The 269,081-nt window shown below is 37.8% G+C and overlaps 5 protein-coding genes and 2 long non-coding RNA genes across 8 annotated transcripts; 2 read left to right on the top strand and 5 right to left on the bottom strand.

The window, feature by feature from the left end:
• The first annotated feature begins 39,980 nt into the window (after positions 1 to 39,980).
• Positions 39,981 to 42,418, top strand: LOC116257830 (zinc finger protein STAMENLESS 1-like). Its single transcript, XM_031634823.2, has 5 exons — positions 39,981 to 40,123; positions 40,352 to 40,485; positions 40,713 to 40,844; positions 41,074 to 41,149; positions 41,479 to 42,418. Coding segments are annotated over exons 1-5 (840 nt in total). The 5' UTR covers positions 39,981 to 40,121; the 3' UTR covers positions 41,975 to 42,418.
• Positions 42,419 to 57,959: 15,541 nt separating this feature from the next.
• On the bottom strand, positions 57,960 to 96,679 carry LOC116257596 (caffeoylshikimate esterase-like). Its single transcript, XM_031634516.2, has 8 exons — positions 96,360 to 96,679; positions 93,130 to 93,159; positions 90,719 to 90,854; positions 89,458 to 89,604; positions 88,466 to 88,596; positions 86,948 to 87,085; positions 86,625 to 86,723; positions 57,960 to 58,306 (listed from the first exon to the last, which is right to left on the bottom strand). Exons 1-8 carry the CDS (start codon positions 96,630 to 96,632, stop codon positions 58,082 to 58,084), a joined length of 1,179 nt encoding a protein of 392 aa, XP_031490376.1. The 5' UTR covers positions 96,633 to 96,679; the 3' UTR covers positions 57,960 to 58,081.
• LOC116257597 (uncharacterized) lies at positions 79,276 to 83,609 on the bottom strand. The gene is made up of 2 exons (XM_031634517.2): positions 80,718 to 83,609; positions 79,276 to 80,424 (listed from the first exon to the last, which is right to left on the bottom strand). The coding sequence occupies exons 1-2, from the start codon at positions 81,373 to 81,375 to the stop codon at positions 80,387 to 80,389; spliced, it is 696 nt and encodes a 231-aa protein (XP_031490377.1). The 5' UTR covers positions 81,376 to 83,609; the 3' UTR covers positions 79,276 to 80,386.
• A 6,839-nt stretch (positions 96,680 to 103,518) lies between the features above and the next one.
• LOC116257426 (synaptotagmin-5) lies at positions 103,519 to 151,470 on the bottom strand. Of its 2 annotated transcripts, XM_031634157.2 has the most exons (14): positions 150,875 to 151,464; positions 148,317 to 148,391; positions 145,875 to 145,982; positions 145,068 to 145,100; positions 144,845 to 144,934; positions 142,595 to 142,720; positions 141,454 to 141,606; positions 140,496 to 140,915; positions 140,287 to 140,421; positions 132,348 to 132,563; positions 131,920 to 132,195; positions 131,549 to 131,686; positions 111,064 to 111,369; positions 103,519 to 103,855 (listed from the first exon to the last, which is right to left on the bottom strand). In XM_031634157.2, exons 1-14 carry the CDS (start codon positions 151,112 to 151,114, stop codon positions 103,640 to 103,642), a joined length of 2,532 nt encoding a protein of 843 aa, XP_031490017.1. In that variant the 5' UTR covers positions 151,115 to 151,464; the 3' UTR covers positions 103,519 to 103,639. The 2 variants fall into 2 exon arrangements, with proteins under 2 accessions (XP_031490017.1, XP_049934628.1); XM_050078671.1 differs by lacking the exon at positions 111,064 to 111,369 and having other exon boundaries at positions 150,875 to 151,470.
• Positions 151,471 to 192,573: 41,103 nt separating this feature from the next.
• LOC126410257 (uncharacterized) lies at positions 192,574 to 193,278 on the top strand. Its single transcript, XR_007573920.1, has 2 exons — positions 192,574 to 192,957; positions 193,037 to 193,278. It is a non-coding gene; the product is annotated as an uncharacterized LOC126410257 (long non-coding RNA).
• A 181-nt stretch (positions 193,279 to 193,459) lies between these two features.
• On the bottom strand, positions 193,460 to 196,430 carry LOC116257899 (uncharacterized). The gene is made up of 3 exons (XR_004173498.2): positions 196,205 to 196,430; positions 196,051 to 196,092; positions 193,460 to 194,479 (listed from the first exon to the last, which is right to left on the bottom strand). It is a non-coding gene; the product is annotated as an uncharacterized LOC116257899 (long non-coding RNA).
• A 62,634-nt stretch (positions 196,431 to 259,064) lies between these two features.
• On the bottom strand, positions 259,065 to 260,226 carry LOC116257912 (VQ motif-containing protein 8, chloroplastic-like). Its single transcript, XM_031634936.2, has one exon. The coding sequence runs from the start codon at positions 260,022 to 260,024 to the stop codon at positions 259,341 to 259,343; it is 684 nt and encodes a 227-aa protein (XP_031490796.1). The 5' UTR covers positions 260,025 to 260,226; the 3' UTR covers positions 259,065 to 259,340.
• Between the last annotated feature and the right edge of the window lie 8,855 nt (positions 260,227 to 269,081).

Below are 269,081 nucleotides of genomic sequence, written 5' to 3'. Positions count from 1 at the left end.
ATTTCTCAGTGAAAGTTTGATTCAATTGAAATCCATTTTCAATCAAGTTTTGGATGAAAATACCCTTTTCGAACAATTGATAAAATTTTTAAATTTTATTAAAATTTAATTGAATTATCATAATCAATGGATTTGGAGTTTAGTAACTAGGTTTTAACCTTAAAGCTCGATTTCAAACAAAAATAAATAAATAGTACAAAATAAATGCAAAACCTGTGCAAGGGCATTTTATCAAAATTTTGGTCAGATGGTCCACCTAAGTCTGAACCCATGTTGAACCAAACCTAGCCAGCCCACAGCTCGTGAAATGGGCTGAGAATGGTCAATTAGAGCCTTTAAAGTCTATTTAACTCATTTTACAAGTCCCAAGGTCTTAAGCAAGTTCCCAAGGTGAGTTTAAGAAGGTGGTTGAACCCACCTCCTCCTCTATATAAACCTCCTTGGCCACGAAGGGGGGGAGGACGAAATTTTGGAGCATTCTATCAAATTGCTGCAGCCAAGGAGCTAGGGGGAGAAGCCAAGGAAGAGAGAAAGGTTCGTCCAAGCCCCCTTCCCCTTTTTCTCCCATTTTCTTCTTCACTTTCTCTATTTCCCCAATTGATTTCTAAGTTAGGGTGCTTAAGTGAACCCTTACTTAGGATTTTCGTGGTGAGAAGCCTCTTACCACTCCAAATTCTAGCAAGCAAGCTATTTCTTATTCTAGCTTTGCTAAGCTTGAATCACGGTTGGATTCTTGCTTAGGATTGCTTGAGTTAGAAAACAAGTGAAGACGAAGGACAAACATCAAGACCGACCGCAAGGTAGGTGATCTTAACTCACTTCTCTTCTACTTTAGCTTATTGTTGATTTATTTTAATTCCAGCAATTCGTGGGAGGGTTTATTTTCATTTGCTTACGGCTAGGAATGATGTCCAGCTTTTCATCATTCATTTACTTAATTTCAGCAAATCCATACGTAAGATGTATGTATGTTGTTGAAATCAGATCATGTTTCATAGGAATTGGTTTAAGAATGTCAAAGTTTACATATTTGAAATACCAACTATCCTAGAATCATCCAAAGAGTTGACGATCTCATTACTAAAATCTGGAATTTGAATCTATTTGAAAACTTGTCATTTCCATATAAGAAACAACTATTTATTGGAATCAATGTCGACAATTTTCAGCTATTTAAATCAACACAAGTCTGATTTTTAGCTATTTTGAGAACAAAGTGGATGTCCTCCATGTCTCCCATCCATTTCAAAGATTTAACTTGACATCATTTATATATTTCACCATTTGGATAATTTTTTGTCAAGCCTCAAGCTTATGACTACATCTCTAATTCATGTGCTTAATCATATAAGAGCACATATAGAGAAAGTCCTACATTTTAATCAATCTTCATGCATAGATTGTATGACGTGCAATACGGACTTTGAGAGATTATGAGGGAGTGAAGAATGTATGTTTCATATGAATGAATCTTGAGGGATTATGAGAGAGAGAAGAATGAATGTTCCATATAGTTTCCTTCTCGTTTCATGCATTCACTTTTACTCAAAATCAATAGCACCACATGCACATTCTCAAGAAATTAAGTGATTCAAATTTAAGTTGCAAAAAGTGACCAAGTCATATTGCAATGAGAATTTGTAAACCTCACTAACTTCAAAAGAAAACACAAGCAATGCATTCATAATCTTTGGCCAAAGTGCATTTGAAAAACAACATGTTTTCTAACATTTGGAACCTATGTTCCTTCAAAAGAATGAATTTACAAATCACATGATTGACAAAAGAAGAGTTCAACATCAATTTTTATCATAAGATGATCATCATCATCTAGAGTTCACAACAAGAACTCAATTCCAAATCTTCAAAATCCTCAAGAATTATGTGCTTCAAATAACACCAAACAAAGGTTTTTAAACCAACTCGAAAACCCCAATATTCAAATTCATTTATTCAAAAAAATGAATTTCGGTTCTTGAATCCAAAACCTCAATGCATAAGCATATAGGACTTACATCAATAACTCGTATATGATCCAAATGATCCTTAGTCCTTGGTCTAATTACCCCTGTTAAAGGCGGCAGGAACGGTTGGACCTCGTACCAACGAGCAGATCCCTTTCTCTTGAAAATTTTCTCAAAACCCCAATTTTAAAAGAATTTTGCTGACTCGCATTTCGACCTCCTTGAAAAAGGAGTGGGGTGCGAACAGATGGCACACCCGGTGGGACCCGTCATTGTTTGTCTAAAGACTTATTTGGATCATATATGAGTTATTTTCACCAATGTCGGACATCAATTGCACAAATAAAAAATTCGCAAAAATGCATACCGACATCATGTAGTGTACATTGAGGAGATTTCATGAACCTCATTCATTTCAATTTATCCTACCCCTCCTCAATTTAAGGATTGTATGCAGCCCATGTATGCTCTCAAAATTTCAAATCCATCTCTTAGGAATGTATGCAATAGAGCCATCTATTTTGCATCTTCTCATGAATTTTGAAAAACAAATCATTACCTATATCATATCCCGGTCATCATGTTGCCGGGCTATTTCTAGGACATTAGTCCAAGATATAGCCTTACAACTGGACCACCCAATTGGACTGAGAAGTCCCCCATTAGTACCGAAACGGACAATAGTCCCGGTATATCGATGGGTGAACAAGGAGAAATGGAGAGCCCAAATCTAGAAAACCCTTGGAGGAGTCAATGGTGGTACCATAAATTTGATATATAGGTATACCATAAATTTTGGATAAATAAAGAACCATTTACCCATTTATTTTCCATAGTTCCAAGACCAATTTTCAAAATAATGCATATAGGCAAGAGTCATAGGAATTGCATTATCAATTTTTCATTAACTGCTTGTTTGGACGCATGTGATGTTTTACTTTGCCCCTAAGTCCATGTCCAAACCCAATGTCAAAACTCTTCTCGAGTCTCTATTGGGTCAATTCATGTCAAAGTCTAATACCTTCTCTTGTCTAGATGGACTCAGAAAGTATCTTTCCATATGACCACATCCTATTCGGGTCATGTCAAGGCCGATCCGGACTTCGCATCATCCCAAGTTGAGTCTACCTACCTCAGTGGTATCTTTTATGGTACCCAACTTTTCGGTGTATGTTCCTGGATCACTTAGAGGATTGCGGTCTTGAAGAAGCAGTCAGTCTTGCCATACAACCTATCAATGGCAATCTAATCCATGCAATTGCTGAAAGATGGAACCCAAGGACCAACACATTCTGGTTTCCATGGGGTGAAATGACAATCACTCTTGATGAGTTCTCCAACATTATGGGTTTGCCAGAACCAAAAGGTGACCCAAGAGGTCCAATTGAAGACCAGTTCCTTGTAAACCAAGGTCAAGTCAAAACTCTAGAAGTGATTCGTAAACTCACAGGGAAAAGGAGTTGGCATTTTCTAGAGAAAGATGGACATCAATATCTTCAACTACAAGAGCTTGGTGAAATATACTCCCAATTTGTCAACCCTGCGTCACTACCAAGAAGTGTTGCAGACAAGTACAAAAACTCCATGGTGACTTGTACCGTGGGTCTTATCTTCTTCAATAATGAAGAACACATAATGGATTTTCGCATAGCTCGCCTCTTCAGAAAATGGGGGCATGTCAAAGTCCGTCACATTTCCATAGCAATGGCAGCCTTGGCATTCCTTTACAGAGGGTTAGCCAAATTTTCAATTGGAGATGCAGACTCGATAGAAGGATGTGTCTTTGCACTACAAGCATGGTTCTACAAACATGTGGGGCCACAATCATATCATTTTCAAAACACAGACGGTCAGTTATCCAGTATGGAGCACTACCGCAGAAAGATGGAGGAAGTTGATGACTCCACCATCATTTGGGACTTCTTTGATCGAGAGGTCATCAAGTCAAGATACACTTACAACCCAGTCAGAGGAAGTCTTCTATTGGGACCGTTTTTCATAATTGAATATCATCCAGAGCGTTGCCTCAGGCAATTCTCACTGCGTCAGAGGAAGGCATATCCAATTGAGTTGGAAGGAGCCATTGTGGAGTGTGAACTAGACACTGAAGAGTGGTCCGGATATACACCTATGCCAGCAACGTTGGGAATCATTTGCTCACTTGTATCTTGTCCTTGGTCCAGGAATGGGTCCCAAATATGAAAAATGGTGGGATGAAGTCCGCCCATCTATCCTTCTATCCTAGATTGTCATGTCTAGTTCATTGTCATTAAGCCAAAATTTGTTAAGTTTTGTCAAGTTATGTTAAACTTTGTCAAGTTTTGTCATTCTCATCTTTCTTTTAATATGTAATCAAAATTTGTCATCTCTCATCAATTCACATCCTAACATTTTCAATTTTCTTCTTGCAAGGTGAACATCTGCTTTATGGTTGAAACCAGAAGCCAAAGCAGGAGAAGGAGTGAAATGGAGCTTGATCAACCTTTTATAGGAGACAGGGGAGAAGAATCCTCCTCAGAAACACCTCCCAGCTGGAAATAAATGACCTGGAATTTGAGGAATACAGAAGATTCCGGAAATACATGATCATGTTCAATGAAGAACAAGCACAGGCAGAAAAGCCAAAAAGAAAGGGAAGAAAACAAGAAAGTACTCATTAAGCAGTTCAGACTCTTCTGAAGACGCTACAACAGAATCTAGTAGTGAGGAAGAACCGAAAACTCCCAAGAAAAAGAAGAAGGGAGAATCCTGGAAAACAAAAATCCAGGAAGTTGAAAAGAAGTTAAATGCAGTACAACTTAAAGGCAAGAACAAGAGGAATTTCACTTGCGAAGATTTCTACGAAAGCTTCGAAAATGACAAACACATAAAAAACTTGCCCAAGAAATTTATCAAATTTGATGGCCATGGAGACCCAAAGGCACATTTGGCCATGTTCTTTGCTGAATGCTACAAATTCGCCACAATCATAGGGCCCTCTTTCGATGTTTTCCTAAAAGCCTAGAAGGAATTGCAGCTCAATGGTATCGGGAACACATCAACCCAGTGGAATTGAAAAATTTTGACATGTTAATCAACCTTTTCATCGAAAGGTTCATTCAAAACGTTGAAACTGCACCAACGATCACCACATTATGTTATCTAAAACAGAGGCCAGGTGAAAAGGTGAGAGATTTTATTCAAGGTGGAGGTCTTCTTGCAACAAGATGAGAGACCCAATCTCTCAATCCCATGCACTGGGATTGATCATAAACAATTTGACACAACCATTAAGGAGCCTCATTTCCAATGCTCCAATCAAGTCTTTCATCGATCTCACTGAGAGGGCAGAATGCATTGAAGCAGGAATTGAGAATGGAGCTTTTGATGCTGTCATCCCGGTAAAAGTAAGGGAAGATACAAAGAAGAATAGCAGAAGTCAGAATGCTCCAGCCAATATCGTGGCCAACGCTACAGCCTTCAAGAAAGAAAAGTCCGAATATCCCAAGAATAAAGGGGTAATGGACAGAGCTAGTGGCAGTAGTAGTGGCACAAAAAACAAACATCCTGGATGGGGTACGATAGAAAATTCACCCCATTACAACAAAGTTATGAAGAGGTCATGCATATGCTAATCGAAAGAGGTACTCTGTTCCTCCCAAAAGTCTCAACCCCCCACCAATGATGGGGAAAAACAAAGAGCAATTCTGCAAATTTCATCGCGCTCCAGGACATGATACAGAAGACTGTCTTGTACTTAAAAATATTGTGCAAGATGCAGTTGACAAAGAAATAATCAAAGAGGTCAGTGAACAGCCGGACATTCTCAAGAATCCTTTTCCTAAACATGGCAAAGAATAGTTTCGATGGTCAGATTTTCAACAGGTCGTCAAATTATGGTGACAAACAAAAGGATACAGCGTCCCTGGATTTCTTTGGATTGCTTTTCAAACATGATAAATGATCCATCAATGCACAAATCGGACTGGTTAAACAAGACCATCTGACAGAGATTGATCAGAAGTCACAAGTGTGCGACCCTGAACCATTGGAATCCATTTTCAATGAATTGGACCCCTTACCTGAAGTCAAGAAGGGAGGGTTTAGCCCTAACAGGGGGAATGAATGGGCTTTTGAACTATGTGAAAATAGTCCGATCATATTCTCTGATAAAGATCTACCAACTGGAGGTGCATCGCACAATGACGCCTTGCACATAGTGATAGAGACAAGGGGCACCAGAGTCTCCCACGTTTTAATTGATGGTGGAGCAAGCCTGAACATCTGTCCACAACAAACAGCTTGTGAGTTGGGCATAAGACAGGCCGACTATACTCCATCCACAATTTTCATCCATGGATATGACGGGACAGGACAACCATGCCTAGGATGCATATGTCTGGATTTGAATATTTCTGAGACGTATCATCGGGTTTTATTTCATGTGGTGGATATAGAACCCTCCTTCAACTTGTTGCTTGGCAGGCCATGGATCCATGCTACCAATGCAGTTCCCTCCACTCTACATCAATGTGTCAAATGGACTCACAACGGGAATTCTATAACCATCTATGCAGAGGATAGAAAAGTCGGCTTGTACCCAATGATTCCGGTACCAACATATACAATTGAGGTACCTAGTATTCGAGTCTGCAAAGAGGAAGAAATATCTCAAAGTCTTAGCAGATTGGCCATTCAGAAACCAAAGAAACAGGTATGGGTGAAAAAGGGTACCAAACTTGAAACAAGTTACAAAAGTCATCCGTTGTTCAAGAAATTCTGCCAGAATGAGAAATGATTGGATTTACTCATACGCCATGGCTACCAGTCATTTACTGGCCTTGGCAAACATGAAAATGGAAACTTGGAACCAATTACCTTGACAGGACAACGAGGCACTCAAGCCTTGGGGTGCCAAAGCTATGAAAAAGTGGATGTTGAGGAAGAATTCAAGCCAGTACCTTTCGTCAAGAGCAATACCATAGGTGGATGTTCACCATCAATTTGAATCAACAAATCCGCCATCATTTTGTCATTTTGTCGTCATTGTACTCAAATAGACCAAGTGTCTTCATTTGTAATACCTTCAAAAATACAATGACAAATGCAAATTACTTCCATATACAATGTCTCAAATTTCATCTAACTTCTTTACAATCTTTAGGATGACATTTGAGGATCAAACATCAAAAGCTTTAAGGAGATAAATCCAGAACTCACTAAGGCCGAATGTCCAGAGTTCATCCAAATGAGAAAGCAAGATCAACCGTCACCTCTGATTAATGATCCGATTGAGAAAATTAACATTGGCACGGAAGAGAGTCTAAAGATTTTGCAAATTGAAACAAGTCTCTCAGTAGAAGAAAGAAAAGAGTTGATAGACTTCCTCAAAAAGCATCAAGAAGCCTTTGCGTGGACTTATGAGGACATGCCAGGACTTGATACAAAATTAGTCGAGCATCGACTACCATTGAAACCAGAATGCAAACCAATCAAACAAAAGTTGAGGAAACTAGACCCTCGTCTTGAGGGGCAAGTTAAGGAAGGCCTAGAAAACCTACTAAAGGCAGGGTTCATCCGAACAATCGACTATCCTGAATGGTTAGCAAACATTGTGGCAGTCCCAAAGAAAAATGGCAAAATTCGGCTCTGCATCGATTTCAGAGATTTGAATAAGGCTACACCAAAGGATGACTACCCACTTCCAAACATTGACTTGTGGGTAGACAGTACTGCAGGTCACGCTATGTTCTCCTTTATGGATGGATATTCTGGTTATAACCAAATTAAGTTGGCAGCTCAAGATCAAGCCAAAACATCATTTACAACCCCATGGGGTATCTTCTGCTATACAGTAATGCCATTTGGTTTGAAGAACGCTGGTGCAACATATCAAAGGGCTATGGCAGCTATTTTTCATGACCAAATGCATCAAATCATGGATGCATATGTAGATGATCTACTAATTAAGTCAAAAACAAGGGAGAATCACATCAACATTCTCTCTCAAGTTTTTGATAGACTCTTACAATACAAACTTAGATTGAATCCACAAAAATGTGTATTTGGTGTGGAATCCGGTAAGCTTTTGGGATTTATGGTCAGCAAAAAGGGAATCGAGATGGATCCATCCAAAGCAAAGGCGATCATCGAAATGTCACCCCCAACAAATCTTAAGGAGCTACGCAGCTTGCAAGGCAGAATTCAGTCAATCAGAAGATTTATATCTAATCTTGCCATGAGGTGCGAACCCTTCAACCATTTACTGCGAAAAGGAGTCAAATTTGAATGGGGGCATGAATGTCAAGCCTCATTCGAAAAGATCAAGAAGTATCTCCTTTGCCCACCAATTTTAAAAGCTCCAATTTTGGGGAAACCTCTACTCCTTTACATCACAATTAACGATTCAGCCTGTGGTGGATTTCTGGCTCAATATGAAGAAGGATGTCGAATAGAACATGCCATTTATTACATCAGTAAGACATTTGTGCAGTATGAAAAGAACTACTCGCACATGGAAAAAACTTGCTTAGCCTTGGTGTGGATGTGTCAAAAATTAAGGCATTATCTATTGGCTTGTGAAGTTAAAATTTTATCCAAACTTAATCCACTCAAATATATCCTCGAACAACCATTTCTGAATGGAAGGATAGCAAAGTGGCAGGTTTTGCTGATGCAATATGATTTGGAATATGTGTAACAAAAATCAATCAAGGGGCAAGCCATTGCAGACCAATTGGCAGATTTTCCTCTATATGAAGAAACTAGAACAAATGATGATTTTCCTGATGAGCAAATCCTGACAACTGAACCAGAGCCGATTTGGGTGATGTACTTTGATGGATCTAAGAGCACAGCTGGGGCAGGCATTGGGATACTTTTCATTACACCAGAAAGGGAAATGATTCCTTACTCTCTCAAATTGAATTTTTCCTGCACGCATAATATGGCAGAGTACGAGGCCCTAATCCAAGGACTCAAAATGTTGCTCAAATTTAAAGTGCAGAGAGTTCGCATTTTTGGAGATTCTCTCTTAGCTGTCAGTCAGGTCAATGGAGATTGGCAAGTCAAAGATCAAAAATTGATCTCATATCAAGAGTTATCTGCTTCCCTCTTAAGACAGTTCGAGGAATGTCAACTCTTACATGTCAAAAGAGAATTTAACCCAATAGCAGACGGTTTAGCCAGTTTAGGCTCTACCATTGCCTTCAAACCTGGAGAATCTATCAGATCTTTTGAAGTTGGAAGACTCGAGCAACCATCTTTTGTCATACCAGAACATGTGTTGCAAGCAGAAAGTAGAGAAACACCATGGTATCAGAACATCAAGGATTTTCTCCAAACTGGAACACTTCCACCAGAAATGTCTCGAAAAGAGCAAAGAGTTTTGAGACACATGTCTTTAAGATATTTCATTCTAGCCGACATCCTATACAGAAGAGGATTCAACACAGAATATGCTAGATGTCTCGATGCAAATGAGGCACTAGAAGTCATTCAAGAAGCCCATGAAGGAATTTGTGGGGGACATGTAGGGTATCAAACCCTCGTCAAGCAGATAGTCAGAGCAGGGTACTATTGGCCCACAATGCAAAGAGACTGTCACCAATTTGTCAAGAAATGCATCAAATGTCAGTTGCATGCACCATCAATTCATGCTCCAATAGCGTACCTTCATTCGGTTAGCTCACCATGGCCATTCTCCATGTGGGCCTTCGACGTAGTCGGTCCAATCAATCCACCTGCCTCAAATGGACACAGGTATTTTCTTGCAGCTACAGATTACTTCACCAAATGGGTGGAAGCGATCACTTTAAAAACAGTCGAAGGACAACACGTAGTGTCCTTCATTCACAAAAATCTTTTGTGTAGATTTGGCATCCCGCATGATATCGTTTCTGATAACGGTACTCATTTCAAAAATGAGAAAATGCGCAATCTTTGTCACAAACACAAAATACAACATCACTTTTCTGCCCCATATTACCCTCAAGGTAATGGTCAGGCAGAAGCAACCAACAAGATTTTGATTCGTGTCTTAGAAAGGATTGTTGAAACAGGCCGAGATTGGCACGAGAAAATGCACAATGCACTTTGGGCGTATCGAACTACAATTCGGACACCCACCAATGCTACACCAGCAGAATTAGTATATGGAACGGAAATTGTCCTTCCATTACATGTCCAAAAACCAGCAATGAAATTTGCTGCTCTCATTGAACTCCCAATTAGCAAATATCAAAAAAAGAGACTTGCTCAATTAGACCTCTTAGACGAGAAAAGACTACAAGCGGCAGAGCATGCCGAAGTCTATCGTAAGAGAGTCGCCCGACATTATGCCAAATCAGTCATTGAAAGAAAATTTCAGGTAAATGATCTTGTTTTAAGATCCATAGTTCCACTCAGGAGTAGACCCAAAGGAAAATGGGCGCCGAACTGGGAATGACCATATGTTGTCAAAGAGGTTCTACCTCACAATTCTTATCGACTGATTGATGCCGATGGGGTTGAAATCCCCGATCCAATTAATGCTTTGCATCTCAAAAAATTCTATACTTGAATTTGCAATTCAAAAAAAAAAAAAATTCAAAATAGTTGTGCTTTGATAAGCACGTTTGTAACAATTTTCAAACCAACTAAGGGGCATGGTATCCCTTAGGGAAAAGTTTCAAAAATGCATCAAAATTTTCAAACTCAACCCATGTCTTGAGGACAATTGCAAGGGCATCGTCTTGAAATAGGCAAGAAATTTCACAGACATTGAGGGACTAATGTATAGTAATTAATGTTGGTCCCGACAATCGGCATTTGTAAAGGTCTAGCATGAGATGCCATAAGAAAAAGTCTTGTCACCTAAAAGACCTTGGCAAGATGCTAGAAAAAGCTATCAAGCGAAATGAGTTGAGCAATGAGCTCGGGGTGAGTGTAGTTGTTCCTCTGGTTCAAAGCTCAGCAGGCGCGGGTGGGCATATGACCTATGCTTACGCCGTGAAGCTAAAAAGCAATCCATGAACATTTTGCTTATATTAAGTCTCCTAAAGCCTTCTGAATTCGAGCAAGTAAGCTCGGGGAGTGTTTTACATTTGGTACCCTGAGGCCAACTGGTCTAGGAGTTACCGGCCCAAAGCTTGTTACAAGGGTTCAAAAGAAAGCCCGATAGACTTGATATTACACAAAGCAAACTACACAAAACCGCCAAAGCGGTGGAAATCCGAGTATGTGAAAAACTAAGTAAAAGGAGAGAAAAAGCACTTGCCAATGGTTTAGAAGGCATCGAGGGTAAATTTCTCTAAGCATTAAATGCAAAAACTTTCATAATTACAAAATTTTTCAACCAACATTAATTCCTCTGCAAAGTCTCCAATGAGATGGAGAAAAATCTTCTTATTTCAGGTCTATGCCTAGCATTTTCCCTCGAGTGAGGATGGTTCAACATCATTTGAAAAATGGATTTTCCAAACTATTTGCAAAAATTTGGTGCGTGAATATTTGCTATTAAGCAAATTATTCAATTTGCTTAACAGCAAAGAGGGGCATCTGTTAACACCCCAAATTTTTCCACATCAAAATTGAAGCAATGTGAAAATTTCACAAAAGAATTGTGAAAATTTGCAATTTCAAAGCCAATTTCGAATCTAAAGAACAATTAGATTCAAATCGTGAATTTAACCCGATACACAAATCCCAATGCAGGATTACGAGTCCAAATTCAATTGTAAATGTCATTTGAAATCTAAATCCAATTGCAAAATGCAAATTTCGACTTAGATCCAAGAATTGGATCTAATTCAGTCTAAAATGCTACGTGGGACCCACGTGTGGGCCCCACCTAGCCCGTGTGGTCAAGAGCCCCCCCCAGGGGCCATGCCCCCCTCCATGTCAAAAAAATAATAAATAAATAATTTCTCTCAAATTAATTGAAGAAAAGTCATTTTCAAGAAGAAATAAAGGAGAAACCTAGGAAAAGAGAGACATTTATGTCTCTCTCTCTTCTTTAACCAGGTCCTCCTTAAAGAAAAAAATCATTTTCAATGAAGCAATTACTAGACTGGTCAAACTCACCTAACCTACTTAATCCAAGTAGGTTTGACCCGGGTGCACTCAAATGTGGTGCCAATTCCGGCTAGGCTCAGTCAACATGAGCTCAGCTTGGCCAAAAAGTAAGTCTGTCTCATGATCCAATTAATGGACGAAAATAGACTCTGACCGAACCAAACCCACTTTGACTAAACTCAGTCAAAGTACAATTTAGCTCAATTAAGAGCTTTCTTGACCCAAATTTATCAAATTACCTCAAATAAAGTCAAACTACTCGCAAATGAGCTTTGACTTTGGTCAATTGGTCGAAATTGATCAATTTGGACAATTTTGCCCTTCTGCGGTCAAATTAAGATTAAAAAGCCTAAATTGGTTTATGAAAGGCAAATAGACATTTTAATTTGTCAAATGCATGAATCAAATACCAAATTTAAATTGAATTTCTCAAGTGAAAGTTTGATTCAATTGAAATCCATTTTCAATCAAGTTTTGGACGAAAATACCCTTTTCGAACCAAATTTGATAAAATTTTTAAATTTTATTAAAATTTAAATTGAATTATCATAATTCAATGAAATTTGGAGCTTAGTAACTAGGTTTTAACCTTACAAGCTCGATTTCAAACAAAAAAATAAATAAATAGTACAAAATAAATGCAAAACCCTGTGCAAGGGCATTTTCGTCCAAAATTTTGGTCAAGATGGTCACCTAAGTCTGAACCCATGTTGACCAAACCTAGCCCAGCCCACCTAGCTCGTGGAAATGGGCTGAGAAATGGTCAATTAGAGCCTTTAAAGTCTATTTAACTCATTTTACAAGTCCCCAAGGTCTTAAGCAAGTTCCCAAGGTGAGTTAAGAAGGTGGTTGAACCCACCTCCTCCTCTATATAAACCTCCCCTTGGCCACCAAGGGGGGGGGGACGAAATTTTGGAGCATTCTATCAAATTGCTGCAGCCAAGGAGCTAGGAGGGAGAAGCCAAGGAAGAGAGAAGAGGTTCGTCCAAGCCCCCTTCCCCTTTTTCTCCCATTTTCTTCTTCACTTTCTTCTATTTTCCCCATTGATTTTGCTAAGTTAGGGTGCTTAATTGAACCCTTACTTAGGATTTTCGTGGTGAGAAGCTCTCTTTACCACTCCAAATTCTAGCAAGCAAGCTATTTCTTATTCTAGCTTTGCTAAGCTTGAATCCACGGTTGGATTTTTGCTTAGGATTGCTTGAGTTAGAAAACAAGTGAAGACGAAAGACAAACATCAAGACCGACCGCAAGGTAGGTGATCTTAACTCACTTCTCTTCTACTTTAGCTTATTGTTGATTTATTTTAATTTCAGCGATTCGTGGGAGGGTTTATTTTCATTTGCTTACGGCTGGGAATGATGTCCAGCTAAGGGAAACCTACGCTTCAATGTACATGTTAATGCATAATGCATGCATATGTCGGTTTTTCTTAAATATGAACCCAAGTATCAAATTTTGAAATGGGCCCCAAGGCCACGTCCCTTTCAAAGGAATCAACTTAATACCATTTTGAACTCCCTACTATGAGAGAATCCCACGGTGAGAGAGTGATTTTGCTACATCACGTATGATGAAAATGCCTATAAGGGATGGATACGTTTTTATGAATGTGATCCACCATTGCATGGCGAAATGATGACGAATAAGCTTGAGTATTGTTTTATTTTCTTTCTTATTCACAGTCATTTTGATTCATGTCTTTCAATTTAATTAATCAAGGGTAGTAGGGAAGATTTGAAACAAGTTTTCAATCTTCCTACATCAAAGAACCCAGCCATGAATCATCATGATTCATGAGTCATGCGGTCCCTTGATAAAATTCCATTTTGAAAAGTAAGGTACGTATATGTATACATTGTCATATATGTACATATATGTATCCGATTTCTTGTTAAAAATTACATTCCTCCCTTAAAATCAGGTTGGAATATGTTTTGAAACCAGTTTTTAAGGAAATGGGCCATTTTTATTGATTTTCCTAGTGCAAGACTATGAATCATTTTCATTTCATTTTTACTTAATTTCAGCAAATCCATACGTAAGATGTATGTATGTTGTTGAAATCAGATCATGTTTCATAGGAATTGGTTTAAGAATGTCAAAGTTTACATATTTGAAATACCAATTATCCTAGAATTATCCAAAAGAGTTGACGATCTCATTACTATCAAATCTGGAATTTGAATCTATTTGAAAGACTTGTCATTTCCATCTAAGAAACAACATATTTATTGGAATCAATGTCGACAATTTTCAGCTATTTAAATCAACACAATGTCTGATTTTTAGCTATTTTGAGACAAAAGTGGATGTCCTCCACATCTCCCATCCATTTCAAAGATTTAACTTGACATCATTTATATATTTTCACCATTTTGATAATTTTATGTCAAGCCTCAAGCTTATGAACTACATCTCTAATTCATGTGCTTAATCATATAATGAGCACATATAGAGAAAGTCCTACATTTTAATCAATCTTCATGCATAGATTGTATGACGTGCAATACGGACTTTGAGATATTATGAGGGAGTGAAGAATGTATGTTTCATATGAATGAATCTTGAGGGATTATGAGAGAGAGAAGAATGAATGTTCCATATAGTTTCCCTTCTCGTTTCATGCATTCACTTTTACTCAAAATCAATAGCACCACATGCACATTCTCAAGAAATTAAGTGATTCAAATTTAAGTTGCAAAAAGTGACCAAGTCATATTGCAATGAGAATTTGTAAACCTCACTTAACTTCAAAAGAAAACACAAGCAATGCATTCATAATCTTTTGGCCAAAGTGCATTTGAAAAACAACATGTTTTCTAACAATTTGGAACCTATGTTCCTTCAAAAGAATGAATTCTACAAATCACATGATTTGACAAAAGAAGAGTTCAACATCAATTTTTATCATAAGATGATCATCATCATCTAGAGTTCACAACAAAGAACTCAATTCCAAATCTTTAAAAATCCTCAAGAATTATGTGTTTCAAATAACACCAAAACAAAGGTTTTTAAACCAACTCGAAAACCCCCAATATTCATATTCATTTATTCAAAAAAATGAATTTCAGTTCTTGAATCCAAAACCTCAATGCATAAGCATATAGGACTTACATCAATAACTCGTATGTGATCCAAATGATCCTTAGTCCTTGGTCTAATTACCCCTGTTAAAGGCGGCAGGAATGGTTGGACCTCCTACCGACGAGCGGATCCCTTTCTCTTGAAAATTTTCTCAAAACCCAAATTTTAAAAGAATTTTGCTGACTCGCATTTCGACCTCCTTGAAAAAGGAGTGGGGTGCGAACAATTTGGCATCGAGTCAGACAAACTCCTTGAATATGTGGTTAGTAAGAAGGGTATTGAAGTGACCCAGCTAAGGCCAAGACCATTATGAACATGCCACCTCCAACCAACCTTAAGGAATAGTATACTCTACAAGGCAAAATGCAAGAAGATTTATTCTCAATATTACCATTGGCTACAGGCCATTCAATCAGCTTCTTAGAAAAAGAGTTAAGTTTGAATGAGGTCTAGGGTGTCAATAGTCTCCACACTACATCAAGCAATATCTGCTCAGTCTTCCAGATTTGAAGCTGCCAATCTTGGGAAGAGCTATTTTATTATGTATTTTCGTAAATGATTCTTCCAGCAGAGGACTTTTTGGTTCAATATGAAGAAGACTACAAAATTGAGCATGTCTTCTACTAAAAAAAGATATTCCATGATGGAGAATATGTATCTAAGGCACATGTTCAGACCGGCTCCTAGGTAAAGTTAAGACAATTTCCCAATTGAATAATCTCAAATATATCTTAGAGCAGACATTTTTTAGCAGCAGAATCACCAAATGGTAGGTACTTCTCATATAATATAACTTGAAGTACATTTCATACAAATCAAGGTATAGGCATTGGCATTTTAGTAGATTTCCGTGGGCAAAAGAACAAAAATTCGATCACAATTTTCTAGATAAACAAGTGCTTCACATGGGGCCACTCCAGTTTGGACCCTCTTCTTTGATGAATATAAGAACATGATTATAACTGTATTAGGAATCCTCCAAATCATACTGGAGGGAAAAATTGTTCCCTATTTCTTCAAATTAGAATTACATGCACTCATAGAATGATAGAGTATGAAGCCCCGATCCATAGGTTAATGATGCTACTAGACTTTTGGGTCCAAATGGTACATGCATATGAGGATTCTCCACTAATCGTGAACCTAGAAAATGATGAATGAAAAGTCAAAGATCCAAAACTAATATATCAACAAGCTATCGCAACATTAGTCAAATAGTTTGAGGAGTTCCAACTCTTCCATGTTAAGAGAGAATTCAACTAATTTGCCAATAGTTTAATAAGCTTGGGGTCGATCATCACATTTAAGAAATCAGAGCTATACTAAACTTTCGAGTGGTGAGACTCACATGCCCCATGTTTGAACCGTAGGAGTAGATCAACAAAATTGAGACAAAAGAAGCACTTGGGCACCAAAACATCAAGAACTATGTGCAGAGATAAGACTTTCCACTTGATATTCCAAAGGAGTAGCGTGCCACCCAGAGGATGTTTGATAGATATTTTGTTTTAGCTTTGTACGTGTGGGGTTTCAGCTCAGGGTACTCCTAGTGTCTTACTAAGAAAGAAGCACATGAGATAATTGAAGAAGCACATGGAGGGATCTGTGTGGCTATATTGGTTACGAATTGTAGTCAAACAATTGGTAAGAACATGCTATTATTAGTTGAGTAACAGGACTCCCACAAGTACGTCAAGAAAAGTCTCAAATGTCAAATATATCCACTCCATATATGCACCGGCTGCATATCTACACTCGTGTTGTCATCATACCCTTCTCAATGTGGGCATTTCACGTGGTGGGTGCCATCAACCCATTAGCATCCAATGGGTACAAGAATTTCTTGGCAGTAATGCAATGCTTCACCAAGTGGGTTGAGGTTGTCTTTCTAGAACTATGGAAGAAAAGTATGTCATCTCGTTCATCCACAAGAACATCTTATGAAAATTTTGAGTGCCACACAACATTGTTTTAAATAATGGACTCATTTCAAGAATGAGAAAATGCGAGATTTCTGTGCCAAGTTCAAGATCAAGCACTAATTCTGTGTGTTGCATTATTCCCAAGAGAATAGGCAAGTTAGGGCCACAAACAATATCTTAATCAAAATTTTAGAGAACTATAGCAACTGGTTGTGATTGACATGAAAATACCTATGATGCTTATAGGCTTATTTGACCACAATCAGAACACCCACCAACACTACATGTTATCATCCCAAATTTTTCTAAAAATACTGTATTCGGATTTAATCTTTGGATCTTGAGCCCAATCCTAGACCTGAAACAAATTCATGACTATTCGAACCAAAATGAATCTCTAGACCCACGTCTGAGTTCAAACGGAAGGTTCAAATTCAAACATACAATTCAAATACAAAATCAAACTCTCAGATCTAAATTAGATCCAAAATTTAAGTTTAGATTCAAATCAAGAATTTCAAACTCAAAATCCAAAATCAAGATCAAAACAACAAAATTTGATGCCATTGAGCACCCACGCACATGCATGGACCTTCCCTTTGTTTTATGCTTTGTTCTCCCACCAAGATGTGTTTTTGAGTTTAAATCACTCAGTAGAATGCATCGGCGACCAATTGAAACCAATCTGGATTTAAAACGATTCTGGAGTCACTTAAAAGGGAATCTACCTTGCCATTTGTAACAAAAACCATTTTTATATGCATTCAAAAAATTGGTTTTATGCCTTCTTATTAAAACATCCTTTTTCAATTATTTATTTATTTTAATTTCATTTTTATTTATTTATTTATTATTTAAAAAAAAGAACATTGAATGCATTGAGCATGCACGATGAAGCGCACTCGCGTGCATGATGACGAGTGCTCGCATACTCTTGTGTGCATGCGTAGCAACGCTGTATGCTTCTACGACGCACCAGTGCCTGGCGCGCTGCGGTGCAACAGTGCTGTGCGCGCAGTCAATCTCGGCCCTGCGTGTGCACTACCAATCTCGGCCCCGCGCGCACGCTGATGTGCCGAACAGGTGCACATGCCCCTATTTTTGTGCCAAAGCCGCCCCCTTAGGGCAGTTTTGACTATATTGGGTAGTTATTAGCCCTGCCCATGCCCCAAATGGGTATTTGCAAGGCTAATGGCCAATCCCACTTAGTCAAAGCCTATTTTAAAAAAAGTTAAAATTATTCAAAATACTTGAAATTTTCATGAAATTAAAAAAATTCAAATTTTGAGTTTTAGCTCCAAAACTCTTTATAAATACCCCCACAATCTCCTCTCTTGGGAATGATCTAGGGAGAACTTCTATTGCTTTTTCACTTGAAGATTGAGAGTTCTCCTTAGCTCTTTCTCTTCATTTTCTCTTTTGTTCTCTTCTTCTTCTTCTTCTCCAACCTTGGGAGCATAAGAAGATCTCTTGGAGGAATACTTTCATCATCTCAGAGCTTCATCCAAGGCGACCTTAGGATCATCATCTTGGAGCTTCATTCCCTATATCATCTATATTCGAGGTATGTAGTCATTATTTTCATTTTTCTCATTTCCTCTTGCCACCGCCCCATGGCCGTGCAATAAAGCTCAAATGATTTCCTATCTGGAATTGAGAGCTACATCTTCAGTGCACTGAGAGCATGAGCAAGGCGAAATAAATTTCATTTCTTTATTCATTTCTAAAAATATACTTGATATATCGCTTTATTCATTATTTATGCTTGAGATAATGCCAATGCATGATGTATTAATTTTTCTTAATTGATGAGCAAATGCACGGCAAGAATGAGTGTTTGGGTTGAGATTTCTTCATTCTTATACTGATTTTTGAGGTTGAGATTTGTCCAACCCGGAAAGCCCTTCATGAATATGTACATATTAAAGTGCATCTTCATGTAGTTCTCACGCTTAGTTTTTTTCTTAATCACCCGATTAGGGCCCCCAATGTGTGCTTTATTACGTTGTTTGATTTTCTTCCATACCTAATAGTGGAAAAAATATACTCTTGTAACAAATGAAATAACAATGCTTTTATGTTCACATATAAAAATATTTAGAATCATGTCTTTCAAAAGATTTTCAAAAGCAAGAACCCTCTTTAATGAGACCTTGAAGACTTAGTCTAGGCTCTTGCATGAGTCCAAGTTCATCTCCGGCCTACATAGAAAAATTGAAGTCGGATATTTTCAAGTTATTTCTTGATTTTAACTCTCATGAAGATATATATGTATATACATGTTATATACATATACGTGTACATGATGATCGCTCTTTGTCCTTCTTTTTTTATGATTTAACACATTTTTTTACAAACTCTCATATACATACATACATATAAATAAATAAATAAATATATATATATATATATATATATATATATATATATATATATATATATATATATATCTTTCTCTTTTTCTAAAATCTTCTTCTCCATCTCCACTCGATTTGATACTTCATTTTCATAAAGCTTTTATATTTGTATACATATGCATATATATACATATATATGTATATATCTCGTTTTCTTTTAAATCATTTGTTTTGTGATTTTCAAAATCAATTTTTTTTTCTTTCTCTATATTCCTTTCGTATTCAAGTCTTTCCTCTTTTCATTCTTTTGAATATTTTTGTCCGAAGATCTTTTCATTTGCTGACTTCATCAAGAATACTGGAATCATGCTTGATGGTCTACAACCCCATTTCATTTTCAAAAACTTTTCTCTTTTCATAAAAATGTTTATGACAATTATTTAAATAAAAATGAGAAGCTTAGATGTATGTGGTGGTAGCAATGCCTTTAGATATTGTGGTAGAAATGAATGATTTTCTTCTAATCATGTAGGGTCAATGTATTCATACATCCACTTTCACTTAAAAATCACAAATGATCATAAGCACCTCTTTAAAAGAACTTAAACAAGATGAGATGGAACTCTAGTTAGGTAGCAACCGAATTAGAGCAAAGTTTCAAACCTACTTAACTTCTTAAGAAAACACTAAATTGACTTTAAAAATGATTTTAAAAGGTTTCTAAATGATATTTGTAAAGATCATCCAATTCAAAATTTTACTTAAATCAAAGTAAATGACACTTTAAAAACTTTCTCAAAAATTGAAATATCAAGTCTTCAATATTTTCTCAAATACCGCACCACATTTAGAATGAAAAAGATGTTTAAGCGAAAAATTAAATGCATCAAGAATATGCATAGCCATTGGATTGATTACCCCCAGTAAAGGCACTGGGAATGGTCAATCCTTGTACCAATGGATGAGTCCCTTTCTATTTCATTTCAAAATAAAACCTCATTTTTCTGTAGCACTCGAAAAACCAAAAATTTTTTGGGGATGTGAATACCATACCTACAGAGCCAATGTAAAGAACTGTCGTGGTATTATCATGACATGTGTAGACTGGCCGTAAGATTTGCATTGTTAGTATAGCCACCTCAACCGAGATCAGCAATAGAAGATGGTGTAGCTATATCTTTTAGATGAAAAGAAACTATATATAACTGAATATGTAGAGGCGTATTATCAAAGGATAGCCTAACACTATGCCAACTTTGTTAATGAATGAAAATTTGATGTAAATGTTTCTCCGCCATTCTATGGAAGAACCATCATTGTGAGAAGTGGGCAGTAAATTGGGATGGGCCATAGGTGATGAGGGAAGGTCTTCATAGCAACTCCTATCGTCTAATTGACACTGATAGGATCAAACTGCCAGATCTTTTAAATATCCTTCATTTGATGAAATTTTATATATAAATCTGATGTACTCAATTTTATTTTATAAAAAAATAATGTTCTTTCATGGTTAGACTTATTCCCCTCATAGTTATAGCCCCAACATTTTCGTTATCTCCCTTACTCGAGGAATTTTCTCTTTTAAATTAAGACAAAATAAATGAAATAGAAACACAACAACCATGAATCTCCCAAAAAAATTTTGTGATCTCTCAAAGTGATTTTGAACTTTTCAAGATCCCAAGGTGACCTTATGAAGCATTAGAGTGTTTCAAACTTTCTACTCTTAAAGTGCGATATTTGGAGTTTTTGAATTTCTAAAAAAATAGATACTTTTAGAATTTTTTAAACTTTTTGAAACTGAAACTTTGGAACATTCAAAATTTAGAACTTCAAGACTCTTTAAAACCAGTAGCAACAAATGATACTCTCATAACTTTATGAAGCTTATCACTTTGAACAAGGAACCTTTTGAACTTCCATCTTCAGTGGGCTGTACTTTCAAACCTTTATTGGTTTGAACTTGCACACTTGCACACCGAATTGGTGATATATACATACCCAACTTGTACTTGTGCATGTAAAGTTGGTTTACATCTATTCTATGAAGTTATGTGACCCATGAACTTTTATCTAGTCATGCTAAAGAGGCCTTGTCAACTCAAACAACTAAGTTTGTTGGTGTTCTACACCTGGTACTCTAAGTCCAACAGACCTAGGAGCTGCCAGCCTAAAGCTCCACACATGAGTTCAGTAAAAAACCTGATATGACATGACATTGTATATGATACAACTATATACAACCACCAAAGCAGTGAGCCTCCATAGTAGCCTTTAAGGTAGTAAGGTATTTCCATCAAAGGTGAAGGTCAACCTAACAAAAATCATGGCTCAAAAGAAAATAGCCAAAACAACCAACCAAAGGAAATAAAATGAAAAAGTAAAAAAGCAAAGGAAAATATGCAAGAGTGTTTGCTTGAAAAGCAAAAGTCGTTTGGCTCTAAATTCTCACACTCTCTCACAACTACAAGGTGATTAATTAGTAGCTTATCCTCTCTGAAACTCCTCCCTATCATTGAGAACAATTCCTCTAGGCTCATGCAATATAAATAAAGAGAAATTCATTCTAGAGTGTTTGAAAACACCAACTAGAGAAGGTTGTAACTCTCAAAGAGTATAGAATGACAAAGTTATTTCTCTACAAGATACTAAATTTGGCATAAGCTGAACTTTAACATTAAATGACAAAATTTTAATAGACTTTCATGGAACTTGTCCCAACAATGGACATTTTTTGTTTTCATAATAATGTTTTGATGACATGTTACAACAAAGATCTCTTACAACATTAGTTTTCAAACTACGGCAAATTTTATTCTTTTAAGCACTCCAGACCTCATCCTTGTGTTCTACACAACATTTGAAAAACCAGGAGCTTTCCCTTAAACTAGGGCATATTTTTATTTTTGAAAATTTGGTGTGTTTTTCTTTACAACTAATCATGACTTTCATTGGCTTAGTTGAAAAAGGGGGCACTGTAAGTACCTTAAATTTTTTACCAGGACCAAATAACCATTTTACCCCTCACAATGTGATTTTTGAACAATGTTTCCAAGCACATTTCTAGGGGAGGGGCCATCCACCTAAATTAGGGTAAAAATAAACCATCTCACTTAAGCACCTAACACTTAGAGCCTAGGAAAGCTAAAGCCAGCTAGGTGCTGCCACTTTGTTGAATGACAATTTTATCCTTGAACCTTATCATTTGGTTTTTAACCTCAAAAACCTCCAAAACTATGAGAATTTTTTTAAACAAGCTCAATTAGGATGATTCTTTCCCATACAAGTTTTTAGGAGCCATTAGAGTCAATCTGTCAACTTTACCTTAACCCAAAAGAACTCACTGTAACCTAAAGCAGCTTACCAAACCATATCACCTACCATTTATAACTCACAAGGACATCCTCATGCCAGACCAAGCTCAAGTTAAGATCATTACAGTGCAACTTAACTTGAACCTGAATCGCTTTGAGCTTTAGAATCCAAATTTTATTTCTAGATTAAGATATTTGATTACACTCTATCACTTCCTCATCTATTTGGCAGAACCAGGCTCAATTTGAGCTCAACTAGAACTAGGCAACTTGCATGGGTCTGGGTCTTTAGTGTAGATCTAGGTATCTTTCCCTCAACTCAAGTTCATTCTTCCTCAGTTGAGATCAATTGCAATTTTATAGATTCACTAAGGGTTGTCTAGTTCCAAACATGTCATTCATGTGCAATTGAAATTTCAAGTTCAATTCTGATCAATCATGGTGTGAATTTTCCAATTACTTTAATAATTTAAATTAAGTTCTTGGAATGAAACACACTCAAGCATGGCAGAGCATGTTGTTCACATTAACAAACACATCTTTTCCATGATGTTTTGTTTGACGATGACCATGCACATGATGCCTGTCAACATGGAGTCCCATATTAATACTATTCTCAAGTTTTTTTGTGGCCTAGTGGGGAGGAGAACAAGCATGATCTGGTCGCATAGGAAGATGTTACAAAACCAAAGAAGCATAGTGGCTTGTTAACAAGAGGTTCAAAGGTGCATAGTAGGGTGACATGTGATAAATCAAATTTAATCTCATGGGTAAATGTATTTTCAACATTTTAAAGATAGAGGTGAGAAGTTGGATGAAAGACCTAATGTGCTTAAATGGATGGAGTACGCACCTAACAGTACTCTATTGCTTGAGTGTATTAGTTGCTGATGGCATCAGGTATCCAAATATTTTGGCAATGCCCAATGATGTAGCAAATCGTTCAACTAACATGAAACTAGTCCATTAAAGTGGCCTCTTCATCGTCTACCATAAGGAATAATATATTGGGACCACCTAAGCTACGATGCAGCAAAAACGTGAGAACTTTATGGAGGTGCAAGTTATATATTTATGACCTCAAGGACGATATTGTAAAGGAAGCAAAGGGACATCTAGTCTAGGATATAAGTGGTGTACAGTTGTCCTATATAGTTGTCATATAGCTGTACATGCAACCAACTCTTAAACACGATGAATTTAGTATATATACAAAAGAAATAAAATGAAATATGCAATTTGCAGAATTTACATTACGATCTATTCTTCCTTGTCTTCTATAGAACTCTGACCTCCCAACCATTTCTACAAGTTTGTAGATCATAATATGGTACCAGAGCCATGATACATGTTGATCATCATCACACTCTAAGAAGCATCCACAACCATAGCTGACAGTGGAATTGCCAACATGGCAAACCCTAGCTCTAGGAGTCACATGAAAACCATGAAGAAGGATCCTAATCTAGCCCAAAAGATTACAACATCAGCCCTTAATGGAGCAAACTATATTGTGGGTTGTGAAATCAGCAAGCCTCTATGCCATCGACAAATCCAATATTGGCTATGTCAATAGAAAAATCTAGATGCCTCAAAACACCGACCCTAGCTATGAAGACTGGGAAGTACATGATAGGATCATGATGTCCTGGTTGTTGAACTACATGGAATCCAATATTGTTGAAGCAATCTTGTTTCCTAGACTATGCAAAAGAGATTTGGGACTCACTAGCAGAAATCTACAATGAATGTCAAAATCTTGCAAGGGTTTGTCAACTCCAGCAAGGCATCACCAAACTCACGAAAGTAGAAAAACCGTTCCATCTTTATTTGAGCTTCTTGAAAATTATGTGGGGCGAGTGGGCTCAGCATCGCCCTTTGACCCTTGACCTAAATGTCCTCAAGGAGAGAGCAAAAGAAGATAAGGTGTTCAAGCTATGAGCAGGTTTAGGACAGGAGTTTGATAACCCTCGAAGCTAGGTTCTTATGATGTATCCTCTTCCTTCATTCAATAATGTGTGCTTGATCATCCACCGGGAGGAAACTCAAAGGAAAGTAATGAAAGTTGATTCAGATGTCAAAAAAGAGGCTTCTTTTATTAATCAAGAGAGGGTTGCATTTAAAGCAAAGTCAAATAACTCTATCTCTAGCGACAAAGCAACCTTTGTAGCAGAAAACAAGTCCAGTCCTTCTTTGGTCGAGGGAGAACTCAAACTACTTGCTCTTACTGCAAGAAACCCAGACATGTCAAGGAAAGGTGTTGGAATTTGCACGGTCGACCTAGATGAGGAAGAGGCCGACACAACTTTGGATAGTATCATGATGAAGATATACTTGAGCTGACAAAACTCCTAGGTAGGTGACTAAGTCTAATCTTGCTGTGAACACAAGAGTCAAAAATCAGACAAAGGTAACACCATATCATCTTAGTCTTTTATTTCATGCTCAAATTCTGAAAAATGAGTGCTGATAGTGACACAACAGATCATACGACTGGTAGTGCACATAGATTACTTGACTTGATGTATGATAGCAAATCTCTTGTTTGAATTGCTGATGGTTCAATAGTTTCAGTCTCAGGACATGGATCTACATGTTTTGAAAAATAACACATGCCGAATCAAGTTTTACATGTCCCTAAATATTCAGTAAATTTACTATTCATAAGTAAATTGATAAAGGAATTAAAATGTTGTGTGATATTTGGTGAGAAGAAGGTGATCATTCTGGTCTGCCACCATCAAAAGTAGATTGGTGAGGGCATTGAAGAGAATGGCATGTATACAATAAAGTTGCCTCAGCAAAGGGCACTTGCAGATATCAACACTGCAGAGGAAGTGAAGCTGTGGCATAATAGAGTAGGACACCCATCCAATAAAGTGATGAAAGCTATGTCTCCACACCCGCAGCCTTAAGTAGAAAGCTATGAAACCTGGATAATGGCTAAGATGACTCGGTTGCCATTTCCAACTCTGAAAGTGTTTTAGATTCATGTGTCGATTTAATACATACAGGTCCATGGAGAGCAAATCACACAATTGGAGATGCTGGACATAAATACTTTGTAGTGTTCATTGATGATAAATCTAGAGCAACCTGGGTCCATTTCTTGAGAAAAGTGATGTATTTGATGTTGTCAGAGAGTACTATTAGTTTGTGAAAACACACGTAGTGCTATGCATGAAGAACTTGCTGCACTAAGAATGGAACCTGATAATTAGTTCCACTCCTAAAAAAAAAAAAAAAAAAAAAAAAAAAACTAATGGGCCGCATATAGACATACAAGTTGAAGTACAACAATGAGGGCAAGGTTGAACGCTACAAGGTGAGACTTGGTGTCAAAGGATTTAAACAATGTCTATAGTAGACTATACATTTGCCCCTGTAGCCAAGATGAATTCTCTAAGGGTGTTGTTGTCAGTGGATGCAATAAAATGATGGAAATTGAACCAAGTGGATGCAAGAATGCATTTTTCCATGGGGACCTAGAGGAAAAGGAAGAGATATATATGGAGCTTCCTCAAGGACTAAAGGTTAACTCCAAACAACCTTTAGTATGTAAGTTGAGAAAGTCACTACATGGACTGAAATAGTCCCTTAGGGCTTGGTACTCTAAATTGAGTTCAAAATTAGTCGAAGGAGGATTCAAAATGTGTGATGTTGATAATTCAATATTTTCTGCTGTGGTGGCTGTCTATGTAGATAACATAGTAATCACAATAGACAATACAAAATTTATGATAAGACTAAGCATGTATTAAAGAAGCATGTTGAGATGAAGGATTTGGAAATCCTTAACTACTTTCTTGGTATGGAAGTCTCACATCTAAAGGACACACTACCAAAGACTAATTGGTACGCTTATATATTTGACAACAATCAGTCCCGACATAACTCATTCTGTAAATATTGAGTCAGTTCATGGACAGTCCCAACCAGCCACATCTAGAAACTGCATTCAAAATCCTAAGGTACTTAAAGAAAATGTCCGGTAAGGGAATTATGTTTAAGAGAAATGACAACTTGAAGATGCATGGGTATGCTGATGCAGATTGGGCTGGAAATCCCAATGATCTTAGGTCCACCACAGGTTATTGTTGCTCTACGGAGAGAAACTTAGTCTCATGGAAGAGTAAAAAACAAACAGTAGTAGCTCGGTCAAGTGCAGAAAGTGAGTACAGATCAATAGCACTAATAGTGTGCTGCTGCTATGGATTAAGCGCCTTCTATGAGCTGCCAATGACTCTATTTTGTTATAGTAAAGTGGCTATTCACATCGGGAACAAACTAGTGCTCCATGAAAGAACCAAGCACATCGAAGTTGACTGTCACTCTATGAGAGAAAAGACACTCTCAGGGATCATTTGCACTCAACATATAAGCTCTAAGCAGTAGCTTGCAGATGTATTAACAGAGACTATGACCAAACATGTATTCCAGCTTGAGGAAGAGAGTAAAGGAAGGAAAGGGATATCTAGAGTTTTCGAGGATATAAGTGATGTACAGCTGTCCTGTACAGCTATTGTATGCCTGTATATGCAACAAACTCTCAACTAAGATGTCCTTTACTGTCTTCTTAAACCACCCCATTCTATTTGTAGAACTCTGGTCTCTCATCCATTTATGCGGGTTTGCAGATCGTGATAGATATGGCTTAAGAGGAATGCTATTGCATACAGCAATGCCCAGTTGGATTTATAGAGCATCGTTTTTTTATATTCTCCTTGACATTTCAGTATTGTATTTAGGTTTTCTTTTCTGGATCTTTCCCTCTGAGTTGGTTTCGGTACTCTCCCAGCACCATCAGGTCAGCACCACCCAGTAGAGCCCCGACAGGTTTGCCGACAATGAGAGGGGGAGGGGAGGAATCAGCGTAGAGGGAGAGCTTCACTCACCCCTTCTTGATCCAGAAAGAGGAAAAGGGAGTTATGAGATGCTACCTCCCCCATCCTACCCCTGCAGCCTCATAAAGGACAGCTATTTTATATATATATATATATATATATATATATATATACTTGGTAACTTGAGAGAGAGAGAGAGAGAATAATTGGTACATCCCTGACCAAGCCAGACACTTAAAAATTGATTGTAAAAATACGTTTTTGCACAATCCAACCATATAAATATGAACTTAACAACGTTTTGATAAGAAAAAATTAATTATGTTAACCTTGTTTTTAGTCCAATAATGTATTTAAATGTTCAGCTCTTAAAACATCAATACTTTTTTTATGAAAAAAACTTGAATTGAAACTTGTTTTTTTATTAAATTAATATTTACAAACATTCTAGAATGTTCTTATGTGTGTGTGTGTGTGTATATATATATATATATATGTGAGACTAGATGGAAATTATATGGGTCATCGATTTTAAGGAGATCGGGTGGTGGATATTAAGCTGAAAAAAAATAAAACGTAACCAAATTGTATTTTTATAGGACAGACATACCCTTTATAGGGGAAAATAAATCGTTTTCCCTAGTCAAGATTTTTGGCCTTCTTTGGAGTGGTATTTTCATTTCTTGAAAGTACAACTTGCTTTTGATTTTTTTTTTTTTCAATGTAACATCTGCAATCTAATCTCCTCCAAATTGATGGGTCATACGATTCCTGTTCAATCTGGTATATAAGATCTAGTGGGAACCTCTTTTCATATATATATATATTAAAACATCTATCTAATCGCAGCCGCTCGATGCATTGTATTGGTTGGTTAGCTGTGAGAGAACAGAGGTTTTTTCTATTCAAATGTATCAAATGTAGGCAGATAAATCTAAGTCTCATGTATATATGTATGTCACCAAATTCTAAAACTTTTGGTGTTAAGGATGGTAAAATTTTATACCGGAAGGGGAAATATATTGCGAGGGGCATATGCTAGTGACTGCAAGGTGCACCCAAATTATGAATCTAAATTTGGATGAACATGTGAGTCCCAGTAATTTCATATTAGGTTTGTTGATTGGGTTATGAAGATTTGGGATGCAGAATCACCAGCCATTCCTTACGTCGATCCTCTCTGGGCAACAAGACCGACCTACTGAAGGATGAGCTGATCCAATTTTGTTTTATTATTAGTTTTCTAAAAATACTTTTGATGTAAGAGAGCAAATTAGACATTTAATTATTATGTAATATTTTTAATAAAGAGCAGTTGTTTGATAAGTAGAAATAAATGTTGAGCAGCAGTTTGATATTCTTGAAAGTTTCTCAACAATAAGTTATTCACCGATTATTTCGGCAGTGTTTTGTAATTTTTTCAATAGATCACAAAGGATTCTTTTCGAAGATGGTTTGGACCATCCAAAAGTTTTTGATTCGTTGGTGGCCCTCTTAAACTGAAAATAAACTAAATATTATTGGGCTGATCTCCTAAGTTATAAAAGGTACTTGTGTTATCTACTCTGTTTGGATGAAAGAAACTTTTGTACATAACATATAATGGAAGATCCCATACTAGGCCAAATATTGGCAACATGGTAGTCTTGTCTCTCTGGCCTGTACAAAGCATTGGACGAGTTCCGCAAGGGCCAAAATGCTTGAAGACATCACATGTAAAAGGGAAAGCTAGGGACCTATGAAGGGTTCCTTTTTTTTTTGTCCAAATTGTTTCGAAACACAGTCTCAAAATGTGTTTTTGCCTTTTAATAGATGTAACCAAAATGGGTGGAATGTTCTTGAGTTATAGGGATCTGACCCGAAACCCAGCGATAGTCTGGGAGGTCCAGTACCGTGCTACCTACACTGGTCAAAGGTTTAGTTAGAAGATCGTAACCCTAGAGAAAAGTGTGATACACGCATGATCTAGTTAAAGTGCATTTCAGGCGTACAACTAGGTCACTTGGGGATCGGTATTTCTTGATCCTTTGGACGTTTGCCTGTTCGTACAAGTGTTCGCGTTATCGCGATGCCTTTTCTTAACCTATGAAAAATGATTAGCAGTGAGTAGTTTATGCTTCTTGCTGTCCCCGGGAAGTTGAAAACTGAAGTATAAGAAGGAAAGGGCGGTCGAAGTGCTCAATCAAAGAGATTACTCGTTCATCCAACAACCCAAATAACTATGAGCAATCTCTCCTGGAAGATCACCAGATCCTACCATGACAAGACCTTCTCTTTCACATGTTGGAGCTGCTACAGCGGAACGGCATTTGTGATCGGCTCTAAGTCGGCGCAGCAGGTTCATCAATGGCATCTCGAGGGTGAGCATCAAAGCAGCAGCAGCAACAGTAACTGAAAGAGAAGGAGAGGAAGAAGAAGAAGCAAAAGACTTGTGTTCAAGGTTTGCTTCTGTGAGGCGCTAACTAAGTTATTGCTTCATCAACCCTAATAAGTCAGGGAATCACTGGGCTTATACCCGGCTATCCTCATAGGATTTCCCCATGCCCAGCCTATGGTTACGGTCAAAGAGAATTGTGCGAAGATAGATGGTAAAAGATAAACTTTGATTTTGTTTTAATGAAAATCTTTTATTTGAAAATCAGTTTTTTAATTTAATCTACAAGTGGCCCACTTGTAGTTAGGAAATGTAGAGATAGAGCTCAGAGCCACTATCCAACTTCACATTCTCTCATTTCTCTATTGAGGAAAGCGGAGGAAGCCAGGAACCTCTCAAGAACAAAACAAGTGCACGCCAATGTAATTGTTTCAGGACTTCACTTAGACGCCGAGAATGTGTCCAACTCTTGTTGCATACCCTTATAAGTGTGCTTAGACATGGTTAGATTAAGGGGGCGTTTGGCTACTGTACAGGTCATTACTATTTGATGAATCTAGAGTAAAGATTGAGGTATGTTCAGAAAATATTGTATGACAGCATTTCATGAATGTGCTTCAATCCTTTAGCTGATGACAGAATACAATATGTTATTGTCTCGTGTATCTGCCTAAAGTTAGGGCAGATTTATGCAATACTATAGACACTTTTAAAACTGTTTCAATAATCTACCCCAATTCTTTGGGACTGATACATGAACGCTGCCAAATGCTTCCTAATTTAGTGTGCTGACTTGGGTTGATACTTTAACTTAACCTACATCCTACGTCCCATTGTATACTTGCCATGCACTCTCTATCAGGATGAAACTGGTTATGTATGCCTACTATGCACGAAAATTTCATGTGCCACTATAGTTAATGATAAAAATGCTCCTATTTGATAGACAAAAAAAAAGAAATTTCTTGTAAAGACAAAAAAATAAAATTAAAAAAAGTAAAAAGACTCAAAAAGACATTTCTTTTTCAATAATTTAGAAAACGTCTCCTTTTTTCTTTTGGCGTATGTGTGTTGCGTGCACCGAACAAGTGCAAAGGCAGGCAAACTCTATCTCCTATGGGGAGAGTGCTGCTGAGGAATGGGCCTCCAAAGAGGGTAGGTGGTACAAGACACCAGGTTTTAAATCAAACAATTATTGTGGAAAGCAAGGAGTCTCCATGGCCCACCCAACCCAGGGCGCTAGAGCCCACAAGTTTTGTGGGCCCCACTTGGATACAAACCCAGCCCAATGTGCAACCTGGCCGAAGAGGCCCACTCTGCAGAGAACTACGATCTGTATCGGATGCCTGCATCAAGAACCGTGGATCCAAACCCGCCCAAACAGCTCCCAGCGAATCTGGATCCGAACCAGTTAGCAAGGCAATAGAGTGGTCTGCGTTCGTGTTCGGCAATCCACAGAAGTAGGCTCAATTGGGTCCTAAATGCATAGTCTCATTCTAATTGAGTAGATACATGTAAAGCCTTGCATCAGTATTAGCATCTACAACGGTCCAGATAATATAAGTTAATAGCTGATCTTAGTTGCCAAAGAACAATTAAGAACATTCCTGTGGTTTCTCAATGAATAATCTCTTTTCTTTTCTTTACGAATCTTTCTCCTACTCTCTCCCCCCTTGTCATTGGTTGGCCTCCTCGCCAGAGATCCTTACCTCGAAACCTGTTACCATGCTGCCTTTGGCCCTTCTGCTACTTGGCTACCTCACTAGGCATGGTCTAGGACCTTGTTCCCATGGTAATGTGCGCCTTTGCTTCAAAACTTCTTTCTATTCAACTTAAATACTGTGCATCACAATAAACAACTTGGAGTCCACTTGCTAATTGTCGCCCTCTTTCTTCTTTTCACTGGTTTTTTTTTTTTTTAAGAAAGCACTTGCAAAGCGACAAATCTTGAACAAAGCACTCTCAACTTTGAATTGAATGGCATGAATTTCAGACAAAATTCATTAGAAGCACTTTTGAGGAATCAGTGACCTTCAGTATCAAGAACCATTCAAAAATAATGAAAATTGCAAATTGATGTTCTTTAAAAAACCAAATGGGAGACTGCCTTTACAAAGCTTTGGCTTTCCTTGAGTCAAAGCACTTGCAAAGCAAACAAAGTCGTGAGCAAAATCACCATATCTAAGACAATGATATGAACTCTTCTTTTGGTTGTTTTCATGACATCAAGGTTTGATGGACAATTGCAATTATATGGCCATTAATGTTGACCCTTACCAATTGATGAAAGGAAATGATCAATTGGAATTGTATGTTGCTGATCCTTACAAAGAGTCATTATCATTTTTGGAAGATCATTCAATTCTACTTTGGTCAGCACTTGAATGATTTATCTAACACGAATTATTAGTGACCTTCAGTATAAGAACCATTCAATGAAAATGAAATTCATCCATCAAACTTTTAGAAAGCCTGGCGACGGCTAATGCCGTGACAAAACTAAAAAAAAAAGAAAAAACCGTTGCTAATACATTTCCCGACGGTCTTCTAGCCGTTTGGAAAATGTCCGTGGGCATGAACATTGCCGACGGTTCCAGCTGTTGGAAATACAGTCGTCCGTCTCCGGAGTGCTGGTTACGGCCATTGGAAACTTGTGTGGTGAACCCGACGACGTTGTTCTGATTTGTTGTAGTGTCTTCTACTTTTTCCTTATTTTCTTTGGTCATCGATCCCTGGTCTGCATTCTCCGTCTCCCTGGAGGACCGCTGCACCTTGGGCATTAAATCTTTTACTGCCACACCCCTTCTGAATGCTCCCAAAGTGAAAAAAGGAGAATTTTAAAATGATAAAAAAGAAATTATGAAAATGTTAAAAGTTTAAAATGTACATATCTTAATAAAAAAAATTGTAAAATGCCCCAATATCATTTTTTTAGTATGTATTTGTTGTATGATGTGTGCATGCAACTCGATCTCTTCAGTCTCTACGTTTTGGTTGTTAAGTGAGAAGTTTATGGCTTATTTTTGTGGCGGTTTGCAGAATTAGCCTGAAAAACAAAAAAGGTCCACAAGAAAATGATGCCGTTTTTGTCCATCTTGGCTGGCATTGATCGTTTGTACATATCATTCGTTTTTCTTTGTTTAATAAAGGCAGGAAGCCGCATTTCCAGGCAGGGGCGAAGCCCGGGGGGCCTGTAGGCCCTGCCCCTCTCCTCATCCCCACCTCCCTCCAAAAAAATATATATATAAGTTTACTTATAAATTTTAAAAAATTTATGTATCCCATACAAAAATTTTAAAAAATGATATTTTGACTCCAATCAAAATTTTAAACCATAATTCAGTCCCTCTTATAGAGAAACTAGTGGCTCTGACCATGTGTCTAGGATTGCATCGCTCCAACTTGTTCGGCACAATAGAACCAGGCATATATCCAACATTAACCCGACAACAAGAACAGCTGCTTTTCAATTCTACTTAATTATTTCACATCCAATTCCATGGAGATAAAGTGTCCAGGGCACATTATCCTTATTTCTACATAATAATGGTATTGAACGCATATATATTTACATTGAGTCGGATATGAAGCCAGATCAAACTACAAATCCGATAATCATTAATGGTCACTACAACTGAACTAACTTCACATCCAGACTAATTTAATGAATGGATCTACCTTTTAATTGGTATATTCGGTTCCAAACCCTCGAGTGGCTGGGATCGGAGATCCAATAAAATCCATTGCATTTGCAGATCAAACAGAAAACTTGGATTTCAGCAATTCCATTTTCTTAGTTCCTGCTATATGCTCCTAATCTTTATATATTGAATGATGATTCCATTTTAATTGGATATTGATTTGAACTCTAATACGACAGGAATTAAGCATGCGCATTTCTCTCTCTCTTTAGCACAACCAGTTGGGTTGGTTGGTGTATAGTAACTACATCCTTACTCGTAGTTCTGGAGATTGCCATCCAGATAGTATTGAAAAGTGCACATTTTGGAGTTAGAAATGCCACTATGGAGGCCGTATGGGGTTCTTATGATCTCTCCCTCCCCCTTCCCCAACCACTCTCTCTCTCTCTCTTACACAAGCACACACTTACACACACATGTACACACACGCACATACACACACACACACACAGAAAGGCAAAATTCTAATTGCATTAATTTACCATCTTGGGGTTATTGCTTTAACTCGAAGTTTTCCTTTCCTTATGCCCCTCTTAACATGCTTTGAATTAATGATTCCTCCATCCTTTGCCAAATATGCGTTTCAGCATGTAAAAAATTAGTGTTGATTTAAGTGAAAGTTTTTAACTACATACTTGATATCGGTGACATATCCAACACTATATAATATACTTTAATCAGTTCAAGCACCATGACAAAATACCCAAATCAGAAACTTGGAGATACATATATGTTAAACATGCTAGGTCAGGCATTGAATCACAAAGCCTGATTCTATGGTGTGATATTTTCAGTTTGACTGTCTCACAATAAACCAGGGGCGTAGATAAAATTAGTTGTTGAATTTGAGTGAATCTGGGTCCAATTATATAGGACAGCCCCACGAGACCTTTGTCACTGTTCCATGACCTATTGAAATTTTGTTAACTATATGCTTAGTGTCCCATGGAAAAAAAAATCTTGTTCTGCCCTTGCAGTAAACCCTCATTTGAGGGCCAAAAACAACATATATTATCAACCCCTTTGTGAAAAGATTGTATATATTATCAACCCCTTTGTGAAAAGATTGTCAAATGAGTGATGTAACTGTCAATTACGGTGGTTGAGTACTTCCTGGTCACCAGGTCTTTTATTTTCTGCTAAAGGTGGATTTCTCTTTCTTGTATTCCACATTAATGCATGTGCAACAAGGAGTCTTCTCATCTTGTACCAGCTATTAATTAATTAAGGCTGATGCAACTTTTTTGAATTCTCATAGGAAAATACAAAAGAAAATGAAAAAAGGGAAAAGAAACATAGTTATCGTGGATGCAGGACTACGACAGAACCATGTAAAAGGAAATTCTTCTTGTACGTTATGTTGCTCTTTTTCAGCAAGATCATCATTGTGAGGTCTTATTTTCTACAGATATATTGCTCGATGATCTTCCGTTACTGATAGTGCAAAGTTTAAAGTTTTTTGTTCATTGTCAATAATACTTTTTTTATACAAGTAGTTTTGTACATTCAGCTGCTGCCATATAATTGGATTCGTTTAAAACAACTTCAAAATGGCCAGAGAAGCTAGACAAACAGTACTATGTGTGTATCTAATCCTTGGATTTTTCCGACCAGGTTTGGATGGAGAAATCTTCCAGCTTTTTACTGCATACTACCTAAGGTAATGCATTCGGCTGTAATACTGACTGGGTTGAGCTTCAGATTGCTGGAGGGTTTCACCTTATAAATAAATAAATAAATGAATGAATATATATATATATATATATATATATATATATATATATATATAACAGTACTCTGTGTATGTGTGCCTAATCTTTGGCTTTTTCAAACCAGGTTTGGATGGAGAAATCTTTCAGTCTCTCACAGCATACTACCTGATGCAATGCATTAGGCTGTCATACTGATCATTGGATCGAGGTTATATATATATATATATATATATATATGTTCGGACATCATATTACATGTAATAATTATAAGTTAGATTTGTCAAACACAGCACATAATGGGACGTTGGAGTAGCATGAGGCAAAGTAAAAATAATGCATGATTGATATATATGTATGTCATATAGGAAAATGGTGTCTAAGTCTACTTTTTCCAACTTCAAGATTATTTTTTTCGACTCAAAACATACGGATGCCAAAAGAAAAAAGCAAAAATATACAAATGAAGTAACTAGTTTAATTGTCATAGATTAATTTGTCAACTCACAAAATCCCATATATACAATTTTTTCAACAGTTCCTTTTTCAATCCCACAATTTGGATATTCCCACCGAATTTGTATAGTCAGGTTCTCCAAAAGAGCATTAGGTAGCCATAAAGCCAAGGTAGCCCCGTAGACATCATAATCAAATACCTACACTTTTTACTGGCTTCTGTCGGATGTCAATAAATCTGATGTCTCTGGCCAAACTGCTTTTAAAAAAAAAAAATCGGATATAAAAAAAGCACTTGAGTAAAAAATCAAATGAGATTCAGATTTAAGTAATGATATATTCAATCGGATTAGGATTTAAAAATATTCAATCAGATTCAGATTTATGAATTTGGATCCTTATTTGATTTAGATATGATATGATTGTTTCTTTATTCATATTCACATTTGAATGCAAGTCCAAATATAGGAATATCCAAGAATCTGAATATGGTAAAGACTATATTTGATTTGAATCCAATCCTTTGACATTCACACTCGCTTCTCAAATTAACTTTTCTTTTACTATTTTTTTCTTTCTAGCTCTCCCCTCTCTCTTATTTTCTATAAACATCTAATCCCCCATCCGTCATTGACAACCTGGGGAAGAAAATGTGCTTCAATAGTTAGCTTTACGCACTAGATACAGCCGTCTAATAACTTGACTGTTTTATTAGCAGTTTAGCCAATCTCGTGGGAAGATGGCCATCTTTCATAAATCAATTTTCTGCTTAAGGTTGGAACCTGCGATTAAAAAATCTACTCCATTCTTAAGCATTAATAAGTTTTTTCAATTAAAATTTGTTGACATTTTACCGCACCAAAATGGCGCTGAAGTGAACAAATATTCATATCGTCACTGGATGACGCTAGATGAAAAAATATATATCATGTACGTGTTTTTTATTTTCCGTCTTATTCTTTCATTGCATATTGTGCTTCAAAGGTTCCTAATTGTTTAATATTTTAAATATCTCGACATTTTCTTTACAAATAACTCGACACTTTCTTTACAAATAGGCAGGCAATTCATTGATATTGTGTTTTACATCCAGAATTATTTTCTGTGTACGAATAAATGTGTTCAAATCATCGAAGTTGTTACTTGGTCATGTTGGTTCTTAAACTAATTAAAAATGAACCATTTCTAAAACTTTATGCTTTATCGTTTTTGGATGACCAGTTTAAATATTAAAATGCATGTAAAATATATGTATAATTAGATGATCAGTTATATATACATATATGGGGTTTAATCATTGAAGGATATAAATACTGAAGAAAGCGAGTTGGGTCATGAACAGGCCTTCCATCTCTCTCTCTCTCTCACTCACTTTCTCTCTCTAGGCATCAGAATAATGATAGGGTTCTGTGGTAGACCTAACAAAACTCTATATAAAGCTTTACTTTTGAAGATGTTGATTATTTTCATCACACGAACGTTATAGATAATAGATATATATAATTTTAGCACATGTTTAGCAGAAAAATTAAATTTAAATAATATAACTATGCATGTCAAAATATGAGTATTTTAAGATCTTAAGTATTTACTGACGTTTTTGCTGTCTCACGATTTTCTAGTGGAAATAAATTTAAATCGTATGAATATGTCATAAGTATATATGGCTATGTTAAGTACTCATACTGCCAATATTTAATGATTACTTAAGGCCTCATGTTCTCATGTTGATCCCAAAAGACATTTTTTAAGACATCTCTATCTAATAAATCCTGGTAAGGCATTTTCCATCATGAAGAAACATGAGCAGAATGCATATCAGCATGAGCACTTCCACTAAGATGATTAATTGATGCACAAATAAAAGCTTGTCTGATAACCTTCTTGGAAGGGACGGCTATTTTTTCAGTTAACAGCTGCCGGATAGTCTTATATATATATCTATATATATAATGAAAATGCCTTACCAGGATTTCCCAGTTTAAATCGGGAGAGAGAAATCAACAAATCCATGTTTGAGAAAACTACAATAGAAAAAAGATGGCTATAGTTAAAAAAAAAAAAGGAGAGAGAGAGAGAGATAAACACAATAATGAAACAGGTACTGGAATTGCAAAGGTTAGTACCTGGGTATAGATAAAAAAGTTTGTGATAAACGCAAAAAAGAAGCAGGTGCGAGAATTGCAAAGACAAGTACCTCGTGGAAACTGCATCATTCATTGGCGAAGAAGCAAATTTGCAAGGGGATTAGCATGTCTTTAGGAAATAACGAGCATTGACTTTTTAGGCTCAGCCTATGTCTAGAGAGAGGGATGTCTGAATAGTCTGCTCTTTTTCAGGCAGAATGAAATGGAGAAATAAATGATAGTCAAACTTGTCTAAAAAAAAGGGTTCATGAATAGTAAAATATTCCACATTTCCCATTTCATTATACATGTATCACTTACGTCTGTAGCCGGAAGCCATGATTGTTAGCAGACAAAACAAACCGCCAAGCTGGTCTGTCTTAAGTGCTTTAAACAGCGTTTCTTCTAGCTCTTTTTGAAGTCATCAGATCCAGAACTAACGTTACCACTGAGATTTCTAACCTCTTGTTGGTATTCTACCATATTTCTGATCAAGCAACTCTGCAACTCGAAACTATAAGCCAACCAAACTGAAGAGGCTTGTTTTGCCTGAACCCAGTTTGCAGCCAGTGTGGCTCATCTAGCTATGTAGCAGCATGCATCCTACTAGGCCGGGAATTCGTGAAATTAATACTGACCTGAAACTCTGGCTATGTCCATGCTTATGATCTGCCTTTATTCACCTCAACCTGAACTTTATACACGTTATACAAAACCGTGGACACAAGCTTGATGTACTGCACTTTTTACTCAGAACTGGTGACCTTCAGATACATGTCATGGCCGGCGGGGTTAATCACTGACAGTATTGAAGCTGCGCGCTTGTAGATTGGCTCATAGAGGGGTCGAACTGACCTGATCATGCGCCACAAGCAGCTCAGTTTGTTCACGAGCCATCATAGAACGCCCACAGATTCGACCATCTGAGTCTAAATTAAAATCCTGTAAATCGTAGCAACATATTAGTATTGCAGGACGAGGACGTATCTATGCTCCCCTTGCTTCATAAGTAAGCTAACCTTCAGTTCATTTAAGTAAGGTTCGGTCTTTAACCACCGGAAGGACATTTCAAGCAGGTATGCAGGACAAAGAAGAGATCGGTAGTGCCAAAAATACGATCTACTGGTTTTATCAAATTGGTTTGGAGTAAATTATTGAGATGGTTACTGCAGAAAATGCAATCTACTGGTTTTAACAAAGTTGTTCAGAGTAAATTATTAACTGATTGCATCAGTGCAGCTAGAGTCCAACCTGAAGCTGTGGCTTTAAAGTGGGCAGTAATTTAAGATGGTGCACCAAAGGTACTTGCCCAAGTCCTTGAGAGTAGGATAGGGAGATAATATATATATGTGCATGTGGTCCAGGGCGACCCCTTGCAGGTGGGCAACCCTAAAAGGCAGATAGCCCCAATGATTTTCATGTGGAATCCTATATGCTGAGAGAGAGAGAGAGAGAGAGAGAGAGAGAGAGAGAGAGAGGGATAGATGAATAAGAGAGCTTGAGCGGGGGAGTTCATCAAGGGGTGTGTTTGAGGGGGGTAGGGTTTATGACTTTTTGAAGGAAAGATACTGCAATTTCAAGCATTCCTTTGTTTGCTGCAGTCACAATTGCTTTTATGTAAATTTCCTTTTGTCCTATTTATGCTTGATGATGACTCATGATATATGGAGGTGGCAAAGGGTGATAATGAATAAGAGAGAGAGAGAGAGAGAAGGAGAGATAGAGAGACTCTTAGTAGCAGCAATGGCAGCAGTCATAGTACAGTGTTTGTAGTGGTAGGGGGAGGTGAGTAGGGGCAATAGGGAACAGGAGGTTTTGCCTCGTCCTCTTTCAACCAAACAAGAATAACCCCAAGGCCCAACTCTATCATCACATGATGAGAGAAGAAGGGAGGACCCTCTCTCTCTCTTTCTCTCTCTCTCTCTAGCTCTTCTCTTGTGATCAGGGTGGATATGAAATGAAACAAATAGAAAAGAAGAAGGAAGGTGGGTGGGTGGGTGGGTTGGCTTTGGCGTGTCTCAACGTCACGACGACCGAGATGTCCGACGAGCATGCAGAGGATTGATAGGGAGGTTTCGACCCTCGCTACTTCACCCTCACTCCCCTTATATCGACAGTAAACTGCAGTCCCCTTCATTTCCTACATCCCTTCCTTTCATTATCACCCGCACCCACCAAGAAAAGCAGAGACACAAAAAGCACCTCTCTCTCTCTCTCCCTCTCTCTCTCTCTAAAATGTGAGGCCACTGAACCCTCTTCCTTCGTCCTCACAGTCTTTCCTTTTGCACTTTCCTTTCTACTGTTCTTGCTGTCTTTTTTCTTTCTATCTATCTTTTCAATTTTTCTTTCTTCTTGGACTTCTTCTTCTTTTACCTTCTTTCTCGGTTTAATTTATATTTATTGTTATTTTCTTGTTGGGGCTTCGGTCTGAGGCCTGAACCTGCACCTGCTTGTAACTTTTACAGGAGTTCGGAGAAGAACCCCCTTGACCTCAATAATTTCCCCGATGACTACATGGGGAGCCACTGTGAAAGATGGCGAGACAGCAGCAAGCAGTTCATGGACGTCGATGCATCAATCGCACCACTTGATGCTGCCAGTAAGTCACTCAACTGCATCCCCTTCCACCTTCCCCCAATCCCTCCCTCCCCTTCTCTATCTGTCTCTCTCTCGCAGACAGAGCGAAGACAGAAAGCATAGGAAGGCGGGAGAGAAAGATAGGAGAAAGAGACTGGTTTATCTTCTTGAAATTTTAATTTGAAAGCCTTCAAACGAACTTTTCTCTATCTATAACAAATAAATAAGTGAAAAAAAAATATGTGGCAGAGTGCAAAAAGAGGAAATGCGGGGCCGATGAAGGCAAAGAAACGTGTGGGAAGGTGTACGAGTGCAGGTTTTGTTCCCTCAAGTTCTGCAAATCACAAGCGCTGGGCGGCCACATGAACCGCCATCGCCAAGGTTCATTTTACTTGTTTTTTTTATTAGATTTTATATTATTATGAGTGTTGCTACTGTCATTTATCCGCTGTTTCTTGTGTCATGTTGTGGATCCATCCCTATGACATGTTTTGGAGGTTCGTTAGCTTTTTCCTCTTTTTCTATTCTTTTGATATCGTTTCATTAAATGAGCATTGCTCTTTTTTCCTTTTTTCTTTCTCTATTTCCTTCTGTGCTTCTTATCTTTCAGAGAGGGAAACAGAGACCCTTAATCGTGCTCGTCAGCTGGTGTATGGCAATGATAGCCTAGCGGCTCTCAATTTAGGGTATGTCATCGACACCACGAACAAAAAGACAATCATGTTAATTAATAGCACACACAAGCAAAACCAGCTCTCTCTCGTCTTCTTCTTTTACTATTATTATCTCCATCTCCATTTTGCAACAGTTTCAATCATTCACACTAGAATTGCAAAAAAAAGGACCTGTAGAGTGGGAGAGAGAGATTTGTTTTCGAAGGTTGCATTCTATAAATTGCCGAGCGTTTGATTTCTTTCTTCAAAAAAGAGAAGTTGGTAGCGTTCTTTTCTTAGACTTCTATGCATTTACTTACGAAAACACTGAAAGGAAACAAAAAATAATTTCAATGAAACAGGATGAGAGAACCAAACATGGGCGTACACGCATTTACTGGGAGTTTCCATCACGACCCATCTGTTCCCTACATGTCTTCATTCACCAGGCCATCCCCACCAATTTTATCACAGTCACTCCCTCCATATTTATACCCTTCACAACCACCACCACCATCATCCTCTTCTTCGTCTTCCTCTTCCTCAACCTCATCATCCTCTCCTTCTCTCTCACCGCACCTCCTGTCATTCCATTCTTCCTACCGCCTCCCGCCTTCCGTGAACGATTACATCGTCGGCCACGTCGTAGGCGGCAGCCCGCACAGGCACCACCACCACCACCACCAGCAATGGAATTCAAGCAATCCAGGGGTTGGCGGGGTTCGGGAGTTCCCATCAGGCTGTGCAAGCGGGGAGACCGTGGGTTACTACCAAGTGCAAGGAGGAGGGAGTTGGGGTTACCAAGACGAGCAACATGTGGGGCCTTCTTCGATCAATCGGTTTCAAAGCGATTTCTGAGAGATCTTTCATCACTTGTAGATGATCATTATCAGTGTCTTGTAGGCGTTTGCAATTAGGGTTGGTATTAATGCTCTAGGTGTTTATTGCTGGCTGTGGGTTACGTGTGCAGTAAAAACAGTAGTTCTCAAAGGGTGAAAGAGATCGACTTTAAGGGTACAAATTGCAGAAAGAGTAGCAGTAGAGAAAACAGCTTTTGAGTTCACACAAAAGGCAGGCCCTTTGGAAAAGTTTGGTTGGTCATTTTGTTTCTGCTTCTGCTTGACCATTCACAATCAAGCAAACGGAGAACAAGATGGAGATGTGCACCAAGTTGGTTCCTAACTATGGTTTCTAACTCCCCTTTTTCTGCAGTTCTGTAACTTTGTATTTGGGCGCTGCCGTAACGTGCCTGAAAGTTTGGAAAAGAAAAAATAAATGAAGTATCTGTCATTATCATCTAAACCTCTCTCCCTCTCTCTCCTCCTGGTGCAACTCACACGCGCATTGGTTTGAAGATCAATGACATGAGAAGAACCAGAAGAACATTTGTGATTCTACAGACATACCGGCCTTTAAGCCATCCGGTTTATGTGAGCGCATGTTACCTGATTGTTGATCTGTGGGACGGGAAACCCACAAATTAGTTGGACATTCCACTGGAGAAAACTAACATCGTGCTTGAGAAAGTCATCTTGGAAGATCAATTTTTTTGGTGAATATTGTTTACTCAGAGAAAAGGGAAGGATGACATCTAATGGGTAGCTGCCCCTCTTCCCAAATTCCAATGCGGCTCTACTCGGTAATCTATTTGCTTCTACAAAATGAATCAAGATCCAAAGAGAAATTCCTGGCTGCAATTAATCCAGTCAAACACCGAAAGAGAAAGCACGTAAGCAATATCACATTTGATCAAAATATTCACTAGGCTGATCAGTTACATGAGTGTAGAAGCACATGATCATGTTCAGATTAATTCTTGGCATTTCATCTTTGGGAAATCAACTACTGCAGAAGTACCACACACAGCTAAATATATATGTATGTGAGTGCGTGCTGTGTGTGTGTGTGTGTGTGTTTTCCCCAAGTTTTAGTGTGCCCTTTATGCCATAAGTAAAATGGCAACGTTTGTTGGCATAATCTAATGGTATAGATAGATTCAACATAGTTTTCTTTTTGTCAACAATCATATTTTAGATTGTGTTCTAAAAATTAAACAATGATAAGCAATTGATCTTTTATTTCCTTGATTTTCCTTTTCACACCATGAAACATGGCTTCTAAGGTAATGCACCCATTTTCTTAATAATTGCTTAAGAAACTGCATCCATTCAGTTATTAGGTTAGTCATTTGATCACTTACTCCTCTAAATTAAATTATACTCTTACTTTCAGACAAACTGGAATACTTGGAGTTTTTTTTGCCCATTTTGAAGACTAACGGCCAGCCGAAAGTTCGAATAGGACCTTTGGACTTATTTTGTTGTCAGATCAGGTCTAGCTGACTATATAATGTGAATAGGTTGCTATGACGCATAATAAGACTAATCGTGAATGTTTATGCCTCCAAAAGGCTAAATTCTTACTTCAAATACAAATCCGATAGTCGATTCGTAGAGAATATCGTCAACGCCTACCATATGCACCATTCTGGAAATATCTGATCAATTTGCAAAAATATGTCTGAAAACCAGTTCATTGTGTGTTTGTATGTGTTTTGTGCATGCCGTAAGTCTCTTTGTGTGCGTCTCCCATGCATGCATTTCCACATCCAAACTTAATCAAACTTGGACACCATAGTATAAGATTTTGATAGGCAACATAGTTCGAGCTTCAGTGGCATCCAGTATTATTACTATGAGAAGAAAAAGTTTAATGCATTTCACTGAAAACAGGTGAAACACTTAACCATATAAAAAAGTCAGAAAGAGCAAGCAAAGAATTCAGATCATGTTATCTTCCTGATCGATTTTCCGCATTTAATTTGCCACAACATTTTGTGTAGGGCCCGAACCCAGATGGCTGTTTTCTGAACTATATACCAAAGTTTCTCGGGGCAGAGAAAATAGAGGGTGGTGACATTCCTTATACGGTATGAAAAATTTGTGTTTTCCCCATATATGACAAGTTTTTTCCATTGAGCTGAACTAATAATTAGTTGAAAATCAGACAAGCGAATGAAGAAGGACAGCCCGAGACAAATAGACATATGAAGACAAGGCAAGCAAAAGCCACCGGGCAAGCCAATGGACCTAGTGTCCATACTTTGGTACAATAAATCAGTGAGGAGCCTGCCAAACCCATGCATTGGTTGCAGGCAAAAGGAGAACTCATTATCTTGGGTGTACTATTCGATTTTGTGTTAGATTACCATGCATGCAATAAATATATATATCAATATGTAAATATATAAATAAACACAAATGTTATATATATATATATATATATACAGGTCTATGTGTATTCATAGGCATCTATACAGTATGTATATATACATGAATCATTTCTTAGATCACCGGATTGCATGCCAGAAGATCCTTATAAGAATTCATACGTTCTTAAATTTCATAAGGATTCACAGTCTTCACCTGATGGCAAATGAGAGCGTGCAAGTTCATAAGTTTATGGCCTTTTATCGCATTGCGTTGATCCAATAACTTGTTCTTAGGTTTATCTCTATACCAAATTTATTTGCAACGTTCGATCTTTCAAAAGAAATTAAAAAGGATGCGTGTGTACATGTCACTCTATGTGTGCATGTGTACTTGTTTGTCTGTGCATGTAACACCTGCATGGTTAAATTTCTTAAACAAGTGAAACAAGGACCAGGAAGTGCACTCGCATAATTTACCTTGAGTGACTATACAATGAAAAATCGTTCAAACAAAAAGTAAAATCATAAAATGCATATTATACATATTGGTGGTCCATCATTAATCAGGTTGCATACAAGATGCTTGCATTACAAGCAATAATATATATTGGTCTAACACCACGGGGTATATATATATATATATATATATATATATATATATATATATATATATATATATATATATATATATATATATATATATATATATATATATATATATATTGGTGGTCCATCATTAATCAGGTTGCATACAAGATGCTTGCATTACAAGCAATAATATATACTAGTCTAACACCACGGAGTATATATATATATATATTTGTTCCTGATCAAGCCATGTGCCCGATGACAATCAAAGCTTTATGTACATGCTTTATATGTTCATTAAAGAATTGGATTGGTAGCCATTTGAAGTGTAGACTTATTGTCATTTAACAATAGAGTGGCAAAATGGTGTGCAACCTGCAAATCTAATGACAAGTATTCTTATATCCGTACACGCAGCCCAATTGGCATCAGATATAGTATAAGCTGAAAATATCTTGTCCATCCTATGTAATCGTGTTTTTCCTGCAACACCACATCTTGGGGGTAATGACATATAGATTCTTTCACTTAAATCATTTTTTAAGAAAGCATTATATACATCCATCTACATCTGAATCTGATTTTTATATTCATATCCAAATAGAAGCCTGAATTTTGAACCGGCAGATTTTTTCAAAAACCTAAGGACCTTCGATATAGGATGTTATTTGAAGATTAAATCTGATATGAATCTGAATTAATCTGGTCAGATATTTATATATTTTCCAATCCAAATCTGATGGGATGTTGCCTTCTACCATACCTCATTGTTGCCTGCTCGTTCCCCTCCGCCCAGCCCACGTTAACTTCTCCCCTTTCATCATCTTCTCTTCCATTTCAACGCCTTCTTGCACCACTCCACCCCCACCATGTCTTCTCCCCTTTGCCTACTTCCTCGCCGTGTTTGTACATCCAATCCACCCCCCACACTTCTTCAGTTCCTCTTCGTTTTGTCTTGTGCCCATATATCTCATCTTTCTCGATTTCTTCTTCCTTGTTCCCTTCCCGTGCTCCAACTCCTTCCTCCTCTCCTGAGCCACCTGTTTGTTGTAGAATAAGCTTTATTCATCTCCTTCCCTATGTCTCTTGTTGATGACATTCTATATTGCTCTCTCGCTCCCTCCATTCCTCAGGCATGCAGCTACAAATCCTTCCCCTTCGTGTCTAACCTTTCCGCTTATCACTCATACCTATACGTCGTAATTGCATGCCCTTGTCTTATTTGCTTTCTTCAAGCCTAGACACCCCCTCCTGTCATCTCCTAAAGCCTCCTCTTCCCTTCCCTTGTCTCTTAGCTTGAAATTGATCACCTAATGAAAATCTACTTCCAAAGCTGATGTTTTTCCTGTTCAGCATGGAGCTACTTTCACTTTCAAGCCCGCTTCTAACTGCCTTCGAGATTCAAACCTCAGCCTTGGCCTTTAACTTCTTCGTTTTCGAGCCTAGCATATCTGTAAAACCAGCATCCCCTGCGGACTACTTTTGGTAGCTTAGCCCTCACCTCCTCGCAAGACATTTGTTAGTGTATGTCATTATGCTCTGACTCCAACAAGCAGATAAATTGTTCTTTCCTGCATTAACAATATTCTTGCAGAAAACATTGGTCTCTCTCACATGGATCAGCTCTCGACCAGTTCTTGGCAGTCCCTCTTTATTCCAGAATGTCATCAGATGACCCCCACCTTACAACAGCTGCGCAAAGCATGGATGCTTAATTGCTTGAATGCTATTTTGGATTTTAATTTGCTGGTGGACTTTTGGGAAGTACTCTAGCCTATGCTTAACTTTAGCAAAATCAAGGGCTTCTGAAGGCCTTAGATAGCTCATGAGAATCTTTACATAACTAATAAATATTCCATTGAAATACACGTAAAATACAAGGAGTATGTGATTGGGTGGGCCCCGATCGAAATGTCTCGTATGAGTCGCTTCACATGATCAACAAAAAAAAAATGCATGAACAACCTCACATTTGTCTGCATTATGGACTAGGTATTTTTACATTTGGAAACTTCAGTTAAGAAGTCAATTTTACAATTCTTCATAAACTAACCCTGTGCCTTTAATCTCTGGAATTATAAGTTTAGGGAACCAAGAGTGAGTTTGCATAAGCCTTTTTTTGTGTTTGTGGTTCAGACCCTTGTTCAAGAGGAGTAGCTAGATAAATAGACGCAGGGGGTAGTACTCACCGTGAATTTTCAAACAAGATCGAATAACTCGTTGATTTTTTTATGAAAAGAACATTTGTACTTCGCTTAGAATTTGTTAAAATCACCGTCTAAGCGTCCCTTTAAAATTTTGTAAAATATGTAAGCATTCCCTCCCTAGACATTTTTTTCTAGCTCTACTGTTGCTTCCTTCAATGTAGTTTCCATACAATTGCTGCCAGGGGAGGTGGGTCTCACCTCTGGTACTAGGACACTTGTGTTCCATAGAGGTTGTTTGGCGAGGAAACACTTTATAAGTGTTTTATGAATTTGCCCTCAAGATTAGGGTAGACCCATAAACACCTAGTTCTAGTGTTCCATGAATTTCTCCTAAATTTTAAGGTAGATTTATGAAACATTCACAAAATGTTCTCACTAATAAACGACCTCCTAGATACTATTTGGGGTATATTCGTACTGTGTTCTAGCATTCCATGATTAAATATATGGGAGATTACTCTTGCTGAAGGAAATGTTGATGGAAAATTGTCAATTATAACTTCTCAAAACAGGCGGTGGAATAGAAAAGAGGGCCTAAGGGATCCTTGAAGATGTGGTCCAGCCTTTCCATTTTGTGTCGATTTGTTCAAATAATCTGGATATGATAGCAGGACTATATATATATTTTTCCTTTCACTAATACTAAATATGTATATGTGTGTGTGCGGGCATGTGTGTGTGGGTGTGTGAGAGACAGAGAGGGAGAGAGAGATAGAGAAAGAGAAGGGTAACTTTTATTAACGTAGGCTGTGGCTAGCTAGGGAATGAGCTCTCAGAATAATCTGGTATCGTCTGCCTAGCCCCAGAAAACGAAAGGACAGACTGTTATCTTTTTATAGCTAAACATACCCGACCCTAATTCGAAGTGGGCATTAGCTATCTTAACTTGACAATAATTGTTCTATTGAATGTAAAGGTTTGATTTTAGGCAATAACACATGGACCAAATCCTAGCAATTGTCTTTTAGCAACATGGCATATGTGAACGGGAAATATTAGATACGTTAATTGTTTTGAGCCGTAAGAATTAAATAATCGAACTTGTACTGATAGGTCAACTAACTTCAAACAGTTCCCTCATGGCTTCCCTTCTCATGTTTATGTGTTTTCAAGGTACCTGATATCTGAACCAATGCAAAGTATTCTGTCTCATTAGAGCCTGAAAAAGCATCTTTGACGATCTATGTGAATGAAATTTATACAAATTTTCGTGTTACCCATGACAAAACAAGAGGCGTATATTACTGTGGGTGAAAAGTTGAACAAATTTCATGGATGAAAACTAAAATGTAAACCACACAGCAACATTGCAAAATAAATGTGTATCATGGTCCATATTCCAAATCAAACCTAATGCCAAACATCAAATCGAAACCCTATCGAAAAACTTTCAAATAGAAGTCCTTTTTTGTTAGTTAAGGAACAAAACGTAACTCAAACTTATCTAGAAGACAATAGACTGTGCCACAGGGACAGAGCCATAAACAGGGGTGAACAATAAGTCGAGCTACTGAGGTCGACTCATTAAAGCTTGGCTCGTGAACGAGTTTGAGCCGAGTCATTTGCTTAACCAGTCAAGCTCAAGTTCATGAATCGACTCGTTTAAATAATCAAATTGAGTTTGAGCTCAACATGTAACTGTCGAGTCGAACTCGAGCCTTAATCAAGTCGATATATTCAAACGAGTTTACGAGTTTGTTGAGCCTAATTGAGTCGAGCTCAAGTTAAACACGTAACAATAAATATCAATTATTAAAATGACTTTGTCGAGCCTTAATCGAGTTGAGCTCGACCTCAACATGTAACAATGAATATCAATTCTATTCAAATGAGTTTGTCGGGCCTTAATTGAGTTGAGCTTGTGTTCAACATCTAACTGCCGAGTCGAGCTCGAGCTACTTCCGTCGAGCTATTCTTCAACTCAAGCCGAGTCGAGTTCGAGGTTTCATTAGTCGAGCTGAGTTCGAGCTGACTCAACTTGGGCTCGACTCAGCTAGTGTTCACCCCTAGCTAGAAACTTCTAGCTAATGGGGCACTAGTTATAAATTTTAAATTTTTAAGAGAACCAATATGTAAATGAGAAGATTTTCTGTGAAGCAACAATATGAAAATGGGATTTTTTTTTTGTGGGTTTGTGTGGGCAATCAGCCACGGTGCCCACACTTGCCTCTGCCCCTACTGTGTCATCTTCTAAAATATTACAAGTGGATTGATGTACATAGGTCCACCCTCAAGCTGCCTCAAATAAGGACCCAATAGCACTGTCTTTACATGGCCCAGTCATGTCAAGGTTGCGAAGGCCGGCACTTCTGTGTGTGTGTGAGAGAGCAAATAGGCCATTGATTAATATAGCCTTTCATTAAAACCAAGCTTCAGTTTTGAGGCAACTCCCTATTGCATGCCTCAGTGATTAATGTCAAAGTTTTTTCCAGAAACATCAACTTCCATCCAAAAACACTCATTACCGGGTTTTAAACAAAGGATAACTAAATATAAATTAAACATCCTAATTTTGGCTCAACTTTAAGCCAAAACACAACACATTGTGTATATATGTTACATATGAGAACTTCCGAATATGAACGCTTGCAATAAAATAATAGGTTTTGATTAACATGACCAAACAGTTTATAAATGGGCATATGTAAACTAACTTTTGTAATGGATTACATATTTATTACTCATTTAGTTGACATACCTTTTTTCATAAGTAGGAGTATTTATGTCTACCAGACATAGTTGAGATTACTAGTCATGCGAATGCTTATATTTGGTGAGGTACACACACACACATGCAGGGATTATTACCACATCACTTGGGTAAGAGACAAAAACCAGACCACTTAAGCTTGTTTTAGAAATTGTTTTAAACAAAATTTGAATATCCTATTGTGTTCATAAACATCAATTTAGTATAAATTGTATTTTAGTTCAAGTTATTCTTTAAAAAAAAAAAGATTTTTCTACTATCATGATTTTGATGCTATACGAGCCATTCATTTTTTTTATAAAAATCATTATTAAAGTTAACTTAATGCACTTTCCTCATCAAATCACTCCTAAGATCAAATCTATAAGGTTAGATTAAAAAAAAACATTTCAATATTTATTTTTAGTGGGTATAGTTTTTGTCACTAACCATAGTGGTCTGGTTTACCAATTTATCTATATATATATATATATATATATATATATATATATATATATATATATATATATATAAAGAATCTAATTTGTTGGAGACATGATGTTGTCAGATGGCTATAAAGATTAAAAGTACATCATTGAAAACACAATAAATTATTGCTAAAAGCACCGTGAACTATTGTTGCACCATAAACCATCGCTAGTGTTCCTTTAACAACTGTTGTTTAGCAACTGATTTTTAATTTTTAGTCATTCAACAACATCATATTTTAATGTGCTATATTTGTGTTATGTACGCTGAGGAGGCACTTATGGACAATGTCTGAAGATTGTCTTCGCTCCTTTTCTCCCATATGCTCAATTTATAATGATGTTTTCTCTGCAACTGGAGCTAATAAGCTCAGGAGTGCCTAGCAGGTATAGCCCATGGGTTGTAGTTGTTCGAAAAGGAGGGTCAGAAATATTCAATTTTTTCTTTTTGCTTAGCTATTGTACTGGTTAGTTTATTTACAGTCAATGTTTCTGTGTATTCTAGATCATATATATTCTTCTGCTTGTTTGATGTTGACTGTCATCTATTATTCTTAGTTCTTACCTTTCAATTAAATTATGTGCTTGTCTACATATTCATTTCACAGAAAAACTGTCACAGAGACTTCTGAGATGAAGATGGGATTATTTAGGCCCGTTACACACGACGCACATATACAACCCTGAATTAATCAGATCATTGATTCCTTATCATGATCAATTGGGTTCAAAATAATGTATAGGAAAGCAATAATTAAGCATCTGTAAGACTATTCTGCAGGCCCTTATGCAGCGTGATTTACTGAACACTCAGGGATTAGCTTAAAGGAAAACGCATGGATGAGTTATTTTCTGTTTATTGAATTTGGCGAACAATTGGTACTCCACATAATGGACTCTTTGGATTGCAAACACCAGCATTATTTGCCTAACAACAAAGAAAAGGAGGTGTGGTTGTCTGGGGAAGATCTGAAGCAAACATTACTTGTACATAAAACTAGGCAACTGCAAAGACCTCAGACTTAAAATGAACAGGTTTTGTCTGAAGCTGTCATATGTAGAAAATCAAAGATTCATCTGGCTCACAAGTCACTGTGTAAATCAAAGACCAGAAATGTCAGTCCAAGATAGAGACTCATGTACAGGATAACGAAGTATGAACTCTCTCAATGACACTTTGTACAGTAAGAGAAAGAAATGCTGGTGTGCATGCAACAAATGTGCTTCTATGAAACTAAAAGAAATGTACAAAAAACAGCCAGAATCAAAACGTGATCTCTGCCATCTTCTGCATACATGTAGCCAAACAATTTGTGTCTCACTCAATTATTATTCACCGAGAAGTCAGAATTAATGGATCTGTCTTGGACAAGAAGAGATTGGACATTCATTTGATCTTGATATATCCTTGTGGAGTGAAAAAGGCGAAAAAGGCACTAGACTACGATCCGACACACCCAAGAAAATTTTTTAATATGATTGACCAAATGAGGACGAAAGCATCGGTTCACATTAGATCGACCATCAGAAGGTGTAGATTTATTGAATAACATGCTTCCTTCTCATATAAAAAAGATTGGGATCTTACTCTGTTAATGTGAAAGTAAGATTTTATAAATTAATCACCATGTTTTCTTTCATATCATCGACTTCCAATTAAGTTGTAGCTTAAGCACTTCAGAAATGCCAAAAACATAAAATTTGACATTAAACGTCTATCGAGTAAGCCACATGCATGGGTCATGCAAAAACTTTAATTAGACATGGAAGGGAAGAAAAAAGTGTGGCATCATTAATTAGTTGCATATATATGCATTCACTAGAGCTAGTGGCAAGTATTAGCCTTATAATAAATGTATACTATTTATTTTTTGAAAAGAAACATACAATAAACCCTTTTTATTGACATAGAATAAAAAAGGGACCACATGTGGCGTCTTTCCAGGATTCTGAACAGGCTTTAGAGGGCCTGAACACTGCCATGCATTAGATCTATTAAAAAGAGGATCTGCAAACATCCACCCTTGTCTGCCATGATTGTCTTTTCTTTGTCTGGTGATCCCAAGGGTGTTTGAAAGTTGCAGGAATATAGGATGCGTCTTCGTCTGCCCTCCGAAAGTGACGCATGCAATCTGAATCTTTCACACTTCAAGACCTGCCAAGTGTACTTTGAGTAGAGCATTGGTCAAGGATGAATGCTACATCCCCACTTTATACTTTACCAGTCAAGGATACTGCATCATACCGACGCTTTCTTTCTTTACAAGTTACACAAGCGTCTGCACCTACCTATCTTTCATTCCAGTCTCCCTCTTTTCGTTTTCAATTTTGTGTTGAATGTAATGATGCGTGGGATTGACAAACGAAGGCTTGTCTTTTGGTTAGCCACGTCATTAAATCAAGCTTCTAACTTGTTCTTTTAACATTGCTGTCTCTTCCAAATCTCAACATCCATCTTAACATAGTGCTTGATTTTCAAAGCAATCACTTGGCTTTGTGCATGTATTGCTTCTTATATAACTAATGTTTATTTTTTTTAATGGGTAACTATATATAGTCTTAAGGTGAGCAGATGAACTGCTCAAAAAAAGAGCCTAGAAGCCCTTCCCGTTCCGTCTATCCCTGAGGTTTAGAATTGTTTTAGAACTTAAGAGAGATTATGGTACACCCATTAATTAGATTGTCATACCAATGGCCACTATTTGTAGTATATGGAAAAAGTAACTACATGAAACGAATTGACAACCCATTGTTAATGTCAGGAGTGAAGGCAGAAATTTTTCATTGCAAGAGTTTTTGACATGAACCGAAAATATAATTTTTCAAAATTTTTATATAGGTTAAGCTACAAATTTTAAAATTTATACATAATTTTTTGAATTTCTAAAAATATGAGGGAAGGCTATGGCTCCCCTAACTCCCCTCTGTGCCTCTGCTCCTTAAATGTGTCTACCAACCCCACCAGTTATGGTACACCCTTTGAAGCTATTATATGTGGTCTTAGTATTGTCCTTAAAAAAGAGAAATGAGTTTTTTTTTTTAATGTCATATTTTGTGTGGACGTAAGCCAGTCTTGTACAAAATTAATAATATTTGTGCTAACAAATTATCATTTAAATAAATTGTCATTTTTCCAAGTCATCAATTTATATTGAGTTTCACTATTTACTTCGACAATTACTGTATGTTAATTCACACGGCAAACTGTTCAATAATTTTATAAAAGTACTGATTTACATCTCCTTCCTTCTTATGAGAAGAGATTATCAGATTTACTAAAATAAAATTAATTGACAATTAGCCTTATGGATTTATTAACAGAAAATAACTGTTTTGTTTCAAAGAAATAATATTCAAAAGTTTTACAAGGACTAAACTAAAACTTTTGAAAGTTTTGATATGTAAAATTTTATTTTTTCAAAATTTTAGAAGCACCATGGTCCCTTCCAGCCCTCAAACTCGGCCTCTGGTTTCCAGAGATTAACCATAATATGTTCTTTCCGTTTCCGTCCTTTTGATCAGTTCCATGAGTAGCCGTAGAACCCGAAAAAGACGCTCTTGGGAATGGAAGTGCAGGCAAGATTCCACGCGTTCCCCTGTCCACCATTTCATATGATTCTGCCGGAATAGTGTCGCACTGGACTCCGGAGTTCCAGTTCCGGCAGTTCTGAGCTATGAAATGCGCTGCTGAGTTTACACCTAATCAAAAGCATTAGTTCTTGTCGACAATTTATTCAAATTGGCCGATTGTACATGAAATTTATCATGGCGAGCCATATCATTCAAGAAAAGGTCAAAAACATTTAAAGTCTTCTTGATTTTTATAAGAAATATATCAATTAATGTCGAGTGCATATATTCATATTGATTATCACGATTAAAAGTCTATTTTTTTGGCATGATGTGCATCGGTTCGTGTACGTACCTCTGAGGATAATATCTCACACCTGGCATCGTCTTATGTTGAGGATAACTCAACCCAATTCAGACGATCTGGTTTTGGGCCTGACTCGTCATAAAAGAACAGCAAATTCTTAAAGAAAAAAAAGATGCAAAAAAGGAAAATGAACTTAGAGGGGTAATAAGGAACTCTCCACTGCCGTTAGAATAGTTTGATAGATCTTTTGACATGTTCTCGCTCTGGGGGTGGGGGCGCCGTATGAGCAACAAATGGGAGCCTAGATCAAGCAAACTGAACCAGAGACGGGGCTTTTCCGCTTTGCTCGCCTTTTTATCTGACCATACGGCAGTGACAGCTTAAAGATTGAGTGGCCTCATGTGTTTCAGCAGTAAATAACAATCAGAAGGAGCAGCAGCAGCGGCTGCAGCAACAGCAACAGCCGCCAGACCCAACTTTTATGATAAAAAAGCATCTCTGCACCACCACCACCACCACCCTCTCCCCCTGTTGGGGATTCGCAACGTGTCCTTCTTCCTCCTCAATATTGAGGAAGAAGACAGAGAGTAAAAGAACGATGCACTTTAATTCCTCTCATGTTTAAAGCACCTTTAGATGCGGCCGCTAAAGGAGACAGCAAAGCAGTGCTGCCAACAGCACCCGCTCGCTCGACAGATTAATATACCTTTCCCTCCATTCATGCTCCACACTGGAGCCCCTCTTGTCCTGAGTGCTGAACAGTTCATGTGCGCCAACTGCGGCGCTGCCCAAATACTCAAAAGGACTGGACCACGCTTAATTGGCTTCTACCATAGCGTAGCTTGTCCGTTGCCCAACTTGCAGGTAGGCTAAGTCGTTGTCATTAATATCCTCCATTAGGTGAGGTGTCCCAAGTCCTACCTGCAATATCAGTAGGGGCTTGGAGAGCCCCATGAGTCTTTCTGCAACCGGTTCGATCTCGGCCAAGTTCAACCACATGGTGCTTGAATCATTTTTACCAGTAGAAGAACCTGGTTAAATGGTCACAGGCTCTGCAACTCTAGGGAGGAGTTTAGTCCACAGGCAAGGTACTCTTGGAAGCTAGTGGTGAGTTCCTTTCTCCAAGTTGTGGACATTTTGCCTTGGAGTCTATGGAGAAACATACGGGACTCTTGTTAAACTATAATATAGAATACGAGATCAGTTGGATTTTCTGAAACAGACCATCCATCCCGAGGAAATACGTTTTCTTCTATGCTTGTTTCTCATGCAAAGAGCAGATTGAAGCAAAAATATTTCATCCAAGGAGTTGGGGGACATTGGTGTTATCACATGCATCCATGCGGATGTGCTATTCGATTAACAGACACCGTCGACCAAGTTAGAGGTTCCTTGTGGTAATAACATGTGAACCTTCTCTAACCCATATTCTAGTAATTGGAAATTCAGAAAGTGGAATACAATGAGCTAACTTCAGTGATTATCAATTTTGGTGGTAACAGCTGCTGGCAGTATTCTTGGAGTGATAGTAATTGATGCTGAAGTTTACATGGTGACGAAGGTGGATCAGCAAATTTCTTTGAGAATATTACTATACGAAAGCTTTTGTGAGACCCATGGTGTCACTCATGGGACACTATTTGCCACTACTTTTCTGGGTATGCATGATAAACTGTATATGGCCACTGTTTTTCTTGGCTTCCTGGGTTTTATTCATCATATCACAGTGCTCTGAGTGGAAGGGGATCAAGACCAGAAGGATAGAAAACCTATGCCCATTCGAACCGCGGTTGCAAATGTGCAGTTTCTATGTTTATATGAGGAAATTAGAACTCATAAAGAAAAATCACGTTAGCTAGAGTACGACGGAAAGCGACCTCATCTTCAACCCGTTCATGATATGAAGGTGAGGTTAAACGGGCCAGAGACCTTAGCTTGAGGCCCAGACTTGGAAGATGAATCGAGATATCACAAATGACTTGAAGTTATAATGAAGGAGCTCTTAGTGTCAAGACAGATCTGGTCGGCGTAAAGAAGGCACGAAGAGTTACTTAAAGATTTTTCGCATACTTTCATCTACTGGAAGACATTTCAAATCGAATCAAACCCACTGATCATTAAAGAGTTAAATCTGAAGGGCAAGAATCTTCCTTTCATATTGGAATGAGCTAGTAAGACGTTTCTTTTCAAATTTCCATCACTAAGGAGGGGCCGTTTGGTGCATTGGAAATATGAAATTGGAAAGAAGTTTTCAGAAACTTATTTCAGGATTTAGAATTTAAAGAAATGGAAACAAAATCCAAATTTCCAAAACCCCTTTGTGTTTGCTCGACTTGGTTTATGTTTCAGGAAATAAATTTTTCAAAAAAGAGAATTGTTGTATTAAGGAATGCTTGAGAGCTCAACGGTTACTTTTTTTCAACTTGAAAATTTTTTTCCACCCTTTGGGGTGGAAAAAAATTTCTGGAAAGAAATTTTTGAAAGTACACCTAACAATTACTTTTTTCATCCCAATTTTGATGGGCAAGAAAATTTTTTAAAAAAAATGAATTTTATTTCCAGTGCTACAAGAAATATCCTGCCCATCAAACGGGTCCTAGAGGTGACGTTGAGAAGAAAATATAAGCAATGTGATTGGCAATTTTCTGGGAGAAGAAAATATGAACATTTTACTAGGACTCGATAGCATCTGAGTTTTTCATGCAAGTTCCAAGCCTAAGTTCTTAAAAGGCTTTTTTTTATCCTCAAACCAAAGGGGCCATTTGACAATGGGAATAGTAATATACTGTTCCATAAATTTACTTAAAAATTTTAGGTAAATTTATGGAACACTATATTATAGTATTTCATTAGTCTGCTCTAATCCTTGAGGCATGTTCATGGAACAGTTTGTTACTATTCTTACAAATGACCCCAAATATATGCAAAAAATGGGGATTTGATGTCTTTGATTCCAAAAAAACTCAATTTAATCTTTTTCTTTACATTACCTTTACCATGAATTAGTGTTGGCAATTATGACACCAACTGCTGAAGCAACCGAAGGAAGCATGGCTATTTATTCTTGTTCACACCATTTTAGTTTCTCGTCCTCCCAAAATATAAGATGCAATCTGCCATCTTGTTATCGTTTCATTTTTGTTTTGTGAAAGAAAAAGCCGGACCCGTTGCTACGTTCTGGTGGCCTGGAAAGGCAAGGCCGAGGTAAAACTCATTGGGACAGAAGCACGTTTGATAACTTGTCAAAATACCTTTGGATCTCAAATACAAGGAAAGGTGAACATCGTAGATATTAAGAGCAAAACCTCATTGCGACATTCTAATTTTGTGCTGGTGAAGCAGGTATTGAATTAATACATTTTACTTTTTGTCTTCTCATAAGAGGCTTCTGCTGGTCTATGAGCAGCTCAAGTTCTCAACCAAATGACTTTAGGACGCGTTTGATTACTCCAGATTTGAAATCCATGGATCTAGTGTGGATTTGACGTGGTATGCTTTTGCTGATATGCAAAATATCTATGGTAAAATCCTTGGTTATTCAAACTATAGATCATATGTCAGACCTAAGATCCACACTTAAGATTATTATTTTATTTTTCACTGAGAAAATGTCGAATTTCAGATCGAAGGGGGAAGGTCTGTTATTAAATCCATGGTTTTCAAATGCCGAGGATCTTAAATCTGAGGCTATCGAACACTCCCTTAACTATTTGATTACTTGTTATAGTTTCAACCTCTAAAATGACCAACGGAAAAGACATTGTAGTGAAATGAAAGCCAAGGTAGAACGAAAAATTTGTATAGAAAACATGGGGTTTTATTATTGCACACAACTGGGGACGAACAAAGATACACACCAACTCACAGCTAAAACAGGAACAACATAATAGCTTAAATCCGGAGAATTATGCACTTTGCAACATAGAATGGACATCAAGCCAGGAGATAATATCGTTTAAGACTTGGAAAATCCTCTCATCAGTCTCTCCTTCCAGGATGCAGTGATAGCCCCCTTCATATAACTTCAAGGTTTTATCACTGCTACTTGCGTTTTCATAAAGAAATTCACTCACTTGAGGATCAGTCACCATGTCCCCAGATCCGTGAAGAACTAATAAAGGAGCTGATACCTGGCACCAAATGCAAAGGAAAACAGTTTAGCACTATCAGAGTTAAATGAGGGAGAAAAAGAGATAAGAACTAACCGAGAGACATAGAGCCTTGGATATTTTTTTCATCATCCAATCCAACCAACAAAAAAGATCTATGAAGCTTAAGGCATACTTTTCCAAATATTATTGATTACATATTCACTCAGAAAGAGCATCCATTTCATTGAAGGTATTTCTGAGGCATTTATTTGAATTTACTACATGTCCAAGCAATAGAAAGAATGCTAGACACAAGCAATAAGAACAGAGAGACCATCAATGGGGTTTTTTTCTTTACAACAACGGCTGTTACTAAGATTCCATGTCCCACTTACCAATAAACAAAGAGTCGCTTTCCAAAAAGTGCAATGAGTCAAACAAGTTCTGTGGAAATGTTCCATCACCAATTAAATATGCAGTCTAGAATTCAGAAAGATGTCGCAAAAATAAATCAGCAGAGCTAATGTAGGAAAGGGGAATATTATTGCAAGAAGGACGTGCTAAGTTGTATGACCAGAAAAGGGAAGTCCAGCTCCAGAGCCGTGACCAAAAATTTTTGGAAAGTCCTTCAAACTTTAGTCATATAAAATTATTGCTGGTAAGCAGATTCACATTGGCACAGCTGCAGGGACTGTAAAACATTGCCCTATAGCTCAGTTGCAGAGTGGCATACTATGCTAGTGACTCTTGCATACTTTACCAAAGCAGCACATGGAAACTAATACTCCTATTTGGAAAAAGGAAAGAAAACAAAAGCTTCAAATAGAGATGACTTAAGTTTCTAGCAGTGAAAGAAAGGTTGTGATACCAAATTAAAGATTTCGAGAAGTAAGTGCAACATGCACATAGTTGAGAGATTAAACTGCAGAAACAAGATCACCAATCAGGTTGTAGGTGCAGCCACTCATTCTTCAAGTTGGAAGGCAACATCTTTCTCATTTCGCATTTCCTAGAACTCTAATCAAGGGTTCATGCACTATATTCTCATTTTACTAAAAATCATTCACCAACTTAAGTCAGATTAGTGGATTTAAGTGCTAAGTTGCCTCACATGTTCAACATCATGACAGAATCATCTCACTGGGACTTGGTGTGCACTTCATTGAAGACAGAAACAATGGAGGTCTACTCCCCATTAATTTGATGCTAGATTAGTTGAACCAATAAAATTGGTATCATGTGCTCATGTTTCAAAAAATGCCATAGCAAAAACACTTGCTTACTATCCAATGCTAGACTTACATAACTTGGAAGAACAAGTTCCAATGTTAGTATAGATGCAATCAGAGTGGTTCCCGATCCTATATGTACTTTTGCTTTTACCAGTGCACCTAATGCCAGCTTGTGCAATCTCAACAAAAAGGAAAAGAGCACCAGAAGAAGGTAAACACTAACAGCATAAAATTGGACAGGTTAAAGGTATTACAGGTACACACTAGTCTGCAGGAGCAACTTCTCATCAAGCATTTTTGCTTTACATAAAGTTCTCTTTCTGTATGGCCACATCATTAAGAAAATGAAACCTTGCTTCTTAATACCTTCACTAAATATATCTGCCAGTAAATGTGCCACAAGGGTATCCTTCATATTCAATTCTTTCTTCAGGCTCTTCATATTCAATTCCTTTTTCAGTAATGTGTCTCACAGCTGTTTAGATCTGTGAACTGTCATGAACGCTAAAGGTATGTTCAATAACCCTCTGATTTAGGATCCAAGGGGATCTTGGATCCGTGGTCCTAAGATGATCCGAGGTTATTAATATCTCCATTTGAGAGCCTCAGGATGGTTTGCTACTTATCTCTCTCCTGAAGATTCCCCCTTGTGCCTTATCAGCCATGAGAATTACCATTGAGTCCTCTCTCTCTCTCTCTCTTGGCCAGATGAGGTTTCTGAAGAACCCTTGTCACTCTCTCTCTCTCTCTCTCAAGTGCAGTCGGACGACAGTCTCTGCAATGTCAAACCCACAGTTAAATTTCAGGCCCTTTGCATATTTGAAATCTATGGTTTTTAGATCTGATGTTTAGTATGCCTCGGTTCTCATACCAGTCCTAAGAGCTAGTAAACAGTATGTTTGCTTGCCTCTAGGAGTGAACAACGAGCCGAGCAACTCGAGCTCGACTCGTTAAAACTCGACTCGAAATCGAGTTCGAGCCGACTATTTTAATAAACGATCCGAGCTCGAGCTCGTTTTTTGACTCATTTTTTTACCGAGCAGAGCTCGAGCTCATTTTTCGACTTGTTTTTTTAGTCGAGCCAGCTCGGCTCAGCTCGAGCAAAAGCAATACTTATTATGTTTTTTTCAGCGAGGCTTCCATTTCATCCCGTGCGTTCCCTCTCTGCTCTTTCTTCTTCTTCAATGCTTCATCCAAATCACCGTTGCCCTTCTCATGTGCTACTGCAAAGCTGGCCAAGGTACACCTCTGTCTCTCTCCCCCTCACTCTAACTCTAAGTCAAGGGTTTCAGAATCTGAAACCCTCGCTCGCTGGATCGAGGGTTTCTTCAAAACCCTTGCTCCCACCCAAGCTAGGGTTTTTTCAAATCCCTCTACTCTCCCCTTCTCTCTTCCCCTCTTTAATCTCTCTCTCTCTCTCTCTCTCTCTCTCTCTCTCGTTTTGTCCAAGCCTCTCCCTCTACTCTCCCCTTCTCTCTCTCCCTCTGTGATCTCACACTCTCTCTCGTTTTGCCAAAGGGAGGCTTTCTGAAACCCTCGCTTGGGAGAGGGTTTTGCCCAAGCGAGGGTTTCCCTCACTCCCTGGCTTGGGCGAGCTTATGCCCAAATGTGGAGTTGAGGAGATTAGCTAGAACGAAGATTCATTACTAGATTTCTGGCGGAATTTCCCCCTTAACGCGTTTCTTACTGGAAGCTGCTTTGAAGATGAAACTTTGGGCATTTGATCCTCAGCATCTTGCCTATCTACGGTCCAAGTTTCAAGGAGATCCAAGTTACAGGTGAATTTTGACGAATTTTTGAAGGAGACTGACTCCAGAACATCGCCTGAACCCTGTGACAAGCTGTTTTAGGCAGAACTAGGCAAGCAATCTGGGATGACGCGATCCTGCTGGGAAGCATCATTGCACCTGAGATGAAGGTCGTCTATTCCATCACTAGTTGGCAATCTTCAGACCGAAGATCAGCATTTTTGGAGCTCTGGTTGAGGAGCTATGAATTTTTGTCCAAGACTCAAATATTTCAAGGCAAAGCAGTGAGTCGAGTTTGTCCAGCTTAATCGAGCTCGAGCTCGAGCTCAACAAATTCTGCCGAGTCGAGCTGGAGTTGCTTTGGTCGAGCTCGAGGTTTGTTAGTCGAGCTGAGCTCGAGCTGGCTGAACTCGAGCTCGACTCGGCTAGTGTTCACCCCTACTTGCCTCGGAACTTACACTTGAGGTTTAAGATCTGTAGAAACATGCAGCGAAAGAAGAGAAAGAAAAGCCATACAGGATTTACGTGAAAAACCTCAGAAAGAGGTGAAAACCCACGGAAAGCTCTAACCTAGGGGCAAAACCGCAACCCTAGGAGAGAGAAAACTTCATTCACTTAATCAACAAATTACAATAAGTGATTAGAATTAAAAGAGGGAGGAAGAGAGGCCCGCCTAGGGAACCGAGCCCGTCCTCGGTTCCGGCACCCATGGGTACCGGGTCCATATCCGGACCCGGTTCCCTATAACACTGTATTCTAACACTCCCCCTCAAGCTTGGCATACATGTCAAACATGCCAAACTTGCTAACATTCTTTTCAAATTGAGATGTACATAAGGCCTTAGTTAGAACATCTGCAATTTGATCTTCAGACTTCATATAAGGAAGGATCAACTCCTTTGAATCTATGCGCTCCCGTATGAAGTGGCGATCTATCTCCACATGTTTGGTTCTGTCATGCAGGACGGAATTATTTGTCGGTTAATCACAGACTTATTGTCACAATACATTTTCATATTCTCTTCAATTTAAATTCCCATATCTGCTAGAAGAATCTTTAGCCATAACATCTCTGTAACCCCCATAGCAACAGCCCTGTATTCAGCCTCAGCACTGGATCTAGAACAGACCTCCTGCCTTTTACTCCTCCATACCACCAGGTTTCCCCCTAGAAAGATGCAGTACCTGTGGTAGACCTTCTGGTATCCGTGCAACCAGCCCAATCGGCATCAGAGTATCCTTCAATATCAAGTTTGTCCTGCCGAGTATACAGTAACCCTTTACCTGGGTTATTCTTCAGGTACCCCAACACTCTTTCTGCACTCTTCCAGTGGCAATCAGTAGGAGCATGCATAAACTGACTCAACACATTTACAGCATAAGTAATATCAGGGCGAGGAAGAGTCAGATAAATAAGCTTACCAACAAGCCTCTGATACCGTATTTTTCCTTCCTCATCCAGGATGTTACCAGTTTTGATACTTATCTTTGTACCTGACTCCATTGGAATTAGAAAGGGCCTGCATCCTAGTTTACCTGTCTCTTTCAGGAGGTCCAGAGTGTACTTCCTTTGGCTCATAACAAGCCCTGTCTCTGATCGTGCAATTTTTATTCCCAGAAAGTACCTTAATTTTCCCAGATCTTTAAGGTCAAATTCAGCAGCTAACCTCTCCTTCATCTTCCTTTTCTCTTCTTCATCATCACCTGTGACAATCATATCATCAACATACACAAGAAGAATACTCACTAGGCCACTTTTCTGCTTAATGAACAGGGTATGATCACCATTTCCTTGTTTGTACCCATTTGTCTTCATTACCACCCTCAGTCTTTCAAACCATGCTTTGGGGGACTGCTTCAGGCCGTACAGGGCCTTCTTGAGATGATAGCATTTTCCACTTTGAGCATATCCAGGAGGCATGCTCATATAGACCTCCTCCTCTAGATGGCCATTCAAGAAGGCATTCTTGACATCAAGCTGGTCCATGCCCCATTTCTTTTGCACTGCAAGTGCCAAAATGACCCTCACAGTCTTCAGTTTTGCAATAGGAGCAAAGGTTTCAAGATAGTCAATTCCGTATTTTTGGCTGCACCCCTTTGCAACCAGGCAAGCTTTATATCGTTCCACAGTGCCATCAGGTTTATACTTCACACTAAACACTCACTTGGAACCAACTAAGTAAGTCCCCTTGGGAATATCGACCACTTCCCACGTGTTGTTCTTTGCCAAGGCATCCATCTCCTCTGTCATAGCCTGTAGCCATTTAAGATCCTCTCTAGCACCTTCCATACACCTGGGAATCACTGACATAGACAGAGTGGTAATAAAGCATTTGTATTCTTTACTGAGTTTTGAATATGAGACAAATCTCTGAATAGGGTGAGAAGTACATGACCTGGTCCCCTTGCGCAGGGCTATGGGAAGCTCTTCATTCATTGAACTTGGTTCATTCAGGGAACTCACAGGATTGGGATTGGTTACATCAACAGTCTCAACCACATCTTTCTCCTTTCTAGTGTAAACCTGCCCAAACAAATGATCACGGGATGTAGGCTGATCAACCACAGGGCCCCCTTCCACATGACTGTCTTTATCATCTCTGACTGTATCTTCCACACTGTCCCCTATACACTCCCCCTGAAGAGGATTCACAGGAAAATACGCCTCATGTTCATGAAAGGTAACATCCCGAGAGACATAGATTTTGGAGGTAGTAGGGTCAATACATTTATATCCCTTCTGAGTGGAGGAATACCCCAAGAAAACAGCTTTGACAGACTGAGGATCAAGTTTCTTAATGGTGGGACTATGGTTATGAACAAAGCAAACACACCCGAACACTCGAGGAGTAAGAGGCCAGGGGTTATGAGTGGGACTGAGCACAGAGTAAGGAGTACGGTCATTCAACACACGAGTGGGCATACGGTTGATGAGGTGGGCACTAGTGAGGAGAGCATCGCCCCAGTAGTAGCGCTTAGTGATAGAAATCTAGCACCAATATCTGTAACCAGAAAACAGTACTCACGTAGGAAGATAGAGATAGAGAGACAGAGAGAGAGAGAGAGAGAATGAAAACAAGAAGAAACTGAGGAGAAGAAGCCGTAGCCAAAATGGTTTGCACGGCCTCTATTTATAATCTCATTTTCAGAATTCTAAGAGTCTCCAATCGAAGAATCCTAGGAGATTTCACAAGTTCCAAGGACATTAATTACATCATAGAAACCTAAGAGACTTCACATATTACAAGGATATTAACTACAACATAGAATTCTAAGAGACTTCACATATAACAAGAATATTAACTACAACATAGAATCCTAGGAGACTCTTCACATGTTACAAGGACATTAAATATCTTAACACATTCTACAAGGAGGTGGAATCCTAAGAGACTCCTCTTCAACGTGCTGGTGAAGGATTTATATTTTAACACCCTCCCTCAAGTTGTGCATGGTTTTGCACCATGTACAACTTGCCTTTTAGAAACCAGAATCGTTCCTTTGTTAATCCTTTTGTAAATAAGTCTGCAACTTGTTCATCTGTACGAACATAAATAGGCTGAATCTCCTTGTCTTCCACTTTTTGTCTAACAAAGTGTTGATCAATCTCAATGTGCTTTGTTCGACCATGTTGTATGGGATTAAAGGCAATGTTAATAGCGCTTTGATTATCGCACATTAACATTGACGTTTTAATCTTTTCTCCAATGTCTTCTAGCAAATGTCTAACCCATGTAACTTCAGCAGTACCTGCAGCCATGCATCTGTATTCAGCTTCAGTGCTGGATCTTGCTACTGCCTTTTGCTTTCGACAACTCCAAGACACAAGATTACGTCCAATGAAAATACAAAAACCAGAAATGGACTTTCTTTGATCGGGATCTCCAGCCCAATCTGCATCTGTTAATGTCATAAGTTGATGTCCAGTAGTTATATTTTCACTCTTACCATAAACTAAGTCATCTCCTGCTGTCCTTTTAAGATATCTTAATATTATTTTGACAGCATCCATGTGAGTATCTCTAGGTGCATGCATAAATTGAGATACTTGATTCACAGCATATATAATATCTGGTCTAGTAAATGTAAGATATTGAAGTGCCCCAACAATACTTCGATATTGCGTAGGAATGTAGGATCTTCATATAACTCCCATCCTGAGCACTTAGTCTTTGATTTAGAACACTAGGAGTTCCAACAGGCTTACAATCAGACATACCTGACTTTTTCAGCAGATCCAACAAGTATTTCTGTTGTGTCAATGTGAGGCGATTATTGTGCCTATCAATCTCCCCTCCAAAAAAGAATCGTAAATCACCAAGCTCTTTCATTCTGAAGTTTTGCATCATCAAAACTTTAGCTTCTTCTATGTGTTTTTCTGAATTGCTTGTGATAACAATATCATCAACATATATAAGAAGTAAAGTAAATATGTTTTCCTTTCGATAAATGAAAAGAGAGTGATCTAGAGAACATCTCTGAAAACCACATTCTTGAATCTTGCAGGAGAAACTGTCAAACCACGAACGTGAGGCCTGTTTAAGTCCATAAATAGATTTTCTTAGTTTGCAAACCCATGCATGAGAGTCTCCTTTCGTGTATCCTGGAGGTTGTTCCATATATACTTCCTCCCTTAAATCACCATGAAGAAAAGCATTCTTCACGTCCATTTGATGTAGTCTCCATCCATATTCAACTGCCAATGATATAATCACGCGAATTGTTCCCATTTTTATCACAGGGCTGAATGTCTCATCATAATATTTTTCATATTGTTGTGTAAACCCTTTTGCTACTAACCTTGCTTTGTGTCTTTCTATGTTGCCGTCAGGTTTGTATTTAATTTTGTATACCCATTTGGAGCCCACTACGTTCTTTTCGTGTGGCCTCGGAACGATCTCCCATGTTCCACATTCATGCAAGGCATCCATTTCTTCTTTCATTGCCTTTCTCCAATGATGTGATTTTGATGCTTGATCAAATGAAGTAGGTTCTTCCTCCTTGCCAACTTTTGCCATGAATAACTGAAAATCAAGTGATAAAGAATCATAGCTAACCCACCTATGAATGGGATGACGAATGCGTTGGGATCTTCTAAGGTGGGACATATTGTCTTCTTCACTGTGAGCATCTCTATCCCTTAGTCGTCGACTGTAGATAAGACCCGAATACCGATGTGCATCGTTGCTCTGTTCTTCATTATTGCTTTCGTGATGACTTGATGACTGTGTTGGATCTTCTTGATTTTCACTTTGAGCCATATCCGACGGTTGTATTGCTCTCTCTGGATCTTCATTTTGAGGCACATCATTTTCTATAACAGGATCTGCATTGAATAACTGTGTACTGGTCCAGGGATCATAAGATTCAATGGTCATAGGCATTTCATTTGTATTATCAAAACTATGTTCATCAAAAATGACATTTCTTGAAGTTTTGATACGTTTAGTTGTTGGATCATAGCATCGAAAACCTTTATATTCATCAGCATATCCAACGAATCTACATTGAATAGCTTTGTCTTGAAACTGGTTCCTCAAGGCAGCATCAACGTGAACATAGCATACACAACCAAAAACCTTCAAGTTCTTGTAATCAGGTTGTTTGCCTAATAGTGTAAAATATGGCGATTTAGACATCAAGAGTGTCATAGGCAAACAATTTATTATGTATACAGCAGTATGAAAGGCTTCAGTCCACAAGGAAATGAGCACATTAGTATCATGCATCATGCTCATGGCGTTTTCAACTATATGTCGATGTTTCTGCTCAACTACACCATTTTGTTGTGGTGTGTAAGGGCAGGAAATTTGTCTAGTTATCCCTTTTTCACGTAGAAATTCAATAAAATCAAGCGAGAAATATTCTCCCCCTTCATCACATTGAAAATGCACCACATTGGATGAAAATTTAGTTTGAATCATGGCATAGAAGTTTCGAAATATGTGGGGTACTTCTGATTTGTGTTTCATGAAGTAAATCCAGGTGAAACGTGAGTAAGAGTCAATGAATAAGACATAATATCTTGACCCAGACATGGAATCAATAGGGGTTGGCCCCCATACATCAGAAAAAATAGTTTCAAAAGGTTTGGAAGCCCTTTGATTTATATTATGGAAAGGTAAAACATGACTCTTACAAAGTCCACAACTTGAACATTTTTTGACACTTGAAGTAAGAGGTAAGCTTGATCTTGGAATGAGACTATCTGTGACAAGTTTTTCAATGAAATGTCGACCACAGTGTCCTAGCCGACTATGCTACAAATCAGACTCCAAAAATTGGTTAGGGCCCCTTACTTTTGATTGAAAATGGCAAGAACTTGGCACTGATGACGCATTATGAGAAAGAGAAAATGTCTTCAATCCTATATCAAAAGTGGATGAATCCTTGGGTAGACATTTCTTGAAGACGTACAGATTCCCTTGACGCTCCCCTCTAGCGAACATTTTCTTCGTTTGGAGGTCCTTGACATAGACAGAAGAAGGTGTGAATTCAACAGAAGAGCTTGTATCATCAATGAGTTTAGAAATGGATATGATGTTCTTTTTGATATTGGGAGCAAGAACAACATTAGACACTGATAGAGACGAGAATGACAATGGAATATGTGCATTTCCAATATGTGTAATGGGATGAGATTTTCCATCGCCTGTTATAATGCAACTTCTACCGTAATGAGGGGATAAGTTAGTCAATTTACCTGCATTTCCTGTCACATGGGTAGCTGCACCTGAATCCAAGAACCATTCTCCCTGCTCATTTTGCTTTATAGTCATCTTTGGGAATGCGGTCATCAATAGTTGTTGTATATCTTCAGCGGTGGATTTAAAACTTTGTCTTCCTTGTTTATAATCATGTCTTACCCCTTTGTTTTTATTTTGAGGATTAAACCAACACTGTGCCTTCATGTGCCCTTTCTTGTTGCACTGAAAACAAATTGGTATCTTTCATGAAGTATCCAGAGGAGACATACCTTGGTTATGTGGTGTTGGTAGAATGCCACGACCACCATGGTTGGAGTTCCCATGGCTCTTACCAAACTTTACATTCATAGCCAACACATTTTGGGAGTTCCTTTGATCAGTTCTTTCAATGACTCTTTTCATATTCATTTCGTGTTGGAGAAGTTTACCTTGTAGTTCGTTGAAGGAAGGCAGAACAAGAAGGACCTCAAGAGCTGTAATAAAAGCATGATAATCATGCCTAAGTCCATTCAAGGTTTGCTGCACCTTTTCCTTATCAGAAATGTTATTCCCTGAGGCAGCAAGTTGGTCTGCGACGGCCTTAATACGCCCCAAATAATCCATGATAGACGATGAACCTTTGCTCAAATTCTGAAATTCTTTCTTTAAGTACATAATTCGAGCTTCTGATATTTGGGAAAAGGTATCAGTAAGGGTTTCCCATAAGGGTTTCCCATAATTCTTCTGCAGTACAATCATCAGAAACTGAAAGTAACACTTGTTGAGATAAAGTGGACAAAATATATGCAACCAGACTTTGGTCACGTCTCATCCACATAGCATGTTCAGGATTGCTGTCTTCATGAACAGCAATAACTTCTCCTGCCTCATTTTTTATTTCCTGTAAAACGGATATTGGTGGAGCCTTTGTTGAACCATCGATATGTCCAAAGAGGCCTTGACTTCTTATGAAAGGCATGATTTGCCTTTTCCAGATCAGATAATTCTCATGGTTGAGTTTTTTGGTAATAAGGTGAGGAAGAAAACTTGAAGACATGCCAGAATGCGAAAGGTTTTCCAAGACAGCAGAAAGGAATGGTATATAGGTAGAAGATGAGAGGGAAAGAAGACACGATATAACAAGATGTGTCCTTAGGTAAGCAAGAAGAAAAAGGAACAAGAATTGCGCAAGAGAAAAGTAAATTCAGGATAGAGACAAGATGAGAAAAGAGTTCTAACTAGATCAGACCTGTTTGGGCATTTCGTTTGGTAGAGATAACGTAACCTGGCTCTCTGATACCATGATAGAAATCTAGCACCAATATCTGTAACCAGAAAACAGTACTCACGCAGGAAGATAGAGATAGAGAGAGAGAGAGAGAGAGAGAGAATGAAAACAAGAAGAAATTGAGGAGAAGAAGCCGTAGCCAAAATGGTTTGCACGGCCTCTATTTATAATCCCATTTCCAGAATTCTAAGAGTCTCCAATCGTAGAATCCTAGGAGATTTCACAAGCTCCAAGGACATTAATTACATCATAGAAACCTAAGAGACTTCACATATTACAAGGATATTAACTACAACATAGAATCCTAGGAGACTTCACATATAACAAGAATATTAACTACAACATAGAATCCTAAGAGACTCTTCACACGTTACAAGGATATTAAATATCTTAACACATTCTACAAGGAGGTGGAATCCTAAGAGACTCCTCTTCAACGTGCTGGTGAGGGATTTATATTTTAACACTTAGGAACTTGCCTGTGGAACATAATAGCTCGGGTGACATCTAATAAATGGCGATTTTTACGTTCGGCCACGCCATTTTGAGGAGGAGTATAACTACAGGACGTCTCATGAACAATACCCTTGCCCTGCAGGAAGTCATCCAGGTATTGGGAGACATACCCCTGGCATTATCAGTACGGAAAGTCTGAACAGAGGTCTGAAATTGATTCTCGACAAAGGCAACAAAATTTTTGACAACGACAGGAACCTCACTGCGTTCTTTCAACAAGTACACGAACGTTCAACGGGAGTAGTCATCAATCAGAATCATAAAGTAATGGAAACCATGACAAGTGGGTACTCCCGAAGGACCCCAAACATCAGAGTGAACCAAGATAAAAGGACGAGTGATTTTATTGATAGAAATAGGGTATGAAGCCCTAACATGCTTAGCAAGCTGACACACTTCACATGTGAAGGAGTCCATGGAAACAGAAGTAAACAACCTAAGAAACAACTTCTTAATCAACTGGAATGGGAGATGTCCAAGGCGCTCGTGCCATCTCATAATGCTAGACCTGTCCTCCACGCCCGTCAACTGTCTGCTAGTGGCTGAAATGAGAGCAGAGGCAACCTGTACGGGCAGTCTGTAGAGGCCATCAATAACCGAACCAATCTCAATCTTCTTCCTGTCACCAAGTATTGTAGGGTACAATGATCAGCAGAGAAAATTAGATTACAATTGAGCTCTTTGGTGATACTACTGACAGATAACAAATTCACAGGAATATTGGGAACATGAAGAGCATTATGCAGAAGATATTTATTTAATAAGGACAAACTCCCTTTTCCAGCCACAAAGATCGAGGACCCATCAGCCATAGATACTCGTTGCTGCCCTGAAGACAATTTGTACTCTTGAAACATCTTAGGGTTCCCTGTCATATGATGAGTAGCTCCACTGTCCACTACCCAATCACCAAGTAAGGAATTACCTTGATCACTTGTGGCAACAAGAGCTTGGGCTAACTGAGCTCCCTCAGGCGTGGAGGCTTCCTCCTTAGTAGTAGATAATCGGCTGATGTAAGCTTGTAATTCCTTGATTTCGTCAGAGGAAAGCTTCGGTTTTTCAACACTGGGAGAGCTAGTATCAGGCAGAAGATATTTATTTAATAAGGACAAACTCTCTTTTCCAGCCACAGAGATCGAGAACCCATCAGCCATAGATACTCGTTGCTGCCCTGAAGACAATTTGTACTCTTGAAACATCTTAGGGTTCCCTGTCATATGATGAGTAGCTCCACTGTCCACTACCCAATCACCAAGTAAGGAATTACCTTGATCACTTGTGGCAACAAGAGCTTGGGCTAACTGAGCTCCCTCAGACGCGGAGGCTTCCTTCTTAGTAGTAGATAATCGGCTGATGTAAGCTTGTAATTCCTTGATTTGGTCAGAGGAAAGCTTCGGTTTTTCAACACTGGGAGAGCTAGTATCAGGCACAGGAGGACCCCGCCTACCAGAGGGAGGACGACCACGGGTGAGCCTCTTCTCAGGATGAAGATCCCAACAAGAATCAACAGAGTGTCCCAGCTTGTTACAATGACTGCATCGCCGAATAGTACGCTGCCCAGTCCCTGGAGCACGGCTAACAAAAGCAGAGGGTGAACTACCATGATTAGAGTCAATATGCATCACTTGACGACGTTGTTCCTCAGATTCCACTCGGGCATACACCTCCTCAATTCCAGGGGTCTCATCACAATTGAGAATTTGACTCCTAATGGATTCAAACTCATCACGCAGACCTCCCACAAAGATATGGTCCATCCATTCTTTCTGCCAGTATAGTTCATGATCAGAACCACAATTCCAGTCATCATTCACATGATAACTAATAATCATGTCACAGACAAAGAAAAAGGCCCGCAGACAAGTCACCCTGTTTAAGAGAATAGATGCTGCGTTTAATCTGGTATGTACGCAGGACTCTCTTTTTACGGCCATACATCCTCGCAAGCACAGTCCACATGTCATATGAGGTCAACTTTCGCAAAATAAGGGGCTGAATATCAGCAGAAACAGAACTAATAATCCAAACCTTAACTTGACTATCTTCCAACGCCCAAGTCGTCCATCCAGCATCAGTTTTACTAGGTGCAGGTTTCTCCCCAGTGATATAAGGCAGACGACCGCGACTAGTGATTCCAATTTCAAGCGCAGCAGACCAAGAGAGATAATTGTCTTTGTTCAGCCGAATAGAGGTGACTTGAAGAGGCACATTTTCGCTTTTGGTATTGCTGCCCGTGTCAAAGGTAACATCGGTCTTGGAGGTCATCTCTTCAGCCATAACGTCCACAAAAGAAATCCAACAGTCAGAGAATACCAAAAAAGCACAGGACGAGGACGGGCAGCGGCAGAACAAAGAGCTGCGTCGACGGGAAAAAGGCCAGGCGACGACGGCAGTCTAGGCGACGGCGGTCCTGGCGACGGAGGTCTAGGCGACGGCGGTCCAGGCGGCGGCGGTCCTAGTGACAGCGGTCCAGGCGACGGCGGTCTAGACGACGGCGGCGGTCCTAGCGACAACGGGGGCGCACGCCAGGCTACGTCGGCGGCCGGCGTCGGGCTGCGACGACAGGCAGGCGACAGCGGGCAGCGTCGGCGGCGGGCGGCGTCTGCGAGGATTTAGGGTTCAGACTTAGGGTTCCAAGAAAACCCTAAATCACAAACGAACAAAGAAGCCAAACAGCACGATTTTGGCTCTGATACCATGTAGAAACACGCAGCGAAAGAAGAGAAAGAAAAGCCACACAGGATTTACGTGGAAAACCTCAGAAAGAGGTGAAAAACCACGGAAGGCTCTAACCTAGGGGCAAAACTGCAACCCTAGGAGAGAGAAAACTTCATTCACTTAATCAACAAATTACAATAAGTGATTAGAATTAAAAGAGGGAGGAAGAGAGGCCCGCCTAGGGAACCGAGCCCGTCCTCGGTTCCCATGCCCATGGGTACCGGGTCCATATCCGGACCCGGTTCCCTATAACACTGTATTCTAACAAGATCTATGTGCTTCCAACTTCCAAGCACCACGTCTGATAAGCCCTACTACAAAACCTCATCTCACTCTCTCGTCAATGATCAATAGGATCATATATATAACCGTTGGACCGTGAGCTTGCGATCCTTCTCTATCCAACTCTCTCTCTCTCTATGTTGGCAGTCACCACAGCCATCAAGGGTTTTCTATAGACAACTCAAGTTTTGCTCGCGGATAAAACCACCATCTGGTGAGCTCTCTCTCCCTATGGATCAGTCTATACAGCCTGAAGGCTAAATTATATGGGAGCAAGTACAAGTGTGGTGTGGAGTTTATGGACACTAGTGAGAAGCATTTAAAAAACCTTGGATGCGAAGACACACACACACACACATGTATATATATTAGAAAATTGAAATCAGATACCTCTGTAGCCTGATGTTTTTTTTTATTTTCATTTTGTGTTGCTAAAAACCATTGCAAAAGGTGCATTCAGTCTCTAAAACCTATCCAAGGCACTGTTTGCCATGGCTTTTAACGACACAAAAAATAAGAAAGAAAAAGGCCATCCAAAAAAGGTTGGCAGACTGATTTTCAATTTATACATACATATATATATATATATATATATATATATATATATATATATATATTACCTTTTGCTATGGTTTTTAGCAATAGCAACACAAAACAAGAAAAAAAAACATCTGGACACAAAGGTTGGCTGACTGATTTAAATTTATATAAATATTGTCGAATAACATTTACGTTAGGAGTTGTTTCGAATATTTAATAGTTTTAGGAGCAGCTCTTTATTAATAACCGTTTTAGTCTTGGACTTATTTTGTAAAGTGTTAGTTTCACCCTAATTCTCTTTTAACATGAGATTAGGATAGATTAATGGGTATCGAATGAGTTTTTCTCTCTCAAAAATCCAGCCGTAACATGGTATCAAAGAGCAGGCGTCTTCTTCATCGCATCCAGTGACTACAACAGCCTCTCCATCACTGCTGGTGACTCCTTGCTATGTTTCAGTGTCTCTCTTCTTTGCTCTCCTCTCTTCTCTCCTCTCTTCCCCATCTAGTCTTCTCTATCGTGGCCTCCTGTTGATCGTGGGAACAACAGTAAGTGTTAGAGGAGTCTGATGACGTCGATGTGGAATACATTTCAGTGTGTAGGAGGCTGAGGGTGATTTCAGTGTACATACTGTGGAAAATTGGGATATTTAGAAAATAGGTGTTGGGGCAAACATGGCCGTCCTGCTTTCACTTCTCAAGGCAAAGGATTTAGTGCTTCAAGTGGTAGAGGGACCTTCACTTCTCAGATTCCTATAGGTTCTATCCGAGCAGCTGCACCACTTGGAGAGATTTCTTCCATGACGACTCCTAATAGCTCTACTGTGACCATGAGCAAGATAGAGTATGATCAGCTTAAGGCTCAGTGGTCTCTCACTACCACGACGACTGCAGCTGCCTCCAATGTTGTGATGGATTCTTCTTTAGTTATTGGTAGTACTTTTCATGAACCAGGTACAATGTGGATTGTTGATTCTAGGGCTTCAAAAGACTTTTGCAGTCAGCTTCACTTGTTTACCTCATTACACCATTTTCCTTAACCTCAGGCCCTCAACATGTTAGACTTGCCAACGGGAGGCTTTCTCCTATTATGGGAGTTGGAGATGTGAAACTCTCTAGTTCTGTCTCTATTTTCCATGTTTTGCATGCCCCAGAGTTTCCTGCTAATCTTTTGTCTGTTACTCAGTTGACAAATGATTTGCATTGTACAATCATATTTGATCCTGGTTCATATTTTTTTCAAGGCTTGCAAACTGGGAAGACGATTAGTGGTGGCCCTAAGCACAAGGGAATTTATATACTATCGGAACCAGTGGAGATTGCGGCATCTACTTCTCTATCGAAGCCTACCCTGTATCAATGGCATCTCAGACTAGGCCATCATTGTCCAAACTTCGTGGTGTCCTCCCTAATATTTCAGTATCTGAGTCATTTCAGTGTGAGGCTTGTTAATCAATGTTGTAAAAAGCGTATCGTAAGCCATATCATTTTGGCTTTAAGATACGCCATATCGTAACGTATCGTAACCGTATCGAAAATTTTAAAAAAATAAATTAAATCAGAAAAAATTGAAAAAAAATCAAAAAATTCATAAAAAATCAGTAAAAATCAAGAATAATATGTTCTTCATAAAAAAACATGTTTTACAGAATGATAGACTTATTATTGCTATAAAGTTACGCCTTCATCATTCATAAACATCAAAATTCATAACAATATCAATCTAGGAACTAGGAAGCATAACAAGTCAACTTAATTTCATAACCATAGATTCATAAGTCAAAATCCATAAGTCTATGAGATACCACGTTAAAAAACAAGTTTTAAATGTTATATATTACATCATAAGATGATAATGAAATTGTGAAAATGTTCAATGCCAATACAGCACATGGAGCTGCATCTTTGGATGTCCCTGCCATATGGTTTTCATTCTAATAATCTTTCCTGATAATGTATTCTCACAAAAGCTACATTTGATTTTTAACCAGTTATTCTCCTTCACCCTTTCGCACCATTGCCATGTGGGATCAGAAGATCCCATATCTTCACAAAAAACCAAAAACCTACGGTAAACTTAACGAAAAACAATCAAAATCTTTCAATCTATGGCAAAAAACTAAAAATATATGAATCTATGGTAAAAACAAGAGATTTCATACCTTACGGAGAAGAAATAAAAAAAACCTCTTTTCTCCCAACGAAAATCAGCCACTCATGCACAAATCTATGGTTGAATCGATGATTTCACGGTGAAAATAGCTGATTTCACGGTGGAAATGGATGATTTCCTTCCAAGGCGGCACTATCTCAAAGTTAGAAATGAAGAACGGCAGCGTTTTTACAAAAAGAAGTTGAAAAAGTAGACGTCAGGCCCCCTTTTTCGTAATAAGGCCGTATCGTACGATACGGGGTGTATCGCCCTGTATCGTACGATACGGGATACGTGCGATACAGGAACGATACACCCCCCATTTGCGACACGGGGGGTGTATCGTATCGTAAATACTAAACGATATGATACGTATCGTATGATACGTACAACACTAGTTTGGGGGCCTAGCCGGATTGTAAGTCAGGCCAAGTTTAGTTATTATCTTGTCATTGTTAATGATTTTTTTCGTCTTAGTTGGGTGTTATTGTTAAAAGACAGGTCTGAAGTTATTTGTATTCTTCAAAATTTCATTATTAAATAAAGACTCAGTTTGGTTCCATGTAAAAAATATTCGCATTGGTAGTGCTCTTGAGTTCATATCCAATACATTGCTATACTTTTACACCAAATATTGAATTTGCCCTCAATTTACATGTCCCCATACTTCTCAACAAAATAGTATTGTCGAACATAAACATCGTCAGTTACTTGATATGGCTCATAATTTTATGTTACATAGCTATGTTCCAGCTCAATTTTGGGGTGATGTCATTTTCACTGCATGTTACCTGATTAACCGTCTTTCGTCATCGTCTATTGGCAATCAAATTCCTATTCAATTTCTCTATCCAAATAGACTTTTGTTTTCTCTTCCACCCAAAGTGTTTGGGTGTACTTGCTTTGTTCACATCCTTGGCCCCGATATAGACAAACTTGGTGCTCTAAATGTGTTTTCGTTGGCCACCCAAAATACTAAAAGAGTTATATTTGTTTTGATTCTCATGCCAATAAGCAGTACATCATGTTACATTCTTTGAGTCACACCCTTATTTTCAGTCTACTTCATCTCTATCAGACATGTAGTCATCTAATTTTTTACCTATACCACCATTTCTCCTTAAGTCTACTCCTTGTGAGTCTCCCCTAGGTGTCTACAGATTCTATGATCCTCCACTGGTTTACACCCACTGACATGCTTCCACTCATAATTTCCCACCAGTTGCTTCTCAGGATGTAAGTATATCTGACATCAGTGCTAATCCTCCTCCTCAGGATGCTTCTGATATATTTTTGGATTTACCTATTGACTTATGCAAAGGCAAACGACTATGTACTCTACATCTTATATCTAAGTTTGTTTGTACTGATAGTGTTGGTGGTAGCTTGCAGCAGTTTGTGTCCGCCTTCTCAGTGCACTTTGTTCCCTCTAGTCACCAACAAGCATTACTTGACCCGAAGTGGCGGCAAGCTATGCAGGATGAGATGCAGACTCTACTGCAAGGGAGGACATGGGACTTGGTTGATTCCCCTTCTGGTAGTGATGTTGTTGGCTCCAAATGGGTCTTCACCATAAAGTATCTATCTGATGGCTCAATGGAGCGCTACAAAGCTCGTCTTGTAGCAAAAGGGTATACAAAAACCTATGACGTCAATTTCTTTGAGACCTTCTCTCATGTGGCCAGGTTTGGAACCATACATCTTATTATATCAATTGTTGTGCATTATGATTAGCCCTTATATCAATTGGATGTCAAAAATGTTTTATTATATAAGGATCTCCATATCCATAAGACTGTTTATATGCAAGCAGCCTCCAGGCTTTGTGTTGATCTTCAATGTCCAATCAGTAAGAATGAAGACGGAGAGGAGAGAAATGGTTGAGAGAAGATAGCGAAGAGAGAACGTGAGAGAAGAGAGAACGAGAGAGAGAAGAGAGCTCGTTAATCTATTACGGCTCCCACACTTCCAATATAATAAAAAGACTGATTAGGGTTATGTTTAACCCTTTACATAAAGAGTCCAACAAGTATTGAAAAATTCAAAAAACTACCTAATAATAAAGTCCAAAATACAAAACACCTCAAAACATAACTTTTTCTCAACACTCCCTCTCAAGCTGGAACATAGATGTCTATCATGCTCAGCTTGTTACAACACTTCATGAAGTCAGATATAGGAAAGGCTTTAGTAAATATATCTGCAACCTGATCTTCAGAAGCAACATATTCAGTAGAGATAATCCCTGCTTGAACTAAGTCTCTAATATAGTGGCAATCCACCTCGATATGTTTGGTCCGTTCATGAAAGACAAGATTATTGGCTATATAAGTAGCCGCTTTATTGTCACAGTGCATTTTGATAGGCAGTTCTACTTGAATTCCAAGTCCTTCTAACATGGCTCTCACCCATGTGATTTCAGTGGCAGTTTGAGTCATAGCTCGGTATTCTGACTCTGCACTGGATCGAGCCACAACAGCTTGTTGTTTACTTTTCCAAGAAACTAAGTTACCTCCAACAAAAATACAGAATCCTATAGTGGACTTTCTGTCATCAATAGAACCTGCATAATCTGCATCAGAATAAGCTTCTATCTGAAGAGATGAACCCTTTTTAAATAATAAACCTTTTCCAGGGGAACTTTTTAGAAATTTCAATAGAAGTATAGCTGCATCCCAATGTGCTTTTCTTGACTTGTCCATAAATTGGCTCAGTTTCCCCATAGCAAAAGATATGTCAGGCCGAGTTATGGTTACATATAGTAGCTTTCCAATCAGTGATCTATATGATTTGCTATCCACAGGTTCAGACTTATCATCATATAAGTGAATACAAAAATTCATAGGAATAGATGCAGGTTTGGTTTCAGTCATACCTGTTTCTTGTAGTAAGTCAAGAACATATTTTCTTTGGGAAAGAACTAAACCTTCTTTACTTCTTGCTACTTCTATCCCCAAGAAGTACCGTAGAGAGCCAAGGTCTTTAGTAACAAAGTGTTGTTGAAGATACCTTTCTGTATCTTGTATTTCTTGCTCACTGTCACCAATTAAAATGATGTCATCCACATATATCACCATACCTCGTGAGGACCTTTTTATGAACAATGAATGATCTAAAGGAGATCCATGAAACCCGAACTTGGATACAACATCAGACAATTTCTGAAACCATGCTCTAGGACTCTGCTTCAAACCGTATATAGCCTTTTTTAATAAACATACCTTGGTACACTCCCCCTGTTTCTCAAAGCCTGGCGGTTGCTGCATATAAACCACTTCAGATAAATCTCCATATAGAAAGGCATTTTTGACATCTAATTGGTACATATCCATCCACGATGAACAACAACAGATATAATTAGTCGTATAGTACCCAAGCGGGCCACCGGAGAGAAAGTTTCAAAGAAATCAATACCATACGTCTGTGTGTACCCTTTTGCTACCAACCTTGCCTTGTGTCGCTCAACTGTACCGTCGTAATTATACTTGATAGTAAAGACCCACTTTGAGCCGACAATATCTGCACCAGGTGGAGGTTCAACCAGATCCCAAGTGTGGCGAGATTTCAGGGAGTCCATCTCCTCCTTCATTGCTTGGAACCACTTAGAGTCCAAAAGTGCATGTTCATGAGAGATAGGAACTGAAGTAGCTAACAAGGCATCAATAAATTTGCACATATGATCTCCCAAATGAGATATACTAACAAAATTAGAAAGATGATGAATTGTGCATTGTTTGATCCATTTATGTAGTGCGATAGGTAAATCATCAGGATTAGAAGGATCAATGGAACACTCAGGCATATTATGTAAGTCAGAATTACGTACCTCCTGAGAGCAAGACGGTGCAAAGTCATTAGATGATGGATTCCTTCTTAAATACATAAGAGGAGGGTCTTTAAACCGTGGAATAGAGGAATTGGGACAAGTAGGAGATGATATAAACGGAATGGACTCAAGTGGAATGGGAGGAATGGGAAGTGGAACAGACGATGGCATCTCTGACTGAGAATGTGAAGGGCTGGCAGCAAAGAATAGAGAAGACTCGTGGGAGGTTACATCAGCACTGACAAACTTTCGATTAGATATAGGATCGAAGCATCGGTACCCCTTTTGATTTCGAGAGTATCCCACAAATACACATTTAGTTGCTTGTGCAGCTAATTTATCTCGATTCAGTCCAAGTCAATGTACAAAACATGTGCATCCAAATACACGTGGAGGTAAAGAGAACAAGGCCTTATTTGGGTAAAGGATTTGAATTGGTATCTTGTTGTCTATTGAAGAAGATGGCATTCTATTTATTAGGTAACATGCAGTTAAAATTGCATCTCCCCAAAATTTGGTAGGCATATGAGAATGAATCATGATAGTGCGGGCTACCTCCAACAAATGTCGGTGTTTTCTTTCAACTACACCATTTTGTTGAGATGTGTGAGGGCATGTAAATTGTGGCACAATACCATGTGATTTGTAGAATTCAAGTAGGGAAGTAGATTTAAACTCGAGAGCATTGTCAGTGCGAACAACCTTAACACAAGAATTAAATTGAGTTTTTATTTCCAAGATGAAAGATTTCAAGATACAAGACGCTTCAGATCTGTCTTTCATCAAAAACACCCAATAGACTCGAGAAAAATCATCAACAATGGATAGATAATAACGAGACGACAACCGACTCGGAACCCGACTAGGTCCCCATACATCAACATGAACCAAATCAAATAGATTTTGGCTAGACTGACTTTGACTCGAAGGAAAAGATGTACGACTATGCTTGCCTAATTGACAAGCTTCACACTCGATGGAGGCTGAAGGAGAAATCTGAGGACATAGCTGTCGAAGTTTAGGAAAAGATGGATGACCAAGTCTGAGATGCCATTGGAATGCACTTGAAGGTGAATCAACTAAAAGAGACGTCTCTTTAACGGATATATCCAGAAAGTAGATTCCATCTCTCTCATGGCCTCCACCAATCTTCCTCCCAGTCGATAGGTCCTGAAATACACAAGTACCCGGGTAAAAAATAACTCTACAATTCATCTCTTTAGTAATTTTGCTTACAGATAACAAGTTCTTTGGGAATTCAGGAGTATATAGCACTTCATGAACATGTAAAGATGGAGATAGGCAAACATCTCCATGTCCTTCAACCGGAGATAGTCTTCTATCCGCTAATCGAACATATTGTGAGGGATAAAATTTCTGCAAATTTGAAATACTAGTATCTCCACAAAAATGTTTAGATGCTCTAGAATCAATTATCCAACAGCCATTAGAAGGAGTTCTACCTGCAGAAAATGTTGAATTTGTGATAGCAGGAGAAGTCGATGAGGTGGAAGGTGCAGTATTTGATCGATGCACCATAATTAAGTCAAGTTCAGCCGGAGTTAACTTGAGAGAAGTGGCATCTACCGAAGCAGTAGTGGGATTCACCTTAGGAACCATACTAGTGGACTGTGAGTTTGGAGCTGGAATGGATGAGGATGTCACAGTCGTGGACGCAGATGTGTTCGGTTTACCCACTTTGTTCCAGCACCTGTCCTCTAAGTGACCAAGACGACCACAATAAGTGCATTGGAGTCTTCCCCGTCCTCCTAGACCACGGCCTCTTCCTCTACCACGAGAAGAGTATTGTGCATTTCGTCCTCCTCCAAATGAGGCAAGTGCAGATGGTTGTGAATTATTTGTAGATGGAGGAAGAATAACAACCAATCTATTTAACCTGTTGAAGGCCTCATCAAGATCAGGAAAATCTGACCCTGTAAGCATTTGTGCTTTGGCTGCAGAATAATCTGATGATAGTCCAGCTAGAAATTTAACCACTATCATTTGCTCCATGTGAGATTTAAGACAATGCTTGCAGGGAGGTTTTAAAGAGTTCATCTTTTCATAAGTAAACTTCAATTTCGTAAAGTATTCGGTTAAATCCATGTCACCTTGCTGCATTTGTAACAGTTTTTGTTGAACTTATAGAATTTTGCTGATGTTCTTGTCTTGAGAGTATGTCTGCCGGAGAGAATTCCACATATCTTTAGTTGTATTATAATAGCAGAGCCCAGCAGCTATATGAGGCTGAGTGCTATTCATAAGCCAAGAACTAATTATGTTGTTTTCTTCCTCCCACCGTGCATACTTGCCAACTTTTTCTGTTGGTTCATCTTCTTCTAATATATATTTCTTTTCATGCCCAACGACTGATAGCATGAAAGTTCTGGCCCAAACATCATAATTAGATCCATCGAGTTTGATAGTAGATCCAAAAGAAAAAGGATTCGAGAATGCCTTGTACTTTATACTAGCCTCAGCTTGCTGATTTTCAGATTCATGTTGTAGAGACTTATTGGCAGCCATGATAGATCCTTGAAGATAAACAAATATAGAAGACCACAGCAGATTGAATCTTACTTAATACGATGTGAAGATAATCTACCCCAAAGAAGAATATCCACTCCTATTCCATGGTTGAATCTTATTCTTAATTCTGTCCCCCCTTTTTTTTTCTGCAACACCACACCAGAATTCCACTGCAACAGAAACTATACACAAAAGAAAAGAGACAGAATCCCACTGCGACAGCAACCAAACACCAAAGAACTAATTTTCTGACTTGCAACATCACGTCAAGCTTTGGAATTCCACGACAGGCAAACATTTGCAGCAAAAATTAACTCATATGTTTATCTTCAAGCAACAAAAAAAAAAACTGTCTACACATGCTAGAGGTTCTACCACCCACCGCAATCGACATGGGTTAGGGTTTCTGATCACGTCTATAGATTTACATATTTATGATCAAAACCCTAACCCTCGACAAGCTAAGAAATACCTTTTTTTTTCAGTCAAGAGAGATAGACAGCACCTAGAGGTCGATGAAGAATAGGAGAACGAAGGAACTTGCTGGTTTAAAACAGCTTCAGCAGGGTCCCCAAGACTGTCCACTCTGATACCATGTTGATCTTCAATGTCCAATCAGTAAGAATGAAGACGGAGAGGAGAGAAATGGTTGAGAGAAGATAGCGAAGAGAGAACGTGAGAGAAGAGAGAACGAGAGAGAAGAGACGAGAGAGAGAAGAGAGCTCGTTAATCTATTACGGCTCCCACACTTCCAATATAATAAAAAGACTGATTAGGGTTATGTTTAACCCTTTACATAAAGAGTCCAACAAGTATTGAAAAATTCAAAAAACTGCCTAATAATAAAGTCCAAAATACAGAACACCTCAAAACATAACTTTTTCTCAACACTTTGAACGTCGGGGGGAGTGAGGTAAGGTGTGCTGGTTGAAGAAAGCTATATATGGCTTGAAACAAAGTCCTCGTCCTTGATTTCACAAATTGTCCAAAGTTGTGCTAGAGTGTGGCTTTAAGAGGTCTCAGGCTTCAGCTAAACCATTTGTTGTTCATCAAGAAAGGATCTAGAGGTACAGTTGTGCTAGTGGTGTATGTTGATGATACTATTTTGACAGGTAAATGTGAGCAAGAGGTATCACTAACAAAGGAATTTCTACAAAAACACTTTGTTACTAATGATCTTGGCCAGCTATGATATTTCCTTGACATTGAAGTTGCTCGTAGTAATGAAGATATGGTGTTATCACAAAGGAAGTATGTTCTTGATTTTTTACAGGACATAGGGATGTTAAGAGCGAAACCTGGAACTCTTCCTATGAACCCACAGCTACATCTATATGAAGGCGACTCCGAAGAAATGCCTTCACAATCCTACAGATCATTGATTGCTAAGCTTCTTTATGTAACCGTGACTCGGTCAGATATTAGCTTTGTCATGGGAAAACTAAGCCAATTCATGGAAAGACTAAAAAAGACATTGGGATGCGGCTATGATGATTGTCAAGTATTTAAAGGCCTTTTCTTCAAAAAAAGTACATCTCTTGATGTTGAAGCTTATAATGATGCAGATTATGCGGGCTTAGTTGATGACAGGAAGTCTAACATGGAGTCTTGTGTGTTTTTGGAAGGAAATCTCATATCTTGGAGGAGTAAAAAATAAAATGTTGTTTCTAGGTCTAGTGAAAAGTTAGAGTATCACGCTATAGCTCAAACTACTGCCGAAATGACTTGGTCTAGACCCTTACTTGAGAGCCTTAGTATTTCTACTTTTATACATGTGAAAATGTTTTGTGATAACCGGGCTACCACCTACATCGCAAATAACCCCGTATTTCACGAGAGGACAAGGAAAATTGAAGTAGATTATCATTACATATGTGACATGGTGCAAGGGGGAATCATTTCCACCATACATATAGCCTCAAAAGATCAAGCAGCTAATATTCTGTCACACGGCTACTCCTGTTAAGGAGGAGTACCCGCACGGTACCGGTACGACACCGGTACCGATACGGGTACGGCCTTGGGTGTGGCATGGGTGCTGCGTTGACCATACCAGGTACGGTCAACGCACCCAGGGTCGAGTCCATCCATTTTTAGACCCGGTCAAAGTTGACCGAGTCCAATTTCGACCTTTTATTTGGTTTTTAAATGTGATTTACAATTTAACACGGTTTACTTTATTCACGTTAAAAATATGGTAAGTTCATAAGACGCCCGACTGTTCCTCTTCACTTGTCTTCACCGAGACATACGACGGGAGGCGATTCTCTACTCCAGCGAATGGCGACGGCGAATGGAGAGAGGCGATAGGCGAACTGCGAACGGCTACCTTGCGACGGCGAATGGAGAGAGGCGAGAGGCGATGGCGAATGAAGAGAGGAGAGAGGCAAGAGGCGAGAGGCGAACTGCGAACGGTTTCATCTATCGAAAATCTCGTTTGTTTTCTGAAGATCGATCTCCTTTCTTCATTTTTTGTTCTTCTGTTTTCTGTTTGTGCCTTTGTAATCATTCTTGGCCGGTTTTGGCTTCTTCGTCCGCCCTTCACTTTCTGTTCGGTTCTTTGTAGGGTTTTAGGGGATTTAACAAACGAGATTTAGCATTTCAATTGATTTCTTAGTTCCTGAACTTGGCTAAATGTGCTTTTCTGTTTTTTATTCAATTTTTAATGTCAATCCTTTCCCTCTTCTTGCTTTCCCTGGTTTTGTTCCTTCTTTGCCTGGTTTCATTTGTGGTTCTTTTCTCGTAATATATTGTCGATCGATGCAACTGTTTTATTGGAGTCGGGTTTTGGTTTTCCCGTTCCTCCTTAAAACTTTCTTCCAATAACACGATTTCCATTTTCCATCTGTTTGGTAGATCAGCTGTTTTTTCAACTTTTGTGTTTTTCTTTCATGTGTGCTTGCATTGTTTTCTCAGTTTTTTGGTGGAATGAATATGTTATTGTGTTTGTAATTTTTTTATATATATGTGTGTGAATATGTTATTCTGTTTGTATTTTTGTATATATATATATATATATATATATATATATATATATATATATATATATATATATATGTGTGTGTGTGTGTGAATATGTTATTCTATTTGCAATTTTTTGATATATATGTGCACGTGTGTGTACGGCCGTACCCCCGCACCCAAGTTTTTTGAAAGTGGTCCGTACTCATACCCGTACCGGTACCCGCACCCGTACCCGTACCCGTACCTATGTGACATAGCTAATATCTTTACTAAAGTTTTGCCTATTGCTGAATGTTGAGTTTTCTAGATGTTGTGACAAGGTGAGCATGATTAACATTTATGCTCCAGCATAAGGAGGAGTGTTGAATAACATTTATGTTAGGAGGTGTTTTGAATATTTAATAGTTTTAGGAATAACTCTTATTAATAATTATTTTAGTCTTGGACTTATTTTGTAATTTGTTAGTTTCACCCTAATCTTAATTCTCTTTTAACATGAGATTAGAGCAGATTAATGGGTATCGAATGAGTTTTCTCTCTCTCAAAAATCCAGTCGTTATATATATATATATATATATAGAGAGAGAGAGAGAGAGAGAAATAATAAGAATTTCAGTAATCAAACACACATGCTAATTGTTTACTAAACCAAAGATATCAAAAAAGTTCAAAATATAAGACTTGGTGCCTCGTGCTTGCACGAGTGTCCAACAGTGTTAAAGCAGGTACAATGGTCTTCCTAGACTATCTGTATGACATAGGTTGATGAGGTTTGGATGCTGACTGCTACAGCTATGTGACATGGGTGTACAACTCCAAAGCACATAGTAATATGACTCCTAAAAAATTGGTCAAGCAAATGAGTGCATAAAAATGCTCCTATGATGCACTTTCAACTCCCAGCCATTCCCAACTGGCAGAAAATGGATGGACCAGCACCACTTTTGTCAAGTGTTGCTGGCACAGCAGAACAGCAGCCAAAACAATTGAACTCTTATTCCTCTTTTTCCTTTTTTCTACTTCAGTCTGTTCCCAACTGATGGGTGTTCTGGAGACATACCAGACTCATTTATTTTTCTTTTGAATTTTCTACTCTGGTCAATTTCCTGATTGGTGGATAGCCAGCAAAGACGTTGAAGTGGTTTCCTATCACCACAAGCCCAATAGGGTGATTGATTTTTTCCAATGGTAGGACTGTGTGTTCAATAAGAACCCTCTATTATATTGTCCAACATATAAATAGGTACTTCAGGAATTTCAGAACTCAAAGGCTCAATTATCTATATTCTCAAGTCTTACAGAAGACACACTTTTCGCCACCAAAACATGATTAAATATTTTATAGCTAAAAAGATGCAAACAAAAATCGATAGGATCTTGTTTAGCCAACATGATTTGCAAGATCAATAAAAAATTAAAAATGTCCAGAACTTATGGATGATAGGGAGAACCAACTTTTCTAACATAGACTTAGTCAATGTGTCACTTGGATATCTACATTGAAAATTTGGCACAGGATGACCTAATAAAAGTATACAACCAAGCTACGTATTAACATAGTTCCATGCATTAGAATTCCAAGAAATTTTATAGATCATCCTACTTAGAAACAAAGAGAAGCTCAAGTACAAAGTTTCCTTTCTGCATGCAAGAGATCTTCCAAAGGACAATGCATAACAAAAGCTTGAGCAGAAGAGACTTGTATCAAGGCCTATCAAGAAATAAGAATTCAAAATAATTTGTCCTGTTAGCATAGATATTAAAAGAACGTAAAAGCTGGAAAAAAGGTAAATTTAGTTCTGTAATCTATAAGCATCTAAACACTTTGTGCTTCATATGCAAACCAATATGTTCAATGATAAATAGCAAAAATGGACCTCTCGCACTCGAGATTCAATATCTTTAGTGGTCTTCAGCAGCTCAATTCCAGTCCTTAATCTCATTTTATCATCATAAGCGATCACATTAAACTGAGCCTGCAAGGAACAGTGAAAAGATAATTGACAAATTAGCGGCAGACATAGATACTGTCATCTGGAACATTCATTTGAGGAAACATAAAAAATAAATGAAAATGGAACCCTAAAGCCACTGGCTGTCTCCATAACTAGCAAGTCCAATCTATCTTGAATCAATAAATGAAACTATGTGGTTTTGGCATACCTAAATGCCCCAAAGGATACCAGAAAAGAAAGCTAACCATTTTTTTCTTATCAGGTTCTCGGAACATCAATTCACTTAGATCTTGTCGTGGAAAGAGCTTTGCTTTTGGCAGAATAATTGACAACAAGGATGCAATCTTTATCACAGTGTTAGATGGTGTAACGTCTGCCGCAATCTTATGCATAGAACATCATTAGTTATGGGAAAAATATCAACACATGGCTACTAAAAGGAAAACAACAGTGTCACTAATAGAAAGTGGGACAAGACATGATGCGACTTGAATATTTAACGTCTCACAAATTGACAGTTTCAGAAGAGCAAGACAGAGAGATGAATGTCCAAAAATTTTAGAAAAATATAGCTCTGTGATCTGAGGAGATGTTCAAATGGTTTTGCTTTCTGTTGCTACAGAAAACATAGTATTCTAATGGAACATATAAGGAACTATATCAAAAAAAATAAAAGACTATTAGTATGTGCCATGACCCAAACTTATTTGGGTATTTTTGTTGTTTAAAGAGTGAAAAAAATTGGTGCTGAACATGATTAAAAAAAAAAAGAAAATCAATCATTAAAATATGTATTCAGGCTTGTGATGAAATACACGAGGGGAAGTAGCCTCCTCTTATTTCTGTGATGCATAAGCAGCAAGGCCTCCACCCTCCTTTGATTTAATGAATTGCTAGAGCCTAGAGGAAATGAAAATATATGAGACAAATGAAACATATATAAGTGACATGTGTACTTCATGTATCTGCTCCACTACTTCAGCCATGAAGCATTTTGGACATCCTTGCCACAAGGCATATGCCCAATTAAGTTGGTGACACAACAACCAAAAGCCTGAAAAACTGTTCTGCAGAAGTTTGTTGATGATTCAGATATAAACAACAGGGAAACTGGGAAAGTACTACAGTATAATAATAGTTGGAATTCAAATCAATGACCATGAGTGGCAGTAAAGCTGCTTTGTTGCCCTATATTCAAAAACAACCTGCTACGCTCGTTAACTGTGCAAATGTGACAACAATTAATTCCAAAAAAAATTCGTTTGTAGATATAAGGATTGAAACAACTGTGAAATGTGACATAATAAGAATATTATAGGAGCATTAATATTTGCTAACCATCTGCAATTATGTGTCAAATTTAGTTTAAAATCTCGAAGTAAAGCCATCAAACAAGTTTAAGAAAAAACAGGAATTTATATCTCCAAATTGAAAATATCACAACATGATATTTTTCAAAATGCCATTTTCTAGTATGTACTAATATTTTTTGTTTATGTTAATATTTTGATAGATATTTTGATGTGTTATCAATGTTTTTCAAAGAAAATTAGTAGGAAACTCAGTAGTGTCATTAATTTTATTATTACTGTTTATGCACTTTCAAAGATTTTGAAACTTGAATATTTGAAATTCGACTAATACTTGGAGGAAAACCTTTCTCATGAGAACCTGAGAATCATATTTGGGGAAATGGGTTCAATTTTAACTGGAACTGAAAATTTGTTCAATTTCAGATACACAGATGGCAGAAGAACAGTTACCTTGCACATGGGAGCTACGAGTATCATACCATCCCATGCATCAGGTTGCTTAAGCTGAATTTTCAGAGCAACAGCTCCCCCCATAGATTGGCCAAAGAGGAAATGTGGCAACCTTTTTATTAAAGGTTTTTCTGCAAAAAGGATAAAAATATTGAACTCTATCAGTTCAAGGCTGTTTTGGAAGAGGAATCTCACAATGATGAAAAGATCATATCGTATGTTAACAGTTTCATGATAGAAATGCTGATTTCACACTGGGTCATTCACAGAACAATTTCAAAGGTGTAATCTTGCAGTAACTCCCTGTTTATGTGGACTAGATTCCAACAGCAAATAGCAAAGTAAATGGCACGTAAACCTAAGAAATAGGGACACAATGAAATGAAGAACAACATATCACATATGCACATGCACACACCTCTATGTTACTCTTGGCCTTTCACTGCAACCATCGCCCTCAGCATCCAACCCATTTTTCTTTTACTTAGCATTTCTGTTACACGGCCCACCTAAAGGACTAGGTTGCGTACACCAACCACCCTACTTGTATAACTAGGATTCAAGAAGCATCTAGACTTCTGACAGTTTATTCTATTTCCAGTCTAGGAAACTAATAACCATATTGAACCATAATGTAAGAAGACAAATACTAAATGTCCAATGAATGCAAAATTAATGCTGGAGAGACAAAAGAACACTTACGGCCATCCTAGTCATATGCCTTTCTTTTTTCATTCACTCATTCTGGAAGCATCTAAATTCACTTAATGATCAAACAGACGTATGATTTAAGAGGAACAAGAGGAACAACGTAATACAGGCATAGTACAACCATCTTCTAGCAGCCCAAAGAATTATGCATATGATATACTGAATCAAGATATGAGACCAAAGAATTGATAACAAACTAAAACTACCGCTTCATCAACCAAAGCAAAACAAAATTATCAAAGAGAGACAAAAAAGGCTGAGGAGAGAGAACAGAAAATCACCTCTAACTTTGGCGTAGTGTTCAATCACACCATCTACTAATTTGTCAAAACTGGGAATATACCCATGCAACCCTTGTGAAAGACCAAACCCTGGATAGTCCATTGCAAAAACTCCATATCCAGCAGCGGCAATCCTTTTGGCAATTCCTGCAGCAAAACTATTCTTTCTTTTCACAATATCACCAACTGAAAATGTTAAAAAGGATTGGCACTTTGAGCAGAGGCATTAATAAACTGTGCACTAACCAGTCGACCTACTGTATGTCCTTGAATAGTTAATGATCACTCATTTCCAATATGGTGAATTAAAGGTTGCTTGGTCCATAAAATAGCTACTCGAACAATGTCTCAACTCTTAAACTAGTTCATGGGCTTCGGCAGTTGAGTCCAAAATATGTTTATAATTTACAAGAAGAGTTTCAACATGCAGAGGAAAAAAAATTCAGCATTTTTATCTGCAATCTGTGAGATATATAAGTAACTCTTCTGTGTATATCAATTATGTTAATCATGAAAGTGTGCTAATCGCAGGTTTGAACTTTGACCCCAGCCTGCCTGCTTAGCTTTTATGTACTTGTTACCTTTCCTGTCTCTTCGACTTTAATTGGTTTGTATAATGTGAAGCTTGTAAATCTTATACATAAATTGCATTTTATGTTTCAGTAAGACTTAAATAGATAATTACGTCAGATAGGCAAAATTTGTTACAAAAACCTATAGCTTAGGCCAATAAGTAGTTGAACAAGGACCTGAATCATCCTCTTAAACTCGAGAGATGGTGTCATAATGATTCCACATTCTACCCTAGAATACAGAATCTTTCCAGTCGTAATTCTTACAACTTGAAAGGCCATCACCAGCAAAAGCGTCCAGTCAGTAAATTCATGGCAACTATCATTTGAGAATGTTTTCAAGAGTTCATCATACATTAACTTGAAATAAAAAATCTTCAGTTAAAGCATTACTGGAAGTTTGAGCAAATATAATAGGGAGATGGGCGCTGCAACGAGACAATAATCAATTCAAGACGTACGGAAAGCATAAGCACAGACATGTAAGGCATAGGTCACACCTTAGTAAGACAAACAAAGTTGCTATAGACTATACAGAGGAACATGGTCGTCACTGCAGTAAAACCAGTTAAATTGATTCTTTTCAAGATCAACCCGTTACAATAAGGTGATAAATAAGCTACTGTTTACCTCAATCATCTTGGATTTAAAAATATGCTCGCGTTCAAAGAGATGAAAACAAGTTTTACCTTCGAAGAAGAAGGTACAGGTATCGCCATAGCCATGGCAGAAGAAGACGCATCCTTTGAGACCAACATCGTCAGATGATGGGGGAAACCAACTCTTGCAAAAGATCTCCAAGCCTCTCGAGTTCACTTCATATCTCTGCAACCATCAATGTGAAAAAACAAAAACACTCAAGAATGGGGGCTAGCGTCCTTCCCTAAAGAAGTGCATGTTGAGATTGAATGCCCTTCTGGCTCCAGGATTCTCAAAAATACTTGAAGTGATGGAACCCCTTGTAACTTGTTTTTTGATGAGGATCCACCCGCCCTTTGGGTGGTTAAATTCACTTAAAACGGAAGGGGAGAAAAGCTTTTTGTGTGAATTAACTGCATTTGATTCTTTTGAATCCGAATAAGGGACTCTCTTGCCAAGAGTCCTACCAAATGATTATACTTCCCATCTTCCCTTTTGAGGTAAAGCACAAGTGCAACAGCAATGCAAATCTGGGAGATCAAGGCATCCGTCACAAAAGCCAAATTCTGCGTTTATACAGCAGATAAGTTCACCCCAATTTTCTTTTCTAAAATGGCATCAACACTATTGTTTATTTATAGCCCACTAGGAACCGTTATCTCTCAAAAAGCAGTCGAATTCTAAGCAAAAAAAGCCGTGAGCGGGTAACAGATGACCGCCCAGATTTTCGTAAGTAACAGAGTGGCGTTCAAGGCTCGAGGCCGATTTCCTTGCTACGAGACAACACCTGATGGCGTAGAATCTGCCCCTCGGGCACGTGCTCACGGGGGATGGGTTTCCACTCGTGTCTTTGGGTTCGTATCGTAAGAGACAACCAGGCGCCTGTTCAAGGTTCTCTCACAACTTGTAAGAAGAAAGCGTTTAATTTTTTGAAGCGACCGTGTGTGTTTTATCGTTCTGTGTCAAGTGGTGGGATCATTTCACCATCGCAGCAGGCAGAATGAAATCCTCACAAGTGACTGCCCATGTTTTCATAAATAATAAAGAAGCTGAAAATAGAGGTATAATTTATAATCCACTAAATCTCAAAAACTTAAAAAAAAAAACTTATGAAAAGGCCAATAAAGAAAAACAAAAGGCCATCAAAACACTATCTCGGTGGCAATGAAAAGAGTTTGTAATTGTTTTATAAAGTTGCCTTAACATTGAAACAGATTCATAAAATATTTAAAAAATGTTTCACAAATCTATCCTAAATTTTGATGAATAAACTATTACAAACCGTTTTGCCAAACAACTCTAGAATAAATGGAACATTGCAGTCCACCAAAAGCCGACTCTGGCCCTTGCCATACAACAAGAAACCTGTCTAGATAAGAGCCACAAGCGAAGGTCCAAGGACAAAAGGACCCTTTTCCCTTGTTGTACAGGCAAAAGGGTGAACGGACTATCGTTGGGGACAGAGAGGGCTGGTCGACCCTGGCCAGCAGTGAAGGTCGATCATCGACCCTCAGTTTCTCCGGCGAGGGTCACGCTGGCCTGGCCCTCTTAGTTAGCACTTGGACAGGGTCCTCACCGTCCGACGACGGCCACACTCTCACTGGACAGTGACGGCTTGCACTCTCCGGTCAGCTAGGGCCACGGCGTCGGCCTCCAAACTTCTCATTGGATACCAGAGATTTTTTTTTATTTTCTTTAATATTTTTTTTAGTTTGGTAACGTTGGTGCATAGGAGAGGTAAGTTTGTAAATTATCACCCTATGTTCACGTTTTTGTTTATAAGGAAAGCCGGATTTGTGAGTTATGGGTAAACCTTGATTGCCTCATTGTTAGGATCACTTAACATTTTCAATTTAAATGATCATGGTCTATTTCTTGTGCAAACCTGCCCTATTTGGTTTCCTCCTCGTAGAACAATAAACTTTTTATTTTCCTCCCAAGTAAAAGAGAAATTTACAAATAGACTCGCACTTTTTAGTATATTTATAAATAACCACTTAACAATTTAAAAAGGCTAAGTGTCTACCATTGCAGGTGGAATGCACAAAACATCTACATCTGCAAGTGTGTACATGTTTTGTTCTGCCTACGACAGTGGAATGACATTACAAAGAAACTACCTTGATGTGACTTTGTAAAACAAGTCATAGCATGGATAAAATAATGGATGATAGAGATGAAGTGTTTCATTGAAAAGTTTAGTTGATCGAAATGACATGTCATGAGTGAGTTTCTTTAGGAGGCCTTTGGCAAAAAAAAACATTTTACTATTAGTGTTTTATGAATTTGTCACACAAAATTAGGCAAATTTATAGACATTTGTGGCGCATTCAGAAAACACACTAATAGTTATGAATCTGCGCGGATAGATTTTACAAATCACTAATGCAATGTTTCTGTCGTGAAATGCCCTCTAATAAATTGGGAAAGGGAAAGAGAAGATAAAGATGTAGCGGCTTACCTCTTCCATTTGTATCCCCGATGGTGCCAACTGCAACATACAAAAAAAAAATGTAAAAATCAAATTGAATCTCAAAGGTTCGAGTTGTCACCAAATTTAACATTGTGAATGTCATGTTCATTGATTTGACAAGGAATTAAACTACAAAGTTGCTTTTCTTGGTGGCTGCAAACATGTTTTTCTAAAATCACGTGTTTGACATTTTTACATCTGGTGGGGGCATGAGCGAAGTTAGAAAATTTTGTTTAAGGGAAACTAACTATAAAATTTTATATTTTTAAGAGATTTCAATATGTAAATGAATAAAATTTTCCAGAAATATTAAATATAAAGATGAATTTTTTTCGTGGGACGCGTTGCCCACACGGTGCCAATACCTGTCTCGGCCCCTGGTTGGAGGGTGCTTGACAAGAAGAACAGTATATTCGTGAAATACATACTGTTAGGACCAGAGTTCTAAAAGTACTATATTTATTCTATGAATATGTGTTCTAAAAACAATATGTGCTTTCTACCAAGGAATCTCTTTGAGTTCTTGTTGCTTGTCCCGTTTCGGTGATCTGAAATTCAAATTTTTAACAAATCGACCGTAATTTCATGGAGCTTGTTGAAGCTCTTCCTACCGCCCGCCCTACACGAAACTTAAGATTCTTTAATTCACAAAATAATTTCCATTTAAGAAAGTTAGATAACATTTCATTTGAGAAAAGTTTTATAAAAACACGCTGGATTATTGATAGAATAACAAAAATAAGCTTATATTTTGATTTCGTTGGTTCATAAGCATATTTCTTCCATTTTGCTATACAGATTACACTAAAAAAAGCGATAAATAAAAAAGAACAAATCTTGAGCTTGCTACAGCTATTTCACCATAACGTGACCTTGTTTTTGTGAAAAGTTCCTTAGATTAATTAACCTCCATTAATTTATTACACTTACATGAAAGTGGCATGCATGAGTCCATATTTTATAATACTCTTTGAGTCTTGAGGTTTTATGCAGCTAGAGGAGCATCATGAACAAAGTCATCCCAATGTTAAAAGGTTTCATTATAGGGGGCCTCGCATTGAAGTCTATGTTTTGGAACAAAATACCAAAATACCCCAAAACTAAAAAAGGAAAACAAAAAAAGTGATCCACTTACAAGGACAAAGCCGGAAAATTTAAAAGCTACTATTTTTTAACCAAAAAAAAAGAAAATAATACCCTTATAGGAGCAGTGGGCCAGTGGCAGGGTTAGAAAATTTTTTTGAAAAGACAACTTTCATATGTTTTTCATATTTAAGGAGCACTCATACACAACACACACCAAATATTTAAATACATTAATTAAAAATAAAAAAAATCTTGAGGGGTTAGTGCGGTTAGGTGTTATTTAAATAAATCATAAAAAGAATATCATTTCATTTAAAAAGGTCAGTCCTACGAAGCTGGTTATATGCATTGCCAATGTGTTTTGGGTGTGATGTCATGCCACATGCCGTTATTTGTTTTATCCATTTTACATGTGATGGTAACGGTACAACAAATAACTTGTATAAACTACTAAATTAAAAATATTTTTAAATTTAAACACTACTTTTTTTTTATCTCAATAAAAGTTTGGTGCTTATTCATAAAATATTCCTAAAATGGATTTAAATTATTTGAAACTTTTATTTGTCTTGTCCCCAAGCACGTGGAATCAGCGAGTCGGCATCACGCTTGCACGTGGGTCCACGGGTCGATAATATCCGGTTATCGACCCGAAACTGGGCCTGTTGGATACGGTGAAAAAAACTCACTCCGAATCCTATCTGACTCGGACCTGCGGCACGGTTAATGAAGTCCAGAACCGAGTCTGAGATCCGATAAGGATGGAAAGCGATTACATGTACAGTTTCAGTCTCGTAAATTCAGATCCAAGCTTAAGTCAGACTCCAAATCTGATTAGGGGAGATCCAATTAGGTCCAAATCTGATTTACAAAAGTTTGTGTAACGATACTGTCGTCAATGGAATCCGGATAATTTTAAATCGTTTTGAGTAAAACTGTCCATAATTCGGAAGCAGAGCCGAAAACCATGGGCGGAAGGGAGAAGCCGCAGACGTTCATTGATTAAAAAATCATTATGATTGTCTTAAAAATTGTTCGACAAAATTACTTGGTTGTCTTGAAGCGTTTAACATAATTAAAATAATAAAATTTTGGAATCAAAATCTTTATTTAAAAAAGAAAATTAAAATTATTAAACGAACAAAGTATTTTGTTTTTGGAATTAAGAAATTGAAGCATGAAATTTTGATTCCATTTTAATTTGAAGAGAAATTATGAGTCTGTAATTTTAGTTCTTGAATCAAAATTTCAAACAGTGAACAATTTTAGTATAGCACAATCTCCTTTCCTTTTTTTTTTTTTTTTTTCCTGTAGCACCACCACTCATCCATGTGAAAGTGATTTCTCTTCAGTTGATTTACTAAGAATAAACCTTTCAAATCATTTTTTCCATGAAAGTATTTTGTTTTTGTCAAATCACAACTTTGGCACTTTCGTAACGGACAGTATTTCAGTCAAGATCACGGATACTTCTCCAGTTCATGCAAATCAACGATTGGCTGAGCCGAAGAATTTTTTCCAAGACAAGTGTTTTCCATACTTCACAGAAATCTCTGGGTGATTCTTTTTTTTTTTTGTTTGCGTCTTGTCACTTTCAGCACATTGACGACAACAATCATGCAATGATGCGAGTTCTGAAAATGATCCGATTGGGATTCACCGTTTGCTGGATCCAACCTAATTGATCCCTCCTAATTGGAATCAGGTGCAGACTCAAACTCAGACTTGGACCTGAACTTTTAAATCGAATCCAAATTTAGTTCCTAACCGAATTTGAATTCCAATTGTTCTCTGACTAACTTTGAGAAAGAACCAACTAGATTGCATATAAACGTTGATTTTAGAAAACAAAGTCTGAATCGGAATCCAAATCTGGACGCAATTACATATCGGATTCGAGAAAAGTTGAATCCAACTTGAATCTAAACCGTTAAAAAACCCGGAGCTCAGTTGGGTAATGGAGAGCAGGCGGAATCTCGCACCTCCATTCCTTTTGCTCATAAAAACATGGAAAGGGTCCACGAGAAGGGCGCGCAGGTCCCATACAGCTGGGCCCCACCTTTTCCTTGTGTTTTCTTAATGGGGCCCACCGAAGAAAACTCCAGAGAGAGAGGGAGAGGGGAACTACTAACCTTGAAGAGGGGATGATCGAGCTGCTGCTGCGTGTCGATGAAGGCAGATCGGACCCGCCGGCGCATCGTCCCGAAGTCGATGTTCTGCCGAGCAATGGCATTCAGCTCCTCACTCACGCCCTCGATCCTCTTCACCTCCGGCGTCTTCCCGCCTTTTGCGGCGACCGATAGGACTCGGACTCTCGCGGCTGCCATCTTCCCCCCGCCTGCTGCCCTCCTCCCTCCGCCGGATCCTCCCCAGCAAAGTTGCGGTCTTACCTGCAAAGCAGCCATGGTTGATATTGATTCCTCTCTCTCGCTTAAAGGTTTGAGACAGAAAGCTTTGCACTCTCAACCTTTAGGTAAAAGTTGATCATTAATATATTAAGGAGTTTGGAAAAGCAGCCTAACTTTAGTGTATATAATAAAGGAGCGCCCAACTTTACAAACATGTTAAAAAGCCTCTTACTATTCCCAAAAAGTTGACAAACGATTGTTTCATTGAAATAAATAATATGCCCCCTTTATTCAAATTTTAAAAGGAACAAAGAAAGGCACGGTCCTCGCTATCTGGTAAGGTTGTCACAATACGAGTAGTTTGGGAACAGTCATTTAAAAAAGAATGAAGAAAGGCACTGTCCTCGCTATCTAATGAGGTTACCTTAATGAGAGTAAGTACTAGTAGTTTGGGAAAAATAACATTGTGTTACAAATGCACCTACTCCAAAAAGTGGTTAAATGCATTAAGCAATTTAAAAAGTATTTCATGAATTTGAACACATTTATGAGACAGTAATAATGTGTTATTGATGCAAACAGCCGGTAGAAACCTTTGTCCTTGAACTCCTACCAACTCTCCTCAATGAACCCTCACCGTTTGGTGAAGGACGATGTCTCACTATCCGGTTAAGGCCAACAAAACCATGGTTGGGTGACAGTTCGCTGACACCTGCTATCGTTGCTGCCCAGCAGATACCATCCCTCGGCTGGATGGGTCGAGCTTGCTAGTGGTGGTCACCTTTTTTATTTTTCAAGTTTAAATAAAAGGTAGATTTGTTATTTAAAGGAGGTTATTTTGATTTTTTTATAAAATTCAGGTGTCTATTTGATATATTTGAAAAGTTGGGTGCCTATTGGTCATTAGCCCAATTAAGCAGCTCTTGGCAAGATTTTCATTGCTTAAACACATTTTCCCATTGAGCTAAAGTCTCCTCCCATAAAAGGTCTAAAGTTTGTGCTTTTCTTGTATGGTTAGTTGAGGGGAATTTCCATGTTATGCCATTAACACTGAAAGGGTTGTTTTTACCTTTTTTCAAAGGGGTATTCATAATTTTACAGAACAAAAATTTTGGTAGGTTCCACCAATGTTGTAAAAGGCGATAAGGCAATGGGAAGGCATTGGGCCTCTCATGAGGCGAGGGAGGCATTAATTGAAGCATAAGTTTCACGGACAAATTTGTGAATTATATAATATTTACAAAAATAACAACAAAACTGAAAAAAAAAAAGACTACTATACTAAGCATATCAATAAAACAATACACAACATATGCAAACCATAATAATTTGTAAATTCAAACAAATATAATGTGATAAATACATAGTACAAAGAGTGCTTGCATAATTGGTGCATAGCACGACATGTCCTGAACAGTTAAATATCATAGAATTATCATTGAAAAACAAATAATCATAACTAGGAAACCAAAATTCAAATGATAATATCAACTAAGAGAATAAGTAAATAACAAGTATTGGTGAACAATAATATAAGCATATTGAAATATGTATATGTACAAAAATTACAAAAAGTAACTAATTTGTGCAATTATCCAGTGTCAAAAAGTTCAAATGACTTTTGTAGGCAATTGGTTAATTGTATTTTCATCATTGTCATCTTCTTTAATGGATGAGAGTCATTTGAACTGTCCATATATTGAATAGGTTCATCTTCCTCTTCAGTTGCTTCATCATCAAAACTTTCTTGTTCTAAATCTTCTATTATTGTTTTATCTTCATATCAAAACAATAACACATAACAAAATATAACAATTACTAAAGAAAAAAAATAATGTTTTTATCTTTATTTCAAAAATTATAAATATGTAACATTACCTTTGCCAACACTTTTCTTTTGAGAAGTTGTCAACACTTTTACATTTTTCAAATGACAAGTGCAACCAAGAATTATCTAATAAAAGTAGTAAAACATAATCTTCTTATTCAACAACTCATTTATCATCTGAATCAATAGTATCAACACATAATAGAACTTGAGTACTTTTCTTTCTCATTTCTCTTTCATTCAACTTCATATTATAGATGACTAAAACCAAAGAATTAAGTTTTTTTTGCTCAAGGTCATTTCTTCTTTTTTGTATGTACCTATCATGTAATTGCATAACTTAATCATTTTGACAATTTTAAAAAAGCATTTGAATGATAGCACCATAAATGATTTGAAAGTTTCATTTATTTACCAAAGAGAATGAGCTCTAGTTATGCTCACATCCTAGTGCACTGCATGTAAGATTGAGAATTCTCATAGCAAAATTCTTCAATTTTTTTGTATTGTCGCCAAATGTATTCCACCAATTAGTTGACAAAAATAAACCTTTCATCTTGAGTAGCAATTTGCATTACCTCTTTACCTTTGGGATTTTTAGGATAATAATCACTATTTTGAAATTTTCGAGACAGAAACATGTTCTTCAATGCTATTTTGTTTGTACGAATACTCTACAAAATAAGATACGAAATGGCAAAACGCGTAATAGTAGGTTGTAGAAGTTCTTTACTATTTGTATATTTTCTCATCAAATTTAATACTCATGTATGTCCATATATAAATGTACTTACAACTTTTGCTTTTTCAATCACTTTCTTATGCAAACGTATCTTAATAATGTCTTCAAGAATTAAATCTAGGCAATGAGCTTCACAAGGTGTCCAAAAAATATGTTGAAAGTCATCAATTTCTTTTAACTTCATACCTGTAGCTTCATAGTTAGCAACATTATCAGTAACTACATGCATTATGTTTTTCTCTCCAACTTCTTTAACTATCAACATGAATAATTTTACCAAATTATCAGCTTTCTTTTTTACACCACTAATATCATAATACTTAAAAAAATGTACCTGAAATATTATTTACAAGAAAGTTAATCAATTTTTTATTTTTACCATCAGTCCAGCCATATGCTATTATGGTACAACAAGTCTTCAACCATGTCTTCTTATAGGCCTCTAATTTTATTTGCACTTCGTCAACTTCTTCATTTAGGACCGAAGTCGGCATATCGTTGGAGGTTGGTGGCTTCAATCATTGACCATAATTTTCTATAGTTTCAATCATTCTTTCAGATTATGGACTGTTACATAAGTTAAATGATAAAGCATTCACACACCTATGGCATAACATACTTACTTTCTTTTGTCTTTCTTGACGGTATTGTTGTTTGTTAGTTGTCGCATTTCTTAAGTTATAAATTGATTCATTAGACATCGTGAAATTTCAAATTTACGAACATTGAGATATGCAAGGCCACCACTGTTCGGTCATCAAAACATTCAAGATTGTCTTTTTTTTCTTTGTATTTTACTTTTTTGTACCTACAAATAATTATTGAAAAATTGTACAACACTTTGTGGTGCTTTGTCACATGCTTTAGCATTATTTTTTTTGTTCCAGCCAAGTGTTATTTTACTATGCAAACTCCACTTCTATAAGTTTCCTTACAATAATTGCATATCAAATTCTCTTTTTATATTTATCATCAGGATCTTCTTCAACACAATGTTCCTACGTTGGATGCCGTTGTGGCATTTTTTTCTCAAACCTAAACAATGTACTGCAAATACAATTCAATAAGCACATAATGAGTTCAATTACATAATATGCAAAAACTCAAATTACTATGCGAAATACTAACAACACATAATATAACAAATATTAACACCATACAACAAATTTGAATTATTAATAAGTAACAACATACTACAAACTTAATGCAAAACAAGTATTGACAAAACACATAAAAATATAAAAGGATTGTCTACCACGATGCATCAATTACCATTACCATTGACATATTCTTTAACATGATAACCATACTAAACAGAAGAGAATAAGACAAACATGTCTTTCAAAACGAGAACATGTTTAGTCTAGAAATAAAGAAAAGAAAACAAAAAAGCAAAAAAGTTTCCACAAAAATATATATATAATAAACAAGGTAATTATAGTAATGTAAATTTTTCTTGTTTCCTTATTTATTTATATAAAACGAGACAATGAAATAAATACTCTTCAATTGATTTGATAAATGATTGAACATATCTGTCTACCATGAAGCACAAAAAAACGGAATGAACTAAAGCATGTAAAAAATTTGAAAGAATATAAAATACAATAAAGATGCATTAAATGCTAAATCATAAAGTAAGAATACAAATCCCAAAACATATAATAAACTAAGACACTACTTGCAACACTAGGTAACAATGGGAGGAGGGCCACTATCCTCAGAGTACACATCAAGACTCCAAATGATGACAATAGTAAAAACAAAGATGAACATGTAATATGAGTGCAAGGACGACACACATGAAGAAAATAAGTTCAAGGTCTTCACTTTGTAAGCTACAGTCCCACAACACCATAAGCCACAACAGTAGCCATGGCGATACACACAAAGTAACAAAAAGCCCCATGGCAAGACACTGTGTACGATCACAACAACACACACAGAGGGCGACAGTCATGCCCATAGAGTTGAGAGAGCGAGATGGTGGCCATGGACAGAGAGACTGAAACAAAGAGAGAAAGGTGGCCACCTATGTTCGGTTTCAGCCATGGAGAGAAAGAGACTCAAAGAGAGAGACCTACAGTTTCAATGAAAATTCTGATGGTGACTGATGGCTGCACCAGCCGCACCTCCAACCTCTAGCAATTTCATAGGCATGCAGCAATCCTCTAGCAATTTCATAGGCATGCAGCAATGGTTGAAATCTTCACAGGTAATTTGGGATTGAGAAAAAGGGATTTAGGGATACAAACGGGGTTCAGTTAGAGCTACGTATGAAATGCACTTGACTAATTTTATTTAATTCTTAATTTTTTTAATTAAAAAGAACTAAACAGGCTTTGTCTCTGAGGCGTACGCCTCAAGCACGGAGTGTGCCATGGATGGAGGCATATGTCTCTACCAAATGAGGTGCACACTTCAAGGATGCATGCACCTCATGGCCCTTTCTCAAGGCATTTTTTTCTAAAAAACGCTTTGAGTCACGTTTTTTTCTAAAAAATGCTTTGATTCGCGTTTTAAAAAAAAACGCTTAGAGTCGCGTTTTTTTCTAAAAAATGCTTTGAGTCACTTTTTTTTGTGAGCTGTATGCTTCTTCCAACATTGGCTTCCACCTATTACCTTTAGAGGGAGTCTTTTATTTAATTGATAAGGTCATTTAGGTAATTTTCATTTCGACAATGAGCCGGGTACCCGACAGGTACTTGGTATCTGGCCCCATCGGGCCCAAAAAAAGCGTACCACGCCATCCCGATAACTTATTGAGCTGGCCCGGGTTGGCCTGATGGGCCCAACTTGGTCCGATATGTTTTTAATATTATTTTTTATTTTTATAATAATATTACGATATATATTTTATTACAATAAATTATATTTATGTATTATTTTATATTTTGGACCCAGGTTTGGAGTGTGGGGCTGGGCTTGGGTTGCAGTTATGAGTTGTGGTCCGGCTCAAGCCTGACTCTCGGGCCGGGCAGGTCCGATACCTAGGCTACATCCTGACATAACATATAACCTGCTTTATAGAAACTTATTTAAGGGAATAGAAAATTATATTTGTAATCTTATTTCAGCTAAGATGTTGCCTTGACTCTAGTTGGTGTGTGGCCACACAAGTAGATCCCTGCGGAAAACAGGTTATTCAAATGCGGGAGAGCTACAAATACATTTGGCGGCAGGACAAAATTAATTATAAATTTTGCAGATTTAAATTAAAAAGGGGACTAAATATAAACTACTCATCTCTTAAATTATGAAGTCCAATTCCTGCTTTGTGTGTGTACTAAATTCTCACATCTAGGGCATATATTTAGGCCATACATGTAATTTTTAGCAAGATCTTCTTTATAAGCAAGAGAATAAGAACCCTTTTTATTGAATTTTTAAAAATGGAAAAAGAATCTGATGTGGCCATCAATGTAAAGAAGGTTTTCTTCGAACCAAGATAAGTATTTGAGTTCTTTGTTTCCATCGTTTGTCACTTGTGCTCGCGAGGTCGGTGTAAATCAGGGTCGTTTCTTTAACACCATTTGCATGCTCCCGCCACTACAACCTTAATTTGTGGCCCTTGCCAAAAACATGGTTTGAACTGTTGGCAAAGCATTTGCGGACGACTTATGTACTGTTGGGAAAAATATTGTCGGGAGTCCGTTCCCAATGTTGAAATCCGTCGGGAGATCACCGTAGTATTGCCTACGGCTCTGACCGTTGGAAGAAATAAAGTTTTTCCGACCGTTTGAAACGTTGGGGTCAATGTTTCTCCCCACAGAATAAATTGTTCAGATTTATTTTATATCTTGACGACTTTAAACGTTACCAGTTGTTGTTACATACTGACAGCCTGAACCGCCTCGCCTGTAGTTGGACTTAATAGGGGAGGCGACGGCCTAACCTGCTTCTTACCTTTTTTGTTTCTCAAACGAACCACAAAAAATGAAAGGGGAGGCCGTCGCCGCCTTCGACGGCTTCACCGGCCATCCGCCGGAGAGAATGCTGCCAGCAGCAGCGATGGGCGAGGCAACGACCTCCCCTTCACAAAGAGACGGAGGAGGCATCGATATTGGGATCCTCATACGATTTAAGTAAACTACATGATCGTGAGTCCATAAAAATTGAAAACAATTTTGTAGATTTACATGACAAGGATGGATAGGGTGTATGTCCATGGAGATTGGCTGCATGAATTTCCTAATTTGTAACTATGGGACGGGGTTGTGAAAAAAATAATGAAGGAAAAAGTAAGAAAATATTGGATATATCATCCTCCAAGATGGTTGATAGGATAAAATATCAATATTTGGAAGACAAACAGAATATACCGAAGGGAAAATAATATTTATGAATGGAAACCAACTGGCTAATAACACATGGGAGCGAATATCTATGCAATATGCATATATAAATCCTCGCGTAAATGTACACCAACATACAGATACACGCAGAAATAGTTGCTGCTATCATTACTATACAGAAAAATGGGCCTCCCGTATGTTACAATTGTAATGTTGGAGATGCCAAGACAGCATGGTTGATTTCCTTCGCCAGCTCACTAATCTTGGAGAGAAGCAAGTTTTTCTCTCTTTCTAGCTGCAACATATACTTTTCCTGCTCCTCCTCCACCTGCTGAATCTCATTCAATGCCATTGATATCCCATCAAGATCCTCATTGTCCACCAACACATGAAACTTTTTTACAACTTCTTGCACCTGTGCATTTCCATCAATAAACCGAAATCCTAAGATGTACTAAGCAGCTGACAGTACAAGAAATTATTTCCATAAACAAATTACCCAATGTGAGATTAACAAAAGTTGACAGGTAATACAGAGTTTAACAAATTTTTTCAGTAACATACATTGGGTAAACAAAAGCCATCAAGATACTCATTGTCCATCAACACATGGAACGTCTTTACAACTTCTTGCACCTATGCATTACCACAAATAAACGAAAGTACCAAGATGTACTAAGCAGCTGATGGTACAAAAATTTATTTCTGTAAACTATTGCTTCTATCCAATGTGAGATAAAAAAGAAAATTGCCAGGTCATACAGAATTAACAAATTCCTTCAGTCGGATGAACAAAAGCATATATTCATCACTTGGAAGTATGTTATCTGAGTTTTTACATCATAATGTGTAATCCGTAATGTTTTTGGGTTTTATCCTATAGGTTTTGTTTTAAACAGAATAAGATCATGTACGACATTTGAGCTTTCAAAGTTGTCCTCAAAGGATTCAGAATATCTTCTGTTGGCCAATGTAACATGTGACGCTGTTGGACAATCATCATCAGGCTCAAATGGGTTCAAGCAACAGGCAGAACTATTTCACCTCTGACAAAAAGTCATTCTCTCTGATAGTTTAGGTTGATTCCTCCATTCAATTTTCAAGTGTCCAGGAGGGCACAGATAATAACAAGATGCAGTTTGAGGCCAACCAGGATAAAATTTACAGATTTTTCACCACCACATCAATGGTGTCGCTGAGTTTAAGTTACTATATTACCTTTCCTATTAAGTTCAAATCCAAGAAGAGGTTCCTACATACCCAAGGTGCTTCCTCTTTAATCTTTGACTTAAAAGGATCTTTTACCTCTTGACTTTGATGTTTCCAGCAGCATGTGACAACAATATCATCTACATATATGAACAACAAGGTAACAGTATCCCCACTTTGAAAAACAAACAAGAAGTTATCCAACAACCATTGACGAGAACTATGCTTTTGATTTTTTCTTTGAGAAACTACCAAATCAAGATTGTGATGCTTGTTTCAGCACATCCATAACTCTTTTTCATTTGAACACATAAGCTTTAGGATCACCCTTAGTATACGCGGAAGGCTGCTCCATGTATACCTCTCCTTTCAAATTCAAGTGTAAAAATGCATTTTTCATATCTAGTTGGCTCATCAACTGCCCATGATCAACTGCCAAAGCAAGTGTGGTTCAAATTTTGCCATCCTGATCATAGGACTGCACATTTTGGCATAATCTTCCTCATTTTCTTGTGTAAATTATTTTGCTACAAGCTTGCTTTATGTTGCTCGATACCTTGTTGAGTTTGCATTTTATTTTGTACGCCATCTAGAGCCAACCACATTTTTTTCAACAGGTTTACGTATCATTTCCTATGCCTGACTTCGTCGAGCATTCCCATCTTTTCATTCATTGCTTCAATTCACTTAGTTGAATATATGGCTTGATGAAAAGTAAGCAGCTCATCATGTTCATAATCTCTGAAAGAAAGACTTGGAATTCCAAGGTAATAATGTTCATGCAGATATTACTGTGATCCCTTAAAAAAAAGACTAAAGAGCTTCCACAAGTTGAATCCCATGGTTTCTTCTTCATCATAATTTGTTAAAGAAGCCGATGCAATCTTCTTATCATGGTGCCCAAAATCCGTTCTGCACTTGGGATATCGAGGGTGAATGTGACCAGGTAAATAACAAAATGGGATACCACTTTGGATTCTCCTTTATTTTGGTTTTTGTTGAAATGTGGTGGTTTCTAGGGTTTTATGTAATTTCCTTACCTAGCCAAGGCAAGTGATTAGTCCTTGTTAACTTTTGCAATGAAAACTGACAATGCTATCAACATTTTTGTTTAGGCTAAGTCTTATCCCTTCTCTACTTAGCCTAGTTGGAATTTCATGAATCAGTGGAGGAGAAGAAGAAGAGAGGCTCTAATCTATTTCTTAACCTTTGTAAGAGAATATAACATTTTTCTTATTCCATTTTGGGCCTTCTTATCTCATGGTATCAACAACATTCTCCCATTTTTTCCTCTAATTGAGATAATTCATACCAAATGGAAGTCAACTCTACAAAATAATTTATTAACTGTTTATCTCTTTGCTTGACACTTCTAGCTTTTTCTTAGACAATAGTGTACATGGGCCACGTCTTCTTTAAGTAAATATCCCCATATGGTTTCCCAAGCTTGGCTAGACCTTTCATAATAAAAAAGAATTTGAAACAATTTTGAGCTCAACCCCACTAACTGTCAAGGATATGATCTTGGAATTTTTTGCTTCCTATTCATCTATTTTTTTGCAATATTCTTCCATAGCTCTAGTTCTTTCATTTTTCATTAGGAGTCCTTTCAACGCCATTTTCAATCTAAACTAGTTTGGGAATAGGTTTCGGGATCATACCTCTTGTATATTCCTATAGACCTTGTTCTCTGATATGGGCTTCCAGATGTCTCCCTCAAACAACATAATTGCTCCCATCAAGTTTGAATGTTCGGAGGAGATTGGAGTACTTTGAGATTGTTTTGTCATGAATACAAATTCTCGAGAGACAAATACACAATACTTGAAGATTAAAATACGCCTCTTGCAAGGAATCATAAAAAAAAACAGCCAGACTTCTTATGTTTCCTTGGAGAAAAAGCAGTTCACAAAGCTGTTAAAAAGAGCATAGTGTTGAAGTATACGAATCTAATTTTCTTTCATGTTAGTCAAAGGTCATATTTGTCATTTCTGTTGTAACTAGTTCTAACCCTCTTATCAGTATAACTCTTGTAAGTGAAGGGCAGTTTAGTCTTTTACTTTTCTACATATGTCTTGGAACTAGGGTTCTGCCCCATTCATTATGCTCTTTTTTGTTTTTTCATGGAATGTAGCTTTGGTGTTTGTTGCTTATGATAGCTTCAAGACTAGCAATTTGTTGCTACAAGTATTGTTGGTTTATTGTGTTTGGTTTGTCGCACATGAACATGGTATCAGAGCTACAAGATTTGGTTTGGATTAGGTAAAGGTTGTTGCTGTCTTTTCTTGATGCGACTATTTGTATTCCTCCTGTAGAAGTTGCCTGTCTGGATCTGCATTCAAGTCATGGCTTGAAAGTATAGTTTTGGCCTTTTGGGTTAGTGTTGGTTAAGATCTCGGTCGAACTTTTGGTTGCTGCCTGAAGTTCGCTGGGCGCATCATGGTGGCATTGGTTTGAAAGTTTTCCTTGCTGCTGGAAGCTACTTTACAAGCTTGCTGTTTTGAAGGTGCTGCAGCTGGAAGCTGTTTTACAGCTTGCTGTTTTGAAGATGTTGCAAGTTTGTTTAACTGCTAATATTCTTTCTGTGCTGCAACTGTGTTTCCGGCTGTTGAACCATACAAGTATGGATAAGAAAGAACTTATGCAAGTATTAGTTGTAAAGTTTGATGGGTCGAACTATGCATATTGGGATACTAAATAAAATGACTCAGATATAGGGAATATGTCAATGGATCCAAGAAAAAATCCTGAAGATGATTATGAAGATTTTGTGACAGCATTTGATAAATGGATGAAGACTCTTAACCAAGCACAGCCCTAAGTATAGTTAAGTTCGAAGGTGCAAAAGACATTTGAGAATATCTTACATTGATGTATATTCAATCAAATTAGGCTAGAGATATCAATTAGCTCAAGTTTAGAAAAGTTCAAGGCAAGAAGATGAATATATCTAATCGTTCTTTGTAATTTTTAAACAAATAATGTATGATCTTGCTATGATGCTCGCTAATGTGAGGTGTACATTACAAACTATCCCCTAAGGCATACACATCAGTATGCATGGCACTCTAGGCCTGAGTGTTGAACCAACTCTGATACAAAATGCCACGATCCAGCTGATGGATCCCGACCCGCCCTTTAGTAGTTTCGATTCCAGCCTGAAAAAAGCTAGGAACCAAGACAACTGTTAGTTAAAGTACTTATATCGTGAGCCACTTTTAGTAAATAGTTCAGGATGGTGGGTGTTAACTGTTATTTTTATAAGCCTCTCTTTATTAATTTTAGTTAGTGTGCAGACTGATTGTGTGATTTTTTTTATCGTCCACATCTCCTTTATTAACATAGTGTTGACATATGTTGTAAATGGGTCTTCTGTCTGGGTTTGGGTCTAGACCCGGTCTAATATGTTAGACTGTTAAGGCTCTACTTAAGCTTGTGTAATCCCTATTTTTGGTAGTGAATGAAATATTGCAGGGAGAGAGAGTATGGCTGCTAGTGGGCATCAGCTCTCCTCCATCGGGGTTTTTTTCCCTTTAGTTGAGGGGTTTTCCACGTTACATCTGTTTTTGGTTACTGTTCTATTCCTTTTTGTTTCAACATGGTATCAGAGCCAAATCTCTGAAAAAAAAAGCAAAAAAATTTGGTCAGCGTGAAGTTCCTGCCCGACGTGCTGCCGTGGAGTTTCGGCTCCTCTGCTCACACCCAACGCAGCCATGGTCTGCTAACGCCCGAAGTGCTATCGTGAAGGAACAAATTTTTTGCTTCATCCTTGGCGTCGCTCCCTGCCGCCGCTCCCAATCGTCACGTCCTGCCACATCCTCTGTCGTCGCTCCCTACTGCCGTGTCTACCGTCAAAGCTTATCCTTCGCTGCTGCTCCCTGTCACTGTCCCTCCGCTTTGGTCGACTGCCGCTACTCTCTGCTGCCGCCTCCTCTGCCGTCTCTCTCTGTAGCATTTTTTTTCTCGTGTATCCTGCTGTGGTCGAAGGTTTTTTTCCTACTTATTCCATGGCTTCCAGTTGCTATTCATCGCCTAAGCTGCCACGCCTGGAACATCGCCCGACCTTAGTCTGGTGCCTGCCCTACTGCATCGTTCAATCTCAGCGGTGACTGTCCTCGTTTCAGCAAGTAACCTCTTTCTGTTTTATCTTCCGTTACTGCTGTTGTGTGTTTGTTGCTGCGCCTTGCGTGTCACAGGCATTTCTCTTTGTCGTTAACGGTTATATCACTGCATTGGGAAGGCGGAATCAGCCTCCTCTACTGTTAATACTGACCAAACTGAGGTTGGGGTTGCTAGAGCTGAAAATATACCTGTTCAGGTTACCACTATTCGTCTTACTAAGGATAACTATCTTCAATGGAAAAAAGCTTGAACCACTTGAGACTAGCCACTTATGGGATACATGATTTCTTGAAGACAATCAGGTAAAAACCTGGGTTGTTAACTCTAGATCATCTGATATTCAACCTCTTATTCTTCGTAAGAAGACTGCTAGAAACATGTGGGGCATTTTGAAACAAATGTATGGCCAAAAGAAGAAAGATGTTCGTGTATATCAGTTAATGAAGGATGTCTATGCCCTGCGACAAGGTAAAAACATGAGATTTTATACCTTACGAAGAAGAAATGAAGAAAACCCCTTTCCTCCCAACGAAAATCAACCACCCACGCACAAATCGACCCCTTAATCTTCGATTTCACAGTGAAAATCAACTTTTTGATGGTGAAAATGGAAGATCGCCCTCCCTGACGGCAGTATCCGAGCTTGAGAAATGAAGAACGGAGGCTTTTTTTTCAAAAAGAAGCCGAATAAATAGGTCTCGGGGCCCCTTTTGCGAAATCAGCCCGTATTGTACGATGCGGGGTGTATCGCCCCGTATCGTACGATACGGGCCCTGTATCGTACGATACGGGCCCTGTATCGCACGATACGTGTGATACAAGTATGATACACCCCCTATTTACGATACGGGGGGTGTATCGTACCGTTATTTAAAAACGATACGGTACGTATCGTACGATACGGGGTCGTATCGTACGATACACAGAGAAACTATTGTGTTTAAGAGAAGCAGCAGTCTTTTACCGTTGGGTGAAGAAGTTTCAGTCATCGACTGAAACAGTTGTTCTCATATCGTACGATACGCAGAGAAACTATTGTGTTTAAGAGAAGCAGCAGTCTTTTACCGTTGGGTGAAGAAGTTTCAGTCATCGACTGAAACAGTTGTTCCATATTACTGCCTGTTTTATATATTTTCAGATCTACTTATTTGAGAAAGGTTCAGATATTGTTTCCCGTTTGAGATATTGCTGCCTGTTTGAGGAAGTTTCAAATTTGTTATTGGAGTCATAAGCCTCTATTCCGAATTTGTCTGTGCTGCCTTTGATCCTTTACGTCTGATATTAGTGGACAACAACATCCTAGACTCTTAACGTGTACACCAATCGAGTTTCCTTCATTTACTATGGTTGATAACAGTAAATCTGAGGGCTCTACTGAATACAAGATGGCTGAAAATTCATTCTCCTATGGAACCACAATAAAGCTTAATGGTTCAAATTATGAAATATGGTCCAGGGTATTCATAATGTCTGTGGCTGGCCATAGGAAGAAATATATTCTTGAGGATGAATCTACTGAGAAAAAAAGGGATATATGCTGCGTGGGATGAAGTTAATTACATTGTTATATCTTGGATTATGAATAGTGTGGAGTCTCATATAGCCCCAACTATTGCATATTATAGCAAGGTCAAGGAGATGTGGTCTTTTTTGAGGAAGACATATTCGGATGCCACTAATGTAATTAAGATCTTACAATTGAAAGAGGAGTTATGCAACATACGGCAAGGGGATCAGGACCTATCTCAGTATTTTGCTACATTGACTGCTACATATGAACGATTAAAGGCTCTTCATCCACCTTGCCAGCATTGTTATGCATCACACTGTGAAACTGAAATATCTTCACAACAAGAAGAAGAGAGAAGGAAGAGTTATGTGGCCAGAAAGTCACATGTCCCAATGTGGGAGGCTGTGATAAAGGGAGTGACACCCTAATGTTACAAAGTTACCCTTATGATAATGGGTCAGTTTACAAGTATACCAGAATATGTATCATATTCGTTGGAACCTTTTTTCATCCAGACCCAGTACAATTATAAACAGAATTACACATATTATACACAGCATCTTAACAGTCTCCTTTACTAACACAAAACCCATTTGCAGTAAGAATTTCTAAAAACATTAACACACATAGAGAGCAGGAAGACAATATTAGGAGAGATGCATCCCCACATCCTTTCCTTTCTGATGACAGAGTTATATTTAGCTAAAAAGGGGAACTGGAAATCTATAATTATATGTATGAATATCCATCAGAGCCTCAGAAAGACATAATAACGAGTTTACCTTTAGAGACATTTGGAGTGCCTTACTGGATACTGAAAAACCATGTTCAACAGCAGTTTGCACTTGCTGTTCATGCACTTTCCTGGTAATTTGCACATGGATTTCTCCAGCTTCGGCTTCTTGAAGAGGTACCCATTTATCAAGTGTAACATTTGGAAGCAGGCTGTTACATTCAATAATGCACTTTCCTAAGTTTGATGCAGGGAGAACAATATTATGGTCTTTTACATGCAGCTCTAGGTGACTCGTAGTCTCAAGAAACTCAAACTTTTGATTCCACTGGGGATTGAGTGTTTTATGAACAACCTGCATTTCAAAATGGCATTAGGCAGAGACAAGCAATAGAGCATTTAGATGAGATCTGATATTGATAATATGCATATTTATTCAGAAACATACAATTTCTTTACATTGCATGTCAAATCATAAGTGCAAGCTGTAACAACCCTATCCACCCTCATGGATGAGTTCAGTGCAGACTCTAGCCAGAACCTACACATGTCAGCTTTTATAGCAAGAAATAGAACAAGTCCACCAACTCTCCAAACAATAAACCTATTGTAGAAACACGAACCACACAGAGAGAGAGTGGAGAACGAACACACAATCTACGTGGAAAACCTCAGAAAGAGGTGAAAAACCACGGGGAGGCTCTGACCTAGGGGCACACCGCAACCCTAGGAGAGAGAAAATTAGATTTCACTTAATTCAACACTAAACACAAGTGACAATATAAAGAGGGAGAGAGGAGAAGCCGCCTAGGGTACCGAGCCCGCCTCGGTACCCGCGCCCCATAGAACCGGGTCCAGGAATGGATCCGGTTCCCACAGCAACATATTCTAACACTCCCCCTCAAGCTTGGCATACATGTCAAACATGCCAAGCTTGCTAACATTCTTTTCGAATGAAGAAGTACAAAGCCCTTTAGTTAGGACGTCTGCAACTTGATCTTCAGACTTCATATATGGCAGAATCAGCTCCTTTGAGTCAATGCGTTCCCGGATAAAATGACGATCAATCTCCACATGTTTGGTCCTGTCATGTAGAACTGGATTATTGGCAAGATTAATCGCAGACTTGTTGTCACAGTACATCTTCATTTTATCTCCCAACTCCACACCAATATCAGTCAAAAGAATCTTCAGCCACAGCATCTCTGTAACCCCCATTGCAACAGCCCTGTACTCAGCCTCCGCACTAGACCTCGAACATACTTCTTGCCTCTTACTTCTCCAAACAACTAGGTTACCTCCAAGAAAGATACAATACCCTGTAGTAGACCTCCTTGTGTCAGTGCAACCTGCCCAATCTGCATCTGAGTAGCCCTCAATGGTAAGTTTGTCCTGTCGAGTATACAACAGTCCTTTTCCTGGGTCATTCTTTAGATATCCCAACACTCTTTCTGCACTCTTCCAGTGACAATCCGTGGGAGCATGCATAAATTGACTTAGCACATTTACCGCATACGTGATATCAGGGCGAGTTAGAGTAAGATAGATAAGCTTACCTACTAGCCTCTGATATCGCCCTTTTCCTTCCTCATCCAGAATAGTGCCCGTCTTGATACTTATCTTAGTTCCCGACTCTATAGGAGTAAGATAGGGCCTACAACCAAGTTTGCCTGTCTCCTTTAGTAAGTCAAGAGTGTACTTCCTTTGATTCATAACCAGCCCTGTCTCTGATCGAGCAATCTCTATCCCCAGAAAGTATCTCAGCTTACCCAGATCCTTGAGGTCGAATTCCTTAGATAATCTCTCCTTCATCTTTCTGTTTTCTTCTTCGTCACTGCCAGTGACAATCATATCATCAACGTAGACAAGGAGAAGACTCACCAGACCACCTCTCTGCTTTATGAATAGGGTATGATCTCCATTTCCTTGCTTGTACCCAGTAGACTTCATAACGATCCTTAGTCTCTCAAACCAAGCTCTAGGCGACTGCTTCAAGCCATACAAAGCTTTCTTGAGGTGACAACATTTTCCCTCTTGAACATACCCGGGAGGCATGCTCATATAGACTTCTTCCTCCAGATGGCCGTTCAAGAACGCATTTTTAACATCAAGCTGGTCCATGCGCCACTTCCTGTGCACAGCAAGAGCAAGAATAACCCTCACGGTCTTCAACTTTGCAACAGGGGCAAAGGTCTCAAGATAGTCGATTCCATACTTCTGACTGAACCCCTTTGCAACCAAACGAGCTTTATATCGATCTACAGTGCCATCAGGTTTGTACTTCACGTTGTAAACCCACTTAGAGCCAACTAGGTGTGTCCCCTTAGGAATATCAACAACTTCCCATGTTTTGTTCTTAGCTAACGCACCCATCTCCTCTGTCATAGCATTTAACCACTTGGGATCATCCTTAGCATCATCCACCGACCTGGGAATAACAACTTTGGATAAGGTTGTGATAAAACATTTGTAATTTGTACTGAGCTTAGCATAAGAAACAAATCTCTGAATAGGGTGAGAAGTACATGACCTGGTGCCTTTGCGCACAGCAATGGGGAGCTCTTCATTCGATGGACTTGGGTCATCCGGGGAGATCACAGGATTGGGATTGGTTCTATCCTCATCACCAACATCTTCCACTGTAGCTTTCTCCTTTCTGACATAAACCTGGCCAAACAAGTGATCCCGGGCAACAATGGGCTGAGCATCCACCGTGACCCCTTCCATATGGCTGCCCTTCTCATTACTGACCGTGACCGTGTCAATCACACTGGGACTAACCTTGTAATCCAAAAACTCTATAAACTGAATTAGCTGATTAGAGGAATACTCTTCCCCTTTGTTCCCAAGACACTCCCCCTGAAGAGGATTCACCGAAAAATACGACTCATGTTCATGAAATGTGACATCCCTCGAAACATACACTTTGGAAGTAGTGGGATCCACACATTTATACCCCTTCTGAGTGGAGGAGTACCCCAGGAAAACTCCTTTAATAGACCGGGGATCAAGTTTTTTGAGAGTAGGGCTATGATTATGCACAAAACAACTGCACCCAAAGACACGAGGAGTAAGAGGCCACGGATTCTGAGTGGGCCACAGGGTAGAATAAGGAGACTGACCATCCAACACCCTAGTAGGCATACGGTTAATGAGATGTGCACTAGTGAGAAGTGCATCACCCCAATACCACTTCGGGACATGACGTTGGAACATAATGGCCCGGGTAACATTCAATAGATGACGATTTTTACGTTCAGCTATACCATTTTGAGGAGGGGTATAACTACAAGAGGTTTCATGAACAATACCCTTGCCTTTCAAGAATTCATCAAGGGATTGGGAGACATATTCCCTTGCATTATCCGTACGGAAAGCTTGAACAGTAGTATGGAATTGAGTCTCAACAAAGGCAACAAAGTTTTTCACAACTGCTGGAACCTCACTACGTTCTCGCAACAAGTACACGAACGTACATCTAGAGTAATCATCAATAAGCGTCAAAAAATAGTGACAACCACCACACGTGGGTACTCCAGAAGGACCCCAAACATCGGAATGAACTAAGGCAAACGGATGAGTGGTTTTATTCAAAGAAATAGGGTACGAAGCCCTGACATGTTTAGCCAATTGACACACTTCACAAGCGAAGGAGTCAATTGAGACAGAAGCAAACAAATGAGGAAACAACTTCTTTATTAACTGGAAGGGTAGATGTCCAAGACGCTCGTGCCATCGCAGAACAGTAGATCTATCGTTCACACCAGACAAGTGACCACTCGTGGCAGAAATCAATGCTGAAGCAACTTGTACCGGCAGCCTGTAGAGCCCGTCAGTAACCGAACCAATCCCAATCTTCTTCCCCGTCACCAAGTCCTGCAGGGAACAATGATCAGCAGAGAAAATCAGATTACAGTTTAATTCTTTAGTAATACTGCTGACAGAGAGTAAGTTGACAGGAATATTGGGAACATGCAGGGCATTGTGAAGACGGTATTTGTTCAACAGGGACAAGCTCCCTTTCCCAGCCACAGAGATAGAAGACCCATCTGCCATAGACACGCGTTGCTTGCCAGAAGAAAGTTGATATTCTTGAAAGAGTTTAGAGTCCCCTGTCATGTGGTGAGTGGCTCCACTATCAACAATCCAATCACCAAGAGAAGAGTTACCTTGATCAGTCGAGGCAACGAGAGCTTGGGCTAGCTGAGCCCCTTCAGACGTGGAGGACTCCTCAGGGGTAGTAGATAGACGGCTGATGTACGCCTGTAGCTCCTTGAGTTGAGCAGGGGACAACTTGGACTTTGCACCACTAGAAGAATTGCTCTGACTGGAATCAGACACAGAAGGGCTACGCTTGCCAGAGGGAGGACGACCTCTGACCAGTCTCTTCTCGGGATGAAGATCCCAACAGAAATCCACCGAATGCCCCAACTTGTGGCAATGAGTGCAATGTCGGGCAGGACGCTGCCCAGTCCCTGAGGCACGGCTGACAAAGGCAGAAGGGCCATGTCCGGTGTCAAGATGCATCACTTGGCGACGTTGTTCTTCAGACTCAACACGAGCATATACTTCCTCTATCCCCGGAATCTCATCACCATTAAGAATCTGGCTACGAATAGACTCAAATTCATCCCGCAGGCCTCCCAGAAACAGAAACGTACGGTCCATCCATTCCTTTTCCCAGTAGAGGGAATGATCTGAACCGCATGTCCACTCATCAGTCACATGATAATCTAACTCCTCCCACTTGGTCTTCAGGGCAGCATAGAAGGCAGCAACAGACAAATCACCCTGTGTCAGAGAGTAAATACTGCGTTTAATCTGATAGGTGCGCAAATGTCTCTTCTTGCGACCATACATCTTTGCAAGCACAGTCCACATATCAAAAGAGGTCGGCTTCCGCAGAATGAGGGGCTGAATATCGGATGACACGGAGCTGATAATCCACACCTTCACTTGGCTGTCCTCCAACGCCCACGTCGCCCATTGAGGATCAGATTTGATGGGCGCAGGTTTGTCGCCAGTGATGTAAGAGAGACGCCCACGGCTAGTAATCCCAATCTCGAGAGCGGCAGACCAAGATAGGTAATTGTCCTTGGTCAGACGGATGGAGGTGACCTGGAGCGGCACGTTCTCAGTCTTGGAGGCGCTGCCCGTGTCAAGAACTGCATCTTTTTGAGTCCCCATCGCTTCTGCCATCACAAACTAGCACACAGCAACAAGAGGCACAGCAGCGGGAATGAGGCAACGGCGTCGGGAAGGAGGCAACGGCGTCGGGAAGGAGGCAGCGGCGACGGCGGCTGGAATGAGGCAGAGGCAACGTAAAGCAGGCGACGGCGCAGCACAGAGGCCACCCACGGTGGCAGAAGCAAAGAACGGGACGAACGGAAGACCGCGGAGGCGTAACAGAGGGCGGCGGAACAGAGGACGGCGGCGGCGGAACAGAGGACGGCGGCGGCAGAGCAGGGCGACGTCACAAGGGCAGCAGCGATGCCGGAACAGAGGACGGCGGCGGCGGAACAAAGGACAGCGGCGGCAAAGCAGGGCGACGTCACACGGGCAGCAGCGGCGCCGGAACTTCAACGGCGTCGGGCGACGAAAAAACTTGACGATCCTTGGAAAAAACGCTTCTCCAACTCCGCGGGCTCTGATACCATGTAGAAACACGAACCACACAGAGAGAGAGTGGAGAACGAACACACAATCTACGTGGAAAACCTCAGAAAGAGGTGAAAAACCACGGGGAGGCTCTGACCTAGGGGCACACCGCAACCCTAGGAGAGAGAAAATTAGATTTCACTTAATTCAACACTAAACACAAGTGACAATATAAAGAGGGAGAGAGGAGAAGCCGCCTAGGGTACCGAGCCCGCCTCGGTACCCGCGCCCCATAGAACCGGGTCCAGGAATGGATCCGGTTCCCACAGCAACATATTCTAACACCTATAAAGGTCTTGATATCATTTTTCCAGTGGTTTCTAAGTAAATAAAACTTATAAGCCAGAAAATTCCAACGGCATGTTCTGAAATCCTCAATAAAATCCAATCCATTGCATGAACTTGTTTTCTTGATTGAAGAATGGATGATATTTATGTCCAATAAATGTGATATATAATTCAAGTGTGAGGGGTCTACAAAGCAAAAAGATGTGGTGATAAGAGCTATATGGATACTTAAAACAAGTAGGCAAGCAGGAGAACTTGGCAGGACAAGATCAATTGTTGCAAGATTTGAGGTTGAACAGACAAAGGAACAAAAGTACAAAAGCTACTGAGTCTAATGTGAAATGCAAAAAGTACAGGATGCCCTGGATATGACTAAGCAACTCAAGACAGTGTGACAACTGACAAGTGCATGAAATTGTGACCAACACATGGACAACCCAACAATTATTGTTGTGAGAGAACAATCTAGAGAGTCATGTAACAACTGATAGATTCTGCATGTCCCTTCTTTCACTGTTTGATGAAATCAAGAGTCACTATCCATGTGACATTGCTACTTCTAGTTCTCCCAGAACTCATACCATGATAGTAAATTGAAGTTAACTTCTAATGCATGTTAACCACTTACATACTTATGACAGTACAAAACAGCTAGGGTACATTGGACATTATGGAAAAGTCAGGATCCAAAAATGTTTGCACCTACAAAGTGATTTGCATGGTACTAGGGTGCCACCATTGTGTGGAACCTAGACCCATGAAATGGTTGCACTGCACTGGGGAAAACAAAAACTGGCACTTGGAGTTGCGGCCACGAACTTTCACTGCTGATCAAGGTGATTTAAGGCAATGGAAGAGAGAAGAAAGAGCATCAGTTGTAGAGAATCCAGCCTCTTCAAAGATATATAATTTTTTTTTTCTAAACTTAAGCTGCAAAAGTAGGTGGCGTTTGAAAGCCTGGTACTAAAATGCCAGGTATTTTAATACCAGGCTTTTGTGGAGTGGAACAGAAGTTCCAGATTCTAAAAGCCATCATGTGTGATGGTCCAGAATTTCTATACCAGGCATTTAGTACCCCCTTTGATGGCATGGTGTTAAAATTCCATTTGATGAAACCCATGACCATTGCAAAATACAATCTGCTTGCAAAACAGGCTGTTACTTGGCCTTTTATATTACATGTCTATTCATGTTTGCAGATGTATCACGAAATTTATAGGTTCCTTTATTAGATGCATCACAGCATGAAAATAAATTTTCCTTTTTTCAAATAGGCAAAGCATTGAGAATCCTTGCTGAAGATCAGATGGTTATAAAATGTAATCTGTCCTCATGTACTATATATTGAGATCAAAACAATAAATGAATTGTTACAAAATGGTAAAACCATGACAACCCAACCCGATCTACATTGAACCATTACAAAGATAAAGTTCATTGAGCAAGAAAAATATAAGATATAGTTCAGTTTCTGTATTGTCTACTAGAAATACATTCAATTGGGAGAGTTTAGTACTGTATTTTGCAAGGACATCAAAGACTGTTCTTCTATATTTACTCTGCACTTCACGTACATATCCAGAAGTGCATTTCCAATAACTCTCAGAAACACCTCCCTTTTTGATAATTCTTGTATGAATTGAATGGCCACTATAAACTCCCCCCACCTTTACATACCATGGTAAATTCATCAGGCATGCCGCCTTTGGAGCACATATACTGCAAGAGCTTCAGTTCTTCATGACCACAGCCAGTCTTGGAATACCCACAAATCAAGGAGTTCCATGAAACCACATCACTCTGAGAAATTTTATCAAATACTTTTCTCCAAGCACCAATGCTCCATTTTCCATATACATCTTGACAAGTGAATCAAATAACTGTACGATAACAATCCACTAATTACAGCATGTTGGTGATTGGTGAACCTGTTGAGCTTCTGTTAACCACCTACAACTACAAGCCTTAAAAATGTGGTTCAGGGTGTGCTCCTCCAGTGAAACACCCCACTTTAGCATCCTTTAACGAAGGCAAAAAGACTTACGTTTGTAAATTGATGCAAGTGCAGCAATCAAGGTGTTGAAGATGAAGAGATCTGGTTGGAATTCAAAGTGGTGGAAGAAGGCGAGTGACAGATCCAGGTTCTCATGATGTGAGATCTTGGAGCGGTAGAGGAGCCCGCTCATGGGGAAGGTCTTCTCAGTGAGGTCAAACAATAACTTCTTCATTGGAACGGGTATCAATGAAAGCACAAAGAATCCATCAAGAGGCCTAAAACAACTTGGAAAATCTAGGAATCAACATAAATGAGAAAGGGGGGAGAGAGAGAGAGAGAGAGAGAGAGAGAGAGAGAGAGAGAGAGAGATCATTTGTTAAATAGTTATAGGAGCAGGATGGAGGGCTAGGATTCTTCTCCAATCCAAGAGCTTCAAATGAGAAATGCGGCACACTAGGGTCTTGATGGACTGACTCTTAAGGATCAACTCCCATTAATTTTGGACAGGAGTAGGAGGTGGCACTCATCAACTGCATACTGTTACAGAAAGAGGGAAATGAAGATGATGACCCACAGGCATGGAAGCATGCTGCTGCCTGATATAGAGTTGCCAAGAATCGAATGATTACCCCAGCCATAAGGAGGAAAAGGGCAACCTAGAAAAGTTGGTTGCAGCTGCACAAAGAGCATGAGGCCCAGACAGAAACAAAGATGCATGAGTGAGCTCCTAATGGTCAAAAAGAATGTTGGGATTAAAGTCACACCTCCATGGCTGGAACTTTAATCGCAGCATGTTACTTCCAGATCTGCCCCAAAAGCACGGGATTTTATTTCTGCGTTTGTTGGGGCATGTAACTTCTATACAAATTTGAATTTTAATTCCACGTCTGTAGTGGAATACCATGCATTCTGTAGAAACACGAACAAGAAGAGGAAGAGAAACAACGATCACGATGTAACGTGGAAAAACCCTCAACAAGAGGAAAAAAACCACGAATGAGGAGGAGCCGGTGCCCACTAGCCGCCAGACTCTCTCTCTCCTTTGTCTTTCATTCACACAATAAGGATTAGGGTTACACAACTTAAATAATGCCCAACAAGGGCTACAAGTTGGATACGGATCCGGACCCGGTCCCGAGACCCATCTAACATACTTCAACACTCCCCCTCAAGTTGGGCATACATATCAAACATGCCCAACTTGGATACATTTCTCTCAAATGAGGTCGAAGATAAAGCCTTCGTCAGAACATCAGCCGTTTGGTCTTCAGATCTCATGTAAGGAAGTATAAGTTCTTTAGCATCAATTCTCTCTCGAATGAAATGTCGGTCAATCTCAACATGCTTTGTTCTGTCATGAAGCACAGGGTTGTTGGCCAAGTTAATTGCAGACTTGTTATCGCAATACATCTTCATTGGTTCTTCAACTTTTATACCAATATCAGTCAACAATACTTTCAGCCACAAAAGCTCAGAAACTCCCATAGCAACAGCTCTGTATTCTGCTTCAGCACTGGAACGCGAACAAACATCTTGCCTTTTACTTCTCCACACTATGAGATTCCCTCCCAAATAAATACAATAGCCAGAGGTGGACCTCCTAGTGTCAATACAGCCTGCCCAGTCTGCATCTGAATAACCTTCAATTCCAAGAGTGTCTTGCTTGACATATAAGAGACCTTTGCCAGGATTCCTCTTCAAGTAGCACAAGATCCTGTCAACAGCCTTCAAGTGGGCATCCGTGGGAGCATGCATGAACTGGCTCATCACATTCACAGCAAAGGTAATATCAGGTCTAGTGAGAGTAAGGTAAATTAACTTCCCTACAAGACATTGATATCTTCTTTTTGCCTCTTCACAGAGTAGCTCCCCGTCTCTCAGACTTAGCTTATGGCCAGCATCTAGAGGAGTAGAAGCTGGTCTACACCCTAGTTTCCCAGTCTCCTTTAACAAGTCTAGAGTGTACTTCCGTTGATTTAGCACAAGGCTAGTCCCAGACCTAGCAATTTCTATGCCAAGGAAGTATTTCAACTTACCAAGGTCCTTAAGATCAAACTCGATCGCCAACAGTTTCTTTAACTTCATTATTTCATCTTCATCATCACCTGTGACAATCATATCATCAACATATACCAACAGAATAGTAACCTTTTGCTTATTTCTCTTCACAAAAAGTGTATGATCTCCATTCCCTTGATGGTATCCACATTGTCTCATGACAAGTCTGAGTCGTTCAAACCATGCTCGAGGAGATTGCTTGAGCCCATATAAAGCCTTCCTTAGCTTGCAACATTTTCCAGGTTCCTCATATCCTGGAGGCATACACATATATACTTCCTCTTCAAGGTCTCCATTGAGAAAAGCGTTCTTGACATCAAGTTGGTACATCTTCCACTCCTTCATCACAGCTAAAGAGATAATGACTCTGACCGTCTTCATCTTCGCAACAGGAGCAAAGGTCTCCAAATAATCAATCCCATATTTCTGACTAAACCCCTTGGCCACAAGGCGAGCTTTGTATCTTTCAACACTCCCATCTGGTTTGTACTTGATGGTGTAGACCCACTTAGATCCAACCAAGTGAGCCGCCTCAGGAATCTTTACAACTTCCCATGTCATGTTTCTTCGCAAGGCTTCCATCTCTTCTTGCATAGCATAGGTCCACTTAGGATCACCCTGAGCCTCAGCAACATTCCTGGGAATCATAGTCAAAGAAAGAGAAGATACAAAGCATTTGTAGTCCTTGCTCAGTCTAGAATATGAAACAAAGTTACCAATAGGATGTTGAGTACATGACCTGACACCCTTTCGCAGGGCGATGGGAAGCTCTTCACTAGCAGCAACAGTCTGAATCTCTTCTTCAACAGGTTGCTTCTGCGCACGACTTGGGTCATCCAGGGAAGGACTAATTGGATTGGGAGTAGAATTCTCACCACCTGTCATCTCATCTGTACAAACTCTTCGCCTAGAGTAAACTTGCCCAAATAAACGATTGCACTTCTCTTCTGCCTCAGTGGAACACTCTCCATTTTTCTCCTGTTCATGCACCTCACTAGATGGACCATTTTTCTCTTGTTCATGCACCTCACTAGATGGACCAACGGAGTCACGCCTGTAGTCCAAAAAATCTGTAAACTGAATTTCCTGACTCGGAGAATACTCTTCCCGTGACATAGAGTACTCCCCCTGAAGAGGATTCTCACCAAAATAGGAAACATGTTCAAGGAAAGTGACATCTTTGGTAACATAGGCCCGACCAGTGGAAGGGTCTCGACACTTGTACCCTTTTTGAGTGGGAGAATACCCTAAAAAAATGCCCTTAATAGATCTTGGATCAAGCTTTTTAATGTGAGGACTATGGTTGTGAATAAAGCAAACACAACCAAAAACTCTGAGTGGAAGAGAGAAAGGTTCACGAGTCCCCGGTAACAGAGAGTGAGGCGTCTTCCCATTCAACACGCGACTAGGCAACCGGTTTATAAGATACGCACTGGTCAACACAGCATCCCCCCAATACTTTTTTGGAACATGACGTTGAAAAAGAAGAGCCCGAGTCATATTCAATAACTGACGATTTTTTCGTTCAGCAACTCCATTTTGAGGAGGGGTATAACTACATGAAGTCTCATGAACAATTCCCTTTTTTCGAAAGAAGCTATCAACAGACTGGCACATATACTCTCGAGCATTGTCAGATCGAAATGTCTTAACAGATGCTCCATATTGAGTTTCCACATAGGCAATGAAAGTCTCTATGACAGTAGGAACTTCACTACGGTCTTTTAGCAAGTAGACAATAGTGTTACGAGAATAATCATCTATAAAGGTGATAAAATATTGAAAACCATGACAAGAAGGAATCCCTGCAGGCCCCCACACATCAGAATGAATCATGGCAAATACCTCATTAGACCGATGGCTAGACAATGGGTACGAAGCCCTAACATGTTTGGCCAGGTGACAGACATCACAAGACACCATAGTCATATCTAACCTGGAACATATATCAGGAAACAACTGTCTAAGAAGGCCAAAAGGCAAGTGTCCAAGGCGCTCATGCCACCGTAGAAGCAACTGAAGGGAGTCCTCTCTATTCTTCGTGGCTTGGCTGACTGCCGTCATGAGAGCCTGAGCAGCACACATAGGTAAACGATAGAGCCCGTCAGAAGCTAGGCCAATCCCAATCCTCTTCCCTGTCACCAAGTCCTGCATAACACAGCGATCAGCGGAAAATATAAGTTCGCAATTTAACTCCTTCGTGATCTTGCTAACCGACAAGAGATTCAAGGGAATATGAGGAACATGTAGAGCATTGTGGACTAAGAACTTGTTCAAAAGTGGGAGACTCCCTTTTCCAGCCACAGAGATAGATGAACCATCGGCAAGGGAAACACGATCCTTTCCTGATGAAAGCTTATACCCATGAAAGACCTTAGGATCGCCGGTCATGTGGTGAGTAGCGCCACTATCAATGATCCACTCTCCCATACGGCAATCCGCCATAACGTCTATAGATGAAGAAGCTGCCATAATCACAGATAGTCCAACAGGAGGCAACAAGAGAGGCACCGATGACAACAGAGAGCACCAACGGGCAGTAATATCCGGATTCCCAATCAGCCCCAAGAGTGAACAGAACGTCGATTGGGGGAAACGATCGTCGGAGCGCCGGCAGACGTTGAGGCAATCCTCAAGTTACGCTCCTCTCCTCCTATATGTCCTCTACCAAGTCACGGACCAGCCACCTCTTCTTGCACGGTGGGCGCCAAACAAAAACAAGAAGATGGAATCAAAGATCAACCAAGCAATATATTGCAGGTAAGAGGCGGATGCACTTCACCGGATTTGCAAAAGACCCCTAGGAAGTGACATGAATAGGGGGAGGCAAGCTTAGGAAGCGCCTAAGCACGCATATCTTCTTTCTTCTTCGGGAAGCAAGACTACGGCACAAAAGGTAGTGGCGCAAGGGACAACGGTGACGGCGACGGTCAACAACACAAGAGCGACGGCGCAAGAGCGACGCCGCAAGAGTGGCTGCGATGGCGATGGCGCAAAGAGTGACACCGGCGGCGGCGGAAACAGCGACAGTGGTATTGGGTACACCGGCGGCGGTGGCTGCTGCAGCAACGGTGGCGGCAGCGGCGGTGGCTGCTGCAGCAACGGCGGCGGCGGCAGCGGCGGTGGCGGCGGCGGCGGCAGTGGCAGCAGCGGCGGCGGCGGCGGCGGCGGTGGTGGCAGCGGCAGAGGCGGCGGTGACTGCAGTGGTGGCGATGGTAGAGGTGAGAGATATTAGGGTTGGAACTTCACAAACCCTAAAAATTTCCCAAACTCGTCGGCTCTGATACCATGTAGAAACACGAACAAGAAGAGGAAGAGAAACAACGATCACGATGTAACGTGGAAAAACCCTCAACAAGAGGAAAAAAACCACGAATGAGGAGGAGCCGGTGCCCACTAGCCGCCAGACTCTCTCTCTCCTTTGTCTTTCATTCACACAATAAGGATTAGGGTTACACAACTTAAATAATGCCCAACAAGGGCTACAAGTTGGATACGGATCCGGACCCGGTCCCGAGACCCATCTAACATACTTCAACACATTCAAATGCCCCCTTAGTGCATATGAAGATAGTTCTTGTTACAGCCGGCAGCCTTAGAGAGAGAATCGTTAATCCATTCACTAACTCTAATCTCCATAATAAAGAGATTAGGGTTGAAGAGAGATTTACAAAGTACATCAACAGAAAATAGAAGAATGTTTTAAAAAGACCTCCTAACTATTAAATATTGCAAAGAACCAACTAGAACCATAAACTCTTCTAATTCAACACTCTCCCTCAAGCTAGAGCATACATATTAATCATGCTCAGCTTGTCACAACATCTAGAGAAATCACCAATAGGAAGAGCTTTAGTGAAGACATCTGCAGCTTGATCTTCTGATGATACATGAATGATAGTTATGGTTCTTCCTTGAACGAGATCCCGAATGTAATGGCAATCCACTTCCATATGTTTAGTTCTCTTATGGAAAACTGGATTGTTTGCAATGTATGTGACTACCAATACATCTTCATGGAAAGCGGAATCGACACACTTAGGCTAGATAGCATGGATTTAGCCCAAGTCATTTCAGCGACAGTTTGAGCCATAGCTCTGTATTCAGATTCAGCACTAGATCTTGACACCATATTTTGCTTTTTGCTTCTCCAAGATATAAGGTTGTCTCCCACAAATACACAGAATCCTGTGGTAGATTTCCTGTCTTCGACTGAGCCAGCATAGTCAGCATCACTATAGGCTTCCACTTCCAGGGTCTTGCCTTTTGTGAACAAAAGTCCTTTGCCAGGAGATGATTTCAGATATTTGACCACCATTAAAGCAACATCCCAATGAACTTTCCTGGATTTTTTTATAAATTGACTTAGTTTCCCCACTGCAAAGCTAATGTCTGGTTTGGTCACAGTAACATAAACGAGCTTTCCAATAAGAGACTTGTATGATCGAGAATCCACTAATTCTGATTGGTCATCATGAATATGTATGCGTGGATTCATAGGTTGATTAGCCGGTTTAGCTCCTAGCATCCTGGTGTCCTGCGATAAATCAAGAACATACCTTCGTTGAGAGAGAACTACACCTTCCTTGTTGCGAGCCACCTCTATTCCCAAGAAATATAGTAGTTGACCAAGATCTTTCGTCACTAAGTGTTTTTGAAGAAACAACTTTGTATCAGAAATTTCTTGATCGGAGTCACCTGTCAGGATAATATCATCAACATAAACCACTAAAATGGTCATACCCCTGGAATTCTTCCTGATAAATAGAGAATGATCAAGAGGGGATCTCGCAAAGCCACGCTTTGAGATTACCTCAGAGAACTTGTGAAACCACGCACAAGGACTCTCCTTGAGTCCATAAATAGCTTTCATCAGTTTGCACACTTTTCCACACTCCCCCTATCGTTCAAACCCTGGTGGTTGTTGCATATAAATAGTCTCATCAAGATCACCGTACAAAAATGCATTTTTGAGATCAAGCTGATACATGCGCCAGTCATGGTATACACCCACAGAGATGATAAGACGAATGGTCCCCAACCGAGCAACAGGAGAGAAACTCTCGAAGAAATCAACCCCGTAAGTCTGCGTGTAGCCCTTAGCAACCAACCGAACTTTGTATCTTTCTATAGAACCATCAGAATTATATTTCACTGTGAATATCCACTTGGAGTCACCAATGTCACAATCAGGAGAAGGATCAACAAGTTCCCAAGTGCCTCGTTGAACTAATGCATCAATCTCTTCTTACATAGCATGTCACCATTGGGTATCTAATAAGGTCTGTTGGTGACAAGTAGGAACTGCATGGGCCGCCAGAGCTTGAATAAACTGTTGCATACTTTTACCAACACCGTCAGTAGAAACAAAATGAGATATAGGATGCAGAGTACATTGTTGTTTGCCTTTGCGTAGAGCAATAGGTAAGTCCTGACAGGGATCATATGAACTATGTATACTCACTTCAGATGTACTTACCTCCTGAGAAGCGATTGGGGAAGGATCATGAGAAGGGTCCTGTCGACGTGTGTAGACCAGCGGAGGATCACGAAACTTGAACACTACAATAGGAGAATCCCCAGAAGGAGACTCGTAAGGGAATGACTCCAAAGGAATATGAGGAATAGGTAGTGGGTCAGATGACAGTGCCCTCCAAGACCGATGTTACCTTTGACACGGGCAGCAATACCAAGAGCGAAAACTTGCCTGTTCAAGTCACCTCTATTCGGCTGAACAAAGACAATTATCTCTCTTGGTCTGCTGCGCTTGAAATTGGGATCACTAGTCGCGGTCGTCTGCCCTATATCACTGGGGAGAAACCTGCACCTAGTAAAACTGATCCTGGATGGGCGACTTGGGCGTTGGAAGATAGTCAAGTTAAGGTTTGGATTATTAGTTCTGTTTCTGATGATATTCAGCCCCTTATTTTGCGTAAGTTGACCTCATATGACATGTGGACTGTGCTTGCAAGGATGTATGGCCGTAAAAAGAGAGTCCTGCGTACTTACCAGATTAAACGCAGCATCTATTCTCTTAAACAGGGTGACTTGTCTGTGGCATCCTTCTATGCAACCCTGAAGACTAAATGGGAAGAACTGGATTATCATGTGAATGATGACTGGAAGTGTGGTTCTGATCATGAACTGTACTGGCAGAAAGAATGGATGGACCGCACTTTTATTTTTCTGGGAGGTCTGCGTGATGAGTTTGAATCCATTAGGAGTCAAATTCTCAACTGTGACGAGAACCCTGGAATTAAGGAGGTGTATGCCCGGGTGGAATCTAAGGAACAACGCCGTCAAGTGATGCATATTGACTCTAGTCATGGTAGTTCACCCTCTGCTTTTGTTAGCCATGCTCCAGGAACTGGGCAGCGTCCTATTCGGCGTTGCAGTCACTGTAACAAGTTGGGACACTCAGTTGATTTTTGTTGGGATCTTCATTCTGAGAAGAGGCTCACCCGTGGTCATCCTCCCTCTGGTAGGGGGGGTCCTCCTGTGCCTGATACTAGCTCTCCCAGTGTTGAAAAACCGAAGCTTTCCTCTGACCAAATCAAGGAATTACAAGCTTACATCAGCCGGTTATCTACTACTAAGGAGGAATCCTCCACGTCTGAGGGAGCTCAGTTAGCCCAAGCTCTTGTTGCCACAAGTGATCAAGGTAATCCCTTACTTGGTGATTGGGTAGTTGACAGTGGAGCTACTCATCATATGACAGGGAACCCTAAGATGTTTCAAGAGTACAAATTGTCTTCAGGGCAGCAACGCGTATCTATGGTTGATGGGTCATCGATCTCTGTGGCTGGAAAAGGGAGTTTGTCCTTATTAAATAAATATCTTCTGCATAATGCTCTTCATGTTCCCAATATTCTTGTGAATTTGTTATCTGTCAGTAGTATCACCAAAGAATTCAATTGTAATCTAATTTTCTCTGTTGATCATTGTACCTTGTAGGACTTGGTGACGGGAAGAAGATTGGGATTGGTTCGGTTATTGATGGCCTCTACAGACTGCCCGTACAGGTTGCCTCTGCTCTCATCTCAGCCACTAGCAGACAGTTGACGGGCGTGAAGGACAGGTCTAGCATTATGAGATGGCACGAGCGCCTTGGACATCTCCCATTCCAGTTGATTAAGAAGTTGTTTCCTAGGTTGTTTACTTCTGTTTCCATGGACTCCTTCACATGTGAACTGTGTCAGCTTGCTAAGCATATTAGGGCTTCGTACCCTATTTCTATCAATAAAACCACTCGTCCTTTTGCCTTGGTTCACTCTGATGTTTGAGGTCCTTCGGGAGTACCCACTTGTTGTGGTTTCCATTACTTTATGACTCTGATTGATGACTACTCCCGTTGTACATTCGTGTACTTATTGAAAGAACGCAGTGAGGTTCCTGTCGTTGTCAAAAACTTTGTTGCCTTTGTCGAAAATCAATTTCAGACCTCTGTTCAGACTTTACGTACTGATAATGCCAGGGAGTATGTCTCCCAATCCCTAGATGACTTACTGCGGGGCAAGGGTATTGTTCATGAGACGTCCTGCAGTTATACTCCTCCTCAAAATGCCGTGGCCGAACGTAAAAATCGCCATTTATTAGATGTCACTCGAGCTATTATGTTCCACAGGCATGTTCCTAAGCGCTACTGGGGCGATGCTCTCCTCACTAGTGCCCACCTCATCAACCGTATGCCTACTCGTGTGTTGAATGGCCGTACCCCTTACTTTGTGCTCAGTCCCACTCATAACCCCTGGCCTCTTACTCCTCGGGTGTTCGGGTGTGTTTGCTTTGTTCATAACCATAGTCCCACCATCAAGAAACTTGACCCTCGGTCTGTCAAAGCTGTCTTCTTGGAGTATTCCTCCACTCGGAAGGGATATAAATGTATTGACCCTACTACCTCCAAAATCTATGTCTCTCGGGATGTTACCTTTCATGAACATGAGGCGTATTTTCCTGCGAATCCTCTTCAGGGGAAGTGTATAGGGGACAGTGTGGAAGAGTATTCTCCAAATCAGCTTATTCAGTTTATAGACTTCTTGGACTACAGACTTAGTCACAGTGTGGAAGATACAGTCAGAGATGATAAAGACAGTCATGTGGAAGAAGATACAGTCAGAGATGATAAAGACAGCCATGTGGAAGGGGGCCCTGTGGTTGATCAGCCCACATCCCGTGATCATTTGTTTGGGTAGGTTTACACTAGAAAGGAGAAAGATGTGGTTGAGACTGTTGATGTAACCAATCTCAATCCTGTGAGTTCCCCGAATGAACCAAGTCCAATGAATGAAGAGCTTCCCATAGCCCTGCGCAAGGGGACCAGGTCATGTACTTCTCACCCTATTCAGAGATTTGTCTCATATTCTAAACTCAGTGAAGAATACAAATGCTTTATTACCACTCTGTCTATGTCAGTGATTCCCAGGTGTGTGGAAGATGCTAGAGAGGACCCTAAATGGCTTCAGGCTATGACAGAGAAGATGGATGCCTTGGCAAAGAACAACACGTGGGAAGTGGTCGATATTCCCAAGGGGACTCACTTAGTTGGTTCCAAGTGGGTGTTTAGTGTGAAGTATAAACCTGATGGCACTGTGGAACGGTATAAAGCTCGTCTGGTTGCAAAGGGATTCAGCCAAAAATACAGAATTGACTATCTTGAAACCTTTGCTCCTGTTGCAAAACTGAAGACTGTGAGGGTCATTTTGGCACTTGCAGTGCAAAAGAAGTGGGGCATGGACCAGTTTGATGTCAAGAACGCCTTCTTGAATGGTCATCTTGAGGAGGAGGTCTATATGAGCATGCCTCCCGGATATGCTCAAAGTGGAAAATGTTGTCATCTCAAGAAGGCCCTATACGGCCTGATGCAGTCCCCTAGAGCATGGTTTGAAAGACTGAGGGTGGTAATGAAGACAAATGGGTACAAACAAGGAAATGGTGATCATACCCTGTTCATTAAGCAGAGAAGTGGCCTGGTGAGCATTCTTCTTGTGTATGTTGATGATATGATTGTCTCAGGTGATGATGAAGAAGAGAAAAGGAAGATGGAGAGGTTAGCTGCTGAATTTGACCTTAAAGATCTGGGAAAATTAAGGTACTTTCTGGGAATAGAGATTGCACGATCAGAGACAGGGCTTGTTATGAGTCAAAGGAAGTACACTCTGAACCTCCTGAAAGAGACAAGTAAACTGGGATGCAGGCCCTTTCTAACTCCAATGGAGTCAGGTACAAAGATAAGTATCAAAACTGGTAACATTCTGGATGAGAAAGGAAAAGGACGGTATCAGAGGCTGGTTGGTAAGCTTATTTATCTTACTCTTACTCGCCCTGATATTACTTATACTGTAAATGTGTTGAGTCAGTTTATGCATGCTCCTATTGATTGTCACTGGAAGAGTGCAGAAAGAGTGTTGGGATACCTGAAGAATAACCCAGGTAAAGGGTTACTGTATACACAGCAGGACAAACTTAATATTGAAAGATATTCTGATGCTGATTGGGCTGGTTGCAGACGGATACCAGAAGGTCTACCACAGGGTACTGCATCTTTCTAAGGAGAAACCTGGTGGTATGGAGGAGTAAAAGGCAGGAGGTTTGTTCTAGATCCAGTGCTGAGGCTAAATACAGGGCTGTTGCTATGGGGGTTACAGAGATGTTATGGCTAAAGATTCTTCTAGCAAATATTGGAATTGAAACTGAAGAGAAGATGAAAATGTATTGTAACAATAAGTCTGCGATTAACTGGCAAATAATCCCGTCCTACATGACAGAACCAAACATGTGGAGATAGATCGCCACTTCATACGGGAGCGCATAGATTCGAAGGAGTTGATCCTTCCTTATATGAAGTCTGAAGAAGTCTGAAGAGCAAATTGCAGATGTTATAACTAAGGCCTTATGTACATCTCAATTTGAAAAGAATGTTAGCAAGCTTGGCATGTTTGACATGTATGCCAAGTTTGAGGGGGAGTGTTAGAATACAATGTATAAGGAACCGGGTCAGGATATGGGTATCATGGGCACGGGAACCGAGGACGGGCTTGGTTCCCGAGGCGGGTCTCTCTTCCTTCCTCTTTTTATTCTATCACTTATTTGTAATTGTTGATTAAGTGAATAGAGTTTTTTCTCTCTCCTAGGGTTGCGGTTTTGCCCCTAGGTTAGAGCTTCCCCATGGTTTTTCACCTCGTTCCGAGGTTTTCCACGTATATCCTGTGTTTGTTTTCCTTTCTCTTCTTCCGCTGCATGTTTCTACACAAATCAAAGAAATATAATCAACTGCTTGACACGTCATAACCCATGTTACACTTTCTATGTTTCTAGGTGAACAATAATAGAAACCTGCACAAGTTTAGATGCCACAGAACAAGCAAACATGTCCAACATCAGCTCTGACCTTCAAGGAGAGGATCAAGAATGGGCATACATCATATTCAATTCTGAAAAAAATCTTAAATACATTACATATTCTATGCTATAATGGGTACTTATGCATTTTAGTAAGATAAACTCTTTTATTGCATATGAAATCGATTGTCCAAACCTTAGACTTTCTGTGTGTGTTCCCATAAAGGATTTTAACATATGGATCACTTGTGCCACTTAAATCAGCAGCAATAAGGCTTTTTGCTTCAATAAGAACAAGCTCTATTACACCAGCCACTCGTCCTTCATTTTTACTCTGTAAATTTTATAAACGAAACAAAAGGATTAGTATACAAAACAAACTGCAAATGAAGAATTGCATCAACACAAGCCACTTTCATTGACAAAATAGTTAAGAGATTAATTAATCATGGATCTAAAAAATGGCTCAGAGAAGATTCAAAATCTGGTCATGTTTTCTCTCTTTTAAACTTCAAACTATTATTTGCATAAAACTTTTTCTGTATAGCTGTATCTGGACTACCAAACCTGAGAATCTTCTATGTCTCCATCTTTCACTTGTTCAATCCGAATCCTCAGTTCTCCTGTATTTACTCTTTCCAGAGGAATCCATATATCTTTTGTTGAGTCTTCAGTTAAACCTTCGAAGTTTATTTTTGCACTTCCAACACTATCATCTCCAAATATATCAGAGCTATAGCATGTTACTTTTAGATATTCACCACCTCCAATATCATTAAACTCAAAAGATTGATTCCATATGGGGTCTACAGCATGAGAGAGTGTCCTTGTTTGGTAAAGAACCTGACATATATCCACAAGATGAAAGATATAATTAACCCAAAAACAATATGAGTTAATAATAGATGAAGTCTACAATCTTTGGAACTGGACTGAGATGACAGAAGATAAAAATTAAACAAATAATTTATGGTTGAATCAAATATAAAAGCAACCTTGCCATACTGTAGTTTCACATAGGTACTACTCATTCCTGGTCTGCCCACTGATGCAAGGTTCCTTCCCTCTATGATGGTGATCTTAAATTTCCTGCCTGTTGGAGAAAGTTGTTTTGAGCCACCTGTGGTCATTTCAGAGCTTAATGTGGACTTCTCTAAATTGTTGGAGCCATCAGCAAACAGCCACCTTTTCAGCGCCAGTTTTATAGTTACCTGAAACACGAGAATTCACATCCTTGGCTTGCATGAAAATGTACCCAAAGAACTGCATCATTGACCCATCAAAGTACGCAAACAAAATCATAACAAAACTAAAAGGAAGTGAAAAAATAATAAACTAAGAAAAACATTAAATTAAAATGGTCAAAACACAAACTTGTAAAGACAAATTGCATCCATTAATGAAAAACCCTCCTCAATCAAAAGTACTGCCAATCATGATCCTTGTATGAGCAATATAATATTTTTCCACATCGATAAACACAAGAGAAACAAGATAAGATATGTTCTCCAACGAAGAGAAAAAGTTTAAGGAATATGTGCTTCTAGAGAAAGTGAAGTATAGTTTATATTATTGCCATAGAAAACGCGTCTTTTTCGAAAAAAAATGTGTATAATACACGAAAAATAAGTCAGCTGTATAAAACATGAAAAAAACGTGTCTTTTTAAAAAAAATGCCAGAAAATAAAATCATGAAAAAAATGCGTATTATACGTGTTTTTCGTGTCTTTTCGTATTTTTTATGATTTTTTATTTTTATACTTTTCAGGATTTATCAAATGTTTTAAATTTTTGAAAAATTTGCCTACATTTTCTCGAGATATACAACGTTGTTGTATTATACCCAAGAAATTCCTCACCGTATAATACTCGTACACGATATATGTGACAATGATTTATACTTTATATATATATACACTAAAAATACACACGTTCACATATATCTTTTTTCTGTGTACAGTCAAAGCAGCCAAGATATTCTGGACTACTACCAGGTACATCAGTAAAGCCTCAGGTGGGGTTGAGTGGCAAGCAAGAAAGGCTTTTTGATGGTATAGAAGTAGAATAATGTGGCAGATAATCACTAAAATTGTTCAAACCAGGGTTAGGAGGAGAGAGAATCTGTTAGTTTCATTATTCCTTAATCATACAATATATATCATAGGGTAAGAAAGGGGCGGCAGCCTGTACCAGTAACTATTGTTAAAGTCGTGTGGTTAGTAGTTTCTCATTGTCTTTCAATCGTCGATTTCTACCTCCATCGTGTCCATCTTTCCACTTCTTTTTCACTCACGATCTGTGCTAGATTTTAGGAAGGTAAACTTTGTCTCTCTCTCTCACTCTTTGCAGCGTATTTTTCTTTTTATTGTTTGATTCTGATATCACGCTCTTTGCAGCGTATTTTTCTTTCCACTTCTTTTTAATTTTTATTATGTGATTCTGATATTCTCGCCTCGTCTAGTGCCAGTGTGTATTTTTCTCTGTTTTAGTGTGTTGTTCACTATTTTAGTGTGCTGTTTACGTTTCTGGAATAGTGATGCAACCTGGTGGTTCACTGGTTTGTTTATGTGGTCGGTTGAGAGAGGTTTTATTAGAGAGACTTCATATTATTAGGTGGCTAAGTGGCTTTCTACTATTTTATTATTCTTAGGTTTTTATTTTCCTGCTTTATTTAGCAAAACATTTTAAATGTCTTAATGCATGCTTTCTACGACTTACATTTTCTTTTTGCAGATCATAGCTAAAGGCAGCATTGCTAATTTGCTACGTTTTCTAAGCTTGCTTTATCTTTAGTTATCCTGCTCACTGTATCCTGTTCACTGTCAGTTGTGATTCTTGTAAAATTTTCTTAAAGTCTATTCTTGTTGTAGTGGTAAAATGCCATGTTTTTCCCTAGCTTTTTAGATTCTCTGACTTGCCGATACTATAATAAAATGTGCATACTACATGCTCATATAGTCATATCTTGTTTGTATAACAAAATCATGGTTGCATGCTAAGTTGTTTAAAACTTTAAATCAATAGCCACACAAGTCAGTCATGGTCTAAACTCTAAAGCTAGTTGATGATGATTAGAGTATGCAGACTATCTATTCTTAATTGAACTAAAATTATGCAACTAACCCATTAAATTTGTTATATTTGAAATTTTTCGTTTTGAACTTTGAAGGTAAAACCTTATGATGGCAAACAGAAGGAAAGGAAAAGAAGTCGTTTCAGATTCTCTTGCAATAGGTTCTTCATCTAGTGTGAATGTGGATGAAGGTGATGTTTCAAAGTCTTCTACGCTACCTAGTGAAGCATATGCATCCAAAGAACAACCACTATGGAAAGAAATAAAAGCGGTCAATAAAGATGTAGGCAATGGTGGTGGAAATGTGCATTTTGTATATAAATTTTGTGAAGTTACATATGTAGGATCTTACACAAGAATTAAGGCACATATGTTGAAGTTGTCAAGTTTTGGAATTCGACAATGTAAAAACGTTTCTACAGAAAAAGCTCGAGAGTTTAAGAAGTTGCAAGATTGTGCTGATGCAATCCACAACAAGAAGAAAACAAGTATTATTATGACAAATCCTAAGAGTTCAGACAGAAAAAGAAAGACTATAGAGACATGTTTGATTCTTACGGAAGAGCAGAAATAGATAAAGTGGTTGCTAAGTTTTTCTATTCAAGCTGCATTCCTTTCAATGTAGCTAGAAATTCATATTGGAAGAAGGTTTGTACTATGCTTGCAAATAGCAAATTATCAGGATATATGCCTCCCGATTCAGAAAGGTTGCGAACATCAGTTCTTCAGGATGAAAAAAACGAGGTTGAGCAAAGCTTAGAAAGAAAAAAGTTTAAATGGAACACGACTGAGGTATCAATTGTTTTTGATGGGTGGACAGATATTCAAAGACATCCACTAATTAATTTCATTGTCATTGCACGTGAGGAACCAATATTTTTGAAGGCAATTGATGCATATGGAGAATATAAAGATGTTGGATATTTGAAGCAATTATTTGTAGAAGCCATCAAGGAGGTTGGTTTTGATAAAGTGCTGGACTTAGTTTGAGGTATGATTTTCCACATATTTTTTGGACTCCATGTGTTGCACATACTTTGAATTTAGCACTGAAGGACATATGCAATCCTCCAAGTCAAGATGCAGATCATAAGGTATATGAGTTATTCTCATGGATTTAAGAGATTGAAAAAGATGCAAGAAATATTAGAAATTTCATCGTTAATCACCAACGTGCATTGTCTCTTTTTAGTAGTTATTCTGATTTGAGATTGTTAGTGTTTAGTAGAGAGTGGAGCTTTTATCGGGTTGAAGATGAGGCTAAAGCTTAAATTATTAAAAACTTTATTGTTGAAGATAAATGGTGGGATAAAATTGCATATTTTTTGGACTTTACAGAGCCAATTTGGGGCATGTTGAGAGCTGTTGATAAAGATGAGCTATGCTTCATAAAGTTTACGAAATGTGGGACGATATGATTGAACAAATTCAGTGTATAGTTTTTAAAAAAGAAAAAAAAAGACATTGTACTTGATAATTCAGAGTTCTTTGATCACATACATACAATATTAGTTGAAAGATGAGATAAGAGCAATACTCTCTTGCATTGCATGGCTCATTCTTTAAATCCCAAATATTACACTAAAAAATGGATTGAAGAAGCTCCTGGACGTGTTACTCCAAATCTAGATAATGAATTAAACATTCAAAGAATGTCATGTATGGAAAGACTTTTTTCAGATTCTTATACCAAAAGACAAGCACTTTGTGAATATAACAAGTTTTCTTTAGGAGATTTTAGTTCTGAAGGAGCAGCAACAGCAAGAGAAGATGATGGCAGGAGTCCTTTTGATTGGTGGGCGTCCTATAGATCAGAAATGCTCATGCTTCAGAAACTTGTTTTGAGGTTACTATCACAACTTGTTACATCATCGTGTTGTGAAAGAAATTGGAGCATATATGGTTATATATACAACATTAAAAGGAACAAGCTCACTAGCCAACATGCAGAGGACTTGGTTTATGTGCATTATAATTTGCATCTTCTTTCAAGGAAAGAAAAAGAATACAGGTCTTTCTTTATTATGTTGTTTTGCTTTACTCATTTTCTTATGTTATATTAAATTTTTTTATATTTTTGTGGTAAATATTTTTTATTGTTTAACTTTCGTCTTTAATAAAATGCAGTTGTGGATCATCTAAATATTAGGATGTAAATCCAGATGAATTTGATTTTGATGGAGACTGCAATTTATATACTGCTAACATGGATTTATTTGATCATGTTATTCCTTCTAAGGAGTTTGATGATGATGATACCGTTGAAAGCATTGAAGAAAATCAAGATATTGGTGGAAGTGGAAGTGGAACTGGAATGCAATATGTATTGATGATGTAATATGTATTGATGTATGAACTATAAAGTATGACTGTATGAACTGTGATTCTGTGAACTCAAAACAAGAGTACATTTCTTGTTGAATGTTGAATTGATGATTGATAATGATATCATGATTAGTAAATTGCAATTTTGATCTTGTTATTTAATAATTTTGTGATTTATAGACAAATTTTTGTCATATAATATATATATTATTATTATAATAAAATAATAATAATAATAATAATAAATACTCTCGCCGCACCGCCGCACCTAAATTTTTTTAGATGTGTTGCGCCGGCACCCGCACCCCGCACCTTCGTGACATAGATAGTCACTCCTAAGCTAGTAAGCATGGTTTTGAACTGAGACGTCTTTGTTGCAGTCTGAGCCTACTCAGATTCAGCATTAGATCTGGCAATAACAGTCTGCTTCTTGCTCCTCCATGATACCAAGTTCCCTCAAAAAAACAAAACACAAAAACCAAAGGTAGACTTATTGTCTTCAAGAGAACCTGCATAATATGCATCCATGAATGTCTCAACTTTGATGGGGAGGATGGGAGTAATAGGGTTTGAACTCAAAAAAGGTGACATCCATACTCTTTCTTCTGGATTGGGTCAAAGCACATGTATCCCTTTTGGGTTCTAGAATATCCCACGAATATACACTTTGTTGCTTGGGCAACAAATTTTGTGGGTTTGAACTCAAAAAAGGTGACATCCATACTAACATACTCTTTCTTCTGGATTGGGTCAAAGCACATGTATCCCTTTTGGGTTCTAGAATATCCCACGAATATACACTTTGTTGCTTGGGCAGCAAATTTTGTCTTGCTTAGGTCAAGTATATGTACAAAACATACACATCCAAAGACCTTAAGAAGAAGATGAAACACTTACCATTAAGATAAAGAAGTTGGATAGGAATTTTCTCATCCATTGAAGAAGATTAATAAGATAACATGCAATCAACATAGAATCACCCCAAAAGAAGGAAGGAACATGTCCTTGAATCATTAAGGTTTGGGCAACTTCCTGCAGGTGCAGGTGCCTGTGTTTTCTCTCTGCAAGTCCATTTTGAGGAGAGGTATGAACACAAGTGTATTGTGGATGAATTCCATGCTTATTGTAAAATTGCATGAGGGACAAGGGGCGAAATTCAAGAACATTGTCAGTCTGAATACATTTGACGCAAAGAATGAAACTGAGTCTTTATTTCTAGAATGAAAGATTTGAGAATATAAATGACTTCAGATCTATCTTTCAACAAATAGACTTAGGACATTCTTGAGAAATCATCTACAAGAACCACATAGTAACGAAACTTAGATCGACAAAGAGCTCGACTAGGCCCCCACACATCAACATGTATAAGATCAAAAGGACTCTTACTACTAGGACTCTGACTCAATGAAAAGGAACTTCGATAATGCTTCCCGAGCTGACAGGCTTCACATTGGAACTCGACAGAAGAAGGTAGACGAGGAAAAACTTCACAGAGGTTGGATATGGAAGGGTGTCCAAGCCTAAGATGCTAATGGAATAAACTAGTACTCAATTTTAAGGATGATGTTGCCACTCCATCTGGTTGAGATAGGTAGTAGACTCTATCCTGCTCACAGCCTCCACTTCTCAATCGATAAGTCCTGAAACACACAAGAACCAAGGTCGAAGATAACACGGCAATTCAACTGTTTAGTAAGCTAGCTCACAGATAAAAGATTTGTCGAAAGAATTGGAACGGTTGGTGATGCCATGGCCTCCCCTCTGAAGAAAACAATTGCCGAAGGCAAATTTGTTTGCTCAGGAGGCGGCTGCCGCCCCCGGTTGCCCACCGGAGACGGCCCCACAGAGCGTCACCAGGGACCAACTGCCAGCAACGCTCCATAGTGCTGTCCTCAGCGGCAACCGGAGCCGGCGACTGCCTTCCCCCAAAGCAAACAGATAAAAAAGGGTGGTGGTTGCTGCCCCCATTGTAAAAAAATTGCATTTGACACACTTTTTTACCGTAGGGGGAGACCGTCGCCTCCCCTCCATGGCGGACCTGGCTCCAAGTCTGCTGGCTAGGCCCCGGCGGGGGTCACCAGCGCCATTAAGAGGGACACGACAACCTCCCTCTACAGCATCCCTGTGGTACAGACGCACATCAGCATCGTACGTTTGAGATAATGTGCAGCGGCTCACTTGTGAACTATGTAGCGGCTACGCTCATTGTTGAGCGTCCTATGCATTTGCATCAGATGCTCAATGTTTTTTTTTAAAAAATAAAAAAAAAAAATTTGGGGGAGATGGTAGGGCGAGGCCATTGCCTCCACTCCACGACGCTGGCGATGTTAGGCAGGGGGTCGCCAACCATCCATAATGGCTAACGATGCCCCGCCTGGCATCACGGGCCACCCAGAACGGTTGGCAATGCCAGGCACCACAAGGCGACGGCCTCCTCTCTGCAAAAAAAAAAAAAGGCCCTTGGATGGGCTGAAGCCCTAGGTCTTTGGCTCTGATACCATGTTCAAACCGGGGCTACGAGGAGAGAGAATCTGTTATTTTCATTATCCCTTAATCATAGAATATATATGATTAGGGTAAGAAAGGGGCAGCAGCCTCTATTACAATAAAGTCCAACCAAAAAATAAAAAAGACAATCAGAGACTATTAACCACATGACTTTAACAATAATTAGTGAAGGACCCCTATAACTATGTATTATTTTACAACAAAAATATTACAAATTAATTGCATTAACCATCACATGCAGCGTGTTTTGACCACCTTAGCACAATTTGTTACTGCAGTAACTTGCAGACTCCAAAGCAAGCAAAAGACCAAAGCAATTACAGTGTCCTAAGTCAGGCAGTTCCACAACTAGAGGCTCAATAGAAGTCAATGCTTTTGAAGGAACTTGACAATCAATAATAGGACATTACTGTAATCAGTTATATTTCGTAGTTACCATTCAATTTACTGGTTCCAGTCTTAAACTTCCAGTGTTAGCTTGAATAGAATATGCCATGTTTCTCGCTTGTTCATCTATGTTATGTAGATACCCATGTGGAATTGGGACATTCTCAAGGAAATGCATTGCACAAATAAAAATTTAACAAAACAAGGCAAGGGGTACACATGCACACATATATGTAAATATAAACAAATTTTTCACTTTTTTTGTGCACACAATTTATATTCTTTTAAACAGTTTATACTCAAGCTTTTCACATATCTTCTTTTGATAGGCAAATAAAAACTGCTATCTTTATGAAGTTAAATTAGACATGATAAAAAGAACAAAGACTTTTTATCTCAAGCAACTTCACTATGGTTCCTTGGCTTTTCTGTTTGTCACTTGCAATATAACAAACTTTTATATAATATGTTGCTTATTATGTGTTGTACTTTTTAATGGCATTTTACAATGTTGATTATATAACAATTAAGAGCTTATTTCCTAGTTCAGCAATTAAGACACAGCCACGCAGAAGAACCATATCGATGTTTCTAGAGCATTTCTAATAACTCAAGACATGAAAGCAACAGAAACATACCTCCACTGACTCAGTACCATCAAAGGGAACAACCATTTCAACCTCTTTACCAAAACATTCAGCATGTTTAACTATTGCAGAAGATTCAGATCCTACCGCCCAAAATATTATTGAATCATCTGCAACGTGGGTCATCTGCACAATTTGCAAACAGCTACAAGCTAATTCATGCATTTGAAGAATACAATATCAGGAGAAAGAGAAGCAACCTTTATCTCACAACTAGTAAGACAGTCAAGCTTCATGTTGGTTGGACTCCATTCATAAAGATGCACATGCAACGTGCTTGAACTTTCAGGTAACACCATCTCAAAGCTAGCATTCCAGTTTGGATTTGAGCCTTGTTTTACATCTGTCCTTTGTGAGATATCTCCAAGCTCCACTTCAACAAATGTGTGCAGGCCATCATTAGCACTACCATCTGAAGATCCATCAAGTTCAGCTGAGCCATGACTTTGGGAAGCTTTCTGTCGTTTTATGTTAGCTCTGAGCAGATTACTAACAGAAATGACTGTAATAGAAACTGTACCACCAACAACAGTTCTTTTGTCGGATGTCAGTGGCAAAGGGTAACATCTGCGACGAGGTTCGACCATTGTCTTAACCAACAAATCAGTAAGAAATTTAACCTGCATATCAAGTAAATATTTAAACAGTATAGAAGCTTCATCAAATTGTAGTCCTTCTGAAGTTCCAAATTATAGATTAGTTGATTCCAATTGTAGCTTAACTGTTTCAACGACAATTACTTGTCGATAAAAAAAAGAGAGTAAAAACCCAAGTCATATGGGTATAGATACGGTTTGGGTATGGGTACAGAGAAATGGGTATGGACATGGTAACTTCAGGAAATGTGGTTACGGGGGTATGGCAGGATTATATATTTGTGTATATCTGTAAAATAACTCAAAGAAATCAAAATGAAAGCAACATCTGAATAAACAAGTGCTATAATTAAAAACATTATACGTTAATGAACAATAACTTTAAAAATAGAATGGAAACTGCGTTGGAAAAACTTAAATCATGTCAAATTAAACAGTTTGGATCAGTTTCGATCTTAAAAGTACCCAAGTGTGTCCAAGTACCCACTTTGGGTATGGGTACAGTGACATAGGTACATAGACCTAACTTTAGCACCCATGTCACTTAGGCATAAACATATACCAGCCAAGCTGAGACACCGGGCAATTTAGATGTCGGAAGTTCTTGATCTCCTCCAGTTGCTCCACTTCCAAATGCAATTCCGATGCTCAACTCTGGAGTGGTTTCAAATGAATAAAGAATAGCTTGTCCATCTAGTATTGGCAAAACACAAAGCTGCATAGCAACGCAATCTCTTAAAAATAGCATGAAACATTTGCAGATAACCAATAACCATCAGAACAAGCAAGGAAACACTGAAACAAGATACATGCATAGGCTAAACAAAACAAAGCCATCTTCTGCTGCAGGCAGATGTATCCTTGACCAGAAACGGGAAAAAAATTTAAAAATGATTAGAAGGCAATAAACAAGACTTAGGGTGCATTTGATGGCCCAGAACAATTGTGATTCAGGAAAAATTGCTGCTTTCTCAAGAAAATGAGAAACATGAATCAAATAATGAAAAATAATTCTTGAAAAGTTATGCTCTCTAGAGAACTATTTTTCCGTAAGGAAGTCAGACCTAGAGGGTTCCAACTATCTGGATTTTTTTTTTTGTCAGTTAGGTTTTCTCCTTTTTTTTCTCTCTCTCTTCCCTCTCTCTCACTGAGCCTGTCTCACCCTCTCTTGCCATCTGTCTTTCTCACTCTTCCCAGTCCCTCTTTCAGCATCATGTTGCTCCAGTGCATGGTGACCTTCAGTTAGATCATTGCTAAGGAGACAACCAAGGCAGCTCTATGCAATTTCTCCTATTCAGTTTCAAGTACAATCACTTTTTCTTCTAATTGGTAAGCATTGTCTCATAATTGGTAAGATATATCAAGTATGCAGGGCTAACTGTTCAGGATTAAGGCCTCTCTTCATAAAAGTCATAAAGTCTACTCTATCGGACTCCAGATCATAGCTGAAAATACTAGCTGATGATGCTTCAGAAGAAAAAACATGCAAATCATAACATGAAAGAGTATCAGATCAAACCATAAAAGTGCAAAAGAGGGAAGTGTAGACGAACTCAAACATAAACCTAAAACAAATTACCGCACTACCATTGTATGCTAGCATGAAAAAAAGCCATGAAACTAGTACAACAGAAAGAAATGCAATCTTAGGATTTGAAGATACAGTAGAAATGTTGAACTTGGCAACATGTTGTTTAACATACGTCACCCTTAATATGAATGCTGTTGATTAGAATCTGTTTTGTCCCAAGGAAAGGCATTGCCAACTTTGTGTCCAGCATTATGCACATGTTGTTTGTCTTCCATTCAAAATCCATATGTAAAACTTGCTGAAAGTTCACAAAAATCAATAATTTACTGGCACCTAATATAAAATAACTTTAGAAACAACAAAAGAAGAAGAAAAAAAAAAACTATCCACTAATAAAAGAGCCAGCCAGATGATCAAAGCTATGACAAAGAAAACTCTAGATTATTGGAAATGGAATATTCAGATGGTGTTAACAATAATTTTTCCATCGGCAAAAGATGCAGAACTATGATGCAACTCATGGAACATAAGTTTCATTTAGTCTAAGAATGCAAACTCCAAGGCTTATACGCTGCAAAAGAAACTACCTTTTGCTTCCATGAAAATAAACATGGAATTGCTTAAGCCAGCTAGTCCATCACTTTGTCTCAAACCCAGAAAAAACAATAAAATTCACTTTCACAAAAATGCAGTTGGAAGACGTCTCAAAATCAAATAGTTGGCAGATAAACATGAAAAATAACCCAAAGAGGCTGGTAAAATAAAAGGAAGAGAGACAACAAATCACTTTGCAGGAGATCAAGCAAGTCTTTAGATATTTATGATGATCAAAATATTTTGTTTCATCACGAGTTTAATTAAAGAAACAAATTTCATGATCAAAAATCACTTTCAAACACAACTCTCTAGCTTATCTTGTAGGTTGGCAAATAGTTTTCAAATTAGATTTCCATTAGCAATTATTCATTTTATATGTCATTTCATTTGAAAATGTCTAATCAGTTAACTTAAATGGGCAGTTGAAACCAATATTATCAAACTTCAACTTTGAATCAAATCCATCCAGAAAGACTGTAAATAGCTGAATTGAATCAAATTGGGATTTATTTGTGAATCAAATTAATTACAGTAATGGAAAATTCAGAAAATAGAAAATAAAAAAAATATGAAAAAGATACAGATTGATAAAAGCTAAGAACAGCGGGAATTTATACTTTAATATATAAAAAAGCAAGAAAACAAAAAAGGTTTAAAAGTCAACAATTGAGTGGAAGCCTTCTAGTATTTCAACCTAGTGGAATCCTTCTACTATGCCCCAGTGCCAATGATGATGTGGGAGCGGTGTGCTAGATAACATATATCATAACCACACTAGGCACCAAGGCAGCCTAGTAAGGATAAAACTTCCAAAATTTCCTCCCTCTCAACATCAAGTAGTACTTCAACAATATCATGATGAACTTGAGTTTTTATTTCTCAAGAAGAAAGAAGTAATTCTTGGAGTTCTTGAACTTAACACCATACCTGCAAGGATGACACTTCAAAGAGAAGAATAACTAAGACATAGATTCAGCTAAAAACAGAATAGATCAAGTACTCAATCATTTCATAATTACTGGTTATAAATCAATATATCCTACTGCAAAGATCAGCAGACTTCGGCATTTGATAGTACAGATTCATCTAAAACAGCTACAAACAAAATTACAAGCTTGGATCTTACGTTTGTGCTGAGTAGTCAAAAGGAGTATCTTTTATCACTCATCTGTGCAACATTATGTTGTGTTTATGTTTCATGAATTTTGGAAGATGGTGATTATTCAATGGATGCCATGTATCAGACCCACGACAATCAGTTCTGCTAGATGCCAGAGGCTGCATATAAAAGATGAAGTTAAAGGCAGTAAATTTATCTGACCAGATAGAAGTTACAGCCCTTTCGTTGATTGCTTATCTCCCTTGAATCACTAAGCTTCGGTTGTTGCAATACATTTAATGATATTAAATTTTCAGCTTATTAATTTTCAGCAATAATAGCTAAGCTTCTATTGTTGCAATAGGTTTGGTCTTATTAATTTTTCAGCTTATTAATTTTCAACCTTGATACCATCCCAAACAAGACAGACCAGAGAATTAGCAAGCTCTTGCTGCTGATTCAATAGGTGCCGAAGATGGCATCCCTGCCCTACTTACAAGTGACACACACAAAAAATGAAAAAAAGGGAAGCTCAAATGACATTATAAGACATAGTGATGCAAAGATCAAATGACTAAAAGACTGTAAAACAACTGGCTCAAACAGCCTCCACATACAATTGTACCTGTGTAAATATTTCATCACACCCAGTATGTATTGGAGAACAACAGAAGAAGCATCAACTGATAAATAATGTAATGGCAAGGTCTAAAAGCCAGAAGTCACCTGCCCTCCTGCAGTTGTCCAGTGTGTCCTATGCATTCCTAATATAGGTGTGCATGAACCTAGAGAAAATTCTTGAAGTTTGATTCTTCTCTGGAAAAAGATTGAAGAAAATATGAGACAAAATAAACAAGTCAACAAGCAGGATGACCAGATAACTTGTTTGCACAAGGAAAAGGAGAATGAACAGCTTGAGTTATGGAGTTGGATGAAATGTGCGACTCACAACAAGCTTTGGCTTCCGTATCCTTATGTGTTTCTGAAAAGACACAATATCTTAATTAGATGAATTTGCATGTTAGATTATACTGTAAAAACTGGATGATCAAGCTTATGTAAACTTTCACCAAGGCTACAAAATTATCAAACAGAAAATGCTTAAATGCATTTTAAGATATCATAATATGCTAAATACTGTTGCATAGGCATTAAAAGAACGAAAACTAGCATAGCACCCAATAGGCATCTCAGACGAATGAAACACAGATGCAAGAAATAAAACAAATAGAGGAATCCACAGATCCTTGTATGTTCTGTACATATTCATGTGATGAAAACAATTTTTACAAATCTATTCGCAGACATCAGCAGAATATTTTGCCACAAAAGTTTGAAGTGAATATTTTCACTGGCAATAAATGTCAGAAAAAACTGTGAAATTGCAAATTTTATGGAATATGAAACACAAAGTACATGCATAGTGGATCCAATATCTTCATTGGACATCCAATTTTATGTTGTTAATGTTAAGGTTCTGGAAAGCAAACATTGGACAAAAAAAACAGAGAACTGTTACAGAAAATTATGAGCTTGCATAATAAATCACCAAGTTACCTATCCACAAACGTTCAGTAAAACATGCTAGGCACATAAACACGAAACAATAATTTCTAGGTAAATCAGAAAATCAAATTCTCAAACATTGGAAACCAATACCACCAAAAACATTATCACCTATGCATGCCAATATGACAATGGTGACTTTAAAGAAACATTTCAGTTGAATATATCTCAACAAATACAGGGAGCTCACCTGCAAGACAGCAGAAAAATGCTTTGACAGCTTGGGAGCCACAACATTTGGCCAAACTTGGACAAGGAGTTTATTCAACCATTGACATGACTCCAAAGGTGTTGTAGGCTGCAATGCACCACTAACCATTAGACTTTATCATGTTTTTCTGTTCATGTCAACACATGATAAATGTGAGATTCTCGACATCCTCAAAGCCTTAGGAAAGAACTATATATATATATATATATATATATATATAAGCTCAGTAAGACTCCCAGTCCACGTCCTTCTGCCATTTCCTCTTTAAAACAGTTTCTATGGAATCACTGTGCAGTAGTGAGTGCTAGCCGCATGAAAACTTTTCTCATCTATGCAGCCAAAAACAACCTGCTGTTTTGACCATGTATGGCGAGAACGTAGATAATATTCCATGACAAACCTTTGTTATCCATGCAGCTGAGAATAACTTGCTACTCTGACCATGTACAGCAAGAAAGTAGATAATATTCCGTGATAAAGGAACAGGGACAAAAGAACTTTTTCCAGCTGCCATGGGCGATGGTACTTTTCTCCAAGGACAACAGTGACCAACTTCCAAGTGTCACCATGAGAGAGAGTGAGAGAGAGAGAGAGAGAGAGAGGTTTCACTATTCTGAGATCAGTCATCACGTGACATTTAATTACTCTGAAACTTGCACCAGATGACCAATCCACCAGATAGAGCTGAGCGACAGTTAAACATCAAAGTGTGTGTGTGTGTATGTTGCATGCACATGTCCTTTGAGATGGCATGTATGTGCATGTTTGTTATCTACTTCTGGAGGAAAATGATACTCTAATAGAGTTTGACATTTTGAAAGGTATCAAGCAATCATCCAATTCTTAAAATGTTAAGCTAGAGCATTTGGATGCAATTATCCAATTCTAACAAATATCAATCCAAATTTAACAACACAAAATCATGATATATATTGCAAATGCCAGTTAAAAATATTTTCCATCACTATACTCTGAATATCATTAAGCTTCCCTACAAACCCACTTGCGCTAAAATAGTGAAATTTGTCCAACAAGAAACCTCAATATAGATAAATGTGGATCATCGTCACAAATATAGTCATTTTTAAAAGCACAGAAAAAAATGGGAAAATAAAGAAAAACGAGAAAACATCAAAAAATCACCCAATTTAAAAAATGCCGAGACATGATCATTTTTTTCTAGAAAAATGTCTTTTAGTATATTTTAAGGATTCTTTCAACATTTCATAACGAATTTGAATTTTTACCATTTTTTTTTGTAAGAATATAGCATTAACTTTTCTTTTATGCTTTTAAGTGTTCTGAATTCCTGAGATTTTCCCAAGAAGCGCAAAACTTCCAGAGCAATACCCAAAAAACAGCTCACTGATGAAAAAACACAAGAATATTTGTGACAATGATGTGGACATAGAGTGTAATATATAGACAATATGATGCCTATAACAAAAAATTGAAAAATAAACAGCGTTACCAACTGTAGGTGCTGCTCATGAATTTCATAGAGTTTGACCATGATAAATACTAAAAGGATCTTGGTATTTTTTCCAAGCCTAGATTCACTCATTCAATAAATAGGCAGCCTTTCAAGCAAATTCACAATAGCTATAATTTGTGGATATGGAGGCACCTATGAGGCATGGAAGCTAAAGTAACACAAAAGTATAATCTTTTTACACAAATGAAACTTGGTGAAGAGGATGTTAACAAATGATCATACATAGCATATGTAAAGAAAATCCTACACCTATACTGAGGCAGGCAGATGGTCAGATAGTTGCACTCCTACATGAGAAAAAGAAAGAAGAAAAGAAGAGCCTGCATCTTCTATCACAAGTTACTTTTTTTGCTTTTTTCAGTTTAACCCTCTAAAAGTCATCCGATATTCAAGGCTATAAATGGGGTTCTTTGCAGGCTAGATAGCACGAAATGCGTCCTACTGCCCAGTGACCCCATTCTGCAGGCAAATATGTAAGAAAAAGGCTAGAACAAAGACAGGGAAAGCAATGAATACTTGATAGTATATACCTTTTTTTATATGCATTCACAATCAAAAGGTAAAATTCATTTTGGTTTCTCAGATTACCATGAGATGTTACAGCTTTAGCCCTTCCAAGCAAGCCACTTACAATTGTGACAGGAATAAATTGAAAATGTTATCCAATATATGGGCACAAATGTGAAATGTAACAATAACTATTGGTCTTGAACACGTAAACACCTAGTCACACACATGTATGCATGTGTGTGCACAAGCAAACTGATTGGTATATGTTTTCTACAGAACCTAAAAAATGAAACTAACTAGGTAGAATGCTGTAGAGAAATCCTTCACACAATTTCGTAGTAAGAAACAAATTGAAGAGTAGGAAGGGGCCATGGAAGAAACAAATGAAGCCAAAACAAAAAGTATCAGAGACATACCGTTGTGTTTAACAAAAGATGTATCCACTTCTTCTTAAGTTCTTCAGCAAGTATCTGGTGTTGAAAATTTCCATACTGCCAATAAAAACATAGGTAACATAATATAGTTTGCCAGATATCAGGTGGCGACTTTCTAGAATACATTGAGGATTGTAGAAGAGCCATATTTGAGCTTGAGAAACTCAACAATTAAGAAAAGGAAAAAGAGACAATAATGCAGACTAATCAAAACACATTTTCTTGTGGAAAATTCGATTTTATAGTTTTGTCCAGCAAAACATAGAAGAGAAAACACAGAATGTTAAAACCTGTAACTGATTAACAGGTTGTTTCTGCATTTCAATCTAAGTGACACAGATACAGCAAAATTGCTGCTGTACCCATGTCAACATGCCGACACACGGAGAAGGGTATGGCAACACACTTCGATATGGCTTAAAAAAACATATTATTTTCATATTAATTTAAAGTTTTTCATATTATTTTTTCATATTAATTATCTGAAATGTAATTTTCATCTGTTTTGCATTTTCCTCACTTGTTTTGTATTAATCTTGCACATTTTTTTGTGGAACTTTGCACACATACACACACACACACACACACACACACACATATATATATATATATGAATGCATATATGCTTTGCCATATCCTGGTCTATGTCGTCAAGGCGCCCAGGCAGCTAGCGCGCGATTAGGCGGGACTAGGCGTGCCTAGACAAAAAAGGCAATTGATTTTATTTTTTTGTTTTTTTTAGTTATATTAACCATTACATAATAAAATTATGTAGTTACTGACTGAACTATAAGCTTCTATTCCAATTTCCAAGTAAAACTTGAAAATTGTTTTGTTCTTGTTTACATGACAGATATATTTCCAGCTTGCTTACAACTTTACATACTGGAAAACTGTGCTGTTCTGTTCTAGCTGATGCCTGAGTTTGATACACAATAGAAGACACATCATTCTTGTTTACATACTGCACACAATGCTTGCATTTCTTGTAGACTATTTCAGTTATAGACCATATAGACTATTTCATTTGAATCATTCAAACAAAAATCGTATCAAATCAGTACATATGATATACATTACAAGTTTACAACAGATTGTACATATAACATATAATATACATTATAACAGATTGTAAAATCAGTACATATAACATACATTATAACAGATTCAATTGCAGATGGAACCACTTTAAAAATTGCTTCAGATTGTACTACTATACATATATAACCCATTAATATACAATACATAAATATATATTATTTCAGATTGTACATATATTATACATTATAACAGATTGTACATAGTATATACAATAAAATCATAGGCATATACCTTCCCATGGACTAGGGGTGCCTAAGCACCATCACCACACCCATCGCCTAAGTGATGGACTTAGACGATGGGTGTGGACTGGCACCTAGTCCACGCCTAGGTGTCGCCTAGACAACATAGATCCCGGTATCCATAAATTTGAAAAGTGTCCATGCCCACACCCCTGTACCCATACCATTAGCCGTATGGCTTAGATTTCAATAGACACTTTGCTCTTGTTCTTGTGCATGTTGTATAACTTTTTCATCACCTGCCCATCTCTATATCCTAATGTTCTTCTTCAAAGGTTTGATAATTCATCAATACAATTTAAACCTAATAAAACAGTAACTGAAAAACAAATACAGGAATACTGTTTCTTTCCACATCTGCATGTATTAGGAACGTTTTGCATGGTTTAAACATTTTTTGTCTGGTTTTGAGGCAAAGCAGCCTTTCGTTCACCAGTTACAGTTTTCCATACCTTAGCTTAACTGCTTTCAGGTTGCATTGGGTTTGTCCATTCAGTATGGCTGATTGGTAAAAGTTTTGCCACGCTAGCAAACAACCCCTTCGGATCCAATTCATGCCATTCCCAGTCTTGCCTATGCAAAGGATATACGACTTTGTACTGGAGTGGTCAATAAGCCTGAGTTAATTTTGCACCCACACCTTGACCTCAAAACTATCACAGATTAGATACTAGATTGTTATTTTGTGGCATCCTGATTGAGTGACACACCATAAGTTTGAGTTATGCTTCTTTTCATTGCTCCCATGTTATTTTCTAGAAAAACAACTTGCTTAAAGCCTCAAACCAAAGAAAACAGGCAAAGGAAGCTGGAGAAAGGGTAGAGAATTCCAAAAGTATTGTAGTTATGTATAAGCAGAGATCGTATTTGGCGAGTCAAGTAGGCAAGGTATTTTCTAACGAGGATACCATCTCAAAGCCTATAGGGCATGTCCGAAAGTCATGAGTTCGTTTCGCTTTCTGTTTGTTAGGGATAACTGGATAAGTAATCAGCATATGAACCAAGAGAGAAATACAGATTAAACAGTACACAAAAAAGATGACGGACGCAAGGTACAGCTGCAGCTGAACCAGCATACGAGTTGGACGGAAGTGACGCAGTGTAACAGAAAAAAAACTGCATTCCAACGGAAGAAAAATACATCCTACTTAACAAAAGGAATAAAAAATAAAGATTAAAAAATGCAAAAAGCAAAACCTGAAGAGTGGCCCAGACCACGAAGGCCACCAGCAAAAAACTGGAAGAGGGAAGGATCCATCGTTCTATTGCCCACATAAGAAGAAACAGAGGCATGAGAAACTGCAGGGAGGGCCTGACATGCTCGAAGAACTGCATAGCCTTTCGAGGACACGAGCGGTAGAGAAGGGCCAATGCCCATTGGGCAGGTGTGCTAAGCAAATTCTGGCTTTCAACGGCAGACCCACTTCCGTTAGGCATAGGGAGCTCTCTCTCGTTTCCCCTCTCTCTCTCTCTCTCTCTCTCTGTGTGTGTGTTACTTGCGGTCAATAAATGGGAGCTCAAAAAACTGTCAATCACATTCAACAGATCGATACACCATTGACTGAAAAAATTGTTTGATTGGTTGAGACGAGAGAGAGAGTCTCATCGAAGAATGCAGCAGGAGGAGGACAAAGGAAAGACAATGGGCAGTGGACTTTGAGTCATCGAGTGGAGATTCTGCCGTTTGTTTCGGAGCGTCTGCCTGGGTGGTGGAGGTGGCCAACGAACCAGGCATCCATTGACCAGCACTGGCCCTATCTGTACGTTGGTGCTCTTGTTTCATAGCGTCTACTTTTACCATCTTCGGAGGGAAAGAAAAAGGCGCATGGTCGGGAAAGATCCAATCATCCAACCAAGTCGCAAACGATTTCTCCCCAAGTTCTGCAGTGTTAGATTTACCTGTGCGCGAGTTTCTTTCATCACTTTTACTATTTGCAACGGCCCTGCCTCTCAGGATTACTCTCAACCTTTCACTGCGGTAGGCCAGATACTACTTTTGAGACTTAGGTTCGTTCAATGGTAGAGTTGCAAATGGGCCGAATCTGGGCAGGGGGCTTGAAAAGATAAATTTTGCATATTAAAATGTTTAAGAATGTTGGTTTGGCCCTTTTAAACTTTTGGAAAATAAAGGCTGGCCCATGTGAAAAGTGTTTTAAAATGTTGTTTGGTGGGTTTTTGGATTGTTCCCGTCAAAGACAAAATCTTGGCTTCCGCCTATCTGGGTACGTAGTTACCCTTTGAAGTGGTTTGACTGCACAGTATACAAGCATAAACACAAGGAAGGTGGCGCATGAGACTTGGACCATGATTGCTTACATGATAAAATGAGGCTAGTAGCTCATCCCACTGTGGCACCCTCTTAAGGTCCTCCTAAGCCCTTTCATTCAAAGGGCTTGGAATGGAGATTATGTACCTTCAGTTTGTTATTACACCTTCCCCCACTTAACCCATGGCGCTCACAATAATTGAACTAGCAATGGGGCTCTTACTCGTCCACTAGCGTGACCAGCTACAAAATACCTTCTGAAGCTCCTAGGCAATGAAATTGAGATAAACTTATCTCTGAGTGGGTTGATATAACGGACATGGTGGATGCCGGTCAGTGGTCAATTTTGATTTTGAACTCTCTTAACAACTCTTTGTGCTGCAAAAAGGGAGCACCATTATGCAAGTTGAAGCATAATGGATGTGTCACATTAAAACACCAAAAACAGCTCTAAACCTTGAAGTGATGGGAGGAAAAGAAGAAACTTCAAGCTTTAGCCTCCCGCTCACATGAAATGGAGTCAAACTTGCATTAGCGAGAAGTTTGGACTCATGTTTAGCCCCTACATTGGGCATAGCCACTTGGATTCAAAGTCAACCATCAATATGATGGCCAAGGCTTGAGCTAGCAATGCCTCAAATGTGATGTTTAATTAATCATTTGAAAGCACTATATTTTAATTATATATATATATATATATATATATATATATATATATATATATATATATATATATATATATATATATATATATATATATATATATATACACACGTAGTGTTACGTATCAGCTTGTATGGCCTTAAAAGATAAACCTGTATCGACCTCTATCGTATAGGCAATGTTCCTTAAAATCCATTTATATATTGTGATGTATAAACATGGTTCTGATGTCCGTTTCAAGGAACACCATTGATGCTTTGGTTCAACTACTAAACACCATCAATCAAAGTGTGCTACTCATTTCTTGAGGAAGGCCCGTATCGTCATAGCGTTAATGGAAGAGATAGTGTTCATAACTCCTAAAGTTTTCTGGAATCTTGCTTGCCCAAGTTCGTGAGCTTTCAGCCACTAGTAATCCAAATGATTCCTTCAGAGATAGAAGGACCAATATTTCTCTTTAAAATGAAGTGGGGCATTATTCCTTTCAAAAGAAGTCACTCTCAAGCAAAGCAATTTTAGAAGTCCATTAAGTATTATTATGAAAACCAACTCTTGGATCCTTGCAGTTAATGTAAAATAATGAAAAAGTGATGACATGTAAGGTTAAAATTCCCCTAGTAATGTGCTTGGCAATCCATCTTGACATTAATCAATTTGTCGTTCTAATACGAATTCATGCTTTTGTCACTTTGAATATAATTTTTAGCTTATGGAAATGGGTTCATGATGTTCCAAAAGAAAGTTGCATCTCAGTCCTTTCATTCTTTACTATTTTGGGAAGCTTTGTGATTGACAAGCTTTACTCTGGATAGTGATAAAAAAAAATTAATTCAAAGTTGATGATGAATTCGTGGGTAGGAATAACAAGACAAGTGCGATCCTTAATTTCCCAAGATTTCGATAACATAATAATAATACTAAACTTTTAAGAATTTAAAAGATCGAGTACAGCTTGTGTAAATAGGGAAATATATCAACGAACTTGTTCTAGTTCCCAATGGGGGCTCGAATGGGGGCTCGTGAAATCATGCTACGGAAATTAAGCAGTACTTGAAAGTTGCTGAAGCTTTGGCAGACAACGGGTGTACACTTCCAGGTGTTGAAATGCTTATTGGTGGGTTTAAAACAAAGCATAAATTGCTATTATTATATCTTGCAAACTAAGCTATTCCCTCAGGAGTACTTTGTCCTACATTCTTTGAAAGCTCTCGTAAACACTTTCTTTTATATATATGTTAAAGAGAGAGCGAATGACAGCATTGGCTATCTAAAGTCACTTAGTCATCTAACCATATGGTGCATCTATAATAAATGAATGATTGATAGAAAAGCAATGAGAAAAAAAAATAGGAATTAGCACTAAATGTAACAAAAAAGGTCTTTCACCTTTTTCCCTGTGTTTTTTTCTTAAAAGTCTACTGTATTGGATGAGATGACATCGATTAGATAACTGGATAACTCTGAAAAATCAGAGTCGCCATAAAGTTCATTGAAAATGGATAAATCTCAATGAACAGAATTGGAAGATTTAAATTAAGTTTGGTCAAACCAATTATATGGTAATCCTTCAAAAAGGAGCGTTTATGCCCATTTGCTTTATTTTTTTAACCACAGGGACAAACGGACTTAGTCGCGTAGGCATTTGTTGATCAGCCCAAACACGCAACATCAAGGAACCAAGAATTGCTGGTCATACAACTTATTTATCTGTAGAATTCAGCTTCTGAAGGAGAATACTTTCTCATTGAAGGAAAACCTTGTCCAACTAAGGGAACATTCTTTTCCTCTATAGCGCAAAAATATCAGAATTCAATCCACAAGCCAATTTCTTTAATTCTTTCCTCCTGAAACGGATTACTTTATAAAGAATAATGTATGACCTTCTTTACACTCAATATATACTAGTCCAAGGTTGATGCTGCTTCAACGTCACAATATTTTCAGTTATTAAGAGTTTCAAACGAATGCATTTTTTTTTTTTACGTTTCACTCTTGCAGCAATGAAAGGGTATAAAGACATGTTCTGCACACCAGTCAAGAAAATTGAGTTTACTCAAATATATACATGTGGTGTATAAATGCGAGCTCATGGAGTTTGCTTTTTGTTATCAAAATTGAGCAGGGGCCGTTGATGGTTGTGAGAGTACATTTGAATGTGACATTTCGCTTGAGATGATCAATTAATCTGCTTTACAATGTTCGCCAAACAACACATATCTTGTGGATTGATGGACAAGTATATATAACTGGAGGCGACTGTTGAGAAATCCACATAAAATCAGCATTTAACTTGATGTGCTTCCTCGTGAACTTGCGTTCACTCTCTTTTAGAATGCTTTCACGTTACAATAGAAAGGTATACGTGTTGGGTAGTCGATAAATAAGAGTTGTTAAGGGTAGCGCCCCCACAAAATTTGAAAAAAAAAAATTGCATGTTATAATTAAAAAAAAATATAATTTAACGCTATAAAAATTTTCAGAGAACCTTTAGGAATTTTGTTGGTTTTGCCCATGAGAGTAATTCTTGCAGTTCAGTTTATCTCAACCAAGTATCAAGCTGCAGAAATTCTGATCAAGCCAATTTTACTTTCCACTACGTTTCAATGGACAAACTCTTAGGTCGTACGTATGGATGGTAAGCTTGGTTTGTGATGGCTGGCATATTAAGAAGAAAGAAGAACAAATGCCACAACCAATACAAAATATCTAAAGGTTCCAATTCATTGGATATTTTCATTAATTTGGTTTGAGAGCGGGATCGGGGAGAATCGATTGGTGAAAGCACCGATTTGATCTCAAGGACCATAGTTGCCAAATAACAACATAGAAGATCATCTTCTAGCAGTTGCTTATAATCCACCGTTTCTTTAAAGAAGCCATATTTGACGTTTGAATTATTGACAAATAATTTGAAGGAGCTAAAGGTGGGCATTGGGCTGGGTGCCCAATAGGTACGCCATACCAGACCCGACTTGAGCCTAGCCCTAGGCCCGAAAATTGGGCACCAAGCCAACCCGATAAATTTTGATGTTGATATTTTTTTGATATTATTTTATTTATATATATATATATATAAATACAATGATATATTATTTTATATTACAAATATAATTTTTTATTCTAACAAGGTGGGGGCCCGGGTTGTGAGTAGTTGGCCCAGCCCCTTCCACAATCATGGGCAGCAGCCCGGCGTTAGAGTGAGGCGTATGTTTCTTATTGTATGCATATTTACTTTAATGCCCACCAGTAGCGTCTGTTATTATCACATACCAGTAGCGTCTGAGATAATGACATGGAATGGTATGAGATAATGACTAGGTTACGAGATAGTGTATGAGATAACAAAAGATACATGAGATAATGACAAATGTATAAAATAACATTAAACAGAAGTACAAGATAATGTGCATGAGATAATGACATAAGTATGAGATAACAATAAACAGATGTATGAAGCAATGTGTATGAGATAACAAAAGATGTATGAGATAATGACATATGTATGAGATAACACTATAAGCAAGACAAAAAAAAAATGAAGATTTTTTTTTTTTGCTGCTGAAAAATGTATATTGGTCATAACAATATGCATATATGGACTGACAAGTTTTACCTTCATTGAATCTCAAAATCTTATTGTTGCGGTTTCTTTTTTTGTTCCAACAAAAAGTTTTTTATATTAGTCATAGACATTTTTGTTATTATTAAAGTGGCACATGAAAAATTCATGCACGGCATAATGTATATAACGAGTTTCAGAGAAAAGGTGGAAGTGATATACTGTATAAATCTAACAAACAAGGTGCTAGGGAACTGGAAACCCTATTGATGCATTGTCTTGGAACGGCAGTCAATTCTGACGGGTTAGGTATAATCTCCATTTCAAGCGCTGGACAGCAAGATCCATAACAAATCCAATTAATAGGAGGAAGAAACTTTTTCCTGTGAGGTTCCAAACGCCTGATCATTTTAAGCGCCTGACTTTTTTACTTGCCCATAGTAGAACATCAACACTGCTCACATTCCTAATGTTGCATAACAGGAGTTTGTTATCTATCAACTTCAAGACTTCATTTATCTTCCATATGAGAGGTTTATATTTTCTTGGCATGGAGGCTTAATAATGAAGAAACTTGCTTAAATCTTCTACTGCAACATAATTAATTAAAGTGTCCAAACTCCACTAGTCTATTCAGAATTTGGGCATCAGACCATTTTGCACTTAATTTCCATTCCACCTGATCCTTAATAGGCCATCAATTCTTCAACGTCCTCCCAAGCCATAAGTAGACTCCTACTTTTAATAGTCCAATGCTATCAGAGGTGAGGTACTTGCTTTTCAAGAGGCTAGCCCACATACTATTAGATTGAGTTACATTGAGAATCAAATGAAGCATCGCTGCCTTATTGATCTCAAATAGGGACTTGAAGCCATTTTCTCCCTCCGAATACAGGGTACAAATTAGGGCGTTTATAGTGAATGTAATGAAAATTTCTCTGCTCTGGCCAGTCATTCCATAAGACTGTAGCCATGATTTGCTCCAATTCTTTAAGGACCTTGGGAGGTATGGAAGTGTTGCAATCTAATACTCCTTGATTTGAGAGATTTACCGACCCGATGAGGCATATTCTTCCCACAAAAGAGAGAGTGTGCTCTTTGCAACCTGCTAGCTGCTTCGCGAACTTTTGAGTGAGCCCTTGACAGTGACTGACCATCATTGTCCAAAAATAGAGGGTTCCTTAAATAGACCATTTCGGCTTTGTTCCATTTAAGAAATATGCAAAATGCTAGTTTGGAGAGGGTGGTCAACATTGATGAAAAAAATGTTAGATTTTGATTAATTCACTTGGACACAAGAGGTAGTAGTGAGGTTAGTAAAAACATCTTTGATACGAGTGACTAAGACATTGTTTTCTTGTATGGTTAGGGCCAAGCCTGTCAATGTGAGATCGAGTTGCATCCATGGGGTGTGCACACACAAGTATACACCAAAGGAAAGAAAAGTGCAGGTTAGGGTGTTTTCAAAAATTTTTATAAAGAAATGTATATTTTAAACTTTTTAAACTTTTTCATAATCCATTTTTTGTCCTTCTAAAATGGTTTTTTTTTTTGTTTCAACAATGGGTATTTTGGTCATTGTCACCCCTTTGCACAATTTTCGGTGCATGGGGTGTGTACATAACCCATTTTGTGCCTCTGACGCTAGGGCTAACTGACGGCAGACACTCACGTTCAACGTGCTCACTTTTTCTTCTTGGGCAAGAGCTGTTGTGACTTTAGCGCCACAACTAACCAATTTTGTTGTAGCGTCTTCATGATTTGGTTTTAAGGGTTTGATTTCATCCATGGAGATGCAGCGTCTAGCTGCTGTCCGGTAAGCCTGCAACCAAAGAGGCCTCCAGTCAGTGGTGGAGCCATATGGAAGCTGGTGTGATTTACTTATTTTTAGGTTGATAATTTGATATATTTTATTGTTAATTTATGTATGTAGTTGCCCTTAAAAGCACTAAAGTTATTGAACTAGTATCCCCTCTAACCAAAATTTCTGACTCAGTTAGTGCCTCCAGCATGCCACCAAGGTGGCACTATACCGGCCAATGCTTCATCTATATTTATTTTATTTTTAACAATTATTATTATTAATATTATTTTCTTTATGTTCATGTTAAACGACCCATCATGAAGCTGAAGTCTTAGTAAATAAGAACAAGAATAAGTGAGAAGATGAAGAGATTCAAACACAACGTTAACGCATGACAGAAGGATATATAGTTCAAAGTCTCATTTGGTTCAACTCAACCATGTTGTTCCTTTGTACACACCACATATACACACGCACACACACACACACACACAGAGAGAGAGAGAGAGAGCGAGAGAGAGAGAGAGAGAGAGAGAGAGAGAGAGAGAGATGAATATGATTTAAATGGATCTCTCATCACATTCGGAAACGGCAGCAGCAATAGCAGAAACATCACCAACAGCAGCTAAACCAACAACACTCTCAGATTCCAGCACCTCCTCAGACCTCTGTGCCAATTCCTCTCCTTGCTGTAGTCCTTGAAATGACTTGACGTCCTCTGTGACCGACATATTCAGTGAAGCAGCAGGGCAACCATCCATTTTAGTGGCAGTATCTTCCCCATCACTGGCTGCTCTGCCTCCTTCCTCCTCACTCTCCATAGCTTGCTGCATCTCTTTAGGTGTCGCGCCAGCAGCTAACGCCGGCTGTTGGTCCGCCTGATGATGGTGGTCAGCATGCAATGGGACACCGGCCATCCTCTGGTACTGTTCGAGCTCATGTCTGGCACGGAAGAGGGAGGTCTGAAGCTGCCGAGCTCCTGTAGCAGCTGGCAGATTTGGGGGAGGCAGGCATTGACTGGATCATCGACGCGTGGCCTCAAAGACGAGGGAATCCACGGCTTGCTACCGCAGGCTGGGGGGAATTTCACTGAGGAGCCTAGCCACATTGTTGGTGGCGAATGACCTGTGAACATCATAGAACCTGTGGACGAATTGGGCCGGGAAGTAAGGGGCGAAGTTGCATTGCCCAGTGCATTTCCTCCTTAAGAACCTGCAGGCTCCACATGCAAAGCATGGGGGCTGTGGCATTGGAAGCTATGACCTTCAAATAAGAGAGAGAGAGAGAGAGAGAGAGAGAGAGAGAGAGAGAGAGAGAGAGAGAGAGAGAGAAATTGATATTCCTGGAAGTATCAGTTAATTATTTTGTCAAGCTAATGTCTAAAACTATAAGTTCTTATTAAAAAAGAAATTGACTTGGCAATTCTGCTTCATCCAAACAAAAAACCTAGTAATAGCTTATTATTGTTTCATGAATCTACCCTAAATATTGGACATATTCATCAAATACTGTAATATGGTGTTTCTTGAATTTACTCCAATTTTTATGGTAAATTCATAGAACAATAGTAAATTGTTTGAATTGACAAACAACCCCTTATAGACTTGAAAATTTGGAAAAGAACATCAGAGATATCTTATCTTAGTAGAATCATGTTTTGTAGATGGAGCTCCCAAAAGAATGCAAACATCTAACCATTTGTTTATTGAAAATGCAACTCCTTGGCATACATGCAAGCCAGTATTTACTAGACATATATGTGGAAAGAGGTCATATGTTCCTCCAAAACTCAGTCCAAAGGGATGCAATCTCCAGCAACAAAAAGTGAAAAAAGTTTAATGCATGATATGCCTGTTTGCTTATTAATTGACAAATAACCTGATGGGGATTTGCGTAATGGCTACATCACAAGAAAAAGTCACTTCAGCAGCTATTTCAACGTTTCCAACTTTATATTGAAAAATTAGTTACTTATAAATAAAAGGGGTGGGGGTTGTTGGGGGGGGGGGGGTGTTCGGGACATAGATGATTTACAATGTATGAACTCCACAAAGGAAGCAGGTAATTATGGTTTGTCAGGTTCTTTTCTCTTCCGTGGTTTTTTTAATTTGACAATGTCTACATCAGCTGATCTTATAATGGTCTTTATGTTTTCATTACCCAAGATCCTTAGACAATTAAGCACCACATTCTCATTCTTCCATCATCCTACACGTATATGTCAAATGTTGTGAAGGTATGATTTCATCTTATATGAAAAACCTAGGAAAGAAAAATTGTATTCTATATTAGGCTATCTTTTTATTTGAAATCAATTAATAACATCACAGTGAATAGGAAAACTTGTATATTTCCTGTATATGCATTATGCAACACGTCTACGTGAGTGGGATCTACAAAATAAACTAAGAGAAAGAGAGTCATGGTGTGAGAGGGGATCTCGAATGGCCTTTGGGCAGGAAGGCACAACCCTTCCTAAAAGAGTGAGCAGTTGAACCCCGGGAGAGGGAGGGAGAGGTTTTGGCATCCTTGGGTATCTCTCCCTAATCATTAATGAGAGCCATCACACAGGCATGTGATGGGATTTTTTATGTTTTCAGAAAAGAGTTTTTTTTTTTTTTCAATTTTGTTCTATTTCTGATACCAGGATCCTTTTTGTCCTTTGGGTAAGGGCACTTTCATCATTAGGCACCCAACCATTCAAATTGAGTGCTTAGGCTGAAGCACTCAATCTCCCATTCAATTGGTGCCTTCATTTTTTGCCGAGCAATTGAGAACTGGTTTGATGTATGCCTAGCTCATTGAGATTTTGCGTGAGAAATTGGTACAAATATTCAATCAAAACCACAAAGTACATCACATGCTACTCCAAAGTTAAGCTAAATCCTTTTCAAACAGTAATCCTTCCTAATCAAGATTATCAACATGATTTTGAAAGAAAATAATTATCAAATTAACTTTATCAAATGATTTTCTCTTAAGATAACTTTGTCTAGTGGCAACAGGTCTAATATGGCTATAGTGGTGGAGGCATATGTGGAGTACTTGTGTGGCCAATTGCTCATAAAGACTTGCATAAATTGCTTATTTATGTATTCATACTATATAGTTATCTGCTTATTTTACTACTTGCTACCCCTCAATCATTTTTCCATATATTTGCAAAATTTAAGATTCCTGTTAAAGGGCATAAAATCTGGTTACTATGAATTCATAAAGCCCCTCATCTAGAAATACCCAGAATTGCTACTGCATAGCTCCATCTTCTATGTCAATCACTTAGCCTGGTTGAGAAAAGAACCCCTCAAGTCCCATTATTTTTTCTTATCCAATTGTACCTAATGCATGCATGAAGATGAAACACTCCTTATGAAAAGATCGATCTATAAAGCAAGATGAATTTTGCAGCATAATGCACACTATTCCTGATTGTTGGAAGATAAGTTTAAGTGTTTAGGTGGTTATAGCAATTTCTAAAGTTAATAATGTCCTTATTCTTTCGTTATAGTTAGTCAAGGCCTTCTTTAATAATTTCTACTTTTATGTTGGACTGTTTTCATAATTTTGTTTTCTCTACCGTAAAAGAGTGAATAGAATTTTTACTCCCTCTCTTCCTCACATTTTCTCCTCTTTCTTCCTTCCGACCTCTCCAAACGACATGGTGTCAGAGCAGTGAAGTCTTGGGAGCCTCTTGGCATCGAAATCTCCTTTGTACTGTTGAGTTCTCTTCCTATTTAGTTTCTCAACATCTGCTGCAATTGATAGGTATTCCCTTTTGGTTTGTGGTTACCTAATATGGCCTAGGGTTTTCTAAAACCCTAGGTTGATATGATGTTGAAGTTGATGGTAGAGTGTTGTTGATCTTCTTGTTGAATGGCCTCTAAGTTCCCACATTGAAGGATCTTGGTTGCTGTTGAATGATAATGGAGTTGATGTCATGGAGGCTGCACCATGAGACTGTGAATAACGTGGAAGTCAGTAGTTGCTGAAGTTGTTGGATGACTTCAACTCTTGTGAACCAAGTCTATCATCAAGTGCTTACTGCAGTACCAATCTTATAACAAATCATGACAATATTTAAGCCAGCTAGAGCATCGTGTCTATCCTGTCGGTCTTTCATCTTCAAAGCCGAAGAAAAATTATATTAAGGTCGTTTTACTAGGTCAGATTTATTTGGTGCAGTTATATTCTTCTTCAAACTGCAAGAACTCACGGTTGAAGCCATTGTCATTATTTGTGTTCCTTTCTGGTGTCTATTGATATGCATCTCTTTGTTTGGTGGAGCTGATATGAAATCTGTGGGTTGGTGATATGCTATATTTTTGTCCTTTCTCTCATGGATATAAGATGCTGATATTTTTTTTTTAATGCTAGCCACTAGCATATGTTAGTTTCAATGGGAGTTGTTGATTTCTATATTGCTGATTCCTAGTAGTTTTCTTGGTCTATACTTCAACTAAAATTAAATTCTTTGTATTGGTGGTGATTTGGGACATCTTATAGTCGTTTATTTATGTTGAGTTGTGTGATTCTAATGGCTGCAAATAAAAAGGATGATAAGGGGCGAATACAAGGCCTTTTCAAATCCCTTTTCCTATGAGTCAATAGTTAAGCTTGATGGCTCTAATTATGAAATATGGTCTCATACTTTCATGATGTTTGTGGTGGAGCACAAAAAGAACATGTTATTGAAGAAGATGAACCTACACATTGAATTGGGAAGTATACCACATGGAAGGAAGATAACAGTATAGTCATGGCTTGGATTATGAATAGGGTCCAACACCATATTGCTAATGGACTTTGTTATTACAAGATTGTTAAGCGCATGTGGGAGTCTCTACTAAAAACATACTCCTAGGATAAGAATGTTAGCCAAATCTTACAGGTGGAGTAAGAAACCTTGAAGCTTCAACAAAGTCATCAAGACCTAACTTAGTATTTTTCTATAGTTAAGTCATTGTATGAGAAGTTGAACGCTCTGCAACCGCCATGTGAGACCTGCAAGTCCAATTAGGAACATGCTATGGTTGCACAGTCTCTTTCAGGGCTATCTCCATATTACTTCATGGTGAAGGCACAAATGATGACTGGCTCAAAGATACTTGATTTGGATGAAGCTTATAACTAGTTGAGTTCTCGTGGTTTCCTTGTCTCAGAGCCCTTTTGATTCTTCCACTATTGCATTGGCTGTCTCAGGAGGTTGTGGACGTGGATCATTCTTCTTTATGTAAGAGGAGGTGATAGAGGTTCTAGAGGTTGAGGCCAGACTCCAATGCACTTATTGTGGCAAATCAGGACATCTGGAAGGCAGGTGTTGGGACAGACATGGTTGACCTCCTACTTCGACTCCATCCCCTTCATTTGCTGCACAATCAAATAAGCTTGTGGCCAAGGTTGTTCAATCCATTCCTGAGAGTTTGGTTGGAATAATTACGATGAGTTAGGCTGAGAATGAGTAGCTTCTTGTACAAAAGACTGCTTCCACACCAGCTTCTGCATCTATTGCAATCTCCAACTCTGCCTTCTCAATAGGTAGTATGACATGTAAAATTTGGATTGTTGATTCTAGTTCATTCAGATATTTTTTTGGTGATTCTTCAAGCTTTACTAATTTATACTCTTATTCTCCTTCTCAAGATGTGAGTCTTGCAGATGGGAGGTTGACTTGGTTGAGGGACAAGGAGATATTCACTTGTCTGCTGACCTATACATTCAGAGGGTGTTACACACCCTAAATTTTCTTAAGAACCTTTTGTTCGTGAGCCAACTTATAAAGGAACTAAATTTTCGTGTGATTTTTCATCTTGACTCTTGTGTTTTTTAGGACTTGAGGACTGGGAAGAAGATTGGTGGAGGCCATGAAGAGGGAGACATTTATTATCTTGATACTCTAGATGGAGTAACTTTCTCATCTGTTGAGTCAGATTCACGTTGGTTACAGTTGCCACTTAGGCTGGGTCACCCATCTTTCAATAAACTTAGTCAACTGTGTGCACAGAGTCCTTTTTCGACTACCTTCCAGTGCGAAGCCTGTCAATTAGAAAAGCATCATCGTTGTTCTTTTCTTTCGAGTGAGAGTCTATCGGGTCAAAGGCCTTTTGAACTCATTCATGTAGATGTTTGGGAGCATAGTCGAGTCTCAAGTCAGTCTTTATTCAAATACTATCTCATCATTGTTGATGATTTTTATAGAGTGTCTTGGGTCTTGATCTTAAAAGAGAGGTCAATAGTGTTATGCATTATCAAATCTTTCATTATTGAAATAAAACTCAATTTGAGGTTTTAATCAAATCAAAATTGTTTGCACTGATAATGCTCTTGACTTCAAATATGTACAATTACTTCAATTCTACAAGTATCATGGCATTTGTCCTCAATATACTTGTCCACATACCTCACAACAAAATGGAGTCACTGAACGAAAGCATCAACACATTTTAAATGTTGCTCATACCATTTCTTTCTACATTTTGGGAGGATGCTATGCTGACTGCTTGTTATCTCATTAACTGAATGCCCTTATAGCCTATTGAGAATAAAATCCTGATACAAGTCCTATATCCACAAAAACCTTTCTTTGCTTTAATCCCTAAAGTATTTGGATGCTCCCACTTTATGCATATTCTTGGTCCAGGAAGAGACAAACTTTTAACTCAATCTATCAAATGTGTCTTTTTAGGACATCTAAGGAATAAAAAAGGGTACCGGTGCTATGATCTTCTCACCAAGAAAGAGTATATCAGTGCAGACATTACCTTTTTCGAGTCTCAACCATACTTCCCTAGTGGTGCTCCTCAAAATACTGAGGTTCCATCTCCTCATTTGCCCATTCCTCCAGTTTTCTTAGTCTATTCCAATTCCGTTCTCTCATATTGACAATTATGTCTCTGATTTCATGATCCACCTCTTGTATATATTCGTTGTGACACCAACTCTCATGATTCTCCACCATCTCTTAAGAATGTTCCCTCTACATTTTTGTGATCCTATGATTAATGATGATTTACCCATTGCTTTGAGGGAAGGGAAACAACAATGTACCATTTACCTATTTTCAAGTTTGTTACTACTAATAGATTCAGCAAAAATGTGCACCAGTTTATTACAGCCTTGTTAGTTTCTTCCATTCCTATTAGCCACAACAAGCTCTTCTTAATTGTAAGTGGTGGAAGGCCATGAAATAAGAAATGGAGGTGCTGGTATTCGAAGGAACTTGGGATTTTGTTCATTCACCTTAAAATGTAGATATAGTTGGCTCCAAGTGACTATTTATTGTTAAATATCACTCAGACAGATCAGAGGAGTAGTACAAGGCATAATTAGTTGCCAAAGGGTACACTCATATATATGGTATTGACTTCTTTGAGTCCTTCTTCTCTGTTGCTCAATTGAGAACTATTCATTTGGTTATCCCCGCAGCTGTTTATTCTGAATGAAACTTATAGCAACTTGATGTTAATAATGCTTTTCTCTATGAAGATTTTTCTGAGATAGTATATATGCAACAACATCGTGGCTTTGAGTGATAGAGGGAGTGTTCCAAAAGTATGCTTATTGAAGAAGGCTATAGTCTTAGACAAAGTCCATGAGTCTGGTTTCACAAATTCTTAGAGGCGATGACTAGTTTTAATTTCTCAGCAATCTCCCTCTCATCACTCTCTATTCATTAAGAAGAGTGAAAGAGGTATTGTAGCTATGGTTGTAAATGTGTGTGATATCATTTTGATAGGTGATAATGAACAGGAGATTACAGAAACCAATAAATATCTATAAAAGGATTTTGTTACCAAAGACCTTGGTCCTCTTACATACTTCCTTGGAATTGAAGTGTCAAGGAACAAAGAAGTTGTTCTCTCTCATAATATGTATTTGATTTATTACAGGAGGCAGGCATGCTTGGAGCAAAACCTACAAGCATCCCAATTAATTCCAAAACTCACCTTCATGATGATGAATCAGATCCAATAGACTACATCTTACAAGTCGTTGATTGGGAAGCTTCTATGTGTCTGCTACTAGACTAGATATATCCTTGACCGTTGTGATGCTTAGCCAGTTTATGGACAAGCCTAGGAGAGTTCATTGGAAAGCAACCTTGATGGTGTTGAGGTTTCTAAAGCCAACTCAAGGGAAGAGCATCTTATCCCAAAAGGGGTCTTCTCTATATATAAAGGCTTATTCAAATGCTAACTATGCATGTTCAGTTGATGATAGAAAATCCACTACTAGATTTTGTGTATTTGTTGGAAGATATCTTATATCATGGAGGAGTAAGAAACAAATGGTGGTGGCCAGGTCTAGTGTAGAGTCAGAATATCGAACTATGGCCCAAACTGCTGCAGAAATGATGTGGATATCATTTGTGTTAGATGGTCTTCGTATTCAAGTAAAATTACCAATATTGATGATGTGTGATAATAAGGTGGCTCCACATATTGCTAACAATCCAGTTTCTCAAGAACAAAACATATTGAAGTAGACTGTAATTACATTCGTGATCTTGTACAGGCCATATCTATATCCACCATTTTTGTTGCTTCATAAGGGCAAGTTTTGCATATATTTATACCAGACTTCTCCCAATTGGACATTTTAGTAGATGTTGTAACAAGCTGACCATAATAGATATTTATGCTCCAGTTTGAAGGGGAGTATTAGAAGATAAGTTTAGGTATTTAAGTGGTTATTAGTAGTTTCCAGAGGTTGATAATGTTCATTATTCTTGTGGTACATAAAGGCTTCCTTCATTGCTGACATGTTCATACATGAATAGAACATCATTGGATGTATACTAATGCCTTTATGCAACAAAGTATCTTTGTACAAGTGAAGCCACATACAAACCACAAGCACATAGAAACTTTCATGCATGTGTGCATGATATTTTATCCCATCAATTTAATTATGTGTATTCCCTGACTTAACTTTCTAGCTCTACCACTACTTTTGCCTCATTGCTTGATAAGGCAGGGTTACTTTGCAAGAGAAATCGAATAGAAATGCCCGAGTATTCAATTGAATCAACATGGCATTAATGATGAAAAATTCCTTCACCAAATAAGAACATTCCAATAAAATTTCTTTTCAAGGTGAATGACTTTTTTCCACTATTCGGAAGAAAGGTTGTAGTCTCCACCCCACCCCACCCCCAACCCCCAAAGAAAACACCAAAAAGCCCCATCCTCCGAGGTTCATAGGGTATGCTTCAGGACCTTTTGTAGTCTAGAGGAGTAACACATTGAGTCATAAGAGCAACCATAGTTTTGTAACATAGACCATCTTTGAACTGGTCAGCCATACCACCCAGTGTACTACACACATCAGGTTCACCAAATAAGAAAATTTACTTGATAATAAAAACCAATAATTACCTTTCCGAAGTGAAACTACTTGAAAAGTGAAAAAGATATCCATCGCTCACCTCTCTACTCTCATGATTTCATGAATAGTAGAGGCCTGTGCATCTCATTTAAGTTATACCAGTTTTACAGAACATGAAGGCAACATTACTTGTTGTTTTTTACATTCTTTTCAAATCTTCTATGGTTGACATTCTTGGAATTTAGTTTATCTCCATGAGATGCATCAGCTTTATCATGATCTAATGTTGCCTTATCTAATGTACAAACGTCATCATTGTCAATCTTATCTCGATGGCGACAATTTTGATACTCATCACCTTCCTTATTTCCATCAACATCTCATTTCAAGCTAATCTTCTCGAGATGAAGCTTGCTCCTTAGCATGTTAAATCGAGGTCCAGAAAGTAGCTTGGTCAGCACATCGACAACTTGATTTTCTGAGCTTAAAAACTGAATGAATATTTAACAATCAACAACTCTTTCCCTCACATAGTGGAAGGCTATTTCAATATGCTTACTCTTTACCTGAAAGATTTGCAACAAGATAAGTCACACCAAGGTTGCCATACGAAACTATAGATTATTATGCTTGACTCCAAGTTCTTGTAGTAACTATTCGATCCATATAGTTTCTGATGTTGCAACAATGATAGTTTATATTAAGCTCTCTATTAGATTTTTCCACGGTTTGCTACTTGGTAGTTTTCCAAGACATTAAATTCTTACCAATTTGACAAGATAACCTTGGTTAGATCTCCTATCATCTGGGCACCCTGCCAAATCTACACTAGAAAGCACATGCAAGTTAGTAATTTCTTCCTTTGAAAACACAAGATCCATATTGATGGTTCCCTTAAGGTACCTCAAAATTTTTTTGATACAATTTCAATGATCTTGTGTGGGGTTTTGCATAAACTGATAAACTTTGTTCACAACTTCGGCCATGTTAGGTTTTGTAAATAAAAGATACTACAATCCACTAACAATACTCCTATATAATGTACCATCTTTAAACACTTCTCGTTGGTACTTCGTCAATTTTACATTTGGTGCCCTATGAGTACTAACAGGGTTTGCACGATTGAGCTGGCTTTGCACAAGTAAATATTGTACAAGTTTTTATTGGGATGATATAACACCATTAGTTCCATAAATCAGTTTAATGCCAACAAGATAACTAAGAATACCCAAATCATCGATAGAAAGTTTTTGTGTAAAACTCTCAATAAGGTCAGATATGATCTTCCTATTGTTGCCTATTGCCCATAGAAATGATGTCATCAACAAAACCCAAACAAATAATTCATATTATTTCATAGTGTAAATAAAAAGGGAAGAGTCAGTCTTTGACTCATGAAACCCAACTTTAAGCAAACAATTCTTAAGCTTGTCAAACCAAGCATGAGGAACCTGCTTCAATTCATCAAGAGCCTTATTCAACTTACACAACGAAGGGGACCAACTTGAATCAACATAACATGGAGATTGCATCTAAGCCTGCACACCGGGCCGGGCTGCTGCTGGGTACCTGGTACCTGAGCCGAGCTGGGCTTGGGTCTGGGCCCAAAAAAAGGAACTGGGGCCGGCCAGATAATTTATCGGGCCAGCTCGGGTTGGCCCGATAAGCCTGGGTGCGATAATGAATTTTTTAATTTTTATTAATATATATATATTTATAATATTTTATTATGATTAAATATATTTATATAAATTTTTATTTAAAAATATATTTTTAAATTTAATCAGGCTGGGCTCAGGCTCAAGTTTTTCGAGTCGGGCCGGGCCCGGGCCCGGGTTTTGGATGTTGGGCCGGCCCGATGCCCTGGCTTAGTTTCATCATGTAAACATATTCTTTGAGCTCTTCATGCAAGAAAGCATCATTAAATATGTCCAATTGAAGAATATGCCATTCCCTGCTTAGGGCAGTAGTCAATATAATCTTGACAGAAATGGGTTTAACATAGGAGAAATGCCACAAAATCGTCAACCCCCTCTTGTTGACTATATCCCTTGGCAACTAAAGAAGCCTTAAATTGAGATTCAATACCATCAGCATGCCTTTCAATTTATTAATCCATTTGCATCCAAAAATATTTGAAATATTTTCTTGAGGCACAGGAGTACACGTTTTATTTTTAGCAAGTGCATCCATCTCCTGTTACATGGCTTCTTGCCAATTAGGATTACATCTGGCCTGCAAGAAGTTTGAAGGTTCAGAGAGGTCTCGGTTATCCATGGGCTAAGCTAGACTTGGAAAAGATGTGGTTTGATTGTGTCATCCATAGACTTAGTACTCATATGGTGAGTACATGTAGTCTTAGCGATAGGAAGGTAAACTAGGTGAATTTAAATAGTCTACAAGGTTGATTTCAGATTCAGTAGAGGGTGACAGAGGAAGGGACTGATTGTTTAATAGTGATGGTATAGGATCAGGTTCAGACATGATAGAGTTGGATGGAGATTGACTTTCACCTATCATGATTGTAGCCATGGGAAGGACTACAGGTAGGTTCAGTAAAATCAATGGGCTAGGAGACATTGCTGATTTCTTTTCAAACTTCTCTTGACGAAGAATGTGATTAAAAAATTCTTTAACATTGATAGGATGCTGGTCACTGTGAAACAAAAACTTGCTTTCATAAAAAATCACGTGCCTCAATACAACATCTATTCATCACAAGATCATAACAAGCGTACCCTTTACTTTGTGTTCCATAACCAATAAACACATAGGGATGAGACTTGGGTTAGTTTGTGATGATGTACCTCACCTAAATAAAGAAAACACACGCCACCAAAATTGGACTCTTGCCAAATAGTTTCTCATATGGGGATTTATTTCCAAGGCTTGGAAATGGTTGTCTATTTATAAAGTAGACAGCAGTTCTAAAGGCATCTGACCAAAATCTATCAAGCATCGAAAGACTACTTTCAACAACATGTCTATGTTTTCTTTCAACAATTCTGTTTTGTTCATGAGTATGAGGGCACAAAATCCATCTTCTAATTCTATTTTGGTTCAAAAAAGTAGTACAATCATTATTACTAAATTCACCACCTCCATCACTATGAAATATTTTAATTTTTTTGGCCAAAATTGATTTTCACTATGATCCTGAACCTTTTAAAAATATTCAATATTTCACTCGTAGCCTTTTAAAAAAATGTCCAACTGAATCTAGAGAAATCGTCAATCAATAATAGGTAGTTCTAGAAACATACGGCTGGTAGTTTCCAAATATCTGCATGCATAATCTCTAAAAGAAACTAGGTAGCATGTTCAGAAGTTTTAAATGACAACCTATGAGATTTAGCAAGCAAGAAAATAAAGCATGGTTCAACTTCTTTATTTTTGAAAGTCAAACCTTTGTTTGGTATCACATTCAAAATAGAATTATTAGCATGTCCCAACCTAGCATGACACATCAAATTAGAAAATTTAGCAGGACTAGAACTAGCAAACAAGGAACTAGTCTTGGAAGACGATGCCACTTCATTGCTCATGACTGCTCCTCCATCAACCAGCCACATGTAGGCACTGTCCTTACTCCCCCCCTTCACCATTTTTGGTTCTTTGGGTTCTCAACAAAAAACCCAAAATCAATGAACTCAAAATTGCATTTATCATCTGTCTACAAAATTTAGAAATTGAAGACAAGTTTTGCTATATCTTAGGGACATGAAGAATGAGATGAAACTTTTTATCTTTGAATCTAAGTTTGTGCTGACAATAGGAATGTTGCTTCCGTTACAGATAGTCACACCATCCAACTTGCATAATCATGTTTTGAAGGCATACCTTGACCATTGCTTGCAACATGATATGTGGCACCTATATCGGCATACCACATACCATTGTTGAACTTGCATAGACTTCATTGCATAACAATCAATGCTTTTGGGAGATCATAGCAGTTTTTTGGTACATGATTCTTGCTGCCACACAATTGTGGGTAACTTTTTATTATCAATCCGACCTTGACCTTGAGATCGGTGGCCTACAGTTTGGTTATTAAAGCAACCACCTCCTTTACTATGGCTTCTTTCTGTACCATGACCTTGGCCACATTGAGATAAGAAGCCTACAAGAATCTCGATTGATAAATTTTGTGCTTCATGCTTATCATTTCTAAGTGTATTTCTTGATTAATAAGCAAGTCATATATCTTAGAAAAGGATGGAAATGACTTGAGTTGGCATGGTAGCGACAAAACTATCATAGTTGCTTTGACATCCTTCAAGAACTTGCATGACCATATCAATTTCTTTGACTCTTTCTTCAACCAAGCCAAGAGAATCAGCAATGAACTTTACGTGATTCAAGTAGTCGTCCATAGATTTTTTGGCATTAGATACATTCTGCAGCTCCCTTTGTAGTTGAAGAATTCTTAGGTTTGATTGAGAGCAAAGGCCTTGTCTAAAAATACCCATGCCTCTCGCAAAGTTTTGTGATGAATTATTTGACTAAGCAGAAACTCTGTAACGGTGTCCTTCATCAAGCTGAGCGAGAGCTAATTGGCTCTCTTCCATGAGAGATATTATGGATTGCGTTGGTAACTTCTTCCTCCTTCACTTATTCTAGATGACATTCAAGGGAACCGTCAAAATATTTGAGATCTTTGTTGAACATCATTGATTCAATTTAGGATTTCCACAACAAATAATTATGTCGATCAAGCTTCACAGATGGAGATGATGAAGATGCCAAGTTTGGCTCTGATACAATGAAAACTTGTGAAAATGCACAAGAAGAATAACTCACACACTTGAAAGAAGAAACTCTCAATTTACGTGGTTCAACCTTAACTGGTCTACAGCGATGGCTAACCTTTCTACTCTCTTGAATTCATGAGTAATAGAGGTTGGTTATCTCATTTATGTAATACCAGTCTTTCCAAGAGATGTAGGCAACTTAGCGTACCATTACCAAAAATTTTACATTCTTCGTCTAGACAAGATTCTGAGTTAGATTTTCCTTTATTAGTTCTTCTGTGGTCGACATGCTTGGAAGTCAGTTTATCTCCGTGAGATGCACCAGCTTTATCATTATCCAATGTTGCCTTATCTAACATAGAGATGTTTTCATTAGATTTTATACCCATGACCTTCCTTATCTCCATCAACAAGCATGACCTCACATGCATAGGACATCATTGAATGATAGGTTAACACCTTTAGGCAATAAAGGCATCTATGCAAAGGTGAAGCCACATATAAGCCATGGGTATACGCAAATACACTCTCTCACACAGACTCATGTCCATGCATGGCCTCGTGTCCCATTGATTAAAAATTGATATATATGCCCCTGACTTAACTATCTGACAGTGCCACTTTGCCTCATTGCTTGATTATGGGTTAATTTGTAGGAGAAACAAAAGTTGGGCCCAAACATTCAGCTGTTGTTAGGGCCTTAATTACAAAAAATACTTTCACCCAGAGAAGGTAATTCCATTGTTAACAAAAAGTAACAACCATTCATTAAAGGACACAATTGGAAACATGAGGAAACAATTCTTTAGGAAACAAGACCAAAAAAGTCTCATACTTTTGGAAACAAACATACCTCTCTCTCACATGCTGTGCTGTGATCTATGAGGGGCTTCCTAGGGGTCAATCAACCATTCAAGTGGACAGCCCTAATCACGCCATGCTCCAATCATAATACACATGCACTATTCATGATAATCATCATTATCATGCTTAAGTAGAAAGGACAATTGAAACTTGAACAAACGCATCAATCATCTACTGATCAACCATTTCAGTACCAACTAAATAGTAGTATTCCTTTCTCACTTGTGCTGGAATTCATGTGATTATTGAAATTGATCACCCAAATTTCCTATTTCAAATATGGTAGAGAACACAATTAATGTTATTATTCTTATGTTTTGTTAGCCTTTAAGTGAGTTATGTATTGCAAGACAAAACCTTAGTCAAGTTCTTGTGGCACATAAAAAAAGCTTCCTTCATTAATAGCATGACCTCACATGCATAGAACATAGATGAATGCCTTTACGCAATAAAGACATCTATGCACAGGTGGGGCCACATATAAGCCAAGGGTACACACCTAAGTCACATGAATACTGGTATGGGCATGGGTATCGGTACTGGGGATGGGCATGATTTTCAAAATTGTGGATATGAGGACACGACAAGGTATATATACATATATATATGTGTGTGCATAATTCAAAATAATATACAAAATTTGTACAAAATAGGTGAGACAATACAAAAGAGATGAACAAACATATTTCAGAGAATTATATGAAAAAATAATATTCAAAACTTTAAAGTCAATATGCAAAATGTAAAAAACTAATATGTATTTTTCACAAAACATGTCCAAGTGTGTCACAGTACTAGTGTTTGTGTGTCAGAATGTTGACATGGATACAACAACTATTTTACATCATTTGTATAACTTAGGTATATATACACACACATACATACATGCATGCATGACCTTTTGCCCCATCTATGAAAAAAAGGATATAGTTGCCCTTAACTTAACTTTTTAGCTCTGTCACTGCCTTTGCCTCATTGCTTGATAAGAGGTTATTTGTTAGGAGATATTGAATGCCAAGGCCCGAGCATTCGACTGAACTGTCATGGCCTTAATGCCAAATAATGGTTTTGCTCAAATAAGAAATTTCCCTTGTTAACAAAAACTAAATAGTCATTCTTACAAGGACACAATTAGAAAGGTGAAGAAACACCTTTTACAGAAACAAGACAAATGAACCTCTAACTTTTCGAAAAAAGACAAACACATCTCTCGCATGCTCATGTGCTGGCCTGTGAGGGGTTCCAAGGAGTAGACCATTGAGTAGACACCCAAGCACTCACCATGCTCCCATTATCTTTGTAGAGCTTGTTTTCACAAATAACATTTTCCTCATAAACCTATTCTATCACAGGAAGCTTGTCCTCATGTTTTACTCATCATGCTTTAGCACCTTGAGCATACACATTCCATATATGGTTAATATTACCATGCAAATCTTCTATACTTTCTTTTATTGTGACAATTTATATGCCATTATCACAAACACTTGCTGATCACAAATGATAGGACTTTGTGACATCACTAAAATTTGAGAGAAACATGTTGATAAAGTAATTGACGAATCAAAACGACAACCGTTCATATTAGCAAATAGTGAAAAAAAGGATCATCCAAGTCCCACCAAATCAACCAACCCAAGATTAACGTTTCTCAAAACAAGCTCAAATAGTTACAAGGTTTGAAAGTTGACCTCGAAGAAGTCGAGGCTCTTAATTTGATCTTTTTCCTAGGGTACTCTAGAGCGGGCTCGGCTTGCGCAAGATGTTGATGCCCAAGGGAAGCAAAGTCAGTGAATCACCACTTACAAATGCTGGCCAAGTCCCTTTGGGCACAAGCTTTAATTGCAAGTGTAAAGGGACATCAAAACAATGTTGTAATTTTAATAGTAAAGAACTTCAAGCAAATTCAACATCTTAACATGTTTGCTTGATGCATGTATCCTATCTACATATAGGCTGTAAGAAACAAGAGAATTTTAAATAAAATAAATTAACCTTCTAAAACAATAATCCTTTCCAATCAAGATACATAAGAAGATATTATAGATCTTACTAATTTTCTTAAACCAAAAATTCCTTGTTGAAAATCTTCTTAAACTAAAAAATAATTGTGAGTTTGACTCAATTGCTGACAATGCATGAATTTTATTTACTTCAAAGGCATAATTTTTTCACCAAAAACAGAAAGGAGAATATCTTTATAGGTTTTTTATACTGACGCTGCTAAATACTATTAATGCACAAGAGATTGGCATCAATCAAGATGGCGACAATTTAGCTCCATTGAACAAGGGTCAAGCTAGCAAGGATCAGATGCATGTTAAAAATAAATACGGAAACCATTTAATTACCACCATAGCTAGCCAAAATATTGACAATCAAGGAGACCAATTTTTGGAAATTCAAATTCAAAAATCCAAAAGCTGTTACCAATTGTAAATCGGTGCAAGATAATAATTTGTTTCTTAAAATTCTAGCTTGCAAAATGATATGTATAAAACCAGGAAATAATAGAAACTCACTCATGTGGTTTGTGAGCGAGAACGTGTGGGTGTAGGACTTCAAGTCAGAACCACGAAGAAATCTGTTGTTCCTCTTTCTTGTTCATGGCATTAGAGTTGCATCTGCAAAGACATAGCAGATCAATCATCATCTCAATGGCTACCGGGTTTTCATCATTCGTAGCTAATTAAATAAGTACCCATATTTATTTGTCCACAATTAATGTCACAAATTTTGTTTTGCTCAAGCTCACCCACAAGAAATACTTGCTGTGGAAAACACAATTTTTTGGACTCATACAGATCCAAGATTTATCGGGATTCATGGATGGCTAAACACCCATGCCGGCCTCTACCATTTGAGTTACTGAAAATGGAGAGACTGGCACCAACTCCAACCTTGATTTTGCTGCCTACAAAAAATCCGATAGATTTTTCCATGGTTGGATTATTGGATCCATGGAACGATAGTTTCGATGGTTCACAAACTTCAAACATATGAAACATAGGAGAAAACATTGCTAAGTATATTACTGGATTTAACTCCATCTGAGACAAGCTTGACACAATTGGAAAACCTTTGAATGACAAGGACAAGTTGTTCAAGACAACTAACGGTCTTGGATCTAGTTATGAGGAGTTTATGACCTCAATGCTCAAGCCGCCATTTCCATGCTATTGAAGTTGTCTCTCTTCTTGAAGGACATGAGACCAAAAAAAATCTTCATGGTACTTAGGGTAATCATAATTATACTCTCTTAAGTTAGCTGGTCTTTCTGTCCAATAACTCAAATAGGGGACACAGATACAACAATAGAAAGAATAACAACTCTCGTTTTAATTCAAGAAGAAGTGGTTCCACACCTACCTCTCAATCTCGTTCCAATAATGCTGCTGCTCATTCACGTCCAGCAGCTCTGCAAGGACATGCACCTTATCAGATTTGTGGTCTCTCAAACCACATAATATTCAAGTGTTATCATAAATTTAATCAATCTTATCAACCCAAGGAGCTACCGAGGCATTCATGGTACTTCAGGTTGCTGACTCAAATGATGATGATTGGTACCCAGACACCACTGCCACCACTCGTATGATAGACGATCCAGGTAAACTCAAAAACCTTGTTACATATGATAGAAGTATCACAATCATGGTTGGCAACAACAACCGATCATCTATATTTCATATTGGTTCAGCTGATCTTAGTGTTAGATATCATACTCTATTACTTGATATCGTGTTGATGGTTCAAGATATTAAAAAGAAACTAATATTTATTAGCTAGCCAGCTCACTTCATCCATGCCTTATATCGTTGAATTCATTGTTGATTGTTTTTTTTTTTTTAAATTAAAGACAAGAAGGCGAGACAAGTGACTGCCAAGGGAACTAGGCGAGAAGATCTCTATCACAGACCAAGGCTTAACCTTGTTATTTCATAATCAACTCCCTGCTCAACATTGGGTTGAATATAAATCATCTACCGTCTCATACTATAAATATGAAAAGTCCATATGATTGTTTTTATGCTAAGCTCCCTGATTATTCATGCATGCACTCTTTTGGATGCAAGCGCTTTTTTCTATATTAAGAGCTACAATAAACACAAGTATAAACACAAATCTAAACCCAAATCCTTACCTTGTGTATTCATCGACTGTAGTGATCACCACAAAGGGTATATGTGTCTTTACCCTACAACTAGGAGAGTGAATATCTCTAGGCATGTTGCATTCAATGAGCAGTTCTATCCTTTTTGACATTGCTCTTTGTCAAGTTTCAGTACATCTAGTGATGACCTTGCTACCTTTTCCTCTGATAAGTCCACAATTAATCTACTCCAACCATCTACACCTTACCCAATCCTCGTGACCTAGCTAGACTACACTCAAGTCATTAACAAGACACTATAACCAATACTTAAGCCCCCATTTACACCAGCCGAACTCTTTCTATCTCTCCCATAACGCCCTCTCTCTACACCCGATCCATGATCCTCACCAAAATCTCCACCTCCACCTCCTACTCACCCTACTCACCCGATGGTCACTCAGTCTCCATTATGCCTTGTTAAACTTAATCCCAAATACCTATTTACTACCCATATATCAGCTGAACCGAGACACTATTCTATTGCTCTTAAGCATCCGGGGTGGTGCTAAGCTATGGGGGATGAGATAAAACCTCTTGAAAAGAATGATGCTTCGACTTTGGTTCCATGGGAGCCTTCTATGCATGTGATTGGCAGCTGTTTAAAACAAAATTGAAAAGTAATGGAGAGGTAGAACATTAAAAGCCAGGTTGGTTGCTCAAGGTTATAATCAAGTGGAAGGGATTGATTTTCTAGAGACTTTCTCACCAGTAGTCAATCCGTACTCACTCTACCTCTCATGTTTCATTGGCCCTTACATCAATTAGATGTCAAGAATGCCTTTTTAAATGGCTATCTTTCCAAGAAAGTGCATATTAAGTAATCATCAACTTATAGATAGAAAATTCCCTCATAATGTATGTCGGTTGAACAAATGCATTGTATGGCCTTAAACAGGCCCCACGGGCCTGGTATGACTGTTTTGTATAATTTGTCGTTGCCAATGAACTCGTTTCCAGTAGTGCTGATCCATCTCTTTTCGTGTGTCATGGAAAACACCATCTCTATGCTCCTTTTATATGTCGACAATATTAACTTGAGAAAAGGTTGTTGCACACATCTTCATCACTTTCAGGAGCAAACCAATGACTACTCCAATGTTGGCAAACATATCCAGTTTTGATTCTAAAGATGACAACATTTCTGACATCACAAAGTATAGAAGTCTTGGGGTCAGTGGTGGAGCCACATGGTGACTGGTGAAATTTCTTTATTTTTTGAGGCGTTTCTTTAAAAATTTATCCTTAGATAAATGTAGATGCCCCACCAGATATGAGTATTTCTAAATGTTTGCCCCTCGAACCATTTTTTCTGCTTGGGGTGTTCTCAAATAATTGACAATCACCCATCCCGACATTGCATATGCAGTGAATTTTGTTTGCCAATTTATGCACTCTACAATGCTGCATCATTTTCAGCTCATAAGAAGGACACTTCGTTATGTTCAAGGCACCATAGATCATGGAATGTCATTTTATAAACCCAATCAATTTCTTTGAGAGCTTATTTTGGATGCCGATTGGGCAGGATGACCCGACACTCCATGCTTCACTACAGGATATTGGACAGCCCAATTGTATTTTATGGAGTTCATGAAAACAGAAAAGTGTTGCTCATTCCTCTTGCGAGGCCGATATAGAGCACTAGCGTCAACTACAATAGAATTAAGTTGGCTAACTTTTATTTTACGTGACATTGGAACTTTTATGAAGAAGCCTTCATTTCTTTTATTCGACAATATGTCTGTTGTCCAAGGGACCAGTAAGTCTGCTCATCATTTCGAGATGAAACATATTAAATTGGATTTTAACTTTGTATGGGAGAAGGCCACAATTGGATCATTAGTTACTCAATAAATGTCGTGCACACACCAGCTTTGCTGATTTGTTTATAGAACCGCTACCTCAAGCTTGGTTATCTGCCTTAGCTCACAATCTCAGGCTTTTACCGCATCTGAGCCCTTGATTGAGGGCACAAGAGATTGGCATCAATCAAGGTGGATACAAGTTAGCTAGCAAGGATCAGAAGCGTGTTAAAGATAAAGATGGTAACCATTTAACCACAATAGTTGGCAAAGATATCGACGATCGAGGAGAACCATTCAAATTCAAAAATCCAAAGCTGTTATGTATTGTAAATCGGTGTAAAATTGTTTCTTATCTTAAACATCCAGCTTGTAGAAAGATATGTATAAAACAAGGAAATAATGGAAACTCACTCATGTGAGATCTTTTTTGAGTGAGCACAAGTGGACGTAGGACTTCAAGTTCGAACCATGTAAAAATCTGTTGTTCCAATTGCTTTTTCAAAATACATATAATCTCTTCTATGAAGTCAAAATAATTTGGATTATAGAAACAAAACTAGACTCTTTTTAAAAATGACCGAACGTAGCAAATGTGTTTCACATACATATTCACTCCAATATACATAATACACACACATTAAAATCCTATTAGGCTAACTTAAAAAGTTTACCCCAACATATGCCCTTCATCTGTACTATATAAAACATGTCTACTCATGTTAAGCTGCATCTATCAGCACTGTATTTAACAGTGCTTTATCATGGCAGCATGCTATATAATTTGTAGGCTTTTGGAATCTTTTTTCGGGCTAGTGTTGGAGTAACTTTTTTAATGTCTTGACTGTTCATGTTTTGGGTGCCCCTTCGCTGTTTATCATTTGGGTAAGGATGTCAATGGATCGGATTCAAATATGATAAACTCTTAATCATATGATCAGATTTGAATTCAGATTCGAATACAAATGAAAAAAAGTCATTTGAACCCATATGTGAAATCAGATTTCATAATCTGAATCCAATCCAAATCTGATTTTTTCATAGCCAAATCCAAATCCAAAATTTTCAACTGAATCCAGCTGATTTTCAAAATGTAAGTGCATTGAATACAACATATTTATTTAAAAATAAATCTGATCCGAAGCAAATTTGCATATGATTGCATATTTATTTATGTATATTTGAATCTGAATCTGAAAAAGATAGGATGTCATTTCTTAAATCTGAATCTGATTTGATTTTTCGTTGGATATTAAATTTTTTTCCATATCCATTATTTTGGAATGGTTTGATCGAATATCCAATTCAAATCATATATATTGATATCCCTACATTTGGGTAGTGATGGATTGTTATCTTTTGCTTATGACAGTTCTTTTTTCCCTTTTTTCTTCATATTATGGATAAAAGGTATTCATTATATTTTATAAACTAATCAGGAACTTAGTGTCTTTAATCTTTTGTGGAGATTTATATATTCATGATCTTAGCAACAAATTGACAGCAAAATCAGAGAGTTCAACAATAGCTAAATAAAAGAAAATAAATAACCAAAAAGGAACCGAACAAGAAAAGAATCATCAAAGAAACAAAAGTTTGACTATCAAAGCTGTATCAGAGACACACAATTCATCATGGGCAATAACTTCCAAGGAAGAGAGGGAATCTGGAGAGAAGTCCACTTACAGTGGAGAGAAAATCTTTCAAGCTTGCTCCTTGTAGAGTCTGGTCTCCTCCGGCAGGTGACTTGTAAGAGAAGTGGACTTTTGGAACATAAGAGAAATGCTTGCTGTAGAGATATTTAAAGAGAGAGAGAGAGAGAGAGAGAGAGAGAGAGAGAGAGAGAATAAAAGTTCTATGTATGGTAACAGGGGATGGACTAAGGCCGCAAAAGGCAGCCATTAATTGGGGGGGGGGGGGGGGGGTGATTTCCACCTAATTAATTGCTCATTTCAGAACTCCAGTTGCTTCGGGTCTCGCATACTTTCCCAATTTTCACGTACGTGAGGTGAACCCGCAATGCTGGCCCTGACCAAAGTTGATAGGCAGATCACATTCTATGACACAATCTAAAATTGCACTAGAAAATATCACGATGAAATTGATAAGAACTAAAAACAACAAAGAAAATATGCGTTGAAATCGCAGGCCATCACTAATTAGAAGTAGGGATGTAATACATCAGATTTGAATCAGATATGCAAATAACCGTATCCATTTTTCGGGATATTCATATATTCAGATTCAAATGGATATGGACAAGTCATGTGCAAATCTACTGCAAAATTCGATTTCACAATTTGAATCTGATTTTTAAACTCATATCCAAATCTGATTCAATTTTTTTTTGATGAAATTCAGCCGACTTTCAAATGTAAAGGCATTGAATATACAATATTTATTTAAAATAATATACGATCCAAATCCGGATGTCATTTCTTCAATTTGGCAGTGCATTGGATCACCGCTATAGACTTTAGTAATAATTAAAAAACCAGCAATGCATTAAAGGTGAAACGGGCACCAGATTATCACTACCCATAAATTAAAGAGAAAAATGTAAATAACTCCACATAAAATTAAAACTTGTGTTACCTCAGACAAGAAAATTGAAGCACACAGTATTTTCTATTTTATCTTCATCAGACTTCATATTTTTTGTTGCGCACCATAGCACACTATCCTAGTAAAATCCCAGTTAAAAATGTTAACTTATGCAAAATCAGTTAGTACTTTCAAAGCCAAGCTGAGGTTGTACAGCACGAACTACAAACAAAGAAGTGCAAAGCAAACTTACCAATCCTTATTTGCCTTCTTCTTCTTCTGAATCTGACTTTGCAAATAGTGGCTCCGGCTGAGTTTGAGCACATGCTGGCTGAGACACTATTGGTAATTATATATATATATATATATATATATAAGGACTTACCAATCCTTATTTACCATAGCACACCATAAACTTGGGACCTTTTGCTGCAACATCTGCATATCTGAGAATAACCTCTCTTAGATCTTCCACCATCCATGTTTCCTTAATGAGTCCTTCCTGTAAGAAGCTCCAAGTTATCTCATTAAATCACTAACATCTTAGATATTAATATTTTTCCATATCCAATTTTTTGAAATGGATTCGGTCTGATATAGTATTCAAATCAGATATATTAACATCCCTACCTAAAAGGATGTATTTGGGCAATTAGAAGTTATTGTGTTTCAGCCTTGAAACTAATTTTATCCAATTTGATGCTTAGCTTTTGTGCAAATGTTCATATTTTGGATCTCCAAGGAAGAAAGAACGACCCAAGAACCAGAATGAAGATAATACTAGACTGAACATCTTTTGTGCAGTAAGGCTACTAGGCAAGGCCAGTTCTTGTGTTCATCCCGAACATGTGGTACTAGATAAAATATATATGTGAAACATGTCCACTATCTTCAGTCCGAAACCAGGCCGCTGGAGGATATATAGGCCACGGTCAATAATTTTTAAAGACAGTCTAGTTTTGTTTTTACAGAGCAAATTATTATTTCGACTTCATAGATGAGATTACATTTTTTTTAAATATTTACTTAAGGGAACTGCCTTTGGCACAAAACCTATAAAGAAACTCTCGTATCTGTTTCTTGGTGAAAAATATATGCCTTGAAGTACATAAAATTGATGTATTTTTCAGCTATTGAGCAATGCTCAACAATGACTATCAACAAAATCCAAATCGCTTAAAAGGATTTATTTAGAGAGCGTTTGGTAGCCTTTTTAATTTGATATCCAGATCAGATTCTCCCATCTTCTATCGCAAATTTGGCAGTTTCTGCCCAAAGAAAGATAAAATAAAGATTTTACGTATAGATATTAGGTTTGACTTAAGATCATTAATCTGAACTATCATTTTACCATAGAGATCTTCTACCACATCGTCAACAAAAGCATGTCACAACATATTCACATAGATCTATGGATTTCAAATTTGAAGTAATCAAGCGCTCCCTCAAATTGAGTATGATAGATATTCAATTTTATTGAAAATGCAATGTTCGTAGGTGGTCATCATAGTTTGAAAGCGGCTGGGCGTCCACCATATCATGTGAATGATGGTCATCATCGTTCATCAACTTCCAATTTTCACATGCAAAAAAGGATCGATGGATTGGGAATATATATCATGAAGAACATAAAGTTTTTCTGCCTTCTTTTCTGCAAAATTTTTCAATTTTGGCCCAAGCATCGGTCTTCAAATCCAAAAGTGCTAATGTTCGTGATTTTGATCTCGAAATTTTGCTTGTGGTGAACTCTCTTGTTGATGATGCGGATCCACAGTTTTTCTTTATACAGGTGCTAATGAAGCTTGATGGAGAACATGACGACCAGCTCGCCAACAAAGAAAGGTGAAAAAAAAAAAAAAGTTAACGACAGGGCGAGTTCTTAGTCAATAATAATTATGTGAGTTGACTCCCAGCCCGGAGGCTGAGCCCATGCCTGACAATCATGGGCTAGGCCCAGACTTGGCTTGGTCCAGCCTGGTTATAATAAAAAATATTTAAAATATATTACATTACTAACATATTTTTTATATATTATATTATTGGGTTGGGCCCGAAGACCATTTTTTCACAACCCAGGCTGAGTGCCCGGAAGCCCGTCAGGTACCCGGCCACCCACTTTTAAATGTGAAATTAGGAGGCGTTTGGGGCTGTCCACAAGTGGTTGACTCCTTGAAAGCCTACCACAGGCCACTTATGGTCGGGTACCCGGCTACCTCACAGGTCAATGACAAAAATGCTTCAGCTGGTTAATAATAAAGAAAAAAACTTTTTTGTGAGGGCAAAAAGCAAATTAAAAAAAGTTAAAAAAACTAAAAGGGACATTTTTTTAAATAATTTCTAAAATATCCCAACTCCCTACCTTTTTTTTTTTGGCATGTATGTGTTGCGTGCACCAAATAGCTCACACAATTCCCTCTCCTTCTCATGTGAGAGGTAATTTTTGTCTTTTTTTTTAAAAAAAAAAAGTTAGAGATTTTTTACCTTTCCAGTTGCACCAAAAAAAAGTTTGATGCTTTTATTGAAGATCCTTTTGACTTTTCCTATTCGACATATGCATGTGGATCGCGATGGTCATGAATAGTATGCACCATGTTGCAAACTTCAACTTCATCTTTATTTATGGATTGATCCTTTCACAAAGGAGCGTTTCGTCGTCATGAACATATTGATTGCAACTGGAAGAAACAAAAAATGATGGAACTTTGAGGGGCACTCATTTGGAAACCCAGCTATGAGATTTGCATAGAAGATGGAGGGAGCCATGTAGTAGCAGAAGTAGACATTTCTGACTGTGGGCCTCTACTAATAAATAGTAATCAAATTGTACATCCTTTAAGAAATTTTAAACCTTGCAAAAATATATTAAAATGTTGGGGGACAGCAAAAAGTCAATAAGGAAATGATTGTGGAATATGAAAATGTAAATAAGCAATTTGTGTGGGTCTCGAATGCCCACATGTTTGTTCAACGAGCCAGCCAAGCTCGAGCTCCGCTCGAGTCGCATTTTACTCGACTTGAGCTCGATTCGAACTTTATGAGCTGAGCTGGAGCTCGGCGGCTCGATAATTGAGTCCAAGCTCGAGCTCGGCTCAAAAACTTCGACAGTCCTCTTCATCGTCGCTTTGTTCTTTAATATCAAAGATTTGTTCAATGACTGGTTTAGATGAACCTTTGCTCATTTCAATGGCGACTTTGCTGGATGGCTGAAATGTCTCGGTTCCCAATAAATAATTGTCCAACAACCGCAACATGTGCACAAACAATATAGAATCACAACCAACAAAGCTTACTCCCCCAATTCCGTTCCTTGTCCTCTTTAGAGCCAACAAAATACCAGAAATGCATCTCGCTCTGGAACACAGGTATCTACCTCAAACATTCGCCTTTCCCTCCCCACGACCACCGTCACAGTATCCATCGTTTCCGTGATTGCCTCAAGCTGGAGCACCAGAAGAGCATGGCAGCTAAAAGCCAAAAGGGACCATTTCGGCTCTAGGGGGAGAAATATGATTGCCAGGGCCAACTAAAATAAAGCATTCTCCAACATGGCATTACAGAAGCACAAAAATGAACACTTGGGAAGAGAAACTTATCTACAGCCTTCGCCCTTCAGAGTTCAATCCTTCACGGTCATAGGCAAGCGCCGCCTCCTCTGCTGGGTTGAATGTCTCAAGCCACTCCCTGATCTCTGCTGCAACACAACTCAAGGACTCTTTCTCACCCTTGTGTAGTGCTTTCCGCCATTCTTCCATCCTAGAATTGGATGCTATGTCGCCTTTCAATTTTAGTCTTTACTGCTGCAGCTTGCACAGCACAGCCGATGGGCGGCTGCCGGCAGTGGTGGACTGAGAGAGATCAGACAGCGAGAGAGGAGAGACGGAGACAGAGAGAGCAGCGAGTGGCGGAGCCAAAGCTTAGGGACAAAGGCGGTTCAAAGTTTCAAAACCAAAATTTACGGTTTTTCACAAGCGCATGGTTATAATTTTTGTGAAAAACAGAAGAACGAATCGAGTCAGGCTATATAAACCATAGCTTTGATTCGAGTTCAAGCTCGACTCTCTTAGTAAACCAGCCAAGCTCGAGTCGAGTCTGAGCTGGCTGGACTCATTGCACATTCCTACATGTAACTCCACCACTCTAGCCATGATAGGCTTGGAGACGCTAGATTTGGACCTAAAGTTATCTTTAGATTTGGGAATTATTTTCTAGTTTAGAAAGATCTTGAAGAATCTTATCAGAATTTTTTTTTAATCTTGGTTTGGGTTAAGGCTTATTGTTTTAAGGGAATTATTTTGTTTAGATTAACTCTAGAGTAGCATATTATAACCTGTCGTTTTGCTTGAATAGTTTTGGTAACTTCTCATGACAAATCTAGGTGTATATCATACCTGTTGTCAATTGCATGGCAAAACTGAAGGCACTAATATCATCCTACTATGTCATTCGACGACATAATATGGCTGTTCATTTGCATAATCTTGCCTGTTAAGATTCTAGAGTCCATAATTCCCACTGAGACGTAGACTCAACTCTATTTGGTAGACGTCAACAAGCATAATGTAACTGGTTGGGCTTAATTCAATGCAGATTATATCAATTCTCATATGGGTGTTATGTGTTTGTGCCCTTATGGTATACATCGGAATATTAAGTTGAAGATACATCATACTTAAATTTCACCAACGTATATATGAACCCTCCGGCAAGAGGAGGAGGTTTCAACCCTCATGGTTTTACCAGTACCAAATTCTGCCCTGTGACAATTAGGAGTTTTTTGGCATTAACAACACTGAGTGTTGAAACTACTCAAAAAAAAAAAAAGTACATACGTGGAACATGCAAATAAGTGTAATATGAATATATTCCGATTTTGAGGTAAATTCATGAAATAGTAATGCATTATTCCTTCAGTCAAACTATCCCTTAAGAGAGCAGCCTTTTCATTTTATTTTCTCCTGAAATTTTGTCAACTTGGTGAACTTAGCAATTCATCTCAACTTTGATCTCTTCCATCATTAATCCATGTATAGTGATCTGAGTCTATTATCTTTGTAAGATCTGATTGTCAGTGTTAACAAGCGTCATCTATCTTAACGATTTGGACACAATTATCTGGTTCTAGGAAGGTTCCTTAATCTTAAGGGAAAAAGGAACCTCCACCTAACTCCATGCTACTTGGAAAACAAATGTGCCAAATCACCGTTTATTAGGTAATCCGTGACATCAACATCTAGAAGGTGGGTGTTCCAATGGTTTAGCATACTGATAAACGATTAAAAAAAATCAAGGAAATCTTTTTACAATAATTTGGCCATGCAAGCTGTCCCTTATAGTTACCCAATCCATGAATTTGGATTTGTATTCAACGATACCAAAAAGTAGTCATCAAAGGCGGCATGAATTTTTGATATATATCTCGTAAATGCAATTAATCAACTATCGGCGATGCGTGTTTAATTTTATTTCTTTCATAAGCTTCCAAATTTACGTCACATATATTCAATTATTTGAAACGACAATTGGAGATCCCATATGAAACCAAGCGTCGAAGAACACAAAATGTATTCTAGAAAGATTATAAATGTTTATTTTAATTTTTAATATAAAATTATTTACACAAAATCTGATCAGGAATAAATTTCTTGATGGGTCACCTTTGCACCAGCATCGTTCTGGGTATATGATTAGACCAGTGCTAATCCTTCAAACCAGAGGATATTGATCTAACGGAGTTGAGGAACCAGAAGACCATTGATTTGGAATCCATGCCCTTTGGAGACTTGTTCCACATTGAGTAATCGAAATCGACAGAGCCTGAACGCATCAACTCGCCTTCCTTGAATTCATTGCCGTTCTCATGGGCCACAATCACCGCATCATCTTCCCATATGAGGCGGCCGAAGTTCGGCAATGGCATTGCTCCTGCATCAAAGTTTGAGCTAAGCATCCTCAGGTCCGGAATCGACACGTTGTCGCGGCGGCCGCCATAGCTGACAAGAATTTCGCGCATCCCGTCAAAATCCATCTCCGACGCCGGCCGGCGATGAGGGTGACTTGAGATCATTGGTGCCTGAAAACTGGCTCTTGGATCCCACACGGCCGTTCCACCCGTCCGGTTGACGGCGACCACCGGCATTGGACGATCGCGTGGTAGACGCCGGATGATTGTACGGCTACTATCTCCAGCAAAGAGACTTTGAGACCACGACTTCACTACTTCACCATTGGAGAGATCCCAAGTTTCGGCACCAAGACCCTCCAGCTGCTCCTCCTCTTTCAGCCACATCTTCCCCTTTGTTTTCCCGTCGGAATCCGGCGTACGAATCCGGCGAGGCACAGCCACATTTGGCGTGTTGGCTTTGTACTCTTCCTCTTCCTCTTCCTCCGGTTGGCAATGAGAGGAGAAACTGACGGCGCTGGAAAGGGTTGAGGCATCGCCGGAAGAGCGACACGGTTCCACGCCGGCGGCATTCGATTGAAGAGGGAAGCCGGCCAGCCGACGAGTGGCGATGATGCTGGCGAGGGTGGCCGCCACGGCAAGGAGAAGCGCTCCCCATCTCCACAATCCGGAAGATTCAGCGATCCCCAGTACCTGCAGAAGCGTAGCTTCAAATCGGCAGCCTTCTGGAGGAGCTAGCTCGATTCCATCAATTTTAGAAACCAAAGTTTCCATGCTATTCACAGAGAGAAAGAGGCAGACACAGAGAAATTTTGGAAGAAACCAGATCAGAGAGAGAAGCAGAGAAAGAGAGAGCTAGAAAAGAGGGAAAGATCTGCCTGAAATAGCTGGATTTTGGTTGGAAGAAGATCAGAAGCATGACGTGTCGTGATGAAGTTGGAAGAAACCGCCAATGTAATGGCGATGGAGGGTTCTCCGAAAATTGTAGGGATTGGGTTGGGTGAGTCAGGGGAACATTTGTCTGACCTGGCCAACTTTTGTGTGGCGTGTGAGGAGACGTTACTATTAGCTAAAAGGGATTGCGCGTGGACTTGAGTGGGCTTGGACCTTCGCGTTGCCTTTGTTCTTTTGGCCGAGCCCACCTGGTGCAGGTCGTCTTCTTTGGCAATAGTTTCCCTTTCTTATCTATTGCCAAAATTTGTCCTTTCTTAAAGTTTATAAAAATTGTTCTTTTGCATAATTTGGATGTATCCACCATTTTTGTCTCTTGTTTTCAACAAAGCTTAAGTTAGAAGGGATCTTCAAATGATTAATAGGCAATGGAATTTTTATTTTTTAGTTTTATATATATCTTGGTACCAACCTTATGCAAGACCTCCATTTTTGAACACATCTATTAAATGTGTCTACATTTATTTTCCTAAAACTACATTGCTCACGTGTAAGAGTTTGGATGTCAGGATAGAGAACGAAACATGCTTCATGTAGGTTCGATTGAAATACCAGTCGGACCTGCATATTTCAAATTATAATAAACTTACCAAGGGGAATAAAAATGCCATTAAGTGATAAGGCAAGGGTAAAATAATAAATTTATCATTCGTGGACATGAAAGAAATTTTTGAAATTATCAACGGTAAAACTAGAATTTTGAAAAATGGAAGAACAAGATCGAAATTTATAAATTACAAGGGTATTGGTCCAAGTAAAAAAGTAGGGTCTAAACACTAATTAAGTTAATCTAAACTTGTTTTTATTAAGCTAAAAAGATTAATTGAAGTCAAGCTTAATTAAAAATAAAATATAATATAATATCTTTAGGATGATTATTAAATAGAGAGCACCATTCTTTATGAGAGGTGCCACGAAGAAAAGTAGGAAAAGAGAGAGAGAGAGAGAGAGAGAGAGAGGAGACAGAATGGAGGGAGAGAACTTTAATTTTGTCAAAAGCAGAAAAAATGCGACTTGTTAATCAGTATCCCGCCCATTTGTGTTTATAAACACATATTTGGATGCCTAGGTGTCTGTAGGTGTCTGTGAATATATAGCTCACACATACACGACCACCGTCACAAAAAATGCATGTTATTGACAAAAGACGCGTATAATAAGGCAAAACATAGTCAGTTGTACAATACCCATACAAAACGTGTCTTTTTTAAAAAACGTTAGAAAATAAAAAAAACGTTAAAAAATGTGTATTATACGTGTATTATACCCATTTTTGTGGTTTTTCATATTTTTTATGATTTTTTTATTTTTTTTATAATTTTTAGGATTTATTAAATGTTTAAACTATATAAAAATTTACCGACATTTTCCCGTTTCATTCTCGAGATATACAACTTTACCGTATTATACCCATCTTTTTTCTCACCGTATAATACACATACACATTTTTTGTGACAATGTTCCTAACCATCTCTAGAGCATATCTACCAACACAAATTTTAGTTTTGATGGTTGGATTATCGTTTACCTAGTATGCTCATGCAGGGGAACTTATTTATGAGTGTGTGGGTCATGCAATCACTATCACAGTCCAACGGCACCATTCAGCCCTAGCATCGCCCACAAGAACTTGATTAGACTCCATTGACCGGCTCGAGCTGACCATAACAAGGCTGAGCGAGCCACCAGTACGGGCAGACCTTGTTAAGCCATCCGACCATGATGGGTAGTGGGCTATAGGCATGCCAAGGCTGGGCCAAGGTCAAACTATACCAGCTAGGCCTAGGCTCGAGCCCAGGCTCGATGAACCTAGCCTGATACCTCTCGTGCACTATAAAAACATATAATTTTGTGATAAATTCAGTTTAACCTAATGATGTGTATTTTGCTTAAACTTACAAACTCAAAAAATCACCCATGACTTTCGGTTTTCTAGTTGTGATCAACTGGTTAGGCTTTTTGAAATCTATCTTTGCATGCTATTCAATTTTTACATTTAATGCTTAAATCCTGATAGATTGTTTGAAGCGCATGCAACATGCTTAGTATAATTGTTATTGATGCATGATGATAAAAATGCCATGCACTTATTAGCAATAAGATGAATTAAAAGCTTGATGGAGCAGCATAGATCTGAGTGTGGCAAGCAATGATTCAAAGTTGTAATTGTATCAGGATGACGGTCCTTTGTTGTGGCGTAAGAGTTGTCTGGGTAACAACCCTATTCAGACATGAGAAGTCTGATAAGACTCACGGCCTAATGTAAAGCTACAACTCATGTGGGTTCAGGTCCGATGGGACTAGGTTCGGTAGATACCTTATGTTTTCCCATTGCCCTTAGAATCCATTAGTGGGAAACTTCTCACCAGGGTCAATCATTAGGGAAAACTCACTGGAGCAATACTTTAAAACAAGTAGAATTAAGTAAAAGATGATTGTGGAACCAATGTATAGCCCTGAATTGTGCTACATAGGTTGATATTTAGTGATAACTACATAAAGTAATGCATAGATGACATTGATTGACAGTTTTGCTTACATATTTTATATTCATGGTGTGAATATTACTCCTGTTATAATGTTGTGACATATTGTCGTGTATGTGTGAGCTATACATTCACACACACCTCGTAGTAGGGCATCCTAAGTATGAGAAATTATCCTCATGCTTTGAAATTATATTGTTTTCAGGTTATTTTGGCACACTACAATAGTGAGTAAAGTAGATCTGATAGTTTTCGTCTACGTGACTATCATTTTGGTTTTTGATATATTTGTGTGGCTTGCGGATCATTTCTTACTCCAAAACGGTTGATAGGACCTTCAATATGTATCGGTACAGATTTTTTGTACTTGTATTTGATTGTGAATTGACACTATCGATTAATATAAATTGGTCCTCAGATTGATTATAACCATTAATTGCCTAGGACAGATTGTCCCATATGCTAATACACCAGGAAATTATTTTAGACACTTTAGGATAGATCAGACCTACATCACCTACATTGCTTATGTGATTGTAGATGTTGTGCTACTCAATTAAAAACAAATTTGGCGTCCTCTTTGGGATGTTACAACCTTTAAATTGTATGAGAGCGATGGGCTAGTGAGCCATGGAATAGGTTTTGTGCATAGATTTACGTGCAAATACAAACCTCAAATCACTCTCTACTCTTGCTCTACAATGGTGCAAGTAACTCAACTGGCAATTTAAAATCATAATATGTTTTGGACATTGATTGGTTGTGTGAGTATTATGTTTCTCTGAATTGTCATGATCGAAAGATTGTATTTGCATTAAAATACATCTGTTATGAATGCCCCAAAGGTGTATTGAGAATGGTGCTACAACATTCATTGTGAGTATTGTTTGGTTGGAGCATTCCCCAACAACAATGAAGTAGTGAAAGACTTGCTAAATGTCTTTTAAAAGGATTTGCCAGTCCTACCTCCAACGAGAGAAAGACTTTGTTATTAACATTCTCTCTACGATGGCCCCTATTTCTAAGGCTCCTTACAGGATGACCCCAACTGAATTGGCAAAGTTGAAGAACCAAATATAAGAATTACTGGACAAGGGATTCATTAGACCCAAATTCTCACCATGGCGAGCGTTAGTATTATTCGTAAAGAATGGATCACTCCGGTTGTGTATTGATTATAGAATTTTTAATCAGGTGACCATAAAAAATAAGTATTTTTTACTTAGAATTGATGATTTACTTGACCAATTAAGAGGAGCTTGTGTATTTTTGAATATTGATTGCAGTGACAAATGTTGTATGTGTTCCTAATATAAGGAATTTATCCATTTCTCAAGGTCTCAATACCTTTTGAGATTCAGTTACCATCAATTAAGAATCAAGGAATGTGATATTCCAAAGACCGCTTTTCGAATAAAGTACGAGTATTATGAATTTCAAGTTATGCCATTTGGATTAACTAATGCCTTGACAGCTTTCATGGACTTCCTGAACGGAATGTTCAAATCACATTTTGACTTTTTTCATAATTGTGTTCATTGATGATATTTTTATTTATTCTAAAGCTGTTGAAGAACACAAAGAACACTTACGGATTATGCTCCAAATTTTGAGGGAGAGTAAGCTACTCGCAGAATATTCAAAGTGTGAAATTTTGTTAAATAAGGGGGCGTTTGATTCATAGGAATTGGTGGAATTTTGGAATGAAAATTCCAGTTTTTGAACAACTGGAATCACCTAATTAAACACTACATTTTGATTCTGGAATTATGATCCAATCTGTAATCAAAATTCTGGAATCAAAATTTTGGACAACCCAACTTACCGTTCGACCCTTTCTCCCTCCCCAGCCCTCACCCACGCGATCTCGAGACGACCTAGTGTTGAGGTTTCTTCCTCCATCCGAAGAAGCCTCTCCTTCATTCGTTTGCCCGCTAGCCGTGCAGCCACCATTCGTCATGGCCAGGTATGCCTTCCCTGCGCTCTCTCTCTCCCCCCCGCCCCACCTGTTGATGGGAGGTGTGTCTCCCCCACCGTTTCTCTATCTTCCTCACCCTCGCTTTCTTTCTCTCTTTGGCACATCCTCGACGGGAGGTCGTGTTCCCCTCTATTTGCCTTCCTCTCTCTCTCTTTGATGGAGGTGTACATTGGCCATGGCCGATGCACAAAGGGGCCCCTTTATTCTTCCAATGGAATTGCTGACGAGAGGTTATTGTTCTTAACATTTTTTTTTCTCGTTGTTTTAGATTGATTAACCTCTTGATTTTGATTATTCTTTCTTGTGCAGGAATTCTTGAAGGGGCTCTGTTCTGCTTCATTTCAGTGATGTTAATTGGTTGTTTTCAGTAACAGGTAGGACAACATGTTCTGTTCTGCTGTTATGGGGAGCTTCCGTTGACCTATAACGAGCTTCTTCTGCAGTCTAAGGCAGTTTTTGTTTTTTTGTTTTTTTCTTCTCTTCATCTGCGAACTGAACTAGTCCTTATATCTTTCCCTTCTTTCGTTTGGATCTAGAGTTTATTTTCCTCATCATTTGTATGTTGCACATGATTCACATTAGAAGCATATATGTATATATAGAATATGTAGTAATATGTTAAAAAAAATGGTGTACCTTTTGAGATGTACTCCTTAAAAGGTTACTCCTCTGAACTGCAAAAGATAAGAAGCGTGACAATATAGTCACAGATGTATGTTACCCAAAAATAACAGTTTAGTCACTTTGATGCAATCGATAAGTTTAGAAAATGAACTGTTCTTGGTTAACAGGTGAATGAAGTATATAGAGATCAACTTGAAAGGAAAGGACATGTACAGAAGCTAGTTAATGAGGTGTGGATTAGTATTAGAAAACATTATTCCTCAATTGTAATATAGTATTAGGTGGATAATCCACCCAAACAGTGGTTGTTGTACTTACAAGGTCCTTGAAAAGTGGGATGTGACCTAGTACGGGTTAGTCTAACCCTAGCCTACTTAATAAAATAAGAAAAACGAAGCAAATATTTTTCTAACCACACCTAAAGATTGGTGGCAGCCTTGTTGTGTAATTATCTTTATTGCAAAGGATATCTAAGTTTTTATATGGTTTAATTATAAGTAAAAAGGTCCATCAAATTGCTAAGTCATACACAAACCACATGCTGAAGGGTAGGAGTAATGACCCTAATTGCGACACAATGTTTTTTTCAAAAATCTAAAAAATCATTTTAAGTTAAGAACAAAGCTTGCAAGAATAACTTTTCAAATCACCAACTTCTAAAACCATTAAGTGTTGTTACCAACTAACTCTAAACTAGTAACCTTAAATAATATTTAAATTAAACCATCAAGTCCATGCTTCCAAAGTAGAGAACACAAAAGCCATTTAAAATTTCTAAATCACAAAAATCCAGTCTTAGCGAACATAATATTCCAAGTCATTCTATACTTGATGGAGAATGATGTCTAGACAGCATATATGCTACTCAAAGGCAATAACAAGGTCAAGCAAATAGCTTTTGAAAGTTTAGCATGCACGCATATATGAAACAAAGTATGATATTGTATATGCACATACTAGCATAGAATGAAAGGGATCCACAAAAGCCTAATAACCTAGGGATTAGTTGTTTTTGATCCTTGCATACTTGAAAACCACATCGCTCTATCACCAATGTTGGAGTTCTGTAGTTCCTCCCAGCAATGTTGGAGTTCTGTAGTTCCTCCCAGGATATGATCGGCGGATCAACTTGCATAGATTCCAACAACAACATAAGAATGCACACAAACAGCAAAGAAGAAGGAAACAAGAAGCAAATAGAAGAGAGCAAGATTAGGTAGAAAACCAAATCGAGAGTGTAGCTTTTTATGGGTTTGCTTCAAGAAGTCCTCTATATTTGGACTCATCAATATCTCCCCTTATGCAAAGTGGATATTGGGCTTATATAACAGGGTTCCTTGGATTTCCTGTGTACCCAGCTAGGCAATTACAAAGCTAGTGGGTTACAACCTTTTTCAGTTTTCCATGTAACTACTGATAAAATTGTAATTGATCAAATTAATGCATGACTTGGCCTCTCATATGGGATAGTGGGTCAGGCTCAGGACAAGAACAGAACTTCTAGTGTTTTCACCTCTACTCCTTCCATGACTTCCCCTTTACTACATGCTATTTTCAGTAGCAAAATTTTGCCCCTTCTTCAGTTTGAGAGATCTAAGAGCTACCAAGTCAGGCGCATGGCTTCTTTTCCCTTTAAAAGTGTAACAATGTGGGCAGAGATAGGCATTGGAGAACATCCATAAGGAGCAAATCAAATCATGTACCAGTTCAGCGCAATGTACAGATAAGGTACGAGTTACTTCATTGTCGAGTACTCAAGCTAAACTAGGCAGAATTTGAGGAAAACAATGAAAAGAAATGAAGAAAAATAACAATAATCTAATAATTAATTTTCAATTACTTCCTCTCGATATAAACCTATATGGGTAAGAAAAACCGTAAAACTACAAATCCAATTATGCCAAACCAACGAGTGTCTAGGAAGAGAGAGAGAAAGAAAGGAAGGAAGAGATCTTTTTATTTTTCTAATGTATTTCATTCAGTCAGCATATAAATATACACTAATTCTTTCCCAATTGTTTAGAAACAACAAAAGTAAAAATAAAATACAAAACATCACCATTCAGGCATCCCCTCCATCCCTCCCTCCTTACAAGAATTGGGAAAGAAAAGGAACAGAAAGAGAAGGGGCAGAGTGAAGCAGCCAAGAAGAATCCTGATTCCAAGCTAACATAGCTGGTGGAGAAGCTTCCAAACTGATGCCAAGGTGAGTTAATTTTTGAACGCTTATTAATCATTTATGCAAAAGAGAGGTAATTTGCATACGTAAAACTTGTTGGAGTACGTTTTTTCACGTTATTTCAGTTGTAGAAGAAAGAACTTCAGTTCAAAGAGCCATACGAGAATCGCTGGGAGTCGGTGACAAGGTCCAACAGAAGACTGAAGGCCTTTCAGAAGAGCTGAAGGTAGCGGCCTCGGTTCTTCCTAACATTACTCACGGCGTCTTCCCGGGTGGTGTAGAAACAGGCAGAAACAGGGCTCGAAGATCTGCGATGCCCTTGGTTCCTGCAAGATCTATATGTTTCTATGCTATTCACAAATCGTGAATCACTAAGGACCATGCAGCCAAGCAGTACAAAAATCACAAATCGTGATTCACCAAAGACCGCTACTAAATACTACAAATGAAAGTTTTATGCACGAGATTGAGAATGAGAAGAGATTTTGCATAAGAAAACATTCAGAAATCGAATACTCACCCGCTATTCCTCCTTGATATTCCTCCGGCAACAACAACAAAGCTGAGAAGCGATCCAATGGCAGAAGATTGAGATCGAAAGAGAAAGAAGAACATAGTTAACACCAAACCTTTATAGAAGAGGAAAAACACGAAAAAAAAAAATCAATACTAACCAAGCGATCAATGGCACTTTCCAACGACGATTCGATCGATCGATTGCAAATGCTAGAGAAGAAAACGGGCGAAGTCTCTGGTTGACACATAGTGAGAAACGAACTACTGTAGAAGCCTCTGGTCGAGAGGGAGAAAAACTAAAGGGTAGATTGGAGGTGTTATACCGCGAAGAGTAGAGGAAGGGCGCGGGAAAAGGTTTTGCCCTTTCAATGGCGTTTACGGAGGCGGTAAAATCTCTCTTCTCTGGTATTCACATAATGCCCACAACTTAAATTTAAACTAGCAATCCGCATTAAATGGGTCTTCAATATGGCACCCTCAATCCAAACGCTACAAATAAAGATTTAATATGGCATCTCCTCAACATCGCCACAAAAGGAAACGTTTCAATGGCACGCCTTAGCTCACGCGGCACTAAACCTCCTCAATCTACTAGTGTGCAAATAAATTAAGTCTGCATGTGTAGTTCTTATGGAGACTTGTGCACTAGTAGTTAATCAAAATGCACATGCATGAATGACAAACATCATATAGCAGTGTCATGTTCATATATCATCTATGCAAAATTTATGTCTACACAAAGGTCTGCCATAGAATAGTTTGATAATATGCATGCATAGTAACAAAATATTATGAATTAATGGAATGTCATCATCATGCTATATCACAAATATAGGCCATCAAACTGATAAATCAAAGGGAGGCATAATTACATAGCATGTCGCCCATGTCATGCTAACACATACATTCACCTTGAATCATCGAATCAAGCATAATGTGAAAAACACATGTTGCACAAAACCAAGAGAGGTAGACAACACACCCATTACAAGCAATAAGTTTTTTTTTTTTTTCTAACCCGACCAATAGGGGAAAAATGAGAAGAATACAACAAAAAGTGGTGAGTAGAAGAAAGCCCTTACGATCCCCTATTAAGTATGGGTGATAATGGGGAACCATCGGCAATGCTTGAGGAATTGTTGGCATAATGTTTGGAGTGGTGACATTCAGAGGAAAATAACTTTCATGTATTAGTAAAATGAATATGTCAGTTTTTTATTTAAGAAAAATGGCATAAAACCAGCAGGGGTTATAGTAGGCCATCAAATTGGTATGCCAATTAGATAACTTCAATGGCGTGAAGAGAGAGAAGCTCCGAGAGGATTGAGGTGCATTGGCTAAGGCTTCAGGGAAAAAAGAATCCTTGGCCTTAGCGAGGGGATCGAAGGGGGTGGACTTGGACTTCAATGAGGACTTCCCTCCACTACATTTGCAGAGATTGAATGCTACTGGGAATGACATGACTGAAGAAGGGGCTATGGAACAACAAGCATTGCTAGGCATTAGATCGGGTGTTGTGCAGTAGGATGAGGTCGGAGAAGAGCAGGTGGACAGCTCCAGGGTGAGACTTCTGGTGATGGGAACTTGTCTGGTAGAGGAGAGGATCATATTGAGGAGAGGTCTCACAATTCTATACTGTCTCTAGGAGCTCCTTGTGTGGCTGTTGTGTAGAGTTGGGTGAATGTTGCCTTAGTTGGGCTGGAGGCTCACATTGAAGGTGAAACGAATAGTTCCTTGTGCACGTTAGCATAGAGGAGAAGCTTAAGATGGTTACTTAGGCATCAAACTTAGATAGTTGGTGGTACATTTCTAATCGTGAGCAAATGGTGACCTGCAATGAAAATGAGGATATATGACGAGAAATCGGTCCTAGTTTTAGGCGAAAATATGGGCACTAGATATAACTTAGATCCAAAGACGAACAATTTATCCAGAGAATGTCAAGGAGAGTCTCGGCTTCCAAAACAATTCTCAATAAAAAACTTGACAAAGTTTACTTAAAAACTTAATAACAAAACCAACAAAACTCCCAAAGTGAACTTAACCAAACAACGATGTAAAATATGCACGAACATTTAAACCATGAACAACTACCTTTAACAATAATATGTTTACATGAACACAAGAAAAGCCTTAAGACTTACCTCACTAGCTCACGTAATGAGTTACCACACTTACAAACTTACAAAAGAAGACATACCTTGCTCACCAAGTGAGCAGCACATGCGTAACCCAAGCACATGTTTGAAACTCTCACTCAAGGCTCACAAACCAGTCCACGAAGTGGGCATACTCAACAGTGTGATACATTACAAAGGCCAGCCCCCTATTTATAGGGATTGAGAAAGTCGGGGGTGAAGGTTCCACCACATTCTAATAATTTTTATTTGTTTATTTATTTATTTATTTTACATCATTATCACCGACTTACAAAATGGAGGGTCGTAGCCTCTTGAGTCTTCTTGACTCTTCCAAGAGAGTTGATGATGACTCTCTACAATCTCCCCCTCATTACCGACTCTCTGCATATAGCTCTTTGCAATCTTCTGAACTTGAGCAGTATCTACACCAACAAGCCGTTTATGAATTTGTTGATGTCCTGCCTTCTATTATAATGTGAAACAACTTTTTCTTCTTTCGTAAGCTTAGCCTTCTCCACAATGGCACAATCAATATACTTTGATTTTGGTCTTCGAATTCTTGTAGATCTTCTTAGTGTAACTGGTGCTTCTTCTGGCAATTCAAATTGTGATGGCCTTTACATTTCTAAACTTTGCTGTTGAACATGAATAACTCCTATTCTCCATGCATCTGCTCATTCTCTTTGCCTTGGGCTATGCTCTGGCGTTTAAACCGTTCCTCTAATTCAACTAGTTCTAAATTCAAAGACTTAGCTTTTCATGATTCAATTTTGTATTGACTACTTCTCTCAAAGACTACAGAGTTTTGACGTCTTCTTTTTTTCTGACCACCAAGATGACGTTTCATCAAAGATGACATCGTAAGAAACATTAACTTGTCTTGTGCTAGGATTAGTACATTTTCATCCCCTTTGATATGGATCATAGTCAACAAAGACACACCTCTGTGCCTTCTTGTTGAACTTAGTCTTGTGCTGCTCAGGTACAAATACACAACATACACTGAAAATAACTCACAGATGACTTTCTTTTATGGAACATTTTATATAGAGACTTAAAATTCAATCTTGACAATGATAGTCAATTAATTACATGTACAATGGTGCTCACACAGTTGGCTCAAAATGTCGGTCACATGTTCTTTGCATGCATCATGCTTCTGCTATGTGACAATTTTTCTATTCCACCACTCCATTTTGTTGAGGTGTATAGATACATGTAAATTGTCTTTGAATTTCATGTTATCTTGTGTGTGTCATAAATGTGCCAGATGTATATTCACCTGAATTATCGGTTCGTAGACACTGAATCTTATACCAAGTTCTTTTCTTACTATCTGGTGAAACTCCTTAAACTTTTCAAGTGCTTGAAACTTTCTTTCATAAATTAGACCCACGTATATCTCAAAGGTCATCAATAAATATGATAAAATACTACTGGCCTCCAATTGATGGGTCTGACACTTTTCTGAATACATTTGAATCCACAAACTCGAATGGTGTTTTAACTCTATACTTCGAATCTTTGAATGATTTCCTGTGCACCTTTCCATATTAACACCCTAGGCATACTTTATCTGTTCGCACATCGAATTTTGGGAGGCTAATATGCTAGCCATTATTTGACATCTTCCAAAGTTTAATCCAACATGAGTGAGTTTCTCATGCTAGATATATAAAGTGTCATGCTTCTTTGCTTTGTCAATATATGTTATTTTTGTTGATAATACACATACTGACGGAACTTTTCCTCCTTCAAATATAGGAGTGCCTTGAACATCTACATCATTATAAACTTTTACATAATTTGGGCCAGCCAATACATAGTGACCTAAAGCTGTAATGTGTGGTACATATAGCAAGTTCTTAGTCATTTTTAGAATATGATAAACGTTCCATAACATAGGGTCTTTATCAAATTTGGCAACAACCTCTGCCACTGGGAGCTTTTTGTTGTTAGAAATAATAACAACTCGATTTCTTTCATATTTTTTCATACTTACAAACTTGCTCTCATCACCAGTCAGATGATTCGAGCATCCAAAATCAATTATCCAATCAGTTTGATAGTTAATCTTTTCATCATCATCTTTTGTTGATTTTATCTAAGTAAAATTACATCCTTCTTCCTCTTTAACATCTTTCGAGTACAAAAATGAACTTTTTTGTACAGTCTCATCAACTTTTCCATGCTGCTTTCTTGTCGTGACTGCATTTCCTTCATTTATTTGACTCTATAGTCACAAGCAAAGTGACTATAGTTGTGTGTTTATCTTATTTTATTTTCTATATTTTTCTTTTTATTAATGCTTCTACTTTGGGGCTTAATGACTGGTTTGGCTTGCCAACATGATTTCTGACTCATACTAAACAAAGGTTTGCCATTATTTACTTTGAGTGAAAGCTCAGCCCTTTGTTTCGCCAAGGTTTTTTGATTAATCAAAAGATTGTCTAACTCCAATAAAGTTGGTTGAACTGGCCAACCCTGAAGAACATTTATAAAATTGCTAAATTCTGCATGAAGTCCAGAAACATGAATTCTCCACATATGGGCCTCATGAATCATATACTCATGGTCATTTTGAGAAATCTCCCCATAGATGTTCTTAACCTTTATAAGATACTCTGCTATCAACATGTTTCTTGAGTTAATATAGCTAATTCATTTTCCAATAGTTGTAAATGGGCATCATTAGCTTTAGAAAATATGGTTGCAAAAGCATCACATGCTTCTTTAAGAGTCTTAGCATCATGTCTATGCTCTAATAAATGATTCTCAATTAATACCTTAATTGCAAATAAAGTTTTCCTTGCTTTGATCATCCATTTCTTTCTGGCTACTTTGTCGACAAGAATATTTGTGCCTGATCCCAATACTATATCTCATAATTCCTGTCTTAAAAAATACAACTCCATATAAGATTTCTAATAGCCAAAATTGTTATTGTTAATTTTTTCAATATTATTGAATGCAACTGCTATTACTGCCATAATCTCACAATCTACGACACACGGACATGCCAAAATGGGCCAAGTACTCGTGTCGACACTCCGACACGCGGATCCCAACACGTGGACACGGCAGGATACGTTTTGGATTGGGTCTGGTTCAGACCTGATCTGAACCACTTTTCTAAACCGACATTTTAACCTTAAACTTCTTTACACGTCCTGTTTCACGCTTGACGCTTCCTTTTGCGACGACTGCTTCTCCTAGTAACCGACGACAACAATGGCGATGACGACAAGGTCCGACGATCCACGGCAATGTCCGGTGGTGTTCGGCGGCAGCCGGTGACAGACAGGTAAGTGGTTTTTTCTTTTTTTTTGATATTAGAAGCTAGGGTTTCATGTTCTTCATTTGGGTTTTTGTTTTCTATTTTGAATTTGCCGATTTGAGGATGTTTTTGTTTGAATACTGGACGGTTAATCGGTCGATCTTGATCCTCTTCTTCAAAGCTATGTGCCTTATGTTTTTTTTTTTTTGATTTACCGATTTCCCAATTTGGGGATTTTGCTGTTTTGCCTTACTCGTGGAAGTTCCAAGGGAGCTTTCCTCGTCCTAAGGTAGAGGAGAGAGGGAGGGACGTCCTCGTCGGCGACAGCAGCAGCCTTGCTACTGCCGAAGAGGAACAAAGTGAATTATTAATTTAATGTTTTTTTTATTTCATCATTTTTAATTTTTTAGAATATAAAATTCACCGTGTTCGCATATCCAAAAATTTTGAAAATTACCGTCTTCGTGTACCCTACCCGTATCGTACCCGAACTCATGTGACATAGCTCACAATATATGTTGGCCCAAGTAATTTCACAACTCTATTGGCCCTTAGCCTGAACCCCTTCTGATACCAATTGTAGGCGAAAACATGGGCCCTAGATATAACTTAGAAACAAACTTGAACAATAGACAGAGTCTTGACTTCCAAAATATTTCTCAATTAATAAACTTAACAAAGTTTACTTAAAAAGTTAGTAACCAATCCAACAAAGCCCACAAAGTGAGCTCAACCAATGAATGATGTAAAATGTGCACCAACACTTAAACCATGAATAACTATCTTTAACAATAATATGTTACATGAACACGAAAAGTCTAAAAATGACTCACCTCACTAGCTCACGTAAGCAGTACCCGTATCACCCAAGCACACACTTTAAACTGTCACTCAAGACTCCCATTCTAGCCCATGAAGTGAGCACACTCACTCAACACTGTGATACATGCATTACATAATGGGCAGCACCCTATTTATAGGGATTGAGAAAGTAGGTGTAAGGGTTCCACCACATTCTAATAATTTTTATTTATTTATTTTACATCATTACTCTCTGACTTACAAAAAGGAGGCTCTTAGCCTCTTGAGTTTTCTCGACTCTTCCAAGACAGTCACTGATGACTATCTACACTAGTGTGGATTTTCCGATGGTTGGACATCCTTTACTATTCTATAACAAGTATATCTTCTATCAAATTGCTGTGTTGTAGGAGCCTCCTTTGTTTGCACTGATATCTGCACCATGTAGATGAAGCTGTAGGATATGCTCGCATCTGTACGGGCATGCCTCTTAATTATCGACGAGTTGAGTCTTGAGGTGGGTGGTGATCAAAAAGAGCAATATAGGAAATTCAATACAAAGCTCGAGTTCAATACTGCAGTAAATACAACACCACCTCACACTTTGAATTAATTGCAAAACCCATCTGAACTCAGAAAAGGAGCAAGGTGACGATTCAGAATGGAGTAGAGTTAAAGCTTTGTAGAGGCCTAAGGGTTTTTGTAAAAGACAAAACCCTGGGGGTCTGAGCTCCAGGTTGAACAAGTTTGAAGCCCTTAGGAGCAATGCCTGCAGGAAGAGATGCAAGAGGATGAGAGTGAGGAAAAACTTGTAGAGGCTGTGACCCTTGGTCAGAAGGCTCACTAGCATGAGTGAAGGTAGATGCCTCAAACTTTAGTGTCCACGGAAAAGTAGGAGATGTCGGAAGGCAAGAGAAAGAGACAAAAAGAAAGGAAGAAAGATCAAAACTACCAAAGTCTGACGAAAGAAGCTAAAAGCTCCACGTAAAAAGGCGTTGCACCTTCTAATGGTAAGCAACCTATCACCATTGCTTTATTGGCTCTTGAATCCCTGAATAAAATTGATAATCATGGATGTTGGTCCTCTTGGCTTTATATTTAGTGCTAACCTCTTCATAATGGCTTTAATTGAGTTGATAATTAAGAGTTGGGAAGCCTGACCCTTCATAAATCAGTGCATGAAAGAACCTACCTAGTTATATGCGCCATAGTTGGTGCATGAATTTTTGTGTGCCAATATAGTTAGTGACTAAAATACCTTAGTTCATATTGGAAAAAACTTTGTAAAGACAAAATTGAAAATTAAAAAAAACAAAAAAACTATAAAGGACATTTATTTTTAACAAATTACCAAAATATTCTTCTCTCAGTTATTGCATATCGTGTGTCTGGCGCACACAACTTTCTCCATGAAAAAAGGTCTGTAAAACTAGTTAATGTTTTAGGGAGGGTCAATTGCAAGGAAAAACACACAGCTAGCCAGTAAAGGGCAGTCCCTTGCATCTAGGTATGGTGTGTTAGAAAAGAGGAAGATAGGGGATATCGATTATATGGAGGTTATTGATCAGTTGTATAATAGAGATGGCCGAACAGGTAAGGAAAATGTAGCATGGAGCATGGGAGCCTGATACACTTACACCTATAATTTTTTATGAAAGTATTGTGTTGGAATCTAAGATATCTAGCGAATAGGCCCGCCCAACAGGAGTTGGGTTGGATCATGTTTCATTATAATACTCTATCTTTTGCTTTTGTTCTCGGCTTTATGTTGAGCTCTATTAAAATGACTTCTACCATGGCGAGATATAGGAGCTGCCAGTAAGTCTGGGCATCGGGCCAGCCCGGCCCAATAACGAGTTGGTTCCAGGCCGGCCCGACATCTAAAACCTAAACGAGGAACCCTTCTTCTTATTCCTTTCAAACATATGGTTCCAAAGGTAGTAAATCATGACAAAACATAGATTTAGCCTCATGAGACAAAGATGCATCATACTTTATTTTTTTGAGCTTTATATATGGTTGCAAAGGGGTTTGATCTGGTATGGGCATTTTTCTCATTTTACAGTGTACAAGATTCAAGTCTGACCTGATCTCTGATGTATTTACCTGTCGCATATTAATTGCATCCTGATCTCTTTATTAATTTACTTCCAAAGGCTTAATGGCAAACTCTTCTATCAACAAGTTGCATGAATGTAAATGTGGACATGCAGTACCAATTAGAGTTGTAAAACCAGAACTAACTCCTCCACCACTATATACCTCTCTCTCTCTCTCTCTCTCTCTCTCTCTCTCTCTCTCTCTATGTCAACATGCCATCCACTGCCTTCTCTTGATTGTTTTCGATTTGCACCACCATATGCAAATCCTTGAGGGCGCCAAATGATTTTGTTCATGTCTCTACGATTTTCTATGGGGGAGCCATTTGGGGTTTAGTTGTTCTGTAAATCTTGACAGTTTGAAGGGTTGCTTCCCAGGTTAGATTAAGATTATGAAGAACCAAAAAATAAATTTTTCTCAGCACTCTTGGTATATAAATGAAAATTTTAAAATCTGATCAAAATTATACGGAAAAAGCAACCAAATAGGACTTTCTGAAAGCCCCTTTCATACAAATTTCTTTTTCTATAGAATTATAAACTGATTTTAAAATTTTCTTTCATATACGAAGAGTGCTGAAAAAGTTTAATTTTTTGTTCTTCATAATCTTAATCTAACCATTTTAAGCAACCCTTCAACAGCCAAGATCTTCTTAGTCAAGGGATGCCCAATAGTACATAACATGTCATATTTTGAAATAACTTAAAAATAGTCCAATAACTGAGAGATTTGTTGAGCAATTTTCTTATATACTTGAATAATATTATTACCTTGTATTTAATTTGTAACTTGTGAAAAATATAACAAAAACAAGATGTAGGACAGATTTTGAATCAATAAAGATGGTTGTTTGCACACGTCTTAGACTAAATTACTGTAATAGTATGACAGTGATATTGATGTTCAAATTTCAGAATTGGGATGCAACTTTGGAAGGCACATGTTTTAAAAGGGGTGCAGCTTATAACTTAACATACATGATAGTTACATTAGAAAAACATATTGAAGAATCTACAAAAGGTGGTACTTATAATGTTATCTTCAACTCATTATTTGTGTCATGGTTCATACTTGACCTTTCTAGAAGAAAAGTACTCAAAGGAGATTTGGTGACATTTTAAGTTGGGCAAAATCATGGAGCCATCATAAATAGCATGGAGACCAAGTGCCTCAACTTGAAAACTGTGGTTTAACATCCAAGAAAGAGAACTTAGAGAATTCCTTCAAGAATATGGCTGGTCAAAAGCCAAATTGCAAGGAAATCTTCAAGAACCAGATGACAGATAAAGTCAAAGAAAATATAACAAAGAGGTAGCTTTATTTGAAAATAGAGAAAGGAAAATAACCATGAACATTGAGGAAAGTCATGAGGCTGAAAACCTTGATTTCAAAAAAGTAAAATGCCTAAACTCAATATGCTATTAAAAAAAATGCAACATATAGATGGGTCAAGGACTCAAGGAGAGATTATTTGTCTATGAGGTGGTCAACTTCATGACAGTGGTAAACTACAGTTTGTGATCAGCAAGAGAGAAATGATTTCAATAGGCACACAAAGGAGAAGGGGTTGAAAAAAAAAGCAGTTTTACTTTCATTGATATATTCAATTTGAAAGGCTGGAATGAAAAAATAGCTTTCCATCTATCAAATATTTATTACACACTACAGTTTCAACATCATGAGTTACTCCCAAGAAAAGTCACCAAGTAGTGCATCTTGGGCCTTTTGCTCCTGTTGAGTACCTGAGAACGAGGAGATGCCGGTTGCGTACTGCTCAGGGCAATATTTAGGTGCTTGATCAGGTGATTAATGGCTACTCAGGCAAGCGCAGGTGAGAGGGAAGAAAGGATCCACAGAAGATGGGGAGGAAGAGAGGAGAGGGTAGGGGAGTAAAGAAAAGGGGGAGGGTCGGGAGAGGGTGGAGGAGGGGAAGGAGGAGAGGGGAAGGTAGGGGGAGAATGCAGGGGACAAAATGAAAGACGGGGGTAGGGTTTTCACCCCATGCCCCTCTCATTCCATTTACGGTTCTATCCTAACCTTCCGATCTGGGGTCATCGGATGGTTAGGGACAAATGATGCCATCAGTTTAATTTAGTCTCGAGTTTATATATATATATATATATATATATATATATATATATTTTCCATGGCTAATACATGAAGAGACTTAATGGTAATAGTGAAAAACATAGCTAATGGCCTAGGTAAACCATGGTGGATGGATGCAATAGCCACAGTCAACAACAACCACAACAGCTATTGCTATAGTTTGATTAATAGCCATCAACAAGACATTGACCAGAAATACTTTTAGCCACTATTTTTGGGTTTATGGAGCATGGTTTTGACCGTAGCAATGTTTACAAGCAAAATTTTACAATCTTGCATATGACTGTTCATATGAAAAAAAGTTCAAAACTATACTTGCCTCCTTATCTCTTGCAGCAAATTACGAGAGATAGAAACCAACCTGTCAGAATAAGACCTGACCTTTCCAAACACCTTTACTAGGGTTAGATCAAGGACTAGACAAAGTATTCCTTATTCTAAGTTATGATTGTCATCCAATTGCTAATATGCTCTAAATTTGAAATATCTAAGTGGATCATCAAAAATTTGAACACATTAACTGAAAGAATATATACTAAGAATGCAGGGACATACTTCATGATCTGTATCATCATCAATCCATTTAATGGTTTCTAGAGCTGAGATGAATGCATGCAAACTAGTTCCTTACATGGTTTAGATATGGTATCTAAGGTTTTGGGATGTAGACCTAAAAGAGATGTATGATCTAAAATCCAAAATATCTTGCTCCAATTTGAGTTCAAGATCCGATTCAGGAAAATCCACATTTGTACTTTATGATACAATTTGAAGATCTAAATCTAAAAGTGTAAATTAGGGTTTGGATGTAACGGTCGACTAAGGTTGAGATTTGAGTCCGAATCTGAAATCCAAACATTAAAGTAGATCTAACCATACACGGCCTATAATTATGATCTAAATTATAAGATCTGAGATCTAAAGTTCTAAATATAATATCCAAAATCCAATTTTGTGTAAGCTCCAAAATTATGATCCAAGTTACTTGAGACCTAGATCTAATTTTCCAAATCCAAGATTCAAATTGTGATCCAATTTCATAAATTCATATTCATTTACACCCATGTTCAACTCAAAGATCTGACATTCAACTCATGAGATCTGGATCCATTCTAGATTCACATGACCTACCTAGTCTCAGAAAAGAGAACTTAGGTAATCTTAATTAGGGTTGGGGTTTTAAGGTGGGATATTTTTTAAGTTTATTGTAGTGGGTTCAATGCTAGGTCTTGACCAAGGCATCGGTAAAGTGAGGTTTTAGGTAGGTTCAGTTTAAGATTTAAAGCTCCATCATGTATAAACCTAGAATTTTTGAAAACAGGTTTGAAAACTAGTTCAAGTTTTTTGAAATCCACAGTTCAAGTCTATGTTTTGAAAACGTGTATCCATATGAAATTCAATTTAGATCAAGTACGTGCAAGGACTATCGTCACAAACATGTAGCTGATAACATATCCTAAGTATCAGATGAACCTAATTCCAAGTGCGTAGTCCGAAATTAAATGTATGATGCAAAGTGAAACAATTATATGAATGTACAGGAAACATTTCAGAGCATCTGATTATACTATTCATGACTTTTGAAAATTGAACCCACATAGAAACCAAGCTAGATTAAGACTACACATGCAAAGACTATTGTTCCGAGGCACATGTTGAGCTAGCATGAATTCCTTAATGAATTCAAATGCAAATTAGAAATCAAATGACTACATTATAATGCTAAAAAACGAACACGACATGCAAGCTAAATATGCCTAAATACACCAAGCTAGAGTGAGGACACGTTAGAAAACCTTAATGACATTTAAAGCATGAGAGGAATCAAAGTTCAACATTAAAATCAGCTCGAATATAGGCTAACAAGCTGAAACATGAAAGTTTGGCTAAGACTAAACATGACAAGTTGACTTTAATGATTTCCCTTTAATTGGTTAACCATATTGGATGAACACAAAATTTGGTAGAAAGACTCTTTGTTCATGAAACAATCAATTCCAAGTGATATATTTGAATAACCTATTATGAACTAAAAGATATAGGTCCGAAAACCTTTGATAGAAATAAAAAATAACAAAAATCGAATCTGAAAAATTGTTTAAAGAGGCACTTTCGGTCCAACTAAAAACCCAACCAAATCAACTTGGACTGATCCAAAAATTGGTATGTAGACCTTCTGCGTAACGATGAAACAACAAATAATAGAAAGTTTCAGGAAAAAAAATTAAAGACGGAGAGAGAAATGAACTCATGAAGTTGAATAAAAACATCATTATGTAGAATTCTGTAGAAGGTTGTAGAAAAATAGTTCTAGCTAGATCACCTAATTTGAATGGTCAAATAAACATGAACTGGCTGAAATGTGATGGGGAGGAACTAGACAAATAGATCCAACTTTTGGCTTTTACAGAACACAAATTGAAATTTTCAATCTAAAGTTAAGAAGTACACAATTCAGAAACATTTCAAGACCCGATTTGTGCAGTTTAAATGAGCATAAAATATGATGAAATTTAAGAAAAACAAAGTAGACACATAGGAAAAACACATCCTTTTTATGGATTGTCAATATGAATTCAATTTAGATATTAATTCATCAGAATTTATTAGACCAAGTTTGTATATCTGAGGAGGCATAGCTATGCTATGATTCCTTGGTTCTTTTGATATGATTGTTGACATTTTTTATTATTTATTGATGTTGTTTGCATACCTCATTGCCCATACATATATAGCATTGGAAAGGTTACATATTGTCCTGTCATTTGAGAAATGTATTGAAAGAATGAAATGCCTATGATGGGAATATCACAAATAGATAACAACCTGTACCTTATTAAGTAACATAGTGTTAACACCCCAAATTTTTCCACATCAGAATTGAAGAATGTCAAAATTTTACAAAAAAATTGTGAAAAATTACAATTTCAAAGCCAATTTTGAATCTAAACACAATTTAGATTCCAATCATGAGAGGATTACAAGTCAAAACTATGTTCAAGTTATGATTTGACATCCAAATCCAATTATAAACGTCATTTGACATCCAAATCCAATTGCAAATGTCATTTAAAATCAAATTCAATTGCAAAATTCAAATTTTGATTTAAATCTGAGAATTGGTTCTAATTCAGTATAGAATGCTATGTGGGACCCATGTGGGGGCCCCACCTAGCCCGTGTGGTCAAGAGCCACCCTAAGGGTCACAAGCCCCCCCCTTTAAAATAAATATTATTCTCTCAATTAAAATGAGAAAAAGCATTTTCAAGAGACAATGAATAAGGGTTCATAGGAAAAGAGAGACATTAATCACACACTCTCTCTCCCTTAGTTAAAGAACAATCAAATTCCAAAGAAGCAATAAGTGTTAGAATTAAACTCACCCAACCTACTTAATCCAAGTAGGTTTGACACGAGTGCACCCAAATGTGGTGCCAATTTCAGCTAGGCTCGATCGACATGAGTTCAGCTCAGTCAAAAGGGTAGGTCTGTCCCGCGACCCAATCAATGGATGAAAATAGACTTTGACCGAATCGAATCTACTTTGACTAATCAGTCAAATTACAATTTACCTCAATTTCAAGCTTTCTTAGCTCAAATTCATCAAATTACCCTAAACAAAGTCAAACTACTCGCAAATGAGCTTTGACTTTGGTCAATTGGTCGAAATTGACCAATCTAAACAATTTTGCCCTTTTATGAGCAAATTGAGATCATAGAATCCAAATTAGAATTTTATGATAGGCAAATATAGCTTTGGATTTGTCTAATGCGTAAATCAAATACCAAATTAAAATTCAATATTTCAAACCAGAGTTTGAGTTAGTTGAAATCCATCTTCAATCAAGTTATGGATGAAAATACCCTTTTCGAAACAAATTTCATAAATTTTTTAAATTTTATTCAAATTTTAATTGAATTGTCATAATTCAATAACATTTAGAGCTTAACAACTAGGTTTTAACCTAGCAAGCTCAATTTCAGACCACGAAAAAAATAATAGAATAAGGCAAAACCCAATGCAAGGGTATTTTCATCTCAAATTTTGGTCAAAGTTGGTCAACTATGCCTAAACCAAGGTTGACAATGCCTAGCCCAGTCCACCTAGCTCATGTGAATCAGCTAAGAGTGATTAATTGGAGCCTTTGCACCATATTTAACTCATTTTACAAGTCCCCAAAGTCTTAAGTGAGTTTCCTAGGTGAGTTAAGAAGGTGGTTGAACCCTTCTTCTCTTCTATATAAACCCTCCCTTGGCAACCAAGTGGGGGTGGGGGACGAGTTTTTGAGTATTGCATCAAGTTGCTGCAGCCAAAGAGCTAAGAAGAAGAAGTCAAGCAGGAGAGAAAAATTAGTCCAAGCCCTCTTCCCCCCTCTCTCTCATTTTTTTCTTCATTTTCCTCTATTCTCTCCATTGGTTTTGCTAAGTTAGGGTGCTTAAATGAACCCTTAGGATTTTCGTGGAGAAAAGCCCTCTTTCCTACTACAAATTCTAGTAAGTCATTCTTCTTCTTCTTGCATTGCTAAGCTTGAATCCAAGTTTGGATTCTTGCTTCGGATTGCTTGATTTAGAAAACAAGTAAAGAAGAAGATCAAACATCAAGACCGACCGCATGGTAGATGATTTTAACTCATTTCTCATCTACTTTAGCTTCTTGTTGGTTCATTTTAATTTCAACGATTCATGGGATGACTTTATTTTCATTTATTTTATAGTTGGGAATGATGTCCAGGTAAGGGAAAACTACGATTAAATGCACATGTTAATGCATAATGCAAGCATGAATCGGTTTTTTTAAAAGATGAACCAATGTATCAAATTTTGAAAAGGGCACCAAGGCCTTGTCCCTTTCAAAACAACCAGCTTAAAACGATTTTGAGCTCCCCACTATGAGAGAATCCTACGGTGAAAAAGTAATTTGCTGCAACATATATGATGAAAAAGCCTATTAAGGATGGATGCATTCTCATGAATGTGATCCATTTTTGCATGACAAAACTAAGGACAGACTAGTTTGAACATTTGTTCATCTCCTTTTATTTAAAGTCATTTTGTTTTATTTTTTTTCAATTGATCAAAGGTCGTAGGGGAGATCTGAAACAAGCTTTCAATCTTCATGCATAAAAGAACCTAGCCATAAATCATCGTGATTCATGAGTTACGCATTCATTTGATTAAATTTCATTTTGAAGAGTAGGATCATATATTGCTATATATGGCTAGGTTCTTTTACATAGGAAGATTGAAAACTTGTTTCAGATCTCTCCTACCACCTTTGATATATATATATATAAACGAGCAAGCTCTTGTTAAAAATCAGGTTGGAACACGTTTCTAAACTGTGTTTTTTTTAAAGGGAATCATTTTATTGATTTTCGTGGTACAAAGCTATGGAATCATTTCATTTCATCTTAAATTTTCTTTTATTCTTAGCAATCCATACGTATAGTATATGCAATTTACTGAAACCGGATCATGCTTTATAGGAATTAGCTTAATAATGTCACAGTTTGCACATTTGAAATGCCAATTTCAGCCATAAAGTGGCAAGACTTTGAGGAATGATAAAAAAGAAAATTTAATCCTATCCAATCGGCTTCCTAAAATACTTTTTTATGGACTGTTGTTCTCAATCATAAGTTTTCAGATTTGCATGAGACTAATCCATCTCCTCAAATGCCGTCTTCAAAAAGAGGATCAACTATTTTAAAATTATCCAAAAAAGGTGGATGATTCCATTGGTTTGAAATCTGAAATTTGAATAGGTTTGGAAGACTTGTCGTTTCGATCTAAAAATGAAGCTCTCTCTTGGAATCAATGTCCATAATTTTCAGTCATTCAAATCAGCCCAAAATCTAATTTTTTTTGGACAAAAGTGGATGTCATCCACGTCTCCCATATATTTTGAAATTGATTTTGACATCATTTGTATATTTTTCATCATTTTGATGATTTTATGTTAAGTCTCAAGCATATGAACTACATCTCTAACACTTTTGCTTAAGAATATTGTAAACACATTTAGAGAAAGTCCTACATTTTAATTCAAAATTGATCATTATGTGTAAATTGTATGACATGTAATTACAATGAATGGACTTTGAGAGATTATGAAAGAGTGAAGAATGAATGTTTCATATGAAAGAATCTTGAGAGATTATGAGAGAGAGAAGGATAAATGTCTCATGTAGTTTCCTTTTTTATTTCATGCATTCACTTTCACCCAAAGTCAATAGCATCACATGCACATTTTCAAGAAATTAAGTGATTCAAACTTAAGTTGCAAAAAGTGACCAAGTCATATTGCAATAAGAATTTGTAAACTTCACTTAACTTCCAAAGGAAACATAAGCAATGCATTTATAATCTTGGCCAAAATACGTTTAGAAAATGACATGATTTCTAACAATTTGAATCCTATGTTTCATCAATAGAATGAGCTCTACCTAACCAAATCACAAGTTTCTAAATATCTTAGACCAAATCACACGATTTGGCAAAAGAAGAATTCAAAATCAATTTCGATCATAAGATGGTCACAATTTCAATTCAAAAATCTTCTTGAGTTCCCAACAAAAAATTCTATTTCATATATTTAAAATCCTCATGAATCAAAGATTTCAAATAAAATGGTACCAAAACAAAGGTCTTTAAATCAATTTGAAAACCCTCTAATCTTCAAATCAAAGGAATTCATTTTCAAAACAAGTTCAAATCACTTATTCAAAATGAACTTTGGTTCTTGAATCCAAAACCTCCATGCATAAGTATATAGGATTTGCATCAATAACTCATACATGATCCAAATAAGCCTTAGTCCTTGGTCCAATTACCCTGTTAAAGGCGGTAGGAACCATTGGACCTCGTACCGATAGGTGGATCCCTTTCTCTTGAAAATTTTTCTAAAAACCAATTTAAAAAGAATTTTACTGATTCGCATTTCGACGCCCTTCAAGAAAAGGGTGGGGTGCGAACAGATGGCACACCTGGTGGGACCCGTCATCATTTGTCTAAGAACCTATTTGGATCATATACAAGTTATTTTCACAATGCCGAATATCAATTGCACAAATTTTTTTTCACAAACATGCATCCTGGCATCACGTAGTAAACATTAATGAGATTCCATGAACCTCTTTTTCTTTAATTTATTCTACCCCTCCTCAATTTAGGGATTGTACGAAACCCTTGTATGCTCTCAAAATTTCAAATTTATCTCTTAGGAATGCATGCAATAAAGCCATCTATTCTACATCTTCTCATGAATTTTGAAAAACAAATCCTTACCTATGTTATATCCCAGTTATCATGTTGCTGGGCAATTTCTAAGACATTAGTCCAAGACATAACCTTACAACTGGATCACTCAATTGGACTGAAGACCCCCCATTAGTACTGAAACAGACAATAGTCCCAGTATATCGATGGAAGAACATGGAGAATTGGAGAGCCCAAATCTAGAAAACCCTTGAAAGAGTCTATGCCAGTACCATAGATTTGGTATATAGGCATATCTTAAATTTTGGATAAATAAAAAATAATTTACCCATTTATTCTCCATAGGTTCCAGGACCAACTTTCAAAACAATGCATATAGGCAAGAGTCATAGGGATTGCATTAGCAATTTTTCATTAATTGCTTGTTTGATACATGAGATGTGATGTTTTACCTTGTCTCTAAGTCTATGTCCAAACCCAATGTCAAAACTCTCACCGAGTCTCTATTGGGTCAATTTATGTCAACATCTAATACTTTCTCTTATCCAGATGGACTCATAAAGCATTCTTCCATATCACCACAGCCTATTCAGGTCATGTCAAGGTCGATCGGACTTCGCATCATCTCAAATGGAGTCTACCTACCTCAGTGGTATCTTTCATGGTATCCAACTTTTCGGTGTATGTTTCCGGATCACTTCGAAGATTGTGGTCTCGAAGAAGCAGTTAGTCTTGTCATGCAGCCTGTCAACGACAATCTAATCCATGCAATTATTGAGAGATGGAACCCAAGGACCAATACATTCTGGTTCCCATGGGGTGAAATGACAATCACTCTAGATGAGTTTTCAAGCATTATAGGTTTGCCAGAGCCAAAAGGTGACCCAAGAAGACTTGAAGACCAGTTCTTTGTTAACCAAGGTCAAGTCAAAACTCTAGAAGTGAATTGTAAACTCACAGGAAAACAGAGTTGGCCCCTTCTAGAAAAAATGAACATCAATACCTTCAACTACAAGAGCTTGGTGAAACATATTCCCAATATGCCAACCCAGCTTCACTATCTAGAAGTGTCGCAAACAAGTACAAAAACTCTATGGTGACTCATATCGCAGGTCTCATCTTCTTCAACAATGAAGAACACATAATGGACTTTCGCAGAGCTCGCCTCTTCAGAAAATGGGGGCATGTCAAACTCCATCACATATCCATAGCAATGGCAGCCTTAGCATTCCTTTACAGAGGACTAACCAAATTCTCAATTGGGGACACTGATTCGATAGAAGGATGCGTCTTTGTACTACAAGCTTGGTTCAACAAAGATGTGGAGCCACAATCATGCCAATTTCAAAACACCAATGGCCAATTATCCAGTATAGAGCACTACCACAGTAAAATTGAGGAAATGGATGACTCCGCCATCATTTGGGATTTTTTTGATCGAAAAGTCATCAACTTAAAATACAACTACAACCCAATTAGAGGAAGTCTTATATTGAGACCATTCTTCATAGTTGAATACTATCCAGAGCTTTGCCTCAGACAATTGACAATTCTCATTGCATCAAAGGAAAGCATATCTAATTGAGTTAGAAGGAGCTATCGTAAAGTGTGAACAGGATACCGAAGAGTGGTCCAAAATATATACCTATGCCCAACAACGTTGGAAATTGTTTGCTCACTTGTATCTTGCCCTTGGTCTGGGAATGGATCCTGAATATGTAAAATGGTGGGATGAAGTCCACCCATCTATCGTTTTGTCCTACATCATCATGTCTAGTTCATTGTGGTCAACCAAACCTAATTTTGTCAAGTTGTGTTGAACTTTGTCAAGTCTTCTCAATCTCATCTTTCTTGCACTATGCAATCAAAATTTGTCATTTTGTCATTTGTACAAATTATCTCTCAACAATTCAAATCCTAATATTTTCAATTTTTCTTCTTACAAGGTGAACATCTGCTTTATAGTCGAGACCAAAAGCCAACAAAGAAGAAGGATTGAAATGGAGTTAGAGCTAACCTTTATGGGAGACAAGCGAGAAGAATCATCCTTAGAAACACCTCTCAGGATAGAAGCAAATGATCCAGAATTTGAAGAATATACAAAATTTTGGAGATATATGATTATGTTCAATGATGAACAAGCCCCGATAGAGAGGGCCAAAAAGAAAGGGAAGATAATAAAGAAATATTCATCGAGCAGTTCCGACTCTTCTAGAGACGCTACCACAAAATTCAGTAGTGAGAAAAAACCAAAGATACCCAAGAAAAAGAAGAAGGGAGAATCCTGAAAAACAAAAATTTAAAAAGTTGAAAAGAAGTTGAACGCAGTTCAACTCAAAGGCAAGAACAAAAGGAATTTCACATGCAAAGATTTCTATGAAAGTTTTAAAAATGACAAACATATAAAAAACTTGCCTAAGAAATTTATCAAATTTGATGGCTATGGAAACCCAAAGGCACATTTGACCGTGTTCTTTGCAGAATGCTACAAATTTAACCACAATCACAAAGCTCTCTTTCGATGCTTCCCAAGGAGTTTGGAAGGAATTGCAGCACAGTGGTACTGGGAGCATATCAATCTGGTTGAATTGAAAAAATTTGACAAACTAATCAACCTTTTCATTGAAAGGTTCATCCAGAATGTCAAAACAGCACCAACAATCACCACACTGTGTTATTTAAAACAGAGGCCAGGTGAACAGGTCAGGGACTTCAATGAAAGATGGAGGTCTTCTTGCAATAAGATGAGAGACCCAATCTCCCAATTCCATGCATTGGGATTGATCATGAACAATTTAATACAACCATTGAGGAGCCTCATTTCTAATGGTCCAATCAAATCTTTCATTGATCTTACCAAAAGAGCAGAATGCATCGAAACAAGAATTGAAAATGAAGCCTTTAATGTCGTCATCCCGGTAAAGGTTAGGGAAGAACAATATGAGTCAAAATGCTCCAACCAACATCATATCCAATGTCGTCACCTTAAAAAAAAAAGGGCAGATTATCCCAAGAATAAAGGGGTAGCAGACAAAGCTAGTAGTAGTAGTAATAGCACTAAAAACAAACATCCTAGATGAGGATGGGGATATGATAGAAAATTCACCCCATTACAATAGAGTTATGAAGAAGTCATGCACATGTTGATTGAAAGAGACACTTTGTTTCTCCCAAAAGTTTTCAACCCCCCACCAATGATGGGAAAAAACAAAGAATAGTTCTGCAAATTTCATCGTTCTCCAGGACACGATAGGGAAGATTGTCTTATGCTCAAAAATATTGTGCAAGATGCAATTGACAAAGAAATTATCAAGAATGTCAGTGAACAACCGAAAATCCTCAAAAACCCTTTTTCTAAACATAGAAAATGAACAGTTTCAATGGTCAGGTTTTCAACAAATCATCAAGTTATTGTGGCAAACAAAAGGGATAAAGTATCCCTAGATTTCTTTGGGTTACTTTCCAAACATGATAAAAGATCCGTCAATGCACAAACTGGACCGGGCAAACAAGATAGTCAGACAAAAATCGATCAAAAGTCACAAATATGGATCCTGAACCTTTGGAATCCATTTTCAAGGAATTAGACCCCTTACCTCAAGTCAAGAAGGAATGATTTAGCCCTAACCAGGGAAATGAATGGGCTTCTGGACTATACGAAAATGATCCGATCATATTTTCTGATAAAGATTTACCAAGTGGAGGCGCATCACATAATGATGCCTTACACATAGTGGTGGAATCAAGGGGAACCATAGTCCCCCCTTTTTAATCGATGGTGGAGCAAGCTTGAATATTTGTCCACGGTAGATATCTTCTACATTAGGCATAAGGTAAACCGATAATACTCTGTCATCAATTTTCATTCATGGATATGACAACATGGGACAACCTTGCATAGGATGTATATGTTTAGATCTGAATATCTTCGAGACATATCATCAAATTCTATTTCATGTGGTGGATATAGAACCCTCATTCATTCTATTAGTTGGCTGACCATGGATCCACACTATCAATGTGGTTCCTTCCACTCTACATCAGTGCGTCAAGTGGACTCACAACAAGAATACTATAACAATCTATGCAGAGGTCAGACATAATCATCTTGTGCATCCAATGATTCAAGTACCAACATGTACAATTGAGATATCTAGTATTCGAGTCTGCAAAGAAGAAGAAATATCTCAAGGATTCAGCAAATTGGCCATTCAGAAGCCAAGAAAATAAATGTGGGTGAGAAAGGATACCAAGTCTAAAACAAGTTACAAAAGTCATCCATTATTCAAAATTTTTCGCCAGAATGAGAAAGAACTTGATTTACTCATATGCCACGGCTACCAGCCATTCACTTGCCTTGGCAAATATGAAAATGAAATCTTAGAACTAATCATCTTGTCAGGACAACGAGGAATTCAAGCCTTAGGATGTCAAAGTTATGAAAAAGTGGATGCCGAGGAAGAATTCAAACCAGTACCTTTTGTCAAGAGCAACACCATAAGCGGATGTTCACCATCAATCAGAATCAACAAATCCACTATCATTTTGTCATCTAGTCATCATTTTGTCATTTTGTCGTCATTGTACTCCAATAGACCAAATGTTTCTATTTTGTAATACCTTCAAATATGCAATGACATATACAATTTACTTCCATATAAAATACATCAAATTTCATCTAACCTCTTTCTAATCTTTAGGATGACACCTGAGGATCAAACATCAAAATCCTTTATGGAGGTAAATCCAAAACTCACCGAAGTAGAATGTCCAGAGTTCAACCAAATAAGAAAGCAAGATCAATCATCATCTTCGATTAATGACCCGATTGAGGAAATTAACATTGGCATGGATGAGAATCCAAAGATTTTGCAAATCAGAACAAGTCTCTCAATAGAAGGAAGAAAAGAGTTGATAGACTTTCTCAAAGAGCATGAAGAAGCCTTTGCATGGACTTATGAGGACATGCCAGGACTCGATACAAAATTAGTGGAGCATCGATTACCATTGAAACCAAAATGCAAGCCAATCAAACAAAAGTTGAGAAAACTAGACCATTGTCTTGAGGGACAAGTTAAGGAAGACCTAGAAGACCTACTAAAGGTAGGGTTCATCCGAGCAATTGACTATCCTGAATGGTTAGCAAATATCGTGGTAGTTCCAAAGAAAAATGGCAAAATTTGACTCTACATCGATTTCAAAGATTTGAAAAAAGCCACATACCAAAGGATGACTATCCACTTCCAAACATAGACTTGTTGGTAGACAGTATCGCAGGCCACGCTATGTTCTCCTTTATGGATGAATATCCTAGCTATAACCAAATTAAGTTGGCAGCTCAAGATCAAGCCAAAACATCATTTATAACCCCATGGGGCACCTTCTGCTATGCCGTAATACCGTTTGGTCTGAAGAATGTCGGGGCAACATATCAAAGGGCCATGGCAGCTATCTTTCATGATCAAATGCATCAAATTATGGATGCGTATGTGGATGATCTACTAATTAAGTAAGAAACAAAGGAGAATCATATAAGCATTCTCTCTCAAATTTTTGATAGACTCTTACAATATAAGTTTAGGTTGAATCTACAAAAATGTGTATCTGGTGTGGAATCTGGTAAGCTTTTGAGATTTATGGTCAACAAAAAGGAACTCGAAATGGATCCCTGCAAAGCAAAGGCGATCATTGAAAGATCACCACCAACAAATCTGAAGGAGCTATATAGCTTGCAAAGTAGAATTCAATCAATCAGAATGTTTATATCTAATCTTGCCATGAGATATGAATCCTTCAACCATTTACCACAGAAAGGAGTCAAGTTTGAATAAGGACATGAATGTCAAGCCTCATTAGAAAAGATGAAAAAGTACCCTCTTTGCCCGCCAATTTTAAAACCCTCAATTCTGGGAAAACCTCTACTTCTTTATATCACAGTTAAAAATTCAGCTTGCGGTGGATTTTTGGCTCAATATGAAGAAGGATGTCGAATAGAACATGCCATTTATTACGTCAGTAAGACACGTGTGCAGTATGAAAAGAACTACTCACACATGGACAAAACTTGCTTAGCCTTGGTATAGATATGTCAAAAATTAAGGCATTACTTATTGACATGTGAAGTTAAAATTTTATCCAAACTTAATCCACTCAAATATATCATTGAATGACCATTTCTAAATGGAAGGATAGCAAAGTGGCAAGTTTTGTTGATGCAATATAATTTAGAATACATGTCATAGAAATAAATCAAAAGTCAAGCCATCGCAGATCAATTGACAGATTTTCTCTATCTGAAGAAATTAGAACAAACGATGATTTTTTAGATGAGAAAATCCTAACGACCGAACCAAATCCAATTTGAAAGGTGCATTTTGATGGATCTAAAAGCACAACTGGGGTAGACATTGGGATAATTTTCATTACACCAGAAAAGGAAATGATTCCTTACTCCCTCAAATTGAATTTTTCCTACACTCATAATATGACAAAATACGATGCCTTAATACAAGGACTCAAAATGCTTCTCAAATTTAAACTGCAAAGAGTTTGAATTTTTGGAGATTCTCTTTTAGTTGTCAGTTAGATCAATGGAGATTGGCAAGTTAAAGATCAGAAATTGATCCATATCAAGAATTATCAACTTTCTTCTTAAGACAATTCGAAGAATATCAACTCTTACATGTCAAAAGAGAATTTAACCCAATTGCGGATGGTTTGGCTAGTTTAAGCTCTACCATAGCCTTCAAACCTGGAGAATCTATCAGATCTTTTGAAGTTGGAAGACTCGAACAACCATCTTTTGTCATACTAGAACAAGTGTTACAAGTAGAAAACAAAGAAACACCGTAGTATCAGAACATCAAAGATTTTCTCTAAATAAGAACACTTCCACCTGAAATGTCTCGAAAAGAGCAAAGAGCTCTGAGACACATGTCTTCAAGATATTTCAATTTAGCCGACATCCTATACAAAAGAGGATTTAACACAGACTATGCTAGATGTCTCGATACAAATGAGGCACTAGAAGTCATTCAAGAAGCCCATGAAGGAATGGGCAAGGGAAATGTAGTGTAGCAGACCATTATCAAATAGATAGTCAGAGCAAGGTACTATTCGCCCACAATGTAGGGAGACTATCACCAATTTATCAAAAAGTGCATCAAATGTCAGTTGCATGCATCATCAATTCATGCTCCAACAACATACCTTCATTTAGTCAGCTCATTCTAGCTATTCTCAATGTGGGCCTTCGACATGGTTGGTCCGATCAATCCACCTACCACAAATGGACACAGTATTTTCTTGCAGCCACAAATTACTCTACCAAATGGGTGGAAGCAATCACTTTAAAGACAATCAAAGGACGACATGTAGTGTCCTTCATTCATAAAAACTTTTTGTGCAGATTTGACATCCCACATGATATCATTTCTGACAATGGTACTCATTTTAAAAATGAAAAAGTACGCAATCTCTGTCACAAACACAAAATACAACATCACTTCTCTGCCCTATATTACCCTCAAGGTAATGGTAAGGTAAAAACAACCGATAAGATTTTGATTCATGTTTTAAAAAGGACTGTTGAAATAGGCCAAGATTGGCATGAGAAAATGCACAAAGCACTTTAGGCATATCGAACAACAATTCAAATACCCACCAATGCTACACCAACAGAATTAGTATATGGAACATATTGTCTTTCTATTACATGTCCAAAAACCTGCAATGAAATTTGCTGCTCTCATTGAACTCCCAATTATCAAGTATAAAAAACTGAGACTTGCTCAATCAGACCTTTTAGACAAGAAAAGGCTACAAGCAGTAGAGCATGCTGAATTCTATCGCAAGAGAGTTGCCCAACATTATGCCAAATCGGTCAATGAAAGAAAATTTCAGGTAATTGTACTAGGATCCATAGTTTCACTCAGGAGTAGACCCAAAGGAAACGAGCACCGAACTGGGAAGAACCATATGTTGTCAAAGAGGTTCTACCTCACAATTCTTGTCGGCTGATTGATGCCGATGGGGTTGAAATCCTTGATCCAATTAATGCTTTGCATCTTAAGAAATTGTATACTTGAATTTGCAATTAAAAAATTTCAAAACGATTATGCTTTGATAAGCACATTCTTAGCAATTTTCAAATTAACTAAGGGGCAAAGTATCCTTTCAGAAAGTTTAAAAATGCATCACAATTTGCAAAATTTTCAAACTCAGCCAATGTCTTGAGAACAACAGTAAGGACATAGACTTGAATTATACAAGAAATTTTCAAAGAAATTGAGGGATTAATGTATTGAAATTAATGTTAGTCCTGACAATTGGCACTTGTAAAGGTCTAGCATGAGATGCCATAAGAAAAAGCCCTTGTGACCTAAAAGACCTTGGCAAGATGCAAGAAAAAGCTATCACGCAAAATGAGTTGAGCGATGAGCTCGGGGGTGAGTGTAGTTGTTCCCCTGGTTCAAAGCTCTGCAGGCATGGGTGGGCATAGGACCTATGCTTATGCCATGAAGCTAAAAAGCAATCCATAAACATTTTATATTAAGTCTCCTAAAGCCTTTTGAATTTGAGTAAGTAAGTCTGATGAGTGTTTTACACTTGGTACCCTAAAGCCAACTGGTCTGGGAGTTACCGGCCCAAAACTTGCTACAAGGGTTCATAAGAAAGCCCAATAGACTTGATATTGCACAAAGCAAACTACACAAAACCACCAAAGTGGTGAAATTCCTTAGTAGGTATTGAGGTGGTGAGGAATTTCCTCCAAGAGTGAAGGGTAGCTCAAAAAGAAAATTAAAATTCAATAGCTAAAGCCAAAAAGTGAAAAGCTAAGCAAAAAAAGGGAGAGAAAAAGCACTTGCCAATGGTTAAAATGGCGTCAAGGGCTAAGTTCTCCAAGCATCAAATGCAAAAACTTTCACAATTGTAAAATTTTTCAACCAGCGTTAATTCCTCTATAGAGTCTCTAGTGAAATAGAGGAAAATCTTCTTATTTCAAGTCCATGCATGGCATTCCCCTCAAGAGAGGATGATTCAACATTATTTGAAAAATATATTTTTCAAACAATTTTCAAAAATTTGGTGTGTAAATCTTTGCTATTAAGCAAATTCTTCAACTTGCTTAACAGCAAAGAGGGGTATCTGTTAACATCTCAAATTTGTCCACATCAGAATTGAAACAATGTCAAAATTTTACAAAGGAATTGTGAAAAATTACAATTTCAAAGCCAATTTTGAATTTAGACGCAATTTAGATTCAAATCATGAATTTAACCTACGACACGAATCCCATACAGGATTACGAGTCCAAACTATGTTCAAATTAGGATTTGTCCAAATTCAATTATAAATGTCATTTGATATCTAAATCCAATTATAAATGTCATTTGACATCCAAATCCAATTGCAAATGTCATTTGAAATCCAAATCCAATTGCAAAATTCAAATTTTGATTTAAATCCTTGAATTGGATCTAATTTAGTCTAGAATGCAATGTGGGTCCCACATGGGGGCCCCACCTAGCCCATGTGGTCAAGAGCCACCCCAGGGATCACAAGAGAAAAATCATTTTCAAGTGACAATTAATAAGGTTCATAGGAAAAAAGAGACATTAATCTTTCTCTCTCCATTAGTTAAAGAAAAATCAAATTCCAAAGAAGCAATAAGTGTTAGAATTAAATACACCAAACCTACTTAATCCAAATAGGTTTGAGCCAGGAGCACCAAAATGTGGTGCTAATTTTAGTTACAACTCAGTTCCGCGACCCAATCAGTGGATGAAAATAGACTTTAACCAAATCGAATCCACTTTGACTAAACTCAGTCAAAATATAATTTAGCTCAATTCAAAGATAATCAAATTACTCGTGAATGAGCTTTGACTTTGGTCAATTGATCGAAATTAACCAATCTGAACAATTTTGCCCTTTTATGAGCAAATTGAGATTACCAAACCTAAATTAGGATTTTATGAAAGGCAAATGTTAATTTGGATTTGTCAAATGCATAAATCAAATAGCAAATGAAAATTCAATATTTCAAACCAAAGATTGATTCAGTTGAAATCCATCTTCAATCAAGTTATGGATGAAAATATCCTTTTCTAACCAAATTTGATAGAATATTCAAATTTTATTCAAATTTTAATTGAATTGTCATAATTCAGTAGCATTTAGAGCTTAACAGCTAGGTTTTAACCTAACATACTCAATTTCAAAGCAAGAAAAAAATAAATAAAATAAAATGAGACAAAAACCGATGCAAGGGTGTTTTCATCCAAAATTTTGGCCAAAGTTGGTCAGTAGGTCTGAACCAAGGTTGACCACGCCTAGCCTAGTCCACCTAGCTTGTGCGAATGAGTTAAGAGTGAGTAATTAGAGCCTTTAAAGCCTATTTAACTCATTTTACAAGTCCCCAAAGTTTTAAGTGAGTTTCTAAGGTGAGTTAAAAAGGTGGTTGAACCCTTCTTCTCTTCTATATAAACCCTCACTTGGCAACTAAGGAGGGGGGGGGGGGGGGGGGCGGGGGGGTGAGACGAATTTTTGAGTATTGCATCAAGTTGCTGCAGCTAAGGAGCTAAGAAGGATAAACCAAGGAGGAGAAGAAAAATTCGTCCAAGCCCTCTTCCCCCCTTTCTATCATTCTCTTATACATTTTCCTCTATTCTTTCTATTGATTTTGCTAAGCTAGGGTGCTTAAGTGAACCCTTACGTAGGATTTTCGTGGAGAGAAGCCCTCTTCCCCACTGCAAATTCCAGCAAGTCATTATTCATCTTCTTGCTTTCTAATCTCAAATCCAAGTTTGGATTCTTGCTTAGGATTGCTTGATTTAGAAAACAAGTAAAGAAGAAGATCAAGCATCAAGACTGACCACAAGGTAGGTAATTTTAACTCATTTCTCATCTACTTTAGCTTCTTGTTGGTTCATTTTAATTTCAGAAATTTGTGAGAGGGGTTTATTTTCATTTATTTCATAGTTGGGAATGATATCCAGTTAGGAGAAAACTACGATTAAATGTACATGTTAATGCATGATGCATGCATGAGTCAATTTTTCTAAAAGATGAACCAATGTATCAAATTTTGAAAAGGGCCCCAAGGCCATGCCCTTGTCAAAACAACTAAAAACTATTTTGAACTCCCCACCATGAGAGAATCCCACGGTGAGAGAGTGATTTTGCTGCAACATATGTGACAAAAAGGCCTATTAATGATGGATGCATTCTCATGAATGTGTTCCATCTTTGCATGGTAAAACTAAGGACAAACTAGCTTGAGCATTCGTTCATCTCTTTCAATTTAAAGTAATTTTGTTTTATGCTTTTTCAATTGATCAAAGGTGATAGGAGAGATCTGAAACAAGTTTTCAATCTTCCTACATAAAAAAGAACTAAGCCATGAATAATCATGATTCATGAGTTATGTGGTCCATTGATTAAATTTCATTTCATTTTCCTCCTTTACAATCAGGTTGGAACATGTTTCTAAACTATTTTTTTTTAAAGGAATCATTTTGTTGATTTTTATAGTACAAAGCTATGAAATCATTTTATTTCATCCATACGTAAAGTGTATGCAAGTTGCTGAAACCAGACCTTTCTTTATAGGACTTAGCTTCAAGTTTACACATTTAAAAGGTCAATTTCAACCATAAAGTGGCAAGACTTTGAGGAATGATAAAAAAATCTAAACCTATCCAATGGGCTTCCTAAAATACTTTTTATGGGTTGTTGTTCTCATTCATAAGTTTTTTGATTTGCATGAGACTAATCCATCTCCTTAAATGCCAAAAAATTTGATTTCTCCAAAAGGAGGATCAACTATTCTAAAATTATCTAAAAAAGTGGATGATTCCATTGATGTGAAATCTGAAATTTGAATAGGTTTGAATGACTTGTTGTCTCTATCTAGAAATCAAGCTCTCTCTTGGAATCAATGTCCATAATTTTCAGTCATTTAAATCAGACCAAAATCTAATTTTTTTTGGACAAAAGTGGATGTCATCCACGTCTCCCATATATTTTGAAACTGATTTTGACATCATTTGTATATTTTTCATCATTTTCATGAGTTTATGTTAAATCTCAAGTTTATGGACTACATCTTTAACATTTGTGCTTAAGAATATGATAAACACATTTAGAGAAAGTCCTACATTTTAAAAAAAATCAATTATGTTTAGATTGTATGACATGTAATTACAATAAATGGATTTTGAGAGATTATGAGAGAGTGAAGAATGAATGTTTCATATGAATGAATCTTGAGAGATTATGAGAGAGAGAGATTTCACCCAAAGTCAATAGCACTACATGCACATTCTCAAGAAATTAAGTTATTCAAATTTAGGTTGCAAAAAGTTACCAAGTCATATTGCAACAAGAATTTGTAAACTTCACTTAATTTCCAAATAAAACATAAGCAATGCATTTATAATCTTGGCTAAAATATGTTTAGTAAATGACATATTTTTTAATAATTTGGAACCTATGTTTCATCAAAAGAATGAGTTTTACCTCACCAAATCACAACTTTCTAAATATCTTAGACCAAATTACACGATTTGGCAAAATAAGAATTTTGATCATAAGATTGTCACAATTTCAATTCATGAATCATCTTGAGTTCGGAACAAAGAACTCAAATTCAAATCTTCAAAATCCTCAAAAATTGTGGATTTCAATTCAAATGGTACCAAGACAAAGGTCTTTAAATCAATTTGAAAACCCTCTAATCTTCAAATCAAAGGAATTCATATTCAAAACAAGTTCAAATCACTTATTCAAAATGAACTTCGGTTCTTGAATCCAAAACCTCGATGCATAAGAATATAGAATTTGTATTAATAACTCGTACTTGATCCAAATAATCCTTAGTCCTTGGTCCATTTACCCCTGTTAAAGGCAGCAGGAATGGTTGGACCTCATACCGATGGGCGGGTCCCTTTCTCTTGAAAATTTTCATAGAAACCAATTTAAAAAGAATTTTGCTGATTCACATTTCGACGCCCTTGAAGGAAGGGGTGGGGTGCGAACACATAGAAAGTTGAAAAAAAAATCAGAGAAGAAAACCAAAATGTCCCTTTTTGGTACACAGACAATAATTTAAAGCTCCTTTCCTAAGGTGGGCCAACATTAGAGGCTTATCTTCTTATGATATGAACCCCTTCATCAAAGACATTGATTGGAAAAACATTTGAATTCCACTTTTAAACCAAAATCAAACCACATTATGCTGTATGTTAATAGGATATTTATTTAAGACAATATACAATCAAAGTCTGATAAAATGTTTACTTAAATCGAGTCCAAATCCAATCTTCTTTCTTAGTTGCATATCATTCTTTTTCGAATATCCAATTTATCAAGGCCACTTTTTGTTTGCCTGAACTTGGACTGACCAGCCTCTGTTTGATAAGATGTTTGATATATATATATATATATAATGTATATATATATGTATGTATGTATGTATGTATGTATATATGTATATATATATATATATATATATATATATATGTGTGTGTGTGTGTGTGTGTGTGTGTGTGTGTGTGTGTGTGTGTGTGTGTAGAAGCCCACCTTTTTATCATGAGTTTGAGGTGTTGATCATGGGAAGTTCCCATGCGAAGCTTTCAGGAAGAGGGGTAGTCTTCAAAGGGTTTCTTTCAGTTTGTCCTTCCTATTTCATAGATGGAAACAGAGCTGATTCATATTCACCCATTTTAGCCTACTAGTACATAGGGGCAAGGATCAAGGCTGCTATATATATATAAGGATGGGCAAATCTCACAAGAAAATAACATATTAAAGGAATATAGAAGACCTTACAGGTGAGAGGATGGACCTAAAACAAGAAATACAAGGGAAAGCAGACTTTCTACAAGTTCAGACGTGAGATGGAGTAAGGCATGAATTCTGCCAAGAGAGACATGCCCTTAGATTATAAACCACTGAAGCATGTGCTTGGGTTTGAGTAATTTTCAATAGCTAGATTGCAGAGATTGTGTTTGCTCAAAGTAGTCCGAAAAGCCAACTGGGTTTTAGAAGTCACAAATAGCAAAGTTGGAGTTCCAAGCAACACTATTGTTGGTAGAAGTGAGAAAATTAAGCCAGTTGTGTTCAAGTAGTTCATAAATAGAAACAATGGAAGTTCATGACTGAGAAGATCATGATCTAGAGGTGGACAGGCATGAGATATAAGAACTGAAATGTGATGTCAATAAGAATCTTGATTGTCTTGTGGGCTTAAACTCAGTGTTCAAGAAGTGGACATGGGCTTGATGTTGGTCTAAACTCATTTGGATGCAAGTCAGACTGGGCTCACTTTGAACTAGGTCCCGTTCTGGTCAAACACATTCAATTAGGTTTGAACGTAGTTGAGTTCAATTCTAAGAAGGTTCAAACCATATGTAAGCCTTATTGGCCTCAGGTCTGGTGCATGAATCTGCTAGGATTGGTTCACATAAGTCGAAAATTAGGTTTGTACAAAAATAATGTACTCGTGCAAACAATAGTTTTGCCCCTACAAACAAAACGGGGCCCTATGAGACTAGGCAAGTGGTCTGGCCACACTAGGATGTGGGTTACGCGTAGTCGTAGGTGTGTACCAAGTTTGCATAGAAAATTCTCCAATTTTCCATGAAAAATCACATTTCTCAAAATTAACCATGCTGAAATTGACCCTATAAATGGAGATATGAAGGGTAAAAGAGAAAACAGGGATTCGACATTGTCAATGAGAAATAAGCACACTGATACTCTCCTCCAGTGGTGTTGAATCCATTGGTGGGTTCAAACTGGAAATTGGCCCCATAGCATTGTTAGAAATTAGTTCACATTTCACTGGTGACAATGCTTGGACATGAACACTGTAGGAGTGACTAGAAAACTGTAATTATGTACAATTTGTGGTAGAATTATTTGAACAGAAATTTAAAATAGTTAGATCCAGTACTAAAGAACATGATCATAGCTCAATTCAGGCTAACTCGCTCGATTAGGCAGAAATGGTGATTTGATATGTGAAAATGGAGAAGTGGTACACCATTTATTAAAAATGGTTGCTTTAACCATATAATTCAAGCTTGAAAGTTGAAATTGAAGCTGGAAATACTGTGCTGGGACCAGAGAGAACCTATCATAGGTCTAATATGGTCTGCAAATGTTCAAATGATGAAAAATTATGGAAAACCTTAGAAAATAAGCTAGTACACTTGTTATAACAATTTTTGGAGATTTGTAGAAATGAAAATAACCCTGATTGATCTTCAGTAGAACACTTTTGAGTATTTTTATGACTGCTCTTGAAAAATTAGAGTAAAATGAGACAAAATTGGGTGATGAGGGATAAAATGATCATTTCTATAGGTGGCAACAACTTGGGTGATCAGGGTATGGTGTTCGATAACTACAACATATGTTTTGATCTGATGTAGTTCATGGTCTCTACATTTGAAATTCATTCATAAAGTTTGTTTGAAACCTCATTTACGATGGATAAAATGGTCATTTTGACTTCTAAAATTTTGGGATGTTTATAGGCGAGTAGTCATTTTTGTTGTAGGCCCTAATTTGGTGGTAGGCTCTTTCGAGTCAATCACACATCTGTTTATCTTGATTTGGTGATAGGCTCTCAAGAATCGGTCACGACCTATAATTTATCTTCTTAATTTGGTAGTCGGCTCTCTCGAGTCAGTTACATCCATTTGTAGTGATTTGGTGGTTGCCTCCCATAGTTGGTCACATCCATTTGTATTGATTTGGTAGACAGCCCTTTGAAGTTGATTACAACTTGTACTTTATCCTTCTAATTTGGAGTTTGGCTCTCTAGAGATAGTCACACCTACACTATTCATTTAATTTGGTTGATAGTTCTTTGGAATTTTTCACACCTTTCTATTTGGGTGATTACTTCTTTCAAACAATCGACCCAGTATTTCAAGAAATGGCTTGTTCTCAAATTGGCTATCTAGCTAGTAGACAATGGGCAATAGCCAGAGACCAAAAACCACTTCAAACCAAATGATCTTTCTCCAAAACAAGGAACCATATATCTAGTGTAGGTTCTAGAAAATCCATTTTCGAAATCCCATCTTTTGAACAACCTCAACTGATTGAGAGGTTAGAATTTTCAAAGTCAACTCCAACAATTCAAACTTTTCACATTTCCAATCAATTGGAGAGTGGTTTTTTGTTCCCTAAAAGAGTTCAGTTATAGAAGTTACCCTTATAGTATAAACCTTCTTGTTTCAAATGTAGCTAACCCAAAAAGGTCTCCCAGTATGATAGTAGACTCCGCTATGGAGTATCTCGTTCGACAGTCTGCAAGGAAACTCAATAGTAATAAGACTTAGGGGAATTTGTTTTCCTCGTAGTATTCACACCAAAAGGGTCTCAATTAAGAGAAGGTCTGAGGCAAGTCTGCTCCATTGTAATGTAGTCATTTTGCAATATCATTCCTTGTGTAACAATGGCATAGGTCTAGTCAAACTTTGGTTGATAACCTCATAACTAGGAATCAAATAGAGCCCAACTCCACAAAGCCTTGATTTCAAATGACAACATACTCAGTGCAATGATTTTACAAAACCCATGTTGTAGGATCACTAATCCTGGGCTTCTTACTCTCTCTCTCTCTCTCTCTCTCTCACATGCTGAAATGGATGCCCTTGCTCCACTGTCGCCATGACCAAGAAAGCACGTCCCCACTCTCCCTTTCTTTTTTCTCAATCCCAATACTTCATGGGAATATTTTCATTATTCAATAAATGCCCCTTTGTCACTGTTGTTGGACTATGGTTAATTAGCTAACAATGGGAACAAAACAACGCAAAATCAATACATGGTGTTCCATGTGTAGGAAACCACAAGTCATTGAGCTATGGTTGTTAGCCCCAAGTTTAACGTTGACTTTAAATCCATGTTAGGTTAAGTCAATACTTCAACAAGCCGTGGATTTCTCAATTAGTATCTCAAACCTTTGTTATCTTGTGAAAACCAAGGTTTCTTGTCTGAAGAGGGAGGGGTTTGACCGCAAATCCTTTATTTTAACAAACGGTTCCCTACTAAACAAATCCTAAACACCTTTGTTACAATGCTCATCATTTCTATTTTAGTTAGATTGGGATAATCTTAAATCTTTAACCAGCTTTTCACTAAATTTTTCATTAGTGAAGCAGCTTTTCTTAAATCTTGTCTGAAGAGGGAGGGGTTTGACCGCAAATCCTTTATTGATTTTTATAAGAATTATTATTCACTTGGCAAAATATCATTATTTTGTTGTAATTTCTGTCAAACTGTTAGTCTCTAGTGAAGCAGCCTTTACTTCTCTTGTGTTCACTAGATTGGTACTAAATTGGACTATAGATTGAGACAAGTCCGTTAGTTGCCTTTGTTTGTATTAGAGTGTTGTATTGCCACACTGCTACTATTTCAGTTTATATTCACTCTAGCATTGGTGAGTAGTTATTTGCTATTTCAACTGCTATATTAGTTTGCATATTTGTTTTGCTTGCTTATTATCAATTTCACATGTTAAACTATTAAGCCGTATCTTAATTAACCAAGTAAAAACTTCCAGGCCATTTGGTAATAGGGAGAACCTCGTCCGTTCTAATGCAGTGGTTTTGTTAGCAGGCATTTAAAATAGATAAGAGGTAACTAATAGTGGCGAGTCAACTAGTGCAGTTGGGTTGATATTTAGACATCCAAGACAGTCACAACTGCCAACTCAATAAAAAGCTTGGCTCCTTTTGCATCTCGCCATTTCTTTGATATTTTGATGCCTAGAAAAGGGCAATCGAAAGAAAATAAGAACAAAGGCAAAAAAATCATCTGCCTATTATTTCTGTTTGAATTTCTTACACTTTTTAGTTGTCACGTTCATACAGCCAAAAGATTTGAAGCATCTGAATATTATTGTCTAAATCTTGTTGGAATCAACTCTTGATATATTAACGTTTTACCACTTAAATATGTTATGCCTTCTAAAATTGCCAAGTTAGTCATGGAAAATAGAAGTGGAAATATCTATGTTTACCAAACTGGTGTGGTCATGGTAAGACATTCCAAGTATGAGAGCTTTCTTGTATAACTTTAATTGTCATCTCCAAACAACAAAAAGATTTTGAACTGCTAAGTGTTATTTTCTAAATCTTCATAGAATCAACTCTGGGTACAATAATATTTTACTACTTAACTATTCTTAATATATGTCCTAAAATTGTAGGTTCACCTTGGGAAATACAATCAGATATGTCTATGTTTGCCAAACTAGCTAGGTCATGGAAAAACATTCCAATCTTGGGTGCATTTGTCAAGAGCATTTCCTTATATTAAGGGTTAGACCAGTCTTTGGGAAGCAAGCCTCATGCTTTGGCAATAAGTCAGAAAGTATTGTGAGGAACCTTTTCTACTGATGAATTTTTGGTTGGCTGAAACATTGCATTACTCATTTCCTTTATGACAACCCGTGAGATGTCTGCCAATTTTTTGGCCATCTCCTCCAGCTTCTGATAGTTTGCTGAACCAGCTACATCTCGAAGAGGATATTCGTACTAGATTTGCTAGCATTTCTTTCTAAAGCCTTCTAGCCAATCACCTTCTTCTCGAAGATGAAGCTCCTTTTGTCTCTCTGCACTTCCTCTCCATCATCATCTCTAGCAAAAGAGTAACACTCTCCTTTTTCCATGTCTCCTCACTTGCTATATCCCACTCGAATCTTAAAGTGTTGTTACCGAACTGGAGGGATTTGAATATGAAAAAGTGTGATTTTGAATAAAAAATGTGATTGACATTAGGAAGCTATTGATTCATCAATTAGGTTTTGAAGGTATAGTAATCTATTTCCAGATCTTGGTAATTGTAGTATAAGTTTTGTTACATTTGTTGTTTCTGGACTTAAATGTGAATTGACATGAACCATTAGGTTCTTAAATAGACCCTATCATAGGTATAGTTCCTGGGAGTGGCTTGCGTGATCAGGCTTAAAACATGTATTCAACTTCTAATACATGAATTGCGTAGGATGTATTTTCATCTTGTCTAAAAAAAAAAAATCAGTTTGCATTTTATAATAGAAGGCATTTTCAGTTATTTAGGTCTAGCAAACATGTCATTTTGACTCAAAACATGGACTCCAAGACTATGTGTTACATATTCAAGGACGAAACATGCATCCTCCCAACCCATCACACACAATTATTTTGATCATTTATGAAAAAAAATAAAGACGAAAGTTGCATTCAAAGTCTTGTTTAGATGACATTGTTAAAAAGTTGGTTTGTGAAAAATAATTTTATGAAAAAAATATGCTTTCATAATTTTTTCAAAAAAGTTGGTATATGTGTTTGGGTGACAAATGTTTTGTAAACAATTTGGGAGAAAGCGGAGGGGGTAGTTTAACAAAGAGGGTTGGGGTTGTAGGTTTTAGGTTGAGATAATCGTAATAAAAAAGTAAAAAAAAGGTTGCATGTTGCTCTGCCTAAGGTGCTTGCCTCACCTATGAAGTGTGCTTCAACTTTAAGCATGTGCTTCATGTTGTTGAAGTGCAATCTTCATGTATACAAGCACTTCACTCCAAGGGCTCAAGCTATTTTATGTGAAAATGCCTTGACAGGTACACTTTTAGTCATCAAGAGTATGCCTCTAACAACACAACATAAAAGTCCTCATAGAAAAATGTAGCTTTTGAATAAGTTTGCAGTGAGTCACATGAGCATATGTGATTACGTAGGCTTGGTTTGGGGCCCTATCTCAATTCCTTCAAGCACCAGCCCACTTTTCCATTAATTGCCATTAGCTTTCATTATATTGAAGTTCACCTTGCCACCATCCTCGTCCCCAATACTAAAGTTGAACTCAACAATCTCAACCTCCACTCGTTCACTGTTTTTGCTATCTCCTAAGTGCAATTCGTTAGATGGGAGCTGCACTGATGATATTGTTCAATAAGATCATTTTTTTTCACAAATCATGTTGCTATTGGATAATCGACTTCTGATCTACACCAATAGTCAGCCCACCATCTTCAACTAGCAGTATATGGCTAGCATTCTTCCTTTTCGTAGTTGATAAGGAACCATGACTACAATGTCACTCATTATGTTTCTGTTAATACGCACTCTCCACTTTATCTACCATAAGATGGAAGAGTGCCAGTCAGATACAACAAGTTCAGATGGTGAGTTCTCCATCGATGTAGATTGGAAGTAAAACCTCACACATTATCTTGGTTTGTGAGACCACAAACTTGCTGAACAAATTCACAAGTGCGATGGAGACAACTCCAATGGAGAAAACTTCAGCCGTGGGAGGGCATATCAACAATTAGCTCATTTCTAAGAGAACACTTGAAAATAAGAGATTTTGCTTTCTAAGAAAACATTTGAAAATAAGAGATTGGTTTGACTGCTATTTTGCAAATGTATCTACTAGTAGAGGAGGGTCATACTTAGTGAAAAGTCAACCTTGCTGTGATCTTTGTTTCCAATATTAAAGTTGAATTCACCAATCTCATCCTTATTCTATACACCAATTTTGCTATCCCAACTGCAATTCACTTCGTAAGGGATGTACATATGCTATTGTTCAACAAGTCCATGGTCTCATGAACCATGCTGCTATTGGATATTCAACTTTTGATCTAAATTGATAGTTAACCCACCATCTCCAACTTGCTAAATCTGGTTGACATTCTTCCATCTCATAGTTGATGAAGAACCATGAATACATTCACACTCTTTGCATTCTTCGCTTAGACTCACTCTCCACCACATACGGTGATTCATCTTAAAGTTCCTCTATAGCCTTTGATCTAGCTTTTACATATACTCCAGTTGTGATAAGTGGAGACAAGTTGTAGATTGTACACTTGATACTATTGCTTCTGTAGCTATCAAAAGCTTTGTCATAGAGTGTGACAAAGCTTTTATAGCTACAGAAGCACTAGAATCAAACATATGATATACATGTCTCCACTCATCACAAAGTGAGTAGATGTAGGAGGCAATTTAGAGGCTATAGGTACTTTGACCGTTGGAAAATGTTTCAAATGAATCATCTATGAAGTGAATAGTGAACCCAAGCCAAGGATGCAATGAATGGATTAGTCATGGTGGTGCTTTATCAACCATAAGATGGAAGAGTGTCAAAGAGATTTAGCAATTTGAGATGGTGAGTTGACCAAAGGTGTAGATTAGAAGTTAAATCTCTAATATTATTAGACCACGAACTTACTAGACAAAATCATCAAGTGTGATGGGGCAACTCCCTAGAGAAAACTGCACCAGAGGGAAGACATTTCAACATTTGGTTCATTTCTAAGAAAACACTGAAATGGGAAATTCAACTATTTGCTTTTCCTCAAGTTGTCTACCAAAGAGGAAGGTCATACCTAGTGAAAAGTCTACCTTGCGACCATCATTATCCCCAATATTGTGGTTGATCTCACCAATTTGAACCTCATTCCGTTCACCATTTTTGCTATCCCCATGTGCAATTTGCTCTCCAAGAGTTGCACTTATGATATTGTTCAACAAGCTCATGATCTCACAAACTATGTTGTTATTGGAGATTCAAGTTCTGATCGACACTGATAGTCGACCACCATATCTGACTTGTTGTATCTGGTTGGCGGTTTTCCATGTCATGGTTGATAAACTACCATGATTACATTCATGCTCATTGTATTCTTAGCTCAGCCTGACTCTTCATCGTGTAGGTATTCATCATAAAGTTTTACTGCTGTCACTTTACCTCCTCCATCTACATCCTTTGTGATGAACGGAGACATGTTGACATTTTTCCTTTATGCTCTAAAATTATAGTTTGAATCTATGGAATCATATTATCTCATGTTCATAAACTTTATGCAGCATAGGCTCGTCTTCATCAACTTCCTTCAATATATCCTACATTAACTTTATGAAATCTAAAAAGTTATCAAGTTTATCCGACCATTTCTCATCCACAATCGTGTGCTTAATTATTTGACCTTAAAGGTTCTAACCTTTGTTAGCCACTATGTGATGAAATGTAGCCTTCACTCGCTGAACTCTTTGTATTATGAGAATTGCCAAAGAAAACCTTGTATCAATGACTTTTAGTACTTTCAAATAAAAATAATTGCTAAAAGCAAACAATGCATGTTGGTGATTCACACGTTGGAAAGAGAGGATGGCATGAGATCCCACTACTTTATCTTTTTCACCTTAGGTCAGTAAAAATTTTTTATTACAAAATTTCATTATAGGGAGAAAGATGTTATGCCTGAAACTTTTTGGGGAGGACCCGATTGAAAAAAAAAAATTTATGAGGCATTTTGAAAATTTTATAAATGAACTGGATCAATTTAAGAAAAAATATAATTTGGGGGGATCTCACCTCATGTGCCCCTCTTTCTTTCTCTTTTCTGTGATGCACTGAGAGAGGGAGAAAGTGAGGAAAAGTTTGAAGGGAGAAAAAAGGGACTGAAGAATAGGAACAAACGTGACGAGGAAGGGAGAAAGAGGGTAGACTGATGGGTCCTTCAATGGTTCACCATTGTTCATCGACAAGCTTCCTTTTTGCACCATTGGCACATAGATGACATTCCAATAATGAGTCTAATCTCATCAAGAATGTTGCAAGCATATTTTGTTTGCACCAATAATATCCATTTCTCAATCTTGCTAGCTGACACCCAAAAGGTATTTTAAAAAGGTACTTAAGCAAACCCAAATCTTTCATTTTTGCTTATGTAGATAAGTCATTGACCTCTTGTATTATTTGCTCTTCATAACCCATGATAATCAGATCATCTACATATACCAAAAAACTTTAAATCATAATTTCTCTTGTATGTGAACAAGAAATAATCATGCTTAGATTGACAAAATCCATAAGACAAGACAACTGTGCAAAACTTGAAAAACCAATTTTGTAGAGCTTCACAAAAACCATAGAGAGACTTACGTAACTTACATACTCATGTTTCACTTGTTTTATCATACTCTAGTGGCAATTTCATATAGACATCTTCTTCTAAATTTCCATTTTGGAAAGCATTGTAGACATCTATATGATGAAGTTGCCAATTGTTGATTTGTGCATAGCTTTTAGAGACTAAACACAGTTTGAAGCATTCAACTTCACCATCGAACTTGTATTTGATGTGACATACCCATCTACAACCAATGGGTGTGGCATCATTTGGAGGCTCAACAAGCAACCAGGTCTCATTCACTTCCAAAGCTGAAATTTCAGTTTCCATGGCCTTAATCCAAATTGGATCTTGTGGACCTTGCTCAAAGGAAGTTGGTACAGGCTGTTGCGAAATTGAGAGAAGAAACACTCTATGAGTGGAAGGAAAGTTGTCTAAGGAAAGATATTTCTTTAGAGGATACTTAGTTGTGTTGCATCCTTCAGTTGATGATGGTTCAAGTGAATGTTGCTTGGCAGCTCTGCAGTAAATATCTCTAAGGACTGAGTGTTTCAGTTTTTTAGCGGATCTTCACATCTGGTTTTGTATGTTCAAAGCAGATTAGTGATTGTGTCTTTCATAATTAGATATAGGTATGTCATATGAAGGAGAACAAATATTTGGTTCTATTGTAGTGGTTTGAACAGGTAACTAAGCCAGCAATGGTTCTTCACCAGATGAATATGTTGCTGGTTGGCATTCTCAAAACGGTCACACCTTTGAGATGCACATTCTTCAATCTTGATTTCAAGATGTTTACTCAACTGATCTTCACTCAGCAATGGAAAAAATGAGATTGAACTTGATCTTTATTAGACTTAAAAGGAAAATTTTGCTCATTAGAAATGACATCATGACTGTAAAAAATTTTCTTAGATTCTAGATCAGAAAGCTTGTATCCTTTTTGCCCAAAAGGTCGTCTTAGCTCTCATGTCAAAAATTGAGAACTTGGAGCTAAGTTGGTTATATAACAAAGAAATCTAAAGACCCTTAAATGTGAATAGTTTAGCTTTCTACCAAAAAGTTTTTCTTATGGTCATGCCAAGCAAAACATTTGTATGAGCTCAGTTAATGAGATATGTAAAGTGAGGGCACATTCAACCCAAAAATGCAATGGTATATTTGATACAAACATCAAAGCTCTAGAAACATTGAGGAAATGATGATGTTTTTTGTCAACAACGACATTTTGTTGAAGCATACGAGGTTGACTATGATAATGTAGTATTCCCTTTTGCTATGGAAAATTTTTAAGTCTATTTGCAAAGAACTTTGTGCCTATAGTCAGTTCTTAATTTTAAAGCATGTGCAACTAATGGCTTCCCAATTAGAGCTTCAAACATTTAAAGTAAATATTCTGTTTCATTTTTGTGCTCCATTAAATATGTCTAGATTGCCTAAGAGAACTCATCAATGATGGAGAAAAAATAGTGGGATCCTGAAGTAGTAGACTGTGAGTAAACCCCCACATGTTGAAATGCAAACGGAAAAAGAGTTTTGTATTACTCAAAGAAGACAACAAAGGGCTCTATTTTGACATTTAGCAAACATCACAAAAACCATCCCTTAGGCTAATCTCGGAATCACTTTGAATAGCCAACTTATTAACCTAAGAAGATGGGTGCCTCAATCACAAATGCCACAGGTGAGATTGAATTTGGATTGATGTCGTTGTAGCAGCACCATTGAAGTTTGTAGAGTACTATATGTCTGGTTTGAATAGGTAGAGATCGCCTTTTTCATTCCTTACTCTAATCATTGTTCTGGAGCTCAGATCCTGCAAAACACAATCAATGGATGAAAAAAAAACATAAACTATTTTATCAACTAGTTAAACAAAACAATATTATTGCTGAAAGTGTGCAACATAATAGATGTTTTCAAGCATGACAGACGAAGACAAAAATGCTTCTTCTCTATGAGAAGCATTAACCAGAGAGCTATTTGGAAGATGTATGGAAAATGGAAAGTTTAACTCAGTGATATCTGGCAGCACCTTTAGATGAGAACACAAGTGATGGCTCGTGCCACTAACCAGTCAAAATGCTAGCTTGCAGAGAAATTATACCTGCACAATTGATAGAAGGAGAGACAAACAAGGAATTTGGGGATTTTCCTTTTACTAGTTGTTTAAGTTGGGTGCATTCTCCAACAACAAGTGAAAGGGTAGTATTCTTGTTGACTTCCTCCATTTATGCGATAGTAAGCGCAATGTACTTGTTGTCGTCTAACATTCTTGTTTCTATTCATGCATGCCTTTGAAGCAACTGCAGCCAGACTAACATGATAAATGGATGAGTTCATTCTTGTGTCTCTCTAGTTCTCTTCTTGTAGAATGAGAGAGCAAACTTAGCTTAGCAGTGATAAAGGTTCCTAAAGAAGTATTTGCCTGTAGGCAATAGTGTAGGAGTCATTAAGACCTATCAAAAACTCGTGGACTTTATCCTCTTGTTGTTCATCCCAATATCCTTTTAGCTTAGTATAGTGAGCAGCTACTGATGCTTGAGTTAGTTTGGCAATTGCTGATTTAGGTTGGAACTTCCTTGGTGCTAGATTATGGGTATACATTTCTTTGAGTTCTTCCCAAACCTTCTTTTGATGGTAGAATAGTTCATGCTCTGCAATATTTTCTTCTATAGAGAGTTAAAGATCCATGATAGGACCATGGTGCTAAGCGCATTCACAGAATATAATCACCACCATACAAAACTGGCTTGGGAAGAGATCCATCTACTAAAATGTACTAATTTTTGGATTAGGGGCCATTGTCATGAACCAACTCCATGTGTTATAGTTCACTTTGGTCAAGAATTGATAATTGCACCAGGACTATCGCTATAATGCAGCAACATAGGGATTCAAAAGACTGCAGCTATTTCGAGAATGCCATCAGAATCTGATGAACCAGCGCAGTTGAACTAAACATTTGAGGCCATGACAAAGAAGTACTAGGATTAGAGTCCCTTTTGCATTGATACCATGTAGAAATAGCCAATACAATAGAACAAAGCTGCAACAACGTGGCGACAACAATTACTCAGCTCAAGAAAACAATACAGGGAGCAAATAAAACATAGAATGGCAAAGCCTTTGAAAAAGACCAAATGTAATTTGTTTCACCTTTTTGACATGTGTCGCTTTAAAGAATTATAAGAGAATAATTATGACATGTGTACAAAGAATTTATTAATCACCAAAGAAATATAATTTCTAACATAATGCTATTTATGTGTTTCGATAGTGGGTGCTACACACGCTAGCTTATTGATGTTTTCAAGCCAATTCACTAAAAAAAAGCAATTTACATCTTGTATAATTCTTCATTACATGAGCAAATGGTGGATACAATGGGTTGGGGTAGGAGCTGAGGGTTTTGATGCAAAAATAGAAAATAGAATACTAAAATAAAAACTACATAAGCGAGACAAGTGAAGGCATAAATTAAGTTTATGACATGCCATAATAACAGCTAGAATCTCAATCACAAAGCACTAATAACAGCCAGAATCTCGACCAAATACCGTTGCAGAAAATTGTCAAAATCATAAGTAACAACACAAAAGAAAACATCATTCCAAGCACCAAAAGATGAACTGCTAATTTGGCAAAAAAAAAACACATTTTCATGAGATGCGAGCAATGATTGAGCCAAGCAAGAGGTGACATGCCAATGAAGATGGGGAGACTTGTGGGCAAAGGTGATACCAAGAGGCAGTATATAGTAGGTCACTACCTTGAATGCCCAAAATAAATGGAAGTTTTTTTTTTCTGTTTTCTGGCACAAAAGGTAATGGCTAGCAAGCGAACACCCGATCACCATAGATGGGTTAAATCATGTAGGTTGGTACATGTCAGCCCAGAATACCACAGGATATGAGAAAGATAGAAGTAGTGTTCGAACATGATTTTGGAGGTTTATATATATATATATATGTGTATGTAGTAGGAAGCGACATGTAATGCTATCGATGTATCCAACGGATAAAACTGGATTTGATGCCCTCAATGGCATAGAAAAAGGAAAAAAAAAAAGATCAAGAGGGCATCAAGGGGTCGCCTCGACCCTAAGCCATCTCTCTCTCTTCTTCATCCCACACTTTCCCTTTCTCCCCCATCATATTCTTTTCCTTCCGTTTCTCCTTCAGAAATGATGTACCATCAAAGACAATACATCAAACCTTCCAGCGGCAACCCAATAGTACATCTAGTCTTTGGGGGCTCAGTAGTACTCAATTGGTAGTGGTGGGAGTGCTTTCTCTCTTTTTGTGGTGCTCTCTCTCTTTCTCACTTTTCTTCTAGGCCTCCCATAACCTAATGCAAGTCTTTCTACCTCTTTTGTCTACAAAGATTCATCATAAGTTGATGTTGCTGATTTGGTAACAATATCACTTTCAATTTAGTTGTCTTGGTTATGATTGTGTTCCATCTAATCATCTCTTTTCTAAAGGAGAATATACAAACCAAAAGGATTTGGTGAGTGGGTTTGGTCAAGGCCATTATATTGGCGGTCATGGTTAGGCTTCCATAGGAATAACCTTTGTGTACACGAAAAGGTCATTCCTTCTGCTATCATGCAGGATATGTAGGGTATTATATACCTCTCACAGATTTTCTCCATTAACTAGAGTCTGTTGTACATATAGTATTTTAAAACTAAAATGTGAAGGCAATTTATGTTGAACCTAATTCTCAATTCACTTCACTGGATCCCAATGATATAAAATTGATGTAAAATATTATTGAAATATTTGGGTTAGTTGGATGCTTCTTCCAATCATTTTGACTTAGCATCAGATGTCAAATGAGACTCACATATAACAGTGATTTAAATTGATGAGCTTTGAGAGGCTTGAGAAATAATTTAGAAAGCAATGCAGCTGAGCATTTGCATAGTTCATGTCAAAGCTTGGCATTTTGATATAGTACCCAATTTCTAGTAGACAACACTCTTTGTCCTCTCTATGGTACTTCACCAGCCAAACCCACCCAGGAGTTGGGTTTATGTTAACACTAATCACGTTAACAACCCAGACAACACTCATTGTGGACGAAGCATTACTCCAAATCTGAATTCAAGTTGCCTGAGCATTGGTCAAAGTAGCCATTAAGTTGTAGAAGCACCTGGGTTTAGCATTCTAAGTATGCCAGAATGATATATATTTATAAGATGGCAATGCCTCCAAGTATATTACAAAGGAGAATGTTGAATTTGTTCTGTCCAACCAAGTTCTTCACTGATCTTTTTCTATGTTCTTTAGGTATCTTTTTTGCATATTATGTTTTCTCATTCAAGTATTGATATTGAAGAAAGGATTTTAGATTGATTTCTTGTACCATCATGGATGAGTTCAAAATAGAGTTGAAAAGTGGGTTGACATAATTTCCTTTTTGCTCAAAAGGAGTTGGGTACTTGTCATGTGAAATTAGTTGTATATCAGCATCTTTTAGCACTATGAATATTTAATAGAAATATGTTCATAGCTACCAAATTGATGGTTTTGAAGTAGATTGTGGGATCGCTGGCTTTGAAGTAGATTCTTGGATTGATGGTTTTGATCTAGGATGTTTGGTTTTTTGTGATGTTTGAAAAGTGAATTTTTAACCTTAAGCCATGGCCAAGGATTTCATTATAGAGGGCAACCAAAAATCCATAATTTCAAAACTTGCTTCCCCTCTTCATGCGTCAGAAGAAAATCCACGCTCTCGAGGGTGAGAGCATGAAATTTTGTCCATAGAAAAAAAAACCTATGAAAGTCGAACATTTATTCATGGGCAAAAAAAGAAAATCATATTAGATGTTATAGCATTTCATTCCTCTACGACGGGCTCTCGGCAATGGGCTCTCTTCACCATGGTTACTAAGGGCAGATCACTCTTTGACCACATAGCTCATTTTCACCATAATACCACACCATGTAGTATCGCAACTCAAAAGCCCTAAATCAGCAGCATCGCAACTTAGAAGCCCAAAACCACCATGAGACGGCTAATGCAATCAGGTGCTCCTCCACTACTATATACCTCTCTCTCTCTCTCTCTCTCTCTCTCTCTCTCTCTCTCTCTCTTTGTGAACATGTCATCCACTGCCTCCTCCTCTTGATTGATTTCCATTTGCACCAGCATATACAAATCCTTGAGAACACTAAATTATTTTGTTCATGTCTATGATTTTCTATGTGGGAGACATTTAGGGTTTAGTTGACCTGTGCTAAATCTGGATTGTTTGAAGGGTTGCTTTGAAGGTTAGATTAAGGTTATGAAGAACCAAAAAAATAAATGTTTTTAGCACTCTTGGTATATAAAAGAAAATTTTAAAATCTGGTCAAAATTCTACAAAAAGCAATAGATTCGCGATTAGTGCGTAATGAGTCAAATTTCAGAATAGCTTGAAAATAGTCCAATAACTGAGAAATTTGTAGAGAAATGTTCATTTATACTTGAATAATATTATTACCTTGTATTTAATTGGTAACCTGTGCACAATCTAACAAAAACAATATGTGGGGCAGATTTTGAATCAATAAAGATGGTTGTTTGCATACGTTTTAGACCAAACTACTGTAATGGTGTGACTCTGATATTGATGTTCAAATTTCAAAATTGGGATGCAACTTTGGGAGGCACATGTTTTAAAAGGGGTGCAGCTTATAACTTCTCATACATGATAATCACATGAGAAAAACATATTGAAGAATCTGTGGAAGGTGGTACTTATATTGTTATCTCCACCGATTATTTGTGTCATGGTTTGCACATAACCTTTCTAGAAGACAAGTACTCGACGGAGACTTGGTGACATTTTAAGTTGGGCAAAATCACAAGCCATTATAAATAGCATGGAGGCCAAGTGCCCCAACTTGAAAACCATGGTTTAATATGCAAGAAAGAGCATTCATTCAAGAATATGGCTGGTCAAAAGCCAAATTGGAAGGAAATCTTCAAAAACCAGAAGACAAATAAAGTCAACAAAAATGCAGTGAAGAGGTAGCTTCTAGATATTTGAAAATAGAGAAAGGAAAATACTTATGAACCTTGAGGAAAGTCATCAGGGAGAAAACCTCGATTTCAAAAAACTAAAATGTCTAAAAACAATATGCTATTAAAAAAACGCAACATATAGATGAGTCGGGCAGGGATTACCTGTCTGTGAGGTGGCCGACTTCATGACAGTGGTAAACTACAGTTTGTGATCAAAAACAGAGAAACGATTTCAATAGGCACACATGGGAGAAGGGGTTGAAAAAAAAAAACAGTTTTACTTTCATTGATGCATTCAATTTGAAAGGCCAGACTCTTCTATGGGTGTGAGAATGATGTAACTCCCCTACATTATTGTTACTTATCTTAAAAAGTAAGTTATTCAATGCTATATAAATAAGTTATTTCTCATTGTTTTAGGGCACAACGAAGTTTTGTGGATAGTTTCGGTGGTGCCATAAACAAGATGGTTCATATGTTGTAAGAGAAAAGAATCAAAGCTTTTTGATCAATGAACTGAACCATGCACAAAGAGTGATACCACATCTGGTGATTGTGTATTCTTTTTTTCGTGAAATAAGTTTTCTTGCAAACAAATTGTTTGTAATATATAACTTCTCCACGCCTCTTCTTAGAGTCAGTCACATACACTTTTATCCAAACCACCTTTCTTTGCATAAAAATTATAAAATTCATATGCTTTTACATCCTTGTCAAACTTAATTTCAAATTTTGGCACAAACTCACTATCAACATTTGGGACTAATTTTATATCGTCTGCACATTCAACAATGTTAGTATTATTGGTTGCTTCATTGTATGTGTCTTATGTTGCATCCTCCTCATTCTTGTTGCCATCCACACCAATGTCTTCATCTTATCTGATATCGTTACCATCCAATATTGTCATCATTTCATTCACATTTAGCAAAAGCATGCCTTCACTTGTCCCTACAGACATGTTCAAAATCCTTGCAACATTGGAATTGACAGAGCTGCAACTTTGAAATATATTTGACAACATTCTTGCCAGAACCACTAGAAGCTATAACATTAACATATTGTTATTATTAAAATGCAAAACAACATTCTTGCAAAGTTTAATGACATGATCAGTAGATATGCATGTCTAAATGACTCCTGAGCTTCGAAATGATCATGCAATTTCTCCAAAGAATTTTTCTACTTCTAGACAGGTTCCAAGCTTCACAAAGATCATTACAAATTCACATACATGTTAATAAAGATTATTACTCTTATTACACCACCGACACACCCTTAACTCTGTCAGGTTATAGTTCTAGTGCTCAACTGCTAGCTCTCTTAAACAACTGAGCTTGAACTCACCTTCTTTATCTAAGATTCGATGTTCAGATCAACATTAGGTTTAATGAAGTGCTCAGGGCTCTTTCCTTGTGAGCTGCAAAAGAAATGCTCGCACATTCAGTCATCAGGAACTTTGAACAAATCTTAGTTTTGTGAATAGCATTCATCAATTAAATTACAGTGGAAATGAAAAGTAAGTAAAATGTTTATTTGGAACATAAGCATGTAGCAACACAAACGAAAATTACAGTAAAATTAGAAGAGCCTCCACAAATTTATCATAGTTAGAGTCCACACATGTTAAATTGCAACAAGAAGTCTCGTCTGAGAATACCTTCTAAGTTTTAGAACATCTCACAATTTCCATGGGTGAAAAATAGATACCAACATGGTTGAAAAGTTTTAGTGATAAAATGCTCCAACCAGACCCTTAGGTCCGGGACAAGAACAAGACCCTTTAATTTTTAAAAATTTTTTTTAATAAAATACACCATCTAAATATATTTATAAAAACTATTTGGATATAAAATATGTTTGAATGAAGTTGTTTTTGTGAAAAATGTTGATCTTTCTATTATCAAAATGTTGATGCTATGGGACCCATTCATTATTATTTATTATAACAACACTATTGAAACCCAAAAAATGTGTTCAACTTAATACATACTTTTTGTCAAGCTATCCTTGGGATCATATTGTTAAGGTCCGACTAAGAAAACACATTAAATATTATATTTAAAGGGTCCTGTTTTTGTTGCTAACCTATTGGTCTGGTTTCTATGAATCACTATATATATATATATATATATAGAGAGAGAGAGAGAGAGAGAGATCAGCCAGCCAATATCCATTATTGGGTGAGTTTTTTTTATTAATTTTACGATGCACAAATGATAGATTCCATGGCTAGAGACTATGGCCAATGATTTTCCATTGTGAAATGCACTGCTTACGAGATTGTTTAGTGTCAGAAATCTTAATTTTACCTATCCGACGGTAGGCATTATCGTGTGTGTGTGTATATATATATATATATGTGTGTGTGTGTGTGTAGAGAGAGAGAGAGAGAGAGAGAGAGAGAGAGAGAGAGAGGAGAGAGGAATTGAAGTCGAACGCCCACTGAGTGTTGCCGGATGGTGAAACTTTTAAAATCCATAGCTAAAACTCTTTAGCTACAAAATAATCGCAATGATTAATTATTTAGCTTTAGTGACAGTTTCATGTTGCTTTTAGTGACATATTACAAACATCTAGACATCTGAAAACATCTCACAGCGAACTGATTTCCATCTTTCCTATACTCAATTATGCCATATAAGAATGTGGTCTTGCAAATTTAAGATATTTTTGATGAATCCAATCATTTACATACATGCTCCTGTTGTCCAAAACCAATGAATCCAAAAGATCATAAAAAGTTTGGCTTGTAGATTATATTAAAATAATTTGAAATATCCAATCTATATACTTGATATGGGTAAATATAATTAAATAATATGAGTGGCCTGATGGATTTCGTAAGTAACAAGATGGCAGTTTAAACTTTCTTTCTGTAAAAGTAAATTACATGTGGCATGCACTTTTTAAATTATTAACCAAGTTAATCTCATGAGTCATAATTAAATAATTAGTACAGTCAAATCGTAACAATTATTTAACAACGCTTCTCTTTAATTTTGTAACGATGGATGCTTGGGACCTAAACTAGGATGTAAAAAGTTAATCAACCAACTAGTCAATGAGGCATTTGTCAAGGTGGCTCTATCTCGTCCAAGGCCTCCTTGACTAGTTATCACGCATTTGTCATCGATTCTTGCCACCATTGAGACGAGCCAAGAATAACCACCATAGAGAACGGGAACTATTTTGTTGACCGAAATTTTATTGCCAGAAACGGTAGAGACTAGATAGTAGGCTAGTATGTCCTATTTGCATCTTCTACAATAGGATTTGTTGTTGAATGAGGAGTTCTTAGAGATACTGATTTTAGTTAAATATCCGTTTGAAACTAAGAGCCCCTTTGATGGCATCAAATATCGATAAACCAACATTCAAACGTCTCCAGCCAGCAGCTGACGGCTCAATGTCAGTGGCGGAGCCACATCGTGGTTAGTGTGGGCAGTTGCCCACACCAGCCTTACAAACATTACTTATTTATATGTTAATAATTCCATATATTTGGTTGTTTATATATATAGGTGCGCCTTAAAACATTATGGTTATTGAACTAGTGCTTCCACCAGCCAAAATTCTTGTGTCGGCATTGAGTCAATGTTCATTCCCACCGCCTTTCCATTGTTTTCATTTATTCTTGCAGCTGCCCTGCAAAGAGGGGTGGAGCAAAAAAGTTTTTCAATGACTAATTACAATTTCAAAATTTTAACAACGGTTGAAATATCATTTTTCAAAATTTTTATATACGACAAGTGAAATTTTTTAAAATTTACATTCCTATCTAAAAAAAAAAAAAAAAAAAAGTGGGGACCAAGGGCCCCCTACGGACCACCCCTGCCTGCAGATACTGTAACTACAAAAATTACTTTGAAAACTCGTAACTGATGGTCTTCAATACCGCCGTTACTACGTTACCAAACATTGCATGATTGATTCCATTCCGTAACAAGAAGAAACAACGTTCCTAGTGGATGCATACCATAATATGAAATGTGACGTCACCAAAGCATTTGCTAACAACTCTCTTGTGTTACAAAAAGTCATTACATGTCTCATGTGTACAGCATGTTACCTATTTTTTAGTAACATTTCAACTTGCATTACAAATTTCATTGGCAACCTGATCTTCAGTAACAATGTAAACGCACTACAGATTGTGCTAGTTCTTTTAACAAAATTTATGTTAGCATAATAATTATTATAATTATCTTGATACATTAAAATATACATAAACAACTACAATAATATAGTAAGCATAAAAAGCAATTTCGCAAACGTACGGTTCCATACATTCTTCCAATTATGTGGAGATCATCAACATATGAAAACCAAATCATCTACATGAAAAATCACATTATGTAGCACGTGCGGGTACCTCACTCCCACACCCATATGAATAGATGATATCACTGTATTACGGAGGCTTTAATATCCATTAGGTATAGGTGTAGCTATGTAATCCTTCATTTATTGTCAATTGGAAGATAAAAAAAATTTATTTGCAGAAAAAAGAATAATAAATATCTAAAATCAGCATGGAAAAACATAGATGCTCACAGCTAAAGGGATAGGAGTCCAGATGCCATGAACAAGATCATAGCTCAGGGATTGAAGTTATATACCTATATATATATATATATATGCACACACACACTAATTGATCTTCAACCTACTTTCTTAACCTTGGTCCTCCTTGGGTTAAAAGACTCAAAGCCATGTTTTTAACTGGTCATAGTGCGAACTAAAGAATTTAGTTAATTATCTCTCTGAACTAGTACCAACTAAGCTATACTCGTGCCACAAGTCCAACAGGGAAGTCGTAACTAATGCAAATAATAGGGTCTAAAAGGAGGATAGAATTTACGTTTGGGAATACAACTTCTTTAAATGTCCTACATCATCCATCAGATGTTGCCTTTTAAGTCTCAAACATAATGTTAGAAGTTCGAAAGTAAGACTTTAGATCAAAGAATAAAAATGTCAGTCCAAAATGTATTTTTAATCAATGGAACCTTTAGAAAGTAGAAACATATACAAATTTACTACCTTTGTATCTGCCCTTGAGTCAAATTGGCTTGTCCCATCCAACATGCATGCCTATCTGCCATCTGAAAAGGTTCCAAAAGTAACTGTTAGTGAAATAGGTTATGCTGAAAAGCCTTTCAAAACAAGCGAGGAGTTCTTCCAAACAAAAAATTTTTACGTTCAGCATTATCAGAGACATCAATCTACATGAGTTGCATCATTCAGCATGCGGATTACTTGAGGAAGTATGTAAATCCATTGAAAATAATTTACACCCCATTGAGGAGCATAAAAAGTCATCAGATGCACCACCTGCATTATACATAAAATCATTCAACTGACATCCAAAGCATGCAAACAAAAGAGTGCAAAAGTTTAAGCACAACGTTATTGTAAGCTATTTAAATAAATACAATAAGAACCTTGCCGGTGTCTTTATGAAAAAGAAGGATCAAGGACATGAGCACAGATGAACTTAGTTATTGAAAAAAACTTAAATCCAAGAATGTATGGAATAAAAAGGTAAATAATTTAAATTATGCTGATGAAAAACACACAATAAAGAAGCTCCATAACAATTACTCCAAAAGAACACATATTTAACTAAGAATAACAGAACAAAAGGTGAAATACAAGAAAATAGCCAGAATCAAAAGAAAGTTATAGAAAATAAATCCTGACATGATCCGATTGGAAGATAAACCCATGACATGGACTAAGACAATGAACATGAACGTGTCCACCAAAGAAGAGATTGCAATTTCAAAAAAAAGAAAAAGTCACTGTTTAAGAGGAAAAAAAAACATGATTGTAAACCATGAGTTGAAATGCACCAAAATACATGTATTGACCTGTCTAGTAAGCAATGAGATGTATTAGGCAAAATGAAAGCCAAAAATTTCAAAAAAGAACTAATAAAAAATTAACTATACGTTATACTACATTGGTCGAGCTTGGGTTCACACTAGTAGCATGCAATTAAATACCACTTTTTTGGAGGTGGAACTGAGTTTTAACAACCTGAAAATCATTTCATTATCCTAGACTTGACTGTGCATCTTAAACAAGCATCTTGCAACTAAGCAATTTTGAGTTTACCTTCAACAGTTGATTTGATTAATCTAGAAACTATTGGCTCTCTCAAGCTCTCATCCACAGCTTACTAGGAGTCTAATGGAGTAGAAACATGGATTTTTTTATTATTAAAATTAAAACATGCACACTTTAACATGAATTTCAAATGTATTCACCTAAATATCATAAAAACAATTATACACTTTTATATGCATTTTCTACATTACCAGCTCGCTTAACTGCTTCCCTTGACTTAAATTTATTACTCGGTCACTATTTATCTGTGTGTTTCAGATAATGCCTGTGGAGGGCATGAAAGAGTGTCAACTACTACTAAGAAACATGGCTTCCTCTTTGACAATCCTGTTGTCAACAGCTTGTAGAAGATAATAAACATTCTTTTATTATAGAAGAGAAGCCATTGTTTGGGATAGAACATGGAGCAAATGTCTTTTACCTTACACAGACCCTAGTTTGGCTTGATGGAATATGTGTGGACCTTCATTCACTTCCAATGGTAATATGCAGGTAAATTAATAAGGAAAGAAGAAAACACCACACACAAATAAGAAAATAAGAAATTTCTGCTCATCAACTAAAAAAAAATAGACTAGTTATTTTTGTACTACATTACCAAATAAAATTATAACATAAAACCAAATGAAAAGACAAGAAATTTCCTCTCATCAACTGTGAAACAACAAGAGGAGAGACGTGCCCACCAGCTTAAACAAAATATACATATAATTTCCTGTAATTATTACAGTCGAACCCAAAAAGAAACAAGCAGCTGAAGTAGGTAAAATAAAATCAAAGAATCATAAATTCATTTCTTTGGCCTCAGAAAATTCAGGAACAAAAGAAGACAACACTTATTAAAACAAACAAAAAAGGAAAATCTTCCTTTCATTGGCAAGGCAGATCCACATTCCACAGCCCCTTTACTTAATAGCTTCAATCACCACTCAAAAAAATGATCAAATCAGGTCACTTAAACCATCCAGAAGGCCATTCTTCTATAAAATTATCATCAAAATTTGCACAAGCGATAGAAGTAGAGGGAGTTCACTTCAATCCATAGCTTCTTTGTCTTCTCTTTCACTGGGAGTAGATCGTCAATGGTCTCTCCCGGCGCTTAGTAAAACCCGGGAGGTGCCCATGTCGGGTGGGGCTCCACGCAAGTCGAGTTGAGTTCCTTATGGCAAGCTCGACTCGACTCGACTACACAAAATCGAGCTCGAACTTGACTCGTTTAACCCATTTAACTTGTTAGATGTTCACTAGTTTGGTGTTAACTTGTGTAAGCCTTTAACTCATGTAACTTGTGAAAATCTGTTTTCACCCTAAAAGCTAAAACCGGTGAACTGGTTTTAGCATTATTATATAGAGTACTGGTTTACGGGTTGAGTGGAGTTCCTAAAACTCGAACTCCGTCATTTATCATTTTGAGCATCTTTGTAAGCTTAAACTTGGCTCACTTGTATACGAGTCGAGCATGAGCTCAGTTTTTTCGAGCGATTTGGAGTCGAGCATGAGTTGGCCTGGCTCGTTGTACAGGTCTGTCAAAACGAGGTGGTGGGAGAAATGGAAATATTATTTACAATTGAATACACAAAACTTAAATGTCCTCGTGATTTTATCAGAAATTTTGTTTGAACACAGTAAACACTTCTTATTCTGTAGTTAAGCACTAACCAGAGTCCTCATGAGTGGTTTGTTTGAATTGAAATCTTTACAAGAAGAAAGTCATAGTGTCTTCTACTTGTCAATGGAGATGGTGGGTAGACCTTGTAGTTCATGGCAATCGTTTCCAGTCACAAAAAATTTTCTTGCACAGTAACGTGTTAGAGACACACGTTATTGAATCTCTAATTTCTTTTAGTGGATTGATCCATCACCATTGTCATCCTGCCGCCACTGGCGGGCATCTTCCATCCCCCTTCTTGTGTTTTTTTAATAGGTTTCAGAGGCTGAGTGAGAGAGGAGGAGAGCGTAGTTTGGTTGGAGCGAGGGAATTTGAGTTAGACAAATTGTTGCAGTGGCCCTTGAACTGATCTTGCTGAAACTCATATAGATTGGGTTTTTGTTTCGGTAAATTTCTTTTCTTGTTTTTTGTTTTAAGTCTAGTTTCGTGTAGTAACAACATACCTTTATTTAGATCTTAGGGTGTGTTTTCTTTGCTCAATTTTCTCATATCAGAGGAAGTGAAAAAACTTGTTGAAAATAAGCAGTTCCCAAATATTCTATTTCAGCAACCTTCACCAATGGAGGAGAAATTTTTTATTCATATTATATAGTAAAATGCACATTTCTGTTGCCTAAATTTCTTCTAGAGCAAAGAAATTTTTACGAAAAAAATGTGAAAAACAAAAGTTGACACTTTCACAGCGTTATAAGCAACAACAATTAATTGGATTGATCAATTGGTAATCAATTGATCCTTCAAGCAAAACGTTAAGATATAGAATAAACTTCTCCAAAATTTTATGAAGTATACCATTTTTTGACACCTGAGACCTTAGAATTTTGTGGTAACTATGAAGGACAAGACCTTAGAATTTTGTGGTATCCATGGATTAAAATTAATGTTTTTTTGTTAGTGAAATTTTGTCAGTAGTCATCAATCGGGGCCTAAGTTATGGCTTTATGTAACATTTTAGACCAATTCAACCACATTTCTCTAATGAAGGCGTTGTATCTTTGAGCCCATCAAACATTTATCCATGTAACAATCCATATAAAGGAATGACTTGTTGTGATGGACATAGTGTAGTTGGTCGAGCTGGTGGGCCAGTGAAAGCCCATCATTAATTGGATTTTCATGGGTGCCATTCTTTGCTACTGCAAATAGTATAAGATGCTATTGTCGAAGTAATCATAAGGTCGTGCATGTCATAAAAGCAGCCCTAGACCCTTGAATCAAAGGAAAGGAAGACGGGTTTTGAGCTCTTCAGTGTATCTCCCATTATATGGAATAACTTGAGAATGCTCATTTGTCATGAGGAAGATTCTTATGATCCTAGAATCTGTTATTTTGGCTACCTAGCTTACAACGTATGGTGTTGGGTGCACACCCTTGTCGAAGTTCAAGTATACACTAGAGGAAAAAAAAGGGGGATCGGGATATTTTTAGAATTTTTTTGTAAAGAAATGTACATTTTTTAATGTTTACTTTTTTTATAACCCCTTTTCTTCCTTCTAAAAGTCCTTTTTCTTTACTTTTACAACGGTATCTTGGCCATTATATACCACTATGCACAATTCTTTGTGCTTAGGGGTGTGCACATTGTTAACGCACAAGTTGCAGACTGTTACACACAAACTAGTAACAACTGCTCAACAGATGAAAGAAATCATGAAGATCATGCCAGGTCAATGGATGAAAAAAATCTTGGAGATCATGACAAATCAAACAAAAAGGCAACTATACCCTTTAGATTTGGAGTGATAAATCAAGGAAGAACATCTCACGAGGCAGTGAATCTAGGCAAGAAAAGTGGCAACACATCCTCACTAAAGGAGAAAGAAATGATTATAGAAACTATAAATTTAAGAAAAGATTGTTTGAATTTTAAACAAATCTGTAACAATCCCTCCAACAAACGTGTATAAATTCTCTCATCAAGGGAACCTCATATCAATCAAGTTTTTTTGGTGTGAGATATAATGGACGTAGGATTTTTTTATTCCAAACCACTTAAATTTTTAGTCTTGCATTTTTCTTTTCATGGTATCAGAGCCATCTCCGTGAGGATTGACGATTTCTCCATGGCTTCCGGTGCATCCTCTTCATCCGTCATGGCAACTAAGTATCCATATCCTTCAAGGGTTAATGTTGTAAATTTTATCTCTATCTAACTCTCACAAGAATTACTTGCTTTGAAAACCCCTTGGGCTGATTGAAAGCCAAGACCTGATGGGTTTTATTGATGGACAAATCTCCACACCGACCTCTACCAATGAAATTGTTGGAAATGGTGAGGACCACTATGTCCCAAATCCAGAATTCTTTGCCTGGAAAAAATCAGACAGACTTCTTAGAAGGTGCATCACTGGATCACTCTCTGAAGAAGTGGTAGGTCTTGTGGTCGGACTCCAAAGCTCTGCCGAAGTCTGGAATGCTCTTATAAAGGTCTTTATCTTTTCTACAGAATCTAAAGACTGAGAATTTCTGTTAAAAAGAAAATTGCAGACATTTCAAAAGCAAGATAAAACTGTTACTAAGTATATAACAGGTTTCAAAACCATTTGCGATGAGTTGGCAGCCATTGGGAAACCTCTGTCAGATCAAGACAAAGTTTATTGGCTCATAAATGGGCTTTGATAAGGTTATGAATCGTTTATGACGTCGATACATCGATCTCCTATTCCTGCATATATTGATGTTGTTTCACTGCTTGAAAGCCACGACAACATGAAAAACCTCCATGGGTTTCAACTCAATCCTAATGTTCACAAGCCAGCATGTTCAAGTTCAACCTCCTTACTCTCACAATTACAGAGGACGTGATCACTATAACAGAAAAAATAGCAACTCTCGCTTCAACTCACGAGGACATGGAAAAATCTTATTTCTGCGATAAAGAAAAATCACGTGATCACTACAGAAGGCTCCCTCTTGATAATGTGCTGGTTGTTCCTGCGATAAAGAAAAATCTTATTTCTGTAAGTCAGCTTACATCTTCTATGCCCTACGTATTTGAGTTTACATCTGATTCGTTTGTAATTAAGGACAAAGAAACCAATCGGATGAATGTAAAGGAAGCTAGAGAGGGAGATTTGTACGCGCTCAAGACCAGACCAAAGGTAGTATTCTTTTCTGATTATTTTAGAACAGCAACTTCAAAAGTTTGGCATAGTCGGCTCGGGCATCTATCTGCTAAGATCATTAATTTTTTGCCGTCCAAGGGTATAATAAATTTAACAGCAAAAACATCTATGTTTCTATTTGTCAAAGTTGTCAATTGGGAAAAACAACACGTTTGCTCTTCTTCCATTAGATGATATTATGAACCTTTTGAAAAAATTCGTTCTGATCTTTGGGGACCAACACTGGTTGACTCATGTAAAAAATTTTGATATTATTTTCTCTTTGTTGATCACCACTCTCGATACTCTTGGATCTATCCATTAAAATCCAAGTCTGATTTTTTTACAAAATTTATGAAATTTCATTAGATGGTGACAATGCAATTCAGAAGAGCTGTAAAAAGTTTTCAAAGTGATGAAGGTGGTGAATTTAATAGCACTTCTTTTCTCTTTTATTTAAGAGAATGTGGAATCAAACATCTCAAGGTTTGTCCAAAAACACCTGAACATAATGGGTTCGTGGAGTGAAAACGCAGGTGAGTCACTGAACTTGGATTAACTCTACTGTTTCATAGCAATTTACCGTCAAAATATTGGGTAGAAGCTTTTTCTACAGCTGTTTGGCTCATAAATCGGTTGCCGATGTCGACGCTCCAAATGCTAAGCCCATATGAAAGTTTATTTCATAAACCTCCAGATTATTCTTGCCTACGGACTTTTGAGTGTAGATGTTTTCCCTACATCAAGAGCTACAACAAACACAAATTTGAACCTAAATCCTTACCATGTGTCTTCATAGGGTATAGTGACCAACACAAAGGTTATCGTTGCCTTTATCCCTTGACAAATTGGGTGTATATTTCAAGACATGTGTTTGATGAAAAATATTTTCCTTTCAATCAAGGTTCGGCTAGCACACCACTGAATTACAACTTTGCTCATGATTTGGTGTCACTCTGTCCAGTCGCCACCCAACCTAACCAGCATGTTCTCACCGAAGTGAACCCATGATCTTGCGAGACTTCTCAATAGTGAACCAGAATATCCCTCTCTTGCTCCTTCTCTACAACCTCCAGTCATGTCTTCCTTACCTTTATCACCACCAGAGCCACCAGCTCTTCACTCATCATTGCCGCCTAGCTCACCCTTTCCCATCTCATCTAATGCCTTACCCAATACCTCTACTAGACTGTCTCATCCTATGGTCACGCGTTCTCAAAATGGCATTGTTAAACCCAATCCCAAATAGATATTAACTACCCTTGCTCCCACCTAACCAAGACATTTTTCCATTGCTCTTAAACATCTCGGGTTGGAGGAAAGCTATGGAGGATGAAATGGCAGCATTGATCACAAATGACACATGGACCCTGGTACCTCACAATCCCAACATGCATATTATTGGCAGCCGATGGGTTTACAAAACCAAATTAGATAGTGATGGCCATGTTGATAGACTTAAGGGACGGCTGGTAGCACAAGGCTATACTCAAGTTGAAGGCGTGGATTTTCTTGAAACCTTTTCACGAGTTGTTAAACCAGCAGCTATTCAGATCGTTCTCTCCATTGTTCTCATGAACAGCTGACCCCTTAAAAAACGTGATGTCAAAAATGCATTCTTGAATGGCTATTTGACTGAAACTGTATTCATTGAGCAGCCTCTAGGTTTCCAAGATGATAGATTTCCACACCATGTTTGCAAATTAAATCATGCGCTATATGGCTTCAAACAGGCCCCTCGAGCTTGGTATGATCGGTTTGCTCAATATTTATTTTCTCACAATTTTCAAGCCAGCTGTATAGATCCATAGTTATTTGTTCGACTCCAACAGTTGACTATAATTATACTTCTATTATATGTGGATGATATCATTCTCACTGGCAGCAGTCCAACTTTTCTTGCATCCTTTCAAAAGGAAGTATCATGTACATTTGCTTTGAATGATCTTGGGGACTTACATTATTTCTTTGGCATTCAAGTTCAACGCACTGCTTCCAAACTATTTCCCAACCAGCAACGCTATGCTATGGAAATTCTATAACACGCTCAGATGCAATCGTGCAGATCAAATGTTACTCCAATGGTTACTAATGTTTCCAGCAATAACACTGAAGAAGAAGAAGCATATCCCAATACTACATTGTATCATAGTCTTGTTGGCGCTTTGCAATATCTTACATTTACTCGACCAGACATCACTTATGTTGTTAATTATGTGTCCCAATTTATGCACTTTCCTTCCTGCGACATTTCCAGTTGCTGAAACGCATTCTTCACTACATTCAGTGCACTATCTCTCTTGGGATGCAGTTCTTTAAGCCCAGCAAATTATCAGTTCAAGCTTATTCTGATGTAGATTGGGTCAGCTGCCCCCCCCCCACTCATCGCTCTACCACAGGCTACTGCACTGTTCTGGGACCCAATTGTATTTCCTAGGCGTCTAAAAAACAACAATGTGTTGTGCGTTCTTCCTGTGAAGCATAACATCGTGCTCTTGCAACAGCAACAACAGAACTAACTTGGATCACGTTCATCCTTAGAGATCTTGGACCGTTTCTCTCTCAACCTACCTTGCTATTATGTGACAATCTTTCCGCTTTGCAACCCACCATCAAAACAGCCAATCACTCCGAGATGTAGCATATTGAGCTTGATTTTCATTTTGTATGAGAAAAAGTGGCTCTTGGATCGTTAGTTACTCAATATATTCCGTCCACTCATTAGCTTGCTGATTTGTTTACAAAGCCATTGCCTCACCACCGATTGAAAACATTGGGTCACACTCTCGGTCTTTGCTACAGTCTACGCTCGAGATTGAAGGGGGATGTTAATGCACAAGTTGTAGACCGTTTACATGCAAACTAGTAACAGCTGCTCAACGGATGAAAGAAATCATGAAGATCATGCCAGCTCAATGGATGAAGAAAATCTTGAAGATCATGATAAATCAAACAAAAAGGCAACTATACCCATTATATTTGAAGTGATAAATCAAGGAAGAACATCTCACGAGGCAGAGAATCTAAGCAAGAAAAGTGGCAACTTATCCTCATGAAAGGAGAAAGAAATGATTATAGAAACTAGAAATTTAAGGAATGATTGTTTGAATTTTAAACAAATCTGTAACAATCCCTCCGAGAAACGTGTATAAATGCTCTTGTCAAGGGAACCTCATATCAATCAAGTTTTGTTGGTGTGAGAGATAGTGGACGTAGGATTTTTAATCCCAACCACTTAAATTTTTAGTCTTGCATTTTTCTTTCACACGTAACCAGTTTGGGTTCACAACCCTTTTGGTTATTGAATCTATGTAAGCTCTTGAAGTTGGGACCCACCAACTCAGGCCCTTGGCTGGTTTTGGGTAATTGGGTATTATGCTCGTAATAAGTTCAATAATGTAGTTATAGACTCAGACATTGCAATCATGTAAACTAAGCCACAACTTGAAATGGCTCTTTCGAAGTACCTGGAATTCAACTCAAGCTTGAATATCCAAACCTGAAATGTCTCTTCATCATAGTCTTGTAATTATAAGACGTTGCGGTAGAGTGGATTAGAAACCCTAGGAACTTTTGTTGGTATGCAGTCACACTTTTTTATTTTTCACGATAATAGAATTGCTTAGGTTTTTGTAGCAAAAGAAATAGCAGCATATAAGGAAAAGGCTGCTGCTGCTTTGCACACTTAAACGAGAAAGAAAATATTCAGCCTTCTACCATCTTCTCGATTATCGTGAAAAAGAAACTTTGTAGCAGTACTATTGGAGATAGATCTTCCGCCGAAGGACGCAGGGGAACATTAATCAAAGAATTAGTTTCCTGTGATTATGCATGCTGTTCAAGCCCAAAAATGTATCCATTTTGTAAAAAATAAACAGATTCCAACTTGAGCTTCGTTCGTTGAAACACCAGGTTATAAAGAGAGAGAAAGAGAGAGAGAGAGAGAGGAGATAAGGGACCACAACCCCATCACTAGAGCCACTTAATGCAACCCCTCAGCCCAACTCTAATCGAACCTTAAACACTTTTCTGACATGATGCATGCCTCCTACTTTTGTTGGCTTTTTGGCCCACTTCTAAGGTACGTGTCATGCAACATGGGTCAGTGCATAATGAAAAGCAATGCAAAGACATTGTACACAGGCTTCTTCATTGATACTACACACCATGTGGGAGGGAGAGAGGTTCCGGGTATCTCTCAATGTGAAATTAAGTTTTCATTACTTGACTAGTGTCAAGGGACCTTCGTATGAGTTCAGAATCTCTTCTATTGGCTTATACCACTCCGTATTTTGAACAAAAGAAAACTTCCCCCAATCAATCATTTTTGCTCGTACTATGTTCAAAAGATTATAACAAAACACAATATAAAATATGAATAGAAAGGAAATAACAGTGTGCTCTCTCATAAGAAGGCAAGTGATTTGAGGCACGACTTTGACTTAACTTCCCAATATCTTCCGACCACTCACCAACCTCACTCATGCCCATAAACATGCATGATATTCAAGGTAAGTAATCAATGAAATAAGGTATATTATTAAGATAAATATATCCCTTCGATCCCACTGAAGGAAAAATAAGAAACTAAAAAGGAAAAAAAATTGAAAGCAACTGATCCACATAGAGCGCAGTTCTCTAAGTTGGGCAAAAATGAATTAATCAGCTGATTCACAAGAAAGTCAGATCATCAAAGAGGATCTCTAAGAATAACAAAAAGAACAGAAAAATCGAATTATAAGATCCTAGACGATGAACCGCTTTACTTCATCTCCATTAATAAGCTGCTGCTTCTGTGATCAATATTCAGGGAAGGCCTTGAGCACTTCCATGATGTTGGGAGAAAGGGAACCCCCAAGAGTTGTAGGAGAGAAAACTGGGTCTGCGAATCTATACAGATGGTGCGGCGAGCAGTAGTAATCGGATGCAGTAGGCGTATACAGCGGAATGTCGGAGAAAAACGGGTTGCGCACCTCGAACATGGGAGACACCGCAGACGTACTCGCCGGAATATCAACACAATGGTCATCGGTCACCACCGACGACGACGCATCCTCACGTCCGCTTCTCGAACTCTTCATTGCCAACTCTTCCAGATCTCCGCATGACAGCCCCAGAGGCGGTTGTGGCTGTGGCTGGGTAGGAGATGGTGGCGAAGAAGGCTGTTGTGGTGGCGGCGGAGGTGGCGGCGGCTGCGACAGCGACGAGGGGGCGTCGGAGCTGGAGAGCCCGGTGAGCTTCTGAACCAAAGCCATGAAATCATGAGCCTGAGTGTGGATCACCTTGGGGGAGTGGGTATAGATTATAACGGGATGCCGCTGCTGCGTGAACGAGGAGGAGGCGGAGGAAGAGGAGGAAGAGGAGGAAGCTGAAGAAGAAGCCTTGTGGATCTGATGGGAGTCCTTGTTCACTTTCAGTGGGGAAGGCCTTGTTCCCTGGACCTCTCTCTTGCTGTGGTGTTGATCATCACGTTGTGGGCTCATGTTGATTATTTTCGTAGATTAAAGAAAAAACTGCAGATCCACAGAGAGGTGGAAAGGAAGAGATTAGAAAGAAATGGATTGTTAATGGAGGTGGAGATGGTGGTGGTGGCATTAGGTGGTATGGAGTATAAATATAGGCAAGCCCACACATAAAGACCGTTGACAAACAAGAGGAAGGGGAAGAGTAGAAGGGGAGAGGGTGGCCGGAGATGTGTTGTGTAAGCATTGTAGGGTTTGACGGTGAAGCAGTTGGTGTGTTGTTATTTTGGGCGGTAAAGCCGCTTGGCACTAGACGGCGTGGCGGACGTTAGTTTAACGCGGTTTTCTCTTTCTTTCGCTTTCTGCTCATGGGCCACCATGGCCCCCCTCTCTCTCCCCTATTTGTTCCGTGACTGTTCAATCTGGCTGCCGAGTTTGAAGGCTGAAATTGTGAAGATGGTGTGGATGGGATCATGGGAACGATCAGATGGTGTGAAAATTGGAAGATATACAGGAAAAGTGGTGCTTGGTGATAACATACGGTGGTTAAGGATGAGGTTGCTGAGAAAATACAAGAAGGTCCTTTTCTGACCAGAATGAAGTTTCATACTAGTTCGTTTTCAGACATTAGTTTGAATTAATTCATGGGCAGTATGATCAGAGCTTTGCTGGGTGACGTAAATCACCATTTGGGTGACGTTGTTTAAAAGGGGATGCTGGTCAATATGAGTTTTTCGACGTTATTCTTTTAGGATTTCCTTGGTCAGAAGGAGATTTTCCAAACGATCTCTTCTTCGTTGCGTGAGCAAACAATCTATCCAATATCCCCTGTCCACCGCACAAGGCCTATTTGCCTATTTTCTCATCATTAGATCTCCATTTGTATTTGAACTTGCATATAGACCAGGGCATTGAGCTGGTCCGGCCCCGCTCGACCCTGGTAAAGAGTCAAGCTCGGATGAACCCGACGCCTAAAACCTGAACCTAGACTCAAGCCTCTGGGCCCAACTCAACCTTTTTAAAATTAAAAAAATAAAAAATAAAATAATTTTTTCATATAAAATACATTTTTAATAATAAAATATATATTATTTTAAAAAATTTAAAAAAAACTAATCGGGCCCCATCAGGCTGGCCTGCGTGGTTTTCTCGGGCCCAGGCCTGATCGGACCGGCCTAGGCTTCCTTGCATATATATATATTTATCCCCCGTTTTACACTATAAAAGGTTGATGCTCGAGTTTTTAAATAGAGACTGCTACCAGCCCTTGCCGCATCCATTCTGCTAGGCTATTGAAAAAACAAATGTCTTGCTTATAGCTTTGTATGTAAAAAATAAAATATGGTTTCATATCATTTAATTAGCTTGGTAATAATCTTTGATCTCTTGGCTCTTTAAATGAACATGTTCGATCTTTGACGACCATTCTTGTTATTGTAGCTTGGGCCACAATTATCTTTAATTTGGCTTCATTAAGTAGCTAGTAAACATGTTACCATCATCTATCTCTCTCCTAAGCTAGGAACGTTACCATCATCACTACTCCCTCTATCAAGAGAAAGAGAGAGATTAATTCTTTATTGATCAAGCCTAGCCAATCCAAATAAGGCATTCCAATTGTGTCAAAATTAAAACGTAATTCCACTAAGGTCAACCTCACTTCTCTCCAACTGACTTGTCGACGGGCCCTAAAACCACCCAAGCAGGACCATGATCGGACCCATCGATTCTGCTTTAGCATACTTCCAAACATTAAAGTGGTAGCTAAAGCTCTTTGACCCACTTGGTACAAACGTCATAGTCGTTCCAAATGACATTCATTGCATGCCCAACTTGAAATGAAGAACAGTACTGATAAATCGCTCTCGCTCTCTCCCTCTTCTAGAATGAGACAGAACAAGAAATAGAATAAAAAATGGCGTTGTAATAACATGGGAAGGAGAAAGTGGTGAGGTGAAAAATAGGACCAACCACCGGTCTAGAAGATGATGGGTTCGCTACCACATGACTGAGCCACCGCTAGGGGAATACGACAAGTCGAGCCAACTTGGGCTCAACTTGAGCTTGCTTGTTTAAGCTCAACTCAAGCTCGACTCCTTTAATAAATGAGCTGAGGTACAGCATGAGTTAAAACTTGAGTTATAAATGAGTTGACTTCGAGTTACATGAGTTTGACTTGTTTAAGAGTAATCCCAATAGAAACAACTCCTCAAAGAGAAGAAACCTAGCTCATTATCTTCCATTTCCCGAATCAAATTTGTTAGTGTGAGTATTCATCTTCCAAAACTTTGGATCATAGATAATGGTGCTTGACATCATATCTATTCATCTTTGGGTCTTTCAAATAATGTAATTAAGTTAAATTTTTGTTTAACCTATATGTTTATGTGGTAGCAATTTGTCAATGCATCCCATGTTGGTAAAGCTGTACTTTCTTGTTCTTTAGCTTGATAAAATATCTACTTCGTTTCCATGGTTAAGTATAATTTCATCTCTATAAGTTGGTTAACAAAACACAATCAATATTGTATTCTTTTCCTCATAGTTGTATGTTATAGAATCTAAATTCCTTGGTGATTATTGGAGCAAGTGACGAAGGAAAGGGAGTCCACATTTTCTAATCAAAACCTTCAAAGACCATGACTTAAAGTAAACTTGTTGTAGTGGATTCAGCTCTATTTTCAAACCAATCAAATATATGGCATATGCACATTGGGCACCCTTATTTTCATCAAATAAGTCATTAATAGAAAGTGATTCAAGTGTGAAAATGTTAGACAAGCTTTGCGAAGCATGTCAAATGTCAAAACAATCCATGCCCTTTCCTCAAGTGGCCATCATGTTTATTTCTACAAATAGTTTTGGTCTCTATTTGAAGAAGGTTTCTTGCTCTTGTTCTTTGAACTCTTCACAAATGTTAGGATTTCTTCTACATTTCACCAAGTTAAACTCTTTGTTCAGAAAACAAGTGCATCTATGGACCTTTTCTAACATTTCACCTCATGATCTCCATTGTGAGTGCTCTAAGGCAGATCTTTCCGAAAGTTATATCTCCCAGGCTCAAAGAAGAACCCTTCTCATCTCCAGTAGGCAATTGGTCTTCACCTCAAAATGAACATATCTTATGGATATCTTAATATGTCAACAATGGGCTCATTATCCTTCATGAAGCATTTGTAGACCAAATGGCAACCCATTCTTCTGATCCTCAAGCCTTTCTTGTTGTTCTGAGTTCCCACCATCAATGAATCAAAAAGTTGTGATAATGTCCTCAGCATTGGCTGCATGACATTTATTATGGCTTCATATTACAAATCCTGGTCTGTCTCTTCAAACATCTTGCCTTCATAGCAGTAGATAAGCGCTAGTACTCTCCAATAAAAACTTCAATTTAATTAGCAAACCGAATATCTTCTCTTCTCTATTAGGTTACCACGATCAACTATGTGTTCTCTGTGTTTCCTTGTTATGTTTGTCTACTACTTATGGCCCCCATTGATCATAAAATCAGTAGGCTTCTAATACATTCATATAGAATAGAGATTCCACCACAAACAAAAGAACACTTTGTCTCATCGCTTCTTGTCACCTTACTTACATCCTTTGGGTTGTTTGATAGGCATGCCAAATGCTAAGTTCATAAACCTTGCCTCTTTCCAATATTGGTACTCTTTACTTTACTGAAAAGAGTCCTTGGCCGTTTTCATAAGATTCAAATGCCAGATTTCCCTCACCTCTTATGATAGTCCTTGTGCGCTTTCTCTCATCTCCAGATGAGATGATGTCCACATAGAGTAGCTTGACCATTTTCACTTCCCTTTACAAGGCTTTGCCCAATAGTTCGCAACATCTCCTCCAGCTGACATATTTTAGATTCATGTGTCCTCTTTATACTCCAGCCTCCATCTACTGACTTGGTTTGCAAAGTCATTGTTGTGGGATTCTAGGCTCCCCACTCTAAGGTATATTTTGGATTGGTTAATTGCCCTTAACAAAGTACAGATGCAATGGAACCTCTAGAAATCTAGCTAATTCCATATAGCAGGAGGGTGAGTCCTTTGTAACTTTGGTTGTAGATATAATCTATGGATTGTGCAAAACATGATGAAACTAACATGGAGGTCTTGAACAACCCCTGCTAATTATGTTGCCATTTTTCATGATCCCATTTAAGGCCCTTGCATTGCAGCAACAAGAAGTTATATCATGAACTTGGCTTTTTACTCTTTCGTGGAACATATATATGGGATGCAAGGAATGTCATTACTTCTTGTAGGGAAGTCCTTCATTTATCCTTCATTGCTGGTCATATATCAATTGGGAAGCTCTTCTGGGATTCCCTCATGCTGCCTCAATTTTCTTTTCCTGTTAGAAGAGTTTGGAATGGTCAATCAATAATATTGGCCCGTCTCTCTCCATCTCTCGCTCCCATTAGTAACACATATATGTGCTCTTTAAACATTTTTTTCATTTCTCACTAAATCCAAGCCACGATTCAGTCTACTAGAAATTAGCTTTCATACTTAATATTTATCAAACTTTTCCTTCTAACCAGAGGCCCAAGGTAGGACCCCGCATGAGCCCTGGCCCCACCCTCAGATTTAAAAAAAAAAAAATTACATGTAAACTTTAAAAAAGTTTACTTGTTTTATATCAAAATTTGGAAAAATAATACTTCAGCCCTAGTCAAAATTTAAAAACTTTAATTGGGCTCATATCATGAAAAATTTTTGGCTCCGCCCCTGCCTCTAACCACAAAGTCTAATTTTACATTGTTGTACACTTTTCTACCATTCTTTTGCAAGGATTTTTTTTTTCCATGAAAAAGACCTTCGGGGCCACTGAATGCTACCAAATGGCTTAGAATGAGCTAAATTTCCAAGCACAAAAAATTAAAAGAGGTGAGAACGAATTTTAGTTAATAAATAACTAGTAGCTTTTTGGCCATCTTGAATGCATATACAAGTTGAATAAAATCCAAAGGCAACTTTGGACCACACTTACACATATGCGTGCATGTGTGTGTTTTTTGAATAGGAACCATTGTCAAAGTAGTTTTGCATAAGGTAAGAGTGCAAAAAATGTTCAAAGCATTCCAAGTAAGCTACATGTGTGAAACCTAAAAATCAACATACTAAGCATGGTCAGTGGGTCTTCAATGATGATTAGGTGCGAACTCCCAGCCGATCGATAGAAAACAATCCATTGTGCAGTCATTTGACCACTTGATTTTGATAGGCCAAGAGAACTTCAGACACTGTATCCAACTTTCTCTTTCTTTCCTTCTTCTTCTTAGCACGTCCGTTTGAAGTTTCGGCCAACTTGCTGGTGAATGAGATTTGCCTTTTCTTTTCGGCCTTCGTTCGGGTGGTGGTTGGTGGAATTCGTCTCTCGCTCACCTAAAAGTACTTCCTCCCTGGTGTATTTTTTCGAATGACTTTCTCTTTTAAAATGTCATTTGTGTTGTTTTCTGGAAATGTTAAAATAATAAAATAAAACTTTATTTAAGATAGCACACTTTTTGAAGGAAAATCTTGAACGTGATATAGGGTGGATGTTAGTTTTTCTCAGACTCCATGGCATCCACTTGAATTTAAATATTTCTCTTTTGAATTTATAGATTGTATTTAAATGTCAAATTAAAATGAAACCATTTCTTTTATTTGGAAATTTTCTCTTATATTGTGTTAATTTGTTTAGCTCATGAAATCCTGAATGAATAGCCAATTTAGATAAATATATTCATTTTCTTTAACTTATTTGTTGAGATATATATGTCCGATCTATAAATAAATGAATATTCATTTGTTTTAGTATGGGTCATGAGAGCAATGAGATTTGAGCTTCCTTGTTTTTCTTTGTTACTGTTCTTTTCCCCTTTTTTATTGAAATAATGGTAGTGACAGCATATATTAACGGCTTCTGCCTTCCCTTGGGCGGTGAGATTTCTAATAGCATATAATACCACAAGGGCACAAAGCCGAGCCCCTCAAATAGAATGAATTTTTTCCCCCTCCTGGGACGCTTCACGATAAATTAAAGATAATATTCTCATGATCAAACAATACAAAAGAAACGAGTCTATTTATTATAAAAAAAATGTTGACCCTTATTATATGTACAACCGAATTGGCACTCATATTTCATTAATGTTTATAATTGCAAAACGGAATGATTAGATATCAATGTTATAAAACTTAAAAATCAACATATAAAAGCAGGTTTCAGCTAAAGTATTGCAAAATTCTTTATCTCAAATTATTTTTGTGAGAAATAAAGTTTATTATGATGTTGAACGTGCATGGAGATATCATCTCGGTATCAGATTCGCAAATAAACACAATTTTAAGCAATGAATTTATGCAATTGTTCAGTACCCTTCAGAAAAATACGTGACAAGTGAGAGCTGTTAATTTTAGGGACTGCTTTGCAAAAACTGTCAGGGGATGAGCAAGAGGTTAAAAACCTATCTCATTTCTCATCTTTCTAGCCAGGTCTTGAATAAGCCTGGGCATCAGATCGGCCCAACACTCAAGGGCTCGGCCCGACACATGAAACTTGGGATAGAGCTCGGCCTGACTTGATTAAATTAAAAAATATATTTTTTTAATATAAAATAATATATGAATATAATTAATTGTAATAAAATATTATAATTATATATAAAAATCAATAAAATATATATTGAAAAAATATTATCGAACAGAACCGGGCTTACTAGGCCCACTCGACGCAGCCCGATAACTGATCATGTCGGCCAAGTGCCCTTTTCTGGCCCGAGTCGGGCTAGGTACCAGGTACCTATTGGGTACCCGACCCAACAGCCAGCCTTAGTCCTAAGTTGCATCCCGAACCTTAGTGGGGTATGAGACACCCATTAAATTAAAGTTCCATGAAAGTCCAAGAGAGTAGTACAACAGGAATCCAACCCCAACCAGCCCATGCATTGCAAATGTTGTAAAAAAAAAAAAAAGACTAACATAGAATAGTATATGGCAGGTAGCATTCTACACAACAGTGGCAAAAATTACTATGCAGATCAGAACAAATTTTCTTCTGTATTGAACGGAGGAGGACAAGCTTTTCTATCTCTCTTTTTTTTTTTTCATGATCTCTTGAAAGCGCTCTCTTGACTTTCAACTCTTTGGAAAACTTTTCCTTCTAACTTTTGGTTTCTTAAGCGTTCATACCTGCTTGGACATTACTTAAGCTTCCGAAGAAACAACATTAGCTGCAGTCAGAGAACGGACTTTGACCCGTCTTCGTGATCTGGATGTGCACCCTAAATGGTATAGGGACCAGAACCGGGACGCGGATTTGAATCGACCAAATTGTCCGCAGTTGAATACGAATAAACACAAAAATTGCTGGACACAATAGAAACTGAACAAAGAAAGTGGTCAACTCCTGATCTGGATACTAAGTAGATCCAATTTTAAATGCTGATCTGAATTTGATTAGGAATGTCAATAGATTCGATATAGACCTGGTATCCTACCGAACTGTATTAAAAAAAAAAAAAGCAATATGAAAAAGAATTTAATACCCGATGAAAAATTTGATTCAGATATAAAAAATAACATTGAGTCAGATTCATAAGTAAATACTGCCAGATTCGGATTCAGAAGTGGATCAGATGTAGTTTTCAATTAATATTTTATACTAATAATGCTGTTTGAATTTGATTTCAAAATAGGACAGACTAGAATGTTAACCTCAAAGTTGGACTTGGATCGTATTGAAATTATGAATTCAGATTTCGGCTTCGAATAGACGGTACGGAATTTTCTTTGTCCAAATTGAAATCTGAATTTCAATCGGATATATAAATAATCGAAACGGATATAGTAAAACATTTTGGAAAGTTACGTACAGCCACGTGCAACATTTTGGAATGTTAAGTTGACAAGTGAAACACCGTTTTATAATAAATTTTCTCCAACCTAATTACCTACCTAAACTGGATCCGTTTAGTCTTGCCTGGTAAAGCAGGTTGACCACGTTACATCTTTCTGCTAGGAAGAATGGGATTTGATTTGAGCTTGTACTGATCCAGATCTGCATACGTTCACCATCCCCGATTATGACAGATTATGGATGTTTTGTACCACCTAAGCACTTTGTAGCGATGTTCATAGATCGAATTCGAATCGGATATACCCTTAATGGTATTCACCTTTTCGGATATTCACATATTTAGATTCGAATACGAGAAAAGTCATATCTAAATCCAATATCCAATTTTACAATCTGAATCCATTCCTAATCTGATTTTATATTCATATCCGAATATGAATTTTAAGCCAAATTTGATCAATTTTCAAAATGTAAGAACATTATATAGAGAACATCTGCTTAAAATAAATCTGGTTCGGATCTAAATCCATAGCCGTATCCAAATCAAATGGAATATTTATGTATATCTTAATCCAATTAGATGCCAATTTCTTAATTGGATATTCATTTTTTTTCTCGTTATTGATATTTTCAAAACGGTTCAATAAGATATCGGATTCAAATTGGATATAACATACCTAAGGAATGATGTATCTCGGCTCAGTATAGAAAAGGCAACATTGACCCAACTCCAACACCGTCATAAACATCTAACCCAAGGGTGGAGGCAAGGCGCCCAAATGGGCCATGGCATCCCTCAGACTTATAAAAATTCAAAATTGTAAAAAGGGGACCTGCTGCAATTTTGAAAGTATAAAAATTTCGGGGCAGTTGTTTAGAAACTGCCCCTTCATATTTCAACAAATTAAGATCGCGGAGTTATTTAGAAACTAAATTCCTCACTTATTGATGTAAGTTTGAAGACCAACTGACATTACATGATGGTGGTTATGTGATCATGAAGTATGAACAGGATTGCTTTGACCAAGCCTCTCAGTCGATCGCTCATTACATGATGTGACAGGATTGGACAACGCTTTTTCACGAGCTTTTCGATTATTAAATCATTTTTTGGTCGTAACTTGAGGCTTGCTTTTCTTCAGGCCCTTTTTGAACAGGCTTACCTGATTGTACTTTCAACCATGTCCTTTATGTTGAAAATTTTTTAAAAATTGCTTAAGG

The sequence above is a fragment of the Nymphaea colorata genome, chromosome 7 (genome assembly GCF_008831285.2).
Source record: "Nymphaea colorata isolate Beijing-Zhang1983 chromosome 7, ASM883128v2, whole genome shotgun sequence".
Taxonomy (NCBI): domain Eukaryota; kingdom Viridiplantae; phylum Streptophyta; class Magnoliopsida; order Nymphaeales; family Nymphaeaceae; genus Nymphaea; species Nymphaea colorata.
Note: the sequence above shows the minus strand (reverse complement) of the source record. Positions and strands in the feature narration are given on the sequence as shown.

What these genes read in the sequence shown, in the direction of transcription:
- LOC116257830 (XM_031634823.2), top strand. An exon ending in CGCACCACTTGATGCTGCCA is followed by an intron (nt 40,486 to 40,712) that starts GTAAGTCACTCA and finishes AATATGTGGCAG; the next exon opens with AGTGCAAAAAGAGGAAATGC. An exon ending in CATGAACCGCCATCGCCAAG is followed by an intron (nt 40,845 to 41,073) that starts GTTCATTTTACT and finishes CTTATCTTTCAG; the next exon opens with AGAGGGAAACAGAGACCCTT.
- LOC116257597 (XM_031634517.2), bottom strand. Translation starts at nt 81,375, where the DNA reads ATGCAGCAAGGTGACATGGATTTAACCGAATACTTTACGAAATTGAAG. An exon ending in AAATTCAACATTTTCTGCAG is followed by an intron (nt 80,425 to 80,717) that starts GTAGAACTCCTT and finishes TGTGTATTTCAG; the next exon opens with GACCTATCGACTGGGAGGAA.
- LOC116257596 (XM_031634516.2), bottom strand. Translation starts at nt 96,632, where the DNA reads ATGGCTGCTTTGCAGGTAAGACCGCAACTTTGCTGGGGAGGATCCGGC. An exon ending in ACACTACGCCAAAGTTAGAG is followed by an intron (nt 88,597 to 89,457) that starts GTGATTTTCTGT and finishes TCCTTTTTGCAG; the next exon opens with AAAAACCTTTAATAAAAAGG. An exon ending in AACCTGATAAGAAAAAAATG is followed by an intron (nt 86,724 to 86,947) that starts GTTAGCTTTCTT and finishes TGTTCCTTGCAG; the next exon opens with GCTCAGTTTAATGTGATCGC.
- LOC116257426 (XM_031634157.2), bottom strand. Translation starts at nt 151,114, where the DNA reads ATGCCTAACGGAAGTGGGTCTGCCGTTGAAAGCCAGAATTTGCTTAGC. An exon ending in TGGTCTGGGCCACTCTTCAG is followed by an intron (nt 148,392 to 150,874) that starts GTTTTGCTTTTT and finishes TTTTATTGGCAG; the next exon opens with TATGGAAATTTTCAACACCA. An exon ending in CCGGTGTCTCAGCTTGGCTG is followed by an intron (nt 140,916 to 141,453) that starts GTATATGTTTAT and finishes CTTGATATGCAG; the next exon opens with GTTAAATTTCTTACTGATTT.
- LOC116257912 (XM_031634936.2), bottom strand. Translation starts at nt 260,024, where the DNA reads ATGAGCCCACAACGTGATGATCAACACCACAGCAAGAGAGAGGTCCAG.